The sequence below is a fragment of the Chiroxiphia lanceolata genome, chromosome 1 (genome assembly GCF_009829145.1).
Source record: "Chiroxiphia lanceolata isolate bChiLan1 chromosome 1, bChiLan1.pri, whole genome shotgun sequence".
NCBI lineage: Eukaryota > Metazoa > Chordata > Aves > Passeriformes > Pipridae > Chiroxiphia > Chiroxiphia lanceolata.
This window is the reverse complement of record NC_045637.1, coordinates 106,390,875-106,679,232: the sequence shown is the minus strand read 5'-3', so window position 1 is coordinate 106,679,232 and position 288,358 is coordinate 106,390,875. Positions and strand designations below refer to the sequence as shown.

The window sequence follows — 288,358 nt, the reverse complement described above, 5'->3', positions numbered from 1 at the left end:
TTTCAAATATTTTTTATCTTCAGCTTAAAAAGTTGGGGGAAAAAAGCTGAATGCCTCACCTTAGCTTCACACTTTTTTTCTCACCAGCTATTCTGTGGTGTTTTCCTCTTTCACGTCCACATGCCATAAGTATTATTTTAAGGGAGTTATCTGTCATTAGGATGAAGAAAAGGGGTGAATACAGTTTTTAATTAATGTATTTAGACGTTAGAAAATTATCTTTATGGCCACTCCCTACTGTTGTCATGGTTTCCAAGCACAGTGGTATTATAAATGTTCAGTTTAACACTTCTAATAAGTACCTGCTGTTCCCTGTTGGTCAGTGTTTTCTGGATTCATTTTCTTCCCTAACAAAACATTAACTGAACCACAGATTGCAATTAGAGTTAAGAACTATTCAAAATGTGGCCTACCTTTTTCCCTTCATTTAACATTTAATTTTATTTTCAAGAAAAAAATCCACTAATGGTAGATAAGAATCAAAACAATCCCTCAAGCCACAGTTCTGAGTGTATATATTTCTCATAAGGGAGACTAACTAGTAAGAGGGTAAAAAACCCCACAAACCAAACAAAAAAACCCCTGCCCCGAATTGAAAAAAACAAGTTAAAACCAAAACAGGCAGAGTTATTATTTTATAACAATGAAATGAGACAGACCTCTCTTAGTATGAAGAAAAGCATTCTCTTCCCCATGGAAACAATAGGAATTGGAGAGGGACAGAATAAGGGTATGAGAACATTTTTTTCAATCCCTGCCTCAATGGATTTCAAACTACTAGATTTACTCACTAACTTCTTCCTTCATGACAGCATTGTCAACTTAAGACAAAAGGTGCTTATAAAAAAGAATCTTGGACCACCCTTCTCTAAATAAGTGTCATCTTAGCCTGATGAAAAGTATTATAAAGATCAAAACTGGACATTTTCCAATAGATTACTTTTTTATTGGAAAATGCTGGTTCAGTGACACCGAACTATGCTGAAGGAAAAGATTTTTTTAATTGACAATTTTGTGTAAGAATCATTTTAAATGCCCTATTTAAACAAATAATTCCAGCAAATACAAGGAAACCATTTTTTTTTCCTGTGTTAGAAAACACTGATTTCTTTTGGGATCACTCCACCCCTCCCAATGAAATATTTTGGATTCACTGGGGCCACAGTTTCCAGTCATTGGGTAGAGTAGTTTTGGCCAGTTCTGATCTTTTCACTAGTTTACATTTTTGAGGCCTTCTTTAAAGGACACTTCTGTCATGCTTATATAATGAAAAGCTTTGTTACAAGCATTTGCACTAGTAGTAACTGTTCTCAATTACCCTCACTACTTCCACACTGCATTACCCATGCTCTGACATGAAGCACCGTAAGCCTAAATGAAAGCTGCTAACTCCTGGATAAGAAAAGTACTTATTCAGAGAAAGACTCAATAAGACTTGGGTTTTTTTCATATTCCCTTTTTTTTTTTTTTTTAATTGTGCTTCACTGTCTGTTCTTTGTTATCAACTTTTGAACCTACTGCAAAATTCAAGAAAATATGAGCAAAGAGAATGACTCAACCCTATTGAATTCTTCCATCTCTCATATAAACAAATAGATAGATTGAAAAGGGGTTAATTTAGTGCTGCAATCAGTGAAATTGTTGGAGTGTGAGGGTGCATCTCATGAAGCAGCAGAGAATCCTTAAGGCACCGTCATATGTATTTACCATGGGAAAAACTTCAATCTCAGCTTCTACCTTTTTGTTTGACATCTCAACTCAATGAGCTTTGGGATATAGGACTTTTGTCTGTAGGATTCTACCTCCATAACTCCACTGTTCATGAGAGAATTCATAATAGCTATTAAACTCTTTGCTTTTAGTTATTAGAAAACAGTGGAAGTTACTGGAAAACAAGCTCTTCTTACACTGAAAAGCATTCTGCTTTAAAAAACAGATAAACGGGGAAGAGAAAAATACAGCATAATGCTGATGTGAATAACTTCTGGTGACTTCGAAAGCTATAATGATGCATCCTTTATTTACCTCCCTCCCAGAAATAGAAGGAAATTACTGCTTTATAGCTGCAGTAAACCAGGCAACAGATGAAGCTACGCTGGAAATGGTAACAAGCTGAGTTGTTTCTGTGTGGGGGCTGGGAGAGCAGATTCAGATTGCTGACGTGTGTTCACAAAGTGAGCGTGCAGGGTCCTGGCATGCTCCTATCCATGGAACAAGCCCTAGCCACATCATCTGGACAGGAAGAAGCAGGTGCTGGGGCTGACTCTTGCTCACAGACACCAAAGCTGAGGAGATGGAACATTGCTTCTGCTGGCAGCAAAAGAAAAGACAGAGTTGGGCACTTAAAAATATAAAAATAAAAGGGTGGGGGCAGTTAATTTATTGCTCCACTGAAGATATCTGCCCCTGCATCATCAAGACCAGATATCAGGATGTATGTTATGGATTTCAGGACAGGCTGCTCAAGTCTAATGAGATTTTATGAACTCTACTGACTGGTTTTCATTTTCTGAGATGTGTCTGTCTATGTATTTTATATAAAAACATGCATATATATAAAACTCACACATGATATATATTATGCATATACATAAATATATAAATATATAAAATATATACAAAAGAACGTGTTAAAACATGTTTATCTTCTTGTCCCTTTCATAGTGCACTTTCAAAGCACAGAAAGCCTAGCTGTCAGAATCTTCCTCTGGCCCCATATATTTTTATAGCCAAATAAAACACCTTTGTATGGACAAGCATCCAAGGAGTACAAGAGTTCTCCTCACTAGAAACCTTGTGTTTATCTCAAGTCTCTGAACCAGATTGTTCTGTTCATCAATTTGAGAACTGCTAGAGAGTTAGACACCTGGATTATTCATGTGGGTTTTTTTAAAGTCTCTTTGAGAAAACCAAATATGTTCTTTCCCTTTCATAACCCTCAGTAGTAGAATAGTTCACAGAAGGTAAACTAAGTCAGTTACAACTGTGCTATCCTGTTGTATTCTAATTACATCCTGGATAGCATTTGTCCTAGCACATTTTCTCCAAAATTTAAAAATTAAATGACTAATTGAAAGTTATTACGTGCTTAGATGATATTTCATGACATTAAGTGGAACTCAGTCTCTTGTCTGAACTGTTCCACAGAGCTGAACAAAGTGAAAATCAGTAAGCATTATTTTAATTGCTAAAGCTGGCAGAGCTGACAATGCTTTGTGTGAACTTGTCTTCCCAGCAAGAATTTTCTATTTTTCCAAAGTTTCTAGATGGACTGTGATATGAAATAATACTCTTACAGATTCAAGTAGAAGGGAATAGAAAAGGGTGCACCAGTTAAGGTTTTTGTCAATTTTTGCAGTTGGTTTTTTGTAAACAGTTGCATTATACCAAGATGAAGATGTACACTCCAACCATAATATCCCTCTTTTATCATGCATCTCCACTTGTCCTGATTACATGAAATATGTAAATGTATGTTAATTATGTTTCACTGTGAAAGACAATACAACTGTTATGGAAAAAAAAAATGTCTAGGCTTTTTCCAGAGAGATCAGTGGCATTTAGCTTTCAGTACAGGCTATTATTGCTGAAAGTTGATTAAACTGATAACTATAACCCTGGTCCTGAGAAATGCTTAGCCACCTCCACATGGAGGGGGGCTACACCCCATAGCAGCTCATTTTTAGCGATTTTTGAATACTGACAATCCAATTCCCTCCTTGACAAGATGGATCTGCTTCTCCCTATTAAAGCTATGTCCAACATAAATATTTGTTGCTGAGATTCGTTTTGACAAAGAAAACTTGCATGACCTCACATATGATGCATGTGTTTCTGTAAATCTATCAGGGGCTACAGTGGAGGACCAAAAAAATACAGCCTCTGCTAGAGCAGTATAGTCAGGATCTTGAAGAAAGTGATAAGTTCAGTTTATATCTCAAGCTTCAATTTTTTAAAACTTTTTCCTGGATTTGTTGCACCTTTTCTTACCACAATAAAGGTTAGAATAATCAAAAGAGCACATAGGTATGTTTGTCTATATGCACACTTGAGAGGCCTAATTAAAACAGCTCTGCCTTCTGTGCATGAACATTAGAGAATAATTTCTGTATTTGAGCAAGCACCTAATATAAGCAGTTCAACCAAGAGTTTCTCCCTTCAGATGGACAATTTCAGTTAGATCCCAAAGTCACAGAAGAACCTGCTTGAGCATGTTCAGATTTTACATGTATCTTGTGCCCAACTATGTATTTCAAACTTAATACAAACCCTCAGTCCCAGAGAAGATAAATGTGGTATATATATCAGGCTATAGAGACTACAGGTTGAAACTTATTCTGGTTGAAACTAATTCTGAGCTGAAAAATGACACTGGCTAAGTAACCTTCAAACTATGTGTAATCTTAATTTATATTGCTTCTTCTATCACTAAATGAATGAGAGATATTCCAGTTAACTTCTGAGGTACAAAGGAAGGTTTAGGGGATATTACAGACTTGAAGGACTACAGCAAGAATTTACAAACATATTGAAAAATAATGAATATAGTTTCTTCTTGAACAAACAGTTGAAGACAGGTGAGGCAATATAGCAGTACCATGCTGTATTTCTAGAGAAATGATTACAAATTACAGTGGAAAAAAATACTGGGAAAAAAAACAATTTTAACAGAAAGCACTGCATATCATGTGCTTAGCATCATTAGGGGGAAAATATTTTACCATGAAGCTCTGTTATCTCTCTAGAAAATTAAGGGGCAGCAAACACATTCAGCAACCCCAGACTTTCTGAAAGGTATTGATAATTTGATTGTAACATGATTTCTTTCCATTTCCCCAAATTACAACATAAGAGAATAATGCAGAGGTAGAAAAAGCATTGTATCCCTTAGAGTTGGTTCCCATGTTAAACATTGCACCTTTAGGACCACATTTTGAGACCAGAACTGTGCAAGATCAACGCTCGCTTGTGGTAGTTCTATGAGAGGAATCTTTATACCTACTTCCTGTGTGAAATATTTTTAAAGTTTGGCTTAGGATGCTTTTACCTGTGACTCAAGAGAGAACTGAAATACCATTCTGTGTTGAAAGGGACCCACAAAGTCCAACGCCTGGCGCTGCACAGGACAGCCCCAAGAGTCACTCCATGTACCTGAGAGCATCATCCAAGTACTTCTTGAACTCTGTCAGGCTTGGTGCCGTGGCCACTGCCTTGGGGAGTCTGTTCTAGCAACCAACCACCCTCTGGGTGAAGAACTTTTTCCTAATATCTAAACTAAATCTCCCCTGATACAACTTCATGCCATTCCCTTTGGGCCTTTCACTAGTCACTGCAGACTGTCTGGTTCCAGTCCACACCAGTGCAACTAGCAATTCAAGAGCAGACACACCTCATTAGTGATAGTGGAAAGGTAGAGCTATGTTGAATGAAACAGGTCTGAACAAGGTCTGATCAGTCCTTCACACCTATACTGTTCTTCATACTGGACCAGTACAATCAGTTTGACAGGGCAGAGCATCATGTGCTGGAAGTAACATGAATTTGGGATCAAGAGAGTAAAATAATAAGGTTAGATATTATCAAAAACTTCCTATCAAAAGTCCTCCATTTCTAACCACAACCTCCAAAATTATCAGTAAATTTTCTTTCTAGAAAACTTTCTGGAAAACCAAACCTGACAGCATATTCCTGTAATGGAATATGATTAGAAGTCAAAATCAAAATAAAATTTCACTCCAGTTGATCAAAGTGTAACAATTCCTCAGGATTATTTCAAGTAACTTAGTTTCATATGGAAACTTTTTGGGGTTCCTTTTAAATTAAGACATTTAATAAATTCCAGTCTTTCTAGGAAACTAGAAATTAAGGAACATGTGTTACACCCCATGACTGATATCTAAGCTGTCATTTCTGATATCTTTGTAAGTCCAACTGTAAGATACAAGAAAAAAATACCTACTCTTTACCAAATTCTTTATGTTAAGCAGGAAATAATGTTGTCACACAGGCGCTTTCCATAATTTTAAAATTAGAGAATACGTGCAGTACAAACGCAATATGTTTGACAAAAATATTGTAACATTTTGTTGCAGCTATATTCCCCTCACTATGATATCTCACACATGGTATTTTGGAGGAAACAGGAAGAAGTGTTTTTTCATTCAGCTTGCTGCTGCAATTCAGCAGCCCAGAACTTGAGATTACAGTTTGAGCAAGTATGTGCAAAATGCCCTCAAAATAGAATTCTTCTCTTCCATATTTTACAAAAAAATGTTCAAAATTACAAATTACTACATTGCTGACAGAGGAAAGAGGTAAATACAGGTTGAATAAAACATCTCATCAATGAATTTGGAGACCCCAGGCTTCATTACAACTGTCTTGACTACAAGCCTCGCTAAACCAACAACAACACCACTGCCAGCTCTTGCCTGCATAAAATTTAGGTACAACAAACTCTACTTGCTTATGAGAAATGGTAAAGCTTTACCTGTTATAAAACCTCCATGTCACTGAAGAAATATGTTATAGAGTACAGATTGTCACTACATGTTCATTACATGACCAATTGGTTCTCAATACATTTGCCAGGTTTTTGCAATCACTGATCAGTGAACTTAGGTCTAATTCACAGTTACAGTTATAGCATAATCATATAAGGGCACTTATTTCACAGGAACCCTCCCCCAAAGTGCAAGGAACAACTAATACTTAATATGCAGGTTCTACCCATTGAATCTATTATTTCATGTCATACCCTCAGGAAAAGAATTTGAAACTCTTACTGAAGGTTTCTCCTTTTGAATTATCCAACAGATAACTGTAAAAGCTGTGTTTCATAACTACTATTTAACATACATACATAATTTTAGATAATGCAAGATACTATTTTAAATTCCTATGTTAAAGGAAGGATCTGAGAAGGAAAAATAAAAGTCCTGATTTGCCAGGAATACAAGACACCATGAGAAACTAAATATCTACATATTATTTTTTAAAAAGGCAAAAGGAAATTACAACATATTTTACAATTGCAAACAAACTGATTGCTGTGAGGGAAATATTTAGGGAACACGCACATCTACAAAATCAAACATTTTTTAATGCTTATTGGTTTTATCTTGCTGTGTTTAATAGAGAAATATTCTCTATCAAGATTCAAAGCTGTCTGTCTTACTGTTCAAAAATATACTATCCTTAATTTCCTTACTTTCCAAAATCTGTAAGAACATTGTCTTTATACACAGAATAGCTAACACTTATCACACTCTGATGGCTTTTTTACTTTGCAGCTGAATGAACATTAAACCAGTGTTTTTATTATGCCAGCATATTTTTAGATGTTTTTATAATTATCTTAAATTGGATTTTTTTCCTAAGACTATAACATAGTTTAAGATATCTGATCCTCATAAGATCATGCCAGCTCCTTTGAAGATGGAAGAGGATACTTTTCTAGATTCCAATTAGAGGATTGACTGACTGTAATAAGGTTTCGTAGTGAGATTTATACACAATGGTAAACAAGGATTGATTATTCTGCCATATTAGCATGCTGATATAACTAATCAAGCACTGAAACTAATTTGCTTACTTTGTTGATTTTGACACAGACAGTATTTCACTATTAGTTATTACAAATTTTGCTAGTTCAGTTAAATAATGTGAACTACTTAGTTTTAGTGACAAGTTTTCTTGTTTTAGTGAAGATTTATAACCTGAAAGCTATAAACGGAAGTTGATGTTCACTTGTTTTTTGGAAGGCAGCATGCATCTATGTCTTCTGCCTATGAATACCCAGGATAGATAGCAAGCTGTTGGCCTGACAGCCTGAGCTCTGCTAACAAGTTTGTTTCTCACTCCACACTAACAGGAAAGCATCCAGCACACTAATCACACTGGTTTTTTCAGTAGCAGCTATTTTTCCCACAGTCCTGCCTCTGGCTTTTATTTGAGTGTTTCTGAAGGGAAAGAGGCAGGAAAGAAATAACACAAAGAATATTTTCTCCTCAAAAACCCATCCAAGTTACTCTGAGGAGCAGCACTATTTTTGAAGGGGAAAAAAGCCCCCCTAAACAAAACATGAGCTACAGCATGTGATATCACAGTTGCCCATTATATTTTTTCTACCATAAATGTCACAGGACTGACCAATACTAGCACAAAATAAATCCAATGGAAAAAACAACAGTAACAACATTTACCCCCAGGTGATGTCAACTGACTGTGAAATACAGCCCTAACAACAATACTTATGTGTGTGTATGCACACACAGATGTTTTAATTTCTGTGTAATAGTTCCTCCCTTAATAGCAGTAGTTACCATCCAGCTAAAAGTTGTACTTTCAAGGACTAGCACTAGTATCTGGGCTACACCAATGCCACAGCTATACCAATAATCCCTGGTAGAGCTGCCCTGTTGGGAGGAGAGCAGAGGAGAAGTAAAACCTCTGAACAATAAAACTGAAGCTTGGGAACTCCATTTTGTTTTGGCCAAGGTGCGGTGACAATGATCATTTTTCTATATGGCACTTGCACACACTCAAGCAATTCCACTACACGAGATGCATCTGCTTATTGTCTGAAACACTGAGCATTATTTTTGTGTGACATACATAGTCCTGCTCAGACCCTCACTTTTATACATCCTTGGCAGGATTTGAAGTATGCCGCTTCCCAGAGCATCATTAGCCTATCAGACAGTCTGGAGATCAGGTTTGTCTCATGACAAGCTCTGAGAGAAAACAGCTGTCTCTGCGCAAGGATTACCTCTCAGGTGAGAACGTTCACTGTAGCTGTTAGAAGCTGACAAAGGAAATGGATTTAATCTCATACTGTTAGCAAAGGCACATCAGGAATCACAAAAAGGAAATTAGCTGCTGTTCAAAATCCCAAAATATCATCTGCTACATGGTACCCACATGATGCAAATGTGTGATTATGATTGCCTCCCTCAATTGTGAGGAGGACAGCAGTGCAAGCAATAGTCTGGGAATTTTACCTCCCTCAATTGTGAGGAGGACAGCAGTGCAAGCAATAGTCTGGGAATTTACTTTCAAATCGCTACTAATTGGCACAGTGTAACCTAATTAAGGATCTTTTTATAGAAAAAGCCTTAAAATTTTCATTCAAGCCTTAAGAACATGGGAAAATACAGAAAGCAACACTAAGATGTCCTTTAAAAATAAATACGAACTAATTAGCAACTTACTGAGGCAGTCCACCTGCTGTTAGGATAATTCCAGTTAGAATAATTGTGACAGAGATATTCTGGTATCGCTGCAAGTTCTTTAAGACATAATGCTGCATTCACTACCAAAACAGTTAGGACTTATTTCTTCACATATATTTAGGGGTAGGTTTGATCCTTATTAACAGTAGCTCAATCTAAGGAAATGATTGAACATAACATTTTACAACCTGAAAGTGTTGCAAAATTGGTTTTTTTCAGCACAAATCCTACAGTGTTTCCCTTTGGGCTGTGTCTGCACATACAGCAAGAAAGGTATGAAGTCAACTACATCTCTGGCACTTGACGGGAGAGCTGGACAGAGATCAAAGGAGACTCTTCCCTCCCCTACCGTGCAATTGCTGCTTGACAGGCCAACATCATGGTGTTTTGTGTCCCAGGTACATATTGTGGTTATTAATACCTAAAATTCTCACTTGAGTGAGAAAGAGGAAAGATCACTAAATTGAATATGAAGAGTGAGTAGTTTTCATGTGCAGCTCCTTCCTCTCCTACATCCATGCATCTCATCCTCTGAACATGCCAGTCTGCTTTCATTACCAGCAAGAGAACAAATATTAAGTAACAAAAGGGTGGAAAACATGGTTTAACACGTCAGTTTTAGCTAGTTCTGGAGTATGAATGCTCTGTAGAAGTCTTAAACTCGTTTAATGAAAACGGGTGGTCCTTGGCAAGTCAGAGATCCTACTCATGTATCCATAGTGGGAAAGACCTCTACATGTGCCCCTGACACACCCACACTTATTAGACATCAGAGAATCAACTCTAAGAGTTTTGCGGGAGGTGGCAAAGGAAACTGAAATTTGAAATATTGTGAATCAAATGCTGGCATTGGGAAAAAGGTAATTACTGAGTATTGCACTAGTGAAGACGAATAATTTCAAATGCACTCACAGCTCATGAATGCATTGTCTCCTGTTTTACTTCAACTAAACTGATTTTCTGAAGTGTTAGAGGAAAACAAGCTCACATCCTTGAAGGACACCCATGCAAGGATGGTGTGCTACAATATTCAAACACAGCCCCTACTAAAGAAGGGAAGAATAGTTACACACCACCATCCACACTGGAATGAAGACCTTTAAATTCAAAACTGGTTACTGTTACCTGTATTTGACCTGCTGTTGTATTATAGAGAAAAACTAGTCAGCTTCCTGAAGGTATATTGACTCCATATCTAAAGACATCTTTCAAATATTGGGTGGGTTCATTTTTTGCTTAACAGAGAACCTCAAAAGACTCCCTCCTGACTTAGATACCTCCTCCCAGAGCCTTTTTTGTGGACTTTGCCTTTAAGTTGCAGAGCCACAAAGCCTCTCCCTGCCAAAGCCACTCAGACTAAATCATAGCACCAGGCAGTAAATGCTCCTTCAGTGAAAAGCCCTCTCAGGCTAGTCACAAGAATAAAGCAGGCTTGAGAACACTACATTGTGTTTGTTGGGGTTTTTTTAACGGTGCTAGATGTAGATGAAGAAATTATAGTGCTGAATTATATGAGAAGGCACTGTGGATTTCCTGCAGCATTCATTTGCTGAGTGACTGACACTTCCTATATAACTGGGGGGGAGGGAGGGCGGGGCAGGAGGGAGGTGAGAAAACCACTAACTAATGAAATAGCTGTGGCTCTGACAGGTAGCAGGAAAAACCATAAAGATAACTATCAGCTGGGGAGTAGTGCTACCTATACTAACAGCTATCTTACTACCAAATGAGGCAGTAATTATAAAACAGACACTGCAAAAAACTTAGAGAGTAGAAACACAGACATGATGATAAGTACAAAAAGTTCATCTGAAAAGGAGAGGGAGTTTAATTAATAACAAGAGGGAGCACAGCTTAATTTAATTTGTGAGTAGGTGGAAGTAGTACAGAAGTGTGCTGAGGAAGTAGTTTAATTCAAATGACAGAGACTTAAAGATGTATGCCATATTTGAATATGGAGGTATCAATTGGAAGCAAACAGTGACCTCTTTCTTCAATGTAACACTTTGGGAAAAATAATCTGAAATGTTGTATCAGAAGACATGAAAATAGATATTAGGTCAAGCTTATATACTGCTTGGCAGAACTAAATACTACTCCACTGAGTTGTCTAGCAAATACAATGAAATAGTAAAAAACACTCTAATAAACTATGAGTTTGTTGGAGGCATACAGCAAAAACCTCTATTGATCTCTCTTCAAGAAGAGAAACATCAACTCACATTAAAAGTTTTCAAAATTAGGATTAAGTAACAACTGTTTTAAGAATCAGAATCTACAGATCCTAAATAAAATAACATTGCTTATTATTCATTATTTGAATACGGAGCCAATAATAAACCCCACACAGCACTACTAGCATTCTCAGAGGCCACTAGGGAACATATTTGAACTTTTTATAGCTACAAATTTTGTTATTAGAAGTGAAATTTGCATTTAAACATGTTTCATTCATTTGTTGTTCCTCCTCCTTTGCTGTATCTTTGTACTGATCTTTTTTAAGGAACACATTCATTCAGCGAATTTAATTTTTATACAGCTTGTTTTTTAAACAGAACAGTTATCCTAAATAGCATGACTCAAAATGACTAATTGAAAACCAATACCCTCCACTGATATCTTTATCTCACACTACCAATAAAGGAAATAGTATGGCTTATGTACACAGTACTAGATTATTTTAGTTTGGTGTCCACACTGGAGAAGGCAGTGGAAATACAAAAGAGAGCAAAAGAGGACTGCAAAAATGCTACTTTGTGATTAAGAAGCTTAATCTATTCAGTCTATCAAAGTGAAGGCAGAGAAGTAATTTGATCACTTTGTGCCAGTGCTTTCACATGCTGAAAACGTTTAATGGCAGGGGACTTGATGCCTGTATTAATGAGAAGGTAAGAAAGTTAAATTTACTATATGCTAGAGCTACGTTGAAACTTGAAAGATGGTGCAGTCGCCCAGCAGCCAGGGCAATTGAACATTTCAGTCACGAATTTCTGTGAAGTTTTCATATTTTGTCCCATTTGAGTTCAAGACTTGAAATATCAGTTTGATGTCAGAAATTACTCAAACCAATTTTAATTTAGAGCTGTAGGAATGTCACTGATTAAAGGCTACGTGTTTGTCAATGGGGCAGATTTACCATCACAGTGGGAGAAAGGTTATTCTGCTTTAAGGAGTGAAGAAAACATACCAGAACTAAGCTTCTGTGGTAAACTAGGCTGAGATCATGAGGTGAAGAAATCTGCATCACCTCACTCATACTCGTGTCCACATTAGGACCATAACTCCAATAGAACATTATGCTTTTATGCTTTAGACTGACAACTCTAAGATTCAGGGGAAAAAGTTTACTTCAGAGAAGATGGCTGGCCTCTGGGAGAGTTATGTGATCTCTCAGTTTGGGCTTATTCATGAGGTCTTAGCAGAAGTAGACCACTGTCTGTCATTAATCCTTGTGTCATAAAGTTCAGTTTCTTGAGAAATAAAGTATTTGTCAAAACAGAAATGTGACCAAATAGAGGACCAGCTAAGGAAAAAAAAAAAAAGCTTTACACAGTACAGCCCAAATTTGACAGTTTCCACATCTTCCATCTTTCATGACTTCCTTCCCCAGCAACAATACAATCATCCTGGTAGCCTTTTCTGTCCTATGCTTCCAGAATACGTGACCACCTGCCATTTCCTTCTCTCCTGTGCCCATTGTACGAGTTCAGATGGTTTCTAATGTATATCTGCTCTTACACAGTATAGTAACAGCAGGAAGAGCTCTGCTCTCAACCAGACATTTTCTTGCATTTATGGAGCAGGAAAGTTGGAGACCTTCACTCTTGGTAGCATGGATGATCAGCAAGGTCTTGGCTATTTTGGCTAGCAGGGATACTCTTTCCCCCTGCAATCTGGAAATAAGAACAAGTGACCCCAAAATATCCTGAAAGTACCTGCTCTATCTCATACTACATGATATCACTTGTGAGGATTTAATGTGTCAGAGTATGTCGAAGTACCTGGTGAATGTTTCGAAAGTATAAGTACATTTGTCAGCATCTTTGCTGGTGGAAGCAAGGACTGAGAATACTTTTCTGGGAGAAAAGTAAGGCTTGTATTCTCTTTGCTGTTTGCTCTTATTATGTAATATCCACTGAGTTCACAAGGAAACATGTATTCATCATCTCTTCAAATATTCTTCACAGTTAACTGAACTAACTCTAATGAATAATGTTGAAACTGTGCTTGTTCTGCTACTCAAACTGATTTCAGATGGCTTTTTTTAAAATTACCCACGTATTGAGGATTGCTTCCCAAGTTAATGCTTCATTAACTCAAGACATAAAAAACCCAACAAAAAAACCAATAACTCCCAAACTCATGGTAAATGCAAGATCCATAATTGCATGGATTTCATACACTAAATTTAACCAATATGTGAGAAAATACAGCCTTAGACGTACCATGAACCTATATCTAATAGTGATCCTGGGCAGTAAGCTTGCACTGCACTCCTGAGCTAAGCCTTGACACAACCAGGCTGGTAGTGGTGGGACCAGTCTGCTCCGGGTAGAGATGAGTCGAGAGCCCCAGCTGATGGTGATAGAGGCAAGGCAATGTCCCCACATTTCCATCAAAGGTGAGTGTGGAACTGATTCGGGTCCAGCCACACTGACTTGCATCGCGGTAACATGCGAGAGTGGATCAGCAACCTGTGCACTCCCTATTTGAACAATGAATTAATGTAAGCGAGGACAACTCCACAGCAATTCACCTGAACTATGGTAGCACAGCATGGAAACAGAACAGGGAGTAACATCAGTTCCTTTATAAACCAGACAATTTATGCACAGTCCAACCACAAGAAAATTTGCTGTATAAATATATAATATATAAGCAAGATAAGGAAATCAGTGAAAGGACCTCCCAAAATATGATGATGATATGGACTACTACCCAAACAAAGATTTTTTTCAAGCCCAGCAATGTTTTACTGGACTATCCTTTCCCTCTAGCTGTTCTTTATAAATATGGTGCATTTTTTGGTTAAATTCTTTTTTGAATGGATATGAACCAGACATTTGAAAAGGTAGTTATCTGTGTTCAGGATAAACAAGCATTGGTCTAGTTATATAATGTCATTATTTTAGACAAAGCTTGCATAGTGCCAAACTTCATACTGAAATATCTCATTTGTCCCCACCACAAATTGAATAAGAAAGCCTGCAGTAATGTTTGTAGACTGGTCTTTAGTTTAATGACACTGAAGTTTATAGGATATGAGAAGACTGCTTCTTATTAGGTTAAATGAGATGTGAACTACTCTTGTTGCATTTGTCAAGTGTTTGGAGTATTGTAGCCAGAATCAATTAATGGCAGAAAATAGATTTGAGAATAGTGCTGAACAGACACAATGGTGGGTGAGGCAGCCTGTGGGAAATATCAAGGGCTAGGACATGCCTCTGCATTAATAGGCAAGGAGGAAAGACACATCCAAAGAAACAGAACATTTCCTAACTTCATAGATGAGATGACCACATGGAAAGTGCACAAAAGAGCAAACAAACAATACATTTCACAATGAAAAACAAATTACATCAAACTGCTTGACATTTTCTTCTCGCTATTCTGCCACATATGCATGTGAGGTAAGTACCTCCTTTCTTATATCCTAGCTCAGCTCCCCAGGGAGAGGAGGTAGCACCCTTCCTTGCCTAACAAGGCTGATCTTTTTCTAGCAGGCAGAGAAATTGGCCCACCTGTAGCACTTCCTTTGGACATATCTCAAATGCCTCAAACCTACAGGTCTTCGTGTTACTGAGAAAAAGCGTGCTCGGGGCAGGCACCAGTATCATGCTATTTGTGGCATGACTTGGGATGGCAGTTACAAAGGAGAGTAGCACTGCCAAGAGACATCTCCATGTCTGACAAGAACAATGAGTACCCTGTAGTAAAACACAAAGACAGCAAGAAAAGAAAAATAAACTCACACTAGACATTGCTGTTCTTTTGTTCATAGATCAGGTAAAGCCCACAGGGGCTTTGGAAGAAGGGAGAAAGATAACCCAAGAAATTATTTCAGTGTCTGTGCATCTGGTCCCAGGAATAACAGAGAGGGGATAGGATGTTAACAGATCCTCTTTCTTCTTAGGCTTTTTTGCTTTCAGGCAATCTGGAAATTACATTCTCTCTTTATACTACTCTATTGCCATTTCCTGCCAGAACCAGGAAGTGGAGAGCATGATTTATTTCTTTGGCACATCTTCCAAGCAAACAAACAAACAAAAAAAAAAACCAAAAGCCCCCAAATTACTATTGATTCTGTTTCAGCTTATTCTCTCAGAACAGCCTTACAACTCTTAGTATAAAAATAAAATATATTTACTTCACTTGTTTTTTATATGCCTTGAGTGAAAATAAACAAACAAAAAGCGTTCCAGGAACAGCAAAACAAACGAAGTCAGTATTCTAAGAGATGCATATTTCTCAGTGGATTCTCTCATTTGGTAATAGATGAATGCTGACTCTTTCTCCTCCGTAAGAAGATAAACAGGGTTTCTCTCCATCACCCAACTCTCAATTTCTGTACCATTTGCAGGATTGTAATTGTTTTTAAGACCTCTGCCAAACGCCACTAGAATTGACCAATGGTTCAAAAGTTAATTGCAACAGTCTGACAGACACATACACAGGTTACATGACTCCGAAAGCCTCATTTCCTTAGGAAACTGAACAAAAAAAATAGTTAAATTTAATTTAGATACCTGACAATAAATATGTTCTCTTGTGAAAGAGAAGACTAGGAACAAAACAGGAAAAGATTTCAAGAGTAATTCATGTTTTGCCTGGTGGCTGAAACAGACACACAACTGTGAGCCTTGCAAATAACCTCTTTCACCTCAAAACAAACAGTTGACAACTCTGAGAGCTGCTTACCCCAGCTGCTTACCTTGACATAAGCAAAGGATTGCTGGCTTTTGATTCTATTAATCACAAACCCAGATTGCAAATAAAATGTCGTCTTGATGTGCTGACAGCTACCACTGAGCTTTGAAAAAGAGGGATTAGAGGGGGTCTGCAATCATGACAATGAAAGAACTGTATCAAGGGCGACATGCAACTATTGCCAGTGCTTAACTAAACTGCAAAATATGTTTCATGCTAGGAAATAGCTCCATCTCCTGTTCTGCACACAGAAGTCCTCAAAATCCTGATTTTAATAATAAGTAAGAAAAACCCACTCCACAGCTGTTCTTGTAGAGTCTGCAAAGACAAAATAAAATTCAAGCTTATGTATACAAAATTAAATCCCTCTCATGTGCATATTTAAATACCCCCTTTATCTGCTGGAATGGAACATTAGTGAAAAATATTCAAGTAGCTGCTAAGAGAAAGATGTTCTTATTTGTTAAAGCATCGTATGAAATGATGATGTGGGATGTTCTGAGCTCCCCCCTAAAAAGTGTCATGTTTGGAACACAAATCTGTCCTATTTACTGCAGTGTAGGCTTTGTTCACAATTTTGGAGAGTGCTTTAAAGATTTTGCTCCATAATGTGGCCAATCTTGGGTACTTTTCCAGTCTCCCCAGTGACACGGTTATCCCACTGGATAGTTAGATGAAGTCAACCGCATTTTTCTCGTTAATCTTATGATAAAGTTTTCCCTTGCAGTCAAGCAAAAACAATTAGGAAACTGGGGTGCGATACTTGTGCTCCTTCCAGCAGAAAAACATATTCTCATTCCATCTTCTGCTGCACTGCATGCCCTAACACAAACTGAAAAAAAAAAATGTATGGGAGATATATCTTTGAAAGGATGCACCTTCAGCAGAGGCACACTACACAACTTCTTGTGAATCATACTTTGAAGACTGCCATCACCCGTGATACTATCCTGCAAAAGCAGGGTGAAAATCAGCTGTGACATTAGGATGAAGGCAATAGAAATAATCTGATTTAATCAGATTGTGGGAAATATTCTTTTAAAGTAGCAAACAGGAACAGCTCTGCTGCCCATCAAGCAGCTGTGCTGTATCAGTATTTAGAATGACATAGAAGCCATGCAGGACAGCGTCATTTCATTCTCCTACCAATTCACCTGCAAGAGAGCACTTTTCCTGTCACTGAGACCAGTGGATAAATTCTCCTTCTCCCCATTCAGGATGGCAGAAAGGATCCTCTATCCACAGCTCTGTCAGGGAAGACAAAGTAAGCATTTGCAGACAAGGTTAATTGACAGTCTACTTCCGTGAGTGGGAAGGTGTAAGCTAAACCGCATGCAGAATTCAAGACACTGATAGGAAAATGAGGTTGTAGTAAAGGAACAAAGGGACTCAACTGTGTATTACAGAATGGAACGTCAATGGAATTGGCTCAGGAGGATTCAGATAATCCCTTTCAAACACATCAAGAAATTTTAAAGCTGCACTCTTCCTCTTGAACAAGGCAGTTTCTTGGTTTGTAAAGTGATGCTGCAAATGCAAAGAGAGAAGGAAAACTCAGTCTTTCCCATATCGCTGTGCTGTGAAGCCACCAGATTCATCATTCTTTGTAGTGCAGGGGTTTGCATGGAACTGTGACCCCATTCCCATTCATACAAACTCCTCACTGCTCTGGTGCCTGTAAGACATCTATACTTCCAAAACATTAGCTAACAACCAAAACGTATGTTTCAAATATTGACAGAGGTATATTTACACAAATAGGATTTCATTAGGGTCTATTAATAAAGAAATAGGTATTTTGTGTCTGTACCTCACAGTTTATTTTTGTCTGGTTATTGAAAAAATGTAAGAGTAAATACAATTGTCTTTAACTGTGTGGGACCAAGCATAGGCTTTCCTCCAGTTAACACCTACCCACAGAGGAGCACAAACCACAGTAGATACTTGTCTTCCAAGATCACAGTGAAAGGTTTCACAGCTGTCGAGTAGCTCCTTTTGCTACTTCTGTGCTAACTAGCTTTATCATCTGCCTTTTACAGACTCCTTGGATGTCTTTATATTTGCATTTAAGCTATACCGGAATAACACAGAATTCAAATAGAAGGCAGCTGACTTATGAATGGGAGAAGGTGGAGTACTATAGAGGTTGGAAGAAAGAAAAAGGACCCTAAAGGCTTAATGTATTTGTCCATAAATTGCAATGGAGTGAGAGATATGCCAGTCATTCTATACCTCTCCATCAGCCTGCTGGCAAAGGCAAGATAACTTATACTGAGCATCTTAAATCTTTCAAGAGAGGCAAGTGGTGCACTATTTGCACTTGTATGCTGGAAACTAAGTACCCCCCTGCTGGGAGTTCATATCCTCTTGAGGAACTCTATCTCAAAATACAGTCTGCTTACTGGACAAGAGGTAGACTTCTCAACCGCTCCTGGGAGTAATGTGGGCTGAAATCGTGCTTTGACCCTTTACAACAATCATACTAAAGTTCTGTAGCTAGCTTGGGAGCATGTATATGAGATGCAAAATGAGTCTGTTCTACACTTTTTTGTAGAGCTCAGTGTGATTGTTGGTCTATTTCACATTAGATGAGTTAGCAGGATAAAAATTTAACTCTGCAGAGCTAGGAGGTGTGTAATTCTGGTGTTACACAATGCATTCAGACTTTGACACTGAAAATAGCTAAGACTATTTCATAGACTGGGCAGGTAAAAAAACCACTATCATCTACTTTTAAATGCCCAGCACACAGCATGAAGCTAGTGGATCTGTAGGGAGTATTTGTCAAGTAGGTGCCCTCTGAAAATTAATGAAAACCCAGCAGCTTTGATCGCCCACTTGTAAAACTGCAGTATTGGTTGATTGTATTCCACTGCATAAAGTAACATTTCTCCTTGCTTTCTTTCATTTTAAGTATCAGTCTTCTCAGCTAGGAGCTTCTCAGAAAGTAAATCAGAGCAGTACAACAGCAATTTATGAGCAATTACCTATTCTTATAGGCCTGTGAAGGAGGACATTGATAGGTGTTGCCTACCTTTGCCTGTGTCATTTCAGATGTTACAAGGCTAGCAGAATGGCTCCACAGTGGGAGCTAGTCTCCATTCAAATGCCACTGCCCAAGGCCTCTGGAAGCAAATCAGTTTTGAGGGTGGCCTTTATAGTGGATTAAAGGAGAAGAAAAATGTCTTTGCAGCTCCTGACAACTTTCTCTAAGAGTGAGTGCTACAATAAAACAAACAGTTTTATGAGAATTTTCTCAAAGCAAAAATCATTGCATCATATAAAGCAAAAGAATATATAAAATTAAGCCTATTTAGAATAGCAGCAAGGTCTGTCTGGACTCCTTTCTGTTGAGGCATTGGGTTTTGATGTCTTTCTTTAAAGAAAGCGAGGACATACAAAGGCAAGTCAGGCATAAATCAAGAGAGGTAGGAAAGAAAAGGGCTGCAGTTGCATTGCTTATTAGTATTTCCTAGAGCAGTACCTAGAACTGTATTGCCAACCTGTGTGCTGCAGGAGAAAGAGGTCTGTCACATATGTCAAGGCAGAGTAGGGCACTGTCAAACTGAGCACATCACCACACTTGAAATCAAACTAGCTTTCTTCTAGTGCCTCCAGAGCATACAGGACTCAGGGTCCAGTCCCAGGGGCTCACCCCACCTCTCCCATATTGATTGTACTGAAGTGTATTTTGCTGTTCCCGAAGGAATGACCATCTTTTGTCTGAGACACTGACCCAAGATTCAACAGCTTGAGCTATAATTCCTATCCCAGATGATCCCTAAGAGATTTTGGGTAAATCACTTTATGCCTTTAGTTTAATCCTCTACTGTGATTATTTGCACAAAAGCTGGCCAAGCAGCATGCAGACCTGATCTCTCTGACTACTGATGCCTCAGAGCACGCACAACACCAAAGTGACAGTCCAAAAACTCCCCAAAGTGAGTGTGCTCCTTAGATCAATCCTGTAATAGTACCCTTGCTGAATATCTATGCCTCTCCGTGGGTAGATCACTCAATTCAGGTGAAACCTACACTATATAACAGTTATTCTTCTGCAGGTGAGATTCTGAAAGAGCTGCTATTAAGAGATAGTGTATGAAACAGAGCGAGAGAATGGATCACTTTGAATGACAGATCGGAATACACTCGGGTATAGCCCTATCCTGTAAGTGTGGTGAAAATGTTCTCACCTACAGAAATAACAATTCTTTCAGCTCCAGGTTTTTAACTATGAAAAATATATCTTAGAAGTAGAGTTGGTTAAGTAGTTCAAATAGCTAAACTCTCCAGTGTACAAGGCTATCATTTTAGATAATGAGACATTTCTCCATTTTCCAAAAGGTTAAAGACAGGCTCTATAAATTCTGCATCTAGCAGCCCAGGGAGGTTTCTACTAATAGCCCCAACAGCCGTTATTTCATTGTCTGGAATGTATCAGGATCAGTTAATGCTGATGAAGTGCAAGGCTTTGTGTTTAGAACAAAAGTAGGATCAGGTAAGGCTTCCTGACTTAAAACTGCAGAACAGCTTATTGCAAACAAGCTACAGGAGGGGAAAAGAAAAAGAAATTAACTGCCACCAACTACGACGAGACCAGTAAATAACCACTACAAAACAGTTACTGAGAGAGGAATGTCCAAGGTCATTTTCATACTATACATTGCATAAAAGTTCACCTCTGCAAACCAGACTCTATGGGACAACCTGTGTTTCTCAGAGCAGGTGGCAATGCTGCCCTTTAGGTACCGGCAAGCCAAAAGGGGTGCCTCTGCCATCTGGAGCTCCGTCAGCATGCACTCTTGCTGGTAAAAAAATGCACAAAAATTTGCATGGCTGATTTTCTGCTCCATGCTTTGGCAAGGACAGCAGAGATGAGCAGCCTTGCCCTGCTGACCATTTGTGACAAGAGTTTGCTTGGCAACAGAGACCCTCAGGTGGCCAGATGAAACCAGCCATCTGTCATCTGTGAGTCTGCAGCCAGCCACTGCATGAAAAGGTAAAAATCAAAATGGAGAAAAAAAAAAAACAAAACACAAAAGAAAAGAAGTCGAAGAAAGGACAGAGAAAGAACAGTACTATCCGTGCTGCAGACATTTATTTTTCCTTACAACAACAGAGGGCGGCAATCCTCCATACTGTCCACAGTCCTTGCCCACTGCAATTCCAGCATGACACCTGGAGGTGCTCAGCTCTCCCCTCAACAAGAAGCAGCAATTTTATTTCTAGAGAGCAACACATTTTTATATATACTACCTTCCAGAAGCAAAAGAGGCAAGAGGACTAATGGTGGCTCCAGGCAGTTAAACGGATACCACTTCTCTCTTTTTAAATGATTAATTTTTTCAGGTGGAAATGCAGGACTACTTTTACACAAGCATACATTCACAGAAAAGCCATTAAAAAAATACACCAGCCCTCTAAGCAAACTTTGAGTTTGCTACTGATGCAGTAGCAATCTTACACCATAGGACACAAAGGCTCTTTCTGCTCCCCTTCCTCTAGCCTTTGAGCCCATTAAGAGGGCTCAGCATGTTATGTGGCTGAGAGACCATGCTACTGCCCAGAGCACCAGGCAAATAGTCAGCTGTGGACAACAGAAACTCCACATTGCTCTAGCTGATCACCTCTGTCTTGAATCCAGTTCCCTATGGGGAACCCAAGCATTGGACTCAAAATGCTAAGAAGATTGAATAAGGGAAAGGACACTCTGCACCCTGAAAGGCTTTAGACTTTATGAAAGGAGGAGATAGCACTTCATAGTCTTTGACACATAGCACACCCTGAAGAAAGCCTCTCAAGCATTTTCTTTCTTAATCTGTAGACAAAAGCAACATCAAGTCATGTGCTAGAAGTTGTTTCCAGTGTTGATGCAAAAAAAAAAGGGGGGGGAAAGGCAGTAAATCCAGGTAGATCTCCTGCAGCCCCTCTGTTTAGAGGCACTCTGACACCAGTGTCAGTGCCTCCTGCACTGCAGATCAAGCTATCTGTCCTTTATAAGATGCACCTAGGGCCAGGGAGCAGGAAAGCACAACCCTATGAAATGCAGAAGGGTAGAGTGTATTCCCACATCTGCAATGTAAAGGTAAGCCAGAGTGAAATGTTCAGTGCATTAAAGTTGCTGTTTTGGACAGGCTGTATTTGAGAGGGTAGTCTTTATATTAGTTACATAAAGTATCCCACAGCTGTGGAGATGATCTGCCTTGTCCAAAGCTACAGAGTAAGTCCAGGACAACACCAGGAACAAAACTCGCACCTCCAGAGTCCCTAGTACTAATACCATACTACCACCTCCACAGGTACTCTGTCCAAGAACTTCATTTCTGAGCCATGACAGAACAATCAAACATCTCCTGCTCAAAGCATAGGCAATATTTCAGAGAATCTGTGTGGCTCAAGTCCCCATGTGGCAATTTCTGTCCCAGTAAGACTGACTCTGAATGGTAGATCTGTAAAAAAAAATATTTTACATTAGTTCAAGATAAGCCCCCCAGCTCTGATACTCAGGAAAACATTAAGTGACACAGTTTTGGTCTCAGTTTCAGCAACGTTAACGTTTTCCCTGTTAGCTCCAGAAAGCAGTCACAAATGCAGTCAAGCCTTGCCACTGTCAGGTGCTCAAGTTGTAGCTCAAGGGAAACAGGTAAAACACTCCTTGGAAAAGGAGAAATTTTGATTCAAAGTGGCAGAGGGACTGAGGCTCACAATGAGCTCAGAAGACAAAAACACAGCTTGTGATCCCATGTTGCATAAAGAGATCAGTAGCTACTACATATATAATTTATGCTGCTGAATCAGCCATGTCCCAAATTTGCAGTTTTAACTACTAATGCAAATTGAAAAAACCCCACATTAAAACAAAACACCTATATTTAGAAACAGTACCAGTCACTGAGTAAACAGATCATTTGGGCAAAGCTTTGAAGTGGTCAAAATTATTAGGTCCTATATTTTTAATGGACAGGAATTGTATTTGCAATCAGCCAAAGTTTTGTTGAAATAACTGGCATAGCTCTTTTCATTTTCAGCTAGCATGCTAGTTATCAATAAATAATGACAGTACCATTTATTTAAAAATGTATTCAATGTCTCTCCCTTGGAAGCCCCATAGGTTAAACATACAGCTCTACTTGCCTGTTTGCTTCGCACTCAAAAACCTTATGTCAAAGTACAAAGACTAGAGCGATGACCAATGTACATCTATAACTTCCCTCCCCATCTTCCCCCGCCAAAGAGTTACCATGCCAATAGAGACTATAATTTATTCATTCTTTCTTCAGAAGTTTAAAAGTGCACTGAATACTTCCTGTGTTGAAACTAAGTAACTACACTGAAAACATGATTTTTCCCCCAGTCAAATCTATGCTTTCAGATTTTGTTGAATCTAGGTTTTCAGTGAAAGCCCAAGAAATGCTTTTGTAAGGAAAGAGTATGCATTTGTTATGGAATTTTATTGTTATTAATTGCTTGAAGAGAAAAATTCTATCTCTGCCAGACAAGGGGTGCTCACCTAGTACAGTGTGCTCACATTTGCAGCTGGACAGTCTGTTAGCATAGTATGGCAACCATGCCCAAAACGCTTCCTTTCTTGCTATTTCAAGACAATAGAAGAAAATCATCATTATGGTTGTTCATAACCAGGGGCTGATCAGAGAACTCTGTACTCTGTTTATGATGGGAGGGGAACAGATAGGTGCAGGAGAATAGCAGGGTCTTCCTGTAATTCATACAACGGTCTAAACAAGTAATCTGACATAGCTGCAGAATCAGATATGGGATCCTTTTGTTTCCACTCCCCGTATCAGCTACTGATAAAGCTTAATTTGACCATTGTAACAATGCAGAAGTGCAAAACCTAGACTCTTCATGTTCAACCTTACTTCCTACCATGAATTACCATACAGCATTGATAAGAACAGCAAAATTTCTGAAAATTGTGCTTATATTTAATATATAGAGAGAAATATTTTGAAGGGAATGTATTCTCATCTAGAGGACATAAATAACTTGATAATTAAGTTGAGATTTTCCCTTGTAAACAAAGTTTAAAACCAGCTATTTGAAGATGTGGCACCGTTTAATTCCGGAGACCAGAATCTGTCCCTCCTATAGCAAGTTCAGGGCAGTTTTTCGAGCTGGCTGTCTGCTTCTGTGTACCTCATAAGCCAGATTAGTGAGTATCCCAGCATACAGCTTCCACAACCTGCAGGCTTTGCAAGAGCTTGTTGAGATAGTCTGTCAAAACTCTATAGCAGCTATTCTGAGACTGACTGAATGCAACATCCAAATCGAGGCCCAGTTCTTTATGTCAAGGGAAGATATTCACACATTAAAAAAAAAATAGGAGGTGTCCTGAAAGGCCACCTAGTGATGTCAGCAGATAGGAGGACTTAAAGTTTAATTTAAGGAAGTACTATTATTATTATTATTATTATTATTATTACCAAAATATCAAATTAATCTGTGGCCTTGTCACATACAACGGAGAGTGCCAAAACAGTCTAGGGGACAAAAAAAAATCACATCCATAGCTTTTAAAATAAAACTGGTGGAACTGAAAGAGGAAAACCCCTCAGTGCATGTGTAGAAGGCAAAACATCTCTGATAGCAGAAGGATCACTGGAGTTGCCCTGCATACAGTGCACAGTGGTTGTCAGAAGCAGGGGGGACAGGTTGAATGGATCCACAGTGCTGACCTCAGACAGCAGCACTAAGGGCCTTTTGCTCCACGACATCGTACACAGGAACTTCTCAGGCTGCAGTGGAGATATTTGCACTGGATGCCATCCCTGACCTTTTCACAACCATTATTCCTGCAGCACTCGGTCTGCTAAGGATCAGCAATGGAGGAGGGGTCAACTTAGTCAGGGACACAGCAAAGCAATATCCTGACAGTGTACCTGTTAACTGCAGGGACAAAGAGAGATAGGCAAAGGCCTCAACCCATCCTAATTATGGGAAATGTCCATTTTTCTAAACAAACAGCTGTGTGAAATTGATGAAAGCCTCTTTTTAAGAGGGAAAAGATGAGACATTTCATTTCAAGATACAGTACCAAACATATCTTTACAGACTGATATCTTTGTTGCCATATGATTTTTCAATGGCTTTTCTTCTATTTATTTTAAATTTGAGATTTTGTTTCTTAAGGTCAAAAGCACTCAGTTTACACAGCTATTTTTAGCCATGCTAGGCAGATTCATTGAATTATCCCATGAATTATTCATAGCACCAAGAAACAGCTTGGGCATTCCTATGATATTTGAAGACAATGACAGCTTCTCACATTTTTGCTGTGCAACTGTAAATCCAGGCTCCAGCAAAAGTCTCCCAGGTTTGTCAAGGGAGGCCAGAAATGAGCCTGTCTGTTTTCCTCTGTGTTCAAGTGCTAGAAACAGTGAAAATCAGTAAGACCAACTACACTGAAGACAAAATATCCTGTTGCGAGGCTTTTTTATTTTATTATGATTTATTGTGTCACTCTTACCTGACATAAGTTTTTATATTTGTGTTTTCTGGGTTTATAATAAAGCCACAGCTACCAAAGCAGACAAAAGGTCCTCAGAGCAGAGAAAGGAACAGCAGAAAGGAAATTGCTGCTGATTGTTCTGGAAATATCCTTCACCCAACTTACTAATTACACACTCCGTTGATCACGTATAATTATGATCTGAAAGGAAATTCTACACCCTAGCAATTTAGCTGGTGTTTCTTTTCTGAATTCAACCATTTCCACTCTAATGAACCTCAGTATGAAGCAGCAAAATCTTGGAGAGAAAGGCTACAGACACAAAAATGAGTACTTGCTGTCTCTAACATTTTAGTTGCTTGGCTAAGAGTCCTTTTGTTACAGGAAGCTAAGTGGTTTTATGGCCAACTCTCCTGAATGTGTAATAATATCCAATATGAGTGTAAGTGATTTCTGCTTTTAAGCCACTGAGCCTCTAAATAATCTCCACTAAAGCTAATGTATCCACAGTCAATGAGCAGCACTATCTAAAATACAAGTAATTGCTGCCTTGGCCAACTCCACAGCACAGCTCTATACCTGACATTTGGCAGCTGTTAATATTTATAACTGGATGGATCTAACCTGTCAGATATGGTCTTCCTGAAAGCTAATGTGTGTCTGGAGCTAAAATTTTCTTTCCAGTCAGTAAAAAGTTAATGCCAGACTGAGGTGCCCAACACAGACCAAAGCCCACAGGAAATACAGAAGAGAGTTTCCTTACACAGATAGAACGAAACATACCCAGGACACATAATTATTCTTGGTCTTTTTTTTTTTTTTTAAGAACCTAAAGCCTAGGTTTACCACAACCTTTAAAAGAAGGGTTTTAGGGAACCACAAGGAGTACAAAGAGCTAAAACCTACACTTAAGAAATTAATATAGCAGATATTTAAGTGAAAAAAATTACTGTTACAACTCCTAGTGTAGTGGGATTCTTCATGACCGTAACCATCTGAAACTGCTGCCTCATGGCTCCAGAAATAATTCATGATATAAAACCAGGTCAAATACGAAAATGAAAACAGAATTACCTCTCAGTGAATGAATCCGTGTGAGAAATGTTCTTCTCCTGAACCCTGCTCTCGCCTTCTTAGTGGGTAATTAGTTCTAAACAAGAACAAATCAGACAAGGGTGAAAAGTGTTGTAGAAAAGATGGGGCTGTCAATCCTCTTCCACTGACAATGTAGGCTGTAAAGGAGGTGAATAAGGAAAAGACAGCAGTAGAAAGGTATAAAGGGAGAGGACTAGGATGCAAAGACAAGCACAGAAGTTAAAACTATACAAGCCAGTCATTAATGTTTCTAAATAGGACTGTTAGCTGTTCTCTTCATCCTTCCACAGAAACCAAAGCCAGTTTGGTTTTTAAAAGCTCTCTCAGATACACATTATTTCAATTCAAAGACAAAAGCAACATGGCATGCAGGACAAGAAGTCAGTAGCCTAAGACATGTGAAGCATCAGTGCTCTTCAAACACCTAAGGAGAGAACTCTCCTGCACCCAAGGGTAATTCCTCTCTGCCCAGAAAGCACCTCTCAGAGAAATGTGCCTCCTGCTCAGGACTTTATTTAACCCATCCCTACAACAGATGCCTTCGGGCCATCTCCTTAAAGGGCAGGGCCAGGCATGCACAGAGCTTCTAAGTGGATCAGTGCTGTCCACTACAAGAACTTCTTAAAAAATTTTGTACTACCTTCAATGATACTGGAAGTCAACCTTTCCTTAGAGGATTTAATTTCTGTGAGATGACTTATTCTAAGACAGGAGAAAACTGATTTTTAGTAGAGAACAGTTTCTGCTCACACTAGGGTGCATTATTTTATCTCATTTTCACCATTCTTTATGTTGCTATCCCTTGGAGATCTTATTTCCTCTCCAACTGTATTTATACTTTGTGGTCTCAAGACTCTTCTGTTTGAAAGTGTGAAGTTTTGTGGAAAAACAACAGAAGACTGCCTGTCATCGTGGACTCTTAACAGCTCAACTCAAACCTGCCTTATGAGTTTTGGGTTGAAGTGAATGCTGATAGGTTACTAGCACAAAAATATTGTCACTGTGAGAACTTATTTTACTCCATAAATCATTATTCGAACAGCAGAGACTAAGTGCCAGTTTAGTCCCATGTACCTTTCCTATCGATCATACGGGCCAGGTATTTGAAACATTGAATGACCCTGTGTGCATTAGTTCCAACAACAGCTGGGAAAACAAATAGTTTCACAGAGACCAAAGAAAAATCTGACTAGTAGCCTGGGATTGTTTCCAGCAGTAGCAAGTAACAGAAGCTTGCACAGATAGGTAAGGTAGGAGAAAAGGTAAAAGACTGGCAAGATTCTTTCTCAAATTGGCTCCATTTTGTCAACCTGTGGCAGGATTTTGTGAGCATGGGGTGCTCAGAAGGGTTGAAAGATTTGATATAGAAAGCAAATTTAATTTTCACTGTTTGAAAATTGAGTGTCAAAGTGTAAGTTTCATTTGTTATCAAATTTTCACTTTCCCTTGTTTTATAAAGTAGAAAATCGATGAAAAGCATTTTTCAAAATGATGAGATCTTAAGAGCAAGACATGCCTTGTTGTTAGAATGGGACAAGTGCCTCTATGCACACCTGCCATAGTTAGACTACAGTTTTGTATTTTTGCCAGATTATTCAGACCTTGTATTGCAATTCAGGCAACAAGACAAAAGTCCTAAAAGAGTCCAGCATTACAGGGCAAGAATGGAAAACATATTCAACATGTAAAATGTAGTCTTTGTTATTTGATTTCAGGTATTTCCCTGGCACAATAAGCAATATCACATGAATAGGACCTTACAAAACATTGCATGAGAATATAATTCTGATTCACCCTTTTGTGTATTGAGGGCCAGAAACCTCAATTTCAAAAGCTTGGTTGCATAAAATTGTACAGAAACCAATAAACACATCCACAGCAGGTCTGATATGAGGGTTTATCAGACATCAAGAATTTGTCACCCACAGCTTATAATCTCAAAAAGATCACCTGAGAGGAATCCCAATGATTAGTTTAAAGACCTTCTATCACAGACATCCTGCTACAGCATCCCAAATTCTTCCAGTCTTTACATGTTCTCACAGAAACAGTTGTGACATTATTTGCTACTGACATTGACTAATTTCAAATTTCAGCCTATTTTTCAGAAAACTTTTCCTTATTTAACCTGTTGTGGGTCAAACCACAAAAAGGTTGCAAAACTTAATCCTTCCCAGAGTGAAATCCATAACTGGAAGTAAAATGCATTAGCTTCCCAACACAGTAAGTAGGGGTAGTCCTGTGACCCAGAATGATACATACTTCTGGTATACAATAGAATACCAGTCAAGAGGAAATTTCTGAGGAGCCACATCTGCATCTCTGATAGCTGGGAATTAGCCAACACTGGCTTTTGAGGATCTGTCACCCCACACATAACAGGAGAGATTCATCCCCCTAAAGGTAAGAGTCAGTGTCTTTTCTGTGGAAGCCATGGAAGATTCAGCCTTTTTCCAAAATATATGGAAGAGTGGTGATGACTGTCAGCTCACTGACAGAGCACTCATATAGGAATCTGAAAACTTGGGTTTAAAACCATCCTCAGAGCAGAGAACAGATAAAGTTCACATTCACCACACCATTTTAATTTTCAAAAAATGTTCCAAACACTGGTATGTATGGAGACCTATATTTTGCTTTGTTTTCTCACTCCCTGGCCTCTCAATTCTTGAATCATTTCCTGCAGAGTGGCAAAATTTCAGGAACTGGGTAGAAAGTGCTTCCCATCACCAGATAGTCTTGTAGTTATAGCACTGTCCTAGGAGATTAAATCACAGTAAGCTTCAGTCCTGCACTTCCCAAGCAAGTGCACGACTTAGTTGGAAGTTACCCTAACACAAACATCCCTGTATTTAACATGGAGCCCAGTGCTGGGTACTTTCATTGGTCATTCTTATGGCTCTTGCCAACGATATCTCTGGGCACAGATGTGGAGGGGATCAGAAGATGAGGATGTTAGTCAGGCCAAGACACAGGCTAAGCATCATTCCCTTGCCAAGAGAAAGACAATTCTGATCTGCAGTCCTGAGAAGAGCTTAGAAGCCGAACAGGGAAAGTGTCTGTGAAATACAGGCATCTCCAGGCACTACAGCTGATAAGAGGAGGTTTTAGAAGAGTGCAGGTTTAGATGTAGAGATCTGAATTCCACATGCGTGCTATACATCAAGCATTTTAGTAGCTAGAGACTTTATACGTTCATGACCAAGTCATCCTTTAACTTTCCTCCTGGATGTAGGCTGACTTCAGGTTTAGTCTTCTTTTCTATGCCCTGTTCTTGCAGCTGTCTTTGAAAAATTAAAATGTGTGAATTTACTGGGAAAAGAGAGGCACATTAGTACCCCTGTAAAATACATAACAGCAAAATCCTCAGTGGACACATTAATATCCTTCAGGGTTTTTTTGTTTTGGTTTTTGGTTTTTTTAGTATTAATTCTGTTTATAGCAAGATTTTCTAGAGACTGGAAAGGGAGTTTGCATGTATTTTGGTGACCTTTTCCTCCCTTTGTATATAACTTTTTTTGGGGGGTCAGAAATGAAGAAACCATGAAGGAATAGATACTGTTTCCTCTCAAAGTGTGTGAAAGGACATATGTGGAGTTTTCTAACTAAAAAACAAATGGGAGCGCCTAAATACATCTAATAATGAGAAAGTCACTGTGTATTATTTCCTCTGAAGTATTTTAGTGTTAACGTTGGTAAGCTTTGCTATTTCTACCATTTTTGTGGCATATGCAAATAAAATGTGATGATCCACAAGAGAAGCCAAGCCTACTTTTCTGCTAAGACAATCAACTTAATGTGTATAATTAGTGGAAGAATATTAGTAACATTAATGCTTAATGGCTTAAATCTTTGCATCATATTCTCTAGTTTCCCCAGTTTGCTAAATAAAATTTTATTTATTGTCATAAATTGTCCTTAAATTAAAGGACATTTCTGAAATGAAATATAATAAGATTGCAAAGAAGGAAAAACTAATCAAGATAATTAAAATGAAAAATCGTTAGAATCATTCACTTTCACCTGCATTTGCAGTATAGTTGAACTAAGAGTTTCTAATTAAATGAGAAAGTATGTGAAGTCTGGTTCAGTTGATTTGCATTTATGGAACTGGAAGAAAATATTACCTTATTAAAGTGAGTTTCAGAGGAAATGTCATAGCACAGAGGTTGGCCTGACTTGACTTTCTAGTAGATTATGCAGTCATTTATAAATTTGACTGCTTCACAGAGCCAGCTCCTCTGTGGCTCTAAATCAGCATGGTCTCACTGAAGTTAATGAAGCCACATCAATTTATACCAGGTAAGCATCTGCCCACTAATCCTTTAAATGTATATATTGCTGCACAGAGCAAAATTCAGCTACATCTGCCACTGTGTACACCTGAGAAAGATGCCAATGAAAGATGGTTTAATGCTGCTGTGCCTGAATAATCAATTTAACAAAATTCTGCTGCTTGGACAAGGGCTGTAGCACACTGTCTGCCTCTGATGATATACTCCTACAGATACATACATGAAAACAAGATAGGTGGTATTTGCTGGCCATGAATACTGCTGCTTACAGTGCTGTACACAGCACTCGTTAAAACTACCATAGTTACACCAATTCGTGGCAGACCTGAATCTGTATTAGCCTCATATGCTCACAGTTAGGAAGGAGAAGGGCTTTTGCTGCCACTGCCTGGTGTGATGCACATTCCCTTTCATGGTCAGATCTCTGTGCTTTCCTACCTGCACTCCCAGCAGTGAGATTAACACAACTACATGGTTGCAGTAAAAACAGGGAAACCAAGCCCTCTTTCACTGTGAGGAAGCAGCTGCTTGTTCTTGCTTTATAAACATGGAGTAACCAATGGCTAACTCTGCATTGCCCTACTGCCTGTGTACATATTCCTGATACAATATTATTAGGGTATTCAAGGTATTCCATTCTGATTAGGACAAATCTCATATTTTAAACTCCTGAGGCAGGAGGAAAGATTCTAGGATTCAAATAATGTATTTCATCTCACAGGTGGAGTTAAGCAGAACTCTGTAAGCATCTGCTGCAACATCACAACTGCATCCAGATTATAAAAATGTAATACTCGATATTGGCAGAGCGTTCAACATGTCTCTTTAAGAAACCGGGATTCAGTCTACTGAAGAAGTAAATGCTATTGCAGATATTTACTCTTATATTCCCTACAAAAGAAAATGACCACTTCTATCATGCCTTTGCTAGGAAAACCACAGCTGATTTTGGGATGCATTCTCTGCTCAATGATTCAGCTGTCAAAGTTGTGTTACATCAGAGACAAAAACAACCTGCTGGCAGAGATAAAAATTCAAACCAGTAGAAGATAATCTTCAGAGAGAGAAGGCTCATTTCCAGCACTGCTTTACTCATTGCAGCTACAGGCCTTGCAAAACTGTCAGGAAAACTTACCCAATCAAGTATAAAATTTACTCTACAACTCACTATCAGTGATGATCATTAACAGTGATGACAAAAAATATTAATGATATTCAGTTCACCTGTCAAGTTGATCTCTCAGGCCGGATAAACAGCAGCAGTTTTGTGGTGCTCTTTCAGCTGGCAAACTCAATTCACAGCCTCATCATAGCATCGTATCAAACAATGTAGTCACACTCATTAGGGGCTGTTCAGCCCAATCTTTTTCTCAGATGCCAAGGGCCAATAGATAGCTAAATAGCTCAGAAGAGCTTTTCTGTTAAGCACACTTGTCACCAGGTTAAATGACCTGATCTTATTTGTTTCAAAGTACAGTAGGCTGCCTTCCTTTTATTTGTATTTTAAATTCTTTCAGTTTATTGTTAACTGTGGAATTATAAGTGTGTTTGGAAAATCCATTTTACAAAAACGAAGTTTCTTTCATATAAAGTATGTAAGAGTTATGTTGATTTTCTGTGCTACTTGCCACAGGGACTCTTCTACATGCTTTGAGCAACCTTTGTTAAGATTAATTATAATATTCAATGCTATCAAACAGGTTAATTACAAATAACATGCAGCAACTATCACAGTGTTGATTTATTAAAGTGAGGAAGGCAAGGAAACTTGTGAGACAGGTCACTTAAAACCCATCCCCCCAAAGAAAATTGAGAAAGTGGTGCAGGTACTCTTCCTTTTGTCTAGACAACTATGACAGTGTCATTCAGCAGTGCTGCAAGAGTGTGGAAAGGAGATAAACAGATAAACAAGGAGAAGGACGAAAAAAAAAGGACAAGGAAGAGACAGCAGCAGGCTTCCTGCCTGGGCTGGGAACACGCATTTTGTTCATTATTTTCTTTAGTCTCTCATGGTGTTACACAGATCACAGATGATACAAGTGTACCAGTGTACCAGCACACAGAAATTGTTACAGGAGATCAGTACAGGAAACTTTTGGAACCCTGTACTGGATGTTGATGGTGAGGTGCCTGGTAAAGCAAGGAGGGAAAAAGTGAGAGAAAACAGCCCTGTGAGCTTGGAGGAGGTGCTACCAGCCCAGATCTCGCTGAGAACTTGTCACCTGGCCAACACAGACTTGACATATCCATGGATACCAGAGGTGCATGACACAAGGCTCCAGACAGTGCAATGGGTGCTTGAGCATGGACGTCATGAAAAAGATTTGTCATCTGGTCTAGAGAAGTTTTTTGTCAAGTGGCAGATTTTTTAAGTATGTAGGTTGTCACAGATGGCATTAAATCTGTGATTACAGTCCTTGGACAACATCTTTACATTCACCCTTAGTGTCTATCAAAGCTATGTGGAACGAGTAGTACTACCATTGCCAAAAAAATAAAAAGCACCTAAAAAACCAGCTTTCCAAAGCTCCCAGTACCTGAGGTACTTAAACATCTTGTTGCTCTTGGAAAATAGACACCATCTCAAAATCATTTGAAACCTAGAAAGCACGCTGGAAATTGCTATTACTATAAATACGTATGTGCATACTGAAATGAAATTATACCCACAGGAAGATGTTGAAGGAAGAGGATGCCTTCAAGAGAAAAAAAAAAAGAGGAAAAATAAGAAAATTCTGTATACACAGAAAGAGGTACAGCTGGAAAAAGGATGTCATGCTTTACCAAAGATTGATGTCACTTATTTAAATTACAATGCATTATCCTTCTCTAGTTCTAAAGGAGATGTTAGAAGAAAAGATATCTTGAGGCCCTTTCTAGCATAATTTTCTGTGAAGCAAAGAGCCATTCTCCAAAAATCCACATTATTTGGGATGTGTGTTCAGACTGTGGAGATGTTGGAAAGTAGTAAGCTTGCTTTGGGTGCAAGTTGATTGCACGTGGCCTCGGAGAGTAGGAAGGTATACGGAGAAGTCAAGATGGCCAAGTTCAGCCTGTACTGTTTCACCATGAAACCTTCCATTTGTCATCACCTGACAAGACATACTCCTCCAATCATTTGATCATATCTGCTTACCCTTCTAGCTGCATCTCTACTGGTTTTCTACTGGCTTCACACAACAGCATGATTCTTTAAAACTTGTATCGCACTCCCACATGGTCTGCTATGAAATGGAGGAGGTGGAAGAGGGAGGAGGTATAAATATAAACGTATTAGATTTTCTGTACTTCGACCATCTATGATGACCACAAAACATTATAACAATCTCTAAAAAAGACTTACTACTGAAAGACAATCATGTTAAAATGGGTGTTATATTCACAGCTGTGAGCTCATGAGTTTGTTGTTTTCGTTTTTTTTTTTAAAATCTCCTAAAGCATCAAGCAAACTGTACAGTAGAACAGATTTAGTGAACTTCTAATTTTGTACTGGAAATAGTTATTACATAGTTTAATCCTAAACGCAAGATTAAGGAAATCTGCAGTGAATTACTTAGTGTCAGGATTACATAAATCAATAAAATGCTGCAACACTTAAACTACACTTAGTTGTGCTCTTGTTTTTTTCTTCTCCTAGCCAGACTCTGCTTTAGTTTCTCAGGGAATGTCTCTAAATGTGTATGGACTATATTGAATTTCTTTCTTCCAGAGACATCAGATGTTGATTCCCATTCCTATCCCTTTTCAGTGTTTCAGCATTATGTGCTTGATTTTTTCTGTTCCAAGGACAATAGCAATAAAGGTAAACTTCAAATTCAAATAGGAAATACCTTGCTCTACTTTTAGTGTCTGAAGTTCCAGCATGATTCCTTTGAATGCTCTCTTGAATGTAACTGTCTGTCAAGAAGTTTTGTTGATAGTGTGGTACCTTTGGTCTTTTTTGAGCATTATCTGTTCAGATTCAGTTTCAGCAACACAAAAAAAAAATAGACTTGATTCTATACCTATGAATAGAAGGAATGAGAAAACAAGAAGAGGGGATCATTATATACATGAGGGAAATGATATTAAGAGAACTTCTTGGTGTATGTATCAGAAATAGCTTCCTGTTGGAAAGAGATGTGGATATAAAATAGAGAGGTGGTTAAAAAATATCATTATAATGGAATATCTAGATACAAACACACTATCAAAATCTGGTTTTAAAAGCCTAGCCTGGGATAATGCTGCACTGATCTGGCTAGCTGAATCATTAAGGTAACTAGAGGATTAGACATTTCTAACCTTTATTTAAGAGGGTTTGTACTCTGTTGCTACTAAAAGCAACAGAAGAACCTGCAGTAATGTCTTCCATGTGAGTCAGGTTGGCTGACTCTGAAAGGCAGAGATAGGGGAGAGAAAAAATTCCAGGTGTAACACAACATTGGGACTTGCAAAGTCCAAGCCTTTGCACCGCAGTTCCCTGAGCCTCTCAGCTCTGCTGATGCCACTGTTTATGGGATCATGCTATGAAATCAGGTGAGGAAGCCAGGCTGTTCCTGGAGAGGGAAGAAAGAAAATCTACATCTTGCTGGTGTTGCTCAGGCTATCCAGCTGCTACATCAGGGATAGATGCAAGTGGGGGGCTAAAAATGGGAACAAAAGTCAAAGTTAAAAAAAAAAATGGTAGGGAAAGATGGAAACTATGAAAGATGGCTCTGTCACCAAAGGCAGCCACATGGAAAGTGGAAAAATTGGAGGAGAGCAGAGAGAAAAGAGGTCTTTTGAGGACGTGAGATGAATGTGTGGATGGATATTTAAGGAGACAAAGATAAAATGACAAAAAAACTTTTTAAAAAGGAACTTGGGACCATAATGAGTGGAGGTGAAGGATATGAATGGATAAAAGAATGTCCATGTACCTAGAAAAATGCTCATCAGAGCTGAAATGAAGCAGCAAAATTAAATTCTGGAAGTGGCTGGAGTAAATTATACATTATATACGTCTGCGTTTTTGCACTAGGACGTATCTTACATGTACTACTAGTTATGAACATGAAAGTGTTAAAAGTCCTCATTCTTCTAACTGTTCCCTCTTTGATCCTCTCTTTCCCTTCTGGTTAGTTCTTTAAGACTATCTGTTCTTTGTTCTGCTCCAAGTCTTAGCATTAAATCCCACACTTAGCCCTAAATCTTCTTCATTTGTTATGGTCATCTGTGAAGTTCTGACCTGTGGCTTTAAGGTTTCAATATGCAGCTCTTTTGTGAAATACATTATCCCTGTATATAAAATTTATCAACACTTCTAGGAAATTCTGCAAAGTTTAATGTTTTTGACTACTTACAGGTGGAAAAAGTACTGGCTAGAACTTCCCTCTCCGTGTTTTTGGTATCTACTACTCCCTGGTGTGTTTCATCTTTAGAAATGTCCATGGATAAAGTATTATGACGGTCCAGGCAAGAGGGAGATTACGCTGAAACAGTCATAATACGTTGTGTTGGTTAGAGTGCTGTAATCAGGAAATTGAATCAGTACATGACCTCTTGCTCACCATGAAAATGTCAATGCAAATGCAGTAGCAGAAACACCTAACAGGTTAAAATATGCTCAGATAAACAACTTGTTAAATAACTTTGAATACTGTTATCTTAAACTAGAAGCATATGCATCGTCCAGACAAAGGAAAGAAAGGAAAAGGGAAAAAGGGAAAAAGAAAGAAAGCTGGTTGAACTAAAGATTCCCTGAATTTTTTCTTTTAGTAATTTATATTTCAGCTATAGCTTCCGCACCAGCATTGCTGCTGTCATCAAGACATTAGTGGAGGTTTCCTTATGCTGCAGGCTTACAGATCTAGAAAGATGCTAAAATTTCTTGAAGCAATGCCTCATTCTTTCTATATGTCCAAGAATCATAAAGGGGAGGCATGAAACAAACTTGGAAATCTGGCTATAACACACTAATTACAATATAATGTTGGAGGGAATCACAGAATCACCCGGGTGATTGGAAAGGACCTCTGAGATCATCAAGTCCAACCCTTGATCCACTACCACCACAGTTACTAGACCATGGCACTAAGTGCCACATGCAATCTCATCTTAAAAACCTCCAGGGATGAAAAATCCACTACTTCCCTGGGTAGCCCATTCCAACGTCTGATTACCCTCTCTGTAAAGAATTTCTTCCTAATATCCAACCTAAACCTCCCCTGGCACAGCCTAAGACCATGCCTTCTTGTCTTACTGATAGCTGCCTGGGAGAAGAGACCAACCCCCACCTGGCTACAACCTCCTTTCTGGTAGTTGTAGAGAGCAATGAGGTCTCCCCTGAGCCTCCTCTTCTCCAGGTTAACTCTGGAAGTTTTTATTTAATTTGTAACTTTGTTTCCAGCTCTGTACTTAGGAGTAAATTGTCTTTAATAAAAACAAATTGCAGTGTTCTGAAGAACTGAGAATTTAGGTATGGCTGCCCAATACTTTCTCAGAGATAAGGGATCTGGTAGAAATAACATGTGGGTACAGTACTCCTGTAAGTTCAGGTGAGTTTGAATATGCAAGGAATTAGCATGTGCATCTTTATAAACTGAAAATTTGCAGGGAAGTTTGATACTGTAAATTCCAAGTTCTTAGAAAAAGCCCTTTGCAGACCCAGCTAGGAGGAAACAGGCAGCTAAGAAACACAGTTCACAACTTATCTCCCAGATCCCTGCCCTGGTATTTAATATTTATTTTGGTTGTGGAAAGAAACCTATCACTTCAAATATACTGCAAACATCTAGAGTTAAAAGATCACCAGTCCTAAAAATCAAACTTTATTACTAGTACACAGTCTAGGATCACAGGTAGAGATGAATTTATAGCAGCTTGATAGCTGAGCTATTGATTTGCCTGGTTCACCTTTTTAAATAAAAATTTTTTCAAGTTGAACAAAAACACTTACATTTCACCTAAGTAAGCCCCTTCTACAGTGGCTGATACTACATGTGATATGAGACCTTACCAAAAATTAATACCGTCCCTACATGACCCCATAACCTAGTAAATTTGGTTGACTTCATATCCCTTGTCCAAATTACTTATTCTGAAGTTTCATACCTATTGAGGTAGTGTTATCAACTGAAATTGCAGGGAAACATAATTAGCCAGGCTTTTCACGGCAATGTTTTATTGCCTTTAGAGATAGTGTTTCACTCTATTTACGACTACGAACACAACAAATCTTACAGGACTGCTCCATTTTGGTAATTGTTTGAGCACTCTGACTTCTTACTAGCAATATTGCTCAAATGATATAGCTCTGAAGAACACTAAACAACAACAAAACAAGACAGTTATTACAGCAGCAGTGTTACTTATTCACCGTTCTTCCCGCTTCCCCAGTAAAAATAACATTCTTTTTGTTACAGACCAGTATGACTGAAGAAGTGATTTTATATACCCATTGATTAATTCCATTTCTTCATACCAAAGTAAATGTAGAGTAACAGCTTTCTTTATAAAACCAGACCATGAACAGAATTTGGTTCACAGTATAAGAGGGGTCATACATGACAAAAGGTGCCAGATAACTGAACTTAAGTTCTAGTTTACTGAACAAGAAAAAACTGTTAAAATATTCCACAATAAACAGCAAGCAAAAGTACAAGGTCATCTACATTGAAAAACAAAGTCATACTTGAGGTGAAAGGTGAAAATTAACTGGGTTAATTCTCAGTTTTTTAAATATCTAGACAATCCCCAAAGATCTTTAAACTGGCTAATTCAATTGGCTTCATGGTACCTTAAATACTAAATGCCATAAATACTAAAAACCTTGCACACTATCTCTAGTACATGACTGCAAATATGTCTAGTGAATAATTCCAAAAACCATTTCTGAGAATGAATGCATTTCTTCACCACTGAGTTGATGGAAATACATTGGGAAGTCTGGATAATATCTTAAATGTTTCGTAATCTGTATTTTTTCTGAAAGAAATAGTTCCTGGGTAGTCACTCAGGGACTTCACAATGCACCATCAGATGAGCTATATAAATCAAGGAAAGCTTAAGATCTAAAACCATGGAAATAAAATACAGTCCAAATCATAAGAAGTGGCAGGACATCTTTCAAGTACCGATACTTTGTGTCTCAATTGTACAGAAGGATGATAACACATATTGGTGCAGAAATAACATAATTCATTAGCATCAATACACGGTAGTAGGTAATGAAATTATTCAGAGCTGCAGTGACATTAATCTCTGCCAAGTGATGCAAATGAAATCGAACATCCAAAGACAATATTGCAGGAAAGATCCAAATGGAGAACATGCCAATGAATAGGAGCTGCATGCAAAGCACATTGTTGTTAGTCTCTTCAGCCAAGTAATACTGTCGTTTTAATCATGGTGCAGCGTAGGTTTGTAAGTCAGTTTTATGCAGGACAGAGTACAATCCCACATTTAACCTCTTTCCATTTGAATTCCCCAAGAGGAAGGAAGGCTCAAATGTGGTCAGATGAGCAGAGAGCAAAAGGTCATGTTTCTCAGGTACACTGATGTAATATTTGGAGCTGTAGTTGGTCCTGGGCAAAATGCTGCTTAGGGGGTGTCTGCTGGTGGCCAGAACAGGACAAGAGCTGAGGGGTGGGGTAGATTTTGCCATAGAAAGGTGGACCCATACAGAAACAGGGTCCAGTGTAAACAGGAAATATCAAAAGAAGCTGGAAATTGAGAGTTGGCAAGTTGATGTGGATCCATAGTGATTAGCCAAGTGAAACAAAAGTGGTGAAAAAACAGCACAAAAGACAAAAAACCCACATAGTAATGTTCAGTTTAAGGTACTCAGAGAAGTAAAAGAGCAGGCAAAACCTTCCAGCTGTACAGCGTTGGGACCTCAAAGGGTGAATGGGCTTCTATTTCAACATACTGAAAATTAATCTGCTGGCAGCAGAGAAGAGATTAACAACACAAAAGATAAATGTTAGACTGCCATCAGACTTTTGAAACTCATTGCACACACTCCTGCTGTCATATTTCAGCATCCCATTAGAAATCACTGGTATTAAAGGCCATTTCAAAGCAGGACCTTCCTGAAAGTGTTTTAGAGCAGTACTGATCTTTCATGATGACAGGGGAAAAACCTCGATTCACTCTTGAGACTGCTCCTGCTTCAGCTTCTAAATTAATCTGGGACCAAATGCCCACACAGACACACGCTGCTAATGACAGAAGCCTTTTGCTTGTAAGAAACAGAATTTTTTTCTAATTAAAAAGAAACCCTGCACATGATATAAGGGAGCGTCTGATTACCTAAGAGACTGATTCAACAGTTAGAGTTGTTGTTGTAGCAGCCACAGGATTCCCAGAAGTGGTGCTGCAAAGAACACTGGTTCAGCATTGATTACTGTACACAAACACACTGGATACTACCATCCATCCCAGAAATAGGAACGTGGTTTCTTAGTCAAGGAGATCTCAGAAAGATGATTATCACTCTTATTTTTCGTAAAAAGGGAAATGCTGAACCCTGACTCTCTCTGGCTACTTTGGAAGAGAGCTTTAGTAGGAAAAAAGTGATTAAAGACTTCTTGCGTTTTGACAATCTATGAACACAGAAGTGATGGTACAGAATTTGCGTGTCATATGTTTTTCTTTACTGTTTTACATATAAATGCAATATACCACCCTTGCTATGAAAGTTAGAAGAGAGCTTTGATTTGACACAGAGTGTGATCCAGTGGCTTAAAGAGACACATTAGTTGGGTCTTCTAGGCCTCGCCATCCAAAGTTCCTGATCCCTATGTGACTGCAGGTCTGCTTTGTGCTGGTGTCTATCCTATAGCATAAGGAAGCATAGTAAAGACACCTCTATGCATGTGAACAATGCATGAAGCCATTTCTGAACCTCAGTATGCTTCCATGGAGATGCAGAAATCCAGCAAGCATGGAGCCTGCCAAAGAAGAAACATTAGTCATTAGTTTGATTCCACAGTTGTATCCTGCTATTTAAAATGCCTTTTTTTATAGTGTGCTCCTAGTGGAAATATCCTTTAGAGCTTTTATTATTATGGGGTAATTCCATTTTAACCTTCTTGTAACTCTTCCCAGTGTGGGGAAGGGGGAAATAATAATAACAATCAAAATCTAGAAGAAAAAAAAAATCACTTTTCTGGCTGTCTAGTCTCCCTAGATTCCCACTTTCGTGGATGGAGACTGAAAGACTCTTCCAACTGTTGATTCAAAACTGGAAGCTGATTTAGCTAAACTATGTGACTTTATTAGGGTTTTTTTTTATGTCATCCCACTAAACATTCTATTTTATTTCCAAGAATTCTGTCCTTGCTTACTCCCACTTGTTTTATATGCCTGCTTGGGTGCTGCTTTTAGTAGGAATTTCAATTCCAACCTGTGTGCAGACCTTACACAAGCTCATGCAGAGCACAAGTTTTACTTTATAGGCAACAGGAGATTTGCTTGCAGGAAGCCCCCTGTACTGCCAAAGTTGAATTGTTCCCTTCTTCCTCCTTGGCAGCAAGAGGCTGTTCCCATTTTTTACATTCATTTTAGCCTTTTAAATCCATTCATTAGGGCACTAGTACACTTTCTAGGAAAGTATACTGGGCTCAGTGCTACATGGAATTCTTTACTCAAGTATTCAACTACATAATCAGTCTTGCTTAATAAAAACTGACATATTAAATACTGTTTCTGCTGAAGTACACTACACTGTTTCTCCTGGAGATTATTGGATTGTAATGTCAATAAATCAGTCACCAGGTTAAAAAACAAACAAACAAAAAAACAAAAACAGCAAAACATGAACAAAATAATTAAGTGGTGAAGTGTAAAAATTTTAACTTGGAGAGGAAAGAAGCACAGAAGGGTGCCTGTAAGCCTGTAAGGGAAGGTGTTGCGTCTTGTTTAGTAATGAATGTGTTCCTACCCTCATTTGCTCACCAGCAACAAAGCAAGTCAACCTCTTCCACTACCAATCAAGACATAAATATGTAGGAACAAGGATTCCCACCCTGGGAATAACTGCAAGAAAAAACACCAAAGATTTTCATCTGGTGTAAAATTCGGAGTGACATATACCACTTTGCAGACAATTACAGCCAAGAAAGAGGCAGCCCCTTTTCCCTTGTGTTAGTAGCTTGCTGAGCTGCAGTTACTACTTCGTATATCAGGGTGAAGATGGATGAGACCCAGTCTTTGAAAGCAAACAAAAAATGTATGGAGGATGTTGCCCCTTTAAACAGAAAACTGTTAACTATCTGTCATTGCCCAGCAGAGCGATGAAGTAGCCAGACAACTCCTGGCTTTCTTCACAGTACAAAGTTACAAGAAGGGCTTAGACTTGAGGTCAACATCGAGAGAAAAAACTCGGCTTTCCTGAGCTTGCAGCAAACTACTCACTTTTTTCTGGACTGTAGTGGGAAAGCCTAATATTTTAGTCACAGTCAATGTAAAACAAGTGTTGACAATAGGGCAAAGAAAAATTACTGATCAGATGTCTGATCTTGTATCTTCTAATGAGAAAACAACAGAAACAGACACAAGTAATCTACCCTGCCCACATGCTTTTTTGCACCTTGAAAGAAAAAAAAGGTCAAAAAATTCAAGAGAAGGAAAAGGCTTTCACAGAACCCAATTCTTATTCAGTTTCTTTTCAAATGGAAAGTTGCAGCTTTCAACTGAGGAATGATTCAATATATTGTTTGTAAGCTGCAGGAAAAGGCTTTTCATGCAGAACCACTCCGAAAAAAATTAGTTGGCACCCCAGCACAGTCTCATTCCCACCCACCAAGACTGCAGCAGAGCACTTAAAGTGCATGAGGGAACATCTGGACTACACTGAACCACATGTTGCCACAAGGTCAAGCAGAAGCTGGGCACTCAAAGATGACAGCAAAAGACTATACAAAGCCTTCTGTCATCACTTGAATGGCTTTTCTGCAGTGGGCTACAGATATGCTCACTAAGAACTGCCAGTCACACTAAATCCCCTGCAAGGAAGGGAGCTGACTCAGCTGTATTTCCTCTAGTCTAGCACATCACATCCTCCCAGGGTTTTCCAGGTAGAAATGCCACCATAGTGTTTCTCCACACTGAGCCTGAAGCCCAGTTGGCACCACCTTGCAGCAGTTCACCCTGCCTCTGCATTGGTGGTACAATCTACTGCTTATACTACAGCTTCAAGAACAATAAGTCAAGAGGGCAGCCATTCAAATGGATATTCCAACACCAGTCATCTTATTACCCTGGGCCAAGTGGGACAACTGTCTGAGATTCTACAGCAATATTTCCACACACATTTTCTATATCCGGGTTTGTCTGTCAAGAAAGTTCGCTTTGCAGCCTTTGCTTTTGCTTAACAATTATTTTTTAACACCCCTGAGACTTCCTCTAGGAACAAACCTCTAGTGGATGCCGGAGCCTGGCTCGCTCCTTTCTTTAATGCTGTAGTTCTAGTTTCCCTTTCCTGACAAATTCCAGTTGTATAGTTTCTCCTCTCAAACATATACAACCAAGTGCATCCACTGTATCACTCTCTTATCAACTGGCTAGAGGAATTTCTTCAAGAAGCATCATCTTACTAAACACTTTATCTAATGAACTCCTGAAGATATATTGCCTTGACCTTCAGCTGACACCATCGGAAAACGCAACTCCTGCACAGCCTCTACAATATCTTACCCACCTATTTCCTTTGCAGTAAACAACAAAATGATGTTTTTGACCAAGGGAAATAATGAAAAACCAAGTCGCCTCTCCTAGGTGTCCATTTAAACATGGAGTACTTAACAGCATGTGGACTAGTCACTCAGAGCACTTCAGGACACCTTCTATACACCTACAGAAACAACAATCACCCTACTTTGGAATTATATTTCTAATCGGTTGTCCACTTTTCATATGTCATCATGATTAACCTATTCACCAATATTGTATGTCAATAGCTTTCATTGTGCTGAGTACCTTGCTGCAACTGGGGACTCATTGAAACATCCATTACACTTAGAGCATGGAGCTAAGGTTCTACTGACTTGGTTCTGAATCCCTCCTGCAATAACAAACTGCTGACTATTTAGAGTTTATTTGCGAGTATATATTGCAAGGACCACAGGAGCCTAACATATATAGGCCAAAAGTAAACCTCGAGTTTGAGAAGGTCTTGCTCAATCAGTACTCTTTATACAGTCACCCTAAAGAAAAACAGCCAGTTCAACAATCTATGGTGACAGATAGCAACTAAGTTTTACAACTTTACACCAAATTTATGAGGAAATAACTTCCAGTAGCACTCCAAATTGCAGAAATCATGTTTCTTCAGATTTAACTTTTGTCTAGCTATTTGTTCTTCTGATGGGGCATTGTACCTTTACAGGTATGTCTGTGACATACCACAGAAGCTCTCCAGATCCTCTCACAAGCCTGATTGCTCCTCTGTAGACAAATATATGCATTTCAGAAACACAGTAGACTATTTCTGCACCCTAGACAACTGTTTGATACTTACACCAGTTTTGGTTTTAGATCCATCCCTTTTGGTACAAAGGCAAGAGTGTCTGAAATGCTTTCCATTGCATAAGCAAGCCCTCAAGAGATTTGTCCTCAGGACTTCTTTCAGTTACAGACAGGATTTTAATGACAAAGCCTGAATAATTAGCAAGATGATGCTAGAAATAAATATGCAGATAGGCCAACATTTTTCTAAAGAAGTTTAATATGCTAGAAGAGATTGAGACTAGTGAAGTATCAGGTTTGTTATAACCCAGTAGTAGAGTCTTCACGCTGTGAGTCCAGTCACTTACCTATATGACAGAAATGAGCTGGCAGTTCATATGACTGGACTGCAATAGCACGCTCTGGGTCTTGGTGTCTTTCTGTGCAATGCCCCATGAGAGTGACAGCAGTACATACAGAGCTTCATTTCACATGGAAATAACATGGAGCAAAAGAATTGCTTGTCCAAAACTCCTCATGGAGAAAGAGCCTAAGAGTATCTGTCAAACCTGATAAGTCTCTAATTTTGCCTCAGGAAGAGTTTGTATAATTATTTAACTACATCCTTAAGTATGACATCAATGAACCTGTAAAAGCGGGATCAGATAACAAAGTGCTCTAAGACCTGTGAGGAGGACAGGAAGATCTCAAGGCACATTTTTTCCTGTTTTGCATTAAAAAGGGCCCAGATAATTCTTAAGAAGTGAAAAACCTGTTTCTCACCAAGATCTGCTAAGCTACTTGAGTGCTATTAGCCCTCAGGGCAAGCAAGGCAACACAACTATATGCTCTTCCTTTGCAAGTTAGGCAGTAGTAAATTACCTCACATTTCCTGGTGACCAGGAATGCATGTACAGAAAGTTGCAGCCCAGTTATAACTCATGCTGTACCCACTGAATGTTTAGTCAGAGCCTAGATGTTTGGTATTTGAGGTGTTATGGAGAGTTTGAGGTGCCCATGAGCACGGCAAGTCCCTTGTCATATAGGGCAGCTTTTTCACTCCCTAGAACTCACTCTATCTCCATGCAGTTAAATTAAATAAAAAAAAAAGCTCTCTGTCTTCAGGAACAGAGCTTGCTGGTAGCTTGCTCAGCATTATAAACCTTACATAAATTCTTTGCAAACAGAAAATTAAATTCTCAAGCCAGTTATGCTGATATCTTCAGTAATATTGGCCAATACATACAACATCACAAGCTAGCTTAAACCATAGCTGTGACATTTGGAAACATAAGCAGGTAGCTGCATTACCAGCTTCTTACATTTGGATTTTGCACAAAAGAATGTTAATATGTTTCTAAATCTGTGAGGAAAAAACAAAAACAGGGTACCATGATTTTTCAGTGGTTTTAAGGAAAAAAAATGCCTTTCTTCAGCATTTTTCCTTACTTTGAGTTCTGTAAGATTTTTTCTCTTTTTTAGGCATTAGATTTTTATACTGCCTCTAATTTTCTCTATGTAATTGTGAAATAAGTGAGTATTTCTACATAATGAACACTCAAGATAAATGTATTATGGCAATTCATCATGTTGTAGCATATGTTGCATAAACTCCAGGAAATACCATCATCTTAAATGCATGTTTCATTCAGGATCCCAGCTCATTTCCAACACAGAAAAAAAAAGATGAAATCATAAGAACTAATAATCAAAGACACTTTTATGAGTCTCGGTGCTCCTGACTCTCCAAGTTCTGTAACAACAATAGAAACTCACTTAGAAAATAATGATATTCTCAATATTTCTTTTTCCTGTGGCTGCCATTTATACAGTCCTAAGGGTGCTATCTGGGAAAATAACAAGAGCTACTACAGAACAGCTTGTTGTCAGCATTGAACATGAGCCTAAGTGAAACAGAGATCAACATGAAGTGCACTTTAAAAAGCCTATCTTCAGACCTCAGATACATGCCTAATGGCAGAAATTCTTCAAACAACTAGAGACATCCTATTCTTCATGCTCCCACATCACCCCCTGCTTTCTGCTGAATTGAGACAGCAAGCTTTTAAGCAGGTGCTGCATCTGAACAGTTAACACTTTCCCTATTTCTTCCTTTCTGCAATATGGAAGACCTAGAAGTACTTTTAGGGATACCAGGGCTAGAAGAATAAGCAGGTAGTGGACACCTCTACCAACAGACTTTCCACATGAATGGCAGATGATTATTGTTATCTTATGTCAGATGAGTTAGACAACTTCATGATAAATGAAATATCTACTGCACAGGAAGTTTTTTTACTAGGTATGTCATGAAATATCTACTGGATGGCACATGTCATTAGTGGCATTGGCTTGCTAACTTATTTTATTCAGATAAACCATTTAAGTTTAGGCATATAGTAAAATTACACCATTGTAAAATTGATATATCTGGGAGGAGAAATACTGATTGTATACTGCCATTGACCTGTTAACCACATGTAGTTAACAGCTATTATCATTATTATTGTTTTGGAATGACCTAATTGCAACCTTTCAGAATACTGAAGGGAACCTACAAGAAAGATGGAGAGAGACTTTTTACAGTGGCAGGACAAGGGGAATGGATTCAAACTAAGAGTAGGTTTAGATTAGATATTAGGAAGAAATTCTTTACTGTGAGGGTAGTGAGGCACTGGGACAGGTTGCCCAGATAAGTTGTGGATGTCCAGTGTGGCAGTAAATCTGCATCATATGAGAAACTGTGGTTTAAACCTGTTTCAAAATGGCTTTTTGTAGTCTCTTTGCGAACACATGCTTCTTCTTCCCAACACCCCCCACTGCAACTCTTATCTCCCATGCAGGAGTGTCTTGGGAAGATGTCCTGAGGACTTCCCATTGGACCTTGTTAACCCCTTCCTATTGGTTGTTAACCCCTTCTTGCAATTGGTAACTGGTTACTCTGTGAATCCTCCTAACCCTATAAATGTAACCCCCCCCCAACAATAAACTCTCTTGCTTCCTCTCCACGCCGGTGTGCTGTCTCTGTGGTTGCCATGGGACCATGTGGGGAGGGGAGAGGGGAGAGGACTTCTCCCCTCCAGGCTCAGGACCTGAAGAAACCCCTGGCCTGGAGTCCCCCCTCCCTATCCACATTAAGCTGTCGGAAATGGTTCCTCGGATGGAAACGGATCTAGAACTGGGCCACCCCATGCCATGGGGGGAAAGAGATCCAGAGTCCAGTTCATGGCAGTGTTCAATTTGGATGGAACTTTGAGTATCCTGGTCTAGTGGAAGGTGTCCCTGTACGTGGCAGAGGGGTTGGAACTAGATGATCTTTAAGGTCCCTTCTAATCCAAACCATTCTATAATGCCATGATTATTTCACGTGATAACATTTTTTCCATGTTCACTGAAAAATACATTTCCCTGTAATAAGTATAACTCCTCAGGTTTCAGACCTATGGCTTTTTGGAGAATAGATGGGAGAATCTGCTTACTACCACCAGGAGTATAATTTGGAGCACAAGCTATTCTGTTATTCAGGAAGTGAAGCAAAAAGTCATTCCACTCAATTCCATGCCACAGTTCTCTCTGCACAGAGGCAATAAATTGTTATACATGCTGTAGTCATTCTGATACTGCTTTCGCTTAATCGCTTGGGCACTTTCAGAAACTCTACATTAACCTTCAGGGGTCAGTTCACTTAATGAGTTGGATAAACTGTTTCATCAATTTGCTTTCAATTGATGAAAATACAAAAATAATCTTTGTGAATTCATGAGTCCTTCCGTGTTCCTCTTTATGAGCTGTAAAATAGTTAGTTTATGATACACTTACAGAATTGTTTAGTTTTGGATTGCTAAAGCCCTAAGAGGGGAGGTAGATAAATATGGAGGAGTGGACGTGAGTTTGTGGACATAAAAGATGCAGAATTTTCCAGACTGCATTTTACTATCTGTTAAAATACTACAATAAGTCAGGTACTAACACTGTTTTACACTTGTAGCTCCATACAGAAAAGCAATAAATCTGATCAAAGGTATACACACCAACAATGGACACTGGATTCAAACCTCTAACTTGAAGACAATATCATTTCTAGTCAGTGTGAACTTCCAGGCTTCACCTTGCACCACACTCCTCATCAATGTGCCTCTTGCAGCCAACTGGGCTACTCTCCTTGCCTCTTGGTTCGTGAGATGGACTCATTCCCTTCATGAGTGTGTATTAAATTCTGATTCAGCCATCTTGTACCACATAGCACTTACATAGTCAGAATAACCATAAGACACAAATGGTACAGCCAGGTCTTAGAGAGCACATAATTTCTGGCAATTAGTCATGTTAAAAAGGTTATAGTTGAACATGTCATTTTCAGACAGTGCATTTTCCTCATAAAGAGCAAGAGAGACTAAAAAGACATCATCTCTGAAGAGCAATACAGGTAACTCCGACTGACTTGTCTCCAGGGGAAACAATATCTCTCTTGATTGCAATATTTCCTTCTAAAATTTGCGATTCCACTTTTCATCATCCAAGTGCTAGACATTTCCTTGGAACTGTAAACAATTTTTCTTGCATCTCATCCCTTCAAATCAGGCTTAAATTGTTGTTCTTTCCAGTTTAATAGCACATCACTCTAAAGTCCACAGGCTTCAGATCAACTAAAACACTGAATATGTATATATAAAAAAATCAGTCCTCTGGCATTTCCACTTGACCAGAGCTAGTTCACATAGCTTTTCATCCAGTACTCAGTTATGGTGAAATTAGGAATTTTCCAGACAATTCTCCTCCATCATTAGCAGTAGAGTATAAATTCAGATAAAACTATCTTTCCTCCAAGTCTACTGTGCTTAACTGCCCCAAGCAGACCGAATAAATTTCAGTTGAGTACTCTCAGTGCATGTGTCTCATGCTTTTCTCAAAAAATTGGAATGAAAAATGCACATATAAAAGTGCAACCCTGGACCTCACTTAAAATACATATGAATATGATCTAAGATTCCCTCAAAAAATTTTCCCATGGAACCTGTGGACTACCATTGAACAAATCCCATCTTAAGATAGAACCATGGAGCATGCACTAGCCTCATTTATTTATCTGTATAACACCATATTTACCGTCAAGTTACTGCCTAGCCAGTTATGACTGGCTGCATTAACACCCAGTAAAGTGTTTTATTTATTGCCTGACCAGAAGATGGCCCTATACAGCCATGTCCAGAGAACAACAACATTTTTCTGCTTTCAAAATTAAGCAGGGACAATAAGCACACCTGGGGACAAAAACGTGCAAGAAACAAGAAGTTTCCTCACTTACCTCCTCTTGATGCCTTAATTAAATATTGTCTTTACAAATTACAAACTCTGAAAGCTGAAGGTCTCTCCAAGGAGAAAAATTCTCTCCAAATATGGTCAATGAAAACATTTTCTAAAACAATATCTGAAGTTTTGCAAGTAACATGGATCCCAGCCAGAGAATTAAAATTAAAAATAACTTGGAGAATCTGTTGCTATAAAGCCTCCTTTTTTTTCACTGGTTTCTGCCTGCAGATCTAAGTTTTGTCAATTTTGCCTTACAGTAAATTAAATTTATTCTTCTCCAGGACCATGATGTTGAGCTACTAAAATGTTGTTTCAATTGAGCTGGTGTCAACCACAGGACCTGGATGGAGGTTCCTGTTCCCAGGGAGGGCAGTCCCTACAGAGACTGAAGTCACCATTCAGATGTTTCAGAGGCATCAAGGACACCTCATGGCTCATTCACCGATCAGTTGCTGACCAGTTTGTGCACTGAGATGTCTGGAAATTGGTATGGAACGATGCTATTAGCCAGTCCTCACTGATAGCAGCAGGTTATCATTAGAGTCCTTTAAGCAACTCCATTGAATTCAGAACCCTTTGAAAATTCCTGGCTTCAGAAGTGGAATCTTCGAAGAGAAGGTGTTCTAAGAGAAGTACATCTGCAAGAAGTTTTGGCTAGATTTTTTTTCTTTCCTGAAAGCATGTCAGTTACCATTACACACATGGGTGTAATGGGTGGAGCAAAGCTCAAAGTTAGGGCACAGGTGCTACACAAGTCCTAGGTGCACTAGTTCCCCGATTCAATACAACCTTGAGTCAGCTTTTTCCTTTTGGTTTTCTTACGTAGCCATGGCCCGAACACAAATTTCCTTCTCCCCACCACATTGACATTACAGGCTGATGCATTATGGTATGGCCTCAATTCTCACATGCTTCCTGGGAGAAGAGGGTGGTAAGAAGTGCTGAACACTCGTAGGTCTCAAAACAAAGGACAACCCACACACACACACACACACCCCATGTTCCATACAGGTTGAAACAAGTCATTTAATTAACATGTCCACATTTTGAAAAAGCACATAGACATCATTCAGGTAATCACTAGCAGTATATAGGGGAGGGGAGGGGAAAGGGCTTATATAGAGGAAACACTCATGCCTGCATTTATATAACAGAGTAATATTGAAGAAACTACAGTCAGAAATAGGTTCCTAAATTTACATTTGCTAGTCAAATGAACACACCACATCTAAGGACATTCTAACTCCTATTTCCACCATTTTCCTATTCTTTACAAGCTGCTAAAAAGATTACTTTTCAAACTTAAAGGCGACATTTCTTACAGCAGTCAGAAAGAGACAAGAGGTAGGAGAGCTCACATATTTCTCAAAAGATCATAACAACGGGGAATAAAAAATCCTTCAGCTTTATTAAACACAGAGCATATAAAAATATCCAAGTTGGAAATGTCTACCAATTACATGGCCAAATTAAATACATAGATAATTGGTACAAGATAATTGGTACTAAGTTAAACTTCTATCTAAAGGGTTGTGAAATTGCAGATGGGAGAAGTGAAATGAGGAGGAGCTGTAAAGTTAGCCTTGATTACACCTTGTTTGACTTGACCATTTGAACAGCTAATCCTTTGCTAACATATCTGTTCTCAGAGATATCTCATTTTCATAAGGCTGACTCAGTTTTTTCATAATGTCATATGTAGGATGGTTTTGATTTGATCTCAGGTTTGGGAGGTGGTGGCATGTTGTTTTATTCTGCTTCAGATTAATGAATCTTTAATCACACTGATGGGGAAAAGTTAATAGAAAAATTAATGAAAACACAACAGTAGTGTTGGTGATGTGTAATGAATAATAATGAGGAGAACAACAGATGCAGTCTGGTTGATGGCCCAATCTAAAATACTTCATGCCCTATTACAGACACACTCATTTTCTATAAGGCAGAGAGTTGGATAAGAAAAAGACTATAATTTTCTGCTTTATGACTGCTATATAGAATACCTAAGGTCATAACATGGATGATTTACAGAAAACAATAGTTCTCATAGGACAGATGTATGACAAGGAGCCCTAGTTCTCACCTGGCATGAAAAGGTACAACAAGGAGGACCCCAGGTAGCCTTGTGAAGGAAAAACACCAAAGATGAGTCTATTTTTCTAAAAATCACCACAACCAGAACAGTTTGTCCTTGAATTGCATCAATCAGATGCAGGTTTCCTTGTTAAGAAAGAAGGTTGGCATAAAATAATATCCTGCACAGTTACATACTCCCCCTTTTCCACTCTTTCTTCCCTCCCCTCTGGACTATGTTGGTCCCTGCTTCACCTTCACTGTTTTGCTTGCTCAAGGGAAACTTATTGCTAGAAAAGAGCCAGCTCAAGGTCCTTCATTTTGGGACATCCTCTCTTGGATGTCCTAGATAGTTATCTCTCTTACTTGGGCAGAAATACAGTTCTGCTTTACTCAAGGAAACACAGGATCTCCATTTTGTCTCTGCTCCACAAAACCTCTTTGATTTAAATTATATAAAACAAAAAGCTCAACACGAATAGAAAAACTAAAAAAGCCATAAAATGAGTAATGACCCAAAAAAACAACCACCTCCTCGTAAAAGATCCAGACCAAACTATTCAGTTCAAAATAGCAAAGTACAACGTTGTGATTTCAGCTTCCTTAATTATAACCCACAACTTGAAAATTTTAGGCCAAATGTATCTGAAAGCCGAATGTACTGAAGAAAAAATTCAAAGTGTGTTCTTTACTCACATTTTCATAGGGCTGTGTTCAGGTTTTGGAAGGATGGTTGTGATGTTTGTTTTGAGGGTTTTATTGATCCAACTCAAACTAAGGCTTAGTTCAACCTCTGATTAATTGGTATTTTTGAATGAGTGAACAGTGTTTGGGAAATCTCTGACTGGATTCTACTTCACAGCATTATTTAGGTTGGAAAAGGCCTTCAAAGTTCATTAAGTTCAACCACTAACCTAACACTGCCCAGTCCACCACTAAACCATATCCCTAAGTGCCACATCTACACATCTTTTACTTGAGGCCTTTGAACAGCAGAAGTTCAATATTACTTTAGGAAGAGGTTTATGACAGGCAGTCTGAGTGCTTTAAAACAAGTTTGCAAAATGACAAAGATCCTGCATATTAGTTTCTTGCAGTACAAATTTTTATAAAGGTAACTTCTCAGATTGCTCCTGGTACGTATTGCATCTACTTGTTGCCTGCACAGGGTCAAAACATCTCAGAGAAACAATTGTTTGACTTATTAAACCCATCTGAATAGCACTGAAGTGTAAGGTCACAGTTTTAACAAGCTCTTGTTTAGAAGCTCTCCCTCTTATTGATTTGGGCAGAACATAAAATGTGGGAGTAAAGTTTAAAAAAAAAGGCAATATGATTTAGATTAAATTACTTTTGCTTGCTACCCAGGGCAAAAATACAATGAAGTCTGAAATAAATCAAGTCCTGTTTTATCAGCTGCCACCTTAATCGGTCTGGATGTGCAAAGTTATTAACTATCTATATGGTTATTTTATCTAAATTAATATTCTGTATTTTTGGGAGAATAATTTTCAGATTCATGGACCTGTAAATAAACATTTTTGAAAGGGTCTAGTCAGAAATGGAGTTTCATATTTTTCAAATATTTCATATATTTTTCACTAGGTGCCCTACAGGCACGGAAGATAACATTAATAAATTCTTAAAATTATGCATTATCAAAAAAGGGAACATATAAAGATTCCTATCACATTATCTCACCTAGAACAAAGATCTTACTGCCAGTTAAACAATAACCTGACTCCTGCAGAGACCAAAGGAGAAAACAGGTTATACTGAATCAGAGCAAAGTCAATCCAGCACTTAGTGTTGTTTCTGACATTAGCCCATTAGGAAACACTTTAGGAGGAGCCTAAGACTGGGAAAAAATATCCTGTATCTACTGTTATGCTTTGGGGTTTTTGTTTTGTTTTGATTTTTTTTTTTTAAACAGCTTTAATGTTCTCTTTGTATACTTTGCTAATCTTGTCTCTGCTAGCATGAAGCAAAAATTACAGGAAGAGCCAAAACTATATCTGCTTAAAAGTGAAAACTCTGTTTCTGCTTTGGCCATTCCCTTTAATGAAAAGCTTAGGATTCCTATCACTCACACATTTAAAAAAAAAAAAAAAAAAAAAAAAAAGAAGGAATCAAACAAAAATCCCAAGATCCTATGTATTTCTGGTAAGCAGAAAGAAATTTCAGATGACTGCAAGTAAGCAGTTAATATTGCTCACAAAACAGAGCATAACCTTTTTTACTAGTCACTAAAAGTGAGAACTTCTAGAAATGACAACTTGCATGTTTATGTTAAGCACATACATTGTTGATGATGCAGTCATTAGTCCTCTGTAGCACCTATCCTTCAGAATTACCTGCACAGACACTTCTGTGTTGCCAAGCTCACCAGCCCATCGCAGCTGCAGTGTATTTACCATCTGTGCAGACATCAGTAACCCTTTGCAGTGGGTTGCTCTGCCCAGCAACTGGACTGAGGCAAAATAAAAGGGAGCAAGCAGGTAGAGTGTGTATGAGGCAAGATCTTCAGTGTGTCACAGCTCAAGGACTTAGGAAGGAGGGTTGATCTGAGCGTCAGGCTATACAGCAGCAGAATTAGACCTCTGTATTGATGTTTCATAAAGGCTGTAATAGGAGAACTGGGAAACTAGAAGATAAGGCAGAGGCCTAACTTTGGGAAGATGCAGGGAAGAGTTTTTTAATATACAGGAACTTTGAACTGCTCACAGTTCTGTCTCCCCAGCATGCAATGTCAAAGCATTTCACAATATTAACAAATTTATTGATGCACTTCCTCTGTCCATTAGAGTAGGAAAAGCTTATATCTCTGTTTACCAACATGGAAACCATTCCAAAACAGTTACAACTTCTCAGATACCAGAACTGCAGAATACAGTAACAACTAGAATTAGTACTCACCAGTATTGACTCCCAGCACTCTTCTCTGACCACCTTTTTACTTCCTTCCAGGGGAAGGAATACAAGTAATCAGGAAGATCAATTATACTCAGCTGCCCCATCTCCACCACCAATAGCTGTAAGTAACTCACAGCCACTGTCCAACAGTCAAGAATTAATCAGAGGGTACCAAGGCTAAGCCCCTTGAAAAAATAGCAAAACTCTTAGGAATATTTATGGAATATAGACTTCGTCTGTGCTTATTAGAGTTTGTGAGTATATCTGATCAAACTTTTAGTTCATGAGCAAAAGCATGACAATAGAATAAGAAGTTTGTTCATCTCTCTTATTTTGAAGTGTTACTGTAAGACTGGAGTGCCGGTGTGTAGCGACACTGATCACTTGTTGCTAGCTAAATCTTTGTTCCCTTTCTCAGCATCCTGTAGAAGTGTTTGTGGAGCAGAAAATGCTCAGGAAACAACAGGGTGCTGCATACAGGGCAACTCATCTTGGGAAAGTGTTTGTGACTTGTGAAAAGACCAAAAAAAAAGTGGGTTTGAACAAACAAAACCACATGAAGTGGGTACAGGCTCCTAACATAGCTTTTCAAGCCTCAAACTTCCCAGCTCAGTTACATGAAATGGTTTCCTCAAAGTATCTGAAACATCAGCCACGAAACAGTCGGAAAAAGAGAGATTTTGATCAATCCCTGTTGCTACAGGTGCTCTTCCACCTGTGTTTAATACTGGCTCAAATCTCTCTGTGCGAGTCACCTCAGAAAATCTTGCCACATGTTTGGAGAACAGGGGGTCTCAGAGTACAGGATGGGCATATCTCCAAACCACACACACAGGGACAGGGGGACAAAATGTCTATGTGGTTTTATAGTCATCCGTGAATGAAAGCAACAGGCTGACACAGTCCTTGGACAGGTTTCCTTGATGGAAACCTGGGAGGTCCCTTTTTGGCTCTATTTCCCCTGTTTTCAAGCTTTGGTTTGTTTTTACACAAGAAGACACTGACACATCATGATGCTTAGTTATTCCACATGCTTAAAACATACCCACAAGGACACTGAATTCGGTCACTGATCCCACAGAGATACTGAACATATGTGTCCATATGAGAGCACCATGGAAAGGTGAGATGAATGAGCTATCAAAGAGTGACATTAGAATACAGGAAATCCTGATGAGCCCACTCATGCTATTAAACAGCAAATTGAGGATGCAATTTTCAAATACAGCCTCTCCAGGAGATTTCATGTGCTTTATGTTTTTCAAACCTTGCCTTGTTGAGGAAATTTAATTTCACAGTAGACCTGCTGAGATGGGGTTTGGGAGAGAACCTGATGTTTGCCAGCCCTTCCTCAGGAGTGTACATTCATGTCACATCTTTGTCAGTCCTTTCTTTCCAGAGTGCACTACATCTGGGTTCACAAAACACAGACTTATTTTGCAATGTCTTACAAGAACCTGGCCAAAAATTACCCCATTAGTGGTACACTTCTTAAAATCTCAGCATACAGTAGAGGTAAAGAGGGAAAGCCATGTTTCATTTTCCATCCTATAAGTGACCATCTGCTTTTTCTACACCACAAATCTAGGAAACCAGGTTGCTGCTGGTGCTGCTGAGATGAACATTGGGGCATACAGAGAAAAAGTTATTGAGTCATGGACTTGGAACCACCAGCTCTTCTTGTCCCGTCCCCCTGCAGCCATACAAGGGGCAAGAAGCCCAGCTTTGGAAACGCCTTACCCTTTACTGTCTCTTTTCCATACTCAACCTTTTCCTTTAGCAAACAAACTCTGGATCTGACCTTGCTTCCATCCCACATCTTGTCTTACTCTGCAAGGGAAGTTGCAGCAAAGCCTGAGTAATGTTTAACATTTGTGTAGACGGAACAGCTGCACTGGCTTTAGATGGAGCCACATGCCCATCTAGGCCAGATAAGCTCCTCAGCCTGCATTAGTACTGCTGCCCAGGATATCTTCTGTGCTCTAGCCATACTTGTCCAAAATGACCAGTCCTTCTACTCTAAAAGTTATCACCAACTGACATATAATATAGCTACGTTTCCCTACAGGGACATCCCTTTCTCTGGCTCTCTTTTATCCTCTGTGAAGGGAAAGGAGGGCAGAAGAGCCCATTACATATATCATGATGTATTTAAGCTGAAACATAAACACAAACCTTCAGGAGGAGAGTCCCTTTCCAATTAAAGGTACTTCCATTCTGCTTTCTGCATGTTATGTCTCAACTTACCTGTAAAACCATTCAGAACATTCAGAATGTTCAGAATGCATTCTCAAATGTATTTCAAAATTTCATGAATTCAGAATTCCTGTGATTTCATAGGAGTCAGGAGACCTGAAATCTGTTCCTATGACTGCCACTGAACCATGGTCTTAGTTGGGTCATTTCTCTTTTTATTCCCCTCTTTCAACTTCTTTTTGAGATTAAAATCCTTTCTGGAGATAATTTCACAAACCAGCTCCGCTGGTGAATGGAGCCATCATTCTCTCTTGCCATACCCACAAAGTCTGCACAGATGGGAACAAACCATGGCATTGATTGGTTAAAGGAATATGAGGCTTTTTTCTCAGTTTTGGACCGCGAAGTGACAGCGTTGGGAGAAGGACAAGAGGAGAGAGCAAAGGCAGAAAGCTTGTCCTCCCTCTTGACTGACAGGAGCTTATGAAAAGGCAGCTCACATATATGGTCTACGTTGACAAGAAGCCTCCTAACTTGCCTGCTCTGATCTGCTCTCAAATTGGACCTCACAACCAACAGCCCTGGACTACATGATTTATACATGATACACAATTGGAAAAAATATGGAGCCACAGCTGGGTTCAGATAACCATGTTCATGCACCTTGAAAAGATACTCAGACCAAATACTTTCTGGCACCTTACAAAATACAGTCACCATCTGGAGAAGGCTGATAGGCTGTTGAGGTGCATAGCCTCCTCCCCATCCTCTCCGTCCACTGAAGCACTGCTGAAGAGGGAGGAAAATAAATAAGCAGAAGGGAAACATGCTCTAAATTGGACAAACCCAAAATGTACTTCAAAGACTTCACAACACCAGACAGAAGCAGTACAGTTCAGATGTATTTAACATTATGTTAATATTCAGCCTTGTACCCTAATGAGAAGCAGTTGACATTATTTATTCATTCTAAAATAATTTATTTCCGTGACGGTGAGACTGAACTATAGCTTCAGCAGGATCTTATTTTTCTTACCAGCTGTAATGAAGTTGCTTTCATAGGAGCACTCTCCCAGTTGTAATGAGCTGCCTGTCTCCTGCCACTACAATCCAGTGAGAGAAATAAGACCAGCTGAGAAATACTTTATACTTTTATCTGTCTCAACAAATCAGTTCAAGAGCTCTAAAACAGAAACCCCAGGGAGAGGAAAGGGGAAGAGGAGAAGTTCAAGCAGGGAAGTTTTAAAGCTGTATTTGATTTGTTTCACTAGAGTTGTGGTAGTTAAAAAAAAAAATAAATCAGATCTGTCCATCTTTTTTGAGATTTGTCAGCTCTTCAGGCCCTACTATACTTTCAATTCTGGACAACATATGTGTGCGTGTATATATATATACATATATATATATATACCTACATATATATATATATATATCCCTACATATCTATATACCTACATATCTATATACACACACCTCTGACACCTTGAGAAGTCATGTTCTGTAATCCTATAATCTTCCCAAGTTGGATTTCTCCAGTTGCCAATATATCAACAACCCTGTTATTTCTGCTCTTAGGAGAAAAAAAGAATTGAGTAGGAAAGTACGGTACAAGCAGGTAGGGGTGGAACCACACAGGTTTTAGTCCTTGCCTTTGAAGTTAAGCTGGTCTGAATAAGCAAGGCATGAATCCTACCTCTGGGATTCATCCTGCACCTTCCTTTGCAACACTGGGGATGAGGAATTCATTACAGCCTTGAGCATTATCATGCTGATGTCTCCTAGTTTGAACATCAGCTACATGGAAGAGGTTTGTGTTTTGAACTCTTGCATTCTTTGTGTTTTCTGGGGTTTTTATTTTGCTGCCTGCTAACTTTCTGCATGATCTTGGTCAAATCTCTTCACCCAAGTGGTTCCATCTGCTAAGAAATGATGAGGCTAGTCTCCTTATGCAGGGACTATACAATGAAACATCTGGGGAAAATTATCAAGAGTTTGGTACTATTGGGGAGGGTTTCCTATAGAATCAGCACTTCCACCGAAAGAGGGTAGAAATTTTAAGACTTTTTATAAAAGAGAACAGGAAAAAGCATATTTCAGTCAAGAAACTCCACGTTAGCAACATCTGACACTATCATAATTTTCCTGTATATCGATGCCACTACTGCTATTTCTAGATACTGGCACGCACTATAAGTTGAATCTGTGCAAATAGATGGACACAGATGTGCAAACCAGTGACACCTTAATGCAAGTTCATGGCTCTGGCTTACATTAGTATTACCTTGTGTAAAACAGAGAATTTTAAGTACTTTGCAAATCTAATCCCTGAGATGGCAGTTTTCCTGTCCATCTGTGTTGTGTAATGGACAAATCTACTGCACACATTCAACTAGAATGCTCTTGCAAAGAGACGTGCCAATTAGAATCACATTAATATCTCATGTGTTTTAGCCAAAAGCTATCTTGAACGGCAACAGCATGTAAGATAACTTATTTTATGGGGAAAATATATTTTCCAATACAATGGCTGTTTTTATACCTTTAATACCACATCCTGTTTCCAAGACCATTTTGTAGCTTTGACAATTGTTTTAAGGAAAAAATAATTCAACTAAGTTTAGAAATTGTGAATTTAAAATATATAAAATTCAGGAAGAAATTCAGAGATGGTGTCCATGCTTGAAAAAATAACTCTTCTCTTCTAGTTGATGTTCAATGGTGAACAGCATTTTAAGAAAAATATACAACTGTGAAAGCACTCAGAAGAAGGAGAAAATACAAATGAGTGAAAAAATAAAAAGCACTCAAGTACACCACTAAATTAGCTAATTATTTACACTCATATGCGTTGCTATAGGTGTTTGCCACTATCTCATGTACACTGACAGCAGAGACATAACAAAATTGGAACACAACACAATTTTAATTGGCTAGGTTTTCAGAAGGACTTAACGTCACTGTAAAACAACTTCCATACATCTTACCTCTTTCTGTAGAATTGTGATGGAAATGACAAGGATGAAAAAAAAATGCTGCTACCTTATATAGAAGAATCTAGTGCATTAAACACAAGCATTTGCCAGTGTCACTCTTATACCTCTAACTTGCAGCCCAATATTTCTGAGGGGAGCTAAAGTTAGTGTTCTCTGAATGGTGGACTAAGCTTATGTTTAAAAGCAAAGACAGGCATGACTGGAGCCCAGCAGTGTGCCTGTGCAGGAGACTATCAGGTGGCCTGCCTTGCCACCAACCCATCAGGACACCGCTCCAGTTTGCAGCAGAGTACGCATCTCTGGGGAGACTGTGTCTACTCTGACTGAGACTGGAAAAATAGTGCTGGCAAAGTTGTTCTGTCCATTCCCTGGAGTGACTGCCTCTCCTAAAAGCTGAGCATGTGCAATATTTATACTGGTTGTATCTACTCGCTTCAGTGCTAGACTTTGCCCAGCAGTTTTGAGTGCTGGCTGGGAGGAGGCAACACCAGTGCCTACTGAAGGCCAGCTCCAGATTCTAGTGCCACTGACACAGGGTGCTCTTAATGCCACTTTGGCCATAAGTAAGCAAGAAACAAATGCAGGATTAAGCATCAGAGCAGATTACTGAGCAGCATGCTTGCTTTATTGCGACTCTGAGATTCACAGATGCCAGGAAGACTTGGTCCACACAAGTGACCAGAAGGTCGCATAGCTGCATGTCTGGGGCCATCAGCATTAGGTACTATTTGCAAGCTAAATGCGGATGGGAACCAAAGCTGACTGACAGGAATGTGCATCTGTTGAGACAGTTGTGCTGGCAGATGATATTTGTTGCTATCTGAAAGCCACTGAAAATGTGGGTCTGTGCTGTCAGGGCCTTAACTCCTGCGTAGGCTGGGGCAGCACCCAAATTCTCTCACAAGCTGACAGCCACCATTGCACTCTGAAACAGTCCAGTTGAAAAGCAAGACACAGATAAATGACTGTTATGAAGAAATAGAGTGGGTAATAGGCTGAGAAACAGAATAGCTGTGACCCTTGGTTTTATGGGACTCAGAGACTCAGTGCACTGAATTGAAAGTCCTTGCTCCATTATCTGTCAGCAGCAAAGATCACATGCCAGCACTTCCCCTTGGTCTTCTCTTAGCTCAGGATGTCACTAATTCCAAAGAAATAAGTCATTCTGTGAGAGAGCATCACAGACCTTCAGGCCTTTTCTCCAACTACTACCCATGACACACACTGCACTGATTCATTTAAAAAGGCTGTGCTACACTTGGTGGTAGAAGAGTGTATTCTAATGATAGTTGGCACAGGGCACTGGCAATCCAGTAGCTGTCACTGGCATACCTTAGATGACTTCTGTGCCCTGGATATCATTTTTCCCACATCTCAATGTATAGAAGTTGGATGTCAAGCTGCACTAATTATCTTGGCTCCCCCAGTGTCAATAGAGAGAGGAATGGGGACTTGCACAGAGTGATTCATGCCACCCTGGAATATTGCATCCTCACAAATCTCTATAAAGGATATGGCTTTATCATGAAAAACTAAGGATAATAGCTCTTTTTTCTAAATTAAAGCAGCAGCAGCAAAAGGGAATATTCTTTCTTGCTGGCACAGGTTGAGAATCTCAAACAGTGCCTTTTCTGCCTGTGTTTCTCTTGTGAGCTCAAAAGATTGGTTCTCTCCCACAGAACCAGTCTCATAGTGTGGTTATTAGCATCTGTTTCATCTCTCTTCTGGATCTCAAAGGTGCCAGAGCATTAGACATCCTTTTTCTACTGATCTTATATATATTGCTGGTACTAGCAACTCCCTCTCTGGCACCTTATGTATGGCCACAGCTGTTTTTTTCATGCTTCTGCTGTACAAAGACCACTGCAACAGTGTCCATAATATGTACAGAGAACAGGCAGCCATGGTATGACTTCATTTGCAAACCACATTGGCATCACACTGGTGCTGATGTGTCTCCATGAACCAGCACAAGTGCAGGCTCCTCATTTTAGCCAACAGCTTCAGAGATCTTGCCAGGGGCTCAACACACATTCCTGAAGCACACAGCATCATTTAAACTGCTCAGAACCTCCTCATGTGCTCCCAAAAACTAGCTACCATCACACCTCTTCCACGGAATCTGCAAGCCATTTGTTTTCTGTGTAAGATGTTTCAGAGACTCTCCACGCCTGGCTGCCAGCAGTATGAGCTTATTTACCTGGAACAAAACTGGACAGCACAAAGAGAAAGGGAAAAGGGAGAAGAAATACAGTAAAAATTCTGTTACGAACACTGGTACCTGTCTCACAGCATCCACAGAGCTCATTGCACAGAGCTGAGCAAAAAGGCCCAGCCACTGCAGCTTGCTCTCAGGTATTTCTGCTGCTTTTGAATGCAGAAGAAATTGTGAGGTCTCAAAAAAAAAAAAAAAAGGACTTACGTATTTGCACAAAAATGTTTTAAAAGAGCCACTGTAGTTAAATGTCACCCCCTGTTTTTTAAAAAGCTCATGCTTTATAGATGAGAAGAGGGTTATACCAGCAGAGTCCTGTGTTCGATGAGTGGTTTGAAAAAAATTGCAGCTTCCCTTTACACATAATGTTAGTTACTCTGACTAACAGATATTTTGTGCTAAAGAGATACATACATCTGTTCAGAAAACTAGCCTTTCCCCTCCCCCCCCCCCAAAAAAAATGATCCAAAGCCCAATTATTTCTTAAAGAAAGAGGGGCAATACTTCTAGCCCTGCACCACAAATTTCTGCTGTAGTACAAAACAGCTTCCCAAAAAATACAGCCCCAGTCCAGGGGTGCATAGAAGCACATGAATAAATAACAGAACAATAGATAAAAATTTTTTCTGTGCTGTATGAATGCTTCATGTCCAGAGCTCATTCCGCTGCTGTGTGACAGGTCTGATGTCTGCAACATCTTTATTCACACATCAGCAGTAACTTCTTCCACCACATGCCAACCACATACAATCTTCAAGTCCCAATGGACTGGGAAGACATAATCTGTTCAAGAAATACTTAAAAGAGTCCTTTTTATCCCCCTCTCCACCTCCGGAACAGCAGGAAGGATCCAGATTTATCCATGCATCCAGATTTACCCGAGTGTCTTCCATATCATTTGGACCCCTTTGTAGTTTCTGAAACACACCGTGGTAATTTCAGCCTTGTGGAGGATGACAGCAAGCCCCATGACACGTGGTTTTCTGATATCCATGCCAGTAAAAGAAGCATCAAGCTGTGTGTAGCCCATAGTCATGGGAATATGTTGCCCAACAGGCTCACGCACCCAGTAGGAAGCAGAACTGTGGATGCCTGAAGCAGTTCTGAATTAGAGCACGTTGTCTGTCTCAGTGTTTCATCTGTACAGATGAAACAAAATGAAAGAGTGGCCTTTAATGCACACAGGAGCTCCGTTCAAGTGCCACATGTGAGCTCCATGCAAATGCATTCCTGCTTGCTTCACATGAAAGAAACCTCATTCAACCTTAAATGTGGCCAAGACATTGAAACTTTGGGTCAGGGAGACTCTGGATGCTTGCCAGCCTCCGTTGTACTTTCATTTTACTTACTGTTAATGAGATAACCAGAGAATGTATGTGTGAATTGCTCTAAACTATTATTTATAAGAACCTTACAAACATGCCGCACTTTGCTTTAAGGTCTGACCTCCTGGTGTCTACAATGGGTGTCACAGTTTGAAGTAATTTCTTTTGGTTTTGTTTTTTCTTTCCCCATTGTAGAAATATTCTCTAATGTATTTTAGAAGTTTTTACCTCAAAGGTAGAACTTGTCCAGATTTACCCACTAAGTTTTGATCCCAATGTCAATTTGTTCTCCCCTCGGGAGAATAAGAACATTTGTTGTGCAAATAACTGCATGAAACTTTGCATAGAAAAGGATTGTACTGTGACCACCCATCTCCTGACATCTTGTTCCATGTCTAAATCATGTCCTCATGAATCAGCAACACTTAGCTTGGAATATAGGAGCACAGTTATGAGAAATTTTGTAAAATCTTTTTTTCATTTGAAAAGCTTTAGAAAAATCCAAACGATCCATTTTTCGTAATCACGAAAATTTTTACTCATAAACAGAATGCCTCTTCCCCTACAAGCTCCACCTGGCATAGGATTTGATCTTGGTGAGATCAAAATTAATAGGAACTAAGCAGAAAATTTTCAATCCTGTCTACTATCAATTCACATGTTCTTCCTGTCACACTCAGAAGCCACTGCCTAAAAAAATTAAAAATTAGGGAAGGAGTTCATGTACATCTGTTTTCCATGCAGATAAAAGCAGTGTTTCCTGATGGCGGAGATGATCTGGCACAGATTTGCAAGCAAAATCTGGCTACGGCAAGTGCTTTGATTCACACCCATATGATTTATCCTTAAGGTTAAAAAAACCTATGTAGCCTTGGAATCTGTGAAGCCTGCTTTTTATCTCAAGATACATAGCACCTTTTGAGGGGGCCGTTTTAAAACATTTCTTTAGGGATATATTTAGGAAAGTTCAATGGATATAACTTCTCTACTGGAGAGTGTATATCTTTGCTAGATACTACCTTCATCTTACATTTCCTTTTTACAAATGCCTTTTGTAAAACTGTACCTGCAGCATAAAAGGCAAAACTTTTTGACCTATTTTTCCAAACCTATTCCTTAAAAACACAAGAATGAACCGAGATATAGTGCTCCATTAAGTGTACATTTGCAGCTGATCTCTCCAAACGAAAACAAAGGAAGAATTCAATACTACTTTTCAACAGCCCATCCATAAGTTTACCCAGAACACCTGTTATTATTCAGCTTGATAGCTAATCTTAGGTCCTCTCTTGCAGGTTTTTTTCCTGCCATTCCTACATCAATTAACCCCTCTTAAGTCAATGAAAAATACTGTAAACCCCACTCTTAGCAGCAATTACACCTGAGGCTTGGCAAAGACAGGACTTTTGACATGAAATGAGAGATTATATACCAAAAGCCACCTGAAAGAAAAATTCAATTATTATCAAGTGAAGCAAACCACTCAGCACAAAAGCATTGCTTGCGTCTAATTAACCTTTACAACAATAATGAACAATTATATGCTACAAAGAAGAAATGAAAGATGATGAAAAGATCATGAAGCGTTTCCCACTGGAAGGTTTATTTCATTCTCAATGTGATATTACATCCTGCTCTGAATAGCAGAACAAGCAGCTGTGTAAGGTCAGTCATAGTTACATGCAGTCAGGGGCATCTGACACTAAACAAACTGAAGAAAATTAACCCAAGGTTAGCCTCACCTCCTCCTTCTGATCCTGAGAGGTTTTGTTTTGTTACAGGATGGACTCTGTCAGGTAACAACAATTTTTATTATTATTTACTATTAGATTATTAAGTATTGGGTAACAAATACTGCTTTATGGAACTGCATATTTTATCAGGTCAGATGTTCACTCCCAGTCACTATCTCTAATAGTTTCTGGGGAAAGGTTTTATAGATGAGGTAATGATATGGCGACATTTCTTCAGGCTGTTTTCCGCCTCTGTGGACTAAACACCGTCTGGTTGTATTTAGCAGCTTTCAGTACAAAATTCTTCTCTAATCATGTTCACTTATTTCAGAAATGGCACCTACATCCTGCAGCAAGGAATGCCACAGGTTGCCTATATATTCAATGGGGGGGAAGAGCTCCTCTTATGTTTCCTTTGTTTGGAGACTGCTGGTTTAATAGCCAAAATTTCTCTTATGTCCCCTTGTCCTTATATCAGGAGAGGTAATGAGGAGTCATCTCCTTCCACAGTTGGTGGGATATTGTAAAAGGAGCCAGAAGAGTGGGGGTTGATGCCCACCTCTGATGTGCACTGGAAAGTTGTGTTTTCAGCAGTGTGTAAGCCAAGGTCTGCAAAACAAAGCAGTACAGTAATAGTTCATGCCAATCACTGAATGCAGGGCCAACCATCCTCAGAAACACTGTGTGGCATTAAATATTTAACCATCAGTCCGCTGCCTCAAGGGCTCATTATAGCCACTCTTCTGAAGAATGAAAGGAACCAGCAAGGAAGACAGTCGATTCTTAAAACAAACCATGGGCAGAAATTCAATTAGAAATGGCCATCTTTAGCCCTGTTTTGGGAAGTGGGCATCCCCCAAACTGCTGCATCACCCGCACTGTGGTAGGTGCAGGCAATGTGCATGCAGTGAGTCTTCTCATCCAAAACGCTCAAGGCATTTCTATACCCTGCTACACAGATATGAATCATAGAATCATTAAGGCTTGAAAAGACCTCTAAGATCACTGAGTCTAACCATTAATCTAGTGGTAAAGTGTTCATCACTAAACCATGTCTCCAAGTGCCACATCCATACATCTTTTGAACGCTTTAAGCACGTTGACTTCCTCGCTTCCCTGGGCAGCTTATTCTATTGCCTGACCACCCTTTCGGTGAAGAAATTTTTCCCGATATCCAATCTAAACCCTCCCTGGTGCATTGAGGCCATTTCCTCTTGTCCTATAATTGTTACCTTGGAAAAGATACCGACTCCCACCTTGCTACAATCTTCTTGAGGCTTGTAGGATTGCGGCTGAAACACCAGTCGAGGCTGCCTCAACATTTGCCCTAAGCTGGCCACTGCCCAAGAATAGATGGTAATGCCCTACACCAGCAATGTGATTTTAGACAATATGAGCTAAGCAGGTGTGGAAGCTGTGAGCATTTCTGAAGCACAGTCTCTGGGCTAAGCATGAGTAGCATAATTCTGAAGGCTGAGGGAAAAAGTTTCCCTCTCCCTTACCTATCAAGAAGAGCTCTGAGAGATAACACTTCGAAACTCCAAGCCCTGACTGGGCAGCATCCTCCATCAGAACCTCTCCACTGAACATTAAGGGAGGGAAACTGGTTCCTCTATAATTAGCCCAAAGGGGCAACACAGGCCACAGCTCAACAAATGGAGGGGCTGAAAAGACACTGACCTATGCACATTTTAGGAACACAAATGAAACAATCATATGGAAGCACTCAATGATCATGTCAGGGAGGGTTCCCATGCTACAGCTAAGGGGGCGGAGAACAAGATGCTCTGGGCATTCTACAACCTCCCTGCACATTTCCATTCCTTGCTGCTGGGATAATTCATGCAGTCTTCCTTCAGTACAGGAAGTTTTTCACACAGAGTTAAACAGAAACATAAGACAATACAGTTCTAGGAGAAAATCATTGACCTTTTGGGCAGCACAAAGGGCAAAGCAAGAGCAAATGGCATCTGGCTTCTGTTAGGATGCACAGTCTCTGCAAATGACAGCCCACATGAATTAGACCCATCCAAAAGGCTGATCAGTGTCATCTAATGCAGTCAGCTTAATTCAAGATATGCCTCTTTGGTTTCTCAGTGCAATATAAATTAAAAAAAAAAGTGGTAAATTAAATATGTATGGGGCCTTGGGAGAGCTTTCCATCAGCTGTAGAATATAAAAAGAAGGAGAAAGCAATATACAATTAACCAGGAAAGGATGCAGTAGGCAAAGGGAAAATGCAACAAACAGTCTCTAGCACCCCAACAGGGGTGCCACAGATACCTGAGTCTGCCAATTTCCAAGGGAAGACTAGAGAAAAATAAGCCCACAGTGACAGAGCATCCCCAAAGGAGAAGTGTATGTCCTGTAAACAATTTCTCTGGAGCCGGACTCTGAACTCATGGTGACCAATTGATAAGTTGCTTGAACTACATTCGGCCAGGTGAATCTAACAGGACCCATCTTATGAAGATTACCTATAAATATTTCAAAAGACTGAGAAAAAAATGTTGAGCTTCACCTACCTCTTTTTATTACATGTATTTGCAGGTCATTTCTTGTTTCCTCCTCTTCCTCTTCTGACAATGCTCAAACATCTCTGGTTTAATAGCAGAAGGGTGCTAAGCAATCCAGCTCAAAATAATTTTATTAATGAACAAAAAGTTTAATTAATAAGATATTAAAAATATCTTATTATTAAAATATAAAATTAGAGGATAATTTTTGTGCTTCACTTAATACAGAAAAAAAAATTACTTGTCTTCAAATGCAAGTTCTTCCAGCATAAAACAAACATGTGCACCACCACGTGAGATGTCTCCCCCATGTATATGATACTGTAATAATTAGGGCATTCTCCATAGCTGAGGGAAAACAGTTTCAGTTGCCTCATATGCCTAAGGAGATTCAAACTCTTTGGAGAGTGAGACAATCAGAAGATGTAAGACATTTTGGGGTGGGTGGCTGTTACCTCCTCCTAAAACTGCTCAATTTTACATAAAAAGCTAAAGTCTCATTTCAGCAGGAATGTACATTAATGTTCAGGTAGGTGCTGCTGTCACAAGGCTGAAAGAAGTCAGCCAGTGGATCCCTGCTCCCACAGCTAAGTACATGTTTTATACCAGCTGGTCATTGTACTAGCAGAGACAGGTAAACCGTGGGAAAGCATGGCCATGGTCAGGCATAGGATATGCTGTTTGCTAAGGGGACATGACCAAAAGTGGAATAAAGACATGAGGAAATTCTGTCTTTACAGAAGCAGGATTTCTAGGTTTTCCTTTTTGACTCTCTTGCCCATTTCTACTGAGAGCATCTACAGCCCAGCTTGCCATCAATCTACGATGCTGAGAGCAGATTTTTTTTACTAGTCAATTCATTCATTGTTCCCCGACAAGTGGGAAGATTAGTAAGGTAACAGTAGTGCTTTGGAGAAGAAACAGGACTTAAATATAGTGACAACCAAAGCATCTCTTCACTCCAGACACTGGGTGCACAGAGATTCCTCCTCCCTCCCCTCTCGTTCAGCCTGGGCACACACAAATCTGTCCTGCACAAGGTCACCCGCAGGTAGGTCCTTCCTGCTGGACTGTGGAGTCTTGACAGAGAAGAACACCCATTCATTCAGCTGTCAGTTGTTCTGCAGCAGCAAATCCAATTATGTGCAATTATAGTAATGCTAGGAGAGAAACCTCTGTAGTATATAAAACACTAAAAAGAAATAAGCCACATAATGCAGAGCATCTGAAATGAGAGCTCAGGGTCACAGGCAAAATTCAAATGCAGTATCTTGATTTAAAAAAAGGAAAAAAAAAATCAATCCGCAGGCTCTCCCAAGGCATTTCACCTCTAATTGAACAGTGAATTGTGTTTACTTAACTGCTCATGCTCTTGACTGTCTCTCAGCAAATGAATCATGATTACACTACATAAAATTCAGTGTTTGGCTTTCTTATGATCCCACAGGACTGGATTCCACACTTTAAGACACACACGTAAAAAAAGACTGAAGTCTGAAAGATATCTGTTCATTGTATAGAAAAGAAAAATGTTTGTTTTAAATATGGGAAGTAGCCCCTCCAGTGCTTGTTTCCACAGCTGAAGTAGAAAGTAAAGAAAAGGTCAGCTATCTTAAATGTAAAATGAAAGCTCTTTCACATTCAGATTAACAATGGTCCAGGGCCTTGTAGGCTGCTGTAATCTGGGTGGACCTAAAATTGTATTATAATGCATACGGATTTTACACACAAAAGGATCTCGGGTTTTTTCATAATGCGTATGCCTTATTTTGGAATGTTCAACTCCTACCTATTGTAAAAGTGTTCAAAATTTATCAAAAATGCAGTTTAAGTAAAAAACAACACCAACTTTTGTCTGATAAACACATTTGTGTCTCAGATGTTGTCATCATTGAATCAAAATGAGGAACTCAATGCAGCATTTATGAATCAAAACCAATTAATCAGAACAAGAAGAGAATTTGAGTGAAGATGGACACAGTAAAGAGAAACACCACTGGAATTAAAAGTTCTAAAAATTTCTGGCAAACCCCTATGTTTTAAAAGCCAAACCCCCAAATATATTGTTCATCCCCACTTACTTGAACACAATGGACCAGATTTTTGGGCCATCTTGTGTCAAAATGGTTTACAGCTGGAGTACCGATGAATGGGCAGAGTATCTATGCAGCAGCACTGCTGGTTACTGTGGTTGATACATCAGTAGCAACTGATCTTCCATCCAGTGGATGGGATATCGTGAGACAACTATGTCTTCTAATATACAACTGTTGTATGGCCTCTTGGAGAGGCATGACTTAGTAGAAGCTTGTAACAGTGACGAAATTGTGTCTGTGACATTACTGGTTGTCCTAGGGATTGGAAAAGTGCAAACTCAGTTTATGATGAACTGGTACATCGTTCACTGAATACTTCGTGTGTGGCTACTCTACAATTTCTAAATGGTCTTAGCTGTTATGGTATATAGGCTGAGACACAGGTATGCTGTCTTCTCATCAAACTCCTGTAAGCCCTTTAAGCATCATTCCCCCATTAACTTCACCTGATACAAGATAATGCAGAACCAAATGGAAGTTCACTCAGAAACAGAGGAGACCAAGCAGGTGGTAGAAACATGACCTTCCTCCATGAGGTCAAATAGCTTTATTGTGATTAAGCACTACAATACAGTATATATCCATAAAAAACTCTATAGTGTATATAAATTATTCCTTCCATTCAGTAATTCTCTTTTTGTTTTCTTTTTTTTTTTTTTCATTTCCATTACAGCTTTGGTACAATGTGATTTTTATCATATTTTTAAATACTTTTAGCTTCACAAAGTCAACACAAAGTACAAAACTAATCCGAATCGGGGATATTACAATCTACACAGTGGTGTTCAGTGGTAGGAAAAAATCTTACCTCAATGAATTCATGTCACTAGCTAAGCTATAAAGGCATACCTAGCAGACATGACAAAAATATGCACCATAAACCAGCAAACATTTTTTTTTTCAAAATTTATTTTACTTTTATTTTTTTTACAGACTTTTCCAGCAGCAAATCACTTGAGCATAGTCAGTACTTATGCCCTCAACTGTTTATCCTGTTGTGTTCCTCTTCATTTGAAGGCCATGATTTATTTGTCAAATAATGCACCGCTATCCTCATATATCCACTCTAAGCCACAGTGTCAGTACTTGACCTGCCACCCTGCATTGTTGATGCTCGTACAGTTTGTCCTGCAGCTGGCAGAAATAACTGGAACGTTATTGGAGGGGCAGTGTGGGGCAATCAACCGTAGGTTGTTCTGTGGGGCAGGAGGTATGACATTACAGTAGACAGGCATTCCAGTGGCTGTAAGTGTTCCTTGACCTGATTGATTAGGTAGCATGATTGGTTGTTGATATGATTGTTGTGGCAATCCTTGAGAACCCTGGGTCATTGGCACCTAGGTAGGAATACAGAAAGATGTAGAAAAAAAAGAAGATAGCAATTACTAAGCAAATTAAAGTAGTTTCCCAGTATCCCTATGCTCCTTCTAGCTGAATTTGAGTATACTACATGTTCTGCCAAAATGTGTCATTTTGTGCTGCTCAGAACTGTTCTCATCTGGAAGATTTTTTTGTTAGAGAATGGTTTAAGAGAATTCCCTCCGCTCCTAGGTCAGGAAAGTGTCTTTGTTATGACCTAGTGGAATATGAACTTCTGGGATCAATGCAAATGAAAGACTCGACCCTGGTATATCTAGGTCATCTAAAAGGTCTAAACCCCTATCTTGATCATTAACCTTTAAAACACATTTTCAGTACAGTAATTCTGAAGATGTAAGGGGAAAATTTTACCCACAAGTAATTCCCCCATTTCCATCTGTGTTGCTGTAGTGTTTTCAGAGAAGCTAAGGGAAAAGTCGAATGGCTGCTCAATCAGTGCAATCTATTAAAATGCCAGATGTCATTTAGTTTCTTAACTTTCCAGAGGGACTAGTAAGAAATGTAAGCACAGGCCACCTCTCACATGCTCTTGGCATATCTCACAGAAACTAGGTATAAGGTGGGGAAATAAGTCTGGGAACTTACAGACCTGGTAAAAATCAAGACACTGCCTTCCCTCTCCCCAGAACCCAATAAACAATAATCCATCTACAAGCTACAGCTTGTTATAGAAGACATGGTGAAATCCTTGACAGGAGTCTCCACAGATGAGTAATTTTTAACTCGATCAGGCAAAGCCCTCAACTTCATTACAGGAAACAGTACTATACTAGCAAAAAAAAAAAGAAGAAATACACAATGTTCTTATATTTATTTAATTAATTTTCTTCACAGGAAGAAGTCTAATTCCTTCATTTTTTGTGACATTTTACCCTCACTGCCAGCTGTAATAAACAGTCCATTTGAAGTATTCCCAAATCAGAATTAAAATCAGGAATACTAAGACTATGTAAACAGGAAGCAAAGAAACTGATTTGATTTAGGACATATTAATCAGGAGGCCTCCTGCCACACACTGTCCAAATGAAGTTATATGACCATTGTGTGATACAAAAACTTAATTCAATTAAGCACTCTCCAAGAAAAGCAGTCTTTCCTTAGGGTTCCTAAATACCTGATAAGACGACATGGCTGGATACTGCACCATCATGCCTTGCACCTGATTTCCCTGTTGATTATTCATCAGGTTCTGGCTTTGGGGCGGCTGCTGCATTCCCATGAGACCCTGGAAACCCTGCTGCTGGTTTGGCAGGACAGACTGGTAACCTGGAAGAAGAAAGATGTCTTCAAATACCCTGTTGCTTGTAAGCGCAAAATTACAACTGCTCTAAGGAACAGCAAATGATCCCATCATTTCTCCCTGCATTAGTCAAAAATTAGTCAAAGCTCATTTCTAGAGAAACATTACTGGACAGGAAAATTGAAGTGCAATAAACAAATGCTGTGAGCTGACAGCTCAGGCAGGCTAGCATGAACAGGCAGCACACTTTTGTTATGCTCTTTTACCCTGTGGCAGAGACCTCCTTGAGGGATGTCTGACTGCAGTGCAGGACTGTAAACTCTAAAAGAGACACAGGGTGCTACTGTCTTTTGGCTACTTTATCAGACGCAAAACTCCCATCAACTTCAAGGACACCAGTATTTGGCCTTCATCTGTCAGCCTAATCTGACAGTTTCTTTCAGATCACATTTCTTATTTTACCCTCTTATCTTTCTCGTAATGCAGCTTCCTAGCGTGATGTAAACAGAGAAGGCTTTATTTTAATCAAGAAGAACATCTGTATACACACTGGCTCCTATTTGCAAGGGATTTTTTATGTTATTAGAGCATACTAGGGGTCATATTCCATCCTACTAGTTTCGTAATTGTCAAAGGAGGAAAATCATAAATTAGAGAGTGTCCTCACCATTTTTCAGTAGGAACACTGCTGACACACGAGTGCCTGCACAAGTATGAGAAGCTGATGCTTCTGTTTTAACCTGTGACTAACTCTGTGTTCAAAGTCACCACAATATTGCAGGTTTTCTCCTGGGACAACTCCTCTACAAGTAACTGCGAAATGGGCAGAGACTGGATGATCTGGAGGGCCAAGCTGCTAATGAGGCAGAAGTGTGAATGGGAGGTGAAGTACGAATGGTGTGCTGCTTGGCAGCAATGTGATCTAGCCTGAGAATGAGCCTAGACAGATGAAAGTGGGTTGGCTGGGTGAATATTTAGAGATGAAGAATTTTGCAGAAAAAGTAGGAAAGGAAAGGAAGATGCAGAAAGATCCTGTCCTTGAAAAACGTGGTAAGCCATAAGTATTATAAATCTATGAATAATTTCTCTTTAAGATGTTTCTTTAGCACTCTGATTTTTAACATGCAGTTACACAGTGCACTATTAACTCTGCACTGATGTTCTTAGAATAAGCATATTTCAGACAAAGAAATATCAGAAGGAGTACTCTATGTCATCTTTATATAAAAAATGTGTGTCACGTCTGCTCAATTTATATTCATGAATATGATACATGATTCGGCATACTTCACGAATTGAAAATCATCATCTGGGCATTTCTTCATTATGTAAGAAAAATAAAGTAACAATGTCTCTGTTTCTGCTGCTCAGTTGTCAACTGATAGCTTTCCTTCAAAATCTTTTCTATGCCAGAGAAATGTTGGGTATTTATGATCAAGTTTTTGGCATTAAAGATGCCTTTCTACAGATATGAGATTAATGTCTCCAGTCAACTGAGCAAATAAAAAAAAAATTCCATGAGTGATTAACTTGGCTGGGATATAGCCAAGATTCACCAGATTATTATACATTCAAATTTACTCTTTTCCTATGCCCAAACACAGTGTCAGCATATTTTTTTAGTCAGAAAAATTACCAACATCAGAAGTGCTGTAACTGAGTTTACAGAAGGCTTATACAGCAATAATAAAATTGCAAGTCCTCTTCTGCTCCAGTATACCAATTATAGGGGGGAGGGATAAAGGACTGAAATAAAAAATTTATCACTACTATTTTGGTATTTGCAAGACTGGAAGTTTAATAGAGAGGTGTCAACTGACAGCAGAAGCAGCAAGAGAAAATTCATCTCATTTCACTTGCGGTTGTTAAAGTTTAAGTCCCAGACGTGTAAAGAGCGACAGACGGATGGTGGACCAGGGATCAAGTGACACATTTGGGGAATATAACCGAACACTGGATTTGGGCTCACAGAATTGGATCGTGATGCACCAGCGCAGGGTGGTGGACTGGTACTCTGCAGAGACAGACACCACTCGGGTCAAGTAGAAAACTCTTCCGTTATGGATTGCATTACCATTACCAATATGATTGCATTACCATTACTTTAGTCAGACTACTGCTAATGCTCTGCTGTATGTTTGAATATGCAGCTCTCTCTTCCCCTCAGTTTTGTGTTTCACATTCTCCAAATACGACAAATGTATTACCCTATATAGACATGAGTATCAAACTGAAACAAAAACTTACAGAAGTGTTGAAGGAGCTACACTTATGACAAACATGTGGGCATGATCTCATAGGGGTATTACAAAAACACAGAATGGCTTTGGCTGGAAGGGACCTTAAAGATCATCTAGTTCCAATGATACATGCACACACAAACGCTCTCCACCCTGAAAATATCCTCTGCATTATCAAACACTGCTTAGTACATGACATAACCACGTTTTAGGTGCAGGAATACGAAAAGAAGACGGGCTTAAGACCTGAGGTCTACTAGGCTATGGATTATTATTTTAACAATCTTATTATCCTTCAAGGACTTCAGGAATTTCTCCTGTGCATAGGGCACAGGCACTCTTTACCCCTGTCCCCACATGCAGAGTACTGCTTGCACCCCTGAAAGTGAGACCTTTTTTCTACTCCTTCTGCGAGCCCTTTGCAATTCTCTGACCACACAGAAAAGCATCAATAAAGAGAAAAATACCTCACATGCACTCTAACATACTTCCAATTTGATAAGATGGAAGTAAAGAGGTTGTATCCTGAATCCTCCTAGACTTCAAGGGAAAATAAGTCACTTCTTTCGTCCGGAAGGAGGCACTCTTGAGTATTTACTCCCTTAACTTGTGGGTAGAAACAGGGATGTTTAAGGTTACTGGTCTGCGTGTATTCCTGCAACAATACACTGGCTGTCATCTCTTCCTTACTTAATATTCATGGACTTTTTTTTTATCATCAGTACCCATTGGAATTAAAAATGAAGTTATAGATGTCAGACCTTGCTGCACAACCCCAGTATAGCATTTAGTCAAAATCCCATGTCCTCTGCAAGGTTCTATAGCTCAGGTAAGGCCGCTTCATTTTACCTGATAGCAAAGCTTGATCCTTTACTATGTTAAATATACAAAGAAAAATCCAAGTTCATCCATTCTATCGAACACAAAAATCTGACAAGGTACAAAGATATATTCCAACAGTACAGAGGGAGTACAGAGTATTAAAAGGTGAATTATTTTTTTATCTATAACAAGCTCTATAAGCAAGAGAAAAAATGCTGTGACAAAACAAAGAAGCCAATGTCTGTTCTGCTAAAATGGCTTCTACTTCAGCACAAATGCAAGTGGAACAATTGTCATGCTATGTGGCAATCCATTTGGACAAGAAGTTGTTAATATCAGAAACCAGATGCTCTCGATCTCCTACTACCACAGCCCAAATTCTACATGTAACATTTGAAACAAGTCCTTCAGTATTAACTGTGTTATGTCTTCGTATGTTTCTGCACACTGGCCAGGAAAAAGAATGAAGGTCAGAGAATTGAGGCTAATATCAACCTTCGACCAATGCTTGTGAAACTGTATTATTCTAGCAAAATCTACTTTTTTTTTTTTTTTCCTAGGGCACAGACCATTTCAGAGTGCTATTCCCTCAAAATTACTTATTTTGTACACACACAGCAGTTTCAATCCTCAACTTAGCTCTGCCTTGCTTTTCACTTTTCAGTAAAATGAAAATAATACAGTATTCTTAGAAGTCTGCAAAAGTCTCAAACCGACTGCAGTGCATGAAAAACCACACATCACTGGGCAGAGATGGATGTTTTGGAGCTACAGAGGTGTAAGGAAATAAGTGAGAAGTGGCACCATGCTTACGTAGCAATAGTTTTATTTGCACTTGCTCTTTTACTCATTAGCTTTCATACTACATACAGAGTAATCCTTAAAAGCCTCTTTACTGTCCCCTGAGAACATACATACGTGGGTTATTTCCTAATGGCAGTACACATCAGATGAACCATCCTATTACTGCAAGCTCCAGGGCCTCTTTACTGCAATTATATCATCCTGCTCTATGTTATCTCTGCTACAAAGGAGGATTTTTTAAATCAGGGCAAACATGAGAGACATTGTTAAACAACCAGAGGAACATATCGTGCACAGAATTTCAATGAATGCCTCAGAGGAAAGATGAGCCTTGGATTGCAGTTGAAATGGAAGAGGCTGTCATACCATCAAGGTAATTCTCTGAACTTTTACAGTCTGCATCACCATGCTGAAAGTCATCTAACTTTAACATTCCAGGGGAGAAAGACTGCATGACCCACAAATGTTTTAATTTCCTGGCAGCTCAAATCACAAAATGCAGTGAAATGGTCAACCTCTGCCAGTAGTATCACTCAGAGCTGTAATTAAAGCATGTTTGGTGCTCTGCTGGCCTCAATATACATACTTCAGGAATGGCTCATGCATGTCGGGAGGGACTGTTTCATTGCTCATTTTAGATTTGACGCATGTATTAAGCAAGGCAGCTTTGTAACACGTGTATCAGCACTGTTGGTAAAGAGTAATCAGCACTTTGAGAAGTGCAGCAGTCTGGTGTTGAGTCCCTGAACTGCAAGTCTTATTGTACTCTTACTACTTGAACGGAGTCCTTGCATCCAAGCACATCCGACACAAATACATAAAATCACAGTGGTTTTGATGGAACATGATTTCAGAGCTCATCTGCTTCCTTTCCACTTCACTCAGTGTAGTGCCACCTAAAATGCAGGTACCTTGGCAACACAGTTCAGTGCTTAGACAAGTAAAGTCCAAAAGAAAGTCAAAAGGGAAACCTCAAGCAGAGGTGACTGAGCTGGATGAAATGCTACACAGATGTGGTCATGCTCCTGCCTGCTCTGCAACTACTGCAGTGCCTTTCTGGTTCCCTACCTGCCCCCACCCCCCCCCAGTACAGACCAGACCAGCCCCTGCTGCAATTGCCAGGAGCACTGGGAAGATATTGAACTTGAGCTCCCATGAAAAAGCCAAGGGGAGCAAGCACCACCTCTTGGCGTGAACACAAGGGAATACCCTGCAACGTCCTGAAAACAGTCTAGCAGCAAAAGTTCCTGCACACAGAAGGCTCTTACCTTTACAGAAGACTCCCCCAAACTGATATGGGTTGAGAAGAAAGCTAAAAACATGTTCCAAGCTCAGAAAGTGCACCTCTTCCTGGAAGACCTAATGAGCTCACACTCTGCTCAACTTACTCAAAAGACACAGAGGCATCTGCAATTAGATAGTTGTGCTAGTTTTGGTCAGGGCAGAGTTATTTTCTTTCTAGTAGCTACTACAGGACTAAGTTTTGGATTTGTGCTGAAAACAGCATGATAATTCAGGGATGTTTTAATTACTGCTTAGCAGTGCTCACACAGAGTCAAGGCCTTTTCTTCTTCTCATACCACCCCACCAGGGGGGAGGTTGGGGGTACCCAAAGAAGCCGGGAGGTGACAAAGCTGGGACAGCTGATCCCAACTGACTAAAGGGATATCCTAGGCCATATGACATCATGTTTAACATATAAAGCTGTAGGAAGAAGAAGGAAGGGGGGAATGTTCAGAGTGATAGTGTTTGTCTTCCCAAGTAACCATTACAGATGATGGAGCTCTGCTTTCCTGGGGATGGCTGAATACCTGCTGCCCACAGGAAGTGATGAATGTATTTCTTGTTTTGCTTTGCTTGCACACATGGCTTTTGCTTTACCTATTAAACTGCCCTTATCTCAACCCATGAGTTTTCTCGTTTCTACTTTTCTGATTCTCTCCTCCATGCCACTGGGGAGAGTGAGTGGCTGCATGGGGCTGAATTGCTGGCTGGGGTTAAACCATAGTTCTGGAACAGAGTAGAAAATGGTAGAGTAAAATTACATGGCTGGAAGATAAACCTAGAATTGTTCAGATTAGAAATAAAATTTAAAGTTTCAACAGACCCTGTAATTATCAAGGAGGCAATTTACCCAGAGAGGAAGCACATTTTTATCACTCAACCCCCCTAATACAAGGATGGACATCTTGCTAGAAGATATGCATCAGTTTAATAAGAAGTTCTGTGAATAAAGATATGATTAGAATGTGGTCTTTGTCCAGTATTATTCCGACCATTAAATTACATGTTCTAGACTTGAAATACTTAGGAAAATGACTCAGTTACCTCTTAACACTTTTCTTGTCTTCCAAGGAAAAGGACTAATGTTTCGCATATGAGACAGGATTCTCTTCCCAATCTCTCCTCCCTTTGATCATATACTGGCAATGCTATCCAGTTCACTCCACAAGCACTGTTCACCTGTGTACGGTGGATAATCTAAGGGCTATTTCTGGCCTCTTTTCGTTTACTTTGCCCTGGTTGGAGTACTGCTCAGTAGACTTTGTAGACTGAAGAATATGATTGGTATCCATTCCCACAATTTTGCTAGGCTATGGTATCCTTTACTTTTTAAAATAAGCTATGGGCAAAGTATGAAAGTGGCTGGACATAGCTTTTACTTTATAATCACAGAAATTTAAAATGCCCATCATGAATTACTAATCAGAGAAGAAGAAATGCCACTGTAAAACTACAATTCAGTCATACATGTCAGTATGTTTGGTAAAGTTTTGACAACTCATTTTTTTACCAAAAGCTCTGAGCTGGTCCATCCCAAAGGATTTGCAATATTGAAAGGAAGAAAAAAACTGAAGCAAGCTGTTCAGTAAGATCAGTGTCTTCGAATCATGGAATCATAGAATTGATTCAAAGACTTGTTTAGAATGCAAAAGACCTCTAAAGTCAAGTCCAACCATTGCCCTAACACTGCCAGGTTCACCACTAAACCACATCCTCTTAAGCATCACAAAGAACATTTTGATTCTCAAACAGACTCTAAATGTTACCTGTAAAATGGGAGGAAATACAGCCTAGTTGGAGAACCTTGCATAGGACAGTTGGCCAAGCTGTGGAAGCTGCATAATGATTCCTTTCCAGCCCAAGTGAGAGCAGGAAATCAGCCAAGGGTTTCCTGGCAGCCAGAACAAAGCCCTCTGATATTGAGGTCTGTCAGTTCCTCCTAATGACACCCCTTACCTCATGTGAAACTCTCAAGTACTGGATTGCCACCAGGTGTTTCACCTCCTGCATGGACATCACAATCCCATCCCTATGCACTGCTTCTCCAGAGAAGCGCTTCTCCAAGGCACTGTGTTCAGACTGACTTCTCATGTCCAGATGCTACATGCTAGAATTGGGTGCACAATTAATTGCCTAAGGAAAATGTTGGGGTTTTTTTTCATTATACGGTTGACCATTTCACTGCAAATGATGGAATAACGTCTCATGAAAAACTTAAAATTAATCTACAAGTTTAAGCTGATTTTGATTTTAGCCTCACCTCAAAGCATCTTCAGTTTGGAAGACTACCACAGAAGACACATTAATTAACATCCCCCTCTTGGTGTTATTTTCTGGAGTCTGGAGATTTAAACTGCACCTTGTGCAGCTGGAATCCAAAACACTTTGTAAACAATTTTGTAGTTTAAGCTTGGATCTAAAATCCAAAGCATGATGCAAAGTAAATCTGCTGCAGTTGATCAATCCACTCCTACTCTGTCTGCTTTCTCTCTGCAATACATATTAAAAATGTCTTGACTTAGTAAGATATTTGAGCTTTACATTCTACTTGAAGACATCACAGATAATTTATTGGTATGAACTGGATACCATCTCAGCTAGAAGGACAAATACATAATAGTTTAATGATAAAAATCCATCTCTTTCCCCTCAAAACATAAGACCAAGCAATTATTTTATTTAATTTTCACATACATACAAAGGAAAAAAACCCTCAAGACTACCTATGCCTGAAATAAAGGACTCTTAAGAAGCAACAGAAAACTTGGAAGTATGCTTATAATGCACATAAAACAGCACATGTCAAAAACCACAGCAGCACACGGACTCATTTCCCCACAGCACTCTGCAAGTTCAGACCATCAAAAAACAAGAGAAGCCTTTTCATAGAAGTGACTCACAGTGTGGCTTCTTTCATTTCAGGTAAAAGCACATCCCACTCCAGCAGTAGAGCTTGCAGGGGAAACCATGGGGTATTACGTTAGTTTTGTTTTCAAAATTTAAAACTAATGACATCGATTCATTCAAGTTGTGTGAGATCAAAACAACAGTTAGCTAATGGCACTCCAGTTACATTCACTGAAAACACATAACCCTGTAAATATATTCCTAAAGTGATTACAATGACAGTGACTCCAATAATTCTCTGCAGAGCTGGGGTTATAAAACTGCAGGATGTTGAACTTTGAGTGTTGAAACATAATTGCTGCCAGAGTCATAGCTCCCGGTCCCTAAATTGTCCATAGCTTTGCTAAAAACACATTCATGCTTCCAAACCTGGTAACAGACTTGTTGTCAAAGTCACAGAGAAAGAGCCATATTCAGCTGCATGAAGAAACTCAACAAGATGTACATGCATCAGAGATATGAGCCAGTAAGATTTATTATCATAAAAGAAAAAAGAAAAATATTGGATAAAAGACAGTTTGTCTACCTTCCTCACCCTCTTTCTCTCCCTGGTTTACAAAGCTGCAAATCCCACAAAAGGAATAATGCAAAAATATCTTCATCTAGCTTCAGAAGAAGAAGAAATAAAGCTGGAAAATTTCCTGCAATTTTGGATTATTTCAGAGCAATCTATTTGTTGTATTTGGTAAAAACTGCTGCTGAAAATACTCTGATACACTAGAATTTATTTTTGTTTTTGCAGATAACAGCTCTGAAATCCCCCATGTGGCAAGTTCTGCTCAACTGTTAGAGCACAATCTGTCTTACCTAGCTGAACTGCCCCTCCTTGTCCTCTTGCTTTATTCTTCCTCAAAAAGACATACGAAATCCTGGTTTTACTTGTTTTGCAACCCCAGGGTCTGGAAGAAACCCAAAGCACAGAGTATCTCAAGCATAGCTGGTTTCATGTGCTACTTAGAAAATGATGCCAACTGGGGGCACTTCTCAGGTGCTAACAAAATGGGAAAAAAATTAGGGGAATAACACAACTCCCCTAGTAAAGTAAACCCTCCCACTTCAAAAGATGTATAGGATCACAGCCTCATAAATATATTTTTTTTAACTCTGCTTTTCCTATATAAGCTGGAATAAGGTATTTCTTTACAAAAGCTAAGATAGGATGCTTTGTGCACACTTTCCCTGAGAATAGTCTCTCCATTAAACAAATGGCTTCATCTGGAAGGTAGAAAGCCCACTACTGTGGTGATTTAGATTATGGCAATGAGAAATGATGAAAGTAACACCACATAGTACATGTAAGATTTAGAGCTTCTTACATGCCACAGAAATATCCATTATCTTTTCTTTTACCCTTTTTCTATGATGCCAAGTTTTAACTGCTGGAAGTGAGGAATAGCATTATCTTTTAAAAAACACTTATATGTATGCTCATTGTGCCATGGGGGAAAAACATTCTGCAAAGAGTGCTGAACTCTTACTTATTGCCTCCTACTTCATCATCCAAGCAACTACCTTTAGGGTAAATATGTGAAATCATGGATACAATGAATTTATGGATCACCTAAAGATGCATACCCACCCCACAGTTACCTTTCCACATCTGAAAAGAGTTATTTTAAAACTCAGTGACCTCGCTACTAAGTAAAAAAGCCCAGACAAGTAAGAGGTATGATTAAATACTTTCATTATATAACTAATGAAATCACATACTGTAACATCTTCTGAGACTAAAATTTTAATTAAGGCAGGCTGGCATTTTGGCTTCCCCCCCACACCCCTTATGTTCCAGGGGAACAGCAGGTAAGGTCAAACAAAAAGCTTATGCGATAAAATTGCGTGAGAGTGCTCCTGGGAGACCTGGCATTATTAACAAGAACATGAAGAAGGGCACAGTTGAACAGTTCGAAGATAAAAGATTGCATTCAGTTTACTTTTTGCTATCAATTGGAGAACCTGAGAGAGCTGTTATTTGACGAGAAATATATATAAATACGCATCAAAAAGAGCTTGAATGGATACAAATACAGGAGATTCAAGGCTGGAGAAATGTTTTTCTTCAGTTTAAAATCTTGATCCATTCTTTTATTTCTCTACACAAAGGATTTCCAAATTATAGGGACAGCTTTAAGAAGAACTTGCTACTAGTAAGTAGCTTGATGTTGAAAATAAACCTGTTCTTGCAGAGAACATAAAACCATGTAATTATATAATACTTTAAGCACTTATTTTATTCTTGTTTCAATACACTTTTGTTTTGTATTTTGAGACCTTTTAGCATTGTTCCTGCTCTTCTAAAACTATGACAAATATTACTTGCTCTCCTCCTGGAAGATAAGTCTGACGATAGACAGAGGGGCACCTCTTACAGACACGGTATGTAACTCCAAGCTTCTGTAAGATTCTGAAAAGAAAATTCTATTTTTAAGACAAAATCCTTTTATCTCACTTCAGTAAAAAAATAGAGTGAACAGCCAGCTGCAAGCCAAAATAATTGCAACACAATAATGCAGGGCTCCATTACAGCAGCCTAATTCCGGTAAAGCAGCTGATCCAGGATCTTGGCACTTGCCCAGACCCTGGAGCCTGACTTAAATGCATTAACCCAGAGCATGTGCAGCTGTTTTGGTAATCTGAGGCTTCTATATTTTATTGGAGACCAAAAAAAAAAAAAAAAAGAAAAAAAGTCACTCAAGCAGCAAATGACACAGGTGAAAGAGAGAGAGGGGGGAGGAAAGTATTTTATGCTTTTGAACTAAGTTAATCCATGGAGCCACACGAACCAGCTCAATAGCTTTGGGGGCATGGTATTTCCTTAGGCCAGTACAGTGAGCAAGGGTTTACACTGGAGTGTTGTAGATGCCCAAAGCCAGCTGAGGTACCCACAGGGAGAGCACTACAGGACTTGGAAAACATTATTCTGAGAGGGGTGAAGCCTTCTCAACCTGACAGAGCTAAGCTGCTGAAGGCACGTATTGGAAGCTGGTGCATGGTTCTCATGACAACAGGGAGGTCCCAAATAGCTCTAGGGAACAGTCAAGTATAATCCTTCTGCTCTCAGCCCCTGCCCACCAATCCTGACGATGTTAAGGAGAGTTAACACAGACCCATGGGCAGGCCAATAGATAATTTTGGAGAATCTGTGGGTTGCTCTTAAGAGAGCTTTACTGCTTAAAGACTAAAACAGATGCAAATCTAGTCCTTACCATGGCCATAGACTGTTATACTGATGTAGTCTGCTGTAATTCCTCTTTATGAGTTTTTTGAATAGCTAATACGCAACTAAAACACCGACGTAAGAACTCATTAGCATTGATAGTAAGAGTCCTTTGGCATATGGTGTGTCATAGGTCATGCTTCACATTGAAAAGTGGTATCTAGAGGGATGCCCTTGCCAGCAAAACATTATAGAGTTCTCATTTGACTACATAAAATTACATTCAAGATTCTGCTCAGTTCAAAGTGTCTATACATTCTTGTAGACAAACAGAAAATTTTTGAAAGCTAAGATCTGCAGCAAACTGTGAAGAAATGATGCATGTATAAACTATTTTACTACTATTATTTTCAGGGAAAAAAACCCCAGAACAATAGTTTTGGCTGAAAACTGCAAAAAACCTCTTTTCTCACCTCTCTACCCAGAAAAACGTACTTTGAAGAACTGCAAAGTGCAACATTTGTTACAAACATATTCATTTTCACATAGGAATATTTTTCATGCCAAATGGTAAATTTCTGTAGCTCAGGTACAAACTTCAAATATAAAAATACAAATTTTTATGGTTTAAATTCAAACCCTTATTAAAAAAATTGGCTAACTGAACTCTCAGTATGCATACACACACACACACGTATCTATATCAGTGCTCCAGACAGCATTATGCAGTAGTCCGGCACAAGGCTACCCATGGGAGTTCGTATAAGTAATGAAAACACTCAAATAACATCAACTCAAGATAGTTCACTAGAGAGACTTTTCTTTCTGATTGCATCAGAATGATCTCTTCACCTGAGTTAGGTGGCAATATGACCATTTTCCCCACTGAGAATAACATGTCTGGCCTTTCCAAGGACAGTGGACTTTAGGTTATTATTTCCAGCCAAAAGTACCTGCAGGTGTGAGTGACAGGGCTCAAGATACAAGAAGATAACAATAAATGTCCCAGTTACTGATCATCAGCGGGGCTACATGAATTGACTGTGCACAACTGCTCTGTGTAGAATATAAAGGGAAGCAGGAGATGAATTAAGCCTTTGCACACAGAACAGGCTGGAGGCACATATGGTCAAGTCAATGAAGCTCATTAGATGAACAGTACCCTGTGCAATACTGCCTACATGTACCTGTGTCTGTGTTTGCATTCTGTTATAAAAAATAGTCCCTAGCCATAGCATAACAATTATATGCAGTATCGATTTGTTTTTGTTATCAAATTCCTAAGAACTGTGCAATGGGAACTTAGCCAGCAAAACAAAACTATGAGTCAAAAAAAGAACAAATACAAAACCAGCAGGATCAGACTTTCCATACAACCTGTAAACCATGGATTCACTGAATTTAGCAGGTACAGCTCTACTAGTTTGATTTTCTGGATTGACCCCAAATAAATAATGGTAGGTCTGAGCATACAAATTGTTGAGTGCATGTGCATTGATCTATCTATAACTTTGCACTTGATATCAGGTTGATATCTTGGTATCAGCTCTTGATACTGCTGAAATATCTACAAGCACAAGCTCAAGGTGAGGCCCCATGCCAGATACCATGAAAACTTCAAGGAATAGCTGCAGTTGCTACACCGAAAATGATGCATTTCTGAATAGACAAGACAGCTGGAGATGAAAAAATAAGCACCCAAGAGAAATAATTTGCCCAGAGAAAAGGAGCAGAACTGCACAATACTTTTATGGAAAATACACGAAAATCTGTGTGCTGAGTGCTTACAGTCCTGTTCTGAGCAGGGATTGCTCAGGGAGGCTGCTGCTCACCAGCCCAGTCAGAGAGATGATGGTCCCTCTGCTCTCACTGCTTCCGCCATGCTATTTGTTTCCATGCAGCTCCATGTACCGGCTCCTGTCCACATCCTGTCTATTGGAGGAAGGCTGCAGTGTGCTGGTAATGCACAGTTCACTGTACTGTGTTGCACTTTACTGTTGGGTTAAATGACTGCTAGCACCATATGCCTAAAGATCCCTGCTTTTCATCCTTGCAAGCTGGGCTTTGTTTTGTGGCTCAGTCTAACAAAGAGTTTTCATAAACACAACATCAACTGTAAGTACTGCCTGACACAAAGGCAGTGCTACTGCCTGATGGCACTCGTCCTCCCCATTGCTTCTGCATACACCTATAGGTATCAAACCACTGAGCAATACGACTTGTGTTTGTTTATTTACCTATAACGTAAGGACACCACAAATGATGGGCTACATCCCCCAGCTAGATGCAAACAGACACAAGAATGACACTGAAGCCATCACGACTTTGATGTAGCATATGTCTGCCCATACGGGTTCAACTGCAAAAGTTTCATCTTTTCCAACTACACCCATGTAGAATACAATCCAAAGACTACTGGGGTTAGCAATCAACATTAACAGGCATTAACATTAGAAGCACTTGCCTGCACCATAGTGATTACTCTGGCCGCTATACAGCAGAGCCCTTGAGCATTTCCTCAACTTTTAAGCATATCAGCTCATTTCTTGATCTCAGAGTAAAGATTTCCAAGCTTGAATACTGAGGCCAGGGAACTCATCCCCTTGAAGGAGGGGATCTCCAGTGGAAGATTTGATTATTTATTCCAATAAAATTCAGTTCTACAATATAAGAAACCAATTCATTTCTCAATTCTCCTTCTGCACAGCCGCTGCTTAACTCACAAGAGTTAAAATGTGGCAAAACGGGACTGAGCCTGCATTCATGCATGGCCCAATGCACATATATGTACCTATATGAAAGAGTTGTTAGAATAAGCAGTGGCTATGTACCAGGAGATATTGGCAAATAATAAACCAAAATGCAATCAGGGAGGAGTGTAACCTACCTAGATTCTGTGGCACAGACACAGGGTTCTCCCGGTCACGTTTGCCTTGCAATTACCAAGCCTTCTAGTGTACAGTAGACCCTAGTTTACATCTCTTGTCTTTCTTAATTAAAAAATGCTTTAAAGAAATTGGATTAAGCCTTTGCTGAAGCAATCATTAAGACCCTCCCTTCCCTTTACCCCTCGAAGTGCAAGGCAACAGACCTGCAGAGTACCTACAAGTACTTTGTATTAGTCTTTGTTCTAGGCATTCACTCCATTCCAGATCACTGCAGAAATGTAAACACTAATTGCAATTCTGCCAGAGATACAAAAGCAATACATTTGATGACTGCACTACAGCTGGGCTGTATCTTCCATCTAAAGCTTTTTCCTTGGAAGGACGTGAATGGCAAAATCTACAGATGCAGTCGCCCCAGTGCCCAGTTAGCTTCCCCTGTGGCCAAACTGTGCATCTTACCAAGAAGAGAATAAATGAATAGAAGCAAAAAATGTCTGAAAAAGTAAAAACATTCCCTTCTGACATTCCAAATAGAACATTACCAATTTCTAACTCCCACCCCTCAAAAAAAAAAAAAAAAAAGGAAAAAGCAAAATTGATTTACTATCCATAGGCATATCAAAGCTTTTGTTTTGTCAGGTTTGCCCTGGGTGCAGGGGATGCAGGAGGTGTGAGATATAAGGCTCATTTCACAGGAATTTGAGTTTTTGTTTTAATTGGCCAAGGAATCTGCAAAATAACTTGTTCACACAGTTTTATAAACCCTTTTGATAAATCAGGCAGCTAAAAAAGCCGGCCTAGCTCCATATCACAGGGAAATGCATTTTCAACTCTTGCATTGGGTGGGCAGAAAAATATGAACACTAAAAAAAAAAAAAAAGAAAAAACGGGAATGCACTGTGGATGTAAAGTTTCATCTTTGCCTTTTCTAACAAGGGTTTAATGTCACTTTCGAAAACATGAGCGTTAACACCTGGAGTCACACATTCGTTTCGGATTCACAAAAGAAAGCAACAGAAATTACACTCAGCAGCAAGCAGAAAGCTTTCCTGTACAACCGTGCCAAGAAATCTTGGCCCAAAGAGAGCAGAAGAAAGAGAAAAGGGAGAGGAAGGATGAAGAGACTGCTTATTTTTCGCATTGATTCCCAAGTCTCCGCCGAATTGGACAACAGGCTGACAGCAGTGCTCGGGAAATGGGCAGAGATCAGCCCCCCAAGTCTCTGCCTCACTCATGCCATTTTCTGTGGGCTTGAGAAAGCCTGGAATCAGGCCTATGGGCAACAGATGTCAAAATGTTTAGCCAGAGCATAGTTTAATTCAGCTACATGAAAGAAAACCTCTCTATCCCCTTGCTCATCCCCAGATTTTACTGTACAGCACATTAGCTAGAAAACTCCCACTATAGCTGGTCCAGTGTTATTGCTGCAAAAGGGTACACTGGTTAACTCAACCAGGGCAACAGCCTGAGAAGGCTGATCTGCCAAGCACAAGCATTTTATGCAGACTTGTTCTGCAAAACCCATAGGATCAGTCCTGATCCTCTTATCTCCCCTAAAAGTATCTGCAACTGTGCAACTGTAAATGATGCAAACTTTACTTTCAACAGCAAAAAAAAAAAAAATCCAAAACACAGCACAAATTTAAATGTAGGAAAGTCTTCTGAATATTCGTGCTTTGTCTGCCGTGGTCTCTCCAGGGCGATGTCTGCTCTCAGAAATCACTGGGGCAGAGCTGCCACAGAGCGTTTGCTGTTACATGGCAGACTTAATATTTTGCAACCCCAGCAAAGCTGTGTTTACAATCTTCATGGTCAAAAGTATTTGTATAGTCTGAATTCCTGATGGATGCCAGCTAAGCATTCAGAGGTATGGAAAATGCACAGTAAAGACATATGGAGTCTTCAACTCAGCATAAATACTGCAGATCAGCCTGGGTGTGTGGTCAAGGTAAGTTTGCAAGCCAGCAGCATAACTTTTTCCTTGCATACATAATAAATTTTGATAGCTTTTTTCTTGTCTGGGACACAGTACACTCTGAGTGCATTACATTTTTTTTGCTTATTAGTTTTCTCATCTGTAAAGTAAGGTTTTGAGGAGTGACACCTTCATAAGACATTGTGAAGACCAGCAGTGATGAGAAGTGCTACATATTCAACTGATAAAGTCAACAGAAAAACACCTGATCTTCAATATAATCTATAATAACATGAGACCTTTAAGTGCTGGATTTGCTAAGAGTTACACACAGAGCTTTGCATAATTTTCAACTGAATAGAGAACCCTACTTTGATCCAAAAAGATGTTAAGGGTTTTTTTCTGCCAGTGCCTGCAACGGTATGGCCAAATTCCCAGAGCCTGAAATCTGTCAATACTGGCAGGAAGGTGAGGAAGAGGGCATAGTAAGAGACATTTGCCAGAGCAAAATCTTAACTACAGTCTCTGATTCATCAAATTTCTGATTTGTCAGCAAACCAATATGAATGGGCATTTTCAAATTAAACTGGAAGGGTTTGCAAAGGCTTTGCAATGCTTGCTAAAAGGCAACTGCCAGCTCCCCAGGCTTAGCTGAGGTGGGAGAGGTGTATTCTGTGGGAAGCGCAGGTTTCTTAGTGTGTTTATTCACAGAATCAGGAGTATCTTCCATCCTTAGCTCCTCTTATCCTATGAAATGATCTATGCATGTGGGCAGGAGTATATATGTATTTCTCTACATGCAATCATTGAATTTAATTCAGTATTATCATCCAAGTCATCCTTAGGCTAAAATACTTGCTTCTTGCTTACATAGTCTGGATAGGGTAACTGATTGCATATACCCTTTCTGGGGCAGCTGAAAGTCAAACCACAAAGCAGCTGCCAAAAACGTCTCTTCATGTAAAATTTACAACATGAATTTCTGAAGTGGTAGCTGATGTGCCTAGCCAATTGTCAAAAATGTCTGTGTAGCTAAAATTTTTGAAAAGAGAAAATCACAGGATCTGCAAACACATCTGCAAAATGTTCTTTAGCAACTACTGCTCATTCTGAGTGCAAACTTTGAGAATATACACTAACTTCTGTAAAAGGACAAACCTAAGTCATACCTTTAGACTACTCATGACAAGGCACTCAATCTACACCTAAATCTTTCCTTACATTAGAGATACTGTTCCATTTTAAACAATTAGCATAACTTCTCCAAACTGAAAAACAGAAGAACACAATCTTCATATTTTAGCAAATATATCTGCTGCAAATAAATAATTTTTAAATTATAAAACTGACTACTTTATAGATCTTGTTCTCATATTCTGGAATGAGTTTAAGCTTCAATTTAAAAAAAAAAAAAGGCACTTTTTTTTCCATCACAGGAGAAGCCATGGAGAAGCCATGGCAAATTGGTTCATAAATATCTATCAGTATTTCAGCCATGCCTATAAAAAGGAGACATTTTACTGGCTGTACTAGAAACAGTGCATTTAATGTCAGAGCATCACTGAGAAAGAACTGAGGAGAGTCTCTTGTTGCAGCAAAGTCCTACACCAGTCACAGATCACACTCATCAACAGATCTACCACTGGCAGGAGAGGAAAAATATGATGGATGAGCCTGTGTCTGTGCAGAGCTTTCAGTGATGTTACCAGGCCCCTGCCTGGTGGGGAGGCTGAGCTGGCAGATGGAAGCAGTCCCACTCAGCAACCCTGGGACAGGGACAGGGCGGGCAGGCAGTGTGAGCACAGCTGGTCCTTGCCCAAGTGAGTGAGTCTGGCTGCTGAGACACAACTGTCCCCCTCCCCAGCCCATGCCTGAGCCAGGGCACCATATCATAGCTCTGAGTAAGCGCTGTTCATGTTCCCAGCTCTTTTCAATGATTCAGGGGAAGGACTCCTTCCGGATTGACAAAGCTTTTTATTTTAAATCCACACAATTGATTGGTTTGGTGGATATTCTGCCCAGATAGTAAATAAAATCTATGAAGCAGGGAGGCTCCTCCTCCCCAACGTCCAACTCCACAGCCTAGAACTGCCATGTAGCTGCTCTTCCTGATACACAGCAGAGTGGTTGAGGAAAAGAGCTACAAAAAGCAAAGCTACCCCAGCTGCATGAATGTCTTAGAAGAATGAAAATTAACTAACAGAAAACAAACTGCAAGTGTTCTTAGAGCTACATAATAATAAAAAATAATAATCACAGCTATAAAACATATCCCATAAAAATTCTCTTCTCTACAGAGCAAGGCAAAGTTTCCATGTAAAAATAAAATCATAAAAAGAAAATCGGGACCGCTCAAAATTGTTTGATAAAATAAGTCACGATGCATTACAATTTACACAAATAAAAGTCCAGAATAGTATCATGACTATAAAGCATGAACATAACATATTGTTCTGGGCAAGTGATAAAACTGCTCACAGTGACAGCTGTGATTTATGGAAGCAATTCAAATACACTTTGAAAGTATATTAGCTTCGCCTCTGCCCACAAAGGGTACATATTAGCAGGGTAGGCCACGCTGGTGATAAATTACATACCAGCAAGGAGTGAAGGCAATTGGTAAAATCAGATGCCCGAAGGCCCTGAGTTACTGTGATAATGTGGTTTTCATGATAATACCTCACATGCAACGGCATCTGAGCATCAAAAGAAACACATCGAAACTATATTTTTGTTGGCTCTTTGGAAGATAACATTATGATAGTGAGAGTGGTCGGGACTTCCCGCTAAAGTTGACATACAAAGCATTTACAAATTGGCTCCGGAACAAAGTTTGGCACAGAAGATCACAGTTTAGATGCTACCTCTTAGCTGCAAGCTGGAAAATAACTGCCTCCTGCTTCCAGGTTGAAGGCACTGAAGCAAACTGCAGCCTGTGGACCTACAGGCTGTCAACCTACCACAGACCTTGTCTGTACCTGCCACTACACAACTGCAACAGCACAGGTAAAGTGACCCAAGTGCTGCTGTGGCTTAGCTGTGCTAATACCCAGAATGGGATGGGGACTTGGCCACATTGGGGTCAACACAGCCATGCTGGCACCTGCATCACCACTTCTGAGAGGAAAGCAAGTTACTGGGCACACTTGTTCACTGATAACACCAGTTCAATCTCACAGAAAGAGCTAGGCTCTTCCCATGGCTCAGAGTAGCACTGGAAAAGGAGCACAGAAAAAGCATGATGACAAAGTCTTACCCCACAGCAAGGTTTTACTAATGTAAAGCACTGAAAAATTATTTTAAGACACTTTGGTCTCAATTCTACCCTCTGACGTACTAGCATAGATCAAGACTGACTTCACAGTCAACCTGTACTTCAGAGGGTGTACTTTGAAGAGAGCACGTCCATGGACAGTGCTATAGACAGCCCCACGGCAGGCTCTTCTCATACTACCAGGGAAATGTTAATAAATTGTATCTGCTTCCACTTATTACAGTCCTCCTATTCTGATATGCTTGTAAGGACATCTTTGTGTCTTTACAGTTCCTAAACTCAGAGCAACAAGATAAATTAATGACTAGGCCAAAAGAGTTACATCTTGCCATGGACTGAAAGAACTTTGTCAGCAGTTATACTGTTGTCAGCTTATCTCCAAAAGATAAAGCATGTTTAATGAAGACGCTGTTTCTGATAGGAATGTTTAACTTTATTTAATCCAAAATACTCTCTTGAGAAGGGATAATGAATATCTATCCCATTTCTACGATACCCATTACTATATAATCCGAGGACCTCAAACATACTGCATACTTACAGAATGAATTTGTTTAACTTTTAGAGAAAGTTGGTAATTTCTGGAGTTCATGCCAGTAAATGTCCTAGAATTGTGTTTCTGAATTTACAGTCTCCAGATGAAAAATGTCCCAGTGACACCGTAACTGAAATGATATAAAACACCTATATACAGATTGATTCTTTAAAAGTAAGTGAGCTTAACACTTTCTCTACAGATAGAAGAAGCTTGGAGAAAATGCAAAAGTGACAAAACTAAATAGTTATTTTTCCTGATTTCCACAAAGTATATAGGAAAAAAGAGCTCAGCACCTTTTTGAACCTGCCCCCTTCGTAGGTCTAATACAATGATTAGAAGAAAGAACATTTTTTTTCTTGAATTGAAATTTTGTGTAGTATAGATAGTACAGCAAATTTCAGGCTATTTCTTCCATTTATTTACAGCTCTGCAGCACCATACTTCTGTAGAAACATTTGCAGGAACTGAATTGACTGTGTGTTAAGTCTTAGTCTTAATAGTTTTTTCATTGCTAGCTAATGGAAATATGGATTCAACATTATTTTAAGTTTAATGTAATGTAGAAGAATTAGTTTAGTACACTGTAATTATGATTTTTTTTTTTTACAACACAATAGAAATACAAGGCAGAAATAGATTTCTTCAAGCAAAGGAGAAGAATGAGAGCATTTTTGTTTCTTTGGTAACAACAATATGGATATCGAAAATTTAACAAGGAATTCCTCCCCTTTCTTTTTCTTGTCTATACCCTGCAGATTCACATTCATCACTTAAATAAAGGAACATTTACATCATCCCTCAAATTCTACCTTACCAAAAGACCAGAAATATTCTGCCAATATTCTGCAGGGGAAGGACTCTCCCCTCTCTGTTCGAATTGGGTAGGAGGCAGCAGTAATTGCCACAGCCTCTGTCTTTATTTCAATGACAGAAGAAACAAGAATACCCTACTCTTACCCATCACCTGCTTCCAGCTTGCTGTCCTGAAGCAACGAAATAACCCCCACAGCATTCCAGTAACCATAGCAAAAGTGACCAGAAAATGCTTATTTATATTTCTGCCACAACCTCTAACCCAGATATCCTTGGTCCCCTGAAAAATTTCACTCTTAAATAGGTTCCAAATCTACCTTCTTCCCAAACATCCATTTCTATGTTGCAGTCTTTGAAATATCTTTCAGGACACTTCCCTGGAAAGCTAACTTTTCCATGTAGGTACAGATGTTATTTTGTCTAACGAGCTCAATTTACTGTAAAACTATTGCTCCGTCTCCATCTCCTCTGACAGCTTCCCAGCCTCTCTGGCCACAGCAGCCAGCGTAGCTGCTGCAGCTGCAATTCATTTTTCTTCCAAAGGGAGAACAGGAATGGTGTCCTGGGCCTCTGAGATCTCATTAAAGAACAAAACCCAGTATCTTGTAACACAGTGTGATGGACTTATGATTTCACGTTTCTCTTTGCAAGGAAAGATTAAACAGAAAACACCATCAAAAGGAAAGGAGAGGACGTGGTCTCTGAAACCTGCTGAGGTACACAGTCCCCATCACCTCCCTTCTTTTTTGCTACATATTCAGTAATACCTAGCCATGGTTCTATTCATGGGTTCTAGCAACTATAGTAACACAAACAAGTTAAGATGAAAACTGGAAATGCTCCATGTCAGGTTCCTTAGGTATACAAGGAAAGCAGTAGCAGGTTTCCCAGGCCTAAGATGGTAGTTCTGGAAAGCTGCCATAAATGGTAAATACCGTATAAAAGCTGAAAGTATTTTACCACCTGCTTTTACACCTAGTAACTCTAAAGCATCTTTTTCCAGTGCTGCCCTTCAAGTGGAAGGAAAATTCTGCCTAATGTTCAATTTCTCAGTTTCTGTTATGTCAAAATTGCAATCTTTTGTAACAAGAAGACAAAAGCTTCTTATTCTTCTTGGGATCAATATTACTTCTCAAGCAAGGGCAACTGGTATCTCCTTGCTAAGGCTCTATTTTAACATACTGACAAAATAAAAATACAATTCTAACTCAGTAGGTAATAATCTGCTTTTCAAGACCAAAGGCTGAACTAGCCAGGATGGAAAACCTACATCCACTTTAGTCATGCAGCACCATTCTCTCCCAAGCCCTGTACACAAATAAGAATTCTGATGGTGTGGGATGGTCTGTGCAGATGCACCTGTCCAAATGTCAGTTCACACCAGTAGGTAGGTTAAGGCCCGAAGTAAAGAGAAGTCTCATACTCCCCAAGGTTCCCTTCACACCAGCCCTTCTCTTCCACAGTGTGATCACAGCAGTTTCACTACCGAAGGACCCTTCAGCAGGGAATTGCAGTTATTTCTAAAGCTGCAAGAAAAAGCTTGAGAAATAAATCTGCAGCAAACCACACACAAACATCTGTACAGAGACCAGCAGATACCTGAAATGAAAATCAAGTATTGAAAACTGAGAAATTTGCCACTGTTTGGCTACAGCTGCATTGTCTTTAGGAGTCATACTTTCAGCTTTCAAAAATGGGAACACAGACAATGCATTTGTGTCTGTACAGCCTCAGAGAGCACCAGGGTGGCATGGATAAATATTCAGAAATCAGGAAAAGGCAATGCAAAAGTAGTCCTTACAAACTTAATTCCAGTGACTTAGGCCCATATAAAAGAGATGCAGCATTTAATTCCCTAATAATCAGCAACAGAATTTGCCCTACAAATTGCTGAAGAATTTGAATGAATTTGGAAAATGCCTCTGCAGAATTTCTAATCCTCGTATTTCCTATGTTGCATACCACAGGAGGACTTCAAAATGGTTTTCAGCATGACAGCTTATAAAGACTTTACCTCAGCCCTTACACAGGTCTAGACATTGAAGAGCACAGATGGGTTGGTAAACATTGCTTAGCAATTTTCTCCAGATGGATCCTTTGTGAGCTGTGGAAAAAAATCCTATGAGAAGTATGCTGAGTAGGCAAAGTAAATTTCAAAAGATTAAGCCTCAATGAAATCTGCATCTGCTTTTAGTGGGACACTTCAAAAGGGCAGTCATCTTGTCAAATGTTAACCTCCTGCCCTGGGGAGAACTGGTGCTTGAAGCTACAAGTTATCTTTCCTCCTTGTTTAATTGTATGAGGGAGTAGGTACCTACTTAGGCACGTTCTCCTCACAAACAGAAGGCACACATGTGGGGCTTTTCTTAATTGTATAAAGCATGTCCTTCTTTGGAAAGAAACATATGGACAAAAGGTTTACTGAAAAATAAATTGGAAAAAATGCTCCACACAAACTTATCTGGTCTTGGGGTCATCCCAAGGCAGAGGTATTGAAGGTGTTAAAACATCAGCTGCTGGCCACTTGAGATCCAGACTGTTCCTCAGGAAGCAGTATCACTCAGTTCCACCCTTGATCTTGCCTCAGATACAGTGAAAAAAATCCTTATTTAGGAAAGCATTTTAAATATGTAAGGAAATCTTACTGTGAAAGATGGGGCTCATATCCCTGACATGATTACCTGAACAGGAACAGATGTAAGTATGTGCACTTCAGTGGCCCACAGCTCCACTGCAGGAGAAAAACAGGGCAAGTCAGAAGACACAGCTGGTTTTCACATAAAGTACCTAAATTGGGGGAACCATTTAAATAAGTCTTGCCTATTTCACCTTTCCTTCTATCATATGGTGACTGCTTTTAACTTCAAAAAATCGTTTTCAAGAAAAAATAAAATCTTAAGTACTTTTTAAACAAGACAGCTGCTGGTACTAGGAAGTCCCCAGTATTCATGCAACAAAAGGCAGCTCTTGGGCCCAACAAAATTCTCCTCAAGGACACCAGCAGTCCACAGGTTGTGTTTCTAATGTGACAGATATAGTGAGCTGTAGAAATTGCAGGTTTTTAGAGAAACAAGGTTTAAAAAAGATTCAGTATCTTCTTAATTCTGTCCTTCTTCAGACATTGAAAAGCAATAGAAAATTCCTGGATAGACACTTTTTGAGCAAAGGTAAAACTTCAGCTGATATACTGAATCCTAAAAACGTGCTTTTACTACCTTCACTGTGCATCAAGACTAAGGGAGTTTCTTAAGCAATTCATAGGCATCACTGGAAAATGAATCTAAAGTTATCCCTAGTTTCAAAATCACCGGAAAGACATGACACATGAGCTTTACCTAAGCTTGATTGATTGTTGATTGAACACCAATTTGGAACATTATGGCTTTTGCTCATTTTACCAGCTATGAAACTATACTACACCTAACTGTTGGACTTCTGTGTTTCACTCCAGCAAGCTAGGTCTTCAGCTTTTTGAAAAGAAGTCAACACTTGAAAATTAAACAGGTGGTTTTCTGAGGGCTGATTCCTGTAATGGACACTCAAACATTCCCCCCTACTCCACGTCCAGAAAGCCCCACCTTCCCTGCAAATATCCTTCTCTAACCACTAAGCTCTATGGATCTTGCACTAAACAATAGATAGTTGGGAGTTTTTTAAAAAAGTAAATCTCATTCTCAAATTCCTGAACAAACAGATAAATGACATATTCTTGCATCTACTAAAGCAAAGTCCAAAATCAACCACTTGCACAGCAGATCCACCAATATCCAACCCTGCTCCATCACCAGCATAATGTGCACTGTGAAGTCCTACCTCTCAGTGTCATAGATCTCTCACCAACACAATACAGACAAAAATCAACTAAAATCACATTTTTGGTTAACAAAACTTACTGAGATTTTGAAAATACTACACTATAGTGTAAAAACTGGGTTATCACTTGTTTCATCTCCACAGTAAAGATCTCCAAACCAAAAGCTTTTGAAAGCACTGTAACAATGTTGTTGTAAAACAGATATTCAATACGAGGTTTTGTCATTTACTTTTGTGCTTAGTGAGCGCAGCATGGTTACAGCTTACTAAGTACTGATGTATTGCACACCACAACATAATGAAAAGAAGATGAAAGAAAAGGTGTGAGGCCACTTAAGGGGATATCAGAGAATGGTTTTGGTTTAGCAGCCCATTTTATGTGCCATCGTTCACCCTGAACCACCCAAGTCACCCTCTTGGCATGCAGTAGCCTCCAGAAGTGTATTAAAAGTTTAAGAAACCTAGAAGAAATAAGAAATTCAGCATTTCTTTTCAAAGCCAACATTGCTATCACTCAGCAAAGCACCCTGCTGGGATTGCTTCACAGAAATACAACTGCTTTGCTAACTGGAGACTCAGGCTTTTTTCCCCTCATATTCTCAGTTGCTATTTGATGGATGTGCTGAGTCTCTTCACTTACAGGAGGAAATTCAGGAAAAGAGTTCTTTCTGATTAATTATGGCCTACTTGGAAACAGCATTTTACTAGTCAATTAGAAACAATTCTCTAAGGCAAACTGTATTTTCATGCGCCCACACCTGTTTCTCTAATAAATCATATCATTCTATATACACAATGGGCCATATTATGGCAAAAATGGCTGCCTAATGCATTCCAAACACCACTGTAAAGTCATGCAATACATTAATTGGAACCAAGTAGATTGAGCAGACAGAAACTGAACTCACTGTGCTCTTCTCCAGGCTTCAAATTGGTCAGAAAACTAATATGAGGATTAAAAAGACTACACATAGCCTAACTAACTAAAAATCTTATTAAAAATAAGTAGCTCTGCACCTTCACTTTCTTCCTTATAATGGAACAAGTAAATACATCAAAGTGGGATAACAAGGGGAAAGAAGGTACATGTTAGTTCCATATCCTCTGTCAGATTGAAACATACCACATCAGCCTTTGTAGCCATTTGGTTAAGTCTCAAACTTGCACAGAAGAAATGAAGAGTGTGTAGGCAACTACAAATTACATTTGTTTAAATTTTATAAAAGAAAGAAATCTCTTCAGTTTAGTTTGTAAACACTCCATAGTTCACTATCAACACAGAGACAAAATGGATAAAAGCAGATGAGACCTTATCAATGTGAAGTTTCCATCATGTAAGTATAAATATGGTTCACTGCAGATATACGTTACCTCAGTGAAATTAGTGGGAGCAGTGTGAAGACTCAACAATGTCCTACAAACCCACTGGCATTGCTAGCTATGTTTCCTAGGCACAAATTTCTTGTTCCTTATATTGCAAGACAAGATTTCTGGAAAACAGAGATAAGCAATTCAAAGAAAAGTAGAATAATATTTGCTTTATTTTACTAAGGAATGTTTTCTTCTTGAACAGGACCCTGACAACAAATTCATGGTTTCCCACTTTTATAGACCAGTGCTGAGGCATGTTTCTGGAGCAGAAAAACAGAGCTCTTTTCCCTCCCGCTTTTTTTTTCCCCCTCATATCCTTTACCTCTCCTTATCAGAGCATCCTGTGCACTGCTCCACGACATGAACTGATGACCCATATATGTTTCACTGATCCTTTCACTGACCGGTTTCCACTGAGTTGCCTGAAAAGCCCCAAGGTGAAGCGAGGTTAACAATACTCCTTTGGGATCTGTAAGGAATCCATGGGAGCTGTAAGGAACTGTGGTGTGGCACTGAGGGATAAGGCTGAAGTCCCATGAAGCTGTGTGGGTAGGAGAGAAGCTCAGGATGAAGCAGCTCTCAGCTTCATCTTTAGTCTCCTCAGCAGCTCACCACAATGGAACAGAAACTTTATATGATGTATACCACTGAAAATTCTATGGAAGGCAGTATTGATGACATGGTGCCCTGAGGAGCTTTTGGAAATTATTCAAGAGATATTAATACACCCAAGCACCTTGGACATCACCTTCTCCCCTCTGTAAAACAAGTCCTGCCATCAGAGGCTCTATGTGAGTTATAGCTGAGAGAGCACAAGAGCATTTGCCTATGTCAACACTGCAATACAAATCATTTGGTGATAGCTTGGGTATAAAACCCACTTTGTAAAACTTGTGTCCACTCTTTTATGCACAAATCACAAGCAAATTCATACTTTTCTGGAACAAAGAACATCAGGAAACCTAATTCAGATTTCTAATTCCTGCATTAGATGATAATTCTATTTCACAAAATTACTTTTGCCTTGTGATGTAGCTGCATTTATAATTATTTATTGCCCAGCTCAAGGTTAAGTGAAGGAACAGACTCACTGAGATCCTGTATAAGCCCCTATTTTTCACAATGTGCTACAGAAGATTAATTGTTTTCTATTTCTCCAATAGAGACAGAATTAAAATTGCCATTTGATGCAAACTATTAATCCAGCAATCATTTTGAAGTACTACACTGCTTGTTATAATTTAATACATTTCCCCTCTTATTCTATGAAGTATTACTTGGTAACCTTAAAAATTCAATTTGTGCAATTCTCCTTTGTAAGACCTGTAAAAATCCAGTCTTTTGCACTCCTGCAGACTCGGTACCTGATGAAAGGTAGCTCTTAACAAAGAGCAAACTGGAAATGCAGCATTGCTGAGCAGATGCTATTGAAGATGTTCTGGTTTACCAGCATGCTACTTGGAAGCCCTGAGGACAGTGCTGAAGCACATAATAAATTGTTTTGATAACACAGGCTGACAAAAAGAGCAAGGTTACATACATATATATAGCCTAAATATTTGCTTGCTCAGAAATGGCTTCTTTCTATTCATTTTTTTCCTTAAGCAATGCCACAGGGCTAAAGTCCTTTAGAGGGAAATTATTCACAAGAAAAACAGTATTTACAGGCAAAGTCCACTGCTTATTTCTTATGGTGGATGTGGGTTTTCATTGTATAAGCATATATATGGAACACCAAGACTGAAGACAATGAGAAATTCAAATAATTGCAAAATTACAAACTAATCCAAACAGTAATATTTAGGAAAACACACTTAGGGATCCTGCCTGTACAGTCCCAAAAGGGGACTGTACAGTGGGAACTTTGGGTGTCCAACTTTTTACAGGTGTGAATGAATAAATAGCTGTCACAGTAAAAGTTTTTTCCTTCCCTTTCTGATTTACCTAAGCTGTCCAAGGAACATTTTTAGAGATGGAAAATAGCCCTGAATTGGATAGCCACTATCGTGGTTGCCTTAACATTCTTTTAGCCCCCGGATGCAAGCTCTCTGCTCTGTCCCAGGAGCGAAGAAGAAAATCTCTTCATATATATATATATACACTGTTCTTAGCACAGAGGGCCTCACGACTAGCTGTAGCTCCTTGGTATGAGTATGGTACAAAAATCATTATTGCACAGGCTGGCCTCTTTTCCTTTCCTTGTTCTTAAGTGTTTACATGATGGTAGTCAAAAGACTATTTGTAGTCAAAAGACATCAGGATCTGGGAACTGCACTGAAAACAAAAATAAATTAAATATGTAAAAATGCAGAATGAAAATCTGTGTTAAAGTACTTCTAATCTCAGCTCTTTCCAGAAAAAAGGCACTACGTAAAAAGGAATTTCAGTTCAACATATTGAGTAGTGTGCTTGTTTGTCTCTCCATTCTGAAAATTACATTCCTGATGAGAATACAGTCATGTCTTGCCACCAAGACATAAGCAGAAGCAGAAACAGAAGGTCTATTCGTCAGTTCTGGAGTGAATTTAACATAAAATGACTTGCATTTACAGATAAGGCTTTAGACTGGCAGCCAAGGCCGAGGAAAGAATCACCTCTTTCCTTTCTCAATCTACATCCTATCAGGCATGAAAGAATCCTCACCAGAATCTGCTGCAAGAAAATCTGTGTTTATCCTTATCATTCATAATGACAAATGGCAGAGATACCCACTGGAAGTGAAACCTCAGCAGGGACTATGTATCACTAGTAATAAGAGAAATAATTAAGCTGTTAGAACCAGACACTCAGACAGCAAATTCAATTTTTTTTTTTTTTTTTTTTATTTTCTGTTCAATACCAATGACAGCTACCAGCCATCAGGCATTACAATTAGCTCATGCTGCAGGAATGCTGTCTGCTCTGGTGCATAATGAGAGAGCTGCAACAGAGAGCAGGACCTGGGGAGGAGGTGAAGAACTATTTGGAGAGGTATCATGTATCTTTGCCAGTTGCTAAGGTAACCAGCTCTTTTCTTTGGGAAGAGCCATGGGCTGCCTAATTCACACATACATACATCAGCCTTATTTCACTTGCAAACAAACAAATGAGAACTTTAAATAATTGCTCGCTTGCTATATAAATTCATATGTTCTATAGAACTAATAATGGTGAGTCAAAATAAAAATATCCTTGCAATTGCAGGGGGATGCTGCTCTTGTGGATAATTTAGGCAAACAATGACTGCCTGTAACAAAGGCTGAACAAAATTCAGGTAAAGACTTTTTAACATATCAGGGCTGGTCAGCAGAACACCACTTCAGTTACTGGGACATCATTCTTGAGTTCCTCTGCCCTAAGACTGAATATGTGCTGTGGGCCCTTCCTCCGGGCAGCTCATACACACACTTCTTCTACTGCATCCTAACCTAAATAACTATCCTGTTCTACTGAGTTTTACAACTGCAAATTGTGCTTCGATTCTTAAATCCTCAGTCAATAGCAACTGTAAGGCAAAAGCTCCCTCCTCCTTCTCCTTCCCGCAGTACAGACCTCTGGTGTACATTTGGAATATTTCTTCAATTATTAGCAGAGACCCAAAAGCCCTCCTGCACTTTTCCACTTCTCCATCCCGCTGCATGCTTTCATTTGCAGAAAACTGAGGCCAAAAGCCTACAAACCTACTGTGAACAGCATGTCTGAAACAGAGATGGAGATGGCCTCTGTCCCTCCAGACAGGCCTTCTAGCATTTCTGTCCATTATAGGGCTCCACTAGTTCCACCAATGGCAGGATGGTATCAGAAAAGAAAAAAGAAGAAAAAAGAAAAAAAAAAAAAAAAGAAAAGAAGTCTGTCTTTGCTCTCTGGGATTACAATACAAACCTCTCAATTATTCAGTGCTGGAAAATTCCATCACAAGTAGCAGGAGCACCACACATTGATCCAACTTTGAATTAGCAATAGAGATGTTGTAGGACTCTTTGGCAAAGAAAAGACAGAAACATAAAGATTCTTTGTAGACATTGTTGAATACCTTAGTGTTCCCTACATTTTAGTGTGGCCTCTGCAATTTTTACAGAGGCTATTTTGAAGTTCTATCCACTGCACAATGCTGTTAGAAATCTTTTTCTCTCTCTGTTGTTCCTGTGCATTGACTGACATGAGACTAACAAATATTAATTCTCTAAAATAAAACTAAAATTTTAAAAATCTGTATTTTACTGTGAAACCCTTGGAATTCTGTCAGAAATTGCTTAGATTTTAATTAGTATTAGAGAAGTTGAACAAAACTTGAGAAGCCTTGAAAGAAAGCCACAAATAAGTGCCTGTCTTAAGAGTCTTATGGCTTCTGAGCCTACCAGTGTTCTCTTCCCTCAATATTTGCTCTCTCTTGGTGTTAATACTGAATAATTAAACAAGTCATTTGAGGAAGAACAAAGCTTTTTGACAAAAGTGATTTTGATTGTTAATTTTCAGAATCAAGTATGCTGCAGGGAGTGTGATAGTATTAATTCTGCTATTAATTTAAATTACAGATATTCTGTAAAGCTGTATGCTGGTTCAGTACTGCTGCAGCACTATTGCTAAATGTCAGAGAGAGAAAAGGATTTAGTGTTTCTAAGAGTAGAAATTCAAAAACTTTTAAGGCCCTGTCGTGGGTCTTCCAGCAAGCTTCTTAAAAAGTCTTGAATGCAATATTCAGTCACAGAATCCTCCTCCAGCAGTAGTGGAATGAAATCCAAAGTGCAAAATTTCAGGTAGCAAACTCCCTGTGGGTAGCTAATAGGTAACACCGAGGAGATGGATGGGTCTTGGAGCTAATCTTAAACATACACTATATACAATGGTGAAAGACTATAAAAGTGAGACCTCAAACTTGCAAAAAAAGAATATGGAATATATAACCAGAACTAAGCAAGTTTCTTGCTTTATGTTCTTTTTTCCCCACACTCTTAATTCTCAGCTCCTTTACACCTTTAAAGAAAGCACTGTAAGAAAGACAGAGAACATCCCTGAACAGCAGAGATCCCAGTGAGCATTTCCTCTGAAATGCACAAACATGACTTAAAATCTCTCAAGTGAGGCATCTGCCTAAAGCTGGAACCAAATCATAAAATTAAATGGGAAAAAAACCCCCAAAACACACACATATGCACACAAAAAGAGGGCTTCTTTTCTCCAGATGTGATTTAGGGGGAAAAAAAATAAATCTGAAGAGCAGTCTCCTAGGTTTGCTACAGGTATCTTCCTGGCCCAGCCATCCCAAGTCTCTAAGGCAGCTGGTAGAATTGCTGAGTTCTGCCTTATAGATGCTCTTGGGCTGAGACACTGTCTAAATGGAAGTGTGCTTGTAGGTAGAGCTTTAAGTTTCTGAGCAACTTAAACAAAAAATACTTGGACAGAAATTAATAATATTGGTGTGGATTGCTTCCAGATCACAATTTTTAACTTAGTCCTATTGCAATTGCTGCAAACTCCTTCTTCATTTGGCCCTACTATTTATCGAAATTCTTTTAAATTTCAAAGCCTTACATCAATATTAATGAACACAGCACTACACCTAAGTATCTAAACCAGTAGGGCTCTGTCAAGACTCTGTAAAAATGAGATGCATCTCCCTTGTAATGCTTTCCAGGAGAGCAGTATCTGCTGAAAAAAATACAGCATTGAACACAGATGGACACCTTCTGTAAAAATCTGTTTCAATAGTACAGTAAGCAATTACTGTTAGAGAAACAGTGTCTTCAGATAATGAGATACTTAAAAATTGAAGTTGTTTATGTTTATAGAAGAAGAGAAATTATAGACGGAATTATGCAAACAAATCTATCATGGACCATGAGCTTCTGTCAGGTTGCTAATGAAGGTAGAAAGCAGCAATCTTTCTTTATAAGGTTCTCTAATGACCATGATAACAAACCAATTTTTTTTTTTTAGTGCTGTACATTTCCCTTCCCCCATTTTTTTTCTGGTGAGTATCAGTTTATAGTGATAAATGCTTTCAGAAGACAAAGAGAATGAAAAAAACTTAAAGATGACACTCTTGAATTATGCTGACACTGAAATGATTAAATTAAGCAAAAATTCAGTATTTCACTGTCAATTTGATTTCTACCCAAACAAATTTGTGGACTCTGTTAAGGTACATTTTGTCTTCACTTAAAATTTGCTTCCAAGATGCATTAAAGAGACAATTACCTCTTTTATCTTACTGTAAGCTGTAAAGGCTAATAATATAGTAGTCCATCAGAAATATTACCTTTCCTTCAAGAAAAACATTTTCTGCTTAGAGAAGATCCATGCATACTGATTAAGAAAGGATTCTACACCCAGACAGTGTTCAGATATATACTTTCATCACATAAGGACTTTGTTTGCCTAACGTACACAAAACAACTATATTGCTTTTAGGAAAAAGCAGAGATTTCCTATGCTGTCTGAGCTTTTCATGCTATCTGGGCACCGAAACAGGTTATAATGGCAACATCTGTTGATTCTTGAATGCATGAGAAATCCTAAAATCATTACATTAATTACAGGAATTACAGAACAACCAATTATGCTAAATAGCATCTTATTTTTGTCTGGAAATATTGCAGTGTAAACTTTCGGCTGGAAGATTTACTATCGTAGTACTACAGATTTTAGCTTTAATCTCCTCAAAAGATGATCTTCATTGCTGATGCAAAACACACACCACAGACTTTTACCTTACCACGGTGTGATAAACCAAGCTAATAGTCTTTTAGAACTAGACCCAAACAAGATAATAATAATATAAATATTATTTTAATAATATAAATACTATTTTATCCTTAAAAGTTTTGTTGCCCTCTGAAATTACCTGGAACATGATGCAAACCTACAACAATGAACTAAACTAGGAAAAAAATCATGTAATATGTTGCAGCTTGTTCATTTATGAACAGCAGTAAGAACAGTTGCACATCCCAAAGTAATACAGGTATTTATCCAGCTCATGTTTCTGAAGCACTTCAGAGATGAAAAATCCTCAAAGTGCACAGCATTTGCTATAATGAAAGAAAATAGAGAGACAGATATAAAATAACACATTGCTGATTTCTATTATCATGATAAAATAAAAATAATTATGGATTTATCATCAATACACCTCTGTTTTTCTATTCAAACACAATAACTAGGATTGAAAGCTTTCAAAACTATCAATACGGAGATAATTACTGAAGAATTAAAAACTGAGGATGTGCAATTTACAGAATACTGCTAGATGTGAATACAGAAATAATATTCTCTTCTGTGAGGTTACAAAACTGGGGAATTCACAGTATCTCAAGTATCACTTCTTACAGAGTGGAGAAACAGCAACATATCTAAATGTTTGAAAAATGAGCATACTGTTTTTGAGGATACCTGCCTGAGCACACCTTAAGAATGCACTTACGATGTCCTACACATGCCATGGTGTGTGACAGACACCAGCTCAACCCTGGCCCCACTTAATGGCAACACTTTTAAAAACTTTCCATTGAGCAGGACTGGACACAAGAATGGTGCAGAAGAAGCATAATGAAGAAGAGCAACCATGGCATGTATCTGAGTGAAACAAAACTACTTCTGTTTACAGACAATGACACCACATGGTTAGAAACCACATTTTGGCTTGAAGAGAAATGAACACAATTCACAAATGGCAGAGGTTTTTATAAAATCTTCATGGATGACACTGTTTGTATTAGGCTTCTGCCAGAAATGGGTCACTTAGGTTCTCATATAAGCCAGCACTTAAGCAAATAAAAATAGAAAAGGTAAATAAACACACAAAATGTTTTCATCCTTCTATCCAATGATTTATTGTTGCCAGAGCTCTAATCTAATTTTAGGTGAGCTCATCTTTTTTTCTGCCCTGGAGCCACTTAAACTCAATATTGCTCTCCTTCCAGAGCCACGAGAGAGTAAAGGCTCCCTCAGCCACTACAGATGCTGTGCTGACATTTTACTTTAGCTGTTCACTGTAAAAGTCATCAATATTGCCTCACTCCTGAAGAGACCTTTTCTAACAAAAATGAAAACAAATTGCTGGCATTAGATCAAACTTTGACCTCTGCATCCCAAAGTGGGGAAAGTGAGATCTGAACTCTTTGCTTTGCAAGCTTCCAAAAGCTCTTCCAAGAAGGCAAACTTTTTTTATTTTAGTAAAATGTTTTCTGAGCTGCCAGGCTGAAGCTGCTTCCTTGCTCATGCTGTCAATATGAGCTAGCTGGCAGGTACAGGCAGCCAGCTGGGGCTCCCATGGGCCTGCCTGCACCACAGCTGTCCTCTCTCTGAAGCAGCAGCAAGTGATGTGAGGTCTTTGGGGAAACTATTTCAGAAATCATCTTTTCGTCTGCCTCCTTTCCATCTGTTCACTCTTCCCATCCTCAATATTCCTGCCCTGAACTCTATTTCACCAGCACTATCGTCCTTCATGTCTTCTTTTTCCTGTCCCTGGTTATCCTTGGCTCCTCATGTGCTGATCTAAAGCTAAGTCTGTGTGGGAAGAAAAACTACACTCTGAAACGCTTGTGGATTGCTATTTTCTGGTCATATACAAGTTTCTACAAAGATTTAAAAGGATTTTTTGGTGTGATTACTCTGCTAGGTTTCCTCAAACAACCCTCAGAATACCGTTTTGAGTTCATCTTCTAATTTCTATCACATTTGATGGAGAGATGAGATCTTCAAAGATATGACATTTCTTCAGGTTTGTAAAAATCAATGTCTCGAAAGAAGAGAGACGCAAACCAGCTCACTTGCCCTACTGTCAACAGGCTACAGCAGGAACCAGAAGCTACTTGCCGTTTAGGTGCCAGCAGTCAATCTGCTGTGGTGGTGAAACACCATCTCTTGCCCAGCAAGCAGCTATTGGGCATCTAAGAGGAGTCAAAAGAGATGAGGAGTTTGCAGGTGAGCTGAGGCACATAAGGAACAAAATGAATGTTTGTGAGGAGGCTGATGGTAAGAAAAGCAGATACAGTGATGATACCAGGTATGAAACCATCTGAAACTATCACTGAATCATTTGGGTTTTTGGTGTCTCAGCGCTCACAGTGCACCACCTGCAAGAAATCTGTAGCATACGCTTTCCTACACTTTTAATTCTCCTGTGACATATTGGAAAGCTATTTATTTTCCAAATTCCAAGGGTTAGTGTTGAACAAAAATCTGAACGTTCCTTACACCATCTGTAGGCAACTGCAAGCTTCATCCTGTCACATATATCACATGGTCGGACAGTGACTACGGGAAAGGATGTATCTGAGGCCAAAGGGATGAACCAGCCTGTGGAATTGTTCTCAGCCAAGTCTCAAGATCTGAGAATAGCTAAACACTTATTATCATCACCACGGCAGGGAGTCTAAACAGTAGTCACAATGTTTTCATTTCTAAACATGAGATAAAAATAATGCTTCCAACTGAGTAGGCAGCTGAAAGAGCGAATTGCAGGAAAAGACTGATGCGCTAGAGATTTTACACAAACTCTTTGACTCATGTTTTCCAAACATGTAAGGAAAACGATGCAGTAAACACTGAAACAAAATTAGCATTTGCATCTCTGCATTGTCTGTAATCAAACACAAGAGCTTCTGTGCTACCATATATCTTTAAAATATGATTTTCTCAAGATCAAACAACTGGATCTTCTCCAGAACATCACTCATGTGCTTCAGACCATCTCTTGTGGACTGCACTTACCATAATCTCCACTGTGCTATGGATGTAGCATTAAACTGATAAATATGGTTTCATAACAACACAGCAGATACAGATAACGTCACCTAAGTTGATTTGCACTTAGGTTCACAGACCCACTATACAGAGATAATAAATATGATACCAGACTGTCAGGCAGGAAGAAGCTAGAAGAGACAGATGACCTTTGTGTAATACTTCATCCTCTTCTCTCTCAGGAATGTATAACATGAAGATATGAAAGCAGACACAGGCAGTCACCACCGACACCAACCAAAATGTCACCAATTTTATTAGAACACAGAACAACATAAAAAAAAAGTAATCAATTGCTTAGAGCTGTGTTTGCTGTGTCTGTCTTCCTGAGTGCCTGAGAGAGTGGAACAAAATTGCCAGCAGTCACATTATGGAGAGAGGTTGACAGGCTGGATGACCTGTTCACATCTCATGTCTGGGCTCTTGACTTGCATCTTAAATGACTTTCACATCAATGCCTTAGCAGGGAATCTGCTTTGTCATTCAGAAGGGTTTCTGCCAAACTGAGATCAAATAGTGAATACTTTGTCCTACCTGGCACGTCTGTAATTGCAAGTCCTACTGGGAAAGCAACACCCTCCCCTTCACCTCCCCCACCATACACCTGGAGTTATTGTTTGGGACACCCTATAAGGGGAGGTATGTGATAAAGAAACAGACACTTAACAACTTCAAAAAAATCTCCAACACCGGAATTGTTTATTCCCTTGAAATGAGAGCAACTCCCTCAATACCACAGTTCCTGCTCTCCCCTGACACACACCAACCCAGTTCTCCCCATGTCCCTCTTACTCTGGAGTCATCTGGAGTGACATGACACAGCAGGAAAAGAGACCGGTTCACTGTGAGACCTGCTACTCACTCTCTTACAGTGTAACGGCCCCCGTTCCAGCCGCACGTCGCTGTGGGAAACTGGTCCCTATGGGCACCAACCACACAGACAATCTTGCCGCTCTTCATGCTTGGGGAGAGCAGAAGGTGGTGGAGCACAACTGGCCCTTTCTGCATCATTGAAGACCTGTCCACTATGTAGAGTCATACAAACATTGGAGAAGTTTCCACGATGAAGGGCTACCACAACAGTTGACTTCAACATGCAATGTGACTGCCCACATCAGTTCCCCCTCTCTGCCCCATCACATGGAGCATGGACACCTGAGGACATGGCACTGCATGGAGGACAGCAGGGGTGGAAAACGCAATCTCTGCTCTTCCATTGCTTGGTATGTCCAAGCAAAACGTTTCCTAATTTGTAATTTTCATCGTATTTTCAAACAGAACAGTGACCAGCTTTCCTCTCCACTGTTCAATTAAAACACAACCAACAGGTTTCACCAGCGAAGGCACTGCAAGCAGCTGAAGAAATGAGTAACAGATGTACATACCTGCTTGCTGTGCAGTCTGTGGGATCTGTTGACTCCGCTGTGCGTTGTACTGAACTGAGGCAATGGGTCTGTACTGCTGAGTTGTTGAGGTAGGGTACTGACCAGATGGGTAGTAATACACTGGCATCTGCAAAGAAAGAGAACAGTAGCTAACTGTAAACTCTAAAGATTAAAGATTCATAAAATAAAACAAAACTGGAAGAGGAGCAAGAGTTTGAGTCAAGCATATTAGTGGTAACACGAATCAAGAGAAGTGGTTTGCATTGTCTCTCATCAAGAATCACTGCTTGCTTCCAGCTTTGCTAGGAAAAGGGCTATCAGTGCCCACATTTCTTTTCAGATAATTCAAGAAACAGGAAAAAACAGAGTTTTAATTGAAAGTGACAAAAATCAGACAGAATTCATAAAAAGCTACATGCATATACCAAAGGAAAAACACCACAGTAGTTTTTTATCACACTACAATATCAAAAGCTGCAGCAAAATGGATGCAAACAATACCTTCTGTATCAACATTACATATACAGACAGCATGTTGAACCATTAAATGAACTGTGGAGAAAATGGTCCATTCGAAGCAAAGAATGGCCTAGAGTAAACATATTTAGAAGTGACATGGAGACCAAGATGGAATGTGTGTGCCCTAAACACCTGTAGGAAACAACCATTAAATTCACGTGTCTGGATAAAAGCTACATCCTTCCTTACATGAACATTTCCCTCTCAAGCCTCTCTTGCACTTGGTGTGAAAACAGTTACAGTTCAAAAAACAAAGTTGTTTTCTTGCAGGACCTAAGGGTAGGCATTAAGTCAGCAAGTTCTGCTAGATGGGTTTCTTTTTTCTATTATTATTGTCATTATAGAGCAACGTGTACTACATCATTTTATCACATAGACGAACATCCAAGTTTGAGGGTGTCTGAAGCTAAATATTTTTCCTATACATGTTATATCACTGTTACTGAGACATTTGAGTAAAAAGTTCTCAACTGACCCCTCACAAGTTCAAAACACTCAAAATTTTTCATTTTCAGCTGCCAGGGATGCTGTGGGCACCTGACAGAGTTTGGCAGTGTACGGTATGAACAGACTGCAGAGGGGCACAGGCTCAGGAGAGTGTTGCTTCTCTTGCAACTTCTGCCACAACTGTCAGCATTTCTTAATAAGTCATTCAAATTTTTTCCCACTTTTGTGTAGCATTTATCCTACTCAGACATATGCACAGAATCATACCAAATGCTTTTTTATTTTTTTCATACAAAACCAAGAACTACTTTTGCCACTTTTATTTGCATGGAAGAAATGTTCCTCAAACAGCTCATTCAACTTAATCATCCATGAAGTGTTAGCAAAGTAAAGGTACCTACATCCTTTTGCATACTGCTAGGACATCATATGAGAGATTAGAAATTTTCCTTGGAAATTTTACAATCTCAGATGAGAAAAAAAGGCATAGACACAAAAGACTAGGCAAGAAGAGGCTATGGATGGCTACTTGGGCAAGTAGAAGACTACTGAATGGGTAACTGTGGTAGGAAAAGTATTAGGATTAACTGAGCTGAACTTGGTGGTGTCGGTAAAGTTAACCCCCTAGACCAACTGACAGTCAACAGCATCTGTCAATCAGATGGCTGAATAACCATTCCTTTTTCAAGGTCTGTTAGTTTTTTCTTCAACCAATTGAATTTTTTTTTTCCTCACTTTGCTAATACCAGATTCAGACAAGTATGAGAAAAACAAGGTTTTGATCAGAAAAAGTTGTAAGCTATCCTTTCTCCAGACAATACCAAGTGACACCTAATGGCTACAGCCTGCACTCACGTCATTTGTTTTGTTAGCGACTAAAGTAACAAAAACAAAACGCCTTTGTAGAATGGACAACACCATTATGAATTTGCTTCTCTGCAAAATAAAGTCACAAGGGACAGTAAAGTGGACCCAGACATTTAAGGTGCAAAATCATTCTTTAAACATCACAGCAGTGTAAATTGTGGATCAGGAAAGTTTCATGTGATAAACTCATCTTGTGAAGAGATGATTGTTTTCAGCAAAACTTTACCACAGTAGACTTGAAAGAAATGAGAAGACTAAGTCAAATCAATGCAAATAGTTAATCCTTCCTTGGAGCAGGGGAACAGAATAGACATTCTTTCAAACATTCTTTATTTTCTATTCTACAAACTAAAGAATATTAAACCCCCATGGAAATACTCTCACTTTTCCTGCCAGCATCTTAATCTCACTTAAAGGATTTAAATTTATTTGATTTACCCTCACCTTCCTCACTTTCCTTGTGCCGACAAGCCCCCAGATATTTGAAAATAGAAGAGCATTTGAGAACAACGAGAATTATCTCTTGGGGAATGATTCTGTAGGTATTAACTTTAAAATATTGAAGAGCATAGGTTGTGAATTGGGGTTTATAGCTGAACATGCTGAGCACAAAAACAAATATTTTACCACACAGATAACACCTCAGAGTTAGTCAAATGGCTTTCTCCCTTTCTCTCATTTTCTCAGTTCATTGGAATACATTTGTTATATAACCCACTTAGAAGCTTATTAGAGTGCAATCTAGCAGCATGAAAAATGTAAGTAGCAGAAGGGTAAAAAAAAATTATTTCATTTATAAAGATTAATGGATTATTTGCCAGTAATCATGCACACATGACTTGCAAAGAAGAGGTTTGGGTTTTGATATGTTATATTGTGGGGTGGATTTTGGTTTTTTTGGTTTGGGGTTTTTGTTGTTGTTGTTTGTGGGAGATTTTTTGTTTTGTCTGGTTTTGTTTTTTTAAAGAGCTTAGACATTAAAAGAAGGGCTTGGTATAAAATATGGATATGGTCTAAAATAGGTCTTTTGTGCTTGAGGGGCTTGGAAGGATCCATTTTCATTTATCTTATGAGTACATCTCTGTGTCAGTAGTTGAAACATGTTATTTGTCCTTTCTGATTCTACTTTAGTGAACAGTGGAATTAGAGGGATCAGCAATAACATGTATCACTTACATCATCTACTATGATCCTCTTGAATTTTTTTAGTTTCTCATTACATCAGTGTTACTAACACATTTACTTATGTGCTCTTCAACAAAAAAAAATTACATTTCTGTAGCAGGCTGCTGACATGACAAATTATATTTGAATTGCTTTCCCACGTGAAATGCACAATCTAACCTTGGACCTTTTGCTTGCAAAATGGACTTCACTTACAGAATCAGAAAGTTTCCATGGCATTAACAAGCGTGCCAAGACAGATATATGGTTATCCTAAAAATAAAATCAAATTACAAAAAAAAAGTGCTTCTAAGAGCATAACCTAAGTAAATGCTACCTTCTTTAGTTTAAAAGCATAGTTTCTTGATCTTAATCCTTGACACTGTGAAAAATCCCTCCTTTTTAATAATTATCATGGAAAGAGTTAAATATCCAATACCTTGGATATTCTTATTTTGAAGGTGAATACCTTCCTTGTATGTAGGCTGATCATTCCACCAAGTTCTACTTTTTCTCTCCTACTCAGTACTTTACTTAAGTTTAAACAGAACCGGGCACATCACTTTAAGAGACATTCAAGAAATGCCACGGATAGACATTACTTTTTCCTGCTTCTAATGTGCTTTGTTTATAGATGACATGCACAGACTCCATACAGCACTTGCTTTCCATTTTGTTCTGTTTACATACAGTCTGAAACCCATTAGGAGGCTGGGTGTCTCCTGGACTGCTCTCTAGCAGCACCCCTGAAATTCACTGGTATATTTTCCCATGGTAGGATCAGGAGTCCCAAAACCTCTCAGGATAATTTTACTTTCATAAACGACCTCCCTACTGACTTCCATCTTGATTCAGTCATCAGACAGGTATTCCACTTTCTCTTAAGATTGCTGATATCCAGTAAGCCTTGGATTAACACATTCATCCAGATAATTAATGATGCTGATATTATTGCTAATGCAACGGTTACAGTTACATAAATGGGAGTGAAGGCAGCAAGAGAAACCACAGTGATGTACGGACACTTTGAGGTTCCATTTCTTCCTAGTATCTAACTGACTGGGATCAGTCATTCTTTAAGGGTTTTTCTCTCCTCTCCTCCCCCCCCCCCAATACTTACAATAACAGTAACAAAAAATAATGGCTTGTGTATGATAACTCTAGGATGTACTCCAATATAATTTTCCGAGATCATCAAGGAAAGACCTGTTCATTTGCAGTGACTCCCCAACTTTCTTCATAACAAGTTTCATAGAGGAGACATGCTATGAATAAAGATTTTGTCTTAGGGTAGCTATTGACTCTCCAGGAGGGGGTTTCTGCAAAAAGACAGCTAAAATTAATGATGACATAAAATTAATCCAGGTGAAAAATCACTCAACATGTGTTGAGGCCTCTCCAGGCCTCTCCAAGAATTCATGCCATCTCACTTTTGGACATCATTTTGCCAAAGAATAAGACAGAGGTGAAAATAACTTTTAAGGGAGGATATCATTTCCCATTGGCATAATACTCCCATTTTTTCCATTTCTTCATTTGCAGAGGCAAGCACCATTGACAGAGTACTGCAAAACAGAATGTGGACCCTTGCTAAAGTGTCTGGTCCCATAAGCACTATAGAAGAAATACCAGAAAGAGGAGAAAAATGAAAATAGAGGAAGTAAAGATGCATGTTTGAAATCTGTGATATAAAGCAGTCATTTGCTGCTAAAAGACCCTTTCAGCAAAGCCAGGGTTTTGGTTTTTTGGTGTGATTTGTTTTTAGTTTTGTTTTTCTCTCTATTGGCTGAAAAAAGATAGATTCTTATTTTCAAGTTACTAAATCATGACTGTTGTCAAGTTAGGGAACAGCTGTGATGAAAGAAGAAGCAAAAGAAACATAAGAGGTCCTCTCACCTCTTCTTAGGCATGTCATTTCAAATCCAGTCTGTCTCTACATTGATGCAGACTGGGAGAAAGAATCTTGGAGAGTAGCTGTAGAGCCACATTTAACTGAACTTTAACAGATTAGATAATAATTTAAATGTAGTACTACTGTGTTTGTAGACTTGGAGAGCGTTTCTTTCTCCTCGTTTCAGCTGCCAAAGAAAATGATCACACTCATAGGACCTCCACCCAAGTTTTCACTGCTATTTTCCAACAGCATACAGAGCATCACAGCCAGCCTTATCAGCAGTGCATTTACAGGAACTAATTAGTCATTAGAGTCATGCCTCTTTTTCACTGGTATAAATTCAATAGCAACATTTAAGATATAAAAGTGCTTTTACATTGATTGCATTGCATTGATTAATGTATCACGTAATGTTTTGCTTCCATTACCATCTTTATTGTACCTTTTTTTTTTAAGCCTGCCTCAGACCACCTGCCTTGGCGTCTGAGAGAAGACTTACTATTGCATCTAAGCCCCAAAGAGAAACAACAGCTGATTCAGACTGACAGTAGCCACTGCCACAGTGAAGTTGTGCCATGGGCAAGACAAGGAGTCCACCTGCACAGAAAGCTGAACTCTCAGGGCAGAAGAACTACTATTTCCCAAGGATTCATTCATCTTTTTATGAGGTATCCCCTATTTTCCATACATTAGTATGCTACAATTAGTATCCAAACCACTGTGCCACATTCTAGGACTGAAGTGAATGAATTAAAACTTGAAATGTCGATTCAGAACTTCCCTTCTGTGCATGCGGATGCAGAGTGGCTGCCGCCTTCTGCCACTGGCAGACCAAGGCCACTGTGCTTTCACAGGACAGGGACACAGGCAGCAGGGACTAAACCCTGCCGTCCCCTTTTCCACAGGTATCTGACAAGGATTGTTTGGAAGAGCAACAAGCTGGAGATAAATGGTGTTCGCAGATGCAGAGGAAGATGACAGTACTGAATTTCTCACCTTTCTACATACCCCAAGGACAAATCATTCCCCAGTGAAATAACTGAAGTTGTTACAAAGATATTTTTCTGCTCTCAGTAACTTTCCACTTTGTTACTGCACAGGATGAAAGTACCCGTAAGCACTGTATTTAGGTTACAGTCAGAGACACAGTGGCCCTTAGACACACCAGTACTGTACCAGTCCTATTGCAGCCTGTACATGAAAAGGCACCTCCTCATCACTGAAGAAGTTAACCTGCCTCTCAGTAGCGCCAAAGCAAGTATTAATGAGGGAAAACAGCTTCCTCAAGGAACACTACACCATACTGAGTAAAAACCCGACAGCCTGTGGTACATGCAAGGGTGAAATCCAAGGTTCACACACCAAGGCTCGGCCACAGGGAGGCAGGAGCTGTGGGCAAACCTGCCAAAGCAGTCTATACAAAGTCAACCGAGATGGGGTCTAGCAGAGATCCCAGGGAGAGCTGCACACCTGGTCTCACCCACAGGAGTAAGGAGGCGGTCTGGGGTCCCCTATCACGGCAGGCAGCACAATGCTGCAGCCCCCACAATTTCTGGCAAACCCCGGCCAGTAGAGCTGGAAAACATATCACTTTGCCTGCTGCGGAGACAACCCGTAAAATGGAGGTGCTCGCATTTATCTGCTTCACTAGAAGTGTCATGAGGTTTGATTAAACGATTTTTGAAAACACTAAGAGTACCTGGGGGCTGTACATGAGGACTGAAGCTTGGACAGCCTCTACTTACTCACTTAGGGAGCACAATCTAGGTGGAGAGACAGATACACCAGGGAATTCTGCCCTTTAGTTCATTTTTTCTTTCCTGAATTAAAAAAAAACCCACTACATTTGGCAAACTATGAAACATCTTTCCTAGTAATATTTTCATTTTTTTAAAAAATCACATTATATTGAACTTCAGCCCCTTAGAACATGTTCTTGGCCAGCCTTCTCTGAGAAAAAACAGGCACATATTTTCTAACCACAGAAACTATATATGTCCTCTATGGGATGTCAGCATCCAGTAGTCCTCAGATTTCTTTTATTAATAATTAGTGATCTAATTAACTAGATCTTTAGGTCACTTAAAACATTGTAACAATGAAAATTCTTCATTCCTGTGGCAATACAGAATTCCATTAACAAACACAAATGGAGATTTTCAGTAAGCAGCAGTAAACAAATAAAGAAAAAAACCCCCAAACTAGCAGGGTTTATAATACATTTACATTAAAAGAAATGGTGAAGTTTTGTACTTTATTTTTATATATTTTCTTCCAAAGGACAAAATGAAAACAGAAGAAATACTATTAATGCCATTTAAAGTAGAGTTTAAACGAAGTTATCTATAATTGGATAAAGAAATCTGTCTTTTTAATGTGTATGCCTTGAAAATTGGCCAGAAAGTCATCTGTGCATTTTACTTCTTGACAGTAATCACTTTCAATATTCTGTAAAGGTACCCAGGAGACAAGCAGAGATGTTTGGTAGTGAACAGTAAAACATAATCAGTCTTCAGGAAGACAGTTAAAATTACTGATCTGTGACATCTCACATGTTCAAGTCAATTAAATATGATTAATGACTACCTGGGCTGATGTGCATGTTGCTCTTTTGGTATATATACAGAGAAAAAGGACCATGGATATTTACTCACCCTCCTCCTTCATATTCATGTGCAGATGTGTCCTGGAGTACAAACATATGTTCAGAAAATGTTTTGAGGATAAGGAAGGGATTAATGAAATCCAGGAAATGATAGATGCTTTGCAAGTTTGCTGCTGCCTAAAAATCTGCTAAGCTCTTATCGGGGTGTGGGGGGGAAATCTAGAATTTTTATGTTCTCCTTCTGATGTTACAAAGAGCTCCATGCTAAACTGGTAGGGAAGGTTTTGCCTACCTGAGCAGGTGGTGGCGGTTGTTGCACAAAGCCTTGGGGTGGTGGTGGCGGCTGCAGCACTTGTTGGGATACTGGTGGACCTGAACCTGTAAAGCTTCCCGGGGGAAGCTGTTGACTTGGGGAAGCCATAATGTAACTCGTCTGCTGGGCAGGCTGCTGCAAGAGAGGTGATGGGTAGACAGGACCAGAAGGCGATTCAGGGTTGTCTCCTGATGATTGACGACTTAAGCTCATCTGGTTAAACTGTGCTGTCATGTCATCTCGCTGCAGGGCAAAAGGCAGTAGAAAATGATGTAGACATGATGTCTGCAGTAGACACACAAATTAGCAAAACAAAATAGGTTCAGAGCATGAGGGGAAAAGGAATTGCTCAGCTCAAATCCATGCCAAACTTTGCATGGATGTCTACAAAAATGAAGGCAATTAAAATCAAAATCACTATAAATGCTTTGACAAATATTTCTAGACTGCAAGGTGAATGGCATTATTTGGCATAAAAGCCAATTTTGGCTCTTACCTTTCCCCCCTCACCTTCTTTTTCAAAATGACAAGTGAACTTTACAGTGTTCAAAAGAAGACATTTTCAATATAAAGGGCATGAAAATAACATTACGAATACCTCTATCCCCAAACACAGAATTTGTCAGCCAAGCACATGCTGGTAATTTCACCTGTGTTTCAAATTGATCCCAAGAGGAATTCAGTAGGATTCAGGTGCAGACCTTTCCCTTTTTGGACTGTTTTGAAAATCCAAGGTTGTAAACACAGAGAAGATAAAAAAAAGCTAAGCCTTATGTTGCTATTTCAAGGTTTTTTATTCTGGATTGGAAAGAAATAAGTATTTTATTTGACTGGAGGGGGAAAAAAGAATCTATGGTAGGATGAACGTATCAAATAAAGTCAATGGACCTAAGTTTCATTACATGCTGGTAATAACACAGGCAGTCTGGACAGAATCTGTTCAGTCTTGCAAAAAGAGTCATACTATTAAGTGCTCTCAAGTTTATTCTGTGAAGGTCAAAGATTTACAAATGTGGTTCTAGGCATCTTCATTTATGCCCATATCATAAGACTTTTAAATACTCAACATAAAACTCTATTGTATGCTAGTATTCAGATTACAGATAGGAAATAAGTACTATAAAAATGCGTTTTGCTTAGAACATTCACATTATCTTTTAAAAGGAGACTCCAGTTTTGTTTGCAGCCTGGTGGTGTTCATTCTCCAAAACCATCCAGCACAATGCATTTAATGTCAGGAAACTTCAAAATATGTAAAAAGAAAAAAAAAGGTTGCTTGTGGAAAGCACTGACAGAGACTGCACAGAGACTCACTCTCTCACTTCTGAGAGCAGATACCATGGATCAACACTTTAAACACTCCTGACAGATCATCAGGTGGTATATGGAAGTAATGCTATTAGCTCTACTATCATCCCACATTCATATTCAGGCACATAAGTTGTCTGTCTGAAGGTGTTCTTTAAAAACCTAGATTATTTGTTATCTGAATGGCAAATGACTGCAAACAGATTCTACAAGAAACTTCATTGAGCCAGGAACGCCTTTGGATTTGCTCAGTAAAGAACAAGAGCTTCAAAACTCAATAATTTATACAGTGTTTGCATAATGTAATGTACACTGAATACATTAATTCAGGTGAAGTTGCACTATTAAATTAGCCAATAAAAATATCAGCCCTCTTATGATAACAAACCCACCACACACTAGAACAACCTGATATTCCTGCAACACACTTTTCAAGAGAAATAGCAGCGAGATATGCAACTTTTGTTCAGCACGGAATAATTTTTATTGCCCTTTAAATGGTACCACTCATCTACCAGGCAGTAATAACACTATTTTATCTGCAAGGATCCACTCAGCTTTCTTTCTATCTCCTACTATAACTACATGACATCTCTACCTTGGGAAAAAAAAAACCAGTCATAAACAAGATTACTAGAGTAAGAGAGAAAAACAACAGAAAAAAATTTTGTAGTGCCTCTTAAAATGTCAGCTTCATTTTAGAACAGTATAATCTTGGCCCTGTAAGCACCAAGCCAGAATCAGACTCTAGAGGAGCACTCTATTTATTTTAATTATACATGTCCATTGATGCGTTGTCATGATGTACAGCGTACCACACCTTCTGCAGCTGGTGCACTGCTACCCTCTTTGCCAAGTGCTCTGGTATCATCAGGGAATAAATCCAGGTAAGGGATTTAGTATACAGATAAAATAATATAAAATAAAAAATAATGATTTCTAGAGGTCTCTTCTCCAGTCTTTGTGGACTGGATAACCTAAATCTCAACTATTTGAGTTAGCAATTTAAGATCCCTTAAGTGACCAGACAAGCTCTTATCACAGGCACAACAAAATACTTTTCTGGAGGCTCTGCTCACCACGTAGAGAGCCCTGCTCCTAGCAACATCCTTCAGGTTAGCTAACCAGAATCAGTGGGAATGTTCTTACAAAATGCTTGTCAGTACCAAAAGCATTAAGGCAAATGGGTATTTATTTAGATAGGGTTCTCATGTGGGACACCCATCAGTGTTCCCCAGAGGCTCCTGGGCATAGTCATGCTCACATCCCCAGCTTCAAGGAAAGAAAGAAGAAAATCTTTAGTACCACAGAAAACTGCTGCGTTGGAGAGACTGGCAGGAGATGCTGGGGAGGATAAGAAACTGCTGGATATTGGACTGACTGAGAAGATGGCTGCATTGTCTGAACAGGCTGCAAAATAAACACAGTGAAAGACATAAATTCAACCATTTAGAGAGAGATAACCACCACCACCACCACCTTTGTTATTGAGAACAAAGGTATCAATCACAGCTCTGAAAATACAGGTGACTCATCACCAGTCCAAGTACAACAGGTCAGGTACGGCAATTTCAGCCTTATATCAAACAATTCTTTATTACAGATATTTCTGCCTCTTTTCACATATTTGATGGATGTTGGATTAAATAAAGCCAAGCTGTATGTTCTTATTACTAATGTGAGCCAAAGCGAAATCATGATTCTACATTTAATTTACGGAGATAAAAATGGAAGAGCAGCACAGTATAACTACGTATTTGAATGTTGCTGTTAGCGACTGATTTAACTCCGAGTGTGTCATAGGCAAAGGAATAATGATTGTAAAGCTGTTTTGTCAGAACACAAGAGTTTTTAAAAAAATTATGAAGAACAGGCTGTGAATTACCAACAGACAGGCCATCAGCTTTGAGCAGATGTTTATCTAAGTGAAAAAACAATTTTCCACAGCACTATTACCTTGGAATAGCTTTAGTATTCCTTTCATTTTAACCTCTCATATAACTTCGTACACAGGTTTGGTATTACCCCCGTCTTCTAAAACTGTGAGGACCAGATCAAGAAATAAGAGCCATAACCATGTACGTCCAAATTCAGTAAAATCAAAGCAACTTCACTGAATTTAAACATTGTAATTCTGGGCAACCTGGGATGAAACTGTGCCAAATTATAAAGCCGCACAAGAAGTGCAGTAGATCTTGGCTGCTCTGTGACTAAACACAATATAGGATTCTTGCTTGAGTGGTTCCCTCTGCCTGCTCTGCTCAGGGAGAGAGGCATGCAATCCACAAAATTATGTTTGAACCAGATCCAAACCTTGCTGCCCATGCTTGGCTACACCTGGTCACATGCCACAGCCAGCCCAGGGACCAGAGAGCAGACACACCATGGCACTGTGCTCAAATCAATCTGCTCTTCCCCTCTCCTGCTATAGTTCCAGAATTTCTAGCTCAGAGTAGGGTAATGGCAAGAAGAGATGGGGTGCAGGCAGAAAACCACCAAGTTGGGGCAGAGGTAGCTGGAGAGCGGGTTACCCATAGATTGGGCCCAATACAACAGAACATGAAAGAGTTTGTAGAGCCCTTCATTGTACTTGATTCTTTGACTCAAACCCACTGCTGTCAAAAGGGACAGAGAAAGGTCACTCTTTGGAGAAAATTACAGGCTGCACTACTTTGGGAATGAATGCTTCAGCTTCCACTTTTATGGGTGAATTTTTCAAAATAACCTTATGTAGACGTACACCAACTCGCTTAACAGTACTTTTGAAAATAAAATCATCCTTTACGTAAAACTGAAAAAGTAATCTTCTCTATCTCTTTCATCCATGTTGAAAAGCACTTACTGATATTTTTGTCTAGCTGCATTCCTACCTCCTACCCTTTAGGTCATTCTTCATATCCCTGAGAGCTCCTTCGTTTTTCCAATGGCCACCACACCTACCTGTGTGACAAGGTGACTTGCCATTTGTTGCTGTGGCTGTTGAACCTGCTGAGGCTGCTGGGATGAAGGCTGCTGCTGAGACTGCCCCACCATCTGGCTCCTCATCGTCTGCTGGCCACTGGGAGGATTGTATATTGCCGGTGTCCCATCAGGATTTACAAACGGTTGACCTGAAACAAAACACTCTGCATTTGCTGAACATTTTAAAGAATATACCGTTTCCTGTATGAAAGGATACAGTCATGCTTTAACTGATCACTCTTTAGCTGACCTGCTACAACAGTAAAGTGCTCATCACTCTGAATGCCTCATTGCAGTAATTACAGTATCAGCCATCTTTTCTTTTTTTCTTTTTTTCAGGCAAGACAGACAGTAGGTATTTGTAAGGAATGGGTGGAAAGTTACCATGGCTATAAGATGATTCATATGCTCTTGTTACTTGAAATCATTCAATGATAAATCAATTAACATTAAAACTGAACTTTGGAGCAAACACTTAACATAGGGAATATTCAGTTACATTTTACTCTGACACAATAGCAGTCAAATGTACACAACTACTTCTGACACACTATAGTTTGAAGGAAACAAAAAGAAAACCAAACACCCACTGTTACTTATTTATTTACACATTCCAATAACACAGTAATGTACTTTTGAGAGCTTTGCCCTATGTAATTAGAGGAGTCAGCACTCAAGTATTCAAGGAAGCAACACTTAAGATGTATTTAAAAATCTCTTATATACAAGAAAAATTCTGTCCAAAGCTCTACTAAATTGCTGAACTTGTTTCATTTCAGATATTTTAGGTGGGGGAAATAACCTTGCAAAACCAGTGTTTGTTTGAAATAATAAAAAAGTTTACCCAAGTCACTGTCTTACAAAAAAAAAAGAAATGGTATTTTTCTGTATGAAAAATGTTTTCCATGACCTCAGTTCTCTTTTCACTTCTATCGTAAATCCGTAAATAATAGGAATTACAAATGTTTCCATGAGAAAAATTTTAGTGATGATACCATAACCATTAAAGTCAGTAACCAAAGTATGAATATTTGAGATGAAAAGGGAGATCTGGAGCAATTCGGTGACTTAGAGCTAGAGTGAAACAATGAACTACTGTTTTGTATACTACAAAGCATCTCTACCTGTTCTATCTACTCCTCAGACTTTCAGTTTCCCCCTCTTATGAATCACAGTCAGAAATGCCTGAGGAGCATCGGCTAAAGAACCTTGCTTTCTCTCTTTCTCTAGAGCATCAACATCTCCTGGACCAACTCGACATCACACTCATGATGAGAAAGGTCATGACTGAGTGGAAGAGAAACACAAGACAGTTCTGTCCACTGGTTTCCTGAATCTTGCTGTGAACACAGTGGGTGACTATGGCATGGACTACCAAGATTTGGGAATCTAAGGCTCCAGAAGCACTTTAGAAGACTGAGTGGGATAACAGCCACCCAAAGTCTTTGTCAGATACTCAAGGGAAGCCAATAAAGAGCATTTCGATGACATAATTGAAAAGGTCCCAGCAATTCTTTTAAAGATGAAAAGAAAAAGACTTTTCATGAAGAAATCTTGAAATAAGAAATGAAAAGGAGAGATCAGATGGTAACAGGGAAGACATTTGTAAGTTATGAACTGTGGTCCTGACAGAAGGGCAAAGATTGCGATGTCATTTAGAGGAGTAAGAATGAAACATAAATGCTCTTAAATTGTCAAAGGGATTAAGTCAGAACGCGTCAAAAGGAATCCTTTAAAGGGTAAAACAGAAGCAGGTGAAATGGAGTGCAAAAGAGCACAGCCACATAAATGGTTCTTTGCCAAAGCAAGTAATAAGCTTGTCTATCTGGGGAAGGAGAACAGTAAAGTAGAGGAGAAGAAGTAAAGGAAACTACAGATATGGAAAAGAAAGTGTGGACTGCCAACACCTGAGAAGGAGTAGAGAGGTATAATCAGAGCAAGAAGATATTGACAACATCTGTGGATGCCATTAGAGGCTTGCACAGTCAGTGACTATGTAGTGTGAAAGGAAGTAAAGATCTTTAAAGGACATAGCGTTATGATCAAAAGAGAGAAAAAGACTGGAAGTAGCCACTCTGAAAGAGGAGAAGAAAGAGCTAAACAATGGTGTTACATAGGGAAAGAAAATCTATTCATTACAGGAAACAAAGCTCCTTTTTCCTTTTCTTCAAACTGTCTTCTCTTCATCTATGTTTCTGACAGCATCCATCACTTTGATAGTTGATCACAGCATCTAGCAATCTAAACCTCCTCCCTATGGAGCTTCTTTTGTAATGTTACCCTAATGAGATTCAAAGATTCTGAGCCCAAAGAGTGATAAATTTGCAGTATGTATTTTGCTGCATGTAAAAAATACAGTAGATGCTGAAGTGTAGTCTGACTTCCAGCACCGGCAGCATGATGAACCTAGAAGCATGAGACAAGAATTTTAGGCTTTTGAAGAATCTTCTCCCTCCGTTTTCTTTTTTATGTATATATTTACAAGGGAGCCACAGAAATAAAACAGAGGGTTTGAAAGAAACACGAAATCAGATACACGTAAAAATACTTGCTCCCCTAACACACATGAGGTTCCCAGTGATGTCTCTGCAGACAACGAGGCACGCTTGGAAGGAAGATGAGGTGCTCTGGTCTAGTGACAGTACTGAAAGGCATTATACCTACAGCAGAAAAAAGGACTCCCCAGGTACCAGGGAAAAATATGAACTAGCTGCTGCAAATTGCTAAATTGACAAAACAGACGCAGGAGATGTTCCTCTTAAACTGCTCTTCCAGCTTTCAAGCATGGTGACCTCCAGTCTCTGTCCTTGCCATGGTCAGGAACAAGCACAATCTCCAAGCAGCAGCAATTCCTTTCATTTGTTTCTCAGTCCTGTCACCTGAATTATGGATGACTCCTGTCTAGGCCTGCTGAGCTTTGCATGGAAGTGGACCCCATAGCACACAAAATGCTGTCTTCTATATCGACCAAGAAATTTCAGTGTTGCAGACAGAACTGAAAACTATGGGAACAACAGAAATGAGCAGATGAACATATTGACAGATTTTTTTCTTGCCAACAGTATCAGGCTCTCATGTCAATAATGCAATAGCTTGGAAAAAAGTACACTTAAATAGTAAAGGCTTCAGAAAAGTTTAAGGTCTGTGAAGTTACTAAGTCACCTCTCCAGAAAGAACTTCTCACATTTCAATCTAAACAAGAAATACTCCCTGATTTTAAATATGCTGATATACATTGATCAGCCCCAGATACTACTATCTCTAAGTATCTGCGGAAAGATTGGCTCAATAGTTTACCAAGGCTGTGTTTTTCTTAAATGCCACAACTTTCTTGACCAAACTATGACTGAAACAAAGTATTCATAGTAGTGGACTCACAAATAAGTTTTAGGCATTTGCACTGAAATACTGAAACGCAGAGATGTAATACACATAAAATACTAGTAATAAACAAAAATCCCCAAAGAAAAAAAGCTCTATCAAGGGCTTTGAAAAAATATTTTTGAGTTCAATCCTCAGTTCTCATATAATGGAAGATACATTTCACCATAGACTTTGTTGCTTTAAACCTAGCATAACTCAGCTAAGGTTGACAGCACAGCTAGTCATGGTCACCGAAATGGTTCAAATCACTGAAAAAACATCAGTCTCAAACCCCCCGAACCTTTTTAACACTGACAGTACAATACTGTGGGGAGTAATAGTGGACTTCATCTAGACCAAGGCAGTTAAAAAATTGCCTTAAACTTTCAGCAAGAACTCAAGCTCAAACTGAGCAGTTTCCAAAGCATCCACAGCACTTGGGTGCCTGCAAGCACCTTGTTTGTGCACTGTGGTGCTGCTAACTACCAGGAATTGAACAGTTACAGCTTTGCCTTATCACAAAACTCACAATTTAAATACAATTGCTAATCATGCAGCTCACATAACAAGATTAATTCTGAAGTGCAAATTCAAATGCAGTTTTTAAGCCTTTTGAAATTCTGCTGACATTTGACGATGTATTTCGATTGCACTGTATCTCAGCATGCTCAATATAGAAAAGCATCTGTCTTTATTAATGCTAATGGTATCTCAGAAGATTCACAGCCAAGGAGTGCCAGGACTTCTGAATGATGAATACCCTGTCTGGGATGAAGCAAGTGTGTTTTGTATCACTTCCCACTAGCTATGCCACAATAGCCTCAGAAAGCCAATCTAACTTTGCCAGCAGATTTGAAAAAGACAACTTGCAAAATGTCATTTGTATGTATATTTGCTCATAAAATGCCCCCAGGAAAATATGTCTAGAAACAAGAAATTTGGTAATTCCCCAGCTGACATGAGAAGCACCAACGGGCAGTATCAGGCAGGAGAGTCATACTGACCTGTGTGGGGGTTGAGAAGGATACTGCCAGGCGGTATCCCTGCAGCTTCAAGTGGAAGAATGATATAGCTGGTGTTGCTGGGGGCCACCTGGCCACTCATCCCGCTCTCAGGGTAGGACACACTGCCTGTAGAGCTGACTGTTACTCCAGGGACAAGAGATGCACTTTGGAGAGGCTGATGTATTCGTGACAGTGATCCTGAGGAGCCAGCACTGCTGGAAGACTCTGAGCCTAACAGGGAGAAACAATCACAGCAGGAGAGGGGGTTACAAGGGACCCCAGTCCCCATCAAATAGGGTATGTACACGAGGAGAGCCTTCACAGACTGCAAAGCTATGCACCACTCCACGCCCAGCTAAAAGCAGGGTTTTCACTCCCTAGTGAGACCAGTATCCAGTGGTAATTTTTACAACTTAAAAAACTGCTTTCCTCCCACAAAACCTGCTTCCTCCCAGCCAGTAAACAGACTTACTAAAGACAACACAAAATGCTCAGCACATATTTATAATGCCAAAGTATCAGTTCATAAGGTGTAAAGACTAAACATAGAGTTCATAAATAAATTAAAAAAACCCTAAAATCATAACACAGAAAAACTTAAACATTTTCTGTAAGAAAAATAACAACTGTGTTATCAGTCAAATAATAAGGTAGCTGGGCAACACACATATTAATTTAAAGCTGCCTAAGATGCCACCTAAGATTTTTGCCACTTTGATTTGTCAGCACCTAACCTATTAAAATTGAACTATTAGAGAGCATCCAAAGGAGGGCAACGAAGATGGTGAAGGGCCCTGAGGGGAAGCCGAATGACGAGCGGCTGAGGTCACTTGGTCTGTTCAGCCTGGAGAAGAGGAGACTGAGGGGAGACATCATTGCAGTCTACAACTTCCTTGTGAGGGGAAGAGGAGGGGCAGGCACTGATCTCTTCTCTGTGGTGACCAGTGACAGGACCCAAGGTAACAGCCTGAAGTTGTGTGATGGGAGGTTTAGGTTGGATATTAGAAGAAGGTTCTTCACCCAGAGGGCGGCTGGGCACTGGAAGAGGCTCCCCAGGGCAGTGGTCACAGCACCAAACCTGAGAGAGTTCAAGAAGCATTTGTACGATACTCTCAGGCACATGGTGTGACTCCTGGGGATGGTCCTGTGCAGGGCCAGGAGTTGGACTCGATGATCCTTGTGAGTCCTTTCCAACTGGGCATATTCTGTGATTCTGTGAAATCAAATGTGCTAAGCCACATTTGTGCCTGGAAGAATGGAGATATAGTATTTTAAAACCCAAATATAATTTCCAAACTTCTGAGATACTACTTGATTAGATTTCAATTTGCTTCACATAAAAAAGACAAGAATCTCTGAGAGCATAGGGCCCAGGTGATTGGCTTCCTGAAAGCAGGATGTTACGAATGCAAGATATGTTTTAATTGCAACTTCTTTCGTTTTACTTCTGTGCGCTGTCTATTCATCTAACCTTCATAGTGCCCACCTGCAGGTATATACTAAAAGCAAAGACAGAACTCAGACTTCAGTTTTAGCAAACTTCTTCGAGGCCAAATTACATACTTTCAGATATGGGATACTGTAGGTGGTCCCTGCAGTAGACTGCTTAGAGCCTCAAATTAATTTTCAGTCAAATCCCTATTGAAATTCATTTATTTCCTCATAGTATAGAAATTAGAGCAAAGTAGGTTTCTCCTGAAGAAATCATACTAGCATCCTGTTACTTAACAGAGGGTCTTTTCACAGATTACTGTAGGTTGCTGTGTAAGACACATTTTTTATCCATTTTCTTCAAACTTCGTATTCATACAGAAGCTACTACAGATACAATCAGTCCCCCTTTGTGAACTCTGTACTGCCATCAGCAGGACCCTAAATCTGCTCCTCCAGTACATAACCAAGAAAGTTACAGAGATTTCAGAAGAAATTTTTAATTTCTATAAATACACTTCAAAGTTCTATTAGTTGCTACATTTTCCCCCTCCTTGTAGACTGAGATTGGAAATTTAGGTATAGTTTTATTTATTGGGTAATTTCAGATTTCAGTGTTTCTACAAATTGCAGAGTTATTTCTGGAGGCCATCCTCATCAAGCTGCAAGTAGTATTTGGGTATTTGGTGCCTTCCTTGAAATTGTAAAAGCAACGGCTGGAATTTAATTTTCCTCCTACATAAGTTACCAAGTTCTTCCCTGTATTTCCTTAGCCTTTCTACATGCACTTCATGTTGGTTCTTTGAGTTCTTGCTTTACTTTCTCCTCTTTTTCTTCACTTTTTGAATTCAATAGGTTGGAAAGCTACCTGGAGATGGTACTAGTGATGAGATTTCATAAACCTCCCATTATTTCTAAGCATGTAAGTAGAATCAAGCCCGAGTTCAGACTCTCCCCACTTTTTGTGCTATTCAAAAGAAAGGCTGTTAGCACAAAAGAAGACTGCAGCTCTGATATTCAGTTGGTTTTTTTTTCCACCCCTCTCAGCTATTTATATGCCAGAATCACGGATTGATCTATAGCAGCTTCTGAATGATAAAAGCCAGAGGACTGCAATGAATTCAGATGTACTCATCAAATGATACGCAGAAACAGTGGAAAATCCTCTGAAGCTATCACCTCATACTGGTCAAGCTGATAGCTTTGAAATGTCTGCCATAAAAGACCTGAGATCTGCTCTCCCATGTCAGTAGATCAACTCAGTGATTTTGAAAAAACACAAATAAGTCACAAACCCATATCAAGAATTTTCTGACTGTTTGGAAAAAAAAAAATCCCAGAAATCACTGCTTTATCAATTTTGCCCCCATTTATCCTGTATAAGAATGATCTACTTTATTTTTTTCCATCACCATAACTTATTTCCTATCATCTTAAGTTTAGACCTATTAACACAAGTAAATGTAAATTCCAACACTAATGTCTGGAAATTAACACCACTTAATCTTGTCTTTGTAGCTCTGACTAGCTGTTTTCATGATGTCTAAATCTGGACTAAGAAGTCACCACATAATGAATTCAGTACTGTAGAAAAGGAAGAAAAATTGAACTATCTGACTTTACTCAGACTCACATTAAGAGATGTCTTGCTAAAGATTTTTGAAAGGAACTTGGTCTAAATGAGATTTTTGTCCCCATTACACAATACAACCTCTTTTTTTTCAGTATGTAATGATGCATACTTCTTCTAGATTATTCCATAATTTTCTTGCTGCTTCACAGTTGACATAATAATAACCTTCACATTCTCATCACTTTCGATTAATATATTTTTTTAAGTATTCGGAGAGATACAGCAGTTCAAAGAGTTGTAAAAGAGGGTTTACAGAGGGAGAGAGCATAGCAGTACCATTAATTTCCCAATATTCTAAGCACTAGTGAGTGATGCAACATGTCTTGCTCTATTTTATTTCAGTCAGCATTCAGTATCTGATCATTTTGAACATCTCTGCTCATCCCACCTTCCAAGTCCAAGGCAATTTTTTCCTTTCCTATCAACTAGACTCTCAAGATCTATCCACTACTTAGTCCAGACAGTTAATTTTTTCAGGAACAGTAGAGTGCTGGAAGTATTTTTGTCTTGGATATAGTTACTTGGATTAGAAATATTTATTTGCTATTTCTGTAATTCACTTGTGTTTCTCTGTACACTCACATACTTGGTTGTTGGGGTTTTTTTAATGATAATGGTACATGCTCATGTGAGCGTGATTATTTCTCTGCAAGCTGCACTTCTAAAAATAAAACTGATGTTTCAGCACAATCAGTTGGTGGGAAGATTATGACTGGAAGCAGTTGGCTCGTGACTTATCATCGGTAGGTCTGACACATACATCAGTATTCTGACAGTTTCTGTTGGACTTACCAGATCTGTCAGGCTAGTGCCTGATAATAAAAAAGCAGAAATCTAGTTCCAAAACTGAGAGAAAAAATATATTACACAGGACACTTTATATAAAAAAACCCAATCACCTAAACAAAAAAACCAAACCAAACCAAACCAAAAAAACCCAAAACGACAAAAAAACCCCCAGACAAACCAAACCCAGGAAGGTTAATGTATTGAAATGCCTACATATAATCGTCTTTCCCCAACAGGAGTAGCAATGAACACCTAACAGGAGAGATTAGACTGTGCCTCCAATTACTTGGAGCCCTGCCAAGGAAGTTAATGATCCCTACAGACCTGTATCAATATGGCTAATATCCCAAGCCAGCTTTTTGTAAATGAGGGGGAAAAAAATACACTCCAACAGATGTGCATTCCACTGAATGGAAAACACATTAAGAGAAGTTAAAGGTGCAACAGTTACATCTCCTATTTAACAATTATTTAAATAAGTATGTAGATACACAGAGAATATTTCTTTGAAGCACATCTTGTCTTCCCTCACAATAATCTATGTTAAAACCTGTGGTAATGTGTCAGTGACAGTAACATGGTAGTTGATGTGTTATATTTTCACTTCTTTGGTGTTACAGACTGAATAGGTACATCTTTGTCCCCCTGCATGGACAACTATTTCACTTACCACTTTATATGCTTAGTCAACCCTGGAAAGACCACTATATTCCTGGAAATCTAAACCAACCAACATTTTGTATGATGTCTTAAGCAGTAGGAATACAACTTGATTGAAATTTTTTAAGTTATTATTAACTCCCCACTCAATACTGAACTATAGTTTAACACATCTCTGCATATCTACTACACTTCAGAATAACATAGAAGAAAATTTTATTTGCAAAATACAATCTGTGCTTTTCAGTAGAACAAGGTTCTCTAAACAATCAACAGGTGCATGAAAATAACCATCAGAACCATTAAGATAACCATGTAATGGGTTTCAAACAGCCCCTTTTGTGATGTTTGCAAAAACGAAGTAACATAATTCCTATACTAAACTCTAATTCCTGTGCAGCTGAATCCAATTAAAGTCTAAGACTAATTGACACTGCTGGACTCTACTGCAGAGAACAGCATGTTCTATGATCTCTTGCCTAGGGGGAAGCTAACATCTTCCTGTGCTTCAGTTCCTGCTTGCTTACTATGTACCATTAATTACTGATTTATCAGAAGTTAAGGTTAAGGGCAGAACATTTAATTTTGATGACAATATTAAAAGTGATCCAGAAGGACTTCAATACTAATATTGCATCACTGTATACACTCTCAAAGGCAATTGTGAGTCTTCTTTCAAAATTCTGAAACTTTTAATACTCTATGCTCAAGAAGAGTGTTTAACAATGCTTCTGTATGACTGTCACATACATAGAATAATTTTCACATTTAAAGAGGCCACAAATAATTTCTATAATTTAGACAATGAAGAACATTTTGACCAACTAATGACTTCATACCACTTTCATATCTACTATATGCAAGACAGAAATGTTTTAAATTTATTACTGTGAATCATAAACCCCTTCAGAGAACAGACTAGTATTTTCTGCAGAGGAGAACTGAGACAGAATTGGTGCCTATCAGGCACTACCAGAGTAGTGTGCGTAATGTTTGTAGCAACAGCTCTGAAATCCCATTTCAACCACTGTAGTAAAGACAACAAAAAAATTAATCAAGATCACTCAAAATAAAAACAGGATCAACATTTAAATGTCCAGTGAGCTACAGAAAACCAGGGTTACCTACGGCCAGAGCACAGAAGATATAATGCAAAAAAATGCACAATGAAGCGTCACTTGGTACCTAATGCACCTTAGAAAACAAATGCAAATAGCACATAGGGGCGTTGACAGCTACTGTATGAATGCACTCAGCATTTTTTTAGTGACGTGAAAACACTGTATCAAGACACATTTCCCTATTATTTTTGGAACAGTCATTCTTTTCTGCTTTAATGCTATTCAATAGCATATCAGGAAGAAGGACAGAAATAGTGACTTGGATATTATTTCCTATGACTTTTCTCAGGTTGATTGACTGTTTGACTTTGTGTCCTGGCTTTGAAGATATACATTTGTTTTGACATCCAGTCTTCCTCTTCTTCTCCACCTCTTTTTATTTTGTTTCTTTTTTACTCTTCCTGTGCCTGAAGTAGCTTTCCAATTTAAACACCTTCCTTACAAAAAGTCAAAGCACTTACAAGAGAACATGAAATTTTAATATCACTGATGTTTTAAAAATGTATTATAAGAGCCTTCATTTGAAAGCAATTTGGGGTTTGGTGCATACAGAGTGCAGATGCATTTACAAGTATTGGTATGCTTCAGAAGTCTCTCCTTTAATACATTTCCTAAGTGCATCCTTTATTATGCTTAACATTAAAACGGCTACTTAAAAATATTATTCTTGTAATTAGAGGTCTCCTTCAAACTGGATTTCCCTGACACCATTTTAAATGCTCTTCACCTCTGCAACACAATGCCACAGAGAAATACATTTACCTGCACTCTACTGAAGGTGAATGATACAAAAAAAGTATAGCAGGGACCTCTGCCTCCTCCCTAATTCAGTGCACATTAAATTCAATTCTAGCGCAATGGAAGGATTCACGGGTGTCAAAGAAATGTGGAGGTAAAAACATGGTCTGCTGCATACTTCAAGCCCCACTGTATAGTCTATTCAGTCTATATTCAAACAAAAAATACACAAGAATGTAGTTTCAAAACTACATGCACACTGGAATTGCACACTGTCTTCCCTGGGGCAGTTCCTGAAGGGAGACAGAATGCATGATATGAAGGATTCTGTCCTCTATCTGCTCGGTTGAACACAGTGACTGAAGGGACAGGGGGCAATGGTGACAAGTTCCTGCCCAGCGCAGCAGGCAGGTCTCCTCTGTCATCACCCCCCTGTCCCAGGTGCCCTGGGATAACAGATGTGAGGCTCTGCAAGTGCAATCAAAAAATAGCAAGGATGGCAGTTCCTTTGGATGGAGGTTAATTCAGACTATGCTCTGCATCAAATATGCTTCCATAAATTAAAAAGGATGGGTCATGGTCATACCAGACTTCCTTCTGAAGGGAACAGAAGGCCCAATATGCTGATCGGACTCACTTCTTGGGGTCATCTGCTGCCTTGTTGGGGCCCATCTTGGGCACAGTGACTACAAAAAGAGAGTTTCCAACTCTCAGAGAAGGTGGTGGGGGAAGAGAACAACTATCTAGGACTTACAGAGGGACATTATGGCCTGTTTATGAAACTGATTGACAGAGTCCCCTGGAAGGCAGTCCTGAGGGGCAAAAGGGTCCAGGAGGGCTGGACATTCTACAAGAAGAAAATCTCAAAGGCACAGGAGCAGGTTGTAACCATGTGCCAAACGACAAGTCGGCATGGAAAACAGCCAGCTTGGCTCAACAGAGAGCTTTGGTTGGAACTCAGGAAAAAAAGAGTTATGACCTTTGAACAAGGGGAAGTCTAATCAGGAGGGCTACAAGGATAATGTGAGGTTATGAAGGCAGAAAACCAGAAGGGCGAAAGATTAAATTCAACTAGAATTTAATCTGGGTACTACTGTAAAAGACAACAAAGAACGTTTTTGAAAACACATTAGCAAAAAAAGGAAGGCTAAAGATAATCTCCATCCTTTATGGGATTTGGGGAGAAACAAAGTGACAAAGGCTGAGGAAAAGGCTGAGGTACTTAATGCCTTCTTTGCCTTAGCCTTCAATATCCAGAGCAGCTGTTTTCTGAGTATCTGGTCCCCAGAGCTGGAGGACAGGGACAGGGAACAGAACAAAGCCCCCGTAATCCAAGGGAAAATAGTTACTGATCTGCTACACCACTTAGACACACAGGTCTATGAGGTCAGATGAGATCCACCCAAAGGTTCTGAGGGAGTGGGTGGAAGTGCTCACTGAGCCACTTTTCATGATTTATCAGCAGTCCTGACTCACTGGAGACGTCTCAGTTGAGTGGAAGTTATCAAATGTGATGCCCATCAAGAAGAAAGGCTTGAAGGAGGATCTGGGGAACTAAAGGCCTGTCAGTCTGACCTTGGTGTGAGAAAACCTACGGAGCAGATCATCTTCGATGCCATTATGCAGCATGTACAGGACAACCAGGGTATCAGGCCCAACCAATATGGGTTTATGAAAGGCAAGTCCTTCTGGACCAACTTATTCTCCTTCAATGACAAGGTGACCCACTTAGTGGATGAGGGAAAGGCTATGGGTGTTGTATACCTGGACTTTACTAAAGCCTTTAATAATGCCATAGCACCCTCTGGGAAAAAACTGGCTGCTCATGGCCTGGATGGTTGCACTTTTCATCCTGGCTGATGGCCAGGTCCAGAGTAGGGGAGAATGGAGTTGCATCCAGTTGGCAGCTGGTCACAAGTGCTGTTCCCCAGGGCTCGGTATTGTGGCCAGTCCTGTTTAATATCTTTAGCCATGATCTGGACAAGGGGATCAAGTGCACTCTCAGGAAGCTTGCAGATGACACCAAGATGGGAGAGAGTGTTGACGTGCTAGAGGGTAGAAAGGCTCTGCAGAGGAACCTGGACAGGCTGGATCAATGGGCCGAGGCTAATTTTATGAGGTTGAATGAGTACAAGAGCCAGGTCCTGCACTTGGGTCACAACAACCCCAGGTAGTACTACAGGTTTGGGAAAGAGTGGCCGGAAAGCTGCCTGGTGGAAAAGGACCTGAGGGTGCTGGATATGAGCCAGCAGCGTGCCCAGGTGGCTAAGAAGGCCAATGGCATCCTGGTTTGTATCAGAAATAGTGTGGCCAGTAGGACCACAGAGTGAAATCTGACCAACTCAGGTTTGATAAACTGGGTGTAAATTAAGTACCGTCCATAAAACACTCTGAAGCTGAAAGAGCACTAAGTGCTAAGTATTGATTACCACTTGTCCTGTACTATATGTATCAAATGAACCAATCTGATGGAATCATCTGATAGGCTCATTATTTATTATGCACTTTTACACTAAAGTATAATGAGTAGCTTAATGGTATAGCTTGAAATTACTTAGATCCAGACCCTGTGACTCACTCATATGTTAATGTACTCATAAAGTTAATGCAAATAAATGCAGAATTCCCACCGGTTCATAGTCTGCTTAAATGGTGCTTTCATTTAATGGGAACTAAACAAAGAAATGGAGAGATTGTGGGACCTCTGAGAATCCACCACTTCTGCCTGCTTCCACCATAGCCTCATCTGCCAGCAGCAAGGCAAGGCTGTTCTCCAAGATACAGATGGTCTGCATTTTAGCAAGGACAACAAAATATTCTTGGATTTCTCATCAAATATATGACATTTAACTATTCACAACTTAAAAATATTAAGATAAATAAAAAGTTAAAATCTGTGCTTTCTCTGAAAGGACTGCCACCTTTTCTTGCTACAAGTGCAGATGGTGTTCAAATAGGGTGTGCACATACTGTACTCCAAGAAAAGCCTACCTCTCCTATGATTTGCAAACCTTGGGCACCATGCTTTTTTCTTGGTTCCTAAAAAGTCAATACCAGGTACCCATCTATAGATGGACATACACATCTCCTGTGTACAGGAAATACAGTTGTTTATGTATTTCACCACCTACTTCAATCATAGGGGTGAGACTACATGTTCTCTGAAGGTCCCTTCCAACCCAAACCATTCTGTGATGTACTGTACTCAGACAAGTACCAGTACAGCCATTTATTATCACATAACAGGAAGCACTGTGAACCCAATACAGTACTAGCTACCTGTTTTAGACAGTTTGCCGGTACTTCTGTTACTTGATGAGCTATCTCCTCTTGTCAGGACGGTTATCCCACCAAAGCTGGCTGTCTTTGTTATGGCTGGCTTCAAATTTCGATTTGAGCTGTCCGAGTCTGTGCTGCTCCATGGCCTCTGGTGGTCTGTCCACTTTAATTCATTCTCTGTACTGCTCTGTCGACTGCCAGATGTCTTCCCGATGCTGTCTCTATTACCCCTACAGACATCAGGAAACAAAGACTTATACACAAATAAAACCATGTCACAGCAGAGTTTATCTCTGTGTACTCTGCAGCGACCTAAATAAAGAAAAAGGAAATACTCTGCATTTATGAAATCATGTTTGAAACAGGGGATTTGACCCCCATACTCATCTGCCTTTAGCATGTAAACACTGCTATACCTTTTTTATATGCACAGCACTTACCACCGTTCCCCTTCTGCACATTCCCTGAGAGCACTTCACCAGATGTGGCTGACATAGCACTATCAGGCAGCATTGATGTAGCATTTCTGTTGTCTGTTGAGGGTTCTCTTCCCTCAGCAAAGCCCTCACTACTTCTCACTTCTCTGTGCATCTCCTGTGATGTTTTTCTCACCAACCTCACCTGCCCTCTACCTTTGTCTTCATACCCATCCTCCTTATTTTTATTGCACCTTGTTCCCAGTCATTATCAGTTTTGTGAAGTCATCCAAAGCTTCCCTAAACATGTGTCCTCTCAATGTGACCCCGAACTCTTCACTGCTAATGTTTCACCTAGAGATGCATGAGTTGGTTTGTTTTATTTCCCCTCTGCATACAGTTGTGAGAATCTCTGGGCAGAGGCTGTCTGTCCTCGAACAGCTGCAGAGCACCAAGTGCAATGTGAGTAACAACACACTAAACTGTGACCAGAATTTGGAGGAGAATTTGGCTTATTTATGGTGAGCTTTAACACTGTACTGCTAAAATGACAAAACCAGAATGCTATAACAGCTTAGTGCACCATGACTGTTATCCCAAGCGATGCTCGTAACACTGTCTTTGGAAGTCTTTTAGAAGACATTTTCCACCCCTCTGTCTTATTTTACAGTATGATAACTTACAGGCTCAAAGCTCTTTCTACAAATCAAAAACGATGGTATCTATTTTTTTTTTGTCCCCTTTGTCCCTGTGAACATAGTTCCTGCTTTTTATTTGGAGAACCTGCTGGGCTGTGTCACTTGGGACATGAAGGAGCAGTGTGTCAAAGGTAGGATCAGGCTGTTGCACTCCTTGCCTGTGAACCAAACCTCTCACAGATGTCATCAGCAGTATAAACATGTTGACCTTTGCTAGATCCAGACTGTGGGAAGTCATGAAGAGAAACAGCACAGAAGCAACAACACAAAAACCCAAAAAATATTTTGAAAATAAATCATCCTAAGATTTAATTGGAAAGAAAGATACCAAAGTATATTATTTAAAGACTCTTTTGTACTCTTGTGCTCAGAAATTAACAAGTCTCTTATATTTATATTCTAGTGGAAAAGAGGAAGAGAAATGGAATGCTTTTGTATTCTGTGGTTTTTGGTTACACAAAATTTCTTTTAGTTTCCCAAACCCAAACAGATATTACTTATTAAGAGTGTCTCTGTGTAGATGCCTCCTTACTCCTGCATGCCTGCTCCCTGACTCTCAGATCATCAAGCCTCACCCAAAGAAAGAAGAAATGTTTTTTTGCCTGCTGCCTGTGGTCTTGGGATGCAGAAGCAGATGCTCCAGCACTGTTCCTTATTTGGTCCAATCTCTCCATCTCCTCTGTGGCTGCTGTGATAACATGCAGGGTTAGCAACTGTACATCAAATATTCCTTTTCTTCTCATAGTGAAAATTTATGTATTATAAATAAATATAAATATAGGTTTGAAGTGACACAAGCTGTCACTCCTACATATGAAAACCCCAATGCATAAAGACATCTAGTGATCGCCCTATTTCTGCAGAGCTCTCCCTATCCCTTAGTGGATGAAGGACATGCTTCTGAAAGCACATGTTCCCTCTGCCTGCTCTGCTTAAGACTTGTGGCAGCTGACTGACGTCTAAAGCAACTTGGCATGTCCAGCTCCGGTTGATCTGAACTGAATCTGTGAGAGCTCATGATGGGGGAAGACAATCTTTCTAAGATCCACAGAAGAACACTGTCACAACCAGATTTGGTCTTCTACTGATCCAGTGTGTCAAGTGGTAAAAACGTCCTCCATGAAAATAGGGACTGACCCTTATTGATATTCTGTGGCTTGGGATGCTATTTGGGATATAGGATACATCTGAATGTTGTCTGGGCAGAAGGAATTGGAGCTGGGAAGACAAAGTTCACAGAGAAAAAGTTTCAAAATATAGCTGCTTTGGCTAATGGAACTTCAATCAGTTTCACCTCAATGTACTATTACTTCAGCTTTTAATAAACCAACAAAAGGAAAAAAGGTCAGTCTGGGCACTAGTCTATGAAACGTGCCTGTTGTATACACTCCAGCAAAAATGAGCTTCCATCAGTTACAGTCACTTCCAAATTGCGGCAGTCTGAGCAACTGGGCACCTGGAAATCTCCTATGGTTACTGAGACAGTGATCCATAAAACCAAAGGAAAGGGTCCTCTTGTTACCTCTGCATTCAGAGAGCCTGGGATGAGTGGGATAGAACACATTCTCCATATTCCTTTCCAACCAGAAAAATGACATACCTGTCAAGGTTTCCCTTGGCAAGGACAGAGATAGAATCTCAAGTGAAAGTTACTGGGAAATGAATATTAAATAAATTCATACAAACCTAAACAGCTGTCTTTTCTTATGGGTATCATTGCATATGCTACTGTCTTCCAACAGCCTACTGAAAAATGAAAAGAAAGATTATGCTAACAAACATGGTAATTCAAATTTATCTGATCTGTAAATCTATATTAGATTTCTAGAAACATCTTCCAACTTGTGCTAGATTCAGTTTAAAAAAACAAGGCTAAAATTTCCCCCTCCTCCCTCTCCCATAACTGAGCACAGTCAACTGAACATAAGAAACATCAGCCAGGGAGGCTGAAGGCCATTTAGCATTTCCTGTTAGCAAGGAAGGTAATTCTCAGAAGCCAAGGAACCATATATCCACATCCAAAGGAAAATTCATAAAAATATCACTTAATAAGAACATAAAAATGCAAGCCAGCAAAATACTGTATATGTGATTTTAAGTACTTGCTAAGTCGCTTGGAAGTCTCTGCAGCTCAGAGAAATGCTCAGGTTCTCTGACAAAAAAGAAAGGCAAAGCACTTAAACCCATACCTAACTTTCAACATAGCAAATCAACAGGATTGCTCATGTGTGCGGAGCCAAGTACAAGTTCAAGTGCTTCACCTGATCAAAGGCTGTAGGGCCTTTGATCAGCAAGAAAAAGCAGTGTTCTGAGGAACGCAGCTGAAGCCTCCCTCAGGACAGCAACAGTTCAGGCAGTACAATTTGCAACCTGGCCTTTTACTGGTCTCCACTTGGGTATGCATCCTCACACCAAGAGAGCAGGTCAGTCAGCTCATGGGTTTGAGCACAGCAAACCACGTGTAAATACCAAAATTGGCCACATTCTCCTACACAGGGGAGGCCTGGCTATGGGGTTCATGTTTTATCCCATATAGGTACCCCCCCTACCCTCAGCAGCACAGCCTCTGAGGGCTTTTCATGCTGACCTGGAAATGTGAACAACTGTGTCATGTTTGTTGTCCCAATCTTTCCTAAAAGGGGAAAAATAGGTTTATGGTAGCATCTGGTTTTTTGCTTTTTGGGTTCCTCTGTTGCAATTTTTATTTTTTTTTTCATAAAACATATCTCCATAGTCACAACACAGAAGAATCTGTTGAGAAAATATCCTTGGCTCTCAGAATATAAAGTGGTTAGATAACAGTACCTATGATCTCCTGAGAGCCCTCCCTCATTCCACTTACAGAACTGTCCATCGGAAAAGCTGGTTTGTACCATTACTGTGGAGTCAACTTTTATGGGAACATCTGAGAGGTGTAAGGATGGACAGAGAACAAAATACTATGACAGACAGCCTCCCCTTCTTCAAGGGAGTGGTAAACAGTTCTAAAACCTTCACAGGACAGACTCAGGCCAGCACTGCCCAAATATTCATCAGTGAAATTCCCAGTTTTGGTTAAAATCCTTATGGCAGCACAGTTTTTAAGATTTTCAACACAGATAAGCAACTTATGGCTGTTATGGAGCCAACACTTCATACTTCATAGATTCTTAAAAACAGTTTATTCTTCCCTTTAAGTGGATTTAACATAATAAAAATAACATTCACAAGAACTATCACACAGTAATGCTAAGTAACAGTGGGCTCAGATATCACCATCTCATTACTACACTGCAGCAGTAAAGCAGATTCAGCCTGGGGAACTTGAGAGCCTTCAAAAGCAACAAGTAATGTCAGCATTGCTGCTCAGCCCCACAGGAGAGCAGGTTAAACAACAGAAACACAAGTCTGATGTTTCATAAATACCATCATCCAGCCACTGCTAGAGTGCTTTTTAAAGATCAACAAGTTAAATTCTAAAGGCACCCCAGAGACACAATGGTCATTCGAAATGAAAGCTTAGGTGGGCTCCCCTTCTTTCGCACAATCTGCTTTTTAAACTGAAATGCAAAGCCTCAGGAAAGCAGTAATAGTAACACCTTATCTGCTCAGATACCATATTGCAAGGTAATCTCTTTTACTCCCTCTTAAAGCATAAAACCACTTCAGATAATATGGATTAAAAATTTGCTCAATAGTCTTCACATTAGGATAAACGACTATAGAACTATAGATAGATAAAATAATAAGAGAAACAGCTAAATTTAACACACACACACACACACAAGCTATTTTTTACCTGTTTTCCACAAAAAGGTTTTCCTGGGAGCAAACTGACTGAAAAATAAAAAAGGCATTGTATCAGACGTTCTAGATATGCTCTGCTGTTCCAATTTCTTCTTGATTTTAGAATTACCTCCTCTGCTCAGGCTTAAGGGGATTTCAATTCATGCATCATTTGCATTTGCAGAAGACAAGAGGGGAGAAAAGGTCAAGAATAAGGTCAGGCCAGTAAAATAAATTCCATGCATTACAACACATTGCCAAGGAGGGGTCTCAGTTTGGAAACAAACTGAAACTTCTCAGTTGTGGGGTTTGAAGAAGGCAGTATGTGCAAAATACTGGCAAGTTGAAGGGAAAACCCATTTTTCCTGCACAATAAAAGGTTCCATAGGTCTGCCCTACCACGTCAAAGTAAGACTGCAGGACAGCACAGAGTTGCAGATAGAAAGGACAAATAGAAGGAAAACATGCAGAATTGACAAAGTTCCTCAAAGGGAGAGCAGCTACTGCAGTTCTTAGAAATAGTGTGTGATTTCGCATTTTACAGTTGGAGAGGGAACACTGAGATATAAAGTGATAATAACCTTCTTAATAATAATATTAATACCAATCACAGTCTATCACAAAAAGGTTCCCTGCTGGAGGACTTAGATTCCAAAAAAGGTGAAGGGCTCAGAAGAAGTAAATCCTATGGGTATGTGTATAATTCTTTTAGCATTACTTAATTTTTATGCAGAGAAATGAAGCTGTACTCAATTTTCCATGAATAATTCTCCCTCTTTGATTTTTTCATTTCCCTCCTATTTCATGTTCACTACACAAAATGCCTCATAGCTGTCACTGGATTATATCTCGATGAGGTACAGAAGAAAGAATAGTCAGTGCTTGCACTGAATTTAAACAAAAGGCAGGCAAAGGGAGGAGGGCATCAGAGATCATGCCCATTACTTCTGTAATAATGGGATTCAGCTCAAAGAATAACGAAATGCCATCATTAGCTGTGTCAAATTTGAATGGTATGGGATATGCACAGATTTTGGATGTTTGTTTTGACAAGGGTGAGCTAAATGACCTACTCAAAAGAGAGTGCTGGCCAACACTAGAAGCAACACCCTGTTCATTCTTAGTGCTCCACCAGATGCCTGGACAAAGTTTTCCATTGGCACCACAGCCAATTTACAAAAGCAAGGAATTCATCCCTGAGACGACAATGCAATTTCTCATTAAAGCTTAATTCACCCACCCAGAATCCACATTAGAGAACATCTGACAGCTCCGTGGGCTTCCCAGGCAAGCTTCCACCCTGCACTCCTGCTAAACTTGCAAGGCTCTCGGCTGCATCAGTGGCAAGTGCATCTCTCCTTAGCACAAAGCCTCAGGACACCAGGAGCAAGTTTCTCCATCACCAGGGACCAAAATCCACCAACTACAGTAGACCTAAAGTTTCACCCCAGGCTGAGAGAAGACAAAAACTGTTTCATCTAAAATCACTGGGATCCTTCGTACACCTACAGCATTGCATCTTCTCTTGTTTTATGTACCTTACCAGGTTTCATTAACAAATGTAGCTGTGCAGATTTCAGCATAGTCTAACTACCCACAAAAGCACAGTGAAATCACCCATGGGCTTGTACAACACCAACTGTGGGGACATGTCTTCATCTTGAGGTGCCATGATGGGCATCTGTGCATTGACTTCACTGCAGACAGATTCCAAAGCAGCATTACAACTACTCTCACAGAAAAACCTTTGCTTAGAGTACTGGTCTGTGTACCCACAAAGTTACAAAAGCATGTGCCTGTCTAGATTAATTTAATTTTTTTGAAGTTTTTAAAGAGACTGCAGTGTAAATCAGAATAAATATTTGGGATTTATATTTTATCAAGCAAATGGAAAAGTCTGCTTCCTTTTCAGTGTCTTGATGGAAACTGCTATCAACTGCATTATAGACTTAAAGACAGAGTCCATAATAACTCCATTTGTCTTCCTGGTTGACGATGCTGGCAAAGGGCTACACAGTCCCTGGAAACTATTTTTCAGTATACAGGTGTGAGGCTGAGAAGCAGAGAAGACAGGCACCTTTTTATTACGTTATTCTTACTGCTAAAAATCAGATGGCTAAGCAAGTATGGATAGCAATTGAGTTACTACAAGGTCAGGACTCACTTTCCAGATCTATAGCATCAATAATGCTCAATTTAAAGCACCAGGAAAGCTGAAATACACAGCATAGCTGTTGTAAAAAAAAAAAATCCTTAAAACACTTGGCTTTTGTATACCCATCAAACACACTGACAACAAACCTACAAAAGAAAAAAGTTATTTAAGATTACCTATAAATTAGCCTCCTTGGAGACCTCTGCATGCAAGATTTCCATTAGGGTGCTCTGTATGACTAATTGTCATTTATGAAATAAGTATTTCACTTTTCCAATTTCCAAGAACCCTTTAAAGTCTCAACTGAAAAATGTGCATCAACTCTACCAGTGCATTGGGTATACGGGGTGTTGCTGCTCATGTTTTTAATTACATTAGCCAACATAGATAACTGTTAACATGCAGCAATATCCTGCAGTGGATACCATCAGTTAATAATTTTCTTGTCAGTTAACAAGATGTGATAAATCTCAGGCTTCCAACTAATACTTATTATTTGATCTGCAGCCATAAACAAAGGTTCTGTACAGCAGCAGTACAGGAGTTTTAGTACCTACAGGTTTATGGTAGCCAAAACCAGTTGTGACTTTGATTTGTTTTTATTAATTTTATGCCTTCTTCATCCTAACCTTTTCACACTAGAAGGACAGGGCAGGCTGAAGCCACCCCTTCAAGTATTTCTTTTGGTTTTTTTCTGTGATAAAGATTCTCAGTGTTTTCTTAAGTAGAGGAATCATGACTTACTTTATCTAAAGGATCTGGTTCTGTAGAATACACTCCTTAGTCAAAAATAGCCATTACAATTAACAACAAAAAATAAAAAGCATGGTGTATTTCCGTTAATAAATTCCATGTGTACCATGGGCAATTCTACCATTTGTGTAAGTAAGAAAACATCTACATTTTTCAGTGAATACACAATGATTCCCAGAGAATACATTTATGAACACTGAGTGTTCCTAGCATGATTCTGGCTCATGAGGTTATACACTGTGTTAAACTTGAAGAATGAAATTTCCCCCATGTAATCTGATTGCTAGTCTTTAAAATCAATTTTCTGCAGGCTTAAAAGCCAAACATCGTGTATCATTCATGCCCTCATTTGAGATTCTCTGTTAAATCTACACACATGGAAATACCATGACATAATTTTTTTATTCCTTTAAGTTGTTCTTTGTCCTTCTTGGACAAATACTTTACAATTTCCTAAAGGCAACTAAAGCAGTTCAGACAAGAAATCTCTCTGCAAGACCCAGATACTCCAGGTCCTCTGCTCCAGTGCACTTGGCTATAAAGTTCATGAATTGTTGTAAAACTAAATTTCCAATAAAAACATGCTTTAAAAAGAAAAGTTGCAGGCTTTGCAGTTAAAAAGTAACCTTGAAAATAGCTTTGAGCATAACAGAGTTCAGGTAGCACTGTCTCACTCTTAGCAGCCTGAAAAACTTGAGGTGCACTTTATAGTTCTTATTTCAGTGAGCTGGAACGATTTATTAACTATTTATTTCTTCACCTATCCTTTTATTAAGGTATGACATTAACATGCTTCTCAATCCCTGCCACTTGCTATGACTCCTTGCTATGACAGGATTCATTAAAACCTCCAGCTCTCCTTGTCAAAATTTATGATAGCCAACACGGCAGATGGAAAACTTGCCAGAAAGTATAATTTAAACTGACTAATATCAGACTAATCATCATAAGGACTATCACAATGATGGCATTACTCATGAACATATTTATTTTGCTAAAACCTTCCCACTTGGAAATGAAGAGAGCTGGTGTACGAGAGTACTGCAAGATCAAAGGAAGGACAAGTCAGCTTTGTTGGTATGTGGGGTCCAGGCTAAGACATTTTTCACAGCATTTGAAACATGCATAGAATTTTTTGCCCCTGTAACCAGACTGCCTTTTCCTCCTAAATTTTGTTCAAAGTTCTGACTCTTGGGCTGATATGTTATCTAAAGAGTTTTGGGTACCTCAAACATGTTTAGAGAGGGGGTGTCCGATGCAACAAGTTATGGCAGTGATCTAGACCTTCATGGCTGCTCTTTGGAGACTTCATGCAAGCTCTCTTCGTGCATACTCCAATTAAAAGTGAAGTATCTATAATCCATTTCCTAAGGTTCATAAGTAAGGCACTGATAAAGGCTTGACTACAGCAATGAAAACAGTATAGAGGCAATAAAAATACCACTTGCTTAATCCTTTCCTCACTCTCTTTCTACGTCTGTAATTTACAGGGTGACAAGGCTTAGCTATCTACCTCACATAAACCTGGGGAGGACTGGATTAATTAATGATTGCAGAGGGCATTAAAACTTCAAAGTCATATGTGCAGTGAATGATTATCTATAATAGGAAGCCATTTCTCTCTTTACTAAAATTGGGGAAAAAAACATTGTCCACCACCACAACCACTGACATCATCCTAAAACACCTTGTATCTGTAAGGAGTGCACCACTCAAAAAAGCTTAGCTAAGAAATATATTCCTCATAATATTAATTGTACAGCTTGTTGAAATTAACTGCACTATGATGCTCACTAACACCTGCAATTGCAGAGAGAGAGAGCAATTGAGTGGATATGAGAGAGAGAGGGAGAGATATCTAACATTGCTCATCTTTAAAAATGCTCACTCCCAATCCATTTAAAATGCCTGCCACAAACCACACTGTTACTTAGGTCCTGCCACTCGAAGACGCTAACCCGATGGACCACAACAATCTACTGCTGTGGGCAATTAAAATGCTCACTGCTTGCCTGTTTTTAAAACTCAGATATCTAAAGACAACAGCAGCAATACATTGTGGAGCCATTTCACAACACTTTTCCAGACACCTCTGTTTCTCGGCCTGGCATTTCTAGATGCTGCTTGTGATAGAAACAGTACTATTTTGGCAATGTCCGTCCATACTTTTTTAACATTTTGTTTCATCTGAATTCTGCTTCAAAACAAAGATTTTTTGGTTTTGCACAAGCTCCTTTTTAATATGTCAAACTCCAAAAATTTCATATAAGAAAGAGGTTGCAAAGAAGCTTTTGCAGCTTTTTAATAACTTGATAAGTCTATACCATGTATAGACTTTGACAGATCCACATGCTGAAAGCAAAACATAAACTGATGGGCCTCTGCTTTCACTGGAATTGTCTCGGTCAAGAAATAAGATGTGAAGCTAAAAACAGATGTAGCTAGCTATTTACTAAAAAGTAAAATTACTTAACACAAGTGACACAACACACACCTTAAAAATATACAGAGTATTCTGCTAGAGAAAAATAATGTGGATGTGTGCAATTCCAAATCCAAATAATAAATACTATTAGCCCTGCAACATATGAACAGTTTTAATTTAAAAGGACACTGCCAAATATGATTTTCAAAAACAGTTTTAATTGGGTTTATTCCCATATTTCTAAGTGGCAGAACTGCCACTGAGATGTGAGATAAAAAAATTACAGTATTATAGCCAATTATGATTTTCTTCTTTTTTTCAGGAACATCAGGTATTGCTCACAGATGTTTCACATTTAAATGTTTTCCTCTAGAAAACTACCTAGCTTTGTAAGTTCTGATTTTTCTGTAAGGGCAAGAATTAAGACGTCTGTTTCATTTTATTCCTTTCAGAATATAATCAACAGCATGACCAACTTTCTGATGGCAGAAATACAGTTCTTTAATCAGTCATTTCAAAAAACCAGTGCAACTTCATGTTTAAACTCTGCCTTTTCTTTGTTCTCAGTGTCTTGGCCTACAGCACTGGTCCGAAGAAACAAAAACCATAAGGAGGCTTTGTGAAAGGACACTTTATTTCAAATGAAATATAAAATAACACAGCTATTTGAAATTATTGGGAGTGTCCATTTAAATCACTGCTCTTTGGTTAGCAAAAGAGAAGGAAACAAGAAGTAAACCTAGACAAAATGAACATTCAAAGAAACAGGATAAGCACTCCCCAGACAACATGCTGGGCCTGATCCCTCCTCTACCCTTCTCCCTGCAACTCTCATCATCTCATTCTCCAGAAGCCAATCTCCACACCTTTTAAATTCCTCTTGGACCCTCTGCACTAATCTGCTTTCCCTGCCACCTTCAGCTCCACAAGGCAAGCTCAACTGCAGTGTTGTTGTAGGAGGGGGGCAAGACTGTCTGACTACCGGGCGAAGGTATGGCACTAAAGAGGCAATTAAAACAACTACTCACATCTTGTGCAAATATTCTCTCCCTCACTCTCTGATACTCCTCTTCTCTCTCTTCAATTGATTTACTTCGTCTGTCATCTCTAAATGGAAGAATTCTGTTTTGCTGAGCAGAAAGAAAACCAGGAGGATTATATAAGTTGAGCTGTTAAAAACTGCCATTAAGTAACTGTCATCTGAGAATAATAAATGTTCACTTAAACAAATGAAGCACAAAAATGATAGCTGTCACTCCTGCACGAAGAACCCTGCGAGACTGGGCACTTGAGGATTTCCAGTTAGATACTGCATATGGGTTTGTAGAGCAGGTGGCCAAAATTAGGCTTTCTGCACAGCTTTTGGGGACCTGCCATCCTAAAATCGAGTGTTCACACCCCAAGTCTAAGTGCCATTGTTCTCAGCTGCTAACATTTCTGGATTCTCCTACCAGCTGTGAGGAGCAGGAGGGCAAGAAGTGGTGTGCCACCTACAAAATCAAGGAAGAAAAGAGGGAAACTAGGCTGCAAGAGCTAAACTCCAAACCCTAGAAGAAACCCACAAAGTCTGTGTGTACAAGTCCCAGATATTCAGGATGACAGTTTCAACCATTTTCACACTGTAAGGAATCCTCTACTTCAGTTTTGCTGGGTAAAGAAGGGTCATTTGTGCCTCTTGGTAATGGCTGTACCATGGTAGGAAGAAGAGAAAATGACCCCCTGCCAGGAAATGCTTCATTGGCAATTGGGTTTCAAGTACTGCTCCTTCTCCCCCTGCACACCATCACTTGGTCAGATCGGTCATGCTGCTTTTCTTTGGCTGATCCCCATGTTCACCACACCCTGAAATTGCTTGGGGTTTTTTTCAAAACCAGCTTGGATGCAGCACAGCTGGCAAGGCTGCTATGTAAACTGAAGTCAAGGAAAAAGAAGGTGCAAAAGGGGAAAAAGGAAGGGAAAAATCAGTCCTTTACTGAAAACATGAAGGAAAGTGGCAACAAGAGACTCCCTGGTAGGTCCCTCCACAAATATAACCTAAGCAAAGAAAGCATATGCTGTCTTCTTACCTGTGATAATTTTCTCATAAAAGCAAATCATGTCAGAACCCTTTCAGATTATTTTTTTTGTTAATATATTCCACATACACAGCTTGCACTGGATTGAAACAGCACAACACCCGCTTTTAAAGGCAGCACAAACACACACATTTCCCTGGCGCTCCCTTATTCATCAGGCTCACCTAAGGTAAGGTAGTGTTATGGTACAGGCAACACAGAGGGGGAACGTCTGCCACAGTACATGCACAAGCAAGTAAGTTACACAGACAGTAAAAGGTGGTGAAGGCACTGGAGGAGTAAGGGAAGTAAAAGATGAACCTGATTTATTTTTGATCAAAACATAATTTAGGAAGGTTTAAAAAAAAAAATCAACCTAGCCTCACCATCGCATGTTTATTTGGGACTTTTTGTTTGTTTGTTTGCTTTTTTCCCCTCTCCTCTTTTATGGGCTACATCAGGTTATCATTGGTCCATACTGAAATCCAACTCTGAGTGGGTACAATGGAAGGAGGGAGCTATAGGGAGTATAACAACTGCCATAATTAGGCAAGACATTGAGAAATGCGACTCACACAGCCTTCCACGCAGCCCGGAGCCACCGGCATTCCCCCTCCCGTGGCATGCAGCAAGTCCTGCGCCAAGCAAACCACCCATGCAACCCCACACTGAAGCGGCTGAAGCGGCCACGCCGGGGCTTGATGCCACCCATGGTGGTACGTATGCCAAAGGAGGCAGGGAGGGGGCAGGAGGGTAGGGGAGGAGGAGAGCAACAACAAAAGAACAACAATAACATCAGTCAGCCCACCTTCAAAAACAGAACAAATTTCAGCAACTCTCGAACCGAGAACCAACCTGATTGTCTTCTTTATCAATACTAGAGTTATCTCGCTTCAAGATAAATCGCTTCTGGGATTCTTCACCTTTTTCATCTTTTAAATGTTCAGAAAACCTTTGCTCTGGTCTGCCAGCAAAGTAAAACATAGCAATAAAAAAATCTTTCTTTTGGTTTTGCTTTGATCTTTATTTCTCAGTGCTCTTTGTTTTCACAGAGGCATTCAGTGCAAAAGCAGTTAACATTTGCAGTCATGATGAGATGCTGCCCATAGCTGTCTGAGGCTGCTGTATCGCTGCTAACTGTTATTGCTATAAATAGCTTTTGTTGTTGTTGTGTAGCAAGGAATGGGAATCCAAAGTCTCAGTCACTGAAATATTTAGACTCTCCTCACTGTGACTGAAGGACAGGGAAAACAAATTACCATACTGTATGTTAATTTGCTTCCTTCAGTAGCTTGGACCTCCGGCAACACTGCCACTTAGTGAAGCTTGTCCATCTTTATAAGTAAGGAAAAAATTGGTAGAAATTTTAAAAAACAAAACACTCAAGAGTTTCCTCACTCCTAATAAGCAAAACCAGTAAAGGGAGGGACTAGTGATGTTTTGCTTAAACTAAATTTTACCTCATCAGCATTATGTGAGAAAAATACTACAGAACAAGCATAAGAGTATCAATCAGTTCACTGATTTAAATTCATACAGACATTTTTTCATTTATTTTAAAAGCCAAGCCCCACTGGTTAAAAGCTTAACATTTTCAGGTTTGTAAGGTGGTATGATGCTGTTCCATGTTCTCACCTTGTACAAAAACCAGAATCATATATCCCCTCACCCCGTGCGGAAAGAGAATTTTAAGAAGCAACTTTTGCGACTGAGTTGGTCACTGCCAATGCCTCGTAGCTGTCAATAAATGACATTCTGGCCTGCACCACTCCCAGAGCCAAACCTGTAATATTTTCTGTTCAACCAACATCGATAGGGTGACCAATGGCCTCATGTACTGAGCTAAGATTCATACACTATCACCCAACTGAGGGGCTGCTAATGCACAAACTGTTTTAAAAACAATATATCTATCAAGGAACACAAGCCTTATGTAACATGCTGAAAGAGCTGCCAACATCAGTACTGGAAGGAAGAGCTCATGTCTAGAGACCTACACAAACAGGACAAGAAGTTTTCACTGGCATTAACAGAGCAGTGGGAAAGAAATCAAAAGGTAGAATTTAAAGAAGTCAGTGATTTTGTAAATAGAAGTCCTCTACAAACTTTAAAAGAAAAACCTCAGCCTCATCTTATTTCACAACAGAAAATTAAACCAGATGTGTAAATCAGCCACCATTTTGTTGTTACAGCATTATGGATTTCAAATTAAAACAGAGCACATATTCATGCCATAATTGCAGTCCATATCAAATCATTATCAGATGTGCAGAAAACATTTGCAATAAACTGTAAGAAATTCAATATTAACAGACACCAGCTATCCTGCCTCTTTTTCTCTATTAATTTAGAGGATTCCCACTTCTGCTCACAATTTGCATTTTTGTGACAAAGTGACAAAACATACAGTCCCCATTTCCACACAGTTTGACAATTCAATAAACCTCTGTCCACCATCCGTAGCTGCTAGGACTAACATATAGGGCCCAAGTCAGCAGACACTCTGGATGCCCTACTAGCCTTCTTTTGGGAAAACCCAGAGGACCATGGCTCTCTGCATAATTTTCTAACCTAATGGGTCATTCATTATGTTTCCTTATAAACAAAAAGGCTAAAAAGCCCCATTAATGGATTGCTAGGTGGGTTGCTCTCCCTTTGCTCCCATTAATGAGCACTATGCCTGCACAGCCAGAAATGAAGATTCATTCACTCAAATATTCTGCTTTGACAGAACTATCTGAGGATTGTTATTTTTCTGGTTTTACATTCTAAAGCACAAACAAAATGTTTGCAATTGTACTATCAACATAAAATTTAGAGGTGTAAATTATCTGCTGAGCAACTAATAAACTATATACCAACCATAATAAATAAATGATTTTAAAATCTGAGAAAAAAAATTAATCAAAAACTAGAGAGAAAAAGCTCGAAAAAACAATTTGAAAAAAATGCCTCCTCCAACTACTAACTTATTTAAACAACAACATGATTTTCATACTTCATAATTCATTATTAAATCCCATTTTCACTTCATTTGCTAATTATAAAATGTTTCCACTTGTCATAAGAGAATAGGAGTAGCATGAGATCAAGCCACAAGTCAAAGCTAATGATTCATTATGTGCCTGTTAATAAAATTAATCTCCAAGCCCAGCAGGTGATTAGTCTTCGGTTGTGAAAAGAAATTTGCTTGGGCAGAGAGACTCTGCGAATGCGCAGAGCACTACGAAGCACCGGGGTATTATCAGCACCATGAGAAGGTCCTCTCCTCCCAGTTGTCACTGCAGCTCTGGGTCACTGTTACCAGTGAGGCTGCAAAGAGCATGATCAGCTCAATTAATAAGGATGCAAAGGCAGAGGGAAGGCTGTCAAGTGAGAAATAGGGTACCACAGCAACAAATTTCTTCAGGCACACCAAGCTGCAGGCCTCCCTCAAACACTAAAAATCATTAGTCAAAAGAAATATAGACTATTTTAAAGATATCTCTGCAAAGGTTTGGGTCTGCTCCCCTGATGGAAGTGGAAGTCAGTGCAAGCTCTACATTCCCAGCTTTACAGTTCCCTGTAACAGTATTATGCATTTTCTGTAAGGAAGCAGAGACCTTGTGGTTATTCCAGGGAAATCTGTTACATTAGTTTATGAATTTGCAGGTCAATCTGCTTAAAAATGAATAAATTAATATGCAATTTTGAGTAAGATGCAGTGTAGTGTCAATATACTACACAGTATATAATTACAGTAATACAGCAGATACAGTGAATTCATCTCATGTGAGTCCTAAATTATTAACTCTTCTGAGATTTTTTAGCTGATATTGCCAGTAGCAGCCAGCACAATATATAAAATTGTGTTCATGCACGTAAGAAAGCAAATTTATCAAGATTATTTACTGGCATACATTAAGATCTTACTGTAGTCAAAGCATGGTTTACAATTACTGTTACAAAGCCATTAAAAAGAATCAGGAACTGATTCACTATTGCCACACTGGATACCTAGATTACATCTTCAAATCCTAACTAAACCTCAGCTTAATTTTGAAAAATGGGATTTCTCTTTTTGAAGAGACACTGAGAACTTCTGAAGGCCTTACAGCTAACTGAAGTACTCTTCCCTATTTAGGGATCTTTCAAATAACAAACAAACAAAACCACAAACAAACAAACAAACAAAAACCCCTATAATTTGTGGGTTTACTGTGGCCACCTCCATATACTTGGTAACAGTCATGTGCAAGGAAAAGGGCATGCAAATGCATGTGTACAAGGAGTGCTGCGTACCTGTATGACAGGATTTCATTTAGCCCATTCAGTACTCCATTTATCCCCCGTGTCTGGAATCAGGGCAGCACTTGAGAATCTCAAGCCCTACTACTCCAGAAGAAACTTTTAGGTCAATAGGATTTTTGCAATTTGGGGACTCTACTGAGAAACCAAAAACCATGACCCAGTTATATCTTAAAGGCTCAGAAACCAACATTAAGGGAGGGGGAAAGCACATAGGCTAAAAAGATGTTAAGTCTGGGGTGTTTCTTTTTTTGTTTGGGTTTTATTTAATATAACCTTTTGATCATCCAGATTTTTATTGCTTGATGGTATGGGTGGAAGCAAAACATCTGTGCCCTGAAAATGCAGCTTCACAAAACTACAATCGCAGATGAACTCATTTCATATTTCCTAAAAGTTGTCAGGTAGCTCAGTTAGTCATCTTTCTGGCAACGTGGTTCAGAAGAAAACACACAGCACATTTCTTCCTTCCCTGTAAAGCTTTTCATCAGGCATTACAAAGGTTAAAGCCCCAGAGTTAGTGCTCTTGGGCACGCATCCTCAGGCAGTTGCTTACCCCCCTTCTGGCCCCCCTTCTCTCTCCTTCAGGGAGCCAACTTCAGTAGGTGTCCTGCAGCACCCAAACATTTCACCATGAAAAGCTTCCCAAAACTCTCTGAGTACCCACAAACTTGTGCAAAGTCTGCTCCCATCACTAAAAATCTTTGGAAACCTTTTCCTAATCTGTTTTCTTCCACAGTGAAAAGAGATAACTTTCTGGCAAGTGATCAGTTTACCCAATGACCAGATACAATATGTAACAGGCACCGTTAGCTCTACTATCCAAGTTTTTTTCCTGATTCAGGAACATTTCTACATACTTCTGTGCAATATCAGGTCCAGACCTGGGGAGAGTACCCAGGTAAAATCTCACAGCAATTTTCTCATTTCTCGTGGCTGTGCTCCTCCTCAGGTTAGCCAATGATCATTTCAACTCTTTCAGTCTCATTTTTGTGTTGAGAGATCATTTGAAGATATGAGTGGAACTTATTTCTGTGCTTGGAATAATTTCATTGTGAGGGTGACCAAGCACTGGCACAGGTTGCCCAGACAGGTGGTGGAGTCTCTATCCTTGGTATGGTCCCAGATATCGTCTTGGGCAACTGGGTCCAGGTGGTGCTGCTTGAGTAGGGCTGGGTTGGACAAGTCAACCTCCAGAGATTCCTTCCAACCTTAACCATGCTGTCATTTTTTGAAACACTGAGTCAGATATATAGTAACAAATCCATAGCAGAACACACCTCCATCACTACCTTTTAGGTGGTCTTTGTGTCTGTTCTTTCTTTTGCAAGTTGGTCATTACCGTTTGCCCTTCCGATTTTATAGTTCCTTAAAAGCCATCTGCAGCCCTTACTTAAGCAAGGCCCCAAAGGCACTTTTTTGAACTCACTGCTTACAGTGAAGTCTATATTTCGGAAATGGGAAATATGGAATAAGTAGCAAAATATTTCTGTGTGTCAAAAAGTAAAAAAAAAAAAGGGTTTTGATAGCATTATGTGATTTTTTTTTTCCTACTATCATTACAGTGATTTTAATGTGAGCTACTTCCATTCACTTGAGTTCTTCTCAATTTATCTCTGGATGACAGAAAGCAGAGTTCACGCCTCAGGCATATTTTTTTACATGGACTCTTTCAGGAGAATTCCCCATTACATGCTCATTTAATGCTTTTGATTCTGAGTCAACTCTTGCAAATAGTAAGGAAAAAACTGCAAACCCTAACTACCTTAACCAGGTATCCCCTATTTAATTAAATTACAAATTTTAAAAACATATTGCAAAATGGTAATAGCTATTAGGATACATGACTAGGGAAGGAACAGGGCATTTCCTTGAGTCTGCCAAGCCAACTAATGCAGTTTCATAGACCTCTATTTGGACAGGAGATAAGAAATGAAATACTGTGGGGAAAAAATCTGCACTCATTTAAAATAAGTTAATTAGCTTATTAAAAATTACTGGCTAAAAATCAGGAAACACAGATACCACACCAAAAGGACAAATGGGAAGAGACAAGCATGAGCTCTGAATGTTACAGTTCTGCAGATTCAGTCACTGCATTAGCAGAGCACACAAACAGTCTGGTATTGTCAGGGCTGACTTATACACAGCACATAAATCTTTATTATGAGGCATATGTTTCTGACAGCACCACAGGCACACAGGCTGTTGCAAGACGTCTTTCAGAAGAAGCAACAACCTCACCATGTGTGGAAAAGATGGGTTTGGCAGTACAGCACCTGATGTAGTTAAAAAATCTAGCAAGTGCTGTAGTGTATATCATCTGCAAAAGCCAAGCAGCTGTCTGAAAGAACAAAATACAGGAATGCAAGTTCAAAAGGGGAGATCGCTGTGGTATGCAGGAGCCAAAAAACCTGAACTTTGCGTTTGCAATCCAACGTTCATTTAATGCACGTAACAGGGAACAGCATGTTAATATTCCTCTCCTGAATAAGTGGCAACACAAAGTCAAAAATAGGTAGGGTAAGGGGGCTAAGGACAGGAAAAACAGCACCCAGGGTACTCGCAGAATCGTCATCTGGCAAACAAAATGAATAATCAACAAAAATGATCTTACACAAGGATGCCATCAAGAGAGCAATGGGATGGTGGAAGCCAGAGAGAAGCACTGCTGCTGACAGGATTCAGAGAAGTTGTGAAGATTTAGGGCACTCTTATGCAGGTGTTCTGATGGTTTAACATTGTTTTCCTGTTATTTGCACTTGTCTTTAATTAAACTGACTGCTCAGTCCAACACCATGTTAGCCTCTATTCTGAAGGCAGGCTGTGACACAGTATGGTGGCCTTTCTTGCTGTGCTAGTTTGTGAATACCTACTACATCTGCCCGCTGTGTGTTTTTTTTTTGGTTTTAGGTTGAAGGCTCTCCTAGGACTCTGCATTACTACCCCAATAAAACTACGCAAGCATTACTGTCTCTTTGCTTTACCTCTAGGGCCAAAACTCTATTATTTGCACTATCAATGTCTGTTTTGATAATAGAGGCATAGGAATGTATTCTGAGAGTTTGAGAATTTACAGAACTTGGAAGCAAATATTATCATTGTCAAAAGCCCCCAACTTAATGAAAAAGGCAGAATTCCAGCCCTACAGGTTAAATTATTTGATTAAATTCTCTCAGAACAACGTTTTTCAAGAATGAGAGCCTGAAATTACACCCTTCAAATAGGTTTCATGTATTTAAGGGCTGATGGATGCTAAAATACAGTTTCAAAAAGCTAGAGTGGGAATTTAAATACAGATAATTGTTAAAGCACAGTGCAGTTATATTATCACAACTTAATACTTAAAACCACTCAAAATGGCATTGCAAGCATTTGAAGGTAAATGCCTCATTAACAGATTGCTGCTTTTATCATATGAGTCACTAAGAACTTCTGATATGATGGTAAAAGCACATCAAAAACCTTAAAAAAAAAAATCAACCCAGTACAAGACAGTTCTTCAAGGTGCTGTCTTCTCTGTGGCACGGGGGGAAAAAAACCCTCAAATACCAAATGCTAAATTTTCCCCAGTTTAAGACTATATACTCTTTAATACTTTTTTTCAGAGCAGCAGCTGGACTCTAAACATGTTCTGCATTTATTATTAAACAGGGATGTGGAAAGTCACAAGTTATTTTCACAGGCATTCTCCCCCTCTAATTGGGGTTGACTTCAGCCCCCGACTTCAGTGGGGCTGGCACCAGTAGTGTTTCTTATTACAAAAAACCACAGTGAAGCTGAAGGCTGCAAGATGTACGCTGAATCTTTTCCATGCCAAGTTGTTCTGTGTGTGGACCAAGCAGAGGGCAGAGGGCCAATTCCTGAAGGATTTCAAAGCATACAGTACTTAAAGAACCTGATTCAATGTTGAGGTACCATTGCAAAACTCATGACCCCGATAAGCTTTCCTAAAACTTAATTCCAGAAAACCATCCTGTTTGAAGATATGGATGCAAAAACATAGTACCTCTTGACTCCCTGAGTGTCTGCTTGAGTACAAACTTCAATATTTTGCCCAGTATTTGGGGGCCAGAAGATGGGCTTTGAAAACAGGGGAGAAGCCTACAAGCCAAGCCACGTGCAAATACCACACCTTCTGCTAGATGGGGCAGAAGCATAATGTCCTCTCTTAGGCAGGGACCATTTTAGGAGCTTCAAAGTGTCCTCCTGTGATCAAACCAAGATTATTTCTTTACTGAGGGACCTGCTTACCCTGCTTACTCTCCTCAATTGGATTTAATTCTTGATATTCAGGGTGCCTAAAAAGACTGAACATCTTGCACAGTGCCAATTTATTTCCAGCTAATAGAGCCTCAAAAGCGGTAGCATAGATTATTATGGAATTCATTAATATCTGATTTTAAGGATGGGGCATATTCTGTAAGTGGCTGAAAATTACAGTGTTGCATAACTGCTGCGATCTATTTAAAATTACACTTTTCTATTTCAGATGTTCAAAAATTAACAAGGAACAGAGAGAGAAAAAGGAAGCAAATTCAAGATTTGACGTCTACTGATGAAGGCAAGATGGTTCACTAAAAGCCAATGGGCTAATGAAAAAACTATTATTTCTTGAAATGTCCCATGTATGCACATTAATATCATAACAAATTCTTGTTCTGACTTCTGCTTCACACCCATGAATATTTTTGCCCTCTCCAGCAGGAAGACTCATGGATCAGAAGTCATCCTCTGAACAATCACTGGCCTAAAAAAGAGGGCCTGTTTTTAATAAACTGACAGAAACAGCCTCACAAGGCTACCCTGGAAACAGCAAGAAACAACTGACAAAGGCAAAGATTTTTCAAAACTCATAATACTTTTCATATTTCTATGTGTGCTATTTCCTACATTAAAAATGAGGCATGCAACAGAAGAGCAAAAGGCAATCATAAAACCAGTTTGGACCACATCTAAAATTTACTTGCTCAACTATCAACACCTTATTTCTAAAATGCTCAGATTTAAATACATTTCTTCACTTACTACTGATGTACAGTTACCTCAGAGGAAAGCACAGGAGCTATCTCAGACTTCCAGATCCCTCTCCAGTAATTTGAAAGTATAAATGACCAAACAGCAACTTGATTAATGAGCACTTTCCTACTACAGCTTGAACAAGCACAAGGATTAATTACTTATGCAAGAAAGAGCTTCCCTCAACCAAATTACCTACTTGCTATTCCAAAGCATTCTCTTCCTGGGCAACCTCTCATCTCCCCACACACAGCAGGTGACAATAATCTTCTAGATTTAACAAAACCTACACTATAAAGTGGTGTGATTTTAAAGATTAAAAAGATAAGAAATAGAGAAAAAAAGTACCATAAATGTCTTCTGATTAATGCTTAACTAATATTTCATTACAGTATAGAACAGCTGTAAAAAGCACATGTCCACCTTAATTATAAACAATTTAATTTTAATAAATTACATTAGATGAAAATTTAATATTGGAGCTATTAGAACTGGTTCATTAACCCTAACATCTCATTTAGAGAATAAGTAATTTCTGTGAGTCCAGTATACGGCTTACAATGAAGTAAGAATGAAGCCAGTATTCAAGGGTCAAATTCAGCTCAAGGGTCAAATTCAGCTCAACTTCAAGTGTACCAAGTATTTATGTTTTTCCTTTTGTATCTTTCATGTAAAACAGTCTTATGACTAAAATGGCATAATACTTGCTGAGAAAAAAAGGCTGTCCAAATTCAACTATCATTAAAATTAAGAAAATAAGCATTAAAAAAAAAAAATAAAAGGAAGATTGGGACAAAAAAAAAAGCTCAGTCTCTGCAGGATGAGCATCAAACAGCGAAATAATGAATGTGCACAACCTCAAATAATGCATTTATGGAAAGGTAGCAATTTTATGTCTGATACAAACGTTAGTAGCATAATAGTGAGATATTAATAAAATTTCTACCAGTTATTAGCACATGTACACCCTGAATTACTTCTCCAATCACTATGTGACTGGATAAAAGAAAGGCAATTATTCCATGTGGCTCTCTCCTGTGACAATAAACTGAGGTATTGCAGAGAAAAAGTAGGCTCAGGCCACTGCTGGAGGCAGACATTTCTTGAACTTCAACTGAAAACGTCTAATTCCCTTTAATGCTTTCCTGAAGCATTTTTTGGGAAGTTCTCTCCTACTTCTCGGATGTGAAAGCCTTCCCCAGCTCTGGGCTACAGTTTTGAGTGCAGTGAGAAAGGATAAAAAGGAAGTAAAGGCTAAAACATAAGCATGCCTATCAGGACACTGGGTTCTTAAAACCTAAACATAACTGCTATTGCACTGAAAAACTAATCATGTTCCTAATTTAATCCCAGACTGAAATAAACAGGTTATTTTTGTGTGAAAAAAGTCAAGAAATAAAATCCATGAAAACAAACATAATTTGTTACTTAAATGTTACATTACAATGTGGCTACATAAACTCATAGTTTTTATTATACATTATTCTTTTATTAATGTTCTTACTAAATTATTAGTCGTGTAATGTATTAGTTCATCTTAAACCAGAACAAAACGTCTTGGCCAATTACAGTGTTATTTCTCAGTCAGACAGTTTCTCCATTTTAGTTGCATACATTTACTATGCACCCTTTTATTTCTCTACACATTTGCAACAGACAATGTTGTAACACCAACTGAGCAACAGCGATTGTAAACCAGAGTGAAAGTCTGGATATTTCCAGTTTCTGTTTATTTCTTAATAGCCAAGGAGCAACTATTCTGTAGGGAAGACGAGAAAGAGTTAAATACAACAGGAAAAGAAGGAATGGAGCTGACTCCATAGTCCCTTGAAGGAAACAGTGCAAGAGTTTTCATGCATCATGTGGCTCATAAAAGCAATTCTGCTCTCATGAGATCATTGCTCTGTGTACACATGCGATAATTAAGAATAGCATAAGGTGCTTAAACACAGATGGAATAATACCATGCAGCAAACCATTTGCCAGATAACTATTCTGGTTTACAACAGGGCAGGGAACAAAACTGTTCTTCAGATGCTCTGGCAAATATTGAATTGCTTTGACTGAGGTTTTACAAAAAAGATATTCGTGTTCAGGTATACATTTGTCACTGTTCTCTTATAGCTAAAATGTCCCATCTTTCCCATCAGCAAACAACCGCTTAAAGAAATTAAAGTCATTTAACTGAATACCTTATTCAGTCAAGGGGAAAGGTATACTTTTCTGCATGCTCCAAAGGCTGTAACATTTGGCATCTTAAGGAATTCTTCTTGGCACTTCAGGCCTAGGGTAAAAAAAAAATTCTACAAACTATTCCTCATTGAAATTGCCACGTTCAGTGAATGCCATTTTATTGACATGTTTGTAGGATCCTGTACCAAAGTTCAGATTCTTAAGCTGGTGAAATTGTCACAGCGCACCTCTACTAGCATAGGTGTTATCTACAGCAAGATCAGTCAGTGTATACACAACAGAAACCCAAACAGAACTTTTCTTCTCTGCTTCTGATTCAAACCACCCTTATACAAAGGAGGCAGAATAATACAGATAATGTGTCAAACAAGAAGGCCTTGTAGGTTATTCAAAGTACAACCTGTACATTATGTCTCCTTCTGCTGATACAGTTCATCTCTAGATCATAAGGAACCCCTGTAATACACATAACAGCTTAGCATTGCCTGAAGTTTTTTATGCTCCTCAAAGGCACTAAAACACCTTCCAACAGGGCCAACATTATGTTAAGAGAGTAGGAAGAAAACAAAGTATCACAAGGATTATAACTCACAATGTTCTTGAGGAAAAAAAATTAGAATCGAGGATGTGAGAATTGGTATAAAGTTCCTAATAGGTATGTTACACCCTCAGAACATATGAAAATGTCTAAACACAGCATACATATCATAAGCATCCCACCTGCTCATTCTGATGAGCCCTGCCACTCACACTTACATAAAAAAGTACATGAATGCATGTGTGGGCTGTGGTACAGACTTGCTTGTCACATGGCTGATGACCTCAACCAAATGAAAACCCTTTTCATTTACCAAGTACACCAAATGCACTTCCCCTACATTTCTCCACCTATCTATAGATAATAAAATGAATGAATCTGATTGAACTGATACATCTAACAATATGAACAGTTCTGCAAAAAAAATGAAGTACTTCCAGTTGTTTGATAGGAATTATGAGGAATATACAGAATAGAAGGTGGCACATACAAATTTTTTTGCTCTAAATAGGGATACCCTGTCTAACACATTGCCTCAATTCCAAACTTCTCTTTATATCATATTTCACTGTCTTAAGTTCCCCTTACATTTCTGTATATCTTTAGAAAGATGACAGGCAGATACAGATGACAGACAAATATACATTAGAACAGTGACACAAGAGCATCATCTGAACAAAGCAGATATCTCATTTTAAGTAGTATTTGAGTTCTTTGACTATAAAACCAAAACAACAACAACAAAATTTCCATTTTCTGATCAATTTTTTTCATGTATAGTGCTGAGATTAAGATTTCAAAAATGGAATAATTTAGTTAGGCAGGTCTTTGTAAGACATGAGACCATGAAAACTTATACATATTTTTTTAAGTCATTCTCCTTTTTTTTTTTAACCTACTTTAAATTTCAAAAATTATATGAAAAGATAATTTGTTTTTAAAATCCACTATCTTGTAATAAGTGCTAGAGTACAGAGACTTAACTTGATTAAGGTCAAAAAACACTTTGGTAGTTGAGGTCATCACCGTCTTTTAAAATTTCATTTCATAAAAAAATCTTCAAGACAGTATGACTTGTTCACATTCCAATAAAATTAACAAAAAAAAGGCACCTTAAACTCTTCATTATAGATACTTTTCCGATTGCTAAATTGCCATTATTGTCTGACTGTATTTTTAAGAGAGATCTCACTGAGAGTTCATGAAAGCTACAGTATTGCACTCCCAGAGACTTAAGTCCTAATGAATTTTTACCATCATTTTTCTCCTCTCTGTAAAGCAGCACAGAGAATGACCAGAGAAGTCACAGCCCTCCTTCCAGCTGCAACCTCTTCAATAAGCACTTTCTCAAATCCCAAACCTCCATAAAGTAGGTACTTTACAGGCACAGGTACATAAAAGTGGATACACATTGCCCTAAGACAGCCATTTGATGAAAGGACTGAAATGCCCCCATCTGGTCCATTCACACCCCAGTCTCCTGTTTGACAGACTGTACCGCAGCACCTCTAAGGGAGCATTGGTACCAGATTTTTCCAAACAGCCTTTTCATCCCAAAACCATTAACTCTTTTGACACTTGTACCTCCAAGCACCTGCAAGCAGTGAGCACAGGAGGTCTCTGCTGAACCGAATAAACGCACCTCACTGGCTGGAGCCAGGGAAGAACCCATCCCCTGCAAGCCTAAGCAGAGATGTGACACGAACCCTCACTCAGCCAAAGAAGTATGCCACAAGGTGCTTATTCAAGCCCACGTGGCAACTCTGCAGAATCACATGTTCTTCTCAAACAGGCACACAATCACATAAGTCACAGACAGTACAGAATTTACGAATTCTTGAGTATGCAGGACCATTCTTCCCTCTCCACAGTATGTAGCTAAAGTACTTTAAAAACCACATGCCATAAAGAGATAATTTATTGCCAAAATGCAAATCTTCAGAACATCTGTCTGTGGGGCCTCTCCATAAATTCACATAAAGCTATCACGGCTCAGGCTTACAGTACAGCATAACCACGCTGAACAGTGTTTCAGACGCTCTTCAGATTCTTCAGTATTCTGGATACTGTCCAAGTAGTAATTAATAGAGTCAACACATTCCCGGTATTTGGTGTTGATTCTGAACCACACAAAACTGTCTCCTCTGAGAGTAGTGAAACGCAGAACACATGAAATCACATCAGACTCTTTCAGATGTGGAACTTACACAATATTTGCTGCGGATAATAAAATCTCATCAGCCCTTATTCATGCTAGATAATAACAAGCTATTTTCTGTCAGAGTCAGGGACATTTAAAAAAAAAAAAAACATGCCATCTCCTCCAGTTATGAAAAGAAAGAGCCACTTCTACAAAGCTTTATTTTATGGCAATATCAAAATAATGTAAATAACACACTGGAAGCACCACAAGGCATTATGAGCTTCACATAATCCAGTTACCTACCACCAAATCACTGAAGAGGGAAGAAAACTGCAGCTTCTGTGATGCTTACAAAACAGCTGTACTCATAGTCAACAGAGGGACAAAGCCCTGTGTTTATTTCTGGAAGATCTAGACAGGAATGGTATCAGAACCAATTTTTCTGGCCTCACCTCCAGTTTGCAAGACCGCAGCTGAAAGGGCCATTTGATCCGTTATACCCCTGCAACATTGGGCCCAGTGACCTTGCCCACAAGGATGCCAGTTCATGCCTGGTAAATAGGCTTGCTTGCTCGCTCCCACCACGTATGAAGCCACAGTTTCACCAGAGCACGTGGATAAAGCTTTGACTTTTGAAGAAGGCTTCAGTGTCCTCTCCAGAAGCGCTGTGCAAGCATTTCCAACAGCACTTCCGGTGCTGCCTATCTCTGAGATGATGGGTCACACAACAGAGCAAGGCATTTACAGATATTAATGTGATCGTATTCTATTGTCAAGTCAACCAGCAGAAAGCAACGCTGTGAGGAAAGATCTGTAGCAGTTGGTACGCTACAGCAGTGACACCGATGTGAACTGAAAAGGGAGAACTGTAAAGGGAGAAGAATGCCTAAAAAGCATTCAAATACAACTGAATGTGTTTTGTTTAAGAGGAGACTAAATTTTTCCTTATTTACACCTCAAAACTGAACACCAGTTTGCTGCATACCCAGTTTTTTCTTATTCAAATACAGCCCTTGTGCAAGGGCAGGTATTACCAGACCCTGAGGCTAAGCCTTCTCAGCCTGAGTGTTTTATTGAACTACTGTAATTCTCTTGACTTCTGAAAATCAAATCTTTAAAAACATTAATACCCCAGTGCTGTTTTACAGAATCCCAAGTATCTCAAGGATAGCCCATGAAAAGGATCTAAAATTGCGCATGATCTTAAATTTACTTCATACATATGGAGGATTTTTAGGGCTCAGTGAAATAGCAAATACCAGCGTGTTTGGCTCAGATTTTGATCTTGCAAAATTAGGCAGTCCCTCTACCCTTCTACAGGACAAGCTAATAACATTAAAAAAATACTCTCTGCAACTGGATATAAATAAATCATCTAACTACTGGATATATAAATGAAATAAATATTTTCATTTCTCCTACTAATTGAATACAGGAAGTACACAATTTTCAAACTGGTCTTTCCTGTTCCAATACCAGATACCAAAACTTCATTATTCAGTTGTAATTACTTCCTCTTCATGATGTAGTTTATAGGTAGAGAGTGAGAGGAAGGCTACATTTAATACACATAAGGTACTTGGTAGAAAAAGTGATGCTGATTGGGCAAGGACACATTACTGCACCTTTGCTGAATTAGCCAGGGACCTTTGCTGGCTTTATACAGGTGCATGGAGGAGCACATAATGCATGCCAGCACAAGGTTAACCTGCCAGGAATTTTCCAATACGTTTGAACCATCAGAAGGAATTTAAATTTCACCAAAACACTGTGGTCAAACAGTGAGATTTGAAGAGAAAATATAGTGGAAGCAGAAGGGGATAAGAAAAAAAGGGAATGAATGGTGACAGCTGGTGGAAGGGAACCATATCCTAAATAATCGGGCTGGACAGAAAATGACTCTTGAAGCAGGGAGAGCCACAACAAGGGAAGAGGCAGTCTTCCAAATACGTTTGGGTTATTTAGGAATATAGCCCTATGGTATCAGGTGACATAAAGGAGATTATTTTCATAGCAAAGTGGCAGCACTAAGGAATCAAAAGTAACATTCCAAGATAGTGTGATAAGTTTCTTGCAATAGACCAGTTAGGTTGATTTCTCCTTATATATCCTTATATAACCTCACAATGAGAGCCCTGTCCTCCCCTTCCACCTTAGAAAACAATAAACAGCACTCACTCTTGCTAAAAAAATAAATTAAAATATATATATAAAAAATTACACCACGCAGTTATGGTACAAACCAGCTCTTGTACTGTGAAAGGGAATAAGGAAAAACACATCAGTGTTACACAACAGTAGCAATACTTACATTCTTGTATTGCTGGTCTTGTTGATAATTACAGATTTTCCAGTCTGATCCACATTGTGATCCATTCCAAAGTAAGCTGCCACTCTGTGCACTAGCATCCTCTGATACGAAGACATCTGAGGGAACTTTTTATAGTGATTACTAGGAAAAAAGAAAGCAAAAAGATAGCATTGATAATTACATTTCCCTCTGAGCTATAAATAAATGAAAACAGCAATACATTTGATAATTCAGTGGACAGAAATCTAACTTAAAATTTCTCCATTGCACATTTACATATAAATGTTTGCTACAGGAAGGTTGGAAGGAAAAAAAAAAAAGGAATTAATTTTAAAATTTCTATAAGCGCATTTCCATGTGCTACGTTGAGACAAACAAAGCTCATGCTTCATGGTACCTAGTGAGTATTCTGTGTGTTGGGAGGAACTCATCTGCTGACCCCCCCCCACCCCACACACACACACTCCCTGCTCAACCAAACCTACAGATTTGTTGAGACACTGGCAACAGCTCTGTGCCTTTCTCCCAGAGGTCAGATGCAGGACGATTCTGGAAAGATCTTGTTTGGCAAATACTCTTTTTTTCTCTATTACTGACAAAATGCTTATTTCCCATCAGCATAATTTCTTCCTCTGCGGCTATTCTGACTCTCCATTTTTAAAGCTGCAGAAACATTTTATTATAAAGAGCTACTGATAACAAGAATCCCTCCACCCAAGTTCAGTTTTATTTTCAAATGCATTAGAATAATATAGCACAAAGGAAGAGCCAAGAGATAACACCCTTGATTATTCTCTACACTAAAAGCTTTAATTATATTTTCAGATCTAAATGAGCGGAGCCAGTGCAATTATAACACAATGAAAAGCAAAAGGTTTTCATTTACATCTACCGTATTTTAAGCAATACCACCACGTGTCAGGAAATAAAAGCCTGCTCTTGCAGCGTGCCAGTAACAGTCCTCAGGAGCACTGTGGTCCATATGAGCGAATCCCTCGCACAACTCACATTGCAGCACAAGCACATGACTTAATAACCAAGTGTGGAACTCGACTTACTTGTTGTCACTAATAAAATCAATGATTTCCTGTTCCATTTTCAAGAGTATCATTCTGTCCCTGTCAAAAAGAAACGCAAGGAATTGTACCATCAACTATCAATAGGCATTTTAGAGGAAAAATTAATATATCAGCATTTGAAAGGCTATTTTGCAAGCACTGTCAGTCATCCTGATTAAAAATGAAACGTGCTTTACCCTGGTTCATGTGGAAAAGACTGCAGCCTGCTTTGCTGCAGCTTTGCAGACGTACACGACAGGTTCTGCTCTTCTCTGAGCTCAGCTATGGTCTGAAAGCACTTCCAGCCACAACAGGCTGCAAACAATGTGTTGCATAGAAAGATCTGACTGCTATGGATAGCTTTGGTCCTTTTTCACCCCTTTTTTGATGGAAAATGAGATTTCCAGCTAACCTAGCTCTTTCACAAGAAGAGCTGCTACCCACAGAAATTTTCAACATTTTGCCTGAGACATATCTTCCACGGGGCATTGATTTGCTGCAAGAAGACTGGACATATCCAACCTAGTTAGAGAGTACAACGGAGAACAATGCCCTTGAACAATGGCTCCCAAAAGGCAATGCCACAGTACTTCTCAGTCAAAATGCTCTTGTTTTCAACTGGAAGGTCCCAGATATTCCCTTTTTTCCATGCCCTCCTGCCAAAAACATTCAAAAATTTCCCCAGCGTATTTCACACATTTCTAAGCTTGACAGAGTCCCATCACTCCTTAGTTCTTCTGAACTTTCTCATTTTGCACAAGTAAAGCAATTGAAGGACCTTCCATCATCTATACAAGAGGTTATGCAAGTTCTCCTATAACTGCAGAATTACATGGTACCTATTTAACAGATCCAATTGAAATGAAGGACAAAAATCACAATGTATAAAAATGTTACAGATCCTTCCTTAGATGTTTAGAGGCAAATTTAATGATGAGATGGGCTTGTAGCTCCAAATGACAACTATGGGAATACTGAGAGCAGAATTTGGCACTGTGCACAGGATTTTAATTGTGTGCAGCACAATTAAAGGAAAGCTATTTTATATTCATATAGAAATCTCCAACCATAATAGTTATAATGTATTATTGCAATCACCACATAGAGCTGTACACAAGAAGGTAAGGACCAGATGTTAAGTGAAATTAAGCAATGGGATCAGGGAGTAGAAGTTGATGACTTTTTATAGCATTCCTCTCAGTTAACAGCCTACCTCCTTTACATTTTCCCTCGTAACCATCTCCAGAACAAATAAAACACAGTATACAGTTATGGGAAGTCAAAATCTGCCACCTATAATTGCAGGAATACCAGTTTTAACACAGGAAATACCTACCTGGGGTTATTCTTTAATGTGTTAATGAGAAACTCATGCAAATCTATGCCTGTTGAATCTGTATACTCTTGACTGCAATCTGAAAAATAAAAACAAACACCCTCCCCTCATTTATTTCATTTCAACAGTTACAATTAAGCTATGCTATAAATCAAAATCCATTTTCCAGCAATAATCTGAAAGCACATGCTCCGAAAGTGTTCATTTGGAGTTCAGCCAAGAGGGATCTACATTCTGAAGCATCAAGTGGACATTCATGGTTCCTCTGTACCACTCCACCGAGAACACAGCACCAAAACTAAACATTGAAAGAAACTGCAGGTTATTTAAAAACATGGAAAACCTTCAACCCCATTCAAGACCCTGCCAAGTTCTTCCTTTAAACCACTAAAAAAAATTTTTAAAATGAGGAAAAAAAAGTTCTATTCATCAATGTGTCTTTGTATCCCTTAATAAATATTGTACACAGTAAATGAGGAATCATGCCAGTGGGAATTCTATTTGCATTAACAGACTGAAATCCAATGACGCCTGGGAGTGGGCAGGTAATAGGGATGCGTGACAGTACTCAGAATTAATGTTTCAGCATTATCTCCTGACTCAAAAGTACACACAGATCGTCAGGTTGGCGTGAACTGTGAGAGCTCCACTGGAGCCAAATGACTATTCACACCAGCTGCAGATCCACACTCAGGTAGGCAGTGATTATTTTGAGAGATTACACTGCAACTGTATTCCATGGATTAATAAAAAGATTTAAAAAACAATACCAAATTTAGATACAAGATTTTTCCCGAATAAGTCTTACTAGGTGATAATAGTAGATTGCAATGCAGGTTGAATGCCAAGGATGGATTTCCTTACAGCATTTAAGATAAATACTCCATGAGAGAGGAGCAGTAGTAAAGAGGATTACTCTCTACTGCCTACACTGCACAAGGTACATGCCAATATATTATCATTAATCTGGAAAAAAAACCATATTAGTGTCCTACACTTACTATATAATCACATACATATTTATATATTTATGTTTTTATACCAATATGGTTAAGTATTCAAAAGATTGCTTTTACATTAATGAAAACTAATAACATCTAATATCAAACCTCAGTTTGGAAGGTTTCTTCACTCTCAAAGCCTGATGTTTGTATGAAAAAGGCTCTCATGCACATACATTTCAGGTTCTGAATTTTCTCAATATGAAAACACTCCTACTTATATATTTATACACAAATAAATAAATACATGCTTGTAAAAACATATGATCCTTTCTACAACAGTAATCATAATAATTTAAATATTTTTAAGTTCACCTTTTGATAACATTCTGATCTTGTTTTTTTCACTGTTTTTATCTTTATTTTTATCCTTCTCTTTTTCTTTCTCGGAGTCATCTTTATTATATTTATCTTCTTCTTGCAAGCTAGGAAAACTGGAAAGCTGTAGTTGGATTGATTCCTGTTGGGAAAAAAAAGATAGATAAATTATGGGCCAGATTCAGTAAGCTTCCAATGGCTTCCAATCTGCAGATATTGGCATTAAACTATGTGTAGCTAGAAAAGTTGAAGCCAGATACATTTCTTTCCTATTTGAAAAATTGAGGTTTTTAGCCAGGAGAGTAACGACATCTTAGAGGCCAAATTCTACTAGCAAGTAGGTATTTTTTCTCTAATATCTGAATACTATAAAATGTTAGTCTACCTATATTAAGGGCACTAAATTATGCTCCACTTCAGTAATACTCACTTAAGAGTTATTAGAACAATGAAATACATTTTATATGGGCTTTCTTAATTAATTTTGTAATTTAATACTACACGTGTTAATTGATGATCAATGATGGATATCTGAAAAATATCACTTCTTCCCCTCTCTAGAAAACCTAGAGTTTCATATGAACAGTTTTGCACATGTAAGTGCAGTATCAGCTAGACTGAGCCTTCTGGGTCTGATAGTTGAAGAGTGCCAGTAAATTATATACTCAGTTGTATACAAGAGGACATAGTAACTAATCAGGTACTTTACACTTAAAGACATATGGAGATGTGCCTTTAGCAAAAGGGGTGAAATGTGCACTGTGGTCTTTCAAGTACGTCATAGTAAGTGAACTTCTTTAAGGCATCACGAGTTTTATCCTCAAAAAGTCAGTATTTCAGAGACTATGAGTCCCTTTGAAGGCATGCTTCAGGTTTTAAAAGTTAATTAAAACTGAGAATTCAAGCTGGTTTGCATTTTCTGATTTTCCTTAAAGAACTTGTTTTTCCCTGCTTACAATATTACTTTATACCAGTTTTGTTTTAACAAAACCCAAATTGTTTTCTTTTGAAGTTACCACGGCACAATCTACATATTTCAAGAAATCTTAAACTGGTTGGACAAAATTGAAGGAAGCATACTTCTGTGTTTTATTCTTTTAAAGAAAAACAAAAGTGCTCAGAGTAATACTATATGATTAAGTAGTGTAAAAAAAGCACGTTTGAAGTAAGCTGTCACAAAACTCCCTGGTAAAGTGGTTTTCTTTAATAGAAGAGAGTGCTGCATGCCTGATAATTTTTTGGCATTATGTTAATAAAAACCTATATCACCAGTACTGGAGAAAACTGGAGTTTCTTGAATGGTAGTAAATTCCCTTCCTTCACAATTTTTCAAAGTATACTAGCATACCAAAAGAGTAATAGAAAACATTAAAGTAAGGGGTGGTCTTTTAAACAACCAGACCATTATGAATTCAAAAAATGCTTCCAGTAATTATTACAAATTTTACGTTTCTGAATTCTTTAAAGAACTACAAATCAGCCATCACAATACATGTAAGACAAGCTCCTAACAGAACGAGATATCAGCATAAACATGCCACAGTAAGACAGAAATTGGTAACTTCTCAGTTGAATCATTATTGACTTTTTGTGAAGTTTGAATGTTGCACAAAAGACTTGAGATGAAAAGCATTGTAAAAGAGAAACAAAACCCTGGACCCAAAATTTAACCTGACCTACCATCCTTAGTCCCTACTTCTGTTAGTTTTGGCTGACAGTATTAGCCAGAAATTGAGCCTACAGAGGGAAGGAGTGGGATTCCTGGTCATTTGAGGTAAGGCTTCATAGAAAAATGTTTCCTAACCTGCCCAGTTGTGCTCAGAAGACTATCACTATGCCTACTTTCTTTCACTTCAAATGGCAGTTCAATTTCTCTTCAAACAACAAACTTTGGATCAACCACTGCTAAATGACCCCAAAGGATAACTCTTGATTCCAGGCATTGCCAGAAGCAGAGTGACTGTGCTGCTAGCTTTTCAACAGGAGAAAAATGTAACTGGCCATGCTGTTCCCAGGATATTAATCCTAAGCTTCACAGTGGTTCTTAAAAATGCACATATGAAAATGATGGACTTTACAATCATATGAACACAGCACACGTATGAACATACGGTAGATACTGTTTTACATGTAACGTAATAGTGATGTATCCGCACTAGAAGAAACACACAAAAGGGCTGTAGAGTCGTGAAAGCAAGCTACTGTATATTTTCTTAGATTTTTTATTGATTTTTCTCAATAGTAAAATACAATGTTAATAAATACATTGATACAAGTATAGAGAACAACAAAATAAATAATCAAATTGCAATAATACACTTCTTGGTCAATAGTATAACATTAAAGGCAACATTTCTTTTAAGTAAGGACACAGCGAACCATCAGGTAAGCATTCAAGATCAAGTAATACAGGTAAACAATTTTTTTCCCTATACAGGAAAATGAAGGCAAGTATCCAAATATAAATACAAACATCAAGTCTGCAGTACAATCCATACTCAGTAGTTCTGGCAATGTACCGTACATTCTCTGGTAATTAATTCCCTGTGGTTTGTAAACCATTAAGATAAAATAATAATTTAAAAATTTTAAAAAAATAATTCCAAACCAAAAAATAAAAGCTATTTCTCCTCTAACGTGAAAGCAAAGGAATTTGGTTGGCATAAAACTTCCTGTATCCTTCAGCCAGCCCAAGGAGGAATCTGCAGGTCCAGCTTTCCATGGCAAAGCTGAGCCACATTCATTAGTAAAAGGTCAGTGAGAGTAAAAGGGCAATTCCTATCAAATTAATTACACCAAGTCAATTGTGTCTTTAGGAAACAGATGCTAGGGTCAAGGGAGACATTTCATCTCCCATAAATATTTTAAGACAGTCAAAGAAATCTTTGCCACAGCTGGTCAGGTAAGAGCAGAGGCTGTGTGTAACAGGAACGCCTTCTCTGCCTGGTGTAAGGATAGGGATTTTGCCTCAACACCTGCCAGTCTCTCTGACATTTAATACAGGTCCTGTGCAGTACATTATAAACTACCAGCAATGCTTAATACAATCTCTTTATATTGTTCTCCTTTTCATTCTCCATTAAACAATAGAAAATACAAATAAAATCAGAACAAAAGCCACGCATTTTGAGTAACGCAAGTCAAGCAGAAAGCATCCTACCTACAACAGAACAACTGATAAAATAACCTGCTCATCTACTGCATAAGCATCATTGTAGAGCAGCAGAACATGTAGATGTCCCGCTGCTAAACAATTTGGTTTTTGGTCTTTCAAAAAAATTAAAAAAATAGAAAAACCTCTCCTTACTTATGAGCTAAGAGGAGAGAAAGATTTGTTTCATTTCAAGTCAATAGAGGAAACAGTGAGAAAGTACACTTAAATGTCTTTTTTTTTTTTTTTTTGTGCTAAGCTCACAAGAAGCCACTTGCTCAAGCTCTCTTGATAGCCAGTCTCAACTGTACATAAACATCTCATAAATTATAGGCAGTATTCATGATATTTTCGGTTTAGGTTAGTTGGGATTTTTTAAGCCTTGCTCTCACTAGGCAAGCAAAGAGGAGTAACTGAGGCTTAACTTTTGCTTTTTGCAGTACTTTTTGAAGTTAGTCTACAAAGACTGCCACCAGTGTTATTGTCCAAGGTGAGGGGTGCAGAGGACAGAACTCTACCAGCTGCTGGGAATACAACACTACCAGTACAGATAAACTCAAATACACACTTTTTGATAGAGGACAATTTACATTAAGAGTTTAGAAAACGAATGCCACTCAGTAGGAAGCATCCTTGGCTCTATCAAGGTATTTTAGAGAGCAAAGGACATTTGAATTTTATGTGAAGGGGCACACTGATATGAACTGGAGTCTTAGAGGAACCAGAAACCAGAGCATATTCATAACTGTATTTGGTGTAGCCTCGAAAGAGATAGCCTTAGAGACAAGAACATATTAATATTCTTTTTGATTGTTACTATTTTTTAAAAATTTTAATATCTGAATACTTTTGAATTCTTTTCCATTTGCTGAAATTTTCAGGGGGTCTGGAAAAAAAAGCAAACAACACCCTGTGATATAGTATAAAACTAATATTTCAAAATAAAGTTCACGCTAAACCAGACAACTCCATAAAAACATGTTCATTGTTGGATGTAATTTTTCCCCCAAGAAAGACATTGTTAAATGCCCAATTAAATAACACAACCATGCAACTGAAGATGGAGGTCAACCATGCAGCTAACAGCAATGATTGCAAATGTACCTGATTATCATGAAGATTTTCTCCTCCCTGACGAGGGGACGACTCCTCACACACAGCAAGACTCCGGACAAGTTTTCCTTTAGCTCCTGACTGAATAAGAGACAGAGAAAACAAAACAGAAAGCACTACTACTGACCCCAAGTCACATAATCTGCCCAAATATCTGCCTAAATATCCCAAATAGCAACTAACCACCCTGTCAGCAAAAATGTATCTGCCTTCAATGTGGACAGAAGAGGATTTTAAGCAGCGAGCCATTTGCCACAGGGAAGGTGAAAGGTTTCTTTTTTCCTTTTAATCATTTCTGCTACAGTTCACTCACTTCCACCAAAAACTGTAATAGCAAAGAAGGGATAATCCAATACTGAAGGTAATTTAACATAAACTCAAAGGTTCCTTTTGTCATTTGGTTTGGGTTTGTTTGTTTGTTTTGGTTTTTTTTGAGGGTCCCTCCCTTTCCTCTAGTAGTACTATATCCAAGGAACACGGACAATAAAATGTGCAGCTGTTATGGATCTGCACTTGAAAAATTAAAAGAAGTTTTTAGGGTTTCATTTGTTCCTAGAAGTTCCTTCCCATCCCTGCCCCCACCCTCTCCCCCCCTTAGGGAACTCAACAATCTCTGCTTCCTTCTGTCAAGATTAGTCCACTAAAATGGACTTAAAATTCTTAAAATTTAGAAACATTAATTACTAAAGCAAAAGGAATGTACCTTTTCCTTCTCCAGTGGTGCACAGAAGCACACATGCTGTCTAACACAAGCACACAGCAAGCCCAGCAGCATAAAGGTATGATGGATAAAGGGCAGTCTGACACATTATATTTAGAGGCAGTTGTCTGTCTTTGTGCAACAAGAATATGGGGTAAGGGGCAGAAAAAAACCCCACAACATAAACAAAAAACCAATCACCACACAAGAAAGGCTACCATTTCAATTGCAGGCAGACATTTTATTGAAATTCTTCATCCTGTTGTGGCATGCAACTCCAAACAGAGATAGACCCTTACCTTGGATCTCTTTTTCTGCTGATTTGCACCTCGTTTCTGGGTATAGCAAAAAAAGAGAAGCAGTTATCACTTCAGTGGAAAATGGGCATGACAAGAGCATTACCAACATATAGACTCAATCACTTCTAAATGACGTTTTAAATCAGTTTCTGACTGCAAAAGCAACTTCCTCAAACCCTGTCTGTAAAGCAGGGAAAATCAAGAATCATCTCTGCTCATTATTATTCATTTTATGAACAGGTATAAACAAGAAAAAATACACTGCACAGTGTTCTGCTATTTTGGATATAACAACAAGGTAAGAAAAGGTATACTTAAGTAAATATTCCCCCTCTCCAAATTCCTCTTATACTGTAGAGTTCCCCTTTATTTTTATATTTCATTGAGCAAAAAGGATTAAAGCCCCCTCATCTGATAAAGGCTTCTTATCAAATTACCTTCTTAGGTTTTGCATAACAACTTTTTGTTGGCAGTAACACCTACAAACCAAACCACATATTAAGTAGTTATTCATTAGTATTATCTGTAAATTCATGAGATTAAGGTAGTTTTCTAAATCCTAACAAGGTAAAACAGTCAAATATTTCACCAAGTTTTAACACAGATGTCTAGAATTAAACTTCTCAGAAAAAGTAATAGCAGGGGCAGCAGCCTAAAGAGCTTGAAAAGTATAATAAATAACAGCATTTTATAGCAAAAAAAAAAAAAGAATCCAAAATAAAAACAAATAAATAAATAATTTCAAAAGGAAAAATAGAAACGGTCTCAAAATCATAAGAGAAAAAATAAGGGAAGTGTAGCCAATGAAAGAAATCGCAGAAATGGAAAAGCAACGGTATCACATTGATATTTTAACATGCCCATTCACTATTCCTGTCCTACCTGCAGCTCTGTCTTGGAATCGCTGAGCTTCTCCTCCTTCTCCTCTACTTCTGAGCTTTCAGATTTACTAAGAATACAGTTGTCTGGATTGGCTTCGGAGATCGCAGTCTCCTGCTCTTTTGCAGTTTCCTCTGCTGTCTCCTGGTTCAATTTACCTTGCTCAGACATTCTTCCAGACAGAAATTAAAATAACAAGATTTGGTGACCTGAAAGGTCATGTTATCACGACACAAATACACACACACAAAAAAAAAAAACCACAGGGGGTGAATTTTTTTTTTATTTCCCAGTTGCATTTCCTTTATAAAAAAACTAAAATGTGCATTTCAGGAGTGGAAAACACTATGTACGTCCCAGCTGAAGAGACGCACTGAGTCCATAATATTGTGTAACAGCAGAATTGTGCCAGGTTAAGCAAGCAGATCTCCAATTAAACAGTCTTTGTGCAGAGGAGATATAAGGTAAGGTGCTGTGACTACCCAGCCCAGCCCCAGGACTGCCAAGGTGCAGGCAGGGAGACTGAGGCACTCTGCTACAGAGCTCAGTGGCACTAAGCAGGAAGGACCCATTCAGACTTCTAGGTGTATGGCATCTCAGTGCTCCCCTCCCCTAATCTTTTTTCCATTTTTTTTCTTTAATAAAAGATAATAGCCAAACAAATACAAATAAAAACCAAGCGTTGAGCAACAACACTTTTTAGCACTCAAACATGAGTTTTATGCATAGCAGAAGCCATGGTGCTCATTACCACTTTAAATATATATATATATATATATATATAATTTAAGAGCTAATTATTCAAGATAAATATGAAATCTAAATTTGGCTATAAAGTTCCCAGGGTCAACATTTTCAGGGATCAAACCAACAGCTCCATTATTAAAACCCTAATCCTCTTCCCAAACTCCATATCATTCTCCAGTACTATGAAAATCCTACAGGAAGCTCTTGGCAGGTACTTCTAATGAAGATATCTTAACCGAACCTAACTCTCAGCTCACAACAGGTTGTTGTACAGAAGCTTTAAAGGCTTTTCAAAGTTAAAGCCTATTATTTTCTCTCTCTTTTTCTCTCTCTCTCTCTCCCCCCCACCTCTCTCTTGAAGCCTCTCCCACTGATCAATTGTCAAATCAGACTCATGAATAATTTAGCTTTTCTTTCTCCGTCCATTTGGCTTAAGAAGCATCTTCAGGAAAAACAACTGTGGATGAAAAACGGAGTTATTTCAGAAAGGGTCTTTTGCAACACCTTGCCATTTCTCAACAATGAAACAGCGGCTATTAAGCAAAACCACACTTTGCCATGTTTTTTTTTACAGTATGAAATTAAACATTCAACAGATCTGGTATCACTTACCTTTACTTTTTTTTAAGCTACGTTTTAAATGAAAAAAAACTAAGACATACTTTTTCCAGTTTTTGCTTTTGTTTTCACACTATAGGCAAATAAAATTTCCTATATAATCTCCCTGTTTAAGAAGGACTGTGGATTCACAAGAAATGAAGCCACATGGTTCACAAACAAACTGACTGGAATCTGAAACTCACAAATTAGCTCACAGTACAGCAAGTCAAGCTTCAAGGTATTCACCTTCCTTCCACCACTCTCCCCAAGAGGGCTGATGATACTGGCTATTCTACAGTTACAACTGAAACTTGAACCACTTAATGAAAATTCAGAACACAATGTGTGACAAGACCTTTAACTGGGCTGTTAAATAATCCTAATTTGTTAAGATTTTCATCAAGAAATGCACACACTCTTCATGAACTTGCAGCTCATTTACACGCTTACACAGTGCTCAGAAAAACAACTACAGTCACATGAGCTGCACGAAAGAAGCCATTTACCTGAAAAACTGCTATAATTCCCACTGTCTTTCTAGTGTCTTCTGTTGCTCTTTGCTGGTTAAGTCCACACAAATTATCAACGACAACGTGAGTCCCATGTCCCCATTAACAGTTCAGAGGGCCAATCTCCATTCTGGTCCTTCAGAGAGCTTGACGCACCATAGTCAACCTGGAAAAGACGAAAAGTAAATAACAACATCGGTAATGATCATGGCACAAGGTAAGGATGCAATAGATAGGACCAGCTTTCTAACACTAATGACCAGCTTCAAGCAAATCACATTCACAGCTTGATCCAGCTCCACCTGTCTCAAAACTGCCTGCTTCTTCTCTAATGAAGGCTAGAGCCGGCTGTTCAAGTCATAACAGCTCCTACGCAGGGAGCTAAAATTAACAATTGCATTATGCGCTGAAGATTACTCATTTCAATTTTAACCTTTTTTAGTGAATTCCAGCACTTTTCATTAAAAAAAAGGCATATATACATATTTATATATAAGCTCATCTGTTTGCTTCAACAGAAATCAATGAGAGTATGAGGAAAAATGATTTTCCTACTCTTTAACTATGGCTTCTGATCCAATTAAAATTTCAGTAGTCAAACACTATTGGAAAAGAAGCTAGATGGGTACTTTTAGAGAGTGACCTGCTTTACCAGGGTAGTGAATAGAGATGTTCATTTAATAAGCTAAATAAAAGCTGAAATGATCCAGAGTGGGAGGAGGAGAAGGAAAAAATCCTATTCTTTGAACAACAGCCACCAGAAAAACTTTCATTTGAGGCACTGTGTGAGAAGGGAAAAGCAGACCTCCAGGTTACGGCTTGGAAAATAAACCTAAAGAGAGTTGCCTCAGCCATGCAATTTATGCTGTTCATCAAGATTGTGTTTGCCAGCTGAATAGCTGATTTAACAGAAAACGAGCATTTTAGGATGAGTCGGATTGATTTACAAGCCATGGCCACGTGCTGAACTATCTTGATACAACAGGCACCTCTTCTCAAGGCTTGCATGTGAGTCACAGTTGAAGCAATCAGTGCAGGCACACAAAAACAGCAAATACGAAGCACGAATCATTCTATTCAGGGGGAGGGGAGATGGGGAGAAAAATAGACAACAATAAAATCAAAAAACCTGAAAATCGTCTCACGTTGTTAGACTCCCTGTTTCTGCGGTATGTTTTACACTGTGCATGACTGCAATTGCTGTACAGCATGTGCACTGGAACTCACCATGTGAAAAGAGTTGGATTTGATGTGCCCGAAATGGAATTTAGCTTTTCAAAAAAAATCAAGTCCTGCACTCTCTGGGAGCTCCGGTGCACAGTGGAGACCAGTAGGCAGTTCTGTAAATTACTACTGCCATCCTGCAAATTTATATACATAACAATATTTATTTTTCTCAAACCACTTAATAATTTGTACAGAGTCACAAAAAATAAGTCTTCCCGCTAGCTTTTTGGTATTTCTTGCAGGACTTTTTTTGAAATTTTAGCTTATTACAAACACAAGATCACAATGGGAATGGAGGAACAACATGGAAAACTATGCCCAAGCACTCAAGCCCATGCAAAAATATTTCATGGAGACAATGCTCAGAGAGCAAAGAGTGAATAAACCACTGACTGAATATCCTTTCCTCATAACCATCTTCTATCACATTACCAAAAGAGAAAGGGGTGAAAAAAGAAAAATCAATCAAAGCCAATCATAAACATAAAACCCTAAGGAAGTAGGGTACATTAAAGTTTCGCCTGGAAAACAGTCAGCCAGGGAATAGACCATTGCAATCAAAACCCTCCAAAACAGAGAGAGATATCTGTACCAAAATCAGGACACACACACAAAAAAAAAAAAAAATTCAGTGTGACCATGTATTGTGAATTAACTATTCATAAAACAAACAAACAGAGCAAAACCAACCAACCAACCAATCCGACCAAAGGTATCATACACAGCAAGCACGGAGATCTGCCAAGACTTGGTCTTGTGCCACAGATGCTCAACATCATTTTATCATGCTTTACCAAACACATATTTCTTCATAAAATGAGTTCCCCATATTGTTACATTTAAGGTCTCTGAAGCCAACATCATTTTTCATTGGCAATGTACAAGAAGATCATAGAATCCTAAATTAAAACAACAAAAGTTATCCATAAATTTTCCCAAGAATACATAAGCAAGTGGAAAATAATCTTATAACGTGCAGCTACTACCCTCAAACCTGCAATGACAGTCTCTTAGGATGATTTTTTAAAGAAATCCCTCCTTATTATCTTCTGGGAAATAAAAAGAAGAGAAGAAGTGAGACATAGCAGTCAAATCGAGCTCTCCACCTTCCCTTAATATAGATTTCCTCCTCCTACATTAGGTAATTTACAAGTGATGACTAATCATTTACATACTACAATACGTAAAATACACTTCTGGTTGTTTGGGTGGGTTTTTAAAGGGACTCGGGTTTCTATAAAATATTTCTGGGCGAGTATAAATAGCAAAAAGGAATCAGACAGAAAATAGCCTTTAAAAATGAGACATTTATGTTTCCAGAATATCTGGTTATTCGGTGATGAATGCACTTTTTACTATTGTCAGTGCTGCAGTGACAGCACTGCTACGGAAAAACACACTGGATTATTCTTTTCCTTGCGCATCAACAGAAACGTCAGTGATGATTTGACTGACAAAACCTTCAGTACCGAAGTGACGCAAAAGGCTGAACAAATGCACTTCTGTTTTTGATCCTCAGGTAGAAACCACAAAGCTTGTTGCTAGGCAAAAAACACTTTCTTGATTTGCAAGCGAACAAAATTCCGTAGGGGTGGTGGGATCGTAGAAGAGGTCCACAGAGCTTGAAGCAAAATTTCAGCCCCTAATTCCTTAAGCAACTTGAGTATTGCCCATGGCAATGCAACAGAAAATACAGGGGCCCACCAAGTCATCTGTAGGTCCACTTTAATGGAAATATAAGCACCAGTTGCTCAGCATACACTGTGGGATGGAAATGCTGATTTCTTTCTTAAATTGATTTCTTTTCAACAGGATTTTCATTTTAGAAGCTGAAAGTACTACTGAGCTTGAGCAAATACAGTCAGAGCTCAAAGAGAAAGGGATGGAAGAAGGCGTGTATGGTCACATACATTCATACAACACATACCACGCAGATTCCAAGAAAAGTCTGTGGGAAGGAATACATTTCATTTAATGCAAGAGTTTAAAGACTATAGTCAGAAAAAAAGCTGTCAAAAAAGCAAAGAACAGAAAAACAAGCAAAGACATCAGAAAGCCCTATGCAATGAGCATCTGAGAGCTGACCATCAACTGAAATTAAAGAGAGACGTCTGATAAAACCCTTAGAGCCCACCACAGGTGAGCAAGCCCTTTCTGTATTATATAATAAATGTTTTATGTTCTCATAGGTATCACAGGCTGAAGCAGACATTTCAAGATCATTATGCTCCCAGGATCAACACGTCCTCTCTCAAGGAGGAGACGAGCAAGCTTTAAGGCCAAAGAGCATAATCTTCACTGAGAGCAGGCAGGACTGAGCCCTGACAGAATGAAATCCAAGGGTCTTTCTTCAAACAAATCTGCTAAGCATAGAGGTAAAAGCCGTTTCAACCTGAATGGATCCTGTTACTGAAAACTGGCTGATGCAGGCCATATCCACACACCAGGATCCTTCTCATGCCATAGTGATTCTCCACTTTCATGAATGGTTTGCAGGTAAGACCCCACGAGCTGGAAGCAGAGCTGTCAGTCATGATTTCCACTATGTGATATATACCTCATTCATACAAGACAGGTTTGACTCATTATTGCTAACTCACTCATCAGACTCCTGGAAACCACTGGAAACAGACTATGGTATTATTATGGTAAGATTATTAGGAGACACAACTTTCAATGTTGACAAACTCTCAAGGTCTAAAGCATAAACTTCCAGTTATTTGACATTTACTTAAATATTCCAGTTTCTACCATCAAGCAAATCTAAGAGAATTTTGTCTTCATATTGTCCCCTCTTCATCATCACTAAAAAAACAGATAGAGTGATTGCCTATATTTATTTTCTGCTCCTACGTGCCACAGACATTTTCACGTAAAAAGTCATTTAGGCTCATCCAATAACGGCACTTTAGCAGAGACTGTCAGCAGACAATATTTTTTTTTTCCACAGTTACAGAAACATGAGTATCTGCGTACAAGCAACAGCACAATGGCCATTGACCAATCTCAAGGGGACCAGCAATCTATCATCAGTGCCAATGGTGGTCAAATTTGATGAAAACAGGGCAGATTGAAATATATTGGACTAGATTTGAGACCTTATGCAACAACCAGTTGTCTTTTAAAAGGTAACTAGATGATACGGAGCAGCATCCCAGCTGAAGCATCTATTTTGGAATAGAACTGGCTCTCCTCCCAGTCTGCACGTGAAACCCGGTATTTAAAAATGACAGCAAGAATGAGAAGAGTTTAACAACCAAAGAAAAAACCCAGAAGCAAATCAACTTTTTGTGGTTTACACCCGATTCCTTTTTTCAAATGGATCCTCTTGTTCTTAACAGATTGCCACCAATATTTTTCCACTTTAATCCTCTATCAGATGACCTCATGTCAATGCCATCATCTTTAGCCAAGTAATAATGATGTTCCCTCCAGTTTGTTGTTTTTCTGCAAAGCTAGAAGCTTTACCCAGGAAAATAAATATAGATGGCCTTTAGGGAGAGTCTGCTTTGCTTTAATACTTTAGAAAAGGTCTGAAAAAAACGCTCTTTTATCTGTCACAATGATCATTTGAAGTCTTCCAGGATTATCATGAAAAGATATGAGGCTTTGAATGATCTGGCTAATAAATGTCAATCACCCAAGTTTAGTAGGAACTGAGTAACACCCAAACTTTTAACAAGCTAATCAGATGTACAAATCAGTACCACTGGAATGACTTGTTTGCTTTAGCCCAGCCTTCAACATCGCCTCATGCATTTCAAACCCATACGCCAAATTGCATCTCATTCCCCAACAAAACCCAACAAATTTCCCTAAAATCAAAGTCATTAAATTAACTGGTCTCACTGTTAGGTGGTGGGAAATAGCACAGCACTTGTGACTACAAATACAGGGACAGAGAGCTTCCTAGCCACCCTTTCAATGTACACAAGTCTCCTTGAAATACACAAGAGTCATTTTCCTTAAATCCTGTAATGAAAACAATAGCCAACATCAGAAAGTACACAATTCAAAAGGAAAGAGGGACTGAAACTCATCTTCCCAGATCATCAGATCTATTTCTCAGCTATCAAAGATAATTATATCACAGAATCCTCTTAAGAGACTGATAGCGTTCTTTTACAATTAGAGGGAGTCTAGGGAGAATGCTTTAGAAATCTTATTGTAAAGATGCTCAATAATCTCACTGCCTTGCCAGGACATATTCTCCATTACCCCATTGTACAGATCAACTACTTCATACATTTTTCTTGTTGTGTCAATAGCTATTCTTAGGATTAATTAGCTTTACTAATTTCTCAACACTTTTGTCTTCCTGTAGGAAATAACTACATCACCTCATTATTTGTTGTTAGGTTTAAAGAAGCCCATTCCTTTTAATTGTCAGTTAAACAGGTCTACACTACTATCATTACTATCTACATCTAATCTATTTTTTTAACCACTGACAGGCTGCTTCAATGTTTCCTCCCATTTCACCAGGACTGCACTCTGGACACAGATGTTCTTCCACCTATCAACAGGCAGTGGTAAATGCACTAGAGGAGCTCCATTTCCACAAACACTAAAGCCAGTTTAAAGACAGTAAATAACACAAGGACATCCCAGAAGCAATACTATTGTTTCTATATGAAACACTGATCACCAGCACAGCACAAATGTGCCTGGGTTCCCCACAGAGGGGTCTCAGCAGCACTGAGGGCAACCAGAGCTACTGCAGGGTCTGGGAGCCATCACAGACTGAACTGATGGGGCTACAGATATCCAGCATAGGCTGAGATAATTAAAACAGATCGTGTTATTTCATGATAAACTGCTACACATAATGAAATCTGAGAGAATATATAGTTTACATTAATTTAAATTTGACTAGAATATACACACATAATTGAGTTTAATGCAGAAGTTCTTGAAACATTTTTAGTTTCTCTAATTCAAGTTATCCCTACTCTTTCTTCCTTTGATTCCTCGTCTTTGCCATTTTTATTCTCTCAGGTAACTATGGATTAAGCCTATTTTGCTTTACACACAGGAACTGCAAGATAAATTTATTTCTTTACTCAGTTCCTCCTAAAGTTTAAGGACTTGACTAGAAAACCCAAGCACCACACATTTGCATTTTGAGCATATATGCCTTTGAATAATTCAGTCTAACCAGACTTCAGGTAATAAACAAGCCATCTTTCCTCATTCACTAATAAGCAAACACAAACCAGCTGAGTCCAGGGAGAAAAAAAAAAACCACTAAATCCCTAAACAAAAGAAAGAAAACAATTTAGTACACTACTAGCACAGTATTTTAAAATACATAACAATCAGAAATTAGATGGCCCATAACTTATGACCAATTACTTTACACTTCTTCTAACATCACCAGAAGGCATAAACAGAATGAAAAAGCATCAGGAACTGTCCAAGTATCACTGAGTCTCACATATGCTTATCCTGATTTTTTTCTTTCCCAATTTTTATAATATCCCCTATATTTCATCCTGCCATTTCTTGACAAATTAGGTGCATTTTTACTAGCACTAGCTTAATTGGCAAATCCTGAAAGAAAGTAATTGCTAAGAGCAAAGCAGCATTATGCTGATGAAACAGACCTGAGCTTAACAACTAGAATTGCCTTAGCAGACAAACACTGACTGCAAAACAGCAAAGAGATTTCAAATAAGAACTGAAAGAAAAAAATCCACATTATTTCCCTCCAAAAATCTATTTTGATTACTGGAATAAACATAGTAGCTATTCCTGTTTGTCCTAATACCATTTTCTGAAACAAAACCAGCCTGCAGCAAAAGGAAAAATTTTAATTCCAGTAAAAAGACCAAAAGCTATTAAGGTTAAAAAACAAAACCAAAAAAACCCCATCATACAGTACGAGACATTTCCCCCACACACTTTGCTGCTTAGAAAAAAATGCAATTATACTCTCCATATTCAAAGACAATTTGTATCAAGCTTGTTTCAATGCAGAGTAAGTTTTCTAAGCTCACATTCCAAACAAGTCTCTTCTATTAAAGCCAATAAAGGCTAGATACACCCTTTGAGAGTTTCCAGTCCAAAATGATTTTATGCTTTTTAATACACCATTTTATTAATTTATCTTTATCAACAATGGAACATTCCTAAAATTTCTTTGATTGTATTTATCAGAAAATATACTGGAATATAAATTATTTGTTGATGACTTCTTTTGTGTATTAGTAGAATTAGGAGAGCAATATCCAGTGAGAACAGCTTACACAGACAAGTCTCATCAAGTACACTTATTTTGCTATACATTGCTATTCTGTCTAAAATTTTACATGATGTATGGACAAGATTTTCATAGTTTTCAATCAAGTCTGGAGATCTCCCATTTTTAACCTTGTCTCTCCTAAGGACTATATTTTCATATCGGATCCACAACCCCTTTTTCTTACTGTTTGAAAACCTTCTGAAGAAAAAGAAAATTAGGACAGAAACATTATCTTTCTGTCCTAATACTACAGAGAAACCATAAACACATATAACAGATATAAATATCTATAAAAAATGTATATTTATTTATATCTCTTTACATTTGAATATACACATATTTGTACTTTATGAAAATACATTAATCCTATTTTGTTGGTTACAAGTTTGTCTGGTCTCAGGCAATGCAGTTAAGTAATAAATACCACACATTAGAAATAGAAGCCTTAAGCATGCTATGGATTTTATTCAACACTCTATACTGTCATGGTTTCAAAAGAAAATTAAGAAAAATGCCAATTATAAGTTAGAAGTCAAAATGCCTAATGATTAAATGCATGTTATAAAAGCTAATGAAACCATTACATATTTCTGCACAATGCTCCAAGCACTAAAGTGCCAAATATCCTCAACTTTTGCTCACTTGTAGAAATAACAAATCAAGGCTGACCTTTTGTCAATTCCCTTGCCATCTGCAGAAATAGAGATCCTCCCTCTCTATTAAAACCCATCCTAAGGTGTGTACTGATATACAACACATTTCCTCCTTAGAAGCATCATTACAATATGCTACACATTGTAATCAATTCCTGAAGAAACAAACAAAAACATTCAACTATAAAATACCAATCAGGTATTTATACTGCCACCCTAATGGCCAGAGATAGGAAAAAATCCTCTTCAGCTACAGTTACAATAGTCAAGAGAGAAAAGGCAGAAGCTCAGGTTTACAGAACAGGCAACGCCAGTTCATAGATTTGCAGCTTTGGCTTGAAAAGATCTTGCCAGAAACCCTGTGGTTTCTACATAATGTTTGCCTTTTCCAGTGGGCAATTCCAGGCTCCCTGTGATACTGTGAACAAAAGAAAAGGCAAAAAAAGTGTTTCAATGTCTGACTGTGTTTTTCAGGGCAGAAATTATGACATATTTATGAGAAAGAGCTAAGCACTTTTGTCAAAAATGTAATTGGCCACTCCACATACACCCAGCCTGAAAGCTTCATGATACACGAACTAATAAAAGAGCACTGAATACATGGAAGAAATCAAATATTCAAGCCAATGTCTCCAAGGAAATGTGCTATTAAATTTAAGCTAGAAAATATATATATATATTTAATTCAAAAGGCCATTCAAAAAACAAATAAAAAAAAAAAGTAAGGTTTTGAGTACTTTAAATCTTGTTATACAGACTGAAGTCTCCACAAGTTCAAATATGATTTTAAGAAAACTTCTATAATATCAAAAATTGTGTTTACCTGCTGTGAAACAATCTGTCTTACTTGGCACTAAAAACCACTAACTACATCAATGATCTAAAAATACTGAGACTTAAAATACAGGAGAGAGGTGTGGGACCAAAGCTCTACAGCCTGCAATACATTTGATTTCCATTGCAGAATGGCCATATCATCACATTTTTTATGTGCTCAGTATCAGAGAGTAAACAAAAATATGATTATCAAGCACAACACCAAAATGGCAGAGGAGAATATATTGTATGAATTCTGAAGAAGAAAAATGGGGGTGGTAGGACTTCACTGACTATGACAAATTGAGAGATACTGGATATTCTTTAAAGTAAAGGTGTATTTCCAGACTTGCATCCCAGTCTGGCCCTTAAATGAAACTGTTAAACAGGACCTTCATTTAAAAGTTTTTGGAAAAATAAAATGGTTTCATAAAAATTCAAGAAGATGCCTCTAAGACTTCAGAATTTAATGAGTACTTTGGAAATTCAGTTGCCCTAAATTCTGTAACTGAAATTTCATACTGGCTGCTTATGTATATCATAGTGGTCCAGTGACTTTTTTTTTTTCCATCTAAACATTTTAAAAAGTCCATCTGCGAATTAAGTATTTTTCACCTATTTAACCATATTTTGAGTCTAGGTTGACCTTTCCCTTCCAAGAACTGAAACCACTGTGTTGTGTAAAACACAATGTCTGGTTAATTACTTCTTCATAGGTAACACTATGCTATTTGAGCCTCAGGATTTATCTTGATGCCTTCAAGATTTTCAAAGGCTGATGAAACATGAAACAACTATGAGAAAGGGCAACTCAATAACGACCTCTGTCATTGTAAGTCCAGTTCTGAGGAACTGTGATCCTTCTTGCAAATGACCCTTCCTAACAAAAAAAGACCTTATCCTTTGCATGTTTCACTGTAACATGTCAAAGTGCAATGGCAAGAATTTATGCCTTTTTCTTCTGATATCAAAAATTAAATGCCTGAGAACTTTCCACAAATGACAATAGAAGCAGTAGCTTAGTGTATGCTTTGCTTAATTTATGACACTCTACAGCAAAACAAATCTTTTGGATCAAATACAGATTAAAATCCTGTATCTGCCGCACAATTTGAAACACTGAGAAGAGGGAAAGAGAATTGCAGTTTCACAGAGAAGAATAAAGCAAAGTAATTATTCCACAAACAGTATTATAAGTGCTAAATATTAAAAATCACACAATTATGAAATTCAGTTTATGAGTAATAATTAAAAAAAAAAAAATCAAACACTCTCTCCCCTTCTACTAGTATATCCCCTAGCAGATATACTCTGTTTCAAAATGTGGTTAAAACACCCAGGGAGTTGTTATATATAGGTGCAGAGTATAAGCAATCTTACAGATATTCCAAGTTTTAGCAGATACCAGTAGAAGTACATGTAAATAACCACATACTAGCAACTCTGCTAGAGAATTACTTAACTTTCTATTCATGACTTTCAAACAAATCCATACGACTGAGCGAATATTTTCACTCTGTTATGGAAATGAAAAAATTCCAGACAAAAATACCAAAACTTTTGTTACCATAAGAAACATCTTTGTGACTAAATGAGTAATCATCTGACAGTATAAAAGTTATGGTAATATCTTAAAACAAACTTAAGAGAGGACTTGAAAAACTAACTCTATAACAAAATATATTTGATACTAACTTCAGCTGCCTTAAGAGATTTCACTTATTTTCCAAAATAATTCAATTAAAATAGTTGTATCTCTGAGAAATGTTCTCTCTCTTCTCCTTAACACTCACAGTTCCAGAATGTCTGCTGAGTTGCTTTATGCCGATCAGGATTAACTGGGTTGAACTTTTTTCCTTTTCCTATTGCCATGGCTTCTATGCCACACATGTGATACTTCACAGCTCTTACAGATAAACATTGGCTTTTATACGCATGTACTACATACACATAATAATCTCACAAGTTTCATCTTCTAGAAGCCCAACAGAAAAGAAAGTTAGTAAAATCATTGCATACCTCAAAAAAAAGAAAGTATCTAGCAGTAAGTTCAGTGCTGGAATTAGATCCACAGCTGTCATGAGTCAGAGAACTTAAGGGCACTGTACAGGTTGTCCTTTACATGGCATAGTAACTTATCTTTAGAAAATATCCATCATTTAGGAAGGAGCAAGCACGGGTCCACCAGCAACTCCTATAACTACACCCTTCAGTCCAATATGTTAAAGGTTCAACACTACCAGTAAAACCAGGTTTGATTCAAGTTGAGGATTTTGTCAGAAAAGCCCTGATCCTTCAGAAAATCCTGCATGCAGGGAGATCTGAACCCACCTCAAGCCTATGATTGTTACATCTAAGGGATACTTCTTGCATCAGAGAATTAAATGCACAAAACTCCAAGGAACAGTAATACTTCTCTCTTCTTTCTACTCCTCTTCTGAATCTTTTTCTCCTAAAAGCGCTGTTGAGTTACGACAGCCAGCTCACAGAAAACAAATGTACAATTTAGGACGTCCCTGTTAGAATATGATCATAAAAATAGTTGGGTTTATTAAAAGTAAACCTCATCTTGACCTATAAACAAGGAGTCCTGAAGCTGTGCCTGTCAGATCTACTGTCTCACAGTACACCTTCCAGCACCAATTCAAGATTATCAGCATTCAAGATTAACACCTGTGAAGCCATGCAAAGCTGTAGTTGCTTTTAAAGCCTAATTTGCCATTTTAACTAGAATTACCAAATAAAATCGGTTGCATCCTGTTTGATGAGGGAAATACTTTTTAATCTGTGTTTATCCAGTATCCTCCACATTTTGACAGGAGCTGCTTGGAGCTACCATAATAGAGGAAACAAGTCCACCAGTCAATATAAGTATGCAGTAAGTATATTTAGGGACAAAACCAAATATCTACTAAAACTGTAAAACTCCTATTAGCATTCTGTTAATCAGAATACAGACTAAAAAGTAAATAATAATAATAATAAATAGAATAAAGACTCTTAAACATTCATTAACCTCCAAGGACACCTGGACACCAAAATATCACAGACCCTTATGAAAATTACAGTTTCTTATCATAAGATACAACTAAACAAAATTTCTGCACTTGAATTCCAATTATAGCAAATTAACCAAAATTATTGTAAATGTAATACCGGGCTGTTGATTACAAATCATCCTGCTGCTCTATAAAAACTCCTCTTAATTTAAATGGGAGTCGTAAGAGGAGGAGGATGGTAGAAAACCTGAAGAATTACAGTAATGCTGACTCTGAAAATGAAACTATCTTCTTCAACTGAGCAGAAATAATCAGACCCTTGCATCACCAGCCTCCGATCAATCTTTCTGGTTCTGTACATTACATATGAAAGTCTTCATTTGTCTGACAGCTAAAACATTCAAGTGTTAAGATCAAATCAAACATGATAAAAGAAGGATGAGACTGAAAGCAGGCTAAAAGGAGATGACTTACTGCTCAGGAGTCCCACCACTAGACAAGTGAACAGAGCAAGACTTGCTATGCTGCCATAGCAGCTTGGTGAGGTCAGCTTCAGCAATCATTGCAAGTTTACTTCTGCTCAGTTCAGGGTTTTAATAACATTCCTGGTATCTACATGGTGTAGCCTTGGCACAGAAACTGTTAATTGTATGGCAGTACAAGAACCAAAGGCTTGCTGGATTGCAAAATGGCATGATGCTACACATCCGCCAAACAGAAATGTAATTTAAGTATCCTTTTACGTGTGTCTGTAAGCCAAGAAAGTAATATTTCAATCTGTTTATCTAAAAACATTTATCAGAGATCATTTGGAATGTACTGAGATGCAATGTGGCTATAATGGAGCTCACTGTTTTAGCCTTTTCATTTTGCTACATACTGTTATTTATTTCTTCTTGTATCAGTTTCCATTAAATGAAGGAGGTTGCTATGCAGTGTTCACAGGGATAACAGGATGGCATTCATGACCTGATTTTTATCACCAGTGGGCAGAGAAAAAAAATTTGCATGCAAAAGGAAAAAAAATACATTAATGTTACATTTCAAAAGAGATTTTAAAAACACAGAAGTCAAGATTTTCAAAGTGATGGCTCCCACAGCATGCATAATGTGTTATAAAAAATATTCCGTATTGCTATATTCTATGTTTTATGCAATTTAGCCTAGTTATGATTGTTGTGGGAACCATAAGCAGTTACCCTGACAGTTTCATTCTCAACTGCAATGTTGCACTAATGGAGTTTTGGTACTTAATTTCCTTGTTTGTTTCAAAAATAAGGGAGGAAAAGAAAGGAAAAGATACAAGGAAATAGGGCAAGAAAAAGGAGGAGGAATATTATCATTTCTATGTGTTGTAATTATTTCAGTCCATGGTGATTTTGGTATTTAAAAAGAGCTGAGAGCACCAAGCATTAGGAAAAGCAGTACTTACACTATGCAGACAAATCTGCTATCCCTGGTATTAATTACTCTGCTATAGAAAGTGCAATGGGCACTAACACCAACACCGTTAGATCCCCTTTATTGTGCCCCCAGTTCCGAATGCAGCCAGGCAAGAAAAGACCTGTGTCTCCTGGACAACTTAAAGACCTTACACTTTCCATTAACAGGACATAGCAAGACCTTCTCTAGTCAAAAGGAAAATCTTCAGTCTACAACAATATGATACCAAAAATAATACTAAATGACAATGGACTCTGAAGACAGGCAAATTCAGTGCAAAGGTCTGTGGCCTAACTTATCTTCCTAAGACTACAAAAAGGCATTATCTTGTACCTCGTATGACATTTGCTGCTGTTATTTATTCAGTTTGCATGTTTATTACTTTCCCACACCCATTTCATCTTCTTGATATAGACAAAGCCTGTGAAACTGTACAACTCTTAAATCAGCAGGACTTGACTAACCTTTTAAGTACTACAACAACTCTGAATACTAATCATTATGACTTCTAGTTTCAGAGACCATTCTAAAAAAAAAAAAAAAAATCCCAGAAAAAAACCTCCACACCAAAAAAAACCACAAAAAATCAAGTAAACCAGCCCCAATCTCACCAAACTCATTCTTGTTTGAAGAGTTTTGTATTTTTATATGTAAGTTTTGCAGTTCATCCCCCAACCCTGAGTTTCCCATCCATTTAGACTCAGAGCAATTATTAAAGACCAAGAAATTCTAGTCACTGGACAAGTCTTCCTTTGTCTGTTTTCTCCTATAAAAGTATCCAGACACACTACTGCTTCTGAAATTCCAAATTTCAAAGCCACAAAAGGCTAAGAAATGCCTGATTTTCTTTTAAAAGTTTATTTGAAGAACAAGAAATAGAGAGGGAGTTTACTGTTCTTTCATTTTTTCCTTCATCTGGTTTTTTCCAGTCTTTAGCTGAACCATTACCATCTCAAAGCCAGACAAGTTTTAGCCTGTCTCTAGTCTAAGTGGATATCTAACAATAAAAAATCTGAGGCTCTTTACATTTGTATATGACTGTGGCCAAAGACAGGTGCTAAGGCTGCCAAGTGTAATTGCTCACATGTTACTTTATGTCTAATCTTGAATTTTTTGTCATACAACCAAAGGTTAGAATTTGGAAGATTAATAGTCTCCTGAAGATATTATCGGATAGAATTGCCTAAATTTTAACTGCTAGGTTCAGCAAAAGGTCTTTCTTGTTTCTTGGAAACCTTCTTTCTGGGAAACATTTAGACCTTACAAAATCAAAATACCAAGGCACTGAAAGAAGATACAAATAGTGAGACAGACTAAGCAGCCTCCTGCATCCATACTGGTGGCTTGACAACTCAGAATGGAATAACGAGGCAGGACTTGTTGGAGTGTCAACTGAGTGAAACTTGTTCTAGTCCAACTAGTCTACCAAAAACGTCACCTCTCTCAAACATACTTTCTCTGACTAATAAAACTTCTAGAAAACTAACATGTCCCAAAATATTTACCTATCTACCCGAAACCACTTACAGAATCAAGCTTCATTCACTGCAAGTAGCTTGTCACCCATTTTCCGAAATCAAAGAAAGAATAGCCATAGCAGGAGAAAGCCAGTGATCGATCTTTTCAATGATGGCTTTAAAACCAACAGTGAAAGAGAAGCCCAACACTTGTAAATATTCTGTCTAGTGTGTGCAGTTATGATCCACTGCTTGAAATTGTTGAGATCAAAACGCCACAACAAGAAATGTTCATATTCATCAGGACTGGCCCATCCAGGACTGGCCTATCTTGTCATCTACCCAAAAATCTTTCATCTCTCACATTCTGGCTACAATCAGAGCATGACAAGACTATTACTTTTCTGAAATCTCTGGCATGTAGACATATTTATACTTAGCCTAAGAAATGAAGAATCTTGACATTTCAGTATGTTGCACATGCACAAATGAGACACATTAATTTGCTATGTATATGGCTGCCTAAAAACATTCTTGTCATCTTACGATATGCAGAACTAAGAGTATTGGCAAGAACACTTTGCAGTATTTAAAAACCAAACCAAGAAAGAAAACACAAAAATAAGTAATACAAAGGTATTCTTACTCCTGTAACTTTCACAAATCAATTAACTACATTTAAGTTCATCAATATCATAATAAAGGTATCAATCTGAAGACATAAGTTCATTGGGAAACGCTTTCTCACTGACTGTTAGGAAGAATCTGACTTATCTTCTTGAAAAATCCCCTGATGATGCATGTCTCCCATGCTCAGCTGCATGAATGTGGATCTCTGCCTCTATTTCTCCATCTGTCCCCCCTCATGCCAGTTCAATGTAAAGGACCTTTTTTCAGTGTGTGGGACTAGAAAGGGAAGAGTTTGATCTTGGTCTAAACTCTAATCACAACTGCAAAATATAACTCTTATGGATATTTCATAAGGGAGGTTAGAATCAGTCTTTTAAAACAATTTGTAACAATTTTTTACTCCTCAAAAGGCTTTTCAATATAAAAACTTTGGAAGCATGAAGTCTAAGAGCAGAGACATTAAGAGAGGCAGTTCCAATATTTTTGGTGGGTACCACGACTAGCATCAAAACATAGGCTAATCCCTGGAGAATGACAATACACTTGGTTGTCCAAGTATCATTCATAGAGCACTGTAAAATGCCTTGCATATCACTGGTAGTGCACACACTGCTAGAAGACCTCCTCTAGAGGATATTCTTTCCCTTCCCTTCATTATCAGATGCTTTTCCATTGTCCTCTGTACTGTAAGAAAGATATCTCAAATGTTTAACTTCTGGATAGACACTTTTTTTGGGTTGCCAAGGGTTCAAATGCAATAGGAGAAACCTGTTTCAATTTCAATGAAAGTAATTTTCTCAGTATGGGAACATTTAATATCTTGTAACAATTGATTCAAATATCAGACTGCACTGACTCCTTGCCACAGCAGAATTAACAGTATTCCAGCTGAAGTTGTGATTGCCAAAGCTACTGTTCCAACCCTCCCACTCCACCATCCTGTGTGGTTGCTGGCTGTAATTCCACCCATGTATTATACACATCGTATTAGGGGCCTCGAGATCCACTTACCTTCTTCTGTTCTGAAAATACTTCCACTGAAACTAAAGCTCTTCTCATTTAAGTAGAAACACTGAAGAGTTTGCACAAGTGACCTGACAAAACTAACCAAAACATAACAAAGCATTCTAGCAACTTTTACAAATTCTCTCAAAGCAAAAATGTCTGCATAATTTTCCTTTACATTCACTTCTTCAGTTTTATAATCCCTTATGAAAAATACTTGTTGACTTATTATGCTAAATATTTGTATCAGTCCAAGTATGTGAACCAGTACGGTACAAGAATGAATTTCATATACCTAGTTGAAATCTCTGGCAATTCACAACAGGGAATAAATTAAAAAAAAAAAAAAAAAAGAATTACATAGTAATATAGACCCTGAGGTCTGAAGGGATAATTTAAGTACATTAAGTTTATTTTTGTTTCAAGAGACACAACATAAAACTTCTTTCAATGGTCTTTAGTTCCTCTGCCAAGCACTTCTCTGAGTATGTTCCAAACTTAAAATTACCTCCCAGGAGAGTATCTCAGGTTGGAGCTTTCTTTTTATTGTTTCTGAGTTTGCCCCTATATTATAGATTATTGGTTCCAGATGTGAACTAGGGATGGTAAAAAACCTTACAACTACCACATTTTTTGTTTTCTTGGTCCTTTAGGAGATTCTCTAGGAACTGATGGGAGTCAATTTGTTTTTCATCTACAGAATGTCTCTTGGGCAAGCCTGATCTCAAGGACGTACCATAAAACTTACAGATCTTTTTCTCTCTCAAAATGTTTGTGGACCTTTCTTACTGTGCCAGTTTAGTGAAATCATTGAACGTTTATGTGGTAATTCAGAGCCTTTGAATATCTTCAGAAAATAAAGAAACAAAAGAATCTGATGGGACCCATCTTTTTAAAATGAAAAGTGGTATTCCAATACTGATATTGGAGGCTTTGGGGTATTTGGTTGTGGAGGTTTTTTTTGTAAACACCAACATTACACGTGTGTAACTGGTGTGTACCTGTAATTTTCAAGAAACAGAAATGCCATTAGTTTACCTTGTTACATTTAACCTAATCATTTTTATGTTTTCCTTCTCTCTTCACTCTATTTTACAGCTCATAATCACAGTGAATAGAAAAATTTAATTACAGGGAAGTACAGCTAAGCATTGCATATACATACTTGTGAACATATACCCAAGAAATCTGAGTATGAGTAAACCAAGGCAAAACAAGTCACAAAAATGACTGCAGTTGTATCTATTTTCACATGGTTCTGTGAAACCTAATGTCAGCTGCATATCATCCTACTGGGGACAAAGGGGTTGTAATGTCTTGTAACCACTGAAAAACACATGTTACTTAACACTAAAACTCGTAACTGTTTTTGATCAGATCAGACCTAAATTTTTTACAGCATGAAGTCCTAAAGAAATACTTATGCTGACTAAATAGCAACACATATGGAAGACTATTTATGCTTCTGACATACTCCAAGTATAAATTTACTGAATGCAAGTGTACTTTCAGTTCCTTAGACGATGGATATATGTTCTCATCACACAATGAGAAAACCAACACAACAGTCTGTAGCTCAATCTATACTTCACCTTAATAGGAAGATATTGTCTTTTGGCTCTACTGATTGATATAAAAGGCTTTATCAGGCATTCTTCCCTTTTAAAGAGCAAATTAATGCTAAATACATTGATGTTTTACTGGCACCACAGGCTTGTTTTATCACCAAATCTAACTAGCCATCTGTTTTTTTCAAAATTTAAAATGCATTACACATTTTCAACATAAGAAACTATTAAAAGAAGTGAACAAAGAACTCTGTATAACAGGGAAGCTACTCTTGCAAAGACAGGGAAGACCAAATAGGCATAGGGATGTTACCTGGTTCACACAGGCATGGGAAATGGGTAATCTCATGATCAGAAATATCAGAAAATTCAAGGGGACTCAAGGGCAGAGAATCAAGGCATTATTGAAAACAAAGAGAGAAATACTGGCTGGAGCTAGCTGTAGCAAGAAGAAAACTGTAAACTTTCCAGCAGTACAAGAAAACTTGGAGATTAGAGAAGCCCAATGCTCCAGGGCAGCTGGAAAAGAAAAAGGACAACTGCTGTTTTAAACTGAACTCTTCTTTTACATTGAGAACAAAATTGGAAAAACAATTAGCACACTTGTCCCAGCCACTCATCAACAGCTTGTACCTCCTCGGATAGGAGGATGCAAACTCTGGCACACCGGAGGGTAGTCGCTGCACAGCTACTCCTCAAAATGAACCAACAGCAGCACCGAGAAAAATTGTAAAAAAAGCCTGAAATTTATGGGAGGAAGCAGTTATAGGAGAAGTAAGTGCTTTAGTAGGATGGAAGCAAAATTAAATTTTTACCTAGAAGCCACTGATTTAAGCAATAGCTACATGTACAACTCAGTGACATGAAAAACTGCCTGTCTCAGCCACAAACTTCAGAGATGTCCAGGTCACATCCAAGAGTGAAACTGTGATGCCATAGCAGAAGTCAGTGGAAGCTTTAAAGGTAAAAGCCAGGACCTCTCATACGTACAGAGCCCAGCAAACCAGACAACACCTGGTTTTAAGTCACTTCTGTATGTCAGCCTCCTGAAAAATCCTGTCAAGTGAAAAATAACAGTTTCTAATGCAAAGTAAGAGTCTCAAGATAAAAGTTACAAAGACCACAGATGAAAAAGCCGATTAAAGTCTTATATACCTACACAATCATTATAATATCACACATTTTCTTGATACACTGAAAAAGCTATTGAGAAAAATATTTTCATTCCAACAAAAAACCGGATAAATAAAGAATTAATTTTTAATAGTGATTATTTTAGATTCATGGCTGTGTCAGGAAAACTAGTGGTTTTTAAAGATCGAATGGAACTTAGCATAGGTGATTAGAAATTATTGTTGCTTCTTAAAAGGGGATGACCTTTTATAAGCATTCTATACAAAGTGAAAATAAAGGCACAAGAGGGGAATTCACATGTCTATGACAAAACAGGTCATGTCTACTTTGTAACTTTTTCAAAAGCTTCCCTCTCAAAATGTTTTGTCTATTAAACTTTGACCTGCAAAATAAAAAGCTGACTATGTCAGTGAAAGCTGTGTGCAACACTTAAACCTGGCAGTTTTGTATGTGTTCTTATTACTTGTACATATCATCAGTTCAAACAATGGTGGGGGTTTTGTTTGTTTGGGGTTTTTTTTAATCTATTCTGGCAAGGGCTAACCCTGAATATGTGCTATACATAAGCACATGTTTCTAGACTTAGAATATAAAATGAACTTAGAATATAAAAAGAATATAAGCTGAAAGAAAACTATTAATTGTTTCAAGCTTTGCCTCAGGTACTAAAACTCTTAATTTTAACATGGTTGTGACTTTATTTTTCAAATTCTATTTATCTTGTGCCTGTTCAAATGCTTCAGCGTTATCACCTGCTCAAACTGAAACATGATTTATCTGGAGAAGAATCAGTAAATAAAGGCAGTAATGCCGAACACTGACAGCAGATAATAATTGCAGCCATAGAAAAGTGTCTTCATATCTATTGCAGACTGCACCCAAATAATAATTGTAACTAAGCTAACTTATGCAGTTATCGTAACTGTATTGTAGTTGCCGATATAAGCCCAACAGAGGCAAATTGCATACTCCTGTTGTGCCAGACTTTAAAATGCCATCATCTCCAATTAAGAAGGAAAAAAAAAAAAAACAAAAACCACATTCAGAGGAATACGAGTATAAAAAGTATTTCCTTTCAGATGAGGACACCGAGGAATACAGAGGTTAAATGAGCAGTGAAGTTGGTCAAAACGAGAGCTAGAAGGGTAACCAACATCCCCTTTCCCAGGTACACGTCCAGCATTCTCCAGCATCTTCCATTCTCCAGTGCCCCTTTTGTAACAGACACTTTTGTGGCAGGTAGTGAATGTGTGTATATGAAAATGAGCCACTAATGAAAATGAAGGGTATTTAAAAACATTATTTTGTCGATACATGCAGATGCAGGGCACATAACAAGAAACCTAGAACATCAGCATCTTAACAACAGTAATAACAATCTGGAAAAACCTTCTTTGCTTTTGTACGACCAACTTCTTTGAAGGACATTACAATTAACTGTAGCCTCTATATAAAACTGTTTTAGAAACTACTACTACAAGATAGTAGGTAGGTAAGTGAAAGAACAAGATAAATGCTTTTATTTACATAAAACTCTGTCTACAGGATCCATTTTGTTATAAATCTTATTAGACTGAAATATCACTTACAAGTCATTTATAATAATGGCTCAGATTCATTACCTCCTAAGAGAAATGAACTAAGAAAAAAGTATCACGCAAGCCTGCATCATAAAACTGACAATAAGGATGGGGGGAAACAGGTAATAACATCAGCATCTAAATGGTGAAGTGATGGCATTTTAGTTATCTACAACACTTGCAGTATTGAAAGTGGACTGCTATTTTTCACATTTCTTCTACTGGCATGATTAGCAGCGACTACACTTCTCAAACCATCTCTTCATATTTCACTTACAAGGAGGAGTATTTCTCTGGGGTGTCTTGAGGCTTGACTACATCAGCTGCATACCCATTACAGCACACTATGGAGTATCAATGCAAGCTGAACAAGGCAATCAGTGAGGGCAATCAGTTCAATTTCACTTCAAGAGGGCTTTTATTACCCGACTTAGAATTCACTCCCAGTGCTTTACAAAGCCTTGCTGGGAATGTTCACTTGTACCATGGGTTTTATCCTCACTGCCTCCCACGTATTACAGCTGCCAACAGTGCAGATGTAGTTTGGGTCGCCGCAGTTAGAGGTTGGACAGCTTGAGTAGTCCAAATGATGACAAAAGTGCATCTTTTGTTTAAAAACAATTCCTTTTGTATTGTTTTCTTCCTCTATTTCCTCCCCAAATTAATCTTTGTTACAAAGTTGCACAGCGATGAGACATGGTTGGCTGCCTGTTCTCCTTCCAGAGGGACATTCATACTTCTTAAAGCTGAACGTGAGAAAGGGAAATTTAGTGCTGGATAATGTTGAGGGGAAGAAAACCCAACCAAACAAACAAAACCCCCCAAAACAAAACCCAAACAAAACCAAACAAACGTACCAAAACAAGCAAACAACCTCCCCAAGAAAACCCCAAACAAACAAATTTGAACAATGGGAATTCTTATTGCTCTCATATCTTTCTCCAAGTTACTATCTCATGGTAGACTATTCTCCTCTTGAAAAAGCTTCATCTTTCTCACTGAAAACACCCCCCTTTATCTGCCTTTCCTATTGGAAAACGTATTTTTTGGGAAAGCTGATGTTTTTTGTGACGTTATTAGTATGGTATACAACTTGCCAACTTATACTATCTGTAGCACTGGAATTTGTAGCTATTCCCACTGTCAGAAAGGTCCCTTTTAAAAACACAAATATTTTTAAAAGTCTTCACTGAAAAAGAATAACACCAAATTATCCAAATAACTTCAGACAGGCATTTGAAAATCTGTCCCTTCCTGAAAAAATAAAAAAACCAAACCAAACATGTCATAGTATTTCACTGACTGTAGCACAAAATACTTTAAAAGGCAGCAGCCTTCTTTTTCCACCAGTAACTTAGTGAATGCATCCTCTCTTGACAGACTAGTAAGCCAATTTATAAAAGGGTCTCTTTTGGTTTCTTGAAGTAAACAGGCATTTTATGACTATCACGGCCATCACCTGTCGACTGTGCAGAGCTGAGAAGAACAGGTCTCCAGTGGCCCATGACCACTGGCAGACTGTTTCCGCATACACACACCTCACAGCCAGGCATCAGTAGCAGCCCAGTGTCATCCTTATTTTAAGCTTGGGAGTTTACTCGTTGTTTTTTCCCCACATCTTGTTTTTACCAGAATGCCAGAAAAAAAAAATAAATCTTCAACAATAAAGCTCCACTTCATTTAGCTGACACTAGCGAGCACAAGATGGGATGCTCAAGACTGCATGTTGCACCTACAGTCATTCTACTGGGCTGAAGAACATAACTTTGTAATACAAATACTATTACTTTTATAGCAGCTTCCCCCTACCATATAACAGGAGTTCACCTGTTTCAATGTTTCAAAGTGCAGAAGAAAGATGAAAACAAGTGTTATGCCTCTCTGTCTTCCACATGCAATCCAATTGTTCTGTCCACTGCATCGGAAAGGCAGTTAAGCAGCAGACCAACAATGGAGTTATTTGGGAAAAATTCCAAAAAACAAATGTTGGATCTTGAACTTAAGAGACCACAAAATACGGGGATGCACATTTTGGAAGCATCTTCTAGCCACACCAGCTTCCTGCTACAGAAACAGAATCCTGCTGCATATTTCTCTGATTTGCAACAATAGGGTTATATGGACTAACATTTTCATACCTTTATTTGCAAGGATTAAGATTAGAGAATTAAGTCAATAAAAGCAAGAGCTTTCCTTCAGTCAACTTAAACCTAGGCTATGTGAAAAAACCAGTCCTTCTCACTGCATTCCAATTATGTGGTACTACAGACATTTGTACCCATGCTTTTAAAAATCACAAATCATCTCCTTAGCAAACAACTGAACTCAAGAATTCAATTATTACCAAGGACATAGAGAAAAGCACTGGCACCATTATTTGTGGAATAAACAGCTTGTTAACATGACATCCTTCTCAAACATGGAATGACTCCACACAACACAGAATTTTGTCTTTAAATGGGAAGAAATTTCTTCAGTGCATGCTGCTTGAGAGCTAACTGAGCTGACTGTCCACCAGTCTGGAAATTAACCCATTAAAAGAAACAAAAAATCAGTTCATAACTACTACACATCATCTGTTCAGACTACTGCCACCATTTCTTTATTAGGTTTCAGAATATTTAAAATGTTACTTTCATAATAAACTGACAGAGTACAGTGAGCAATTAGTGAACTAGTCACGAATAGGAATCAGATTACTGAAAAACAAATAACTGAATTAAATCCGTAATTGGCAGCTGAATACAAGCACTTCTCCTGCCATCTCAGCAATGAGGGAAAAAAAAAAAAAAGAAAGAAAGCAAAACAAAACCACCACCACAGGAAAAAATAAATTTCAGTTTTCATGTGACGGTAGCAAACCATGCTCTTTCAAACACGTCAGTGACACATTTCAGCCAACAGTTCCTTTAATTCTGTCTTTAGAAGGAGCTTCTATATATTCATTTCACAAAAATGGATTATTTATTTAGTATAGGTCCTGAAATGTGGACAGCTAGATGCCTTAGTCAGTAACTATCTTTACAATCAATCAGTCTCCTCTGCTTTTGACCAGGCTCTGTGGCCATGCAATCATTACAATCAAAGTTACGAGAAGAATATGTAACCTTCAGCTTCTGGTGCGGTTTCCAAGCTTACTCAACAAGTGTACAGACATGAAATACAAAATAATTCTCCATATAAGAATTCCAGTCATTTTTCCCTCTTTTCATTGTACAGTCCAGTAACACAGTAAACTGCACCCAACATAATGCATTAGGCGCTGTGCTGCTCACGCCACAGACAGCAGTCCATCTGGAAGGTCAGAGAGCCAACACATAAAAAAGTCTCTGACAACAAACACACTGTCAAAGGCATTTAGTTTGTGTCATTTTCATTACACTTTATTTTCTAAGCAACTGACAAATACTAAATATATTGAAAATATTACTAATCCCAGAAAAAAAGAAAAATCTACATAAATAGATGGAGAGTACAGGGTTAGGGTTTTCCAGGAGCATCAAACATACCCACAATTATACAGAGCTACTGAACTTGGATGGAGGCCCCAAAAGAACCCAGATCCACTAACATGAGCTGCATATATGAAGAAGTTTAAAAGCATAAGGTCTTCTAGATTTCAGCATAAAAGCCTTTGTTTCACAGACGCAATCAGCAGTTTTGGCACTCCCTCCTTAAAAGATACCAAAACAAAGTCCAAGAAATCTGGGAACTGGCATATTTTGAATAACGATAGTATGCTTAAATAACATGTTTATTATAAACTGTCCAAAAATCTACAGAATTAGGTTATTTTTAAAATTGCAGTACTATACAGTCAATAAATCGAAGGTTTCAACCCTTTCAAACAGAGGTAAGTAACTGATGTAGACGAAGGCAAGAAAAAAAAGCTGGAGAATGTGAGCAAATGATGAAAAACCAAGAAAAGTCAGAAGGGTCAGTTTAACAAAGCAAAATTTGCCTAAGGGGTACAACTTACAAAAGCAAAGACCCAGTATGAAGAATGGTCAGAGGATGTAAGGAACAGAACAGAGACAACTGATGCAAGTGTGGAAACAGACAGAAAAGAGGCAGAGACACCCACATTAGGGACTGCACGAAATGCATGTATCAAGAAACAAAACAAGAAAAGAGTTTATATTGGGACTGCAGTGAATTCCTCCAATATTTGTCTTCCTGCACTTTCAGTAAACTTTAAGTCAGGAAGCTACGGACCAGTTTTTAGGAAGATCCCTTGTTTATATTACACCTAAGGATGCAGTAAATCTCCTAACTTCAGTGTGCTTCACTTCACACATTCCTGTGTTGCCAAAAGAATTTAACATTTGCTCCCCTCCATATTTTTTATTTTCTCTGCAGAGGTTGCAAAGCTACCTGAAATTATCTCCATTTTCCAATTTTATGATGCTTAATAGCAACAGCACCTCAAGTTACTGGCCCCAAAGTAAACCATCTGAGGTCAAGAACAGAGCCCTGAAACTCCTTTTATTAAAATAATCTGTCTGACAGTGAACAGACATTGAAATTGCTTGTACACAGAGCTGATGTTCTGAGGAGCACTGGTATGCTACACCATCATCTGTCAGCCTCATTCCAACTACCGAGCATAGGTAATAAATATTCTCCTGGAATGTGTCATTTATCTGTGCACCAGAAGTACGTGGGTCACTTACACTCCTCCTTTGTTATGATCACAGTCAATGCAAACTTAGCAAACACATTCCCATGCCACAGAATTCGCTCATAATACACAACAGAATTGCTCAGTCTGCTGTCATTTTATAGGCAAGTCAAAGACTTGGCTGTTACTGCAGTTGCTCTCTAATTAGAACTGATTTCATTTATCCACATATTGAAATTGTGCTGTTTAATCAATAAAATGTTTTGTTAAGAAGTGCTGATATTTTATTGTCATGTTTTCTGACATGCTCTTATACTGATGTAGTTTTATTACAGTTGGCTTTGAAGAGCCTGACAACATTAATAAAGACATGACACAAGTCTATGTTATCAAACAAACACAAACAGGAACAGGTGCCAAAAGAATCTACATTTTGACACTGACTGCCTGGACACTGAACATAACTGTAATGCAGAAAATAGTTAGCAGCAATTCTTTGAACACACAGATCTCTAAGAAATGATCTGCAGAGGAAAAATTGTAATTAGCCTTCATGGGTACAAATTATGTTCTCTGTTCTACTTCCTGAAAAAAAAAAAAACCCAACAAAAAACAAACCCTGAGGAGGAACAAACAGATCAAAGAAATATGTGGCTTTGAAAGAGGTAGGTGCTTGCCGCATCTTCCTCCCGCATTGCGGAAACCATCACGACGAAAGAACGAGTGGACAGGGTGTCTGCAGAACCACAGCCCCACAACTATGGCTATATGGCTACCGGTAGCATAACCACAGGCAGCTAAAACGCTGCATCAATATTTGTGTCTCAATCTGCTCTTTTTTACCAATCCTTCTCCATTCATAGAAAGTTCTTTATGGAAAGGTGTGGATTTATGTAGTCAGAGGGCACATTATGCTATTTCAGTAAATACTTGACTAATTTATGAGGTACTGGCATGTCAGGAAAAGAGTTATCAAGGATACAAACCAATTTATTCTCATAGAAGAACTGGCTACATACTAGAGAGTCCAGGATCTTGCGTGCCTCCCCAAGACTCACTCACCAGCTTCTTGCACCAACTAACCCTGCCTAAGAAGTCTCAGCATATACTACTGTGGAACTGCCCTCAGACTCGGGTAACAATTTTGTTATCTTCCTTTCTCTCCTACCAGACAGGGGGCAGAAAGGAGCAATTCTGCAACAGCAAAATCAGAAGATGCAGATTTGAGGAGATTAAGTGTGATTGCAGAGGAGTAGCCACTTTGCCCTGATCCTCAATGCAAAGACAGGGATCGCATCACATGCATAAGGAATTTTATATTTTTTAATCAGAAAACAAATGATACTGAAAAGAGGCTACACATCTATATATTTTCTCTTGGTTATTCAAAATTTCAATTACCTAATTTTCAGGGAATATCTCCTGAAAGTCCTACTTCCCTTTGCTGCCCTCCTACTTCTGTTGCCCCATAACCCGATTTCACATCACAAGCAGTACTGCTGCCACTAATCCTCAACTACGCCTCTTACCCCACCACTACCTTATCTCAGCCTCAGATTTTGAGAAGGTTACTTTAGGAAGCAGGTCATTCAAGGACTTCTTTCAAATACAGTAATTTTCACTAGTACATAGATTAAACAAAAGTTGCATTATGCCTCAGTAATAATTCATTGTCTTCTGTATCTAACAGGATTCTTATGCTGCTTGACTTAGCTCTTGTCATTAGAGTTCACTCCATTTTGCTGCTCCGATGCAGAACAGACTGCTACACCACAGTGGAAATGCATATTGAGACACATAAAGGTGGTAAATTTGTTTTGTTTTCCAACTTACGTCTATGAGTTAAAGTTTTCCCAAAAATTACACCTGAATAAAACACAGTTTCATTAGCATTTCCTCATAATAGTACATGTTATGAAATACAGCACCTTAGGATGCTCTAAGTCACTCATTATGCTTTCCTTTTAGATCCACATTCAGAATTTTCCTTTTTTTTCTTCTTTTTTGGTTTTTTTTTGTTTGTTTGGTAGGAGAAACACTGATTTTTTTCCTAAAGGAACAAAAACTGAAAGCATGAAAGTCAGACCTTCTCACTTCAGATTTCATAGCTCATAAACCACACAAATTATAAAGCTATCAGACATTTCCTGAGCTTACATTAAAATCTGTAGTGAGCCTTTAGAGTGGACCAATTTACTTGATGTGTTTCTCTTAAAGCTTTTATGACACCATAAACATTTCTGACTCCATGACAAACACTTTATAACGCATTAAGCAACCTCACTTAAACTGTTCTAAATGTTACGCCAATGGCAATGTATTTAGAAATGGAGTAGTCACTTGAAAATGGAAAAATCTCAAGGTATAGTTTGAACCACCGCAATATATGATTTACTTTTGTGCAACAGAGGGCAAACCATTCCAAATAAACTTCAGTGGCACCGACACCCAAAAAGCACAAAGCTGGCACGTTCTTCACAAGCACATAATGCTGCACCTATTTCACGAGAGCATCAACACCACTAAAATTTGCTCCCCAGTAAAACTTCCCAATTAATTCAATATATAGTTAAACACTTCACGTTAATTAATAACAATTTCTTTGTATTCATAAAATCCTTCTAATCACTACAGTTTATCTTCATTAGCTTCATTCTACTGAGAAGCCTTGCCATCCCTCTACTTAGGAACAAATTGTGATAACTTCCTTCACAGTAAAAAAAGCATTATATCGTGAGAAGCTCTTCAGGTCACCAAAAGCAAGATGCATGCATTCCTTGTGAAGAAAAGTAGCACAATCTGGCTCTTATATTTAATCATAAAATTTACAAAATACTTTTTGTATTGAAGGCACATGAAAACTTCAACTCATGAGACAATAAAAATACAAATACTGCAACACGATTCATTACTGATGAAATTATTAGCTGTTCAGGCATGCTTTTGATAACAGAATTCAAATCCTAGAACATAAAACTGGCTCTGATGATTTTATTAATCCAGTAAAAATCACTACTCTGTGGCTGTAAAAACTGAGATAAACAGAAGCTTGAAAGTAGGTGATTCATACATATTTGATTTTTATGTTTTAGCATCGATTACAAACAGAAGACAAAAATTTCGAGGAATAAAAAGCAGAGTATTTAACTGTGGGGGAAAGGGTGTGGGGGTATTTGTTGTTTGTTTGGGTTTTTTTTAAAATGTTGAGGTTTTTTTAACACCATCCAGTTGACCATTTAAGCTTGTCTTTGAATTGAAGGCATCCAATTTAGGAAAAAAGAACATTTATTAGTCGGAAGATTTACTAAGCTCCTAGAATTTTAACACAGGCACTGTATAAACAGCTCATAAATAAACCATAGTATTGCCTAAGACTAAATTATGAACATAGTACAAAGCATTAAATTACAAAAACACTTTTAGGACTTTGCTTTCTCATGGTACTACTCTTTGTTAACTGTGACTCTTGGCCTTAAAAGACCAAGATCAGACATCTGATCTTGATGAAGAAGCATGTAAGTGTCCCAATTTCCCTGTGAACATTTTCTTTCACTTATAAAAATGTACTTCTCACCTTACATACTTCAGCATCTGCTATGTGAATGTCTGCCCTAAAAACTGCCTTACATGGTTACTGCCTCCATACATTGCCAGTAGCTAGAAAATACTCTAAACCCCCTGCTTCAGAAAGTCATTAGATATCCAAATCATAAATTTCAAATTCCCAGCTGTCACCGCCTAACTATGCCTTCTGCATTTCAGCTTAGTCATGATATATGACATTATCACTCTCTTACACTTTATATGTTCTTCAGCATTAACCAAACAACTTGCTTAGTATTCCTTTTGACCATGTTTACCACAGTAGCAATTAATTCATCTAAACAGTCATCACAAACTCACTCCTGTAAAATGAAATTTTGTTTACCCCTTGTTTCTGTATTTCTCTCTGTATTTAGTTCACTTTTTCCTCTTGGTAACAGGGACTGTAAGTGTAAGGGGGGGCGGAGAAAAAAAGTGATGTAACATTTTCATGTAACAGCTTATTAGCTATTTAGGACTCTAGAATGATATAACATGGTTTAAAGATCCCACCCTATGACTAAAAAATTATACATTTGAATGAAAGGAGACCTTTTCCGCAACATCTTTTTCCAAGAAACCATAAAGAAGTGTACTTAAGTTGGATTACCAGAAAGCCTGGAAACAACAGTGAAAAAGGAAGAAGTACCAAGTATCAGCAACATATAAACAGGTGGAAGAGTGCAGCTGTCGCAGGACATTATGGAAGTGTTTGCTTGGGGCATTTTCCCTAAAGTGACACAGAGCTCCAGTACTCTTCCCCTGGAATTAATGTAATTTGTAACTTTGGATTGCGTATGCCACACATTAAGCATTAAGATAGATTATTTATATATTCTTCCAAATGAAGATGAACTAAGGAAGAACATAGAAGCTTATAGGGAGCACTCTTACATAGGGTCAGTGGCAACGCATCATCCAATTTATCTACTGTAAAACCACTGTATGAGAGAACACGGAGTCTAAAACTGCAGTTACCTCAAACATCTAAGCCGCAGCAAAGTCCTATAACTAAGCAGTTTGGACCCTCAGTGACAAAAAACTTGGCAAGAACCCATCATACACATTATTTATTAAAAAATTAGTTTTAATTAAAGTAGAAAGTATTGTAGTTCTATAGTGTGGTGTCTTTTTTATTTCTCTAATAAACTGTGTATAAGTGCACACTAGCATACTCATGCAAACCACAGTGGCTGTTCCACCGATTTGGGTTTAAGTCTCTTTCTTAAGGCAGAACCAACAAAAATATATCCTGTCCATGAACAGTAATCAGTATGTCTACATGAATTTATAGGCATGTTCAATTTACTTATAAAAAAACCACAAAACCAAACCAGACACGAGTCATTATTTGCACTTCTTCTGAAGTTAAATACTTGCTAGAAAGGTATACCATTAAATTACTACGTAAAAAAATATTTTAATAGTTACAAACAAACATGTAAATTTATTTACATCTACATGTTTCTGAAAGTCAGTATTGCACATACGAAGTGGAAAAATTAAAAAACAAAGCAAACACCAGCAATTAATCAGGGAGACTTATCATCCAGGAGTGACCCACTTATAATGCTGGAGACTGGAATAGGTCCCAATTGATGACTGTCAAAAACTAGATGCATGACCTCAGATGGTTTGCATAATTTATCTGCAATTCAATTTACCCAGCCTTAATTGGGGTAAATCTAACTTACCTGGATTGCAGTTTGTCATCAAAATAGAATGTGTCCTAGAAATGCGTGTTACCACTCAGATACAAAAGTATTCATACACAATACTTTAAGTCTCCAGAATCAAGTACTCTCCACTGGATCATACAAAGTCTTTGCCATTTATTACTTGTTTGATGAATGTTTCAATCTTCTAGAAGAAAAAGGGAACCATTTGCTTACTACCTGCTGAGAACATTAATGCAGCACTTCAAATCTAATAAATGAATGAGCAGGGGACAATTGGATTTTGCAAGTTTATTGCATGGTAGTTACATTACTTCTCAACTGGCCAATCTTTAATATTTTTGAAACGACATTACTTAACAAAAAGCATTTCCTTTAAATAATCATGTACCCTACAAATTGTCTTTAAAACTAAGCAAAGAAATTAGACTGGGAGCACTCACTGGATCAAGCCGTTCATTTGTGAGTAGTCCCTATAAACAAGGATTTGCCAATCTGCCAAACTAATTTTCCTACTTTGAAATTAATGTCATCAAAATTGATAATACCACTCAATGTAAGTTACAGATCTCTGCTGTAAGCAGAGAGGTGTTACCATCAGTTGGCGTAAATCTACACTGTTCTTAAAACCAATGGAACTACATCAATTTACAGCTGCTGAATATTTGTCCCTGTGTCTGTTTTTAGCACTGATAAAACCACTGAATAAATTTTAAAGCTCCCATTGACTGCAGCAAGACCAATGCCTACAGGAGGCAAGAGAGACTATAAGTAAGCCATCCTAGAATTAGTGCACTTTTTCCCTGCTATTAATTCCAAGTTTAAAGTTAGTTGTTAACTTCCTGGGAGGAAGCCAAGAGCACAGCAGATTTTAGAACTTCTTAGGTTCTTTCATGTAATCCCAGAAATTCTGTTTAATAACACTGATTTATCAGGCCAAGTCCAGTTTACTGTAATCATGCAAATAACCCTCAAAAAGCCCAAAGGAAAAGCAGCACCATCAGGAAAACATGATTTGGCCCACAGTTTCATTCCAACAGAATGTAGTTTCAAAGTGACTATTGCACTGCTGTTCTCTCCCTGATAGCTATAATTCCACCTGTGTTTAAAATCTCTTTGCATTTCCTCTACCACCCTTATGTAATTTTTCCTTCATGGGTACGATGTGGTGTAACACTTGTCTAAGCAATCCTCACTTGCACACTTAACCCTGGGGTACTCAAAAGTACTAGAATACAGTGAAAAGAAACAATTGCTCGAAAAAGGATTTTGCAGGAGGGGTACTCAGTTGTTTCTTAGACCACCATCCTGTAAAACTGCAGGCAACACAGACAAAATACAGTTGTTTCACAGAAGACATCTTTAATCAAGGCGTGTTTCTCTACACGATCCTAAGTGTATGGATTCTTGCAAATAGCTAATAAACATATTTCTGAGTACACTGAACTAAACAGGGCAGTTTTCAAAAGTATCTCCATGCATCTCACCAAGTGGCATACACCGTAATTATCTATAGGTATTTTCCTTTAGACATAAATAGGAAGAGATTTACAGCCACTTGCATTCTGTAACCATTGCATGCAACGATGATTTTTAATAGCAACTGAATTAACTTTTAACTGCAAGGAATAAAAACTCAAAACTTCTGCTTCAGGACGCTACCAATAAGAATAAAAATAGTTAATTATTAAAACCGGTTATCAGAAGGAAAAAAAACAACTTCAGATGTTCTTTAACGCTCCTCCATTGTAAGATACTTCAATATTTAAAAGAAAAAGAATTAAAATGGAATATTCCTCTTCAACTTAAGCATACCCATAGAGAATCAGATTTATCAACAGCACAAAATAAGCTCCTACCTACAGTTTGCTTCATGCAACTTTTTAGAAGAACATTTTTTAAAAAATCCTCCTAGACACCACAAAACTGTTCAATTTAAAATCAGCTAATCGATCACCTTTCTGTAGAGCTGCATTTCTTTTCTCTAATGTAATAGAAATATTTGAGGGATTTCCGTTTTTACCTTTGCATTTTTCCATTTCCAGTATCCATAACCAATCATCGCTCTGCTCTTCCATTATGCTTCATATATTGCAGAGTGAGAAGCATCTTCATTAAATAGTATTAAAAATAGAACACACCCGATCTCCCCACCGGAGCATGCTCTGACAGTGCTGATACCACAGCTTTCAAGGTAACCATGCCCAGCTGGGAACTGAGAGGCAAAGTCAGTGCGAGATTAGCAATTTGCAAGCCCAATTGTGCACACAAACTTGCCTCGATCCGTGACGAAGACTGCTAAAACAGAAATCAGCGTGCAGTTAAAGTATACAGCTGAAAAGTTGCAGGTCAGTTTACAGTACGGGTTGTTTGTTTGGGGTTTTTTTTTCCCCTCCCCATCACCCTCAGCTTCAATTGCTTTGTACTTGCCTAAAACGTACATATGCTATTTAGAAGAAGGCGCACCGGGCATGCATCTGGCTCAGCATTGCAACGGCAGAGAAGTCAAACAGATGATGCACAGACACTTGTGTCGCTCTCTAATGTCTTTGTTTCCCCTCCCGGCACATTTACAGCGATGTCACACGGTGGCGGGATGAGTTTTAAGCGAAACCGCACACACCTGGAAGCGCAGAGACACACCTAGCACGTAAAAATGCACTCGAAATCTGAGCGTGTTCCCCCCGCAGGCTGACACGGTAAATGAAGGCGAAATAAATAACAGCAATTAAACAAGGCTGCGCAATGGCTGCGCTCGATGAGCATGTCTGGGTTAGAGTTACAAGCGATATCGTTTGAGACGCACAGACAAGTAGACAGAATATACTAAGCGGAGTACCGTGAACTGCTTTTTGTGAAAACAGGACACCTAATAATATGCATGTAACTCCCGAACCGGGACCCTCCTCCACTGCATGCAAAAAGAGATGCTAAGGAAGCACCAAGTAAATCTGTTGCCCTCAAATCTCCACCCTTCAGAACAATGCCAGTCCAAGCAGCCCAGGCTTGCCCTCCAGCAAACACGGCTTTTGAAAGCGGATCCCTGGATGCTGTTCGCAAATCAGCGAGTAAAAGTTGAGATTTTCTTTAAGTTTGATCCGTTTTAGCTAAAATGACAGCTGAGAGGACGGAGCTCTCCCCTTCCCCCCCTCCCCCCGCAGATCCCCTCCCCGGCGCTCGTCTCCCCACCTAGGTTCCCGGACAGCGGCCACCTCACCTCCGCGCCGGACCCCGACCCGCCTCAGCTCCGGCCAGCAGCGCCTCTGGCGATGACCGGCCGGCGGCCGAAACTTTGGGAAGCCGCCGCCCTCCGCAGGGCAGACGGCCCCGCGACCACGCCGAGACCCGCAGCGAGCCCTCCCCGCCCTACCTGGCTGTCACCACCGCTATGCTGCCGCTCCGCAGTCCCGTGCACGGCTCCGGCTCCAGCAGCGATAGCATCCTGCCCCGCCGGACTATGAACGACACCCTTTTTTCCTTTCTTTTCCCTCCCACTCTGGTAAATACCGCATCTTAGAGCCGGAATCCTGCGGCCGCTATTAATAATTGCACATCGCACGCAATAAAGGCAAGCCCCGGCTGCATACACAGCTCCTGTTTCCCTCTTCCTCCGCTCCACATTCTCCAGCCGCCCTGACCTCAAAAATTAAAAGATCACGGGGAAAGGTGGGGGGGGGATGGGGCGAATGACTCCAACGAAATGACAGAAAACATGCTGAAAAGAAAAAAAATAGACAAAAAAAATCGCAACAACAAAGAACATCACGCCACACAAATGTCGACAGATTCTGCTTTTGCTTCTTTGGGGGTTGTTATCGGGGTTTTTTCGTTCCTTTTTTTGTTGTTGTTGTTGGTTTTGTTTGTTTGTTTGTTTTACCTTGCCTGCAAACGGGATCTGCCCCCAGCGTCTTGGCGGCTCGGGTTATTTTTGTTTGTTTGGTATTTTTGGTTGGCCGGTTTGTTTATTTTTGCTGCGGATACGCTGCTGTTACAGTACAGTGCGTGTCTTCCTGAAAGACATGGTCTCTTCCTCCGCCTCCGCCGCGGGAGGAGATCCGCCGCCGCGCCGCGCTGCTGCCCGGGCGCGGTGGCCGCGGCGGCGCCGCCCGACCCGCCGGCCGCCTCCTGCCTCGCCCCGATCCGCCGCCGCCGCCGCCTGCCTCTGCCCGTCCTCTCCCGGCGCCCGCCTGGATCCCCGTGTGGCTCGCTCCTCTCTGCCTGTCCTCCGTCCTTTATCTGCCGCGCTCGCCGGCTGTACTGTCTGTCTGCGAGTCTCTCCCTCTCCCTTTCTCTGTCTCCCCGCCCACGCAGCGTGGTGCGCCCCGGACCGCAGGCAGCGCCGCGCTCCGGCTCCGCTCCGCGCCGGCTCCGCGCTCGCTGCGCTCAGCGCCGCCGCCGCCGCCCCGGCTGGCACTGCCTCGGCCGCCGCACAGGAGCGGCCGGCCCCGCCGCCATGGCGCTCCCCGCCCTCACCCCACCCAGAGCCCCACGCAGCGCCCGGAGCTGCCCGCCCGGGCTCCGTGTCTGTCTATGTGTGGGGTGGCTCTGTCTGTATGTCTGAGTGTCTGCCCGCCCGTGTGCGTGTGGCTTCCCGCACGCCGGCCCCTCCAGTCACACTGCTTCTCCCCCCCGCCACCACCAGACAAACCCTCCCCGTCAGCCCATCCCCAGCCAGGAGCAGAGACAAAGCACCCGAGCGGGGCTAATAAGGAGAAAGCTCGTTAATCCCCTCCGATTCCTTGTTATTTGCTCCCACCCACTCCCCGTCGCCCTCAACACACGCTCAAACACCCCACCTCGCTCTCCCAAGACAAAAAAAAGAGGGAAGGAAATGGGCCCTTGACTCCAGAGGGCAGCTTTAGTGAAGGTCGGGGGGGGGGGTGGTTTTAATTATTATTTTTGCTTGTGAAACCTGACAGCCTCCGCGTTGATCAGCCGAGCTGCTGAAAGGGGAGGGGGAAAAAAAAAAAAAAGACTGCAGCAGATTTTGGGTAGTAGAAGATAAACCACTGAAAATGGGGCACATGATCCCCTTCCCCCTCCCCTGCCCAGCATGACTCTATCTAGGATCTGGCTTGATGATATTTCTCCTAGAGCCTCGCTGCACACCATCAAGACAGAGGGAAACAGGCAATTCAGCGGCACATGCATTTCCAGTACATAAAACCCTGCTATCCATTTAAAACCCGAGCCTCATTTTACCCAATTGAATACATCCAGGCATTCATTCTGCACCCAGCCGAGAAAAGGGCATTTACCTCTTTGGTAGGTGGCTATTAATATGCAGTAAAATTATAGCTGTACAATGCCAAATGTAATTGCCATAGATCATTTAGAGCAGATCCAGCAATTCAGCTGCTGGAAATGCATGTGAATAACCATGCATCTGGTACAATGCCCTCTACTACAATAACCTGAAAGGAGACAGAAGTGTCTGGTACTAGCTGCAATTAGTAATCCTATGGATGAAAAATAAACAGTCAATAAGTACAAAGCAGCAAGGTCCTACGAAATATAGCGATCATTTCTGTCTACGGCAATACAAATAACCCAACTCCCACAGACAGACAATTCGTATTTAAAATACACAGTTAAAAATGCACTCCTTTCATTATGTGCTTTCAGAAAGTCCTAGTTATGAAAGACAGCTTGCTACGATTAATGAACATAGTAGAACTTGCATACCAGTAAATATGGACAAATATACAGAAGGCTGGGGGAGGATGGAGGGAAATGTTTGCTTTAGTAGATATTATCCTGGCACCCCTGGAATCCCTCTTTCCCCTCAGAAGCAAACACCTGCTTTTACTGGGGACCGCTGAATGGAATCAGACTGGAAGAATACAGTGAGCGATGAACCACAACAGGGTGTGCATTAGCCTGCTCTTGGTGCACGCCTCAAGTGATCAGAGGCATTCAGCCAGGCACACCAAAACCTGTTCTGCTAATGCACCTCCTGATGTGGCTTCCTCCTGGGATGGTCATGTGTGGCTCCATCTACTTTTAAATTCATTCTTTAACATATTGCCACACTGTGCTACAAGTTCAATCTGAAAGCAAAAAGATCAACAGAAAGGCTATAAATGGCACTAGTCTGCTACAGTTGGTGACAGGGCAAGGACCAGCTCTTTGCTTTTTGCCATTTGATGTTTCAGCCCTCTCCATAGTAGGCCAAAGTTAATTTTCCAAAATGGCTATCAAAACTGTTCTGAACATGCACTGAAATGCACAGGACCTCACCTAGCTGCTGCACATCATTCTTTCCCTTCCAAGCAGATAAGCGAGAGAATGCACACTGCAACAGGACACAAAAGCAGTACTTGCTGGTGCCTTCACCAAACAGCTTGCAACTCACCTACAGGAGGAGAAGGGGTGAGGGTAGTGAATGTTTCAGAACCTTGCTCCAGTCACTAGACACAATGAACCTGTTCAACAGCCACGTATCCACAGCTTGTCTCCCACCATTGAGATACTGGAGTGCCAAACCTATGTGTCAGATCTGTAAGTAGATAAAAATTAATCCAAGCTGTGGTCTGGCAGTTCACTCTACCTTCTCCTATGTGGCGGGATGTGCTTGGGGTGAGTTACCAAGTGTTAAAAGATGCCAGCTATAGCAACACCAAAGGAAATAATCGGGGAAAAAAATAACCAAACAGTATCACTCCAGTATCATGTAAGCAGTATTTCAACTCAGAACGGTGAGCAACATCAAATACAGCATGTGCAAATAAGTGAAATTGCCTCCCTTTGTTGAGAAGTCAGCTCAGACCTTCTTGTTCAGATACTAACCTGACAGAATATGCAGCCTACTTCCCCTCCTTCAGGACTTTACAAAAAAGAAACATCACAATCATTGCACAATCATAATTTTAAAGAGGTGGCAAACTACAGCAATGACTTGCTGCTGCCTGTCCTGATTTATAAACATGCACAGGGATAACTGTCCATTTAAGCCTCATGAAAGTCAGCAGAAGCCATGTGTTTAAGCAGAGGTAGAATTTGATAAACTCTTCAGACCTCTGACACCTTTTTCTGTTTAAGTAGTCAAATTTTGAGGGTAATCAGGAAAAAAAAAAAAGACACAGGACCTACTTCTACAAATACTTTCTTGAGTAATGCATTTAATTAATTAACCAGCAGCACATGCTTTCTAGGACTCTGGTATTGCCAAGTGCCCCTGCACAACAGAACCATGTGTAGTGGTGAAGCATATGTGTGCTATAGGTACACAAAATTCCTACAGACAACACCAAACACTTCAGCTCAAGGTACTTTCAAGGCATGACAACAGATTATATTACCTGTTCACTGTGAACACGCTTTTTAACTATGATATCTCAATTTCACTTAGAAATCAAGAAAATCTTAATGGGCTTTCAAAAACCGGTATCTGATTGGAAGTATGAGATGTCAGACAAACATACAGAGCTTCTTGCAGTTCTGCAATCACAGGAGATTCTTGTGATAGAAGGCATAGAGTGTTACTAAATACATTAATAAAAGCTTACACGACTGGTTGCAGATTTCTGCTGCTTCTTGTCATTTTTCAGTGAAAAAAAACCCTAGCATATAAAGTCTATTGTGTTTTGGAGTTATGGAATGGTTCAGTTTGAGGCCAAACAGTATAAGCTAACTGTTGATGTTTTTTATCATAATTTTCTGTGAAAGAGATCAGTTTTATGGGGTTTTAATTTATTTTTAAACTTTTTCTTCCTTTTTATGCCCTACATGTTACAAACAAATTAATCATGCATGGTTTGCAGATGGACTTAAAAATACTGTGCTTCTATTTAAAGTGGCACTTTACAATATGTAAATATAGCCAAATTGCTCCAGTTTTACATACTTCTCAGGAAGAGCTGAAACATTTTTCCAGCTACAACATCTCAAGGAAAGGAAAATTAACCAAGCAATTTGCGTAAACCATGTACTGATAGCTCAGATTTGATACAAAAAAACCCGAAGCTTTATGCTCTTTCCAATGAATTCAGTAAGAATTTTGCAATGGATTTCATTAGGATTAAGATCAGGTACCTAAATCTCAGACTCTCTCTTTGGAGAAAGATCAATGAACAACCCTTTAAAATATAATCTGTTGCTAGAGGGGCTGGGGAAGCTTTTTTTTCCACTGAAAGCAAAGCATCATTTCTTTGTGTTTGACACTTGAAATCCCCTCTTAGTTTCTTTTAGAAATCCCAAAGTGTTTGATGTGCCATATCTGTGTATCTTGAAAAGGATATTCCGGTGTGGAGTTCCTCGCCCCACAAAAAAAAAAAAAAAAAAAAAGATGGCTGATCCCCCCTAAGACAGAAACTGTAGCTCTTGCTCAGCTCTGACTTTCAGAAGAAGAGGAGTAGGAATTTGAACTCTGGCTTTGACAGCTAGAATTGGTGCAAATGGTTTCCCCTATTGTGGCCTTTAATTTATATTTACAGGCAGGAGGACTGGGGGACTTTCATGTCACAGTGTTAGAGAGGCAGTGGACTGTTTCATGGGCTGAAGAGTGGCTGGCAGCTCCAAAAGGGATATTCCAAAGTAATCCAGAGGCCACACAAAGGGTTCAGCGTGGTATCCTTCTGACTCAGTTATATTGCTGACAACACTGAAAGAGCTGTGACAGGTTGAGAGATGCAGGCAGTGGGCAGCTGTCTGTTGCTCTGAACAGAAACACATCTCTGATATAGAAACTTAGCATAGCAGTATTTTTTATAATAGGTATGTGTGGTGTCCACCGTAGGACAAAGCTGCAAAACATGAAGTGGTGAGTAATAGAAAGAGCAGTAAGAAGAGAGAGTGAGCAAGAATGTTGTGAGCTGTGGTATTACGATGGGCCAGAGAGAAAATGGTGGGAAAAAGAGGAGGAGGGAGAGTCCCAGGTAGGGAATGCAGTGAGTTATCTTGAGATCTGTGATTCATTGTGGGGAATGTGCACTACCTGCACATATTAGAGTACTGTAGGGAAGAAATCAGGCTGAGGAAATTCTGAAGTCTTCCGATAGGATTTATGAGCTTTAATAATCCAATGGCTCAGGGTCACCTAAGAGCCCAGGAACTGCTTGGCTCAGAAGTATGAGTGACTCTAAGGAGACATATGACAAACACAGCATCTGCAGGAGTGTAGTTACAGTCCTTGGCATAGGAGCCATAAGAATCACAAACAAGTTCACCAGCACAAAACAGTTTCCCATCAAGACCTTATCAAGAAAAGTCTTTATTGCAACCCTTTGTTTAAAGCAAAGTATAAAAGCGAAGCTTTCCTCCTAGCACACCTGTCTAGAAGACAAGCTTGGGTGACAATTTTCAGCTATCACAATAAGATGTGGCTTTCAACACAGGTACATGGTGCCTCTCTCACTGCTGAAACATCACCAGACCTACACCTGCCCTTAAGGTGCCCTGGAAGAAGGGAAGTGAGGGACTAGGGAAGTTCATGGGTGAGCAAGTGGATTGAGGAAATGACATAGTGGGGGAAAGAAGAAAAAAGCAATGTCAAGAGGATTCCTCACTTACTTTCTAGAAATCCTGCCAGATCAATATTAGGAATAGCAATATTGATTGCTATTGCAATTGTAGGCTTGTGCAGTTGTAGGCTTGGTTTAACACTCAAAAGCAAGTATGTTTTAGAGAAGACCAACACCTCACCTGTAGATTGGATACTATATGAAAATTTAGAGAATGAAGTTGGAAAATGATTTGGAGGTGGAAAAAGAAAGATTTACTGTGCCAATCAGCCCCTGTAACTCTGACTACTCACTAACTACCAACTTTTCCATTTGAAATTCCCCTGAACATGTTGCCCTCTTAACTTTTGCTTCTAGAACATCTAGTCTTCTCTGAAATGCATGTTTTTGAATGTAAGAGTTTAAGAGAAGCCTCCCATTTTCATGAGGCCTAGAACTACCTTGAAGGTATTTTTCACAAGTAACTCGATGCTACACTACTATGTTGACACTCTTCAACCAGATTCCATTTTTCAGTTTTCCTTTAAAATTTTTAAGAATCGTATTTAACTTCTCACATCAGAATCCCTAGAAAGGATCCTGGCCACAATGTCTGTGTAGCCTAGATGTATTGCTTTCCTGTTGCCCACCCTACTTCACTGCAGTATGCTCTGGGGCTCACACTGGCCACTTTCTTTAAGTCATCCAGTTAGAGAAGCAGCAAACAACAAACATTGGCCACAAACCTTATTCAAGAGGAGGTGAGGACACCCTCCACAAAAAAGAGAGCTAAGAGAGTAACATAATTTGCTGGCAGATCAGTTCCCTCACAATACATGTGAGATTAAGTCGTTGCCCCCTGTAAGGCCATGTTGTGCTTGATATACAAAACAGTGTGCAGATGTGCCAAAGAACAGGAGCAAACTGGGAAAAAAAATCCTCAACAAAACTAAACAAACCAAACAAAAAATTCCAACCTGTGCTAAATCACTTTTCCAAAACCTGCCCTTTACAAACTACTGGAGGCAGCTTCTCTTTACAGCTTATGTATAATCATATTAGTTTTGTTCATCCTCAGTAAAAATGACCAGAAAATGCACAAATGTAACCTCAATTTAGCATAGTCAGCACGACTCTACTTTGAACCATCCTACTCAAAGATCCCAACAGTAGCAGCAGCCCTGCAGCAAGCAGAGAATAATTCCTGCTAAGTCATTTGAAAACCCTCTCAAGTTCTGTTAATGATGATAAAATGTGGCCTTTGTCATACAACTGGGAGTCTTGGAGGTTTTTTCGAGGAGCTATGGGTTAAAATCCTACTGAGGTTATCACCTTAACTTCGCTTTTAGTGAGGTTATCACTCTTCCCTTTGACTCATTCGGGACAAACGTTACTTTACTTAAAATTCTCAACCAAATATGAGTTTAATTAGCATTAATTTAACAATTTGCACTGTTACATCTTTAACATTTTGGAGTCAGTTTTTATGTTGGCTACTGGGATGCAAAAAAGAGACAGTAAAGAACAAATGACTGTTTATGTAAAAATTAGGTTCATTCAACACGAAGTGATGGGGGCAGTAGGAAATCCCACAATGCTGTAGTTCATGGACAGAATACAAAGACAGATACTTAAGCTTCCAGCATTTTGAGGTCTTGGACCTCTCAGGTCTTGGAGTCTTAAGCATAGTTATTTCTATGTCACTGCCCTTAAAATAAGACTGTTCCCTCAAATTTTCTCCAGCTGCCTCCTTTTTGTTTCGCCTTGCCTTATCCACTAGACATATTTAAATTTTCCTTTGTTTGGAATCTACATTTTTTCACGCCCTAAAATTATAGCCTTTGCAATGTGCAATAACTGTAGAAAGTCCCTTCATTGAAAGAGCAGAACATGGTACAATTTTAGCATCATATAATTTCCTGCATAATTGTTAAATCATTTTCTTCCTTTTCTCCCTCCCCCTCTCTTTTTTTTTTAAAAGGAAAGAAAGATTCAAAATGCATATCCAGAGAGAGAGACAGACAGAAAACTTCACTGCCACATAATACCGTGCTACACTGCAACTCACATTTACTGCAACAACCATCTTGCATCAATGACAAGACTTTCCCTATATATTGCTTTGGTCACTCAACACTGGACTCTGTACTCTGAAAGGCACTATTGGTTCACAAATGTAAACCTCATTGTGTGTTTGTGACGTATTCTCAAATATCACAGCATAAAAATATTAAAATAAAGCTGTTCATAACATTTTCCTGTGCACCATCTGGGCCTTGCAAGAAAGCTGACGTATCTGTCAAACTAAAGATAACCACATTTTCTCTCTTTTGTATCGCTAATGTTTGTCATCGCAAATTTCACTTTAATGCTCCAATTACATTATGACATTCTTAGAAACTGAATGGCACTAATGACTTTCATTATTATTTACACACTTCCGTAATTATAAGGCTCTCCCTCTCATTCACAACATGTTCTCCCTCATAACACTCGCTCTGATATAAAGCTAATGAATTTTAAACTTTCTATTATATAAAAGCCCATGATTAATTACCCAGCTTCCCAATCTCTTTATGATGCACAATACAGGGCTCTCCTGCAGTGATGCAGCAAAGGGGGAAAAGTATGGAACTTTTATTCCCTCTTCAGTGAAAGCAAATAGAGAGATAAATAAAGTATCTTTCTCTTTAAAGTGGTATATGCAAATTTAATTGAAAACAAATATAAATCAAAGCATTTCTCAGGAGAAAGCTAAATATCCCCTTATTAGCTGCATGTAGTAAATAGGATAATAATGGCTATTCTTATCATCTTTAATTTTTCATTACAAGAATTTTTTAATCTAGTTCAAGCAAATGAGATGGTAGAAGTAAGAATACATGGTTTTTACATAAGACATTTAGTGTGGTATGCTGTGTCACCAAGATCAACTATTTATGTGGTTTTAATTATTCAAAATACTCGACTCCACTGATAAAAAAAGACAAGACAAAAAAGCCCAAGGTTGCACCAGCACCACACCAGATGAAGGGCAATTGTGACAAATATAAATTACTACACTTCAGACTGAAAAAGGTAATACAATAAACCAGAGCCTGGAAGACTTTGAAAGACATTGTGGGGGCACTCAGCAGCCTATCAATGAAATTCAGAGCTCGCCAAGCACTGATACAGGCTGCAACCTGCACAAGCTGTACATGTCTCAATGCCTATACTGCCAACAGAAACTGGATTCCTGCAGGCGAAGGTAAATGTACTGACAGTCACAGAGAGGAAGAATGGGTCAATTTAAAAGTGTGGCTACTCTTAGCCCATTTGCTGGCTAGTAAACTTGACCTTAAGATAATGGGGAACCTGTGCATATAAAAAATTTATTTCATGCTATTCCAAGGAAGTTCCTTTTTTATGCCTCTCCCCAGTTAGTAAAGCAGGAGTCAGTATCAATGCAAATATATGCAAGGAATATAGTCCCAAATGGGGCAAAAATCTCATCCTGTCATGACTGAATTGATGGATATCCAGCTATGAATGACATATTCTTTTAAACCAAGAATGGGACACCTAGAAAGATGAAGGTTCATTTGCCAGAGCCATTTACCTCTGCGTTGCCTTTATATGAACTCCTACTGCTGATCTGCTGCTGGAAGAGATAAGAAAATTTTCTTTGTTGTGAGAAAAAACAAGTGTGGTTAGTTTTCTTTTTAATATCATATGCTTTAAATGTCTAATCAGTTTCCAGTGTCATGGAAAACCCCAGAGGCATATTACATTAAATAATTCCCTGAAAGTTCAGTACAACACAATGATACAGTGTAGTTTCAGCCCTTGTGAAAACTCTGAGGGATGGTAACGATACTTTGGTCTGTGTGGTCCTACACAGCAAATAACTTGAAATTTTCTCAGGGCTTGATCCAAGTTCCACAGAGTAAGCTATATGATCATCCTACTGTCTTCATTTAAGATCTCGTTCTAAGGCTGCTCATCAGCAATATCACTTATTTGAGTTATGAAACTCTCTAACATCAGAGAATGTTCTGTAGTTTAAAAACAAAAACCAACCTTGGATTAATCAAAAATCAGTCCTTCCATTCTCTTTAATGTTGTCTTGCATGCTGTTATGTTGCAAAAAATTTTAAGGAGTACATTATAAAGCAAAAAGTATAAAACACTTCTATTATTTCTTTAAATCCATAGCTAGAAGCCAAGCTTTAGAGAGCAGGCAGGCTCTTGGCAGATGAGGCAGAAAGACATAGATGCAGAAGGAGAGTAGGTCTCAGAATAACATTACTTTTCTGATTTTAATAAAGTTCCTTTACTTAGCAATCAGGAAAAAAAGGCAACTTCTGGCTATTCCGGCTTTAATCAACATGTAATTCAGGGACTCACTATTTGTCCTCAGACATTGTACAGCTGCTCTGCACAAATAGATAGAGTCCTCCTGAAATCCAGTTTTGTCAAGATTCATCTGCTTTCCATGGCTGTTGCAGTTCATCTTCTGTTGCTGACTCTGAGGTCAAGAGCACTGGACTAAGATATCTGTATGATGTGTAACTTTATATTCAAAGCCTCCTGACATTTTGGGCAGAAAGTGTCAGGCTTATGGTCCTCAGTCAACCTTTACATGCCCATAAAGAAATTTCAGAATGCACTAAAAAAATCCTTTGAATGGCATAAGAGATGTCCTATATGCTCTTGAAATGTTGGACCACGACCCTCACTTCTGTTTTATTTGCTGATGGTTTATATTGCAGATAATCTTCCTTAAAATATAGTGAATAATGAACCACGGTAGCTGCTAATCTTGATGACTGTTTCCATGTTCTGAGTTAGACACCTTCATAGTTTTCTGATGTTATCCAGGAATAATTGTACTCTAAAGAAAACAGTGTAGATCTGGGACTTCTACATGCACTAACTGTTAGTAATAGCACTTACACAAAAGAAATGAGACATCACAGAGTAAGACACAAACATAATAAAAAAGTTGAGCTAATAATTATAGAAAGATTATAAAACAATGGGATAATGTTCATAATAATGTCAGAACTGTGACTAATAGGACACCTAATTGTACCTATTAAGTGACACAAGGATTTGCAGTGATAATTTTATGGTCCATTCTTAGTGCAGACAAAACTAGTGATAAGTTTACAGCCCACAGGATCAACTGATTAGTATGACAATTAATATAAATATGTTTTAAAGACATAAGGCATTATCCCTATGCTAGCTTTCAACAATATTTTTGCTTATTATAATATTTGTATCATGAAATTCTAGCTGTTTAAGATAATTAAATATGTTTATATCACCATATTCCCCCAAAGATGAGTTAGACATGGGCCCCCAAGATTTCTTATGAAGTAGAAAAGATTTATGGAACAATTTGAAAGTAAGACAAGCATGGCAAACAGAAGTCTTCTTTCAAATCTGTAACTCTATTACATGGCCCTGTGATCCACTGCTTATATGAGCATGTGAGAGATGAAGCCTTCTTCCCATCCTGTCTTTTGTGCCTAAGTAAGGAGAGCTTCATGATTTGCAGAAGTAAGTGACAGAGGAGGGTAGTGCTTCAGAAGCCTGGGGATAGGGCAGAGAGAAAGGCGAGATGCCACTATGAAAGTTAATTAGTGGTGATGGACAGTAATCTGCTGAAGCTTGTTCTTAGAATTGATTTTGTTATTAAGTGCTATATGAGATCTCCACGGCCCATGAAAGATGAGCCACATGTCATCAGAGAAAGCTGCATGTGAAGCAACATCTTTAAGCAGAAGCCAGGTATTGACTTCAAATATCGGAGCTCTGATTCTGATTCTACCTTTTAGTGAATTGATAATTTTGAGAAATTTAACCCGTCTACTGGTGCCTTTGCTTATTCTTCACACCTGCTTCTTATCTTTCTTCTGGCTATTGTAATTCTGTGGAAAGTACTATCCATCATTATGAACTTCTGTCATGGCAGTCTGCAAAAATGTAACCTCCTACATCCCAGTCTGAAAGTAGTCTCATTGAAGATGATGGGAATTTCACATTGATCTTGGCAGCAATCTTGTTTGCCAATAATATCATCTGTATGTATTCTTTTGAAATGTTTCATATTGATTAGCACAGTTTTTAAAAGCACAAACAATAAATTATTCATTTTTATTTATAAAGTAGTTATAGTAAGTGTTTATCACAGGCAGAGTATTTTCATACAAGTCAGAATACTTAGAAAATAAGCCAAATAAATCAACAAATCAGCTTTTCTCTGTCTTATAACTGTAATACCTTTTCTATAAACATAAACAAACTGGGAACCTCTTTCCTGAAATGCCTCAGAAAAGAGATGAGCCTTGCAAACCAAGAAAGCCAGTGAACACCCTAAAAGACAGTGCCTTCATGGAGAACATGTTACTATCAACTCCCCTGCATTAAAGGCACAAGCGCCTCCGACTATTTATCATACAAGTATATTGACAAACAGTACTAAATCTACAGGAGTAAAATTACAAAGCTCCCCAATTTTTAATAAAACTGCACAGCACTTGAGGACCTAGATGAATTTGATTCTGGACATGTCAAGACACAGACATTTGGAAATACTGCGAATAAGGACCTTAAGTCATCATACCCTGCTATGGAGAATAGCATGCATAAGGGATGTGAATTCTGAAGAAAAAAAAAAAGGTGCTTCAATAGAATCTTATCTGTACTTAGCTGTGTCTATCATTTTTACTGTTTGTACAATACTTTGTACAGTAAACTGAATTTTCTGTGTACTGCCTTTCTCCTACCAGGAGCTGGCAGCTTTTAAGCTTGACTGCAAGGTTGGGGCAGGTACCTAGTCTTGCATATCTGAGCATTACAGCCAAAAGTGTTGTGCTGATTTCCAAAACAGTAGCAGGGGAGTCATAGCACAGCCACCAGTAAAAGCAACACAAACCCCTAAATAGCAGAGCTCTTTCCTTTTAATTGCAGGGCCCAGCAATTTTTTTAAGGGTGAGCATTTGTCCGGTGTCCCCTGTAGGCCTTTTGTCAGCTTCTGTGCACTCTTGTTCATTTTGCTGATGCTCCTCAGCAAACTTGATGATAGCTAGTAAAGCCATAAATATCTACACAACCATTTGAGAAAATCATCAGAATTAAAAAGCAGACAGTGTTTCAATGCCAGTCTCCTCCATGACTTTTATCAAACACCTCTAAGGAAGGTAGACAACAGCGACCTCACGTCCAAAAGCAAGATGCCATGCCAAGAGCTTAAGAAGATACAGATTTCCCAGTGATATAGGACTTCACTCACAAAGCATGAAGGTAGCATACCTTGTGGGTCCTCAAGATTAATGATTTATGCTGTTCATCTCTTCTGCATTACCTTTTACATCAAGAAAATGAACTATTTCAGACTTTCTTTGCCCTTCAATTCCTCCATGTTCCTGTCCTGTGTCCCGTGCACTCTCCTTCCTCATTTTCCTTTCCCTCTCTCCATATTCATGCCGGAGGGCATATCATGATGAGGTTCTCTAATCAATCGTCTGACTCATTGCCTTATGGCAGAATATTGCCATGGCTAATGACTAATATGGCTGCAGGATTTCCAAATGTCATCTTATAAGATCTCACGGACTGCCTATTAACTATTTTTTAGCCTTGCCAGGATTAGCTGTGTAGCAAAATAAAACAGTATGATTTAGCACAGTAAACTCATTTCTTGGCAGCTGATTTCTATTTATAGGTACAGCCTAAGTAAAACAGTATAGGACAAAGTATTTCTAAACTGAGAAATGCTCCATTTATGAACAGCTTTTCCTATGATACTCAAAGTGTTTATTTGCACAGTGAGTGACCAAACATAGTGGTTGAAACTTTCTACTTTTTGAAAGATGATAACCGATATTTACATTCATGTAATGATTCATTATAAAAGAAGAAATCTGTGAAACTGCTGAGACAAATAGTTAGATGCATTGCATTTGTTGATTTTTATTTATACATAGAAAATACTTTTCCCTCCAAATTACAATTTTGTGATGAGCTAAGGAGTGGCACAGCACATTTTCTCTCTGCATCTCCTGCGTACCTGCAACTGAACCTAATATTTGCCCTTTCAGTTAAATGCAGTTATGATATGATAACAAATTAGTTTTACTTTAGATTGACATGAAAGCAGCATACTTAATTTCAATAAGATGAATTTTTCACACTGACAAAAAATTATCACAAAAAGCAGTAGGAATAATCACAAGGAGAATTGTAGATGATTTTAAAGTCTGACAGAGGATGCCTTACTGCAATCCTGATGATGCTTAAACATGTCTAGTATTATTTGCAAATACATACATTTGTTCTATTATTCTTTTCTTGCCGCGGTCATGTATACAGCATGGAACTACAAACATTCTCACCCTTTTGCCTTTTTCAAATTCCTGCACTGGTGTGAACAAAGAACTCCATAATTAGAGGATTTTGATACTTCCTCTGGGCAATCAGCAGTTACACTCCTGCAGTTTGACCATTCCTGAAAATACAATAATATTCGACCAGTTCTCTTGCACAAAACTAATTTCAGCATTGACAAATTTCCCAGATATCCATTTATAAATACTTACTGACACCTTCTTGATCAACTCATCTGGTCACCTTGCCACTGACGGTACAATAACGTCGATGTGAAACGAACATCCTCAGAGATACTGTGAGAAGGGTGAAGTACCGAGGAGTGATATTTTTTTGCTGATCATTGTCAATGAATTAGCAAGAAGCATTATCTCATGTGTAAAAGAACAGAGCCTACAGCTAGAGAAGGAGATACAACGTCAAATTGTGAAGTGTACTATAAAGATTAGTATTAGAAAACTAATGAATAATGTCACAAGACCTTAAACTAGCTATTCTCATTGAGTCAGCTCGTTAGATCGTCAGATTGCCTAGCTGAGAAACCTGCTCCCATTACTTGCGTGTTTGTGGTGTCAAACCCAATTAGCGTTTCTCCAGATGAATTTTCATTCATTAGAGTTGGAAAGACAAATAGAAAAAAAGAGCCACAGTGGAACTGAATTTGTTTCCCCTTCACGAGCAGAGTTTTCTCCGTATGTAGGTATCACAAATATGAGAAGCACACACTGAAATCGGCTCCAGTAACTGTCACAGCCCTGCAAGCTTTGCTTTCTCTAACACCTAGATTCTAGAAGAGAAGCAGTAAGGAACTCTACCATATTAACCTGAAAAATCCAACACAGCAGGAAAATTTCCACCTGTCTACTCAAGCAGTGCAAATTCATGCCACTGATTTCATCTGAGCCTAATTTTTACCACCCATCTTTACCAGGAGTGTTATACAACAGTGGCTAAGTTTTGAAATTGCTTGTTTCCTGCTCTGAACTATCTTAACCTCATGCGGTGCGCCTAATAAACTGCCATAGAAAACTGATGAAATACTAAGGCTTTTTGGTTGTCTCAGTTTTTAAGAGTAAATACTGCAGTCTTTTTTTTTTTTATTAATAAAATGCAAAACTTTCCAGATGTTGAGTTTGCAGTGACACTTGCTATATTCCTGAAGCATTATGAGGGGAACCTGTGAATTTTAAGTAGGGGCAATCAATAAGGTTTGAGAAATATTATATTAAAACTTATATCTTAAGCCCATGATCCTGACAGAGCTGACACTTAAGACATACTCAGTCATCATCATTTTTATCATTTTTCCTACTCTGTGAAAACACTACTGATCTTGTTTGACTGTCAATTATACAAGTATACTATTAAACTCCTCATTTAATAAAATAAGCATTTTATAATGTGATTTAAAACTCTAGGTCCAATGCAGTCAACATCAAACAGTGGCTTAAATCTCTTGCACTAAAATTTGGATTTGTAATCAGAAGATTGGGGAAGGATTGTTTGGTTTTTAAAGCATCTGTGACATGATAGCAAAGGTTTTATATTCAAGAACATGCTTTAAATTAACATGGGGTACTGTTAAAGAAGCCTACTCCCTCCAGCTAACTGAAATTAGGTTGATTTCCTTCAGTTTTTTAATGGACAGATAATCTGAATGTTCAGTTTTGAATCTGTTATACAATTGCTTCTTTATTCTGAGTCATTTGGTAACCTCCAAAAATAGTTCACTCTTCTTGAATTAGCAGCATAGTGTTATAGATCATGTAGACAGAAAAGCCTATCTCCTTGCTTCTGCATAGCCAATATGCTACAGGGCTCTCATATCAGAAAAGTTGTTGCAGTGTATCTTAACTCTAACAGATGTTACTGCTGGCCTCCTCCAGAGCCGGAAGGGAAAATAAAGGAAAGAAAAGCAATGGATCACAGGCCAAAACAATTGCTCGATTCCAACAGTAAAACACTATGTCCATGGAGGTGGACTGTGAGATAAAAATGTATATTTGGAGGCACAATAACTAATTTTTTTTCAGGTCAGTACCCAACAGGTAGAATAGAGAGTGATATTATTTCTGCAATAGCAAAACTATCTGTTTTGCAAAAAGACCCAATTTTTGATGGAATCAGAAGCTTTGAGTTCCAGCTTTCCCAGTGATGTCCTGCACATAGGAGTCCAGGAACAGAGAAATCCATTTACCTGTTTTTCTGAGGTACTACTAAACTATTATTTGGCAAGTATTCTTCCAGGATTATTCACTCAGGTAAATTAGATTCTCATTTGTTTTGCTTTTTAACTATGTGATAGGTGTTGAGGGAATTAATTTCCAATAAAAAATAGCCTCAGCAAACTGGTGAAACAAGAAATGGCAGCTGGAAAAATTACAGAAGTCCAAGGGAAAGTATGTTTCAAAATATTATTTAATCAAAGGCAAACAAATCTGTCATGAAATTAGAAAGGACTTTCAGATGAATGACAAGTCACTGTTGTCAATCCAAGCTTTGCTGAGAAAACAAACCAGTTTGAGAACAAAAAAGAGCAATGTGCTGGAATTTCACGCATACCATATAAACAGTCCATGCAACTAATCTACCAAAGATCAAAGAAAAAATTTTTGTTGTTGCAGCTTGTGGAAAATCCTAGCATTTTCCATGTAATTATGCAGAAAAAGTAAGCATACATGTCTCACATTCCCCTTTCTAATGTTCTGAGAAGGTCACAATATAATAGAATGTAATACTATACATTTTCATTGAGAAGACATGGGATATTTTCTTCATGCATCTCAGGCCTTCCTGAAAGTGTTTGTTGTTATTATTTTATATCAGTTGCCATAAAGTTCCCGCCCCCAACTGTTCAATTTTGCAAAGGGCCTGCCATGAACATTCATCTCCTTTTTTTTTCAATTCTTCTGTCCAAAGGTATTTTGAAATAGAAGAAATCATACTCCATTTCTACCACTAAAACCAGGAGACCCTTCTCTGCTGGGCTGGCAGAAAAGATGACTTAATCCTGGAGTGAATTAACTGCTTCCCTCCAGGACAAAACCCAGCTGTGGGTTCCCTGAGAAATTTCTTCTCCCTCTAGATAAAAGCCTACAAAAATAAGATGTCTCCTGGGGTTTACTGTGCTAGGGTGGGGGACAGGTGGGGTGATGGAATTTTTTTAATTTTACTGCACTTATATTTCCTGTAGGGGAGGGGGCATTTGTGAAATGTGCATACATAGGCACAAGTAGAAGTCAGGGTAGCAGATCTGATCCTACCAGAATCCTGTCTCTGATCCTGAAGTGCACAAAAGAAATAATGTAATAATTCTTTCTAAGCTGTTTCCTAGAACAAAACATGAGATATTTTTCCTCATCCATACAAATGGCCAAGATGCAAATGTATGAATTTTGCTAACAATACCCTATAGAACTTAGCTGCCATGGCAGAAAGTATTTATTTTCTAATGTTAAACATCCCCATTTATAAATTCCACCAGTGTTGTAATAGAGGCTCCTTATCTACCTGTTTTCCACCATTCAGTGCTTTTTATCTTTATATGTCACCTCTGAGTCTTCTTATTTCTATGAGAGCTTCCCTATGCCTTTATTCATTGTTGTAGTTCTTTTCTGAAAAACCATCTAAACCCACAGTATCCTCTCTAAAATAAGGTGACCTGTTCTATACAGGTTGCTCCAGGTGAAAATGTATTTATGAGCCACGTAACAACATGTCAACACTTGTCTTTACTGTTCACAAGCACCTTCCTAATGACTCCTAATTCATCACATTCCTAATACATCTTTTTAGCCACAAATGTGCATGGTGTGTATAATAATAATGAACCTTCATGTTTATGTCCCTTTTACCATCTTACTACTCTTAATGCAAAAATCCTGTGAGGGCTGGCTAGTAAACAAGAAAATTTTTTGAAAAAATGTTGAGATTTCAACATTCCACTTCAAAACAAGGCTCTCAAATATTTAAAAAAAAAAAAAAGAGAGAGAAAATGTGCACAAACCACACAAAAAAGCTCACATTCTCTCTCTGGTATCTTCATAGTCTCCTAGTGACCAGCTCAGCTGTGGAGGATCATACCATGAATCCAGCAAAGCCCTCTGACTTCCTTTTCCTCTCTCTTCTGTGATAGAGACTAACAGATGATAAAGACTAACAGATGATCAAGATGCAATTTCCTTTTTCACGAACAATTGTTCAATTCCTTTCACAGACCTCCTACTATTTTGTTATGGGGCATATACCCTAATTTCAACTTAAATATTTGGAACCAATGTTTTCTTTGTCTATATACCCATGTATATATATTAATATCAAATATAGTGAAACTGATAGTACAATAAGTTTTGAATTTAACCTTCATACAAAACATAATTGTAAGTGAAATAGTCAAAATGGCCTTTTCTTAAAACAGTTTGTTTTGGAAAATTAGAAATCAGTGACATTCTTAACATAAAGCTCACACCCATTCCTATAATCTGGTTGTATGCTAAATGTTCTTCATTTTGTAACTTTTTCACGTTACAGTTTTCAATATTTTTCAATTTTTTCATTCTGTAAAGCAAAAGATGAAAGAAAAATGAACTCAGAGCAAAGACTGAGCTCTAGTGAAGCAGTTGATTGCCTCCAGAGAGGGTTATTGAGAAAACTCTGCTAGCTTTCAGTTGTTTCATCAAAACTAAGTATTGCTAACTGAGACTTTAAAATCTTGTGTGTATAATCATGGTGTATGTATTAGGTAACCTTCATTTAAGGCTGAAGAAACATGTAAAACAGTTTAGGAAAAAACTTAGCATGAATCTATACTCATTTATTTTATTCATTTTATGATTTACTGAAACATATTCTTCACCAAAGGCAGTTAGTAATACAACTAGCAACTCAGTGGAGTGCTTATAGATATGTCTGAAGGTTGCAGCCTCCTAAAGGGATGTTCAGAGCTCCAGAATGAGAGTATTTCAAACAATCTCATTATGTTTTAGTTAAAGGAGTTCATCTTGGTTTACTTTCTGACTTTCAACCTTCTTTTACAGGAGCACTTTGAAAGGCTTATGTGTATATATATATATATACATACATGTGTATATGTACCTGCAAACACAGGCACAAGCATGAGGTAGAAGTTCCCCCTCCTTTTTTTGCTTAATCATATAATTCCAGCATTACGCAAACCTCTGGCACCACAGCATAGCACAGTACCTAATTTGGGAAAGACATTATCTTTTCCATCCAAAAAGAAGCCCTGGTTCTGTGGATCCCTGAGCACAGTAAGCACAGAACTGGGATTACTGTTTGGGGCTGGTGCTTCCGACACGCGGCTGTGCAATGTTGTCTCTGAGACATGAAACACACTGTACTTAGTGGTGCTAACAGGCAGGCAGCACTCCTCCCAAACTCTCAGTAAATCTCTGCTAACACTATCAGCTGGAGGTCTTGTCATACATGTCACAAAAGTCTGGTCTTCCATCTCCTGCTTTAAAAGTCTTATTTTCTCTTTCAATAGAAAGTAAGCTACGGGCTTATGTAGGGTAGCAAACCTTGATGTATCAGACATAGAATGAGATTTAGGAGCGTGAGTCATGCTGATGGGAAGTATTTCTGGGCCTGCTTTTTGATAGCCTCCTCTTTTATTATTTATCTTTTAAAGAAAAAATTCACCATTCGTGAAACTTTACAAGAGCTTTAGCTTTCGTCAGTCATAAAAGTTCCATCACATCAGAAATGTTAAAGATATTGATAACAGTTTTTCATGTCTTTTAAATGAACTGCTTTGGCTTCAAACAGTCTTTGGTCAAATAAATTTCTTGTATTTCCAGAATTAAAATGTGTTCAGATTTCTGAACTAAAAAGATACAATCTGACTTGAAACTTAGATTTTTTTTCATAATGTGTCAAACACAGAGATGTACACAGCTGTCTAATGCAGCTATAGTAGATAGCTGTATGCATACATTTTCAGTTAAATTCAAACTATTTTTTTTTTCAGAATTGTGAGAAGCTGGAAAATTTACTTTGTACCCAAATTTGCCATAAACAATGGCAGAGCCAAGAACTGATAATCTGGTGAGATATTCAGTTGTTTAACTTTATAACGCGCTTCACTGGGATATTTCCTGAAAAATGCAGAAAAGCTTTCTGATACTGTGCATCTCAGCTGGGTTTTCCTCCTTTTCATTTTGCTTCATGAAAGCAAGATAATATAAAGAAGCTATATTCAAGGAGGCTGCTGAGTTATTGAACCGTCAGTTAACTTCTATAACGCATGACCTGAGAAAATAAATCTATCAATATTTCGGCCTGCAGTAGTCAGTATGTAAGGCTGAAGTACATCCATTGTTGTATCATAATGCCTGATTGATGATTTCTTAACAACAAAACCATAGGCATCAATACAGAGTTGGTCACAGAGATTCACAAAGAATAGACTTACACAAAAAACTGCTGTTGTGTCTTTCAATTTCTGTTATTGCCTGGTTTCAATATTATATCAAATAATGGCTTAATTTAAAACAGAATGTAAAATCAGACACCTGTCCTAATCATCTCCATTATCTTACAAATAACATATTAAAATGTGTAATTTTTTTGCTGAAATCAGGATTTCTCTCTAGCTATTTTATATAGTACTTTAGTCCACCACTTAGTTTTATCTTTTACCTAAGTCTCTTTGGAAAGTTAGCATGATTTTTTTCCTTTTTCCAGCAAGACAAATATCCTTCCTGGTCTTTACAATCCACTGCTTTCAATTGCTCATTATTACTGATGTTTTCTTAATCACAACTTTTTTCAGTTCATGCCAAATTCCTTTTATTTGCTTAGGTGGGGTCATTACAATGGCCAGATGCTAAAATATCAACCCCTTCCATTAGGAACACCTACAAAATATTTTTTTTGGAAATCATTATCCTGGCACAGTGAAATGCAAGTTTAGGACTCAAAAGCACACACATACACAAAAGGATGCATACAAGATGTGGCAAGATGGTAACTGCATACTGAATGGTAATCAAGTATTTTAAAGATTCCGTGGTATTTTTCCATGCCTCTTCATCTGTCCACAACCTTTTCAGAAAACAGATGTTGCATCCAGAAGATACTTATGAAACGAGAAACTAGGAAGAGTGGAGCAGTTGTATGAACCCTGCCATTACGTAGGTGCCACATGCTGGGGGAGGCACTGGAAAAGAGGAATCACAGCTCGAAGGGGCTGAGGTTGTCAGCCATGGCTATGCAGCTGGGATACAATGGAGTAAGGCATGAAAGACACCAGCAGTGAACAAAGCTATAAAGATCTGTGTGAGGGAGGAGGCTTCACTGAGAATCCTGAACTCCCTGTGCTGAAGGAGAAGACCCAATGCATTTGTATCTGCGGAGTGAGGGGGAAAGGGCCAGGCAACTTCTCCTGACATCTTCCAAACATATGAAGTGGAGGAGGGACAGCTTGATTGCCAGAGACAGTTAACAACAGAAGGAGAGAGCAAGATGCATGTATACCTCACATTTTCCCTCAGCTGTTTTAGAGCTAGTCTTTTCTAATGCCATTTGCCAAAATACCCAAATTCTTCATTTAATAGTAAAAAACCACGTTTTTCACCTTTCTATTGTACCACGAGTTAAATATATCTGTTCAGAAAATGACCACTTTTTATTTATTTCTATCTTTCTGTGGTAAAATGACACCTCCCACACACACATACACACAGTCTTCTGCTATTTAGATATAGTGTGCCCTAAAATGTTAATTAATACTGTAAAACTGGTTCGCCTCCCTGAGCAACTGAAAAGCATTTTAAGCTGTGATATGGGGTTTTTTTACTTACTTGTTTTTACTTTTAAGAATGTATCTTTACAGTTGTGACTAACTTAAGGTTTCAACTCCATTCCATAATTCTTCCAGTTTCAATTAAAATCCTAATTGTTTTAAGTGTCCCTTAAAGCATCATACACAGGAAAAATAAAGCAGAGAGAATACTACAATACTAGTACAGTAGGAGCATACAACTGCAGCATTTCATTTCTGACTTACCTACTAAGAATAGCCACATATTTTTACTTCCCACCATGGCCTCTTAATTTCCAGTGTGTTTTTCTTTTTTTTTTTAATTTACTGATTACTACATGCCATATTGTAGCACAACAGTGAGAAAGTGCTACATGAATTATGTATGCTGGTTTCAAAACCCCAATGAAAAAGACAGAAACAGCAAACAGCGTGTTTCGAGTGGTGATCTAAAGGTTACTTGATGTAGCTCACCAGTCTTGCCAAGAAGAGTAAGCCCCAGGGGAAAGGAGTATTGATACCAGTGGACAGGAAGCCTTAAAGATGCTCTGTAGCAGAACAGCCTCCCCGAATTCAGTTCCAGCAGAAGAGAGGAGAAAAAACAAACTTGCTACAGATAAATTTCACTGCCAAGTGTCAGAGAGCATCCAAGTAAGTTACAGTGTATCTGAATTGTGACAAAATAAAGGGTAAAAGGTGGTTTCACATAAATTGTGTGTCTGAACGGCCGATCATTGCAGGACACCGTTTACTGCCTAAATACAATCTGCAAGCTCCAAGGAAGGCCTACAGAAACTCAGGGATAGATCATAATTGCTCCCTCTGTCTCACACTACTAGGGAAGCCAAAGCTGTGTTCCATATAGGCTATATTTTTTGGCAGAGTCCCTAAGTAGGGCCAAACAGACACCTAATCTGGGGCTGACTGAGAAGAGTTGGTCAATTCAAAATAAGTAGGAATGAGCCAAATTTTGTGTACTGTTGTTGACAGCAACCTCTACAGCTGTGAAGTCGGAGAAATGAGAGCTCCTAGACTATCCTGAAGTTGTGGTAAGGACTCATTGCTAAAGGCTAGTTTTTTAAGATCTTTAACAGAAAATCCAAATACTATTACATCCTCTGCATTACATAATTCCCACTGTTAAAAAACACTGCTTACAATTACTGTGGAGTCTCTCGTATGGCTGAAAGACCATATTCAAACTAGGCTTGGCTGTGAAACTATGCAACCCCCCAGTGATAAATGTTGGATCTTGTTATGATGTTAAACAATTCAGATTAACTGAAACTAGGACTTGTTGTCTAAATTGCTCAGAGATTTAACTAGAATGGAAAAGTAACTGTGGGGATTTTTGGTTGTTTTTACTTTACTAATCTTAATATCATTAAAATATGAAAATTCCCTAGAAAGAAATCAAGAAGGTTCAGTGTATCTTGTAAACTAGTCACTTTAAAGCTTTTGCATGCATTCTCCCTTAGTCCCAAGGTAAATGTATACTACAGAGTTCAAGGAGCATCTGGATGATGCTCTTAGTCATATAGTTTACTTTTAGGTAATCCTTTGAGAAGAAGGGAGTTGGACTCTCTGCTCCTTATGGGTCCTTTCCAACTCAAGATATTCTATAATCCTGTGTTTACAATGAACTTTAAAAGCACAAATAAAATGTAACCATATTAATGAATATTTGTACTATAGGCAATAGCACACCATCAGAGAGCATGTCAGATACATGGACCTTCTGCACTATCAGGTCTTATGCAAAGAAATAGTTTCTCAGAAGAGGTGCTAACAGAAAATAAAACAATTTAATTTTAATATTTTTTTTAATATATAGTCCTCGTGAAACTCTTTTTCCTCTTAAGTGTTTTCAGTTGTCAAAAAATTGCATTGTAAAATCCTGGCTCTGCTTTTCTTTGACTTGGCTTCTCAAACATTCTTCATATGACCAAAGATGGCTTTCTGTGTCATAAGAAAAGACAGTTATTGGGGGGGGAGAAAACCACCTAACAGCACCTTTGGCTTACCAGTGATACCTATATACTGCCTGCTGTTTCTTGTTGACCTGGGGTTTTTTCTTGCTTATCATTAGACCCAGTGGCAAAAAATACTCAAATGATCCTGACTGGGAATTAAAACAAACTTATGGCTCACTTGCAGGACAATATTACTCAAGGTTCTTTCTCTAAAAGGGACAAACTATTATCACTCCTGACATATCAACCCCTGCTTCGCTTGCCTCCCTAGATTAAAAACAAAATTGTAATTCTTCTAGACTTTTTATCAAGTTCTGACACATTCCCACAAAAGAAATTAGAAATGTATAAAAGGAAGAGAGGATTAAGAAGCTCCAGATGAAAATGCAGAATAACTTTGTTTGCTGATCTATATTGTGTTTGAATTACTGTTTTCTTGGAAAACCAAAAACTTTAGATTACTCGATAAATTGAGTAATCTGAACACATCTGGTTATAAGAACCCAACATTCTGAGTACCAATAAGCTATCTGTTGTTTAATAAAAGTACAAGGCCCTTTGTAGTTCCAAGGAGCTAAACAAGATTTTGAGCTTAGACTGGGTGTCAAGGTGTCATGGTTTAACCCCAACCAGCAGCCAAGCCCCACACAGCTGCTTGCTCACTCCCACACCAGCGGGACCAGGGAGAGAACTGGAAGGCTAAAAGACAAAAAACTCATGGGTTGAGATAGAGGAAGTTTAATAAGTGAAGCAAAACCCATTCACACAAGCAGAGCGAAACAAGGAATTAATTCATTGCTTCCCATGGGCAGGCAGATGTTCAGGCATCGCCAGGAGAGCAGGTGCCCATCACGTGAAGACAAAGAGCATCACTTGGGAAGACAAACACCATCACTCCAAACATCCCGCTCTTCCTCCTTCTTGAGCCCCCTTTGTATACCAAGCATGATGTCATATGGTCTGGAATATCCTTTTGGTCACTTTGGGTCATCTGTCCTGGCTGTATCTGCTCCCAGCTTCCCATGCACCCCCCAGCTTCCTTACTAGAGTGGAGTACATAAGGCAGAAAAGGCCTTGGCTCTGTGTAAGCACTGCTCAGTAATAACAAAAACATTTCTGCATTATCAACCCTGTGTTCAGCGTAAATCCAAAACATAGCCCCCTGCTAGCCACTTTGAAGAATATTAATTCTACCCCAGCCAAAACTAGCACACAAGCTTAAGCACTTCATAAACTTATTAATCTTTTGTGATGCTCTCCAGCCAATAACAGACACTCCAAGACTGTCTCCTTAACTCTGACTTTGACAAAGGAGGTAACAGAGAACCTCCACTTTGCACATCTGCTCTGTTTTATGCTTTTATTTCAAATCATGAATTTTTCTTTAACACCACATAGTGCATGTTCCTTTGTGTTACACCACAAACTGAACTCCAAAATCACATGAACAAACCCACTCCCTGGATAAACTACTTAACTATTTCTTGGATGCTCAGCACATCCAAGTGACTAAATGCAAGTATATAATATTTCTGCCAAAAGTGCAGCTCAGGGAAAGAAAAACTCAAGGAAAGAAAGAGACAGAGTTATCAGTCACATCTTGCAGTGCAGCATGATTATGCACTTTTATCATGGACAGCAAGATTACTTGTAATTAAAACAGTTTATTACAAAGCAGCCTACAGCAGAGATGGAGCAGGTTCTAGTCTTCATGTTTAAAAGAAAGGGTAAGTTTGTACTACTTCTTTTTCTTTTCCAGAGTGAACAGTAAATTTCATTTAGAAAAAGCAAGTGATGCTGACAAGTAACATGTTAGAAACTCTCCATGAAGAGTCACAATTAGGAAAAACCAATAAACAAGGCAAATCATGGTCATTCTTACAGGGAAATAATCTTGTTCTTATGGAAAACTTTTCTGAAATTACAGATAATTCTGCCTGATGACAGCCTTGTGATAAACTTCATAGTGTTGTATATAGCATGCTCAACTCCACTTTATTGATCACCTCCCTCTCAAGGCTACTCCTAACCCCCTGCTTTCTTGGTCTGTGCAATTTCAATTTACTCCCTTTATGAGAATACATTACTCAAGAGATTTTAAACACATGGTCACATACTGCTGTTTTGGAGATTCCTTCAACCATACATCAACACAGATGGATGGTACTTACTTTGTGAGTACCTGTTCAGTATTTAATTTCTCATCAGTGCTAGTGGTTCAGCTTCACACTTTACTCCTTGCCCCGAACATAATAATTTACTTATAGACTTTTTGGCATATACCACTAAAGCATTCATGCAGTTTTGGAAATACTACTTTTTCTTTTCAAAGGTCTGTGGGATTAAAAAGCAGTACTAACTCCACTACATTCCATGTAATTCCATTACAGGAATTGAGGCTCAGATTTGAAAAAAATATAGGCTAAAGAGAGTTTAAATGTACCTGGCATTCAGTGGCATCATTTATGTCCAAAGCATATCTCTCACAGATTTCATTTGATGCTGAGATCTCAAACGCTCATAGAGATCAGACCCTCAAATTTCTGTTTAAACTTTTCATTCCCAGTTGAAAGACTGGTTTCAGTGAGGTGTTGCTGCAGTTGAATTTGAGTCTTCCTGCCTCTTACCTCCCAGTTACTGCAGTTTACATGGAAGTTACTATGCCTTCAGCTGGAAAGCAGTAGGTGACCACGTGAGCATTGTGACTCTTATTCAGTGTAATGTAGAAAAGACTCATTGGATCCATTACAGAAGCAAACAGTGGCACAGTACTGTAGCTTTCACGTGGTCAGTGACCATATCTCCATTAAGGGGACATTTTCTGCTTTAAGGTAACAGTTTGTTGAACTATTCAAATGGGACTTGTAAAAGCTTTTCTGCCTTTCTCTTGTTTTAATATTGTATCATAACAACACAGCAGGAGCAAGGAAAAAAACCTTCAGGAAAGCATTTCACTATGATTATTTTCTTCCTCCATTTGCAGTTCCCCTGTTCAATCCCTAATTTCATAACAGGTGAAGCAGGGGATCTATAGATAAGCAGCATCCTTAATTGCACAGTTTGCATTTGTTGCTGTATCAGAACTTTTCTTTGCAATGGAAGAAGCATGGGTCTAGAGGGAAAAACTTCATCACGCAGTTAAAGTCTATTTTGCAAAGAGTAAATTATTTACATGCAGAGCAGGGACAGGCTAATTAAAGTGACACAGGCAAAACTAATTCTGTCATTTCCTAGTGGAGGTCTAATAGGTTAGTATTGCTAAGGTGCAACAAAACTAAAAGGGAATTAAACACATACTTTGCTGGGATAGGAGGAACTCCACGGAAGTTTCAAAAAGCAAAGCTTGCACCCAAGGTCCTTGAAGAACATCTTCAGGTTCTAGAAATAATACATTTGCATGCATTCAAGTGTCATGCTGTGTTGAAGGCTCCTGATTGTGGCCCTGACTTCCTTCTCATCCAGTTGGATGCCCTGTCCCATCATCATTCTCTCTGCATAGCTAATCACAACCGCCAAACCCAAGAATTATTATAGATCCATTGCTCTTCCTTAGTATCCTAATCTTCATCAAATCTCAAGTCTAGTGCGCTTATCCTGACACACCTTAAGGTACACAGACCAATTCCATTTTTATAGGTATTCCTGGTCTTTTCCCTTTTATTCGAATCTCTTTTTCAGCTTTGCCTGCAGACTGATTTGTCATCATCTAGACTGAACCCCCACTGGCTCCCATTCTGTCACTGCTAGTGATCCAGAGAGTCCCACCCAGCTCCCCTAACACCTTCTTTAGTAAGATGGGGACCAAGACCCACCTTTCTCATAATTTGAAATATGCCTGGAGGACAGAGCTCTAGTTAGGATATATATAAAATTATTTTTTTTCTGAGAAAAAACCAGAATAAAAATGGCTTTTTCTTTGTTAGAGGGATCAAAGTAAATTGGTCAAACAAAGTACCAAGAGATGTGAACACAGCTGTTTGCTTGTCAGTGACTTGACTGATGAACCATTTCAACAAAATTAAGACCAACTGCAAATCTGTGCAGATAATTAAATATATTATAGGCAGCACCACATGCTAAAGAGCTGATAAAACACACATATCATGATCTTGAGAAAACCATGACTTGTAAAAGGTTCTCATGAGAAATATGGCACATATGATCCGTGTATGTCAGATAGTTTCAGATATTAACATTGAGAGCCAAAACCTCTGTGCAGCATATTATGACCTCCCAAAAAAAAAACACTACAAGGGCCAGAAAATCAGTAGTCCATTGGTATTTCCTTAACAGATCCACAGCACTGCCAAGACTGGCTCCTAAAACTCACTATACAGCTTTGGACAGCTCTGGACAGCTAAATTATTTAGAGAATTTAGCTTACAGAATGTTGTGAAAACATGAGGAAAATTAGCTACTAGAATTAAAAGAAATCTCTACTGCACATATCTGAGCAGTAATTACAAAACATGTAATTTTAATGGGTGCTTATGGGAGGAACAAAAATGCACATCTCCAAAACTATTTTCAAAGATCTAATTCAGGTTTTGGGGGAAGTGGGGCTTTTCAGGAAAGTCTGTTAGAATGGTTCCTCTGCTTGCTTGGCTTTAATAAGAAAAAAACAGACACAGCTTTAGCCTACATTTATTCTTAAAAACAGCTGGATGGCTGAATGAAATTTCACCCAAAACATACACTTTGGAACATTTCTATCCAGAGAATGGCAGAGGATTAGGCAGATCTATAAATAACTGAAATAAGAGAGGGTTTTATTTAGATGATGTTGTCTTTGAAAGGGTAGTGTCTGGCTGTTCTACCTGCTCCACCTACAGCAGTATCTGACAGTGGCCATGTCTCAGCTATCAGAGTTGCCTACCACATGGTACAAGAAATATAGTTTCTGAAGAAATACTGTGACCATTTTATGCTGGTGCTCTGAGGGTTGTACTAGAGAAGGTGTTGCAGATATTAGAAATTTGATTTTTGATACCTTTTTTTTGTTTGTCATCAGATGAAGATGATACAAATGTTCACCCTTTATATTCCATGAATTTGTGTGTAGACAACAATCTAGTGCAGGTATGCAGAAATCTTTCTACAAGTCTTGCTTCCATCCTACCTTATTCATGGTCTGCATCTAGGTATGTTTATACGCAAATCTGTCTCAAGCACTGTCTAAAGATATTTGTTTCAAAAAGCCAGTTAGGTCCAAAGCCTCATATTCTGCAAACATCCTGAATTTGCTGAATTAGAAAGTAATTGCATCTTAATACTTAATATGCTATTTAATACTTAAGAATCCAGCCTTGCTCTTCAGCCTTGAGGGTTGTAAGCAGGTGCTTGTAATCTTAGCAGAAGGAGGAAACATCAGTAGCCTCTGTGCCACATGACTGTGTGCTCCTCCTTCCTCCTCAGGCTGGAAGGGGAAGCTGCTGGTCACTGCGCCAGGGTGGCATGCTGGGTCCAGTCAAATTAACTGGTTTTTTCACCCCAAAATAGCTACCAGAGCAAGATTTTCTTTGCTCTCCGACTGAAGCGCAGAACTGAGATCTAGGTTCATTTGAGAATTCAGCCTGAATGTCAAATGTTTTTGAAAATTTGACTCACAGGGTATTAGCACTGTAATATGCCAGTACGGGATATTTGAAGTGGTCTTAAATCCCTTATTTTTGTTGCTGCTTGAGGTAACTATAATAACAATAATAAAGCATACAAGATCTGACCATTACTTATTAATGAATAACAACTGTAAAATAACTGCAAAGACCTATCAGGAAACTCCATTTAACTTCAGAAGCCATAACAGTGCTGGATGAGCACTTTACACTGAATGCTGCAGTGATAGCATAAAACCTTCCTAACCAGTTATCTAGGGTCAGCCTTAATGGTACCATAAAATTTCTTCTACACAAGGCAATTTTTGCTTCCTGAGAGCTATTTAAGTTTGCTGTAAGTGCATTTATATATCTGAGTATCTAATGAAAATAAATTAGTAAGAAAAACATACTTGCCCAAATGTACTACAAAGCCTTGAATTACGTAGTAGTCTGATAAAACACTCTTAATTTAAGGAAACATTTTAGAATAGAGGAATGAATACATATAAAGTACCAGCATATCCATATATACTCTGCAAATATGTATTTATATGTATAGATTATATGTATGTCCTCTTGGTAAGTTTGAACTGACTTTTTCTCTTCAAGCCAAATGTAACTTCATTGCCACATATGAAGAACAGTGCCCAGCCTCTTAATGTTTCAGAACGTAATAGATATTTCCATGTGTTAACAAGTAAATTTGTTAATTAGTTTCTAAATGAAAATATAATTTGAAATGGATCTTTCAGTAAACTTAACATCTCACAATTACCTGTTACCTTAGCCCAAGGGATTTTGATAGCATAACAGTGGAGAGACTTTGTATTTCCTGCACAATTAATACTCAGATGCCTTTTGCTTTGTCTACCTAGCTAGTATGAAATGGTCATTTTCTTTCCATTACTCTCCATTTCTAGGGGTTTATTTTTCACTATGAGACTACTAAAAAGCAGGCTAACTGTAATTTCAGTCTCTCTAGATTGACATAGAAAGTAATTGTCATTTTGTAATGGGTATCTTAATAAAGGATAATGATTGCATGTTAGCTAAGGACAATCTGATTTAAAACAATGGCAGAAATGTGCCATTATGAAAACAGGAGCTTCTCTCATGCTTCCAGAGGGGAAAAATCCCCAAACAAATAACAAAACATCAGCCTCTGCAGAAAGATATTTAGCTACATGAGACAAAGATTTTTCTATATTTTATTGTTAATTCTTAATCTTTGTTATAAAAATAAAACTGGTGATGACAAGACTTAGTGAAAAAACTATGTACAAAGACACCATTGCACTGTACTGCAGTCTAGTGCCCGTGAATATAGGAGTCTTTAATTTCTTCATCTCTCTCCCTTTCAGCATATCCTTAAATGAACAAATCTTTTATCTAGTGCACAGATGGTGCAATGAATCTGTAACTAGAGTTCTGCTTTGATACAATTGCTGACAGTCACAATTTAAAAACTTACCAGTGCATCAAATGATCCTAAAATCTATAAAAGCTTTTTCTCTGTAGAACAGCAGCCTTTGCTACCTCCACAAAGAAAAGATCTCAGTAGGAAGAGCTGTAGGCTTTCACTTTTGAAAAAATACACTGAAGACCAAATTAAATGATCCCTCTGTCAGTTGTCTCTGTAAACAAATGCACATTAAGAAGTTCATTATACCTTAATGGCTGAACACTGAAGAGATGAGAAAGTCAAATGCAATAAAAGGAAACAGGTGCCTTCCCAACAGTAGGTAGCTTTTATTTCTGTCACCAGTACAGGTATTTCAGCCATCATAGTTCTTACTGGAAATATTTCTTCACTTTAATCTCCATCATGCTGGGGCATTGGGATTTAGCAAAAGCAGGAACTCTTGTTATTATTTTAGTAATGTATGGTGGAAGATGCCTTTGAATTTACACAGAGAACGCTGGAGATGCTAGCAAGGTGAAACATGAAGAATTTTCCAGATATTTAACTATTAGCTCTGTCTCTTTTAAAAAAGTTAGGAGAAATTAAATTTTAAATTACTTCTTTTCTCCCTCCACTGAAAGCAAAATTATTGAATTAAATACTAATTCCCATCATTCATAATTTGGAAAAAAAAAAAAAAGAAGGTTAAGAGGAACAGAAGAAGAGTTACAAGCTTACATGAGCAGTTAGGACTCATGGGCTTTCCAGCTGACATATAATCCACCTAAATACCCTCAAATACTAAATAGCTTCAGAGAAGTCAGGCTTGAGCGGAGAGCTGACAACCTTTAAGCCACAAAGCCATCTCTGGGACCACAGGTCCACTTGACTCTCTTCAGCACTCTGCAAATTCTATCAAATGAAGTTTCCAACTAGAGTTTCTGAGGTTGGATTCAGATAATTCAGAGAGGCCAAGTTCACCATTCTGTGAATGCTCTTTGTAACTCTAATCCCTCCAAACCAACCTGAGCTCATTTTCAATTTCATGGGTCCAACTGGCTCATGCAGCTGAGCTTTAGAAAAGTCTGTGAAGTTGAAAATTGCCATTCTGCTGAACGCCTGCAAGTATAATGATATATATTTCTACCTTTCTGCAGAGAGATGTTACACATATTCTTTGCATATCAGCCAACCTGTAAACCATAAACAATGAATTTTTTGTTCCAAGGAATTCATGCTTCTGTTTTTTAATATATATTTTATATTTAGATACAACTTCAACACTTAAGCTCCCCAATAAATAGAAGCCAACATTCAGTAAGCATAAAATCAAATATGAGGCTGAAAGGAAAACAATATAATTAATTTTTTTATTGCCTATTCATATCTCTCTATCCCTCCATTATTCCATCAGTAACTTTTTATTAACAAATGATGTCTCCAAATAAATGTTCAACTTTTTTTATTCATATAAATCCCCACTGACTAGCAATGATATTTCCTTCTGTTTTGCATTTAGATAGTGCTATAAATATTCTGTTATATATGACATTAACAAATTTAAAATATTTTCTTTTAAAACTGAAGGCCAAACTTCTCTTTCAGTATGCTTGTGAGACCAGTCTGATAATATGATTGCATTGCCTTCATGCTGTCTAATGACATTCCCTTTCTTCTCTTTACTCTCCACAAAACTGATAAATTCCTCCTGGTTACTGGGACAGAGCTCTCAGGCTTTTAGGGTCCTACAAGTTTCATAGATAAGGGCAGGTAGGCAGAGCCCAAGCCACTGCTCTTATTGAGGAAAACACAGGTAAAAGTTGTCTGTTGTTCAGTGGCCAAGCAGCCATGCATGACATACTCTCAGCTAGCCCCAAACACATCTCTTTTTTCCCTGCTGGGAGCACCGGAGAGGACAGAGTGGGCACTTTGGGGATGAGGCAAGCAAACAGAGAATAAAGTACAAAATTCGGAGCAAAGCCATTCTGCTCTTCAGGGTCTAAGGAATTTGCTGTAATAATGAACACTTCAGGCTCAATCTTTCTATTTTTGAGTTAGTACGGGTGCTGTTAGAAAGCATAGAATACTTTTAAATAAATTTAAAAGAAATAGAAATTAATCCATATTTTGCAAGTGCTATAGTCTAACCCCGATCTCTTCTCAGGAAGGAGATCAGAGTACTGGCCCCATGTACTTCTGCCTTTCCCCTGTACTGTCCCACCATGTCTGCAGTCAACAGTCATGGGGCTCAGCCCTGGGACTTGACCCCTTGGACATCTGTCATGTATAGCCCACACCCTTCATGGGCTTTCTCTGTGTGGATCCTTTAGGCTGCAGCAGGCATGTCCTAAGCATTTTCCACACCTCATCTTGCTCACATCCAGCCTCCAGAAACCACCAAGGTGCAGAACTCTGGATTTCTCGAGCTGATCTTCTTGTGATGACGAGAAAAAGTGTCGATCATGGGCTTAATAAAGAGTCCCTCAGTCACATCATAGTCTTGAAGCCACTGGTTAGAGATATCTGGAAAATATACAGTCTGTCTGAAAGTACTCCTCAGCCTTACTTCTGTGCTGCCTTCTACCCTGTGATAGCCAGGCAAGCCTGCACTAGTTGGATCCAATGACCACAGTCTCAGCCTGGTCTTCAAACTACCAGTTTTTGACACAGTTCCTTCCACAAGCCTGCTAGGATTTCTTTATTATTTATGATGTGATATTCTTATTTTAATTTAAAAAAAAATTTGCCTGTAGACAGGCAATACACACTTCAGTGCTAACAATTTGGATGTCTTTACCAAAAAGCAACTTATTCTGAGACATAAACTTCCTTACTTTTTGTTTTGCTTGACAGCTCCCTGATTAAACTAAGTATTCTGGGAACCAGGTCGGTATACAAGTCATGAGCAAGTCCAATTTGAGCTTAAATTTAGTTGCCAGTAAATATCTTTAAAAACCAGTCTTACTACAAGCAAAGTGAAAAAAGCACAATATTTTTTCAAAAAAGGAAATAAAAGCCCAACTAACAAAGTCACATAGAAGTAAATTAATTGTAATACCCTTCTTGAACTTCAAAGGGAATCTTTTCCAAATTAGGTCAGACCAGGAGAGAAGGCCTGGTCTGACCTATATGATATTTCTAATATTTTTTGTGGGTCTTTATGACTTAGGCTATTATAATTGCTTTTGAAAAGTGTCTTTTTATCCTGACAGTCAAGTTGTCAAAACTTGAAGAGAAGCCAATAACTTTGACACTAGCTTATCATAGGGATATCTCTCATACCACACTGTCAATATTATTATTCTATACAAACTATTACAGAAGTGAGAGAAGAAGGTGACACAAGAGAAGAATCTGTGTAGAAATATTAAATAATAAACCAGTATTTGTAAAAGCTTTGAATAAGAAATGCTGAGGGGAATCTTTCATGTGCTGATGGGACAATCAAACTTCCTAAGAGACAAATTCAGCTTCTTTACAGTTATAATCTGTAAAGGCCTTACTCCCACTCCCAGTGGATCATTGTGCATTTTCAAACTTAAACACAGTTTTCAGACATCTGAGCAGACCAGGTCAACATTAAGACTCTTCTGTTGTTAAGAAATTCTCAATGTCTTAATTTCAGCTTTCTTAAGAGAAAGATTTTCTGTGTTAAAAGAAAATTCTAGAGAATAGAAGCTGGAAGCTTGTAATTTCCTTTTTGAAATTCTGAATTCGTGACAAGTTCCCATGGGTTTATTCAGAAATGGATTCTAATTATTGGCGTGTTGTAGTATTACACTCTGAGATGACAACAGAATTTTTTCTATTTTTATATCTTCAAAGCCAGTCACTACTTAGTGCTAATCATAATACTTAAAATCCTTTTTTGTCTCAAAGCTTTTTCTGTTTTAAAATGTTTTCTGTCTGTATAGTAATGAAACATTTTAATCTAAGACAAGGCAACCAACATGGACGTGCAAAGTTAATGCCTGAGATTCTTAAAGAGGACGTAACCTGCATGTATCATTAATAAAAACATTATCACAATATAATGAAAAACAAAAACATTACAAAATTTTGTTTTAAATAACAGTATTAGGATGGATAGAGTTCACAAAGAAAAAAAAATCAGAGACTGTGATATTAATCTACAAATTGCCATAGAAGCTGTTGTCTCTGCTTTCTCAAGAGGTGTTAGACAGTGATTCATTAATCTTGGATTTACTGTCCACACCTCAGTCATTTTCCTGTGAGAGCTCCAAGTTTGCTCCTTGTAAGAAGAGATGTTAAGGACAATACATTTCAGTCGGAATGGGCAAACCTGCCTGTGTAAGGCAGCTGATAGGAGCAGAGTGGGCACCCTGCTCTGTGCCAGTGACTGCCAGGGACTTGGTTGTGCAGCCAGGAAAGACCCAAACATATCAAACAGTGACAGTGCCACTGGAGCTTCCTGCATTTCACTGGACTACTGCTTTGTGCCTGTTTCAGTGTGGTTTGACAAATGCTTTTCCTCTGTGAGAATTCTCTCCTTGCAAGTTAGAGGCAAGCTGCTCTCTCCTAATTCACTGCTGATGGTGGGAACTTGAGGCGCTACCCTCGTAAACCACCTAGTCACAACAATTCATTAAAAGCTGACCAGATCACCTCTTCCTGTGCTCCACCTCTAAAACATAAACTCTCTTGATGGATTTTATTACATGCTGTAAACTTGACCAATCCTCACTTCCCCCCTGTGCTCAGTGTTCTGCAGCATTTCACCTCTCCGGGGGAGGGGAGAACGGGGAGCACACTCTAATGTGGTTTGATTTAAATTATTACCCTGGTGCACACTTTCTTTGAGAAGCTATTTTCCCTGCCTGTTCTAACTGCTGAGCACAATCACTACAGCTCAATTATTAAAGAGATTCTAAAAATAGTGCCATGCAAAGCTGTCTACATAGAAAAATCATTCAAACGCAGAAAGAGACAGATCCTGGGCAGTGATCTTTAGCTTCAGTTATTAGCTTCTTAATTCTGTCTTTTGCTCTCTTCCCTCTACCTTTCAGTTCTTTCTTTCAGCAACAATAAGTAAGAGGGACCTTCAGGACGTTCTCTCCAATACCCTAGAAAACTGCATTATCTCATGCACACATTGACAGAAGAAAACATTTCCTTTTTAGTAAATGCCAACATTCACTAACTTTTCTTTCAAGAGGATCATGAATCTGTGTGCATGGGAATGCAACCAAAATAAAAATAAAAAAATAAATATAAGCCCTAGTATTTCTAGCTTGTGAGTCTTTTCATGCACTATTCAGCAGAGTTGAAAACAAGGGCATGGTTAACCATCTGGAAGCCTCAGAACTAACGTTTCCCTGCCAGGGATTTTCACAAGGCTGTGATTCACTTGATGACTCCTGTTTGGGAAAGAGTTTAAGGTTATAGTTAAATCTCTAACTAAGCACAGGTAAGCACCCCCCTCAGGGAAAGTCTCTCTTATTTTGAATCACTAGGTAGGAGGGCAGGTAGGAGGGCAGGTGTCTAGGACATCTAAGAAGGTTTAACTTATAGTCGGTTTGGACATCCTAAATCCTGGCTACTCTTTGAAAATATATCTTTACATAGAAATAAGGAAATAAAGGCTGATACAAAATAGCAATATGCTAACCTTTCTTTTTTTTTTTAAGTTTCCCAAATGATTTCAAAACAAACAATAGCAATTACAACTAGATGTAGAGTTGTGGGAGGGAGGAAAGGCAGAAGAGGGCGGAGAGACAGGAGGAAAAAAGCTAAAGGCTTTTTGCCCCCACTGCAAAGCTTGGATAAATACACAGTGCATGTACGTGTGCCTCTCTCTCCAAGGCAGAAGTCGGGTCACTGTTTCTGCCAGGCCCAGCAGGAGCCTTTTAAGCAGGAGCCTGGTGGGATCACACCAATTTCACCTGGCTAGAGGCATCTCTGTTTGGAAAGAAAATATCTTCCTCCCCCTCCCCTCCTACCTCAATTCCAAATGCATTAACATTCAGACTAAATCTGCAGTTACAATCTCTCGATCAGGCTACACTTTGGAAAATGGCTCTGGCACCAAAGCTGTGAGGACTGCAAAAGTCTCAAGGGACTTAGCCTGGAAATTAAGATCTGGGGGCTATCAGCTTAGAGGTTGCATGGTGTGTGCAGGACTTAAGAGCAAGGAACGAATATATATCTTGTAGTACTGACAGCTCTGAACCATTTTACTCTGCTTTTCACAGAGAGCTTAGGTGGCTGTACACTTCTTTCACATGGCCTGTCATATACAGGAAAGGTGTTAACTGCTAATGCCAGTAGTGAGAAGCTGTTCGGGAATTTTTCTGCCGGCTTGTGTGGCAAAGCAACCTATGCAAGGAGCAGATGATCCTCAAGCCTGTGCTTCTTGGTGTCTCTAAAGAACGCACAATCAGATGAATTTGTACACATTTTGTAGGAAATGGTCATTCTGACCTAGACACACCTGAATGCATACATCTCCAAAGCAATATATAGGAAAATACAAATTATTTGAGGTTGCTCAGATATCATCCCTGGGTCTTTACTAGGTTTTAATACCAATTTCAGCTATCCAGACTAAGATAAAACCGCAGGAAGAACAACCATTTGCTAGAACAAAATATATTTCACATTCAAACTGGCCACTTGGGATATACAGTTGGCTGAATATCTGAGTTCACCACAAAACTAAATTTTAGAAATAAAAGGAACAACTAAAAATATTTTTTTCTACAGGCAATTACACAAATTATTTTTATCTAAATATAGCACGATGATGCCTAAACACTCAGTTAATAGAAATGACCACTAATGTGAGGAGAAGAAATTGGATAGTAAACTAATTTTCTATATAACCTATATGCTTTAAGTTCAGCAGGTGACTTACACCATAGAGGAAGCAAAACATTGAACCTCAAAGCACGAAAACTTAAATTTACATTCTCTGAAGAGCATCTGAAGTAACTTGCATAACACCGATACAAGTTCCAATATGACATAAACAGAGTCTCCCTGTCAGGCTGATTGTGTCCTAAAACATGATAAAAATATTTCACTCAATTTTTCCATCTTGAAGGGGGAAAAATATGCAAAAGAGTATTACAAGAAACTGAAGATATAACATTTGTTAAATACTGATGATTAATAAAAATAATAAAAGTCAGATATAAAATACAGCATCCCTTTGTTAATTATAGATTGCTCTCTTTAATTAAAACACCATAACTAATTATTGGCACTTCCTTTAAAAAGGCAGAGTTTGCCAGAGGCACTATAAATACTAATAATTCACTCTACAAATACTAGTAATTCCTTCCTATTGAGCTTTTCATCCATCTGATCCAGATAAAAAATGGAAACAAGCGTTGGGAGCAGCCATGCTGCAGACAGAGGGAGCTGATTTGACCAAGGCTGCGAGGAGAGATGGTGGCGGAGTGGGGAGGGGGTAAAGGCAGGCGGGGCAGGCAAGGATGGATTACTGGTAGTCACCAAAAGTGAAGAGACGTTGATGCTGCTTGTAGCGCTGATACACAAAGAACGATATACATTTTCGTATGTATTCTGAATGGTTTCAATGAGACCAGAGAAAAGGAAAACGCTCAACATGCCTCCACAGAGAGGGAGTGCAGTGAGTACCACAAAGTGCCACAGCCACCAGGAGTCTGCTCCAGTACTTGCTGCCAACCTCTTCGGAGACGCGCTGAAGCTCCCTTGCATTTGAAAGGTTCGGGTCAGACAGCAGCAGAATTGGGTTCAAGACATCGCCCCTGTATTTACATAGCTAATACATCGCTGAATACCACCAGCTTTCCTCCTCTTGTCTGCCATTCAAGACCGGCCATTAAGCGCTGAATGAACTAAGAGCCGCTAATCTGCAGTACTTTTCACATGCCATAATTTAGTATGATCTGTTGAAAGTGGCCTTCTTTGACAGCCTCATTTACTGTAGAGCCGTACTGCCTTTCAAATGTTTATTGTGAGAGATGTAGCAGAGCAGGAGCATCAGCCTTCACTGATTTTATTATTGCACTGCCGGAGGAACACAGATGCATCCTCCAGGTTTTATGAAACTCACAACGTTCTTCACAATTTAAGGATGAAAGACCTAAACCAGTGACACTCCGCCTCGGTATTTTATACGTGATCTACCGTATTTCTCATACTTCCTTTGAAGTCTAAGTTTGAAAATAAAAAAACAAACCCGGGAATCCTTCTCACAGGGGAAAGCTGTCCTGGTAAACACATGCACACAACATGGAGTTTGATGTTCTGCCCCCCCTTCCTCTCCACAACCGTGCCAAACTCCGTGCCATGTTCTGAGTGGTTATCAGAGTTGGTTTGGGGGCTGTGGTGTGGTGTGAGAATTTTCTACATTTTTTTCACAAAAATCATTAATTCTAAAAGAAAATGAGCTATAAAAAGGGAGAGCTGTTTTATTTTTTTTTTCCCTTAACTGATATTATTTTTTGACAGTGTTGCCACAGCTTCTGTAGGCTGCTCTGGGAAAGGTGGAGCATGAGGAGCCAAACCTGAAGTTTGTTGCCTGCACCTGGAAACCGCAGGTTTAGCCGCAGAGAGCTGGATCAAGTGTGATACACCTGCATGGGACCCCCGACGGAGGACGGGACGAACCATTCCAGTAAGAAACTTCAGGCTGCTGGGAGCTGCACTTCGCCTGCCAAACTTTTGAGAGAGTTATGCCTGCTCTCCAGGCAGCGCGGAGGTGGGAACATCAGCCTCCACACCTGCCTCTTCTGCACTCCACTGAGGTTCGCAGGTAGCTTTCCATCCAGGTTAAGTAACGCTGCATTACTCCTTAAATAAACTATATAGAGAAAGACATCGCAGAAGTATTTTTTCTCAATAGCTTACTTTCCAGTCTACAGACATATACCCCATTCTCACAAGATGGTGAGTAGGGGAAATTCACATTGCAAGATAACAGGATAAGGGAGTACAAATAAAACCGGAAACAAATAGAAACAATTCCGCCCCCTCCCAACTTGTCACCCTTAGCTAATGGCTATGGGATTTTAGGCTGAATGTTGGGTGCTCATGCGTGCAATACCATAGAAAGCACTTGACAATAATGAGGTCACTGAGGGAACTTTAGGCAAAAAGTAACCACAGCCTTAATGCTTGGCACATCTAATATAACCTGGCTGATCGCTGGTCTTTGTCAAACCAGGGAATTAAGAGTTTCTGTATAGATCTTGGAATAAATTCATCCTGGCTGCAACATCAGGGATGAATTACATCTGGATTTTACATATATTTGGTAAACTGGCACTCCAAAGTCTCCATTTGCATTTAACTTAATGAATTTCCCTCTATTTAATCCTGTTTGGTTTTTTTTAATAGATAATACCTAGTTTAAAATAGCATGTCCAGAACTATGATCAGCAAATACAATTAAACACTGATTCAGACTGAGGCTCGTGCCAAATAGCAAACTGCCCCATAAAAAGGTACTTTTGGTCTCTTTCTATTTATCTCCCTCTGCCTTGAAGTCTTCAGTATTAAAGAGCAACGAGATTTTGGGACAGCTGGGTAGCATGCTGGGAAAAAGCAGCAAAAGGACCATTTTATTTTCTTGGCATATCCTAGCTACAAACAGGTTTCCTACAATAGAAGAAGAACAAATGTGCAACTTTAGAAGAATAGGGACAGTTAAAGTCTTATATAAGGGACTATTTATGTCTGAAAAAAAAATCAAACTGATGTAAAAGCATCATCTGAAATAAAATATGTGAGGGAAATTTTAGACAGAAAATGATTTCCCAGTGTTAATACTTATCATGTCAGTCAGAGCAACTTGCTTTTTGGTGGTATTTTACTGCAATATTTCAAGCTATGGAAAAACTGAAGTTTCATTATAATGATTATTGCTGATTCTTTTCTTTATAGCACTACACCTGCCAGCTGAGTGCTGGCTAAGCTCACGTTAGGGCTCTAAACTCATAAAACAAAATGAGCTTTTTACCAGGATAACTTTTTCCATCAGGTAGAGACTGCTTTACTCCTGCTGACCATGGGCATGTGGGCAGTCTTCTCACCACTGATGTCCTTTCCTCCAGATACCACTTCTGACTTCAGTGGCTGTTGCTTGGTCTCACATGCAGGCATGGACTGACTTGCAGGGTTAGGGGTTACTAGAGCATTACTTGCCTTTGGGAAATGTGTTTTATCACCATTGGGTCACCTGATACTCCTTTTTTACTGTAGCCAGCATTCCTTCAGCTGGGACTCTCACCATGCATGTTCTCACTCATGCCCTCTCGAGTCAGGTCAAATGATGGAGATTGCTATAAATCTTCAGTAGCTTTTGTTACTATATTCTTTGCTGTTCTGAACTCTTGCCTTCACGCGATGAAATCCTGAGCTTGGGTGGGCGGGGGGGGGGGTGGGGGGGGGGGGAAGGGAGCGGGAGGAACCGCAATGCCTTGGAGTGCTGCTAAAGACATTAAAGGGCCATCAGCAGCTCACCAGCAGAACCCTGCATTTATTACAGCATAGCAAATTTTCAGAGATGAGCTCCTTTCATTTAGGTCTGCAGCTGCCTCTGACATCTCCCAGCTGAAAAGGGCTGAGCATTCTCACAATATTAAAAAACTCAGCTTCTTTTCCTCTTGAAACTATAGAGAGGAAGAGCAATAAAAAAACGAAATAAAATAAATAGTCTGCTGTATCCTGCCTGTTTACTCTCAGGCATAGGAGGACTGTATCAAATTTAACACGACTGAAACACTGGAGCCAAAAGATTTGGTTTTTAGAATCTGTGCTCTATCCGAGTGTATGTAAGCCTTATAAAATTGAATGTGTGACTCTGATCTTTATGGTAATGTGGTGAGTCATCTGCTAATGGTCAGTCTCCCCCGGCTGGAACTCATTATGGGGTGAGACTCATTATAAATAAATCCTTTTATCAGAAGAATTTAAATTCCCACTGCTTGTTCCAGGTGCCTAAACAGCCAGGACCTAATTAACTAATGATGCTGACCAAACTGCAAATACAATTTGTTTACCAGATGATGATACCATACATATATGCAATATTCTCTGGAAGTAAACTGGGCAGTATATAACAAGATCATGGCTTTAAAAGCTCATTTTCCATAAGCACAGGTCAGAGATGACAAGGGCACCACATCTGTCATATAGCCAGCAAGTAAATGAGACTGCACTGTACAGCAACCTATATGTGCACACAAAGTATATATTAATGGATCAAAAGATGACTTTTGCCTCTAATTCATGTCACTCTGCTTTCAGTGGTGTGGATTGGCTGTTTGGCTCTCCAAATGCCTTGTTTATCAACATTTGTTGCCTTTACGGTCTCAATGCCACAGATGAAACTGAAGAAAACAACACTTTATCACACAGAAACATTAATATCTCTCCACTGGAAACAAATTGCCAAGGGTTCTGCCTGATGCCTCCAAGTTGAATGAAACTAGGCAAGGCATGTGTCTAAATAAATGTTTGATGCTGGATTATATGGTCTAACAGAACAATGTCATGCAAATTAAAATAGAGAGTTTGCTTCATTTTTTGTAAAATTCACTCACATGTGTGGTATCTAAATAGATATCTATAAAAAAGATCGAGCAAAAAGTGAAAAACACTTTCAGCTAGAGTTTGACAAAGAAATCTACAAGCAATGTTAAGATGTGTTAGTCAACACTGAGTAGCAGCTGCTCTTAAGCTTTAAAAAAAGAATCAATTAAAATAAGTATTTCAGCTATTGCAAAAAAGACCAAATGAAAGATGAACACGGGCACTGTGTGCTATTGACACACCAGAGGAAAATACAGAAAATAAATTCAGATCTGAAAAGCCAGTAAAATAGGACGTTAAGTGAATTTTTAGAATTCTGTGCCTTGAGAAAGTCAAGTGTTTTAGCTCCCAGTTCAGAATCAAAACAACACTTCAGCTTTTTTCTCTGAAATAAATGTGAAACTTCTCCTCACCCCCCCCTTCCCGCCCAATCTGGTATCTGTGTTAACAAAGGTGAAACTACTGGAATGAATCTAAAGAAACAAATCACTCTCAGCCTTCTCTTCTAGACCTAGGGGGGGCAGAGTGGGAAAACCCTAAAGGTCATGGTACCTGCTTCACCTGATCCGTGCTTGGGTGACTCCAGACAGGCACTGTGTCCCCATTCCTGCAGCAGATAGTGGGGGGACAGGAATAAGGCTGAGACAAAGCAATGAGGATAAATAACAGGTTACAGAGATCACTGCAGTTGCACTCCCTCTCACAAACCAGGTGTCCTCTGCTCTGGCAATGCACTCATTGCAAGGAGGTTTGGGGATGAAGAGAAAGAGCATCTTAGTCTTTGACATTATCCTCTCCTTCAGTGCAAGAACTACATGGTGTGGGTGCCAGGCAGGGCAGATCCTGACATTGGTGTCTTAAAAGCCACCCTGCTTCTGGAGGCTGAATCAAAATGCAATTAGTATATATATAATCATGCAAGGGTTAGCAAAGAGGTGTGACAAAAAGCAAAATGTACCATAATCTTTCTGGCTCAGCACTCAGCAAAAGAAACAGAGGCAGATGGACAGACACATCTCGCTAAAGCTACATGGCAGATACAAGTGGTTTTGCAAAGAAGCAAGAGAAGGCTTGATTATTGTGGGTCTGCTTCATATACTGCTCTTTAGGAGTACATTTTTTGAAGAAAGGAAAAATTTTTAATTTTATTTTTTAATGAAACTGTGGAACTTTCCAACTGCAGCTTGTCTTTCCCTCACCTCCATAACAGATTAAAAAAGAAAAAGCAGGAAAAAAATTATTTTGGCTTTCTTTTTTGTTTAAAACTCTTCCTTACTGGCACACTATTCAACGTCTGAAATGTTAGAACCAGAATGAAACATAGTTTTTAATCACTAAAACAAGAAATACATGACTTTTTTATCATCAAACTCTTTGGCCACTTAACTATAGCACATTCACAGCTGACATTTTTTTCTCCTACTACATAGTGATTTTCAATATCATTTATCATGTCAAACAATTTTCCTTAATATTTACGAATTATCTGGCTGAAATGGCAGTTTTTCGTGATATGCCCTTTCTGTTTTAACACCAGAACTCCTACTGCTATAGATAATGTCTCTGCTGAGAAGAGCTGGCACACACTGGATCAAGGCACTCGATGAAGCATTTTTTGAGAGGTTTTGGCATTGGTTTAGGTAATTTTCAGTGAACATTCAGCACACTTTAAAATGCCTGAATGAAATTCACTTTTAATTGCAAAGGTTCACTTTTCAAATCAAAATGACTTTTCATTTCAAAATAGATGCTAGTGGGGAGCGGAAAAAAAAGTTTCCTGGAGTAAAATGAAAACAAGAATCCCTGTCTTGACCTCACGCAGGTTTCCCCATTCCCCACCCCCCTAGCTTTTGTAGATTTTTGTTCCACAAAATTATTCAAGTGATGCAATATTTGTAAAAAATTTTAGTGGAAAAAAATTGAGTTATAAACATCAACATTACCTTAATTAACTCTAAACTTTTGTAATCTGAGAGTCTGTAATTCTTGTAAATGTGACCTCAGTTCCCCTGCCCGCTTCATGAACCAGCACAGCCACCCCTCTTCCAAGCAGAAGAGGATCTGCTCGAACACTTCAAAACAGCTTGCTTCTTTGCACCGCCAAAGAGAATCAAAACCCCACTACTCCTACTTCTTTTTCTTTGTTTTGTGCAGATCAAAACCATTCAGATTTTCTAAACAGATGGCTTCATCCTAAATTGTAACCACATGGTCTGCGTGTGTCCAGTATACTGTACAGATTATTCCACACAAGCGCTTGTTGGTGATGGATCCAGTGGCACCAAGTGCCTTTGTTGTCTGCTCCTTGGCACTTCCATAAATGTCTTCTCTTTGGAGTAGTAAGGGCTTTCTGTTGCATCTATGTCAGTAGCATGTGTGAAGTGCTGCCACGTTAAATATGAAGGAAAAGCAAAGCAAAGAGAATAATAAATAAGAACATGCTCTCTTCCTGTTGTTATTGTTAAGGCATTATTTATTTTAAGCTAGGAGCACCTGCTAGAAAGGTGATCTGAGGGGTGGAGATTTGAAATTATGATTTTTATTATTATTTTAGAGCATCACGTACACCCAGCATCTGTTATGCCAGGTATGCCAAGCAGATATGTTCACACTGTGGGATCCCTGCCCGCACACTGGACTATATGACTGGAGTTCACATCAAGACACCACTGCAAACCAGGTCCTCCACAGTGACTGAGTGAGCACAGCCTCCCATAGCTAAACTAAAGGGATGCAGTCTGTCCAAAATAATGCTCTTGGTGTGTATTTTTTGAGCTAATTTCAAATAGCAGCTTTGATTCAACCACAATCTGTTTTTTGTTTTTCTTTTCCTGAATGCTTATGGAAGTTAAATAAATTCGGGGGAACTCTGCCCACTTAGCACGTCTCTGAATAAGCAAAGGTACTCTCACCTGCAGGTGGGAGGTTATCCTCCTTCCTTGGAAGTGGTTTCCCTCTCCTTGTAGGGTGACAGTCATCAAGCAACAAGTACAGCATTGCAACTTGAGGAACCAAATTTACCTCCCTATTTTGTAACTCACTGACAAAAAATGAAGAATAAACACCTTATGAACCAAAAACTTTCTGGAAGAGTATTTTGCAAGCAGAAAACACAAGGCGGACATTGTCAGATAAATTGTTTGAGTGGTTCAGCTAGCCCCTTTCCCTGGCTACATAGCTCTCTTTAGAGAAAAATGTTAAGATTAAGTTATTAAGGGTAGATTACCATAACTTTATCAACCATGTCTGAATCATACTATTACCCCCTCGGTGCTAAAGTAACTCAGAGAACTGCAATCAGTGGAGGTTGGCTGCTTTACACCAGCAGAGAAGTCCTCCTATGTCTGCATCAATAACAGCTATGCAAAAAGCCTTATGTGGATTTACTCATGGGTGAGGGAATGGGGATGGAAACAGTTTCACAGAAAATCCAAAATCCTCACCAAGGATCCAGAAGATAATTATTATTACAGTATCCCTCTTATGAGCTATGCTGAGCTGAGCTGAGCTTGGTACAAAGGTGTTAACTTTCCTTTGCCAAGAGCACTTTGCAGTAATCAGTTTATGAAAAATTCAATTTGGCAGCAAACTCTTGGCAGTCTCAAATCAACTGTACCTATTATATCCCAGTCACAAGTGGATGGGCAAAGGTGGCTCAGTGCATCAGGCTCTCCTCTCTCTCCTCCACAGCCTTGAAATTTGCTCAGTGATGCTGGAAGAGGGAAAAAATGGTGTTGTGTAACTAGTCTACAAAAGCCAGACAGCCATTAAGGACAAGAAGGAGGGAGGAAAAGAAAGATATCAGAAACAAGAGACAGCCAGCTGCAGAGCTTCTGGCACTAGCTTCCAGGTAGGAAGTCTGTTTGTATGGTCTTCCCAAGGCAAAGGAAACAGTCTGTGCCCTGTCACGACAAAATACTCACCCTGACAGGAAAAAATGTAAATGATGCTGAAGTGATAACAAGCACTCAAGTGGATTTCTTCCTGAAATGAGTCACAGCTGCTGTCAAAGCTCCATCAATTTGATTGCTGTAGCAGGTTGAGGAGAAAACTCTCAGGAATACCACCTGAAAGCCTTTGCGGTGGAAGAGGAGTCCCACCAAGCCCAGGCAGGGGCCCAGCAGCACAAGGCAGTGTGAACATCCTCCCCATCCAGCTGGGAACAGGGCTTTCACCTACCTCTTCTGGGGAGAAGCAGCAGTCCCCGCACAAAGACAAACTATTGCATTATGGTGCATTGCTGTACACTGTGTTGGTAGCTTCGTGACTGTTTCTCCACTAGGAGGTATTATTGGAACCAGGAAGAGTAGGCTGGAGAGGAGACAGATGGTATTTTCTCTCTAATTTTGGTGTTTGAGAACAGAATTTGCACAGTTTGTTCCTCGGTCAACCCTTACTTTCAGGATAAAAAACTGTTACCTGCCAGAACATGAATGGTTTTGAAATGTGCAATGAAAAAAAATTTTTTAAAAAAAAAAAGCATGTGGAGGGGGGGCTTTCATCTTAAAGAGCTACCAAATTTGCATTCCTGAGGTCTGATGCCATGGTTATTAATCAGATGCTTTGGGGATATTAAAGACTCTCTCTCGCTAATATCAAATGCAAATGTCCTTTCTTCCTCAAGATTTCCCAACAGATCTTTAAAGTCTTGAAGTTCCTTTCATTCTTAATGCGCACTGTGATTATGTTGTATCTGCAAAAGTCTTCTTTACACCTAGAGTTTAATATTTTCCCCTCTCCAGCAGATCTCCTTTTAGGGTCAATTTCAGGTAACTGCTATCTAGAATCTAATGTGCCCATTTATATTAATACGTGCCCTCAGAAGAGCACAATCTGGAAGCTCAGCTTGATATGTTCTGTGCCCCTGGTCTGATAACTTACATGGCATTATCCCGTCACGGAAATCTGCAGCCTAAGTAAATGCCCCAGCTGCAATTAAGTGAAATCTCCTGCTCCATTTGATGCCTCCAAATGACTTTATGTTGCTCTTTCCCACCTTTCCAGCTGTACTGAGAAATAGGCAAGGAGCAGATGAGTGTTGTAAGGTGCACAGGCAAGCCTTGTGCAGAACGAGTCTCCTCTCTGTTCCTTCCTGGGTAGAACAAGCTGATTCCCAACTACAGGGAACTTTTCAGGGATGAATGCTGCAGGGAGACTGTGAAGTAGTTTGCTGTCACAGTGACAGGAGAATGAATTCCCACAAGACCTTTGGAAATGGTGGGTAAGAAAGTGTTATTTTATGTATGCAAAGCAGAGGCTCTGGGCAAATCATATTTGTTCAAGGAGCACCCGATGGCGCAGCTGCACTAGTGCAGGAACCCCTGGCCTGCTGGAGCCATGTTCCTCCAACTCTCCCTTGAGAGCACACAGGCAGTCATTCACACACACCATCTTAATTAAAAGTCTCCAGTGTCCAAATTCAAAGCATTCCGCTTTTCCCACCTCGCTTCCACCAACCACCAGTCACTCTGCTGAAGGTGTAAATAGGTCAGGTGTTTCCATGGCCACAGTGAACCAAATAAGCAGTTGGAGTTCAGCGAGCAATGTGGGTTTTTTAATTGTTCCGATGGCTGGTAGCAAGAGGTGTGCGACACCACGCTGACAGTACCTAACTATCTCCTCTGGCTCACCATCAACACGATGGCTGGCAGTGGCCCCTTCTCCCCCTGAAACTGTTATTTCCTGCGAGCTTCAACAGGCAGCTCCTCTCATGGGGTAGCTCTGATGAAAAGTACATTTCACACAGAAAATGTCTCGTTGCATCACCACTGCAAGTACTAATTGCTGGTTCCAGTGCAGCATTGAACCTATTCACACAAGGTGTAATTAAGTTGTGACTCACTGCCACAGGATGCTGCAGAGGCCATAAAGTATAAAATAAGCCTACATGGGGACTAGACAAATTCATGAGGGTCATGGCTAACAAACAGGATTGTTGGGATGCCACACTGTTCAGGAAGTCCCTCCTAAACTTCTCAGTGCCTGAAGGCAAGGCGCTGTAGAAGGGAGAGGAGGATTTGGTCCCTGCTGTTCCCCAGGGTCCCAAGCTAGATGAATAGGTAGTCTCCCATCTCCTCACTCTGAATAACAGACTGAAAAATTGGGATGAGCTGTGGAGCTGGTGGCTCTGAGTCTGAGCAGTGCAGAGACACCTCTGACCATAGTTAATGATCTGGAGACGAATACTCGGGATATCAATAGAATCAGCCCTGAGCTGCATTTGACCATTTGTCATGAGGCATTTTCAGTTTTCTGATATTTCCTGTGGTGAATCATCTAGCTACTATGGCACAGATCAGTTTACACTCATTGAAAAGCACCAGATCCTTTCGCACATCACAGACTGAGGTATTTATCAATAAAATTGCTCATTTAAGACTGATTTATCCCCCTTTCCAAGGCCCAAACATGAAGATGTCTACTCTGACTAATGCTGTTCATGAAAGCTCTGGCTGGAAGATTTTGTCCCATAATCTGCTACCCAAAACCATCCTCATCTCAGCTGTGATGTTCGCTGAAGCCTCCTTGCAATGCAGAAAAAGGTTTTATGAGGAGAAGTCAGACCAAAACTGCCTTGGTGATCAGCCTGCCTAAGGAAGCTGTTTCCCCATTCTGTAAAACAGGTATACCAATCTCTTCTGCAGTTTGTCAGGCATATGGACTCCCAATATAAATACTGCTACAAAAGTAAAAATAGTAATAGAAGTATTGATAATCCAAATATGCTATATGATCCTGTGATTTCACTTCAGGCTCTAACAGCACATGGTTGAAATACTGCAATTTCTCAGGGCCCTTCTTTATATCCCAGGCTAGCAAAGGAGAAGGAGAGTCCACACCAAGACCTACCCTCTCCTGTAACCAAACACAGCTCAAACCTCCACAGAGGACTCCTGAGCTTTCCTGACAAACTTCTAGTATAAGCTTATTCAGATAAGGCCTTCTCTAAAAAGTCATTTCAGCTATGCTTCCCATCCTTTGACGGTCTGGTTTACCAAAGGACATTGGGACTCTGATTGTATTTGCCTGGGTCACGTTGAAGCCAGAGATGGTGTTCATGTCTGTTGACTCATCTCGGCAAGAGGAGGGCCTTAAACTCTTGACATTGTCTCCTGCCAACACTACCAATCACAAACAACCAATGCCAATCAAAGCGACAGCTCTTGCCCCTCCACATGTTGTCTTCTCTCACAACCAATGGGGCTTTGAATTCAGGGTGTTGTTGAGGGCTTGACAAACATTTGCAACAGTAATAACCAGTTCAGCTCCCTGCCCTTCTGCACCTTACTGGCTTGACACTGCTTTTATATTCCCAATATCTGCAAGTGTGAAAAGGCAAAAGGATTCTAATATCAAGGCAAAATTCCTCAAACTTAATTGCTATGTGAGGCTTTGTATTTTGCCTTCAGTCTCTCTCGGAAAGCTGATAAACATACATTCCCAGTTTGAAAATATTGATTTTTTTTTTCCTTTCTTGGTAATTTTGCTTCCTATGTGAAATGAGAATTAGGAAAGATTTTCTTGTTTAACAGCCTAAGATCTGGCTTAATATACAAGTATCACCTTGTCATGACAAATAAGCTTTACTTATTCATTGGCATTAGCAAAGTCCACACAGCCCTCGGAATAATGTTTTGTTTCAGTTCATTACTGCACTGTGAGCAAAAGGAGAGCAATGGGGCTGAAATCCAACCCCCAAATATGTGTGTGCTGTTTGGAGCCTGCAATGGGGAGCAGTGTTATGGATGGCAGTAAAATGTTCTTTGGAAAGTCCAAGAGGACATAGTATGGATGGCAGCAGACCTGGTGCTGCCCTCCAACTTTTTTTCTAGTCTTCAAGAAATTGGATCCCTCATCTGTAAAGTGGGGATAACCATATTGACAATCACTCTGTAAAGCATATAAAATCTACAAATAAAACTAGCAGTAGCAAACCAGATAAAACCACTGCTATTAGTTAGCTATCTTCTAGGGAAACTTTATCTCTCGAACATATTCTTATAATTAAGATAAATATGATGTTGGAACCAACCTGTGGTGTAGATAATTATCAACTCCCCACACACATATTTCCTCCACCCCTATTTTTCTCCTATGTAAAACTATGCAGTCTTTCTTACCAAATAGGTTTAACTCTATTAGAGTTATCTGTAGTAGAACAATTATTTGTTCATTGAAAACACAGGGTTTAGGGAACATTGGGTTGATGAGGAAAGAATGTAATGCAATACTATGGAAACTATATTTCAGGATTTAATATTGTATACTCCAGTGGCTGGTAAGTCCTGTGCTATAATCCTGTAGTGCCAATGCTGTACTGAACAGCAAGTAATCCTAAAATCCAGTTAGTTTGGCTTAGTGTACTGCCAAGCACAGGAAAGAGCAAGAATCTATCCAGTCACATTGAGTTACCATAGTTAAGGGGTATGTTCAGGAAAAAAAGCTTTGTTTTGTTTTGCAGACTTCACTTTCTAAACACTAGTACTCGGTAGGTCTATATAGCAACTGCTGGGCCATTGCCTAATATTGTAAGTCAAATCATAGGTCACTATTTGTCTATTCCAAAATAGTCCTCCCTCCCTTCCAAGTTATAAGTCCCAGAAACCCTTAAGATGGATGAAAAAAAATGGGAGATATGCAATTAGGTGCACAAGAGGACATTGAAATGACAAAGGTTCTAAAGTTACAAATGTGTGAAAAAGCACACATACTATGTCATTTACTTACGTGCTGATTTTATAACTACTCACTCACTTGAACAGTCCTAGCAGTCCCACTGTAGACACCAGCACCCCATCTGGAAGGGGTGCTCTTCTGATCTTTCTTTATTCACTAATATCCCCCATCCTAATTACCAGTGGCCCTCAAAAACTCACAGTTTCATCAGGGTAATCTTTGGAAACTAGAGCTCAATTGTGTAAATGGGAAATTTTGGGAGGGGTTATTTTTCCTTCAAGATAGTTGCCCTTTAAATATGGACAGCAGGATACCTGGTATTTACATGAAGGAGGATTCTCAAGGGGGAGAAAGCCACCAAAAATTGCCCACAGAAAATATTCTGAAATGCATTGTACAGGACCTTAAACATTGCAGCTAGGAAGAGATCATTTCAGTACTCTCATTCCCTTGTTGCTCACTAACCCTCAGATACATATTGAAAAAAAAATTCAGTATGAAATTTCTTATACATTCCTTAGGTGTTTATAAGAAAAATAAAAAGGAGGGGACTTTGTTTCACTGGTTGGAGGGGCAAGACTGGTTACAGGTAAGACTTACAAAACTAGCTCAAAATGTTAAAAATATAGCCAGCATAGTCCCCCTTTTTTTTTTTTAACAAGAGATGCTAACCTGCTTCTTGAGTAATCCCTTCTAGACTTCTAAAGCAATTAATAGGTTTCTTAATCAAAGGAGTTATTAATTTTTAATGCTATATCCAGGCATTTATCTACCTATCAAAAACTAGCATGGTGAGCTTACCTAGTTAATGATTGCAGCAGCAGCAACAGAGGTCTGTTTCTGGTATTCAATTAAAATAAAAATAAGCAAGAGAGGAAAATTCATGTAAAACAAACAAACAAACAATAAAAAAACCTCAAACATCATCAACAACAAAACAAACAAACAAACAAAAAAAGACACACAAAACAACAAAAAAACATAAACCCAAATGAACAAACCACCGAAAAACCCCCAACAACCCTCCCCTCCTGAAAAATACCTATAGTAAATGATAAACATGAACACTTGGAAATTTCAGGGGAGAAGCCGAGTCTGTATCCCTCTGTATATTACCATGTATCACATATAATTAGTCAATCCTGGGGCAAACTGATTGTTCCAATCATCATGGCAGCCCTGATAACAAGTGCAAGAAAAGACAACGTTTTAACCAATTGATTTAGCAGTGGGACCTCTGCTCCAGACAGTGACGTTAGACAAACTGCAAGAGAAGTTGTTTTGTAACCTTAGCTATGACAACTGAGAACCTACAGCTGCAGCAGTACTTGACTTGGATCTGTATCAAGCCTTAGATTACACTGACTGTATGCAGCAAACATAGTTTTCATGCCTGGCTATTACCAAAGAGAGTCCTTGTCTCTCCACCTTTCTTCCTTAGAGAAAGAAAATCAGAAAGTATTTTTGCTCCAGCACTGCCTGGAGGATCTATAGCAACACAATCTTATTTATTACCCGTCACTTCACTACGCAAACATTTCCTACTGTGTCAGACCAACCATTTATTATATCATTTCTCTCTGAGGTCTCAACATCATCCATCATTAGTAGTCACCTACCCTGCTCCTGCTCTGGGCCTTTGCACTGCGCAGGGATTCACCATTGTGAGTTCCAGGAGCCTGGGTTGCTGCTGTTTTCCATTTCGTCATTCTTCCATTACAACTTGACCTGCCTGGAGCAGTCAATGTGTTGCTGAGAGTTCAGTGAGGCACTGTCTTTATGAGCCTTTCCTAGTATATTGTCCTAATACAGGAGAATCCAACCCACCTGCTTTATCAACACCTCACCCCCTTCTTCCTCGAAGGAGAAATGGATGAAGATTTCCTTCTTCCTTTTGAATAATTATCCTGCCTCCCAGCCTTCGCGCATATGAATGTTTTTAGCCTGAAGACTGGGATACACTGATTTTTACCTAGACTTTCTTAATTGCTGAAGGCAAGAGGTAAGAGTGCAAGCAAAGGTGAAGTTGCCATCACAGCAGAGGAGAAGCGTCTGAACTTGACAGAAAAGCTACAAGGGAAAACTGTAATTAGATAGATCTGAAACAGATCTAGATTCAAGACAAAGACGTCTAAATGTAATCATGTATAGTGAGAACATGTTAACATTACCCTAGTTTGCCAGTGAAGTTTGTCAATAACAAGCGAGGCAAGAACAGGAGGCACCTCAACAGCAACAGACTCAGCTCCACGTGGGTGTGTCCTCCTCAGAGCTGCCTGAAGGGTGGGTCATGTAGTTCCACTGATGTACCTCTTCAGCACCCAGTAAGATTGTTCATGCATTCTTTTTCTATGTTTTCAGTAACTTCGATTCCCTCTTTTGATTTTTAGGAGGTGAGAATTTCTAAAAAATACACAACTATAGCTGTAGACAAATCTGTCTAGATATTGCCTTTGCTCTGGAGAGCATCTGGTGGAAAATCTGTCCTGGTCTTCTCTTCCTGGTCTCTCTGCCAAACAGCCTTTCTCCCTTGCTCTTTGTCCCTAGACCTTGGTGAGGAGCGAACAGGCCATCATCACATTTTCTGTGCCAGAAGAAGAAAGAACTGTTCCTTTACAAATTCACGGAAGTGCAAGATTGTTAATTTATGACCAAGAGATACCTTGACTGAATGCTTGGCCATCATCAACTTCACCAGCAGTGCTGTCAGGATCATAAAAGGGTCAATTTTATGAGTAGTTAGCCAAGGTTTATGTATGTTACAGAAATAATAGTCTTAATGGCATACAAGTGTATATACTCCTAGGGCATAGGAAAAGGCAGATGTTTGTTATTTTTTAAAAAATAAAAGGGATTGTATTCCTTGCTATGTAGATGTATACATCATTAGAGTATATTCTTCTATTTCTTTAACAGCAAATTAAAATAATTCTGACCAGGTAATGTGTTTACAGTAACAGAAGTTCCATATTACTTAGAAATGTAACTGGATTTTCTTGTTATATGTTGTAGTAAAATTACAAACTAAATGTCCAAGAAATTATTAGAATGATGGGAGGGTAACTTAGGAGTATTATGTACTACCTAATGTAATACAGGAGCCCATAAACCCATAATGTCATTTTCCTATGAAAATTATACATAATTTTAATTTAAAAAATAAATTAAAAAATGTGTGGATTGAGTGATGATTGCATGACCTGCTTGGTTATGAAAGGTTAATTTTAAAACTTATTTGGATATGCCCTCTAACTTCTATTCAAGATCACCGATTTGTGTACAAGTGGGATAAACATTTTATTCTTCTCAAACTTTTGTAACTCTGAGCATTTTAACATAACAGTTTAATAAATAAATAAATTTTCAATAATGTGCTCTCCTGTCCCCAGCACTGCTGGAGATCCACATGTTCATTTGTGCTTTCCTACCTGGATACAAGATCTTTTGCAAGGTGACACATCTGACTCTCCAGGGACACAGACTGCTGCACCTCTCCTGAGGGACTTGGAGCTACCAATTCTAGTGGCAGTGAAATCCACTTTCATTTTGCATTTAAAAACTGGCATCAAATTTACAAATGGATTCTCTGTGAGCTCCTTAGAGAGACCCTTTCAAAGTCAGAAATAAATGATTTTCAAGGGAATATAGCCATGTATCTTCCCTCTGCCTTGGCACATCTCCCTCCAGCAAAACACCAGCTGGCCCATCCCTGTGCAGGAGCTCTTGCTCAGGCATGGCTGAAGCACTAGTTTGAGGTACAGCAAATTCTGCTTCATGTATCAAAATAAGAGGAATAGAAGGCAGTGTGGGTGGATGGTGGAAAACAGAGAGGGAGCTGGAGAAAAGTTTGGCTGAAAGCATGAGTCAAGGCACTGTGAGATGTAAGGGATTATCATAGTTTACATAGTGTCCTCATTGCCAAACAACTACGTCAAGCCCCCAGCACAGTGCTGGCTGTGGAGAGGTCAGGAGCAGCGGGACAGTAATAGTGTTACAGTATCACCATGTCCTCAGGCAGAGGCACTAGCCCAGGAAGGATCTCACAATCCCCCAAGACATAAAGGTTCCTGCAGCAAAGAGCCATGCTTTGAGGCACAATCCCACATGCAATAGCCACAAGTAGCACTGAGAAAAGGCATTTTCTTTCTTTCATGTCGAGACTATGTCCAAATTTTAATGGCCTCAATCAAAAAAGTCTCTTGGAAGGAACTTAAACCTAGACTACGCTTAGAAACACCTGGCACTTATGTAGTTGGATCTTTCTTGTCAGTCCCCTGTTATATTTATTTGGCCCAGATAGAGCTTATTTATTCCACAACTCCCCAAAAAATTGTTTCACACCTATACGTAGATAGAAATAGAAATAGTAAGGATTGTGCTCATCCAAAGCCTAACATAATCAAGGGAGAGATTGCACTGATTTCAGTCTCTTGCATCAATCTTTAACTCTCCAGGAGCACTAGTTCAGGCTGACCCACTGCCCTTGGTTGTGGACCAATTCAGAGCAGAAATTGCTGAATTTAGAGATGAACCTCTTTTTTATTTTTGCTTTTTTCCTTAATTTAGAAGCAGCAGCGGTATCTGTTTTCCAGCACACAGAGGGTGCCACATTGCAGACAGAGCCTGCTCAACTCCCTAAGCAAACCTGCCTCTCTCCATCCGTGAGCATGCAAACAGTCATGGCACTGTAGACATACACACTGTTCAGCAGAGTTCACACTGCAGCACACAGATCTCCTTCTGATCTGCCTGACAGCCCTGCCTTTCTTCACACAGTCAGTGGAGAGGGGTCACATAAAGACAACAGGACACTAGAAGTGATCCTGTGAAACATTACAGGTCTTTCGATTCCCTCTTCCCCTCTCCAACATTTATACTATGCAAATCCCACCTAGACATTTTGTTGTTCTTACCAAAAAATGCTAGTATGGTTTAAGAAAATAAAAGAAAAAAAGGGGAGAAAGAAAAAAAAAAGAAAAATAGAAAACGAAATGGGAGACCTTAGATATCACCCCAGAGCAGCCAGATCAGATAATTTTAGAGCAGAACAACAGCACTTCTTCCCCTCCCCACAAGTGCAGCCAGCATATTTGATTTCTGTTTCTATATCTCTCACATGTTTATTATTAAAATATATCATCACCATCTAATCACCACTGGAATTGAAAGTAACTTTTCACAGGAGCATTCTAAAATTAAAATGCCTATTGAAACTAGTGCAACCCCCAAATACTGTACTGTAAAGAAACTACAGCCAACATGATGAGCAAATGCAGCCTGTGTCTGCTCATTTCACAGTGCCGATACTTGATTTTCAGTATTTGTTTATGTGTGTTTCCCTCCTCTAAGAACAATGACAAAAAAACACGAGCCTGGGGCTCTGCCGAGAACTCCTCCTTACCGCATCCACACAGCAGTAGTCCCATCCAGGAGCCTCCCGCCTTCCCACTCCAGAGGAGTCACGGTTTGCTTCTCTCCACAGCAGCCTCCCTGGGCACTTATCACCCTGCTCCACGTCCCACAGACAGCTGGGACCAGCCCAGGGTGTCGGGGCATCGTGGCGACGGGACGTGGCCCTTCCTGATATAATGGGTAGGCTGGTGCCAGCGCCGGCATCGGTCCGGGCGGGATTCCAGTGCGGCTGCCGTCCTGCACCTGTTGCAGGGCACCAACCAGGACAATCAGCTGTGCAGCTAATATTAACCACCCATGCTGCCAGCACCAAGGGAGAGCAGCGGGGACAGGAGCACGATCCAGGAGCAGAGCAGCTTGTAGGGAAATAATTGTTCAGCTTGGCCTTTAGTTAATAGGAAAACAAAAAAAAAGAGTGAATATCCCACCAGACGGATAACCTATACAGAACTCCCAGAGCCCTGCGCAGTCCTTTCCCATTCATCACATTAGCCTGCTTTTGTCTCCAGCAGTGGTTTTGGTCCATTCAAAATTGCTGGCTGCAAATAGGAAAGGATGTATTTGTATTTACTGTCTCTGCTGCCTTGGCATCGATAACCTCATGTCCTCCAACAGCTAGAAAAGAAACGCCAGGTCGAGCCTCAGCCGTGCTGAGGGTGACAGTCACACAATCACACTGCTTAGTGGCATGCTTTGATTTGTGGCTACTGGGAAAGCATCATGACAGACAATGCTGTTGCATGCAGCAAGAAGGTAAAATAGACTAGTGCTATGAGTGACTCATAAAAATCAAAATCAAGAAAACCTTCCTGCCCAGCATAACCTGAAATGATAGCATAGCATGTTAATGTCCTGCTTAAAATAAAACACCTGCAGAATGCGGCAGCTCACCAAATGTGAGCTCCAACTCCAAATTCTCTGACTGAGCTGTTTACAGCAGATCTTCCAAAATCCTAGCTGTAAGCTCCTCTGGTGCATCTATTTTGTTTCCGTAAAATGACTACGTTTGAGATGAAAAAGATAGAAAGCAAGAGGTGCAAGACCCTAATTTCTGCAAGACCTGGAAGGAGGAATCTGATGGTGACAGTGTCTGTGGAGAAAAATAGGTGGGGGAACTCTCATGCTGGTTGTGAAAGGTGTAGAGTCTTGCTGCTGGTTGTGTGCTGGCTGGGTTGTTATTTTAAACCGTGTCAGGGACCAGATGGTGCCTTTTAAAAAAAATGTGATTATATGCTAAAATTTAAAAATACATGAGAAGGATTTGTGAAACCGTAGGAGAATTAAAGGGACAAACACCGAAAGTAAACGTAGCATGACCTTGGCTGCTGCAGTCTGAGAAAGATAAAATGAAACTGGATGTTTCCATTTCTGCAAAACGTGGGAGGCTCCCTAGACAGCTCAATTAGAGAGAAAATGTGACACAGCTGAATCCCTACATTCCCCTTGCATCCTCTGAGTAACCTCTTTGATCCTTGGGGAAAAGAAACTTGATTAATTTCCACAGCCAAGTCTCTCTTTTGATAGTAATATATAAATCAGGCCAAGATTTGGGCAGGTTCTCTCCTTCCCTGCTAGATGTATTGTTTGTTTACATGACCAAATCAAGATGGGCTTGCCAGACTGCAATAGCCAAATAATCTCTACTCATTCCCTGACTAATCATTCCAGTCTTTCAGTATAAAAATATTTCCATTTAAGTAGAACATCTATCTTTAAACTAAATCTTAAAAAAAATAAAAATAACATTTAAATCTTTCAAATAGCATTGCTGGTAGATTTGGAAAATTTTCCTTTTATTTTACAGCCTTTCATAGGAAAGGTGTGAGGTGATGAAAGCTATGTAATCCAGCCCACTAGAGAAAGGATCATTTTTCTTAAGGAATGAGAATTCAGATCCACTTCTTCTGGTCCTTATAATACATATCAAACTGGAACATGGGAAGTCTGATTTGTCTTCATGTGACACAATCTGTTAAGTGACCATGTGCAGCCACCTACATAAACAAATTACTTAAATTGGTTTCTGCTTTGTTTGGTTTCTGTCAAAAGCATTAAGCTTACTGTGGAAGAAAATTACAGCTTTCCTTAAAAGAGGAAAGGACCAGACATCAGTTTAGTGAGTGATCTTTGTGGCTGAGGTATGTGTTGTATATCTATTTCAGGAAATGCGTGTCCTCAGCTAGAATTCTCATCACAAATAATTCAAGCTAAATGAAACCCAAATCTGGCTGCAAAGTTTGACTGTGGGTAAGAGACTATCTCACCTCCAAGTATTTTGGGATTTAACTGTCTGCTTTAAGCTTCTATTATATATGGGACAATATACCAGCATATACCATTAGCAGATAAGCATATCAGAACAAAAATTTGGCATGCAAAGCCATATTCTCCAAGACAGTTAAAATAAACATCAGATTCAGGAAACTACTTATTTCTTTCTCAGCCTCAGCTTCCAACCTTCTGCTTTTTGCTCTAGCAGCAAGCCAACCATTCCTGCAGGCACGGTGTGTCCCCTGATGGCCACCATCTAGTTGTAATTCAAGAACCTGAGCACAGCTGGTATCATCACTCAATACTGTGCAAGCCCTTAGAACATGAAACAAGCTGTTCAGGCTCTGGCAGGAGGCTAGTGTTGGACCAGGATGTGCCTGCATGCAATTCCCACAAGAGATTTTACCCTACTACTGCATTTTCTCACATATGCGTTGATTCTTTTTTTATAGTATCATAGGTCTTCTAGCGAGTGTATGGTCTCCTGTGATGTTGTTGACCTAGCTTGCTATGCACTACTATCAGAAGAATCAATATTAAAATAATGAAAATGACAATCTATATTACAATAATGAAAAGAAAATAATTTTTTAGTCCAACCCCTCCAACCCCTTGAAATATACTCCCAAGGGCATGAGAGGACAAAAATAGATATGATCAGATCCACAAGAGCTGGATGCTCAAAAGACACACATGGCTTCGTCTTGTTGTGGAGATGCCTCTAGTTTTCAACACAACTGTTCCAAATATCTGTATTGAGTTTACTTGGCTGTACTTTGTCACAGTAGAACTAAACAGTTGGGACTGTAGTTTATAGTGAAGATTTGGTCAAAGAAACAGATTATGTCTCTCTTCTTTCTTTTCCTTCCTTTTTTTCCAAAACACCTGGTGGTTAGAGTTGTGACAAGGTATATGAAAAAAATATGTTCCCTTCCCTGTCTAAAGGGAACTGAACCCAACAAAAGGCCCCACCCACCCAGCTGCAGCTACAAAGCACTCTGAGGGAGATGTCTGCAATTTAATACTGTTGCTATTTTAGTAGAATAGGTAGAATAAATTTTTATAAGACAAAAGCTATATGAAAGTTTCCAGCCGGTCTGTATATACAAAGGAATATTCACATATTTCCACAACAGGACTTTAGCTTGGCAAAATGCCTTAATCACTAGACTAGAGGCTTATTTTTGAACTCTGTCAGCCACCCTTTAATTATCCAAACAAAAATTTGAATGTTTTGATGCACATGGATCTAATCTCATCTTTGAATACTAATCATTAAATTTTTGCTCTGTTTCAGTTTCTTAAGTGTATCAGTTCATCTGAAAAATAGCAATACTCAAAGTGCTCCATCCGGTGTGCAAAATGGTGTGTGAGATGTTCGGGGCTGTGTTTTGGGAGATAAGGCTGAGCTCCTCTGAACTGCTTCCAAAGTGAGATTTCCAGAACATCCTAGAAGAAGTCTAGACATTCCTACAGAAGTCTAATTATGCCATCTCTACCACACTGGGGAAGGGTGGATTGACCATCAGTTTAGCACAAAATTAATTTCAGGCCAAGCCTTATGTGAGAGATTGGCTTAATAGTTTCTAAAATAACTTCTCAGGACTTTGCTGCATCTACTCTCAGAGAAGCAGCCCCTCACTATATCAGAGTGCAATGCTGCACTAGGGGTAGGATTGTGAACACGCAAAACCAGGGATCTGTCAGCATCCACATACTCCCTTCATTAGGACTCAACATTACAACAGCAGAGGTCAAGGCAGGAACTTAATTGCATAGTTATGTGGGCCTGTTAACGAGACATCTTAAAGAAATTCTAATATCATGAATTGAAGCAACTGACAGAGTCATGGAAGGAAGACAAGCATATCCAAAACTACAGTGTATATTTTTACCTGCAGATGAAAGCCCATCTCCCAAACGGCACAAATGTAAAAAGCCCCACTGCTTTTTGCTTGCAAGCACAAATAGAGCATCTCTGAGTCACGCAAAAATAAAGAGAAAAAAAATTTAACTCAGAAAAGAAGTTTAGGAAAGTGTAAGGCATCTTGTCAAAGGAAGTCTGTGTCATGCTATGCACAGTATATTCAGCTCCTAGACTAGGAATGTAATACACTTTTAATTTTTATATACTTCTTGATAGGCCATCAATACCATGTCAATGGCAGCAGCAATACTGGCAAAGCCAGCTCTGGGTTCAGCCCTGTACTGGGTACTGCTTTGCAGCAGCCTTTGTAACTCCCATGGTACATGTGTCACCTTTTGGAAGTCCCTATACTTGACAAAATCTTCCCTGGGCATAAGCTTGCACTGACCACAATAAGGTCTCTCAAATTTCCTAGCCATTCATATCACAGAATCCAAATTAACAGAATTGCTGGTAAGTAAAGACAAGAAAATGAAGATATGCAGGCATAGAATAAATATCAAAACTGACATAAAATTTGGGGCACACAAGACAGGGAAGAGAATGGGTGTTGAGGAGGTTACACTGGATTGTGACCAGATTTGTCAACTGCAATGCAGCATGGGGGAGGAAATGATCCTGTGGCCTCATGTCTTTGTTTTTCCAAACCAACACAGCTTCATCAATTGCATGTCAGCCACCAGAGACTTGTGCAACTTCTGCTGTTTGACAAGAACCTAGCTGTGCCGATGAGCTGACAAATCCAAAATGCCTTCCGCCCCCAGCCCCTGCTGTGTGCCAAATTGCTATGTGTGTGCTTGTGCACCACTTAAGATCCATCTTCAGTAGTTGCCAAGAATGACCCCCTCTGAGTCTCTCTGGCAGAAAGAAGCAGAGAGAGGGAAGTGGGGGGAGACAGAAAGGCAGAAAGAGAGGGAGTATGCTGTGCGCTTAGAAAGCCAACTTTTATTTTTAGAGACATGAAGTACTGCTTGAACACAGCTTGTTTTTACCCCAAACAGAAAAGATTAAAAATTATTAAAAAAAAAAAATCCAATGGCAGCTTGGTATTCAGCAGGTACCAAAAATACCCCTGAATGATGCAAGAGCCTAGCTGAAGCAAGAGAGAGAATTAAGAAGTTCTGAGGAGCAGAGATCAGGGCACACAAGCCCCCTTGCAGGTGTCTAGGTGGATGTTCCCATGCACACACACCCGCCCCACCGCAGCCCGAGGAGTGCTCCAGCCTGCCTGTTCTGCATTGCCCCACTCACAAAGCAGCTCACCCAGCAAAGAGGCATGCAGGCTGCTGTGGCAGAGGTTTTGGGGAAGACCGCCTGATTTAACTACAGGCATCACGATGCCATCCCAGATTGTCGTTTAGACCTGGATTTAGTGAGTGCTGCAATCCTACCAGAAGGAGGAAAAAGTGTGTTGAATTGCACAAGTGGAAGGGAAGAGGGAGCAGAGGTGAGCAGAGGGAGTAGGAAGCACAAGTGCAGACATGAGTTCATTACAAGCTTCTGGGCTCAACGCCTGACCAATACAAGCTGCTAGCAAAGCCAAAGTGTCAAAGGATGAGACTCTATCGATTAGAGATTAACTGGAAACATGCCTGGTAGGAAACAGATTGTATCATCTTTATCTGAGTACCCTTATCTCTCATTTTTTTTTGCTTTTACGTATATGTATTCTTGACACAAGGGAATGTGCAAAAAAAGACAGAGCTAAAAAATACTTCAAGCTAAACCTAGTTCAATCCTACTTAATTGTTCACCTCTCAGAAAAGCATGTTTGAATGCTTTCAAAGATGATTTGGGGGAACCTTAAAAGAGTGTGGAGTGGAAAACACTAAAAAAAAAGAATATGCATCTCCCCAGTAGCTCTTCAGACATCCATATACTACATTAGTCTCCTCTTTTGGTAACATGGAATGAGTTTTGGTAAGTCATGAGGAGAGAGGTGACACTGAAGACTAGCAGAGTAGCAAGAAAACAGTTCTATTGCAGAGGTGGGTGCCTGCACATCCCGATCGTTTGACAGAAATGCAGGTGAAATGACAGCCACTAGAGGTCCAGCTTTGAAGGGCAACTTAAATTTCCAGTGCCTATCTTGAACTGCAGTCTGGCACAAATGAAGCAGGACATCAGGAGTTTATTAAAGATTTTTTACTAGATGCATCATTATGGCTAGTACAGCAATTCCACTATTTATAAGAAAGATGTATTTTCCTGAAATGTAACCACTTCTACTTATTTTCTTTTTTCTCCTCCTCATTCCTAACCAGTAGAAAAGGAAGATCTGCAATGAAATGAACAAGTCCATGTTTGGAGGAATCCTTCAGAATTTTAACCTCTCATTTGTGAAATGATGCTGCCCACAAGTTTATCACTGTCAGAAGCTATTAGCAAGTATAAATATCCTCCAGATGAAGAGCATTTATATTTTCTCTTTAAAAATGCCAATGGTTTTATATTTGTAGTGTTCACATTTCTGTGTTGGTTAGCAACAACATTTCCAGCTGCACTGAAAATGTCTTCACAATACAGGGAGGAGAGCAACTGCAAGGCAGCATTACCAACCAGGCAAGCCATAATTATATTTCACTCACAGCTCCCCTTCCACCCCCAAATTATGTGAGGCTCATCCTATTCTGTTGCCAATTTCATCCTTAGCATCACTTACCAGGGCCAACTCACATTTTACCACTGAGTTCCTCTCTTAGAAAGCTTCCTACTTTCAAGCAATAAGCAGAGCAAACAAAGATTATTACTAATTCCAATCCCTATTTCTGATCTATCACAATCATCTCCCACTGCGTGACTGCCTCCAGTTTTGGATAAAATAAGACATCCTTATCTCTCAGAAAAAAATTGGTTTCCCCTATTCATGGTGCTTATTCTGTCACATGCTTTTTTTTAGATTGATTTGTTATAGCGGATAAAAAATCATTGCCTTACAATCATTGCCTTACCCTCATCTATATCTGTCACTAGTCAACTTAACTTGCAAGACTAACACTAAACTGGACAAAAGCATATTATTCTCCTGATTAGTCCCCAATCTGGAATAAATCATTGCTGTCATTTTGGTATTCATATCTCATGGCCAGTGATTCCTTACATGGAATCAGAGCATCTATTTAAACAGTCCTGTATTCTGGAAGCTGGCAGCACAAATATAACAAAGTTTATTGTCATCCTCCTGCTGAAGCTGTTTGTCTTAGTGACTATTTCTGTGGAAGTCCCTTCTGAAGGCTGTGATTTCACCACTGAAATCACAAGAAAAAGGAGAAACATGAAGTGTGTCTTACTGCCCAACTGATCATGCTCTCCCTCAGATGTTACTAGTTTGTAGAGCAGCAACAGTGTACGACAGCTGTCTTTCTCAACAGCCCTGTATAATTTTTTGAGATCGACACTGCACAAAAGAATATCCTGAAAGATTGGCTGAAGTAGGTAGATGCCAATTTTTTTTTTTTTAATTTTTTTTTATAGTCACTGTCAAAAATTCAGTTTTAAAGATTTTCAAAAGAGTGGAAAGGAGAGGAAGGTTGACCAGTGCCAGAGCAGTTTCGATGACAGCACTTTTTGGTCTCCATGCCTAGAGTTCCGAAAATCAGACACAAGTGTTGCATTGTCTGCTCTCAACAGTAGAAGCCCATCTGGCAAGTCAGCCTGATTTGTTAAAACAAAATCATGGATCATATTGTGTCATTGCTTTTTATGCAAACCACCCCCCCTCCATCTAAATTTCAGTGGCAATGGGAGGGGAGTTCAGCTCTAAAACTGATAGCAGGATACAGTATATGAGTTCTGCATAATGACTGAAGGTTACCCAAAATGGGAAACATTCAGACAAATCTATGAGGAAACTGGCAGCATGGATAAGAAGGTTTTGTTTCCTAACGCATGACTAGACATTTGAGAAACTGTTACTGATTAAAGGAGAGAAAAAAAACTGAAACAAAACAAACTCCACCCACCTTCTCCCCTTAAATCTCCTTCCCATACAAACTAGCTCACCTGTGTATCTGCTGTGTCAGGAAAATGCTGTGTCTTTAGGGCCAACAGCGCATCCTGAAACCCCTTCTGTCTTCTTACACTAATTGAGACATAAACAAAACATGCCAGACAGTCTGAAAAGTTTTCTGATGGGGTAGATATTTTTCTGTTTCTTTCTTTCAAGAAGTCTGTGAGTTTAACTGAAGCACACCCTCACAAGTTTTAAGAAAAATAGACAAAACTTAGGGTTGATGAGAGGAAGTGGGGCTATCCTCTTCATGTGCATGTGGCAGCCTGGAGCGGTATGGGGGGGTAGTGACCCTGGAAGGTCGTACTCACCTTACAGCCCTCAGACCTAATTCATGTACATTGCTCAACAGTGGAGCTGTGTTTAAGCAGCTGCAATGCAGAACAGGTTACACTTGTTACAGTGCCTCTGGAAATACAGCAAAGCACCAGGGGAGTGGAATAGAATCAGGCAGTCTGAAAGGTCTTGAAAAAAAACCCAAAGAGCAAGGTAGTTGGGCTGGCCGATGTTGCTGCCCCTGCCAGCTGCCTAGACCACCTGACCGACACTGTGCCCTGCATTTCTGGCTGAGCATTTAGGAAAGCAAGAGGACCATATTTCATTACAATTCCTGCCAGCAACTGTTTAGCAGAACCACCGGGAAGACCTGGGATGGATGGGATGATACACTGATGTTTTAGAAGTAACAAGAAAGAACTCTTTATTAGAGGAACATCTACTGTATAAGGGAAAAATGGGCCTAGTGGCAAGCAAAACCAGCACTTTAAATTAGACACTATGAGTGATAATCACTCTTCCCCATATTGGACTTTACTCCCCTCAGTCTTTAAATGTCAGTAATAAAGCACTACAGTTTTGGTTGCTGAGCATCATCAATGTATTGATATATATTTGTATTCTTTAATACTTTTTAAACACTACAATATCAATTTATTTGGCATCCTCTCATGGCAGAACTATAAATGGATGTACTTTTAGTTTAAAATGGATGATAGTAGGAAAAGAGAACAGAATGCAGAACATGAGGCAATTGTGTAGCCTGACAATTTATAACACTACCTGCCTTCTGCTGCCTGGTTATTTATGTCTGGGTGGGGAGATAAAGAAAAGAAGGATGGTTGCAGAGAGGACAGCTTAATTTAAAACACTGTCACTTGTTCCAGCTAAAGTCAGGAGTCAGGTTTTTAATATATTTAACAGGTGCACTGCCTCTGAGCAGATCCACTAATAACAAAATCAATTTAAAATAAAGTGTTCCTAAAAGAAAGATGAATGAAGAGGGAACAAAAACCCAAATCAGAATGCTTTTTAAGTGTAAGCTGTGACATTTCAGCTGGTTACTGCTGGCCACCAAGGAAGAAATTAAAAGCACTCCCAGTTTCCAGCTCCATGCAGAGCAGAGGTTTTCACAGAATCACAGAATCAACCAGCTTGGAAAAGACCTGTGAGATCATCGAGTCCAGCCCATGATCCAACACCACATGGTCAACTAGACCATGACACTGAATGTCACATCCTGTCTCTTCTTGAATACCTCCAGGGACAGTGCATCCACCACCTCCCTGGGCAGCCCATTCCAATGTCTGATCACTCTCCGTAAAGAATTTCTTTCTAATGTCTAACCTAAATCTCCTCTGGCACAGCTTAAGATCGTGCCCTCTTGTCCTACTGCTGGTTGCCTGGGAGAAGACACCAACCCCCACCTTGCTCCAACCTCCTTTCAGGTAGTTGTAGTGAGCAATAAGGTCTCCCCTGAGCCTTCTCTTCTCCAGGCTAGACAGCCTCAGCTCCCTTGGCTGCTCCTCACATGGCCTGTGCTCCAACCCCTTCACCAGCCTGGTTGCCCTTTTTCGGACACTCGCCAGCACCTCGGCGTCCTTCCTAAACTGAGGGGCCCAGAACTGGTAACAGTGCTCAAGGTGTGGCCTAACTAGTGCTGAGTACAGGGGTAGAATCACTGCCCTGGTCCTGCTGGCCACGCTGTTCCTGGGCTCTTCTAAGTATCCTTGTACAGTCAATATGTTTTGTAACTTCCCACATTAAAAGTCTGTGCCCAGCATTATGGGTTCACATTCCATACTTGGCCTCAGATCAAGGCTTCGGCCTGCTGGGTCTGCCTCAAAACTGTCCAGCAGCACAAGCAGGAACAGCCGGAGGCAGCAGAAGGTTTCTCGGACCACCCAGCAGACAAGCAATGCAGCCAGTCACAGATCATCTCTCCATCAGATTTACAACACACCAAGGCAAAATGCCTCCAATGACAGAAAGCAATTACACCTTAAACCCAGGAGTTAGTGAGAATAAAGGCATATCATTGTTTGGATTCAGTTATCTGAAATACAGATCATGCAGGTTGTTGTTTTCTTTTCTGTCCTTTCCCTCTTCACACCCACTCACTGATTCTTGCGCTAGATGGGTAGGTGTAGCATTGCCCTCAGCTACAATAGTTTGCAAAGTGTTTTAATGCTTTAAGTATGAATTTTTGTTATTGTCCACCCACAAATGCACATAAGCAGATCAAAACTGGCATTCATTATGAATCTAACATGGATAAATATCACCACTTTCATTTCAGAAAAAAATGCAATACCTTCCCTGGCTACATGCTCTCTTCATGAATAAGAATTCACAAATTCTGCTTACATTAACATATTAAAAAAAAAAGAGTTTATAGAAGAAATATGTAAAACATCCATGGAAAGCAGGCAGATATTTCTCAGTACTTCATTGACATTAATATCAGTCAAGTTCACATGGGCTGAAGTCAGCTGAATTACACTAATATAAAAAGAAAAGCAGTCCCATCACTTTTAATTGGTTGCACAGCCATCCATCTAATGGAAAGAGAAAGGAACAGGCACTCAGTCACAGTCCAGACTGTTATAAAGATAATAAAAGTGCTGCAAGCTCAAAACCAGAGTTCATAAATTCACCATGCATGTACATTTGGAGCTTTCAGTTTCACATCAGATGTCAACAAAAATAGAGAATGCCAGAGCATCAGTACAATTTGCTGTGAGAACAGAAAGCTTCTAAAAAATCCAAAGTGTTCCTACCAAGCACATTGTCATGACAATGAGCAACCATAAGATAGCAAGAATCCACTGTCACCAAAAGTGTTCTCAAAATAAAGCATAGCAATAGATAATTTGCAAATCAAAGATTATAATTCGATCAAGTAATGTTACTGCATGACTCTGTCCTGATGACAAGGATTATATCCAGAACAGAAAACAATGTGGATGATACTCACATGAACAGCATCAATAGCTGAAGAAAAAATTATTTCTGCAACTGGTGAAAGCCAGCAAAGCAACACTTTGCTGATTTATTAGTACAGAGCAATAATGGGATTATGTCTTTACAGTGACCAAATAACATTTTTGTATGACATGACAACTTTCAGCATTCTAGGAATATTGTTATTTTATTTTACTTTTTTTTCTCTTTTGCTCAAGTTATCATCACAGTAAAAAAAAAAAAAAAAAGAGAAAGCATAATTGAAATAATTTCACTTTTATCTTCTGGTTTTGGACTTTGTTTCCATTTCTTATTTAAACACTTGCTTCCTATCTTTTCTCTCAAATTTTATTAGGATTATTTTTTCAGAGGAATACTTTTCTACCTGCAACTGGAGGTACTAACACACGGCCTGTTGGCAGTAACTCAGCCAAAGCAGCACAGCCCTTTTCAGAGGGTCTGGTGCTGATTCATTTTGCTGTCAGCTACCACCTGTGCCTTACTATGCACATGCAGCCAAAGGAGGCTGCAGGCAAGCTGTATGTGCTACAGGGCCCTGAAACTCTTCTTTCTATACTGACTAGGAATTGAAAGATGCAGAGCTGCCTCTCTTCTCCTCTAAATTCAAGCCTGCCATCTTCTCCTCCCTATCTCTTCCCCTACTTCTCTCTCTTTTTCTTGAATAATTTTCTTTCTCACTAAATGCCCTCTCCACTCCTCTGTTTGACAGTACCACTCATCACATTTGTAGGAACTTATTACAATTTTCCAACAGTACACTTAACAGGATAGTCAAGTCCCAAATTATATTCCTAGCTGGTAGTCCAAACACCCTGTAAATGTGGCCAATCCATCCCTCAGCAGATCAGGGACTGAGGACCCAAAATGCCCTTTTTAATTTAAGCAAGTTATCAGTGCAGTGGAATAGCACGTCAGGTTGGAGACCAAGGGGTTAAAGGAGAAAATCTCAACTATTTAAGTACATCTTCCTATAAACTGCATGAACACCTTCCTTTTTTCTTTTTCTTTTTTTTTTTTTTTTGACACTTGTCTTTTAAAAATATACTTCTGTTTTGACATCCCCGTTCTGAGCATATTTCACTCCTGCCAACCCTCTGTTTGTGTTTTGAATAACTTGGAACAGATGAAGTGCTGGTCCAGAGACAAGAAATCCTCCAAACATCTGTCAACCACTTCAGCACCAAGAGCTGAAAGCAAACTCCAGCAGTAGCTCTGCCCATCCAGCTGCACTTGGAGGCTGTGGGAGTTGTTAGGATGCCTTCACAGCCAGGCAGGCAGTGGAGGATGAGGGAAACAGCATGACTCGAAGCTGCAGTTGTATAGGGGTGGTCTGACGCTTCCAGGGGGAATGCTATGAATAAGGAAAGTATCCTACAGTGGCACTGAAAAGCAGGAGTAGAGCATCCTTTGTCACAGGCAGGGAAAGCACAAAAGAAAAAATTCATCCTCTCACAGAAAGCACACCTGTGATTTAGCTGTGATTTTAATGAGACCCAAAAGCTTTATGCTGGCAATCTGCACAGATCCATTACTATGGCCCTTCAAGGGTCTCAGTCCCTCTTAACCAACCCCTAAGCTCTATGAGAAAAGGTTAAGCAAAAACAGTGACCAGAGAACTAATGATGAAAGAGAAAGAATCTAGTGTTGAAAAATGGAGAGGACCTGTGTGGATGATGTGAGGAGAGCATCCTGGCATGTCCCATACTCATCTTCAGGGAGTTGGTGGACCCTGCCCAGTGGTGCTGTGCCTGGAGCATGGGAGAAGGACGGAGTGGAAGCAGGGCTCATGGTGCTTGGTATCTCCTTCTCAGGCTGCATCCTCCTGGTGCCATGGATGGCCAGCGTTAGCAGGGCCAGGGAGAGCTGAAGGAGAAAGTTCTGTGACTTGATGAGCCCTAGGACAGGCTCTTTCACAAGGAATGAGCTTCTGAGCTGGAGACCTGCATGCAGGGACTCATGTTTAGGGATCAGAACATGGTACCACAATCTACTGTACAGTGCTCATTTAACAGATTTTTGTATTCATCTCCATACCCTAAGATTCTCCACAGTTTCTGAGGTTATACTTCAAAGATAAAACCCTGCCCCAGGGCTGACAGGGCAGATATCCAACTCTGGTGCACTCTCCTTCTTAGATGTGCAAAACACCACAGTCATCTGGAGCCCATCACTACCAAAAAGCCAAAAAACAATCCTCACTGTAAACCTTTAGCTAGACAAGATACATCTAAAACTTTGCCTTACTCTTCTTTTAAATCAGCAATGCCCTGTGCAGCAGCAAATCCATTTAGCATCTAAAACTCATGAATATGAGTTTAAGAATCACAGCTAAACTCAGTTTTTGTGGTTGACCCAATGGGTGCCACCACTGTTCACCACCTTTTCCCATGACCTTTTCCAGTGGCAAAACTTCTTGGTGACATTAGCAGGAGACTGTGACTCTCCACCCCCACACTCGCACACACAGGCCTTAAAAACCTACCCTTAAGTATTAATGTAATATGCCTGCATATGTAATTAACCTTTTCTCATGTGTACACCAAGCTAAGAAACCACATCTAAAGACAAGGAGGTATACAGGCATTCAGTGAAGACATAGGTGTCTGCAGATGAGAAAAAGATTTTATCACGTGACTCTAGTGCCTGTGTCAGAGTTGGCACAGCAGACAGGAATCCTGACATGAATTCATGAAATGGCATTTCTTACTGAAAAAGTGCGAACAGCAGTGCCCTCCTTGCTCTTATGAGACACAGATAAAATGATGACACTCAATATTTAAATTAATCAGAAATCTGAAATTAATGAGTAGTACTCCAACCATATTAGGCTTGGAAAGAAGACAGACTTCAGCTTTTATCATCTGTAACTAACACTGTTTTGTCTAGTCACTTCTGTGTCTTAGTTATCATAGAAATTTATATAAAATCTGCACAGAAAATAACCAACTAAATGGTATTGCTATGTGCAAAAAATTATTTAGGACAATTAAAATAATATATTAAAATAAGTTGAAAAGGGAGCAGCACAGCTTCATACCTTCATCAAGCAAAAGATTAAACTTCCATAAAAGTAAATATGCTATTAAGTAGTAAAGTTAAACTAAGGAAAATACACACGGTTAAAAACTAAAAAGAGATCCTTGGATTTAATGCCTATTTAAAAAGGTAATAATAGTTAGAAGGCTGCTTTGCTTGGTTTCTTAAGTTAAATAAGCATATCTCAATCTTTGTGAAAGAAAAAAAAAACAAATTAAAGCATATCTGTTTCTTAATTAAAATAATTCAACAATTAACAACAAAGGGAAGAAACTAGACCAGGGTGTCAGGGTGACTCTGAGCTACTCGTGTTTTGGGAAGAAGTAACAATCCAGGGTGTACAGCTTCATATAAACATAGGATCGTGAAAGTTGGAAAAGACATCTAAGATCTTTGAGTCCAACCATAAAGCCAGCACCACTGTGTTTAGCACTAAATCATATCCCCAAGTACCACATCCACACACCTTCTGAACACTTCCAGGGATGGTAGTTCCACCACTTTGTTGGGCAGCCTGTTCCAATGCTTTACCACCCTTTCAGTGAAGAAAATTTTCCCAATATCTGGTCTAAACCTCCTCTGGAGCAACTTCAGGCCACTTCCTCTCATCCTGTTACTTATTATCTAGGAGAACAGATCAACGCTCATCTCGCTACAGTTTTCTTTCAGGTAGTAGTAGACAGTAATAAGGTTCCCCTTCAATCTTCTTTTCTCCAGGCTAAACAGCCCCATCTCACTCAGACGTTCCTCATCAGACTTGCGCTATAGACCCTAGATCATGAAAGGAAGGACCTGAATTCTACTCTTGGTTCTATCGCAGACTCTCCATGACACCTTAAGAAGGGCATACTCTTTGTGACTCAATTTCCCCAGCTGTACAGTAGGAAAGATAGAACTTTGATTCTGTTGTTCAGGCTTACGAACACCAATTTTAATGTTAAGCTCAGCACTTCCTAAACCCAAATAGCTTCTGCTATCCAAAGAGGAAGCTGTTTGTGTGTGGGAAGAGTATAGCACTGCATTCTGAAAGACCAGTGTGAGCTCCCATTCAGTTTTCAAGCACCTTCTGCTCAGGTAACCAGTGTGCAAGCTCTCTCAGACTTGTATTTCTTGAGAAGAGATTACTCATATTTTTCAAGTAATTATTTTTTTCACTGAAAGAGCCAGCTCTTCAGTCCTCTTCTGCTTTGGAGATTCAGTTTTCCATGTGTGGTGCGAATTAGATTCAGTTTGCTCCTCTAGCCACAGCTTTGAAGACAGCAGTTTTACTGCTGTGGCTTGTTGTGGAATCAAAATGCAGATCAACCACTTGGCTTATCACAACTATCTGCTACAAGTGTCTACTACACCTACTGCTCGCATCTGTCAAAGCTTTCATGCATATAGGAATATATGTATGCGTATACAGACATACTCACATATATTTTTTTTGTGTCCACTATGACTACACTCTCTAAACTAGAATTTTAATACTGATATTCAGCTAAGGGTGAACGAGTCTTAGAGGTCCTTAAAAACGTAGTTAAAGGGTACCTGTGATGAACCTCTCTTTTCATGACTATCTAAAAAACTAGGACCCACCTGGCTACCAGGTTCTTACAGACTGAGCTGTCCATCCCAGGGCAGCACTGAAAGGCGTGATGGGCACATGGCCCTCACAGAGCAGCTGCCCCCTGACACAGGTTATAGCAAACATATTCTGTTAAATACTGCCAGGGCAATCTCAGCCTGAAAGAGAAACCCAAATACCTTTTCCACTAAATACCTCTGGTATTTAAAGAGAAAACAGGAAAGTAGTTCAAAGTGGTGGTTGAGAACACAGCCGAGTAACTTCCATCATCCTTACAGATGTCGTTAGGTGTGTGACACTAGGCAGACATACAGAGCAGAGGAAGCTTAGTCATCTATTTTTAAGGCATAAGAGATGTCTTCAAATGTTCCTAACTTCAATGCCTCTTGATGCCTTAAGCCCCTAATGGTTTTTATTTTTCTAATATTTGTAAGACTTGTAAGTTTTATAAGTAGGTTTTAAAAGCAGCAACCTCCCTCCTTTGTCCCTTGTCCCTTATCCTTTTCCCTCTAGCACCCTTGTTTATACATTCCTTAACCCTCTTACCCCATTCTATCCTCCCTATATCACTCATAGCCCCAAATCTAATAGAAATGTTTAGTCTTTTGTCAAGGCAAGGCCTAGACAGTTGACAGAACAGCGTATCTGGGCCTAAACCACAGAATGAAGTCAAGAATTAGGTAACTATGTACCCTTTGTGCTCTGATGATGGTGAAGGTGATGAAGTAGGTGGTCCCGAAATGCACCCCAGACCCATTTCAAGGGGGTGGACCCGGGGTGGTCCAGAGTAAAGGCCACAGGGTGGACACATCTGGGATTGGATGGATGGTATTATAAAATGTAACCTCTCGTGCACAGGCGCGCGTCTTGTAACATCTTCTGCCTTGGCAAAATAAACCCTTTCTTATCTCACGCCTAATTAACTGCTCCGGGAGATTTTTTTCAGCACCTAAATCCCACGGCAACACTCTCATAGGCACAGATCTCAATTTTGACCATGAGGTAAATGGCAGATAAAAAGTCTAACTCAAAAAACTCACATGTGCGAGAATAGTTCTTTTAATTGTCCCTGTGTTTTCTTGCCCAGTTTCTACTTTGCTTTCACCAGCTGAGGTGTTTGAGACCTCTCAGAGGCTCACTGCAGTATGCACCTGTCAGCTCTCTAACCTGTCATTTTTTTGACATATTCTATGAGAGACTTTATATGGGCATCTGGATAAATATAATTCTTTCTGTATCTCTGGGAAAGTGGAAGTCTTCCTTGGGCTATCTGTGGGAAATGAAGGGTGCATGGGTTTTCAAGAAGAAGAGAAGTGTACGTGTAAAGAATAGTGCTCTGGGAAATGCAAAGGCTAAAAGTTATTCTTCCTGTGGCACTAGAAGTACATACATTTATGCATACAATCAGTTTGCAGGAACATTAAATCATTCACTGCATTATTTGTTATGTGAAACTTCTGTGTTGCACAATATACCCTATATTCCTGGAAGTAGTTTATGATAGGACAAGAATTACTTTAGACAAACACTCAGCAGGAAAAGCAGAAAACATGCCATTGTTTCAGATCTTGATTATGCAGATTGGCTTCTCTTGTAAGGAAATTAACTCTATGCCACAGCTGTGGAGACTAAAATTATAGAACAATCGATATTTTGAAAACTTTGAAAATCTGCCAAAGGAGAAAATTACACAATTGAATAGAATTAAAATAAAATTTTTCCCTAATGAATTTGTCCAGTGTTTTGTTTAAAAATGTAATCATTGACTTTATTCTGATATACTCAACAATTCCTCCAGCCACATATAATTTGGAAATTCCTGTTAAATAAAGAAGAAATTAAGAAAAAAAATTGCTCATTTCCTAGGCCTAATACACAGAGAAACCTTTTACTGCATATTTTAAAATGTTCTTTTAACTTTTTGCCTGATAATTTTGAGTTTTATAATACATTTGATCTATGAAAAAAAACCAAACCACAAGACCCATCCCAGAGAGTGTTTTAGCCCAGACATGAGGAGGAAGTGGAGAAACCTTAGGAAAAAGTAGAATCAAAAGTGTAAAAATGGCTTTGAATACTTTTGAAGGATTTAGGATCTTTTAGATTTCATCTATTATAAAAGTAACTGTTACTAATAGCCCCAGGACTATGCCTTGGTATGGTAAGAAATTTCTGTGTTTCAATATCCTGAAAAAGGTGGCAGCAAGATAGGACGACTGATGGTGAGCAGTTAGAGAAGAGCAGACAGATGAAAAGCTGTCCATAAGCCCATCCCTAGATGCCCTGGGGAGTGAGCGATCACCAACAACCCAGAAGCTACAGAGACGCAACTCGATAAGAGTTTTAGTAAACTGGCTTCTAGATATCAAATCTGCTGATATCGGTATAATTCACATTCATTATACTTGAAATATTCCAAACCCCTCCAGACTGCCATCTCAAATGTCATTTCCGTCAGCTCAGTCACTCATTTTTAGCATTATTCCTTCACTTCCTCTGAACTCAACAACACAATGTAATAAATATGCTGCATCCAGCGTATTCAGGTTACAAAAGTAACTGATGCCAGCAAGGCTGGTCATATAAATTCGCCACAGGATTGCTTTGAAAGAGACTTTTGCTCAAGGATTCAATAGCTAGGTAATCACCTTATGCCAGCAAAGGAAAGAGAGAAGGAAATAATTATGTTATTTTTTTTTCCATCACCATTTCTTCTCTCTTATTTGTGGGAGGAAGATAGGAAGTTCTTGCTGTTCATGGAAACACAAAATAGTGCCATATTTTATAAAGCAGAGCAGTTGTCAACCCATATTGTTTAGTCATTCATTACTGCAGCTACCATAACTAGAAGCCAGCACTATACAATCTAGGACAGCCATGCTTTATTTGTCGCTAATACTACAAGCAGTGCCTCATACCATAAACCCATCATTCATTACAGAGAACAACTGACAGATTCTTCCCCTAAGGAGGCCAAGATTACTTAAATCTGAAATGCCATACCCTGTCAACACAGGTGTACAGGAAAGAGGCTCATTTACTGGCAGGCTTGGCAATACATAAAAATAGTCACTGTCCAAAGTTGATAATCACTAAAAAAAAAAACAAACCCACCAAAACTCAACAAACACCAAACAATTAAAATGAAGCAAAACAAGTTAATAATAATTCTCCCTTTGTTTCACTGAGGCTATACTATTTAAGTCCTTCAAAAGGATTTGCTCGCAGAACTTGCAGACCATTTAGCATGTGGGCTCTGTAGCCACAGTCAAGCATTTCTGGGAGGTTCTTGCTGTGCTGTTGCCAATCTCTCCTCTTGTGACTGAAATACAACACAAATGGTACAGTGATGTAGGGAGGAAAGAGGTCCAACACATAGCAAACCTCTGGAATGACTGACTTCAGTTATACAGAGGTTTCAGATACCACTGAACTCAGACTAATTATATAAATTCTTCATACTAACAGATCCCTTTAGCACTGCCCCTTTCAAGTGTTGGTGTCAAGTACATCATTTATAAGACAGAATTTGCTGAAAGGCAGACAGGTTTATTATATAATGCCACACTATACAAAGAAAAAGTGAGTTTGGAACTGGAAATACCTGCAGTACCGTATGCTGTGTTTTGTCCCAAATCAAGCTCTACCTGTTATTCTTTTTTTTACAGAACACCTGTTTAGTTACTCACACTGTCCATTTTGAGTCAAAGCAGGAAAACATTTGCTGACCCAGACGTATAAATTACATCATTATCTAACGAACTGTTGCAGAACTCTTTTGAATGTAGTTGACTTTGTGAGGAACATGAATCTTCCAGTCATTTAGACAGGAGTTGTTCAGGATAGACAATATTAATTTAGGGATGAGTCATTATGTTCAGTACCAGTCTGGTGCCTAATGATTTAATTCAAATTAATTTAAATCACTGGGGAGAAAAAAATACTAAAATTACAGATAGAGCAGAATATCAAAACAGTCTTTCCCAGGATTCAAAGTATTTAAAGGCTGATATTGCTAGGCTGAAATTTTGTTTTTCACATTTCATTGTACACTCACAATCTTGCTCAAGTGCAATGGTACAAACTGCATCAGCTAGACTCATTGTAGCACCATAGGTCCTCTGAGGCAGAGGTGTTCAGAGGGTTTTTAAGCTGAATGAAGAAAGGCTTCTGCCACACCCTGATGCAGATGACATTTCAGAGTAGGCAAAAACAGAGAAATGACTGGCAGAGAGTCAAATGTCTAGCTGATCCCTATGTTAAAGGAGGGAGGATTGGGGACAATAAAACAGGGATGAGAGTTATGGGTTTTGGGTTTTTTTGGCTAACACAATGGAGAATTCCTTTTAACATTTCACTACAGAAACAGGATAGTCTGGGGTTGTCTTCACATACATCAGGCTAAACAGATCTGGAATCTGCTACTCAGATAGGCTTTCTACATTTACACATTTGTGGAGAACTCATTAAGAAGTCTGTGGTAGGTACAAAGAAATAAAGTGCTGTTTAATACTTCCAGCAAAACAGGGAGGAGAGCAGGATCAAAGCAGTGCATTGGGTTTCTACAGCATTCTGGGCAAGGGTTGATTTAACCCTTGTGAAACAACTACCATGAGCCATGTCATGCAATGCTCACCTACAGTAAATGTTCAGTACAATGGACTATTTTTGAGAAGATGTCTCATGGATGCTTTGATCCTAAGCTGCTGAAGGACATTTTATTCTCCTCTCCTTCAAAATACCTTGAGGAAGAATTACTTCTCTGTTTACCTTGTAAGAGATCATTGATAATAATTTGGATGGAGGTGCAACAGGGAAATTCTCTACTGTTCTGCTTTTGCAAATTATAACGAAGCCTTTTAATTACAAGCTTGTTCACTTGCATTTTAAGTACATAATTAATTACATACCAACTCAGTGAACCGGTGCATTTGCACACTGAGCCACATGGCCTGCCATGTTCCTAAATTCCTGAGTGACTGATGACCTGCTGATACAGGAGATACAACCTTTGCTCCATATGCTACAGCAGCCTGGACTCAAACCCCAAAGTAACGGCACTAAAATCACCTGTAGCTGTGTAAACTGGACTGTAGAAAGCAATACAGGGTTGTGATCGACAGATTTGCTTTTGTTGCTCATTCTATCAAGTTGGGGAGTGGGGGAAATTATTACCTCAATCACTTTCCTGCATCTTCGTTTCCTTCTCTGTAAACTGCAGCTCATGATATTAATCTATTTTGCCAAATACTGATAAGAAATGCCACGTAAAATCTTCTCTGGTACGTGTAAATAAGAGACAGAATTTAAGATTAGCCCACATTCAGGCTGACTGGTGACCAAATACAGCATTTTAACAAAAATCTCCAGAGATAAACATCCACAAAATAAATTTACTGCAGCATATATTCCTCTACAAAAAGCTGACTTTGAAATGTGGGCTTACACCTCACTGACTGCATTGGCTCCTTCACTTGGGAAATTTGATTTTTGACGCTAGCTCCACTGCATGATTTTCAGTGCTTC

The 288,358-nt window shown here is 39.0% G+C and overlaps 1 protein-coding gene across 17 annotated transcripts; it reads right to left on the bottom strand.

Annotated features, from left to right (window-relative positions):
* Positions 1-70,310: 70,310 nt before the first annotated feature.
* Positions 70,311-266,879, bottom strand: ARPP21 (cAMP regulated phosphoprotein 21). 17 transcript variants are annotated; one of them, XM_032703288.1, is made up of 22 exons: positions 186,707-186,720; positions 185,504-185,509; positions 175,915-176,083; positions 174,065-174,270; positions 173,183-173,218; positions 172,175-172,264; positions 167,917-168,061; positions 166,601-166,679; positions 165,265-165,324; positions 164,207-164,347; positions 148,571-148,679; positions 146,690-146,791; positions 140,342-140,379; positions 138,250-138,309; positions 135,447-135,679; positions 125,799-126,029; positions 121,411-121,580; positions 119,776-119,880; positions 117,142-117,405; positions 109,354-109,480; positions 72,294-72,445; positions 70,311-71,136 (listed from the first exon to the last, which is right to left on the bottom strand). In XM_032703288.1, exons 4-22 carry the CDS (start codon positions 174,230-174,232, stop codon positions 70,879-70,881), a joined length of 2,568 nt encoding a protein of 855 aa, XP_032559179.1. In that variant the 5' UTR covers positions 174,233-174,270; positions 175,915-176,083; positions 185,504-185,509; positions 186,707-186,720; the 3' UTR covers positions 70,311-70,878. The 17 variants fall into 17 exon arrangements, with proteins under 17 accessions (XP_032559179.1, XP_032559131.1, XP_032559229.1 ...); XM_032703240.1 differs by lacking the exons at positions 185,504-185,509; positions 186,707-186,720 and adding an exon at positions 266,748-266,879; XM_032703338.1 differs by lacking the exons at positions 185,504-185,509; positions 186,707-186,720 and adding an exon at positions 266,748-266,879 and having other exon boundaries at positions 135,450-135,679.
* Between the last annotated feature and the right edge of the window lie 21,479 nt (positions 266,880-288,358).

Excerpts from the sequence above, each read along its gene's own strand:
- ARPP21 (XM_032703240.1), bottom strand. The coding sequence starts at position 174,232 with ATGTCTGAGCAAGGTAAATTGAACCAGGAGACAGCAGAGGAAACTGCA. Across the intron at positions 166,680-167,916 it reads GATCAGAATGTTATCAAAAG|ATTGCAGTCAAGAGTATACA; the intron begins GTGAACTTAAAA and ends TTTATTTTTCAG. Across the intron at positions 135,680-138,249 it reads AAGAAAAGACAGCTGTTTAG|GGGTAATAGAGACAGCATCG; the intron begins GTTTGTATGAAT and ends TGATGTCTGTAG.